The sequence below is a fragment of the Mesocricetus auratus genome, unplaced genomic scaffold, assembly GCF_017639785.1.
Source record: "Mesocricetus auratus isolate SY011 unplaced genomic scaffold, BCM_Maur_2.0 Super-Scaffold_4256, whole genome shotgun sequence".
Classification (NCBI taxonomy): domain Eukaryota; kingdom Metazoa; phylum Chordata; class Mammalia; order Rodentia; family Cricetidae; genus Mesocricetus; species Mesocricetus auratus.
In genome coordinates, this window is record NW_024429182.1 from 45,356,250 (window position 1) to 45,644,607 (window position 288,358).

General features: G+C 39.1%; 1 protein-coding gene across 7 annotated transcripts; it reads left to right on the forward strand.

Annotated features, from left to right (window-relative positions):
* The first annotated feature begins 36,534 nt into the window (after window positions 1-36,534).
* On the forward strand, window positions 36,535-170,167 carry Tle4 (TLE family member 4, transcriptional corepressor). Of its 7 annotated transcripts, none has more exons than XM_013116700.3 (21): window positions 36,535-36,690; window positions 37,200-37,297; window positions 38,368-38,431; window positions 39,596-39,640; window positions 68,728-68,790; window positions 82,401-82,475; window positions 103,807-104,011; window positions 105,874-105,890; window positions 140,498-140,587; window positions 152,367-152,486; window positions 153,337-153,390; window positions 153,797-153,949; window positions 155,091-155,223; window positions 155,553-155,746; window positions 156,231-156,307; window positions 162,950-163,199; window positions 164,918-165,165; window positions 166,182-166,329; window positions 166,514-166,664; window positions 167,013-167,089; window positions 168,466-170,167. In XM_013116700.3, the coding sequence occupies exons 1-21, from the start codon at window positions 36,646-36,648 to the stop codon at window positions 168,571-168,573; spliced, it is 2,415 nt and encodes an 804-aa protein (XP_012972154.1). In that variant the 5' UTR covers window positions 36,535-36,645; the 3' UTR covers window positions 168,574-170,167. The 7 variants fall into 7 exon arrangements, with proteins under 7 accessions (XP_012972154.1, XP_012972167.1, XP_012972159.1 ...); XM_013116713.3 differs by having other exon boundaries at window positions 155,091-155,208; XM_013116705.3 differs by having other exon boundaries at window positions 103,810-104,011.
* The last annotated feature ends 118,191 nt before the right edge of the window (window positions 170,168-288,358 follow it).

The window sequence follows — 288,358 nt, forward strand, 5'->3', positions numbered from 1 at the left end:
AAATCAAACTTACTCTATGAACGGCCTTCAACATGAATGCCATATTAAAAGGACTTGAAAGTCAGCAAGAGCTGATGCAGACACTAGTCTCTCACCCAAGAGTTCTGAGTTTTCTAGCTTCCATGAGCCTGGAAGACTCAGCTAACTCATGAGCTCTTGGGTAAGAGATATCTCCAGTATTCACAGTTCTTGGCATTGACTCGTTCTCCCAAGTCAGAAACAGCAAAGAAGAGAATGAAGGAATCACTGTATTTTGGTCACCTTTTATAAACAGCACAGCAGTAGTTATATTCCACTTTTTAAAAAAACACAATAGGATATTAGAGTAATATGCTTTGGCAGCCAAATAAAGAGGTGAAAAATTAAAGACTATGAATCTCTTAAATGAGATGAACAAAATTGAACACATCCCTCCCCACCTCCAAAATCAAAGGGCACTGCTGTGGTTTGCATAGGTGTTCTTTCCTCAGCAGTTGAAATTTAATCTATCCTCAGTGCAACGATATTAAGATGTGAGAATTTGAAGAGTGACTAAGTCCCGAAGGAGGACTCAGCTCTCATAAACGGGAATGGAGAGTTTAGGATTGAACTGAGGAGGTTTGTTGGGCCCCTTTCCCTTCACCCTTCTTCCAGGTAAAGACACTGCAATAAAGTACAGTCTTAGAAGCAGAAATCCCTTACCAAAATCATACCCAGATGATATGAACACCCTGTTCCACAGAGCCCTCACCAAACACTGCATCTTCAGGTGTTCTGATTTTGAACTTCTCAACTTGTAGGACTTCAAGAAATAAGTTCCCACCTGTGATAATCATCAAGTCCAAGGTGTTAGCAATAATGGACTAAGACAGGCACAAACAATTTATAAAATATTGGTGAAAATGATGTCCCAGGTGCAGATGAATTGTAATACTGTTTCATAATCTCACTCTCCCTCCCTAGAATCAAAATGCAGATTAATGTATTCATGATTCTGAAAAAGCCTGATGTCAACTACTTGCATTATTTCTCCAGCAGTACTTTTTAACTTTTTCAATGTAACCCAACCAACATCCTGTGAAATAAGAACAGAGTGTAACACAAAGGGGGAGTATGCAGGGATGGATGACGTCTGAAATACTTCTATGTTTCAAATGTCCAAAATATGTAAGCAGTGTTAACTTCTTAAACAACTATAGCTATATACAGGTCATCTGGTGATTTAGATAAAATGTACACAGTGCCTAGTATTGTGTATTTGCACCTATATCCCAGGTGATATCAACACCCTGCTCCACAGAACATTCTTTGAGTAGCAAGGGTCTTGATGATATAAGATCTAGGAAAATCATAATTACAGTCTTGGTGATGGTTTAAAATTATTTACTACATTCCTCTGCCTCTGCCTCTGCCTCAAGTTGTAGGTGGGAGCCACCACATGCTTCAAACACACTCTACCAGACAACATGGTGGTATTTTCAGAATTTCTCAATACTTCTTAATAAATTCTGGAGCATTTTAACTTAGTAGAGAACTGCTTAGATTTACTGTAGGATTCTGCAACCCCATGCAATGGACTTCCCCACGAGACGAGGAGCAGGTAAGGTAGTCAATCGAGACACTAATATGAAAGGTTGAGAGATGACTCGGTGATTAAGAGCACTGGCTGCTCTTCCAGAGGTCCTCACAGCCATCTATAGTGGGATCTGATGCCCTCTTCTGATATGCAAAAGTACATGCAGACAAAGCACTCACATGTTGGGTGGTAGCCACTAATGTGAGTGAACTTGTGAACCTGTCCCCATTGAGGGGTTACTTACATAGTTCCACATATGCTCACAGCAAAAAAATGACTAAAAGCTGTTTTCGCCAAAAGAAAAACTTTTCTTTTTCTTTTGTTTTCTCCTAACTTAGATTTGAACTTCCATGGCCCTGGTTGCAAGGATTATCTCTCCTGCTTTGTTCTAATTGTTCTGTGGCAGAATGTTTTCCATGTAATAGAAGGCATACGAGATCATGTAGAAAGGTTACAAGGAGATGAGCTTTCCCAAAGAATAAAAAACTTAATATCAACGAAGTGACTTCCAACAATGAAAATGAAGGGAAGTCTGGCATGTGCTAATTAAGGAGTTTGAGATGTGTGAATTTGTTTCCAATTATGAGATCTGAGTCCAATAATGAATTCTTTGAACCTGTTTCCAGAGTAACATATTTGGTCCCAGAATAAAATTTCATACCAATCCTTAAACAAAAATAATTTGCAACCTTTATAACATATGAGAGGGAAGTGTCAAAGGTACCCTGCATGGTCTTAATGGGGGAAAATAGCACATTTAAACTTATAAACATCAAGGAAAATTCACAATATAGCATGTGAAATAAAAAAGAAAGGAAATGTATCTTTCTCAATTTTAATGTGAGAGTTAGCATGAGGGTCACAAATTCAAGAGTGAATTTCCCCTTCACTCACACTTCTGCTAATATTTTTTCCAGTAGTGGTAGAAATGTATTCAAGTCTAACATCATAGTTCTTGCTAATGTGCCTTCAGAAATACTATTAATTTTGTCAGAGGAACTTGGAACAATGCTGTATTTGTTAGAAGTTTTTCTTGCTTTTTTTGTTTAATATATTAGAATGGAATAAAGGTTGTTTGGTCAGAATTTTGTCATAATGTGTAAGACTAAGCTATACATAGAGAGTAGATAATAAGTACAGTAGAAAACAGATGGCATGCCCAGGGTGAACAATTGAGAGTTTAATAGACTGTACAAAGTGAGCACAGTTTAGAGAAACCAGCAAGGGATAATGCAGTTCCATAAGAGAAGGACTTGGTTGTAGGAAGCTGTTGACATAAAAGTTGTAGAAAGGGAGCATTCAGTGGCACCTGAGTTGGAATGGTTAATGGGAAGAACTACTAAAGGGGTAGGTGTAGCTCATGAATAGTATCTGGACAAGAGAGCCTAAGGAATAGGTGCCCCAACCACAAATCTCTAATAAATTCTAATTATAGATCGCATCCAAAGCCCACAATTAAAGGTCAGCCACCCTACCCAGAGAAGGGCTAGAGAGAGGTGGAATGATCATGTAGAATAAGAGAAGCAGAGCAGGGTGTGCAACAGTGCAGGAAGGTAGCTGTGTCTCTGCACACAGGTTCATACGAGTCTCATGTCAAGGACTTCAGGCTATGGCAAGTGAACAGAAAACTGCTCATTGTACATTTCATTCTCCTTATGTATGGGAGTACCCATGCTGTGTTTGCTTGGCTAAAATAAAATTATCTAAAGCACTCTTCATTCACATCTGCATTCAAATCAAGGGCCAAGGGTCTTAAAAATCGGATTATGGTTTAAAAATCTGTCCCAATCATATTTTCCTATTGCATATGTTATATGTATTATATGTATGATTAGTCAATCATCCTTAGTCTCCATAGTAACTTCCCACACACACATAATTCCCTTTTATGTGCTGATATTAATAATCATAACCACCGAATGTTAAATGTGTACTCTGTGTAGAAGATCCTAAGATGCACCCATTATTATTTTCTCTCTTTTAACACTATATGGACAAAAAACTAAGGCAAAAGTAAGTTCATTGGCTTCTGCAAATTGTATTGCCAAAAATTATTGGTAGTTTGGAGTTAGTCAGTCTACAAAGACCAGAATTTTAAATACTCTATTGCCTTTCTCTCCGGAAATATATTTTATTTTATTATTGAGAAAGACAGCTGATAGCCTTCAAAAATTTTTTGAAAGGTAGTAAATAAAACATAAAACTGTCAATGACAGAAAAACAAAATAAAAGTCACTAAAAACAAGATAAACTGAACAGAGATGGTAGGCAAGGACGGTTCTAGATTGAGTTCAGCACACTTTTAGTTCCTGTCCCTCATGAACTTGCTGTGGGAAATTTGTACACTGTGTGGAAATGTATTGCTATGACTGGCATAATAAAAAGCTAAATGGCCAATAGTTAAGCAGAAGGTATAGGAGGGACTTCCAGGCAGAGAGAGAAGGGAAGAGTAATCTAAGCATTTGAGAGAGATGTGAGGAGACACAGAGGAAGCAAGATGGGTGGTATGTGACAGAATTTAGATGAATAAAAATGGGTTAATTTAAGTTATAAAAGCTAGTAAAAACAACCATAAGCTAAGACCAAGCTTTAATAATTAACAAGTCTCTGTTTTTACTTGGGAACTGGCTGTAGGGACAGAGAAAAACTCAGTACTCTCTGCTCTGTGTCTTTCCATTTGATATTTGAGTTTTTGCCATTCCTTATAATTAGTATTTCTGCAAATACATAAAATACAAGCAATTTGATGTATCTGTGTTAATGCCCCATACTCAAAGATCTAACATAATAGTATTGTCATAGGCCTTACATTCATTCCTTGTCAGCTTGTTCATGAACATGTTAAGAAGCATCATGGAATTGCATAATGTGAATATAGCCATTGCATCATGACTATTAACTCTAGTATGTTAAGGTGGTTTTCATAAAACATGGTGACTCCACCTCAATGGGAGGAGTTCAGTATGGCCTGTTTCCAGTCCATCTTCCGGTGCCCTGATGGAGCATCCTGAAGCCTGGTGACTGCACAACGGTGAACCCATCCCGGCAGACCATTCCATCCAGAGACTGACAGCATCCTAGTTCCGCTTCCACCCACAGGAAGAAGAGAGTCACTGGAGTATTGAACCTGCCTGCACCCACTGGAAGAGAATTTTGGTCCCGTACCCAGCAGGAGAGGGAGAGAACCACCAGTACCCACTGGAAGAAGGGATGGGAACACGACAGTATAAGAACACAGTCAACAGCAGAAAGATCAATATGATGCCACCAGAGTCTAGGGACTCCACACCAGCAAGACCTGAACATCATAACACAGATGAAACAGAAGAGAACAACCCTAAAAACAACCTTAAGAAGATGATAGAGAACCTCAAAGGGTAATGAGAAAAATCCTTTAAAGAAATGGAAGAAAAAAATTTATGAAATGGAGGAAAAGACAAACCAAAAATTGCAAGAAACAATTCAAACAGTTCAAGGATTGAAAACTGAAATGGGGACAATAAAAACACAGACTGAGGAAATGCTGGGAATAGAAAAGCTGGGTAAATGATCAGGAACTACAGATGAAAGCATAACCAACAGAATACAAGAGATGGAAGACGAAAGAATGTCAGGCATTGAAGATACACTAGGAGAAATAGATTCATTGATCAAAGAAAATATTAAATTCAAGAAATCCCTAACACAAAATATCCAGGAAATATGGGACACCATGAAAATACCAAACCTAAGAATAGCAGGTATAGAAGAAGATGAAGAAACCCACCTCAAAGGTGCAGAAAACATATTCAACAAAATCATAGAAGAACACTTTCCCAACCTAAATAAAGACATGCCAATGAAAGTACAAGAAGCTTACAGAACACCAAATAGAGTGGATCATAAAGAAAGGCCCCTCACCAAAAAATAACCAAAACACAAAACATACAGGATAAAGAAAGAATATTAAGAGCATCAAGGAAAAAGGCCAAGTAACATATAAAGGCAAACCTATAAGAATTACACCTGACTTCTCCATGAAAACTCTGAAAGTCAGAAGGTCCTGGATAGATATTTATACCAACACTAAGAGAACACAAATGTCAGCCCAATCACTATAGATGGAGAAAACAAGATATTCTATGACAAAACTAGATTTAAACAATACATATCCACTAATCCAATCCTATAGAAAGTTCTGGAAGGAAGCACCAACCCAAGGAAATTAACTATACTCACAAAAACATAGGAAACAAATAATCCCACTTCACTAGAAGCCAAAAGAAAAAAGGGGTGGAAATCCACACACAATTCCACCACCAAAATCAAATCCAAAACAAACAAGAATGAACAATCAATGGTCATTAATAGTCCTCAATATAAAGGGTCTTAACTCACCCATAAAAAGACACAGGCTAACAGAATGGATACAAAGACAGAATTCATCCTTCTGCTGCATACAAGACCTCAACTTCAAAGACAGATGACAACTCAGAAGTAAGGGTTGGGAAAAGATTTTCCAATAAATGGACCCAGGAAACAAGCAGGTGTAGTAATTCTAATATCCAACAAATTAGACTTTAAACTAAAATCAACCAAGAGATGAAGGAGGTTATTTCATATTCATCACAGAAGAAATCCACCAAGATGAAGTCTCAAATCTGAACATCTATGCCCCAAAGACAAAAGCACCCACATTCATAAAAGAAGCATTACTAAAACTAAAATCACACATAAAACTTCACACACTTATAGTGGGAGATTTCAACACCCCACTCTCATCACTAGACAGGACCACCAGACAGAAACTTAACAAAGAAACAAAAGAACTAAAGAGGTTATGACCCAATTGGGTTTAACAGACATCTATAGAACATTCCATCCAAACACAAAAGAATATACCTTCTTCAAGGCGCCACATGGAACCTTCTCTAAAATCGACCATATACTTGGCAACATTGCAAACCTCAACAGGTACAAAAATTTTGGAATAACCCCCTGTATCTTATCAGACAGCCATGCTTTAAAGTTAGAATTCAACAACAATACAAATTGCAGAAACTCTCCAAACTCATGGAAATTGAACAAGGTGAAATTGCACCATTCTTGGATGAAGGAAGAAAAAAAAAAGAAATTAAAAACTTCCTAGAATTCAATGCGAATAAAGACACAACACACCCAAACTTATGGGACACTTTGAAAGTAGTGCTAAGAGGAAAGTTCATAGCACTAAGTGCCCACATGAAGAAACTGGGGAATAGTCACACTAGAGAATTAACAGCACATCTGAAAGCTCTAGGACAAAAAAAGGTAACTCACTCCTGAGGAGTAGACGCCTGGAAATAATCAATTTGAGGATTGGAATCAATAAAGTAGAAACTAGGAAAACAATACAAAGAATCAATGTAACAAAGAGTTGGTTCTTTGAGAAAATCAACAAGATAAACAAAACTTTATCCAAACTTACCAATCAGAAATGAAAAGGGGGGCATAACAACAGGCACTGAGGAAATTCAGAGAATCATCAGGTCATACTTTGAAAACCTGTACTCCACAAAATTTGAAAATCTAAAGGAAATGGACAATTTTATGGATAGATATCACTTACCAAAATTAAATCAAGAACAAATAAGCAATTACATAGACCTATAACCCCTAATGACATACAAGCAGTCATCAAAAGTCTCCCAGCAAAAAAAGCCCAGAGCCAGATGGTTTCAGTGCAGAATTCTACCAGAAATTCAAAGAAGAGCTAATACCAATTCTCCTCAAAGTATTCCACAGAATAGAAGCAGAAGGGTCATTACCAAACTCTTTTTACAAGGCTTCAATTACCTTGGTACCCAAAGCACACAAAGACACAACTAAGAAAGAGAGCTACAGACCAATATCCCTCATGAACACTTATGCAAAATACTCAATAAAATACTGGCAAACGGAATCCAAGAACACATCAGAAAAATCATCCACCATGATTAAGCAGGCTTCAATCCAGGGATGCAGGGATAGTTCAACATATGAAAATCCATCAATGCAAACTGAAAAAGAAAAATCACAATATCATCTTACTATATGCTGAAAAAGCCTTTGACCAAATCCAACACCCCCTCATGATAAAGGTCTTGGTTAGATCAGGGATAACAGGAAAATACCTAAACATAATAAAATCAATATACAGCAAACCAATAGCCAACATCAAACTAAATGGAGAGAAACTCAATGTGATTCTTCTAAAATCAGGAACAAGACAAGGCTGTCCATTCTCTCCATATCTCTTCAATATTGTATTTGAAGTTCTAGCTAGAACAATAAGACCACAAAAGGATATTAAGGGGATACAAATTAGAAAAAGAAGATATCAAGCTTTCATTATTTGCTGATGATATGGTAGTTTACATAAGCTACCAGAAAAACTCTATCAGAGCACTCCTACAGCAGATAAACACCTTCAGAAAGTGACAGGATACAAGATCAACTCAAGAAAATCAGTGGCCCTACTGTATATAGATGATAAATGGACTGAGAAAGAAATCAGAGAAATATCACCCTATACAATTGCCAAAAACATAAAACAGCGTAGGGTAATACTAACCAAACAAGTGAAAGACTTGTATAACAAGAACTTTGCGTCTTTAAAGAAGGAAATTAAGGAAGATACCAGAAAATGGAAAAATCTCTCGTGCTCTTGGATTGGTAGGATCAGCATAGTAAAAAATGGCAATCTTGTCAAAAGCAATCTACAGATTCAACACAATTCTTATCAAAATCGCAGCACAATTCTTCACAGACCTTGAAAGAACAATCCTTAACTTTATATGGAAAAGCAAAAGATCCCGGGTAGCCAAAACAACCTTGTACAACAAAGGAACTACAGGAAGCATCACCATCCCAGACTTCAAGCTCTGTTATAGAGCTATAGTCTTTTAAACAGCTTGGTATTGGCACAAAAATAGACAGGTAGACCAATGGAATCGAATTGAAAACCCTGATATGGACCCACACACCTATGAACACCTGATTTTTGACAAAGCTAAAATTATACAATGGAAAAAAGAAAGCATCTTCAACAAATAGTGCTGGTATAATTGGATGCTGGCATGCAGAAGAATGCAGATAGATCCATACTTATCACCATGCACAAAACTTAAGTCCAAATGGATCAAAGACCTCAACATAAATCCAAACAACTGAATCTCTTAAAAGAAAAAGTAAGAGGTACCCTCGAAAGAATTGGTACAGGAGACTGCTTCCTGAACATAACACCAGTAGCACAGAACTGAGATTGACAGTTAATATATGGGACCTCCTGAAACTGAGAAGCTTTTGTAAGGCAAAGGACACAGTCAACAAGACAAAGCAGCAGTCTACATAATAGGAAAAGATATTCACCAACCCCACATCTGACAGAAGGCTGATTTCAAAGATAGAAAAAAATCAGGAAAGTAGTCACCAAAACACCAAATAATCCAATTAAATAGTGGGGTACAGATTTAAATAGAGAATTTTCAGTAGAGGAATCGAAAATGGCTGAGAGATACGTAAGAAAGTGTTCAACATCCTTAGCCATCAGGGAGATGCAAATCAAAACAACTCTGAGATACCATCTTACTCCTGTCAGAATGGCTAAAATCAAAACACCAATGACAGTTTATGCTGTATAGGATGTGGAGAAAGCGGAACACCTCTCCACTGCTGGTGGTAGTGCCAACTCACACAGCTACTTTGGAAATCTGTATGGTGGTTCCTCAGAAAAATGGGAATCAGTATACCACAAGACCTAGCAATTCCACTCTTAGGCATATACCCAAAAGATGCTCATTCATACAACAAGGACATGTTCATAGCAGCATTATTTATAATAGCAAGGACCTAGAAGCAACCTAGATGCCACTCAACTGAAGAATGGATAAAAAAAAATGTGATACATTTACACAATGGAGTACTACTCAGTGGAAAAAAAAACAATGGAATCTTAAATTCACAGGCAAATGGATGGAATTGGAAGAAACCATCCTGAGTGAAGTAACCCAGTCACAAAAAGACAGACATGTCATGTACTCACTCATATATGGATTTTAGACATAGAGCAAAGGATTGCCACAGAGAAGCTAGCTTGGTAATCTATGTTGCATCTGGTAGTAGATCAGTATTTATCTCTAGTATAAGAATGGACTTTGGGAGCCTATTCCACATAGAGGGATACTCTCTCAGCCTAGACACATGAGGGAGGTCCTAGGCCCTGATACAAATGATATGACAGACTTTGATGATTTCCCATGGAAGGCCTTACCCTCCATGGGGAGCAAAAAGGGGATGGGATAGCAGGTCAGTGGGGGCAGGGGAGGAGGGGATGGAGAGGGAACTTAAATTGACATGTAAAACATGTAATTTAATTTAAATTAAAAAATAAAACATGGTAACTAAACACAAAGTTTTATTGTATTACTATATGTCAATGCTTAACACAAATATATAAATAATACTTGTCACTTTTCTTTGGAATATCAATCATACCCAAACCAGCCTGCCAAACAGAACAAGATGCTTCTCTTTCTCTGTACTGAGTGGCTTATTTTTTTCCTTATTTGATGATAATTCAAATAATATGTAAAAATAGAGTATATCAGTCAGCTAATGAATGATTCATTAATGCTTGGACAAAAAAGGTTGGTGATGAAATTAAAATACTTACGCAAGTGACAAATTGGGGTTAACAGTTAAGACTTAATGATCTATCATATCCATTGGCATGAAGATGGAGTTTTTACAAACTTCCTAAAACATTGGCTGCTTCATAGTTTAATCATCTAGCAGAAGAGATGAGGAAGAATTTCCTGCCTTATAGTTCAACTGATTTCTCTGTGGCAGTATACCAATCTCCACTGGGGTAGCTATGGGGACTGTAGCCTAATTTTGTTATGGCTCTCATATTTGCTACATGCTAGAAGAGACTTAATTTGTTCCAGATCTGGACTTTTTAAGTAACTCTCTGCAGAGGTCACTGTTGTAGTTGCCTCTCTGGAATATCTTGTGTTTCCCTGTTAGGTTTCAATATTTTCAATGTCCTTTCTGGGTTTCTCGTATCCCAATCTTTGATCATGTTGTTTGAGATGGCTTATGTGGTCTATATGTGTACTACTAAAACACTGAAATTCCTTGGCCATTCAAACTGATCAGAGATCTGTCTGAGCAGTGAGTAGGCATTTGAGCTAGGCAGCTCATCAACAGAATTGCTTATGTTTGTGCTCATTGATTGATCAGGAGGTTGGTATAAATCTAAGCTAATCTAATCACAGGGTTAATTATAAGTTTGGAGTATTGTCAAAACATAAGAATATTTGCTTCTAACACGACTGGTACTAACTATGATATAATAAATCTTTAAACTAAAGGGAACTCACACAGAGTTTAAGAATGAAGTACATGAATATAATGGACATAAATCAGAGAATCTGATTAGAGGCCCTGGTCAAACCTTCCCTGGAGATGTAAGCCAAAAACCTTTTAAGGCATCAGTCATTCTTTTTTCTTCTCTGTGCTTAAAGTAGTTAGAAGTAGTTTTATTTTTTTTTCATTTGCAATAAGAAAGTTCTAGATAATGCATTTCCTAAATCCATCTAGTGTCACTTTCTGGTTCTAGAAAAATCTCTCTATTGATTTCCCTTTTGGTCTAGCACTGGGGAGTTAAAGAAAATTGAACAATAAATCTCTGGTGTTTAGTCTGAAGAGCACAATCTGTTCTCTGTGTTAACTTGGCTGGCTGTGACTTGTGGTGTAGCAGCGTGAAGCCGGTAGAGAGAAAGAGGAGAAAGGAGCTTAAGATGGGAAGTGGTCAAGATGTTGTAGTAGGCTTGGGAAAAAGGCAGACAGATTTGGTGGCTAAGAATAGGATACTGCAAATCATTTCTAAAACCAGAAGTAAAATAAATGGGAAATATTAGAGACACAAAGCAAATATTTTAAGCATCATTCTTGGAAACCACTGCAGCTCAAAGGTGAGTTTCCCTCCATCCTTTGCCTCTTGAACCTGGTGGGTGGTACACAGAGAGCTAGCCATGTGGTTAGGCCACCAGAGCTCATATCTGAGAGAACCAGACTAAACCCTACCTGGTGGGGGAATGTAGGCCACAACCAAACACACTAACCTTGTTGATATTTACTCAAGGAAACAGTCCCGGGTTGATAGCCCACAAGACCTCCATTACTTTCAATTGAAGGAAGCTGAAGTTGGGAAACAAGGTAGCAGCCAGCAGGTGCCACCCACCTTCCAGTCCAAGTTAAGATTGAATGCTTTGGCCTGGAGACCAGCTTAGACCTGGTGTTAAGTTTACTACTAACTATTTGTATGATCAAAGCAAATACTTTGTTCTTTTCATCCATAAACTAGTTCTTTCCATAGAATATAAGTACAAGAATTAACTAACAAATGAACGTCCAGTGCTTGATACAAAAGATACAGTAAATGCTTTTCACCCTAGCCTGCATCACTACACTGGGATCAACTGGATACACCTTTCCTGGATATTCGCAGTGCTTTCAATATCTGTGTGGTCTTTTTTGGTTCCTTTAAATTTCACCACTGAAACGCTACCCAACCATTAACATTTAATTCAGAACTCACTTGTTCGTGATGTCTTACTCCCAGCTTGATGCAATCTTTCCTTTCACTCTGGTTCTTTATATCAGACAAAAACCACATTCAGGGCAGTGCTTCTTAATCCTGGCTGCATATTAGAACCACTTGGAAATCTATTAAAAATATTGATGCCTGGGCCCCAATCCCAGAAATTCAAATTTAATTGGTCTGGGGTGAGGCTTAAGCACCAATATATTTATAAAGTTCCCCAGGTGATTCAACTGTGCAGCCAAGATTTAGATTTACTGATGGGTGAATGAGTACATTCTTAAATAATGTTTATCAGTGAATTCAAGTTAGGATATTAATGGCTTAAAGTTTTAATAGACTAATCTTTAGAATACTTGCATTTTTATTAAAATCAGTGCAATACTATGATCCAAGAACACAAAAGTAAATAAGATTTTTAAAAAATGTCTAGCCTAAAGGAACAAATAACAATTTAACCAGATGGATTCACATAGAATTGTAAACATTGTCTATGACATATGGGTAGTACTCTATAACACATGTCTAAGGTACATTAGAAGTATTAGAGAGGAAAACGATGTGACAGAAAAGACAGGAAAGGGACTTCAAAATGTAGGTGACACTGCATTCAATATTGAAGATATTAAAGTGTTCCAATTCTTATGCCTTCCTAACAAAGTAAATAAAGCACAGTGAAAAGATGCTGAAAATTCAGGGAGCTATTTTCTAAATTTCATCATATATTACACTATTTGGGTTTGGTGGACCAGTTCCTAGCTTGCATTGGAGAAGAAGAAAGTAAGTGTTGCCTTCCAAACCCAATGCATAAGAATAATGGGTGTGAAAAGTTTTTGATCTATTGTAAGAGGAACTGGAATGACCTGAGATTTTATTATCCCATTGTCTAGGTATTCTCCAGGTGTCAATTTCAGTGCCATAGGCTTGCTTTGTCCATGAGGCTATGGCTGATGTCAGTCTCTGGCTTCATGAATTCTCATGCCTCCCATTATCAGAAGCATCTTGGGTGCCCTTCATTAGGCCTTGTCAACTCCTGGGGGTAGGCACTAAGATGAGATATAGGATAAGGCATAAGACAGTTGATTAGCCTAGGTAGGGAGAGGTGCCCATCTCTGGATAATCACTATGGTTGGGGAAATAGTCTACAGGAGCTTTCTGCTTCCATTCTAGTAATATTTGTGGTTAAAATAGGAAGATCTTAGAAAATAGGAGATATGTGCTGCTTATAAAAAAAAAACTAGAGTGTTGAGAAAGTCTGAGTGATAAAGAGATCCTGCCCTCTCTTGGCCACCACCTCTTTAATTCACATAATTTCCCAAGTGATTTTGTCAATTGCAAAATGTTTGTAGTTCTCCATTTTGTCCACTAGCCAGAACATTTACTGTGTGACCTTGTAGGAACTTCCATCAAGAGACGGAGCCTAAGCTGGGCAACCATTACATGTGTCTTTAAAAATCAGCTACTCAGGAAGTCGAGGCAGGAGGATTCTCTAAGCTCAAAGCCAGCATGAGCTAAATATTGAAACACTCATCTCCAAAATATTTAATTGAAAAAAGAAGGTAGATCCTATTTCCTTACATCCTTTGTGACTGCTATGGTCAGCAGAATAGGATACAAAAGAAAAATTGTGTATTAAATCTGTGCTGTGATTTTAAGAGGTCCTACATGCTTTTGCTTCTTTCAAAACCCTGCCACCAACATCAGAACAAGCCCAAGCTGGTCTGTGGGGGAGGAAAGATAATGTAGGCAGAGCCAGATGGTTCTAGATGAGTCTATTCTAGACCAGTCAGTCACCAGTCAAACCACCAGTTGAGTCACAGACCTATGAGTAAGCTCTGCCAAGATCAGCCAAGCCTGGCCAAGACTAGAACTGCCCAAGCAAGCCACAAGCTCAAGAGCTAAAGAAAAAGATTGTTGTTTTAAGCTACTGGATCTTGTGGTTGCATGTTAACAGAATTTTTGTGGAAGCAGATAACCAATATAGCCATGGATTCACAAAACAGAATAATCCCACATTTAACCACAGATATAATCATTGAACCTCAATGCTACCAGTGTAATATCCAGAATCAGAGGGTGGTCTAAGCCCATCTGCAGCATGCACATGAGATTTTTCTGTCACTTAACAGTTAATGGTGGTATAAAATTACTATAATCACAGTCAAAACTTCTCACTTAGAAATGGGGAAAAAAGAAGGACCAACAAGTTACTGATTCTTACTTCCAAGTGCTCCTTTGGGCTTTGGGAGCTCTCTCTCTCTCTCTCTCTCTCTCTCTCTCTCTCTCTCTCTCTCTCTCTCTCTCTCTCTCTCTCTCTCTCTCTCTCTCTCCCTCTCCCTCTCCCTCTCCCTCTCCCTCTCCCTCTCCCTCTCCCTCTCCCTCTCTTGCTCTTCCCTATATCCTTTCCCTGCCCCGTGTGTGTGTGTGTGTGTGTGTGTGTGTGTGTGTGTGTGTGTGTGTGTGTGGCCTTGGCAAGAAGGTAATTCCATTATTCCCATCCACAGAAAAAATACCTAGCTTGATGGGAATAATAAGATAAATGATGGCTTTAGTAGGTGTCATTGGCATCAGTGTGTTGAATCATTTTCCTGGCAATACATTGAGCTCTTTAATTGGCCAATCTGGAAGCTCAGCTTCTGCCAGCTGGGCAGTTTTCCTCCTCCATTTTTTCTTCAGCTGCAACAGGGAGATAGAGGAAACAGACTTGGGGAATTTTCACAGCCCTCTTGCTTACAATTGATTCAAGAAAACTTAGAGGGCTCTGGATTTCCTTGGGGCTTAAACTATTCCTGGCTCCTGAATTCAGGTCTGGGAAATCTCTTGCAGCATCATAACCAACTAGTCATCATTGCCAGGAATGTAGTCCAGCTAAATATCACCCACACTCTTTTGCTCCTAGCCTGTTTCCTTGGATTTTAGTTTGATGAGTTAGATCTTTTCCACTGTTGTGTGGTTGGGAGAGTGGGTAAAGGAAGGAGGCAAAACTAACCTCCCTCCTAACCCTAGGTAAGGACTGTGGGAAGGACCTCTTAATTCTTCAGGGTTTTCACTGGAATTCCATATCACCTTCCACTGAAAAATAGATTTTCAAAATTTGACAGAATACCAGATCTTCAGCAATATAGAACCACTGCTGACAAATGGAAATGGTTCTGTTTGACAATATCTCTTTTTAGATGCTAGTGTTCTTTCCAGATGGGTGAAGTTCACCTCGTATGGTAGTATCATACAGAATGTCCCAAGAGGAAGGCCTCACAAGCCACTACCATGACATTTTCTACCACATCCTTCAGAACTTCAGCCAGATGGATGATAGGTGGTTTGAATTCCAAGGTATCAAAGGCTTTGAGTTTAAGTGAATAGCATCTAATTTGTGGAACCAGGCCAGATCTGAACTATAAGCTTTGAAAGCTGTTTCCAGAAGCCGGGTGCTTTCTAGAACATGCAAATTCTGTGTAAACAAAACAAATTCCTGAGCACAGCTCCATATGGAAGTCTGCTCAAGAACTGCCAGTTGGGCTGATGCAGAGTGGCATTGAGAGAAAGCCCAGGCCATGTCCAGACAGTATGTAAGAGAAACACTTGATTAGTCAGTTCTGTGTGCTCAGGTGAAGGGGTAACAGAATAACATGATATGGGCCATCTTTTGGTACTTTTGTTCTATACAAATTTAACTGAAGACCGGGTCTGTTATGTGACTTTGTCTTTACAGAATGAGGATTTAAAAGATGATAAGCATTTGAAATAAAAGAAAGAGTCTAATGAAAAATAGCCCCCTTAACATCCCAAAAGAATACCTTCACTTCTCAGAAAACGAATTCACTTGTATATAAAAGTCAATCCTGTTCATTTATATTCAAATATGCCATAGCCATTCCCAGCTGAAATTGTCACATAGACACAAATATTTTTCTTTTTAAATAAAAATTCAGATAATAGTCATATTCCATAAAAAAGCAATCTCAATGTTTTGAGGCTCAGGAATACCTACTCTGCCTGAATTTGTTTGATAAAGATCAGATATACTCTGAAACCTTTAAAATCATGATAAAAGTTACCGTTACTGTTTTGCACTTTGAAAACTGTAGCTGTGGATGGGTATGTTCTGTCTACCACTGTGCACTTTTGTAATTTTGGTGACCACCTTCTTTCCAGAGTCCTCTAATCTCCTGTGCCAGTTGTAGTTGTCTTCAGACTGTATTTTAACAAAGAAATGCTTCTAACACTCCATCCATAAAGACGAGAGTTCCTGGTCCCCTCACTCTGACACTGCCAGTATGGACATGTAAGAAGGTCAACAGAATCTAATGTTTGCTTCCAGATGATGGGATCTTGAATAAGGGCAGAAGTTAACTGAGGCCTGAGCCTTAGTAGAGACTATTATGGTGGCAGTGTCCAGTTCATGAGACAAGAAATATAACAGGTGCTCAACAAATAATTGCTGAGAAAACTGACCTTGCTTTCTGTATTTTAATTAGCTACATGCTTATCCCATTGCTCCAGACAATGTGTCTGAGCTCAAGTCAGGAAGTGGGAGGCCAATTAATCCTGTTCTCCTTGATGAAGGAGGTAAAATCTTTCCTGGAAACTTTCATCCAGAAACTACCTATTAATAAAGAGGTAGATGAATGGATATTGCCTAGAAAGCTAGTGATGTCTCCAACTAGGATGAGGAACACCAATGAGCAAGAACTCTGGTCTTCTGGGAGTCTAGACTAAAGACACAGAAACCCTGCATCATAAACATGAACCCTAATCTGGAGGGTCAAGACCCTCAGCTCCAGGTCAAGCAGAGATGTCCCTGCAGAGGATCAACTCTGCTTGAGAATTGGGCTCTATATCCAGACACAAGTGTGTAACCACTGAAGGGAGAAGACATGTTCATTTCAAGAAGCCAGAATGGCTCAGGTCACAAAGACTTTCCCATCTGGGGGACTTCCCTTGAAGCCTAGCTATTCAGGATTAAAGGCTCAAGTTTGTGATGGATTTCCACACATGTTCCCAATGTACAGGATTCTTGCTGAGTCTTTCACTAACTGCCTCCCAAAGGGCTGACCCAGGCTCCAGATCTGACTCCAGCCTGTTCTTTCGGGACAGACTCTCCCATAAGGCCCCACTAACCCAGCAATGACCCTTACCCCTCTAACCTTTTTCTGAGTCCGCATTTTCTGACCACAAGAACTAAACAGTTCCATGCTCTGGCCCACAAAGGCTCCAAACACTGGGCCTGAGGAGTAGCTAATTGGTTTTTTACAAGCCTCAGATAATCCAGACATTTAAATATTGATGTTCACTTCTGGGTAGCTATAAACACAAAAGGAGGAAAGAGCATGTGTAACCACTTCCTCTCATTCATCTCACCATGATAATGGCCTTCAGTCAATAAGCTCAGCTTCATAAATAGGGGAGTCATTCAAATTCAAAGGGAAGATTTGATGTGCTCTGTCATCAGGACACAATGGTTCATCCATTTGGTGTCGCCTGCTCTGCTTACCCAGCATCTACATACCTACACATACACACACACATACACACACACACTCACACAGATGCGGAGGTAAGAAGAGAACTAGAGCAATCCTGATCCTGAATTGAAGAAAGAAACAAGCAGATGATGCTGATCAAGACTGGAAGGCCATGGCATCATCAGCGAGGAAGATACCTATGGACCATTATAATGCCATGGGTATACCACAGTGCTGACATGTCCAAAAGAATCCACAGTTCCATTTCTACTTCCCACAAAGTTTGCTAATCCTCTCCGATCCTTCTCTGCTCACTTGGCATGCTGATCTTAAACACACTTCTCTTTGACATCTGCTTATCTCTTTCTCATTTTATATTATTTCTTGAAAAGGTCCATCAAGAAGCAGACATTAATTTGTTGCAGTGCTGAAACTTCTGTTTGTCACTTATATGTGGCAGTTATGATTAAAGGTTTATAATCCAGTGAAATACCTGCTTGCTTCTAAGCCAGGGTCAAGGAATAGCACAAAGATGTCACACAGCAATCTTAATAATGGCACTATCCTTTGGTTCAATGAAAACATCATTAATATCACAGTGATGCTCACAGAATCACAATTTGTTGACTTATGCATAAATGAAAGTTGATCTGCCTTGCACAGACTTTCATGCTAATGGATACCTTATGTTATATTGATGCGTGCTCTCCCATTATCACTCTTCAGATTCTGTGCTTCTCGAGGGTAGTACCTTCATTACTCTGAGGCCAGGAGTCACATATTCACTTATATTACCAGAAGATACCAATAGAAGCAGTTTCTTCCATTTTTCTATGAACTGATAAATACCTACCCAGGCAACAGGGATAAAAGAGCATCACTGAATTTAACAATCTGGGAGACTTTATCCTCTCTACATTTCCTCTATAGTGACACCCAGCCTGCTTAGGTGAAGTGTTCAGCCTTAGATTTCTGCCTTTGTTGCCAGTTCTTGCTCAACATTGCTTCTGGGTACAGTGGGAAGGGAGGGGCTTATGGAGCTTTGTGGCAACAGTGAAAAACCTTAGAGTAGAGTTTGCTACTGAGGCTTGTGGGGCCTATTGCAGAATATCCCTGGGCTGGGTAACTAATGACCAGAGAAAGAAGCAAAGTGTCTCTCCTTCTAGGAGCGTCTGATGGCAGATTGATCAGAAACCTGGCCAGTGTGCTTCTCTAGTTGGGTCCTTGTTATCTATTCCTCTGATGGTTGAGTTCTTCCTTTGTCCGTGCTTATACTGAGGACTCTAAATGGACCCTTACCTGACAGTTATCAACTGCTGTTCTTATTCAGTGACTTCCTTCTAAGCAACTTTTGGAAGCTCCAGAACTGCTTATACTTTCTGGGTCTTATTAATGCAATAGAGAAATAGACAGCAGTTCAGTAAACATGCCTGCTGCCTCAACACCACTTTGCGTGTGCAAAGTTTATGTTAACAAGGCCATTCCTGGTTGCTTAGACAGCCTACAAGAGCCCTGTGTGGACAGGAGTGTGGAAGTTCACTCTTTATTTTTCTCCTCAACTTAACACATTTCACTGAACTAATGATGGTACTAGTTATACCAGTGTTCTGACACACCCTGATTCATCCTCTTCTGAGACAAATGGGAAAGTATGCAAATATGTACCTATATAGTCAGCAAAGTGACTCATATGCACAAAGGAGCATTGGCACCAAGAGGAAAGATGGTGGCCTGTCTGTAGCTGACTTCCCTCTTCCATGAATCCCTGCATCTGGTGATGAAAGAGGAATAGGCTATGGACTTTTTTGTCTCTTGTAATCCAGACTTCATCAAGTTTCACCATCTAGATTCTCTTTAGTATCTTGTTGACTGCACCTAACTTCCAATGTGCTGGTTTTGGTAAGTGTTTTGCTTTGGAAGCCCAATTTCAAAGAATACCATAACTCATTACACGACAAAATCCTCTTTTGTTCTTGGAATTTGTGTATTAGCTCTTTTAAAAAACTGATTTATAACTATTGTTACAATAATTCTTAATTTCTGAAATATTGGATGACTAACAAAATAAGGAGGAATTCAACTTAAAAAAATATATATATATATATATATATATATATATATATATATATATATACAGTGAGTGGAGAGATGGCCCAGGGAGTGAAGTGCTTGCTTCCCAAGCATAAGAGCACAAATTCAACCTCCAGAATCTACACAAAAAGCTATGCATGGTGATATGTACCTGTCATCCCGGCACAGGGAGGCAGAGACAGGAGGATACCAAGGGCCTCTTGGCCAGCCAGGATACCCAAATCAGTGAGCTTCAGGTTTAATGAGGGACACTCTCTTAAACAACAAGGTAGAGAGTAGTTAGAATAAGATACCTGCTGTTGACACACATATTCAAACACTTGCACACATGTGCATATACCTTCACAACACTCTCAACTCTGTCTCTCTCAAAACACACAATATAACAAAATATCAGAACGTATTAAATTCTACAAAACAAAACAAAAAACCCACAAATATTAAGTAGATTTCTTTAGAAGATTTATTTTTTTATTTTATATGTATAAGTGGTTTGCCTACTTGTATTCTATACCTCATGCCTATCTGGTGCCCATGGAGGTCAGAAGAGAGTGTCAGATCCTCTGGTACTAGGGCTGTAGTTATGAGCAACCATGTAAGAGCTAGGAACTGAACCTAGGCCCTCCATAAGAGCAAAAAGTGCTCATAACTGTGGGGCCATCTCTCCAGCCTAACACAGTAGTTTTTTGTTTGTTTGTTTTGCTTTGCTTTTTTAGTCATACCAGAAGGCCTTTTATGAAGCAATGTGAAGAATGGACAGAATAGCTGAGAAACAAAATATAAATATATCTCTACCTGTGCTCTCATTTTCTTTAGGAAGTTAGAAAGCAGCCTTTGTATCATAGCCTTTCTTGGTAATCTACTACAAAGCTAAGTCAGCTCTTGTTTTCAAGATATTTACCATGGATGGCGTAGTATACCTCTTCACTATATTCAAATTGATAACATCTTTCCCACAAAATGTAATCCTGGAGCCCTATACAGTTTTGTATTCTTTGGGTAGCAATCTTTGACAAGGAATGAACATTTGATTCTGCTTTGCTATTCCAGTATGAATATCTCATAGGCAGAAAAGAAATTACACAAGAAAATTGATGTTATATATCAATATGGCATTCTTAACAGTATTTTGGAGCGGGCCAAAAGAGAAAGCCAAGGGGTAGGTCTTGTAGTGCAGGAGTTCTATTTGTTACTGAAATGGTTCTTTGCTCTTTGTGGTTTTCATTAAGAAGAAACTCTGGGTGTAGAGATGTAGGCCTATGATCCCAGCTACTCTGGAGCAGGAAGCAGGAAGACTTAATCCAAGCTTAAATCTTACCTGGTCTGCAGAGTGAGCTTAAGGCCAATTTGGAAACTTAGTGAGAGCTTGTTCCAGTATAAAAATGTAAAAGCTGGGAAGGTGGTTGATCTAATGATAATTACAAGAATAACCAATTGCTTTCTGATTAGATTTAAGGAACATTGCATAGGAGGAAACTCATGCCTAGTACTATAATATTGGCCAAGAACCCAAGGCTAGGGTAGTCATAAGCCTTTGGGAAGAACCTACTATAATCATTTTGCTAAGTGGGCATAATATCAAACTATGGAGTGGTCTTCTAAATACTTATATCTATCGATTAGTGTAGCACTCAGCTCTCATCCAAGAAGGTTTTTCGTTGTTCAAAGCATGGCAGTTAATATAACTGGTCCAAATGTAAAGAATAAGTGATTGCAGAGAGTTGAGTTCTAAATAGGACATCGGTACCACAATCTATCCCTAAGGCTCAGGGATAAGATTGTAAGAGCCTGAGGTTGGGGAAGACTGCAGTAAAACTCTGTCTTCTGGACATAACCTGGCTGGTCCACTCAGGAATTCACAGCCATTTGTGACTGCCTGCATAAGACCTGTACAAGATTAAGCAGTCAATATTTCAGCATGGATGGGGAACCACATGGCCCCCACATCTACGTGAAGAGCTATTGGCAATAGATGGTTTCTAGTCAGGAAGAGCCACTTTTCTCCAGTAGTGTGGCCCATGTTGTTTGCCCATGGTCTAGTGGGTGTTTCTGCACATGTGCATATGGGCAGTACTTATTGGGAGCTCTTTTTCTAAAATAACCTGAAGACAGAGTTTAAGTCAGTGCTAGACTGCTTCCTGTGTTGTGGAAGGACCAATGCTAAATTTCCCATACCACAGAAGCAGAAAAACAACCAACCAAACAAGCAAGAGAACAAGAAAAATCCCCAAATCTCCTAAGATTCCTGATGCAGTAACTGGCTGGGCTTGCCTTTCCAGGAAGTAGCTGCTTACTGTAGTAAGAATGTCTCATAAGACTCAACTTACACCTACAAGCCTCAGGACACTGACAACAAAATCTAAATATGATTCTTAAATTGGCTACTCAGTCTATGATTGTGGAAGATTTCAGAAGAGAACAGAGTAGGATTGCCTAGATTTGTAAAGTACAAAAGTATTTCAAGATGATACAAGATTTTCCTTCACATTGTGTTTACAAACCTCTCTATTGTATTTTCAGCTGCAAATCCTTAATCATGAAGCTCACATTTAAAACAGAATGTTTAGAACTGTGTATAGTGGAACATGTATGTAGTATCCGCTCTTCGGTGCAATGGTATGTTCAAGGCCAGATTAGGCTACATAACAAAATCTTAAAACAAGAAAAAAGATGCTAGGGAAGGCCAGATATCTTTAATGATTCATTTCGACATGTGTTTATCTGTACCATAATGGTGGCAAATTGTGTGTGTGTGTGTGTGTGTGCGCGCGCACGCACGCGTGTGCGCGAACGCTTGTGTGTCAGGGGTGCTACACTGATTCTCATAAGCCTGACTTCAACATAGAAGTTGTCAAGTGTGGAGAGGAGCAAGCTGCTAAAATTTGCATCACAAACATAATGTTTGGGTATTGGTAGTAAACTAACCCATTGTCAGTTTTGCAAACTGATGGCGAAGATCCTAAAACAAACAAAAATTTTTAGTTAAAGGGTTGTCACATGTGCTAGAAGAGGGTCCTCTCCTGTTTTGGTCCCTCTGAATGGCTTCTTCTGGTTGCAAATGCATGCAGAATTTCCTCAGCCACTTTCCCCTCTGTTCGCAATACTTCCCACATTTCCAACCAGCAGGTTAATAGGATACAGAACACAAAAAGGGCCAGGGAATCTGTTGGTTACAGTCTACTTACTGAGGCTGTGGCTCTGACACTACATGCTGAAGTCAGGGAAAAGTCACCACCCAAACATAATCCAAGGGAAATGCAAGCTGATGTAGCACAAAGATGCTTTGTTTAAGCACGGCAGAAATTTCTAGCAACTATCTGGGGAAAAATATGCAGGATGGGAGGGAATGTAATCAAATAACAAAACAAACCCAAACTAAAAGAGAATCTTTATAAATCATCACAAGGCCACTTTGTTTTTAAGTGCACACAATGAATTTTAAAGATCTTTGTTCAGAAGGAAATAAAGTATTATGAAGGACTGACACATTTGATGGATGGATGGTTTCTAAAAAAACACACACACACATTATCAATTACTTTTTTCTTGTTTGGCTCCAGTCCAGTAATTTTTATTTGAACAAACCACATGCTAGCATGGTTTTGATTGCAGGAAGTGCCTGGCTGATGTTAAAGGGTACTGTTTCACTGATGGGCTTATCGCTGCTGTCCCCCTCCCCTTGCTGATGGGACTCTGATATGTAAGGCACAGCTTCAGTTGTTATAAACAGTCTAGGATTGTTTGCTAGACCCGTTTTGCTTGCAGCCTTCTGTGGTACAATCCAGAGGACGAATTCAGCAGCGCTCCAGAAAACAAACACTTGAATTCAGCTTGTATCTGTTCTTAACTCAGACATGAAATTTCGATCCAGCTCTTGCTTATGTCTCATAAATCTATGTTGGTTGTCAAAAATACTTGCAAATATTATATTATTTAAAAAGTTCTAGATTAGTCTCTCAAGTGAATGTTGCTGAGAAAAAAAGACCAGGGGCGGGGGCGGGGGGGTGCTTAATGGAGCAGTTAACCTAAAATGTCTACCGGTTCTTTTCAAGCAATACAGTGCCTTGTACTAGCTTTTCTTGTATTTTTATCTTATCACAACAAGCATGTCAGAACACTGTTTATTAGTACAATAAAAGAAATATAGCTGATTAAATGATATTTTTACGAACTGAATTTTTTTGCCCCTCTTTGACTAAAGAAAGATTTGAGAATGACCATCAGTGGGCAGGAAGTTGTCCATGAAATAACTGCTTGACACATTCAGGAGTATGTGTGTCAGCATTATTTGATCATAACTTCATGACTACTGTTTGCACATAACCATGCCAGAAATTTATATTATTTCTAAATTTCCAGGGTTATCAGAAAACTCTAAGCTTTCAGCACTTACTTAGGTACGCACCCTAGTTCTTTCTGTATTTTAAACATGAATTTTAGTGATTATTCCTCTGCTGAGAATTAAAACACAAAATGATGATTTAGAGAAGGGACCATTTGATTATTCATCAGTACATGAAAACAATTTGAATGAATTAGAATTTAATCTCCTTCAATCGAAGAAATATAAATTTAGAACCATCTGTTGATTCACTCTTCATATGGCAATTCTAAAAGATCTCACTGCATGAATACCCAAAATGCATCAAACTGGGTGTGGTGATGCATGCCTGGAATCCTAGTATTTGGGAGACTAAGGCCAGAGGTTATTAAATTCAAGGTTTCCCAGACTACCTAGCAATGTTCAGGGCAGCCTAGGATACCTCGTATGACCCTGTCTCCAAAAGCAAAACAAAATATATTATTGATCACAACTTAATCCTTTAAAGCCAAATTATCCAAACAATTTATGCATATGTGTGTATGGTATATGTGTGCTTGTGTGCACATGTATATATATAAGATTTGGGTGCATGAATGCATGCATATATATGTAGATCTGAGGTCAATGTTGAATGTCCCCCTTAGTCACTATCCATCTTTCTTTTTTTTAAATATTTTATTTATTTATTGTATATACATTCTTCTGCCTGCATGCCAGTGGAGGGCACCAGATCTCATTCAAGGTGGTTGTGAGCCACCATGTGGTTGCTGGGAATTGAACTCAGGACCTCTGGAAGAACAGTCAGTGTTCTTAACCACTGAGCCATCTCTCCAGCCCCCATCTTACTTTCTTTGATTGAGTCTTTTGCTAAAGCTGGAGACGGACTTTTTGCTAGATAACTAGCCAATGAACCTTAGGATGCACCTGTCTCCAGCTACCCAGCACTGGCATTATAGACAAGTTTGCCATGCTCAGCTTCTTTATGTGGGGCCTCATGCTGTGTAGCCAGCACTTCAACTCACAAGAGTTTTAAAAATCAAAAAATATGTACAAAAACTGGGCATAGAAGCATATGCCTTCAGTCCTACCACTCTAGAGGCAGAGACGGGTGGATCTCTCTGAGTTCATGGGCAGCCTGGACTGTGCTCTGAGGACCTGTCTCAAAAACAAAAATTATATGCATAAATGTCTTATTCCTTTCTGGTTTGGAAAATAACAAAATAACCTTGCAGAAGATAGTCTTGGATTTGAATCTGACTCTGCAATTTGCTAGTTGGGTCGAGTTGTGCAAGATAGAAAATCTGTCCTAGACCCCATAGATTTACTTGTAAAAGAAAATGACAGGGAAATTAAGGTATTACATTCAATCCTTACTTGTTTATTTGCTTATTTTAGTGCTAGAAATTAAGCCTAAGATCTCATATTCTGTTGGCAAATATTCTGCTGCTAAGCTATATTGTAGTTCTCTTTTGTTGTTGTTGTTTTTGTTTTTAGAGACAAGGTTTCTCTGTGTAACTGTCCTGGCTGCCCTGGAACTTGCTTTGTTGACCAGGATGGCCTCAAACTCATTGAGATTCACCTGCTTCTGCCTCCCAAGTGCCTTGCCTTTAGTTCTCTTTTTAATTTTCTTTCATTTTTAATTTTGAGGTAGGATCTCATCAAGTTGTTCAGGTTGGGTTTCAATTTACTTGTAGCTCAGATAAACCTTGAACTTGCAAGCCCTCCTGTCTCAGCTTCTCAAGCAGGTGAGATTATTGGTTGCCAAATTCTTGACATACTCTCAGAGACTTGTATCTACTAAGACAGTGAGGGAATGAAGAGGAGACAGACATGGCCACACTTGAGGAAAGCTGGGATCTGGTGGACTGTGATTTTTTATGGCGAAATTGCAGGATTTAAAAGCTCAGAGTGCTTATTACAGAGTTAAACAGGGGTGGGGAGAGTGTATGCTATCGAGTACAGCTGCCAAGGAGTCAAGGTTATTACATACAGATAAAGGATGAGGCAAAGTTTATGGTATACAGCTGGATCAAGAGGCCAGGTTTTGCTAATCTAGGCAGGATCAGTCTCTGTTAGGGGAGCAGTCTTCAGACCATAAATGCCTATTTGGGAGAATACTATGGCAGACATTTTCATCACACACTATCAGCATTTACACACAGACCAGAGGAAGGCTTTGCCATTTTCCTCTGAGGCTCGCAGCAGGAGAATGGAGGGGAGGAGGCTTTGCCATTCTGCTGTGGGTCTGAGGTTCTGGGATCCCTGACATGGCCATACCCATAGCAACAGTACACATTCACTCAGGACTTCATTTATTCAAATCTCCCTCCACTCCCTACAATCAGCCTGTACCACAAACGTTCACCACATTCAGTCATTGCCATAGCAGTGCCTTGTAGACTCAATGGATGTTAGGGTTTACCTAGCTAGGGAAAGATACAGGTCCTTTGGCAGAGTGCAGTGAGGCCAAAATTCTAAGAAAGCAGAACTTTTCCAGGTGCTTTGCAGAGTATGGCAGAACACATCAGGCCAAAATCCTAAGACTTCAGAACTGTTCAAAACAAAACCACACATCCATTTTTATTATTCTTTCAATCTCCATTGAATTGACTAGCTAATATTTCATTTGGCAACCATTCTTCCTTAAGTGATGGCTTGAGATGATTTGGTTTTAAAAATTAGTAAAGTTCTAGTTTTGTATGCAGTAGCTTTGCAGATAATAATGCTTTTTAGAGTTACTTGACACAGCATTGATAAATTTTCCTGAACATTGCATAAATAACTAGAAATATGTATGTGACTAACATACATCATGCACCAAAAATCTAGTTTTCTCAAACTTTCAAAACTGGTGTTGAATACAGTTGTTTATATCAAATTATTGTAAACATTTCACCCTCAAATTGATGAGCAGCATAGTTAGCATTCATCTTGTAAGTAGTTAGTGTGTAACTACAGCTTAGCATGGATCTCTGACTGTGACTAGTTTTTACAATCTGATTCACTTATTTAGTGTTTGAGGGAAAATTGTTGTAGAATAGATTGCAATCTAAATGTTACAAACAAAAAGTCTCCAAATTGAACTTGAAGTAAATGTCTGACAATTCTTTTATTATTCTATTGTCTTATTAAAGTATATTTATACATGACAATTGCCATCATAATAATTTTCCAAGTATTAGTTGTCTAGAAAGTTTAAAGAACCCAAGATTCTCCAAGGAGTTAAAAATAAAAGGTTTCCTTTCTAGAAAACATAAGTACCAGTTTTCTTAAGCTTGTAAAGGTAAAATTGTCTGCATAGCACAGTCTACATAGTATTTAGGTCCTTCGTGAACATCATTCTTATAGATTATATGATTATTTTCATCATGCCTTTCCTCTTCAAAGTCTTAATTACCCCTTTAAATTCTCACTGGATAAATTAAAGTAGGTACCTTGCTTTGTGTTTTAAATTGCAACTAGAAAATGGGTGAATTTTCATCATCTCTTTTGGGTAGATGTTGTAAAAAGTCAGATTCAGAAGTCTATCCTAAGCTCTAAAATATTCTGCATGGAAGCAACTGTATCAGGAAAGTATGCCAATCGCACTGTTCTCGGATTTCTTTGGAGGAGAGTGAATGGGAGAGTTGTTCCATTGTATAGTGGCATCTGCCATTGAGCAGGTAGAAAGAGTAGAGATAACAATCATAGGACAGAGGTAGTAAGTATCACATTCTCCCTGCTTGTCTTTTTGACTTGTGACTCCCTCCATCATCTGCATCTCCAGTAGAGAAGGTTCATCATGTACAGCCTTTGTTAGAGTTCATTAGAAGAATGTCCAAAATGGCAGTCTGATGGGAAAATGGAAAGATGAGCTATAAGCACACGATGAAGACCAAACTTTCATCAAAAAGAAGAAATGCCAGTGGGCAATCATTCTAAAGAACAGAAATCTCCAAGGATCCCTGGAGATGCTTAGACGGATATTGGGCTTCTGATCATACATGGATTGATGGCGAGACATTTTGCTTGCAGGTATAAAAGCAAGAAATCCAACAGACTGGAAGAGGAAGACACCCAATTAGCTGGCATTTGAGTTATGAGAATAATGACTTCCCATGTACTTTTAAACGTAAATACCTATGTCATGGAAAGCCTAACTTTTCTTTGTGGCTGTACAGACAATTTAACTTGTGGAGTCTATGTTTTGTTGCTCTGTAGTACTGGAGCTTGAACTCAGGACATCGCATACACCAATCTACCACCCAGACAAATCCCTAGCCCAAATTGTGAGTTCATCTGTCCTTGTTTGTAAACATGCATGTGAACCAAGCTGGCCACTCTCCTCTGAGTTATGGTTTACATTTTGGTAGGACAATCACAATTGCCATTTTCTCCCCTTAACAGTTTTATAAGGAAACACTTCATAGAGCACAAAGCAATAAAATTATTGCACAGCATTAAAGGGCAGCTTTAGTAAACTGGAAAGAAGTAACTTCTAAAAGCTCAATCTTTATTTCCAATTTGTTTGCTTACTACAGTTGCATAAGATTAAAGGGGCTATTGCTTTTACAGAAGCTCATTTTGCTAGGGTGCCCAATGGGTGTCTTAAGACTCATTTATCTCTTGGTGCTTTTGTATACTGATATATAATAAAAGGTGATGGAACTCTGTAAACACTTATGATCTATACAATGGCCATCTCTCTTTAAGACATGTTTAACAGAAACACATAACAGGCACTGAGAAGATGACTTAACTTTTAGGATCACATTGGCTCTTTCAGAGAATACAAGTTCTGTTTCTAGAGAGACTCAACAGCTGCCCACAACTCCAGCTCTAGGATTATCTGACATTTTCCTCTGGCTTATGTAGACCTATGTAGGCACCTGTACACCACACACACACACACACACACACACACACACACAAATAAAAATAAAAATAAATCCTTAAAATCTAGACTAAAATCATTTAAATTTTGTTCTGTGTTACAAGCAGTGAAGGAAGGAGGCAACTCTATGAATGAAAATTTCTTAGAATATCATAGTCTTTCCTCAAAATAGTAGTTCACTGAGATTCAATACACTGTGAATGGTAGCTCATTCATATTTTTTAAACAGAGATTGCTGTTAAAGGAAGTCATGTGATTTATCAGAATTGTCCTATGCAGCATAATATTGAGAACAAGCAGTGAACGGAATGATGGCAATAGGAGCTTGCACACTACAATTACAGACACTTACAGTTTAGATTACTTCGTGAAGCAGTCACTTTTCAACAAGTGTCTGAAGCCGTATCCCTTCAATCTCCATCTCAGCAGTTTACTCCTTGGGCAATTTAAAAAGACAGACAGAAAACATGATCGTTTAGCAAATGATCTTGAATAAAATCCTCTCTGTATTAAGAATCCAACTTCAAGATGATGTTTTCAGAAGTGCCAATGCTTGTATCTAGGTAGGAAAAGGTGCAGAGATCACATATATATCTTTTATGGAAAAACTCCATGCAGATGAGATTAGAAAGGTTTAAAGTTGCGCAGACTGTAGATCAAGGAATGGGCTACAGATAGAGACAACACTGTAGAGGCCTTCCATTAATTACTTTCTTGTATAGGATGATGTGATGCTTAGCTGTTCTTTCCTACACCTACCCTATTCTCAAACTGCCAATTTCAGAAAGTAAATATGCAATTTTTCTCCTGGAAAAATCTGCCCTGCCGGTTGTTGTGATAGTTAGCAAGAGCAGGAGCCCGTGTGAAGACTCCATGATGAGCTGCACAGGTGTGAGTCCTGCTGCTCTCTGGAAGCAGGGTACCGCTTCAGCCCCACTCCTCTCCCCTGTAACTCCTCTCCCCTGCATCTCCCTACTCACGGCTCCAGACGCTCTAAGCAGGGCTGCAGAGAGGCAGGCGGGTGTTTCCTGCCGCTCTGGGAACACTTGTTTTCTGCTTATGCCCAGAGGCAGCAGCAACAGTCCTCGTGGATTCGCCATCCACCCACATTCCAGCAATGCAACATATGTTTGAAAAGGCTCAAACCAGGCAGGTGAGCTGATTCCGGCTATTGCCTACTTGAATTGAATATCCACTTGTGGAATTTGGGTTTAGGCATGGCATGCTATAAGGAGGCAGGGGACAAGAGTTCTGATGTCCAGTGCTCTCAAGTTGTATGACCTTGGGCAAGTACTCGTTTCGGGTCTCAGTTGTTTAACCTTTAAAGTAAAAATAATGATACCCTGTTTGCTAAAAGTCATTGGACAAAACAGAACAACTTCAAGGATCCTTCTATATTCAAGGAAAAAATGATAAGTTTTTCTCCAGGAATAGGTAATTTTGGATGTTGTATTTCTCATACTTGACTTGCTTGATTAGCATAGAGTAAAGTAAGGTTGGTGAAAATTCCAAGGTCCCCTTCAGATTTCAGAACTATTGCTGACTTAAGTAAAGTATGTCTACTGCTGATAGTTTTATCATCTCCACACACTCAGCCATTGAGGTCAAATATCCCATTAATGCTGACTTTTTCTTCAGAATGAGAAAGATATTTATTTCTTGATCTGCATGTGAGCCTTATTCAAAGTAAAAACTAATTGGTCCTTCCTCATCACACAACACAACTTTGTTGGTACCTCTGCCCCTAGCAGGGAAGAGAGCCTTAGTTACTCACAAACTAAGAGTGATCTTAAGAGGTTCAGTGAACACAACATTTTAATGAAGAATGCTCTTTCATCACCAAAGTCTCCTCGGTGCCTATGTAAATTTGTCCATCCCATTTCCAGACCTGCAGAAAGGCAAACAATGTCCGCGTGCCTTTTACCAAGCCAAAGGTAGCCTTGGTCTCCATTACTCCAAACAAGGTCAAAGCCCTAGCTCCCAGAGAATCTACAAGTCTGGCACTCTCTGAGACACTGATGTACTGAGTCATTTCAAATAGTAAGACTACTGTGTTGTTATCTCCATCTTACCATAGATGAAAGGACAGTGACCAAAGGACTGAACAAATCTATTGCTGATCTAGAAATGGTCTCCATTATCCTCCCTTCTTTCACTTGTACATTCAAAGCAGATCTTGCATTTTTGAATTGCGTGCAGCCTCTACTCAAATTAAAATTTGCCTGCCAGTCGTTAGTGGGTGAGACAAAGACGTGTGTGTGTGTGTGTGTGTGTGTGTGTGTGTGTGTGTGTGTGTGTGTGTAGCACATGTCTCCAAAACAACTGTGCACAGATGAAAACAATAGGTTGGTCTTTATTGACTTGGACTCATGAATGCAATTATGACTTAATCGTAAATTACTCCACCTGCCCCATACAAGTCTTGTTTTTTAAATCTCTCACATTTTTAAATCTCCAACATTTTCTGAAATTGAAGCTTTTACATTCATCTAAATTCACTTCATGGTGATTGTAACAGCCAATTTGTTCTTAACATTCAGGTCTCTGCTTAAACATCATTTCTTCCAGGAAGACTTCCATCTGATGTTGTCCCATCACCCCAGGTATTGGGATTCCCTCCTACTTCATCTCTTTTTATAGCCTCCCCCCTCCACATCATGCTCCAAAAGAGAAATGTAAGTTCTCACAGAAAAGAAACATTTATTTTGTTATTGTTGTTGTTTCTTGTCAGCCTGGGTTTAATCAGAAGAGAAATATAAAGTAATTTAAACAAGCAAAATTCAGTAGATTATTACCCACAACAAGGAATGAGAAAAAAAATGATGAGGAAAAGTGACAAGACTCTCTCACCAGTGTGTCTCACACTGTTTCTACCTGCTAATACTTTTTGTTAGAGAAATTCTGGGCAACCTTGGGTCAAAAGGTACATTAAGTAGGCATATATATCAAACATTTACTGATGATAAATCGAAAAGAAATTTATTTTGAAATAACTCATTGATGTATATATAATTTAACTGTTAAAGATGAAAGAACGTTTGCATACTAATGAGATAGAAGTGCTTATTTATTTTTACACAGAGAATTAAATGCCAGCTGAATATCTGATGCAGCTCCAGGACACCTCAACATTTTCAGAGTTGACAGATACTATGAATATAATCATCAATCCAGAGAGCACTACTTTGCATAAACACATAGAATAAAATGGCAGAAGTATGTTTAGGGCCACCTTGGAAATTGTTGGAGATTCTGTCCTAATCTCAAACCAAAATTCATTGAATGATTTTTTTATGAAGCTCAAGTCAGCAATTCAAACAGCAATTTTAAAAATCAAACATTCTAACACAATCCTATCCAAAGACATACTAATTTGATACTTACATGTGGAAGACTAGTAGTAGGAAAATATTAAAAGTCTGTTTTCTATAATTAAATTATTTTTCCATAAGAGCAGAAAACTTTGTATGTACACTAAAAGCACTGAAATTCCTAACTTACAGTAGTCTAGACTGTGAGGCAAGGGGTTGCAGTCATCTTCTAGTGATGCTGCATAGCATGGTGGAATGTGCTTGTGTGTTCAGAACCAAGGCTACAGTCCTGCAATGGAATGCTGGGCCAGAAAAACCTTTGATTCATTATACATTTGGTTTTGAATGAATTTTTGGTTATGTGTTCAGAATATTTTAAACTGTAGCTATTTTATGCCTGGGTGTCTGTGATATAGGACCCTTGATCACACAGAACAGGTTTAAAGAGAAGCAACTGACTTTAGTACTGAGACAGAAAACTCCTTACCTCCGCCTTCACCCTCCCACGCCTGCTGAAAAGGAATTGTTCCTGCAAGACCCTCAAGACTGGAGGACTTAGAACTGGACCTTGCTGGAGAAAACTGTTGTAACTGGCTGAAAAGCAGATGATTCCAGCTGGAAACCTGCTTTCTGTAACGCACCAGAAGTCCACACATCTGCATCTGCTGAAAATGCCCTGTTTTGCAGTGTTAGGAGGAAGGTCTATGCTCAGTCACTTGCTCCAAGGCCATCTGACTGTGGAATGGAGGAAGCTTCTGGCTGCCGGGCCTCCTGCTCCTTGTTCCTTGGGGAGTGACCCTGCACACACACTGGACTAGGAGGCAAGCTTCTTTGTCTTGGAATCTCTTGATGAACCTGTTCTCTTAACTGGAAAATATTTAAAGGGTCCAGATTCAGTTTTACTGAGCAGACAAAGGTAAAAGTTAAAACAAGGGCAATAAATCAGTAATAGTCATGTTTGTAGTTAAGTTCTCTTATTTTGGCATTTACTTTATGCTCAATAGGTATGCTGTGAAATAATAAAAGATTTATAGATTTCAGCCTTAGTAAAAAGTGCGCTTGACCTGGCATGTCACTTTTGAGATTGGACCCTGCTAGACATGGCTTTTATACACCAATGGTGCCACCAAAGCCATCTTGTATGAGATCTCTGGAGCCTCCCACTCTGTGGTGGAACAAAATAGAGCCCCTAAATCATTTCCCAGACTGGCTCAACCGTTTGTGAAGAGACAGAGAAGCACAGGCAGGAGACATGATTAACACGAGCACCACTCACTGTACTGTCCCATTTGGCATCTTGTGTAGATCCAACACAAGGCCAAAATGTAACACACAGACTGCGGTTTAAACGTGTACTTAAAGCACAAGAAACACCCTGTTTTCTCCAGCCACTTTTCCGTTGACATAAAGTGTTGAGAGGCCAAGAGAAAGGTCTCTACTACAAGCTGATATTTCCTATGAACACAGTTTCTTTCCACCCTGACCCTTTCAATAGCCCTTCAGACTCCAGTATTAAACTTCTTGTTTCCTGTCCTGGGAACTGACTGCATGGAATTTCAGTAAGTTGGATCCAAACGATACCGGCGGACAATTCAGGACTTGGATTTGCCGAGGCCATTAACAAGCATTTACTGAGCACCAACTATACCAAGCCAGGCATCATCCAGGGCATTTGAAGCATAGCCCTGACTAACCAACTTCCCGTTCCCATAGAACTTACTACCATTTTGACTGAAATAGAGAAAGAACATGGAACTTCCCACAGAGACACTGTGGTAATACGCCACTAAAAAGTTCTGGGGAAAGCAAATAAGCAACCTTAGAAAGAACAATGGCTGTTCGTGTTCTGAGACTCAGTGTCCTAATGCAGATGTGGTAGCACTCAAGCCTTCTGAGAACGGTTCAGAACACTGCTGTACAATGACGTCTGAACGCCAGAAAATAATTTAGGGCCAGCAAAAAGCTCAACAGGTAAATGCACTTGCCATGTGTGAGCTTTATCCCCAGGGCTTATGAACGTGCTCTCTCTCTCTCTCTCTCTCTCTCTCTCTCTCTCTCTCTCTCTCTCTCTCTCTCTCTCTCTCTCTCTCTCTCTCTCTCTCTCTCTCTCTATCTCTCTCACACTAAATAAATGTGTAAAAATTTTCAAAATTTCTTGGAAGACAGGTTAAAAAGCAGGCAAAATAGAAACACATTTTGCTTAAGTGATATTTAAAAATGTAATCCCAATATGCAACCATTATCGAGATTTTTTGTTTTTTATAACCCTTCATGCCCAAATCCTGTCTTTATATGGATATACAGATCACATCAAAATCCGTCTTTATCTGCATATATAGCTCTTTTATTCTAGTTTGGCCACATTTTAGTAGTTTGGGTATATGACAGAGGCAAGTACTCCATTGTCTTATTTTGGAAGAAAATTATCCGCAGAACGGAAATATTCAAGTATTCTATGAGTTCCAGTTCTGGATTTTTAGTAAGACCATTGCTTTGAGTTGGGCATTATGCTACTTGATTTCCTTTCCCAAGGAAAGTGTTATCATTAGGAAAAACTGTTTCCCCCAACAGCACCGTATTAGCTGGTACCTCGCGTTAGAGTGGGATCCAGAAATAAATGTCCCAAACGCAGCGATCTTGGCTATAATCCCGCTTGACTTTTTCTGAATGATTCTGATTGCCCAAAGGTCAGAGGTTTCTTAGCGCAGTTTGCAAGTTCCCGCACGCCTTCTAAGCCTCAAAACTGCCTCGGGCTGCCCACCCCGGGCCCTGACCCTCCTCCCCAGGCCATCTTGGGGCCTCTATCAACCCGGGGACGAACTTGACTTGTGGCTCCCAAGAAAAAGAACGTTAGAGTCGGCTGGCCGGCCCTGAGGGCCTGGGACCAGCCCAGTGCACGCCTCTCGGCTGTGGCTCTAAACCGGGCCGACCGCGTCCGCGCTCACGCGGAAAATTATGCCGACTCCAGCAGCGCGTAAAATGGATGTGAACCGCACGGAGTGGGATCAGCGCGATCCTCCCTCTCTTGTCTCAACAGGGGTTTCGGCGCGTTGCACAAGGCCGAGCTTGTCTCTTTACTGAGACATCGGTCCCTAATTAGTGCGCACCCCGGCGCGGCCGCCCAGCCCGGGCTCTGAGTCGGGCGGGAGACGAGCCTCGGAGGGCGTCTTCGGACCGGCCTGCAGGCTCACCGCAGCCGCCAACGCCGCCGAAACCTGCTTCTAAAGATGCAGCCAGGGCAGCAGCGACAGCAGCACCGCGGCTCGCCACCCCACGTTACTTTGATTGACAGCTGAACAAATGTTTCCGCGGTTCGAACGCTCGCGCTAGGGAACGGCGGCCAGGGCGAGGCTCCGCCCCGGGCGGGCCGCTGCGCCCCGCCCCCGTCAGCACCAATCCTTTGCACTCATTGGTCGGAACTACTGATCACGCCCTGCCCCCACGTGGGTACAACCTGGCCGTGCCCGCCCTCCTGGCTTGCCATTTGTCAGCAGTGAAATGATGGGCAGTAACACAGAACGGCGATTAATGTTCAGCCATCTCCGATTGGTTGGTGTGGCGCCCTCGCGCCGCGGGAGGGCGGAGCGCCTGGAGAGCGCCGCGGAGCGCGCGCGGGGATGGATGGAGATTGTAGTCAATCTGGCGGCATCCACGGCCACAGTAGCCTCGGCGACGACTACATCTCCCGGGATGCTCCACGGGTCCTCCGCGGATGGTCGTGAATATGTATCAGAATGTTAATGATTAGCTGCTGCTAAATTTGGTCAAAGAAGTCACCTACACAGAGCGCGTTGTTAGAGCCGTTCCGAGCGGGCGTTCGGCTGTTGGCTGCCTTCTTCCCCCTCTTACACACTCGTGTATTATTTTGAGGTGGTGTTCGCAGAGTTTGAAAGAGAATTTTAAAAAGCCGCAAGCGTTTCGCTCTTTTATTTTTATAATCCCCTTCAATTTGGGGCTAAAAAAACAGGAAGGAAGAAAAGGAAATGAAATGTGGTAAAAGAAGCTAAAAGGTGCCTTTTAAAAGATCGTTGCTGTGAAGTGAAAAATCTCCAGCGAACCCCCAAGCGCCGCGAGACCTCTTCCGAACCAAAGGAGTTTGCGCTCGCTCTCAGGGAAGAAGCGACCATTCATTCCGAGGAATAGCAGCCAATTAAAAGACAAATAAAAAAAGTTTGGAGTGGGGCGCGAGCGAGCGGGCGGGCGGCGCTCGGCGGGCGCGGGGCTCGGCGGGCGCAGGACGGACGCTGCCCGCCGCCCTCAGTGACGCCCGCGGGGAATGCGGAGCCGGCCGCCCGCGCCCAGCCGCCGCGCCTGCCTGCCGCCCGCGTCACGCGAGACCCGCAGGCCCGGGACGCCGCCGCGGGGCCCTCGAAGCGGATGAGCCGCGCGCCTCTGCCCGGCGCAGCCAACTAAAGCGGCGTGGATGATTCGCGACCTGAGCAAGATGTACCCGCAGACGCGCCACCCGGTGAGTCGCGCCGCGCCGCGCCCGCCGCCCTGTCCGCGGCCGGCCGCTCCGAGGGTGCGGGAGGCGAGCGACTTGTAGCCATTTTCTTATTGTTGTCTCTGAAGCCCCGGGAAGCCGCGCGCCGCCGCTCTCCGCCCGCGACGCTCTCCCGAGGGGGCGAGCCGGGCGGCGCGAGTCTGTGGGGTGGAGGGCGCGGGCGGCCGGGCGGCCGCAGGCCGGACTCCTCAGCTAGCTGTCGGCGGCCCGACGCCATGGCGCGGCTGCCCCCGACGGGCCACTTTCGATTCCGGGTAGGGAGGGATGGGCGCGCGGGGCCGGGGGTTCGGAGCTTGGGGGGGCCGCGGGGGTGGGGGCAGGCTGAGGGAGGCCGCCGGGAAGCACCCGGACCCCTGCGGGGGAGCGAGAGGCGGGAGCGGCGCGACGACCACCCCCCCCTCCATCACCGCCGCGGGCTGTCCTCCCCCCACCTGCGATGTGGGCTAATTAAATATTTTATTGTTGTTCTTTAGGCACCGCATCAGCCTGCTCAACCCTTCAAATTTACAATTTCCGAATCCTGTGATCGGATTAAGGAAGAGTTTCAGTTTTTACAGGCTCAGTACCACAGGTAACGATATTGACTTTAGCTGATCCTCCTGTTTGCTTAGCTCTTGTCTACCCCCCAACACACAAACACCACCCCCCTCGCCCCCCCCCCCCCAAAGGTATTACCATTTTTTCCTGTGGGCAGAAAAGGCAAGTCAGGGCCTCTTTTCCCTTCAGGCAGGTGTAAAGAAATTAAGCATTTTCATCTCCTGTAAACAGAAAAGGAAGCAGAACAATCGAAACAGAGAAGACTTGGAAAACGCTGAGGCCAAACTTTCGATATTGATTTATTGGGTCAGGAGAATGGAAGGTTGGGAAAAATCTGGGGCCTTTTGACTTCTTGGTTCTTTATTACTCTGTGCTTGATCCTTTCCTTCTGCCTTTCCTTGGCATAGCTTGAGAGCCCAGGGAAGCAAGCAGTGAGCCATTTCATTACTTTTATCAAAACAAACAACAAACAAAAAACCCCAAAATGCTTTCGTCTTCGAGGCTCATAGAGACTTGGAATGTTTTTGGAACATGTTTGTTTCATTGGTTCCTTAATGATGCAGAATTCTTACTGCATATATGCAAGAATCCAAACAAGCTGCTGGTCCAGATCAACACCCCTCACCTGCATGGTATTCAACTTATCTGTATTTTTTTGGAGGGGGAAAAAAGTGCATTATTCATAAGATTCTGATTTTCATTAATCTTGTAGAATAAAGGTAAAACCACTCCTGTGGCATTTTCGTGGACTTAGCTTTGCTTTTATAATTATTATGGATGTTTGTTTTCTTGTTTTAGTAAGTGAATTTAGTGAAGAATGTTCAATTCTGGATGAAGTTGCAGAATTAAACCGGCTAGAGGGTTTATTTGTTTCAAACATAAAGCCCTCTCTTTCCCAACCCCCACAGTTTATCCTTATTGAAAAGGCAAGACCAGGCTGGTTCTTGTCGCTCATTTCTCTCTCTTGCCTTTCGTTAGTAAAGTGCTGTTTCATATTGGTTTGACAATAGGAGGTGATGATTTAGAGGAAGGGATATGGATTTGGAGTTGAAGGATGTAAGTTAAGTTCTGCACTGTACTTAGATGATTTTATGTCTTGAATAGTCTGAAGCTGGAATGTGAGAAACTCGCCAGTGAGAAGACAGAGATGCAACGGCATTATGTCATGGTAAGAAAGCTGTGTCACAGATTCAAAGTGCTCATTAGCCTGGAATACTGAAAGCAAGAATATGTTTTAAATTGCTGGAGGCTGCAGGCAGGCTATATCACAGTGGCCCTGCCAGGGGTGTTGAGGTTGTGGGTATGTGTCCATTACCAACCTGTAATTCTAGGTTGTTATAACTTGGCTTTGACAACCAGCTTTGATTTAAATTTTCAAAAAGTTCAGTTGCATGGGGTATAATTTTCTTTGCTTTGTTTTTAACGGATTGAAAAAATGGGGGAAAACACTCATTTTTTGTTTAGTCACAAGCAAAATGTTTTTGTTAGTGGTTTTCTTTGTTGTTTTATTGCTACTGCTCCAATTGTAACGAGACAGTTTTTCTATATACTCTTAAAAGTAAATGTGTTTTCCTATCCAAGTCATTAATTAAAAGGCATAAAAGACACCAAACCCCTTTTCAGAAATTTTCTCATTCATTATGCTACTCTGTTTATATTTTTGTGTGTATGCTTTCAATTTCAATAGTGTTATTTTGGTTCTTAGGAGTGTTGATTTGAGCTGCCAGATTTTCTGTGCTGTAGTTAAACTCCCATTCAGACAAATCAAATCTATGTTTACAGAAGTATTATGAAGCATTTTTACGATTCAAAAGTATATTTTGTGTTGAAAGAACTTGCAGAGCTAGTCATTAATTAATTTTCTATCAAGTCTTCTGCTTTTCATGTGTGAGTAGCACACTAAAAGTAAATCCTGAACTCTGAGGTTTCAACAGTTCTTTCAAAACATCAGTCAGCATTTGTGTGAGATATTTTTGCTCTGCTTGGGAATTGAGTCATACGAAACCAAGTTTTCATCAGAATTTTCAATTCATTTGCTTATAATATTGGAAAGACAATTGGAAATGTTAAGAATGCTGAGTTTTAACATTAATTTTCTTGGTTTTCTGAGTTTTTCTATTGGGGTGTGTCTTAAGGTGGTTTCTAGTTTTTTTTTTTAAGATAGTTCTTGGGCGTTGTGTTCTTTTATTTATTGACCCAGATATTGTGGATATTTTGGTTAAGGTAAGGCCTTTGTGTTAGTTGCTTTGTTTTTGATGTACTTGGTCATTTTGAACAAACTAAAGAGATTATTTGAAAGGTACAGATTTAATTGCTTTTCCTTCTTTGACAGTATTATGAAATGTCCTATGGGTTGAACATAGAAATGCACAAGCAGGTAAGTTATTTCTTTATAATCATTTTAAGAATCAGTAATACTCATGTACTTTGAAAAGAAAATGATCTACTTTGTGTGTTTTCTGTTTTACAAAATAGACAATTCTATAGATAGAATTCATCATATCTATCTTTATTTTAAAAGACTGGGGATGAATGAAGTCAGTTTTTCGAATGTGATTCCTCATGTTCCATAGTATCCTAACTTTTAATAGTTTAAAATGTTACTCTGATTTAAGAGTACATATTAAACTTTGCTACACTTTCAAAAGTCATAGGCAGAATTAAAAATGTGTATTTTCTTTTTTTAAAGAGTTGCTTTACGTATTTCAGGCATCAAAAATCAGTCTTATGAAAGAACTTTCCTTGGAAAATATTAATAAAATTGTAAATTGTGTGAAGCCTTCATTGGTTCACTATGAAAGAATAGAGAATGAGTGAGCTGGGAGGATCAAAATGAAATCTACAGAGCTATAAAAGAAATTGATGTAAAATCCTTGTACTAGTCCCCAGAGGCTACTTAGTTGGGTCTTACCAGGAACTCTAGCTTCGACTTCCAAAATTTGTACAGAGTAAATGAACCTGATAGGAGGATGTGATTAATGTTTAACCCTGGGTCTTGAAATCTAGTAATTAGTTTGGGGTTGCAGGGGAAGAAAGCACTGATAGGTATATATGATTACTACAGCTACTACAGGCTTTTGTTTTATTGTTACTTTTTAAATTTTTTTTGGTAAGAGACCAAATGAAATGATTTGTGTGTAGCTGTATGTAAAATACTGCTTGGCAATGGTAATTCAGGAAGCATTCTCTGAAGTCAATCTCTTCATGCAGGACTTCAGGACTTGTCAGTCATTTTAGAATAGAGAGATGTATATTTGCCTGCTGAGAAAGAGGTGATAGACAACTTTTTGCTTTTCATGTCTTGCTTACTTGTGGTCAGGGTGTAGTGCGTGTTGTACGTACTTTCTGAGATTAAAAAGAATGAGATGTCCTGTCATCAGCTGTAGGAATTCTTTTTGACAGTTGTTTACCACATAGCCAGAATGTACCTATATTAGTAGTTCCTTAAAAGACAACTCATAGACAGTAAGGGCAATCTGACAGTATATGGAAAAATAAAGTTGCAAAAAATTGCAACATTATTTACATTGAAGACTTTATTTCAAGTTCTGTTTTACCCTATGCTATTTGGTTATGCTAATATTAGCATATTATATGCGCTGTATACTAATATGTATGTGTTGTTGATTGAATGTCACATATTTAAATTTTTATTTTAGGATCTTTACTGTTTCTGTTTAAATTAATAATACAAATACTGCCTGAGCAAAATGTATCCAGTTTATGGGTGGATTCCCTTTAGCTCTACCTCACAGGAATACAATTACCTGCTTACATAGTTTGGGTATTTTGTGATTTTTGTATACTCTCCCCAAATTAGTTTTTCTTTAAAGAATAGACTAGATTAATGCCCCTTTTCTGTACTTTGCCTTACTCTAACCGTTTAGTTTCTGGATATCCGTGTGCTATCTATACCTATGCCATATAACTATGTGTTTCTTATTTTGGTGTTGGTAGTATATGTGAGATCCCTTAATTTTATACATTTTATATGACTATAAATTTTGTCATCTTCCTGTCCAGCTGGCCTCAAATGCCATCCATTTAAAATTGAGAAGAGTACGCTTTGCCTTTTCCCCCTTCTTGCTTTTGAATTCAATCATATCAAGAATCCCCAGGGCAGTTTATCACATTATGAAATACAGACAGCCCTGCAAACCACCTACTTATTATATTTTCTTTCTTTTTCCCCCTTAAGCACAGAGGCATATCTGTCTTTATTTGTTTTCCTAGGCAGACAGCCTTAGTTTCTCTTAGCCTCTCTTCCAGATGTACCCGCTGGATACCCTTGTAATGGAAAGCAGCAATAATGCAAGGAAGTTGCCCTGAGGCATAATTGGTCCTATTTCTCAAGATCGGTTTAGGCTTATTCACTTATTAGATTTGTGTCTCAAGGGTTCAAGAGTAGGAGTCCCAGGAGGCCTCAGAAGTACCCTAGTAATTGGTGGCCCCGATATTTGAAACCTTTGTGAATATTTTTTTTGTTGTTGTTAATATTCCTGTGTTCCTATTCATCTTGGCAACAGCTAGGCGCAGAGAATATTTTTAGGGAAATTTTTCACTGGGACAGAAAATGAAGGTTTTGAAGGAGCACAAATCTGTGACTTACCAAATGATTACAAGGATGCTCGTAGGAAGCAATGGTAAATAGGGAGGGTCCCCATTCTCCCCCTCCTGTTTGGTGATGCTCATCATCAGTTGCCCTGGGTTGATTCTGGTGGAGAACCATAAAATGAAACCTATGGGGAATTTGTCATTCTGAAATGAAAGCTAATGTAATTAGTACCAATTAAAGTACATTTAGTAAATTGGATTTAATCTTAATTAAGCCTGCGTAATGTTGCCAATTTTTAACAATTATGTTTGAGAACATAATTAATTTAAATTTTGGTAACTGAGTAAATAGCATTAGTCTGGTAAAATTAGTGGATTTTTTTTTTAAAGGGGAACTCAGTGACATGACATGGAATTGGAGCATAAAATATGAATGTAATTTTTGGTAATCTTTAGTAGAATTAATACAGCTGAACAGATGAAGCTGGGAAAAACACCCAGAAAAGTTCAAGTGGAGTGTTGTAGGCCACAAGGGGAATTAATACTTTTCCATTGTCTCAGTTTTAGTGTGAAAAATGGGGTTGATAATTAGGACCTGGTTAGAAATGACTTTCATTGTGATTTCTTCAAAATGGAGTTTTTTAAAAATGAAAGAAGGTTGTTTCTTTGAGAATTTGCCTGTCTGCAGGGGTTTGTTTTTTGCTTTAGATAGCATAGTTGGTCCAGGGTTCTTATTGCTTTCTTCTGCTACTTTTTTATATAGTATGGCTTTGGTTGGGGGTCAGAACCTTGGACATATAGGATGGTTTGTGCATTTGATTCCACCATTAGATGCTGCTTGTTTGAATCATTTGCCTGTAATGCTATAACTGAAGAATTCCTTTCTAATGGAATCAGACTCTGTTGCCACTCTGAAATGTGAATATTGGATGTAGATTAGGAGCCATTGATGTTTAAATTCAACCTGTAGAAATGAAATAGGTGAACATGCTGTGTTGTGAAAGGGGGTGGGGGAATAAGAATCACAATTTCCTCAGTGTTTTATAATTTGAAGATCTCCTTTAAAATTTTTTGCTTAGTACTTGAATTTTAAAAATCATCAGAGAACCTTTGGAATCTGACACCTAAAATCTAAGTGTTTGTCATGTGTGCATATTCTTGCGTGTAATTTTTTCCTCCTTAAAGCAACAAAAGTCTTATTTCTTTCCAAGCCATGCAAATTTCATTACAGGACTTGGGCCACAAGCATTTGAGTGCTGCTAAAATATTAATTGAATAGAAATGAAAGGCCTTGCCAACTGATAGGATATCATAATCATAGCCTCTTTGGTCAATGGTAAATGATGATAAATGACATTAGGAACCTTTTAGCAAACTGTAATAACTACAAGGAGGGAAGCAGTATGGATTTGCATTATATCTGATACCCTCTAGTACCAAGTGGATTGCCAATACTGCTTGTTTAGCATTTTCTAAGGGCAATAGGATATTGATTTCTGACTTACAAGGAACAGCTCTATTTTCACCATTGAAAAGTATTGCAGGTTGTTAAGAAGAAATTGACTTGAAGAGGCCGACTGCTGCCCATCATGGAGCAAATAAAGCAAAACTGCCGAAGCATGGTGGAGCAGCGAGACGGGCCCTCAGCAATTTGTTGCTATTAATTTACCATGCTCGACAGCAAATCAATCGGCATCTACTTCATCTGCTGGAGAAAATGCTGTCCAGGGCAGATAAAAGGCTCCGCATGGTACAGAGAATAGACTGGCTTGGCCAAAAGGAGGCTGCAGTTAATGTGTAAATAAGTGAAATCAAGGCCACTGTTGCAGAGGAAGCAGTTGTTAATTAGGTTGGTGCTTTTTAGTGAACTATTTCAGAAAGCAGCCTAAGATTTGGAGAATAAGGAGAGATTTAGTGAAGTTGAAATAATATATGACTGACTTGACATTCCAGCCTTGAGTGCACTTGATTCTAGGATGCAGTCAATTTATTTTGGGACAGTGCTAGCAGTAGAAGTCAGTTTATTTAAAGTTCTGTTCAGAGAAGATTTCTCAAGATAACTTTGTGGGGGTATTACCAACTTCTTATATATCTTCTATATGTTTTGGTTTGAAAGAATGCTTGGAGAAGCAGGTGTCTGAATATGTAGATAAAAGTTAAATTTTTAAATTGTGGCTTTTGTGAATGAGTATGTTAAATTCTTACATATGTGTAAAAGGGAAGCATTATCAAAAGTGAGGTATTTTATTCAAAAATAAATAATAAACCAATGAAAAATTTGCTTACAGAACTTTCTGTTTTACACCCACTACAAAATAATCTAGAATGTCTGAGCAAGGCTTGATATTACTGGGCTGGGAGATTTTAAAGAGGTATGAAAGTTGTGAGTTCGAGGCTGGGCTGGACCGACAGCCTCCAGAACAATACAGAAAAACCCTGTCTCGTAAAAACCAAAAAAAAAAAAAAAAAAAAAAAAAAAGGTATGAAAGTGAAATTTTGATGCTTGTGCATAAACTCCAGGGGAAAGGAAGAGAATAGGAGCTCAAGTTTGTTCTTGTTTTAAGATTACTGATCACTGATAGTGTTTTGTAATAATATTACTGGTCTAGAGGTTTTTGGTTGTGTTTTTTCTTTTAATTACCTTTTTGATTTGGATGTTTTGGGGTAGGGACCAACTTTACTCCTAAATGTATGTAAATTTAAAATTATTTTTTACCCAAATTGCCTGAGGATCTAGCATTGTGGTCATTAATACCAGGTGGCAGCTTCTTAGGCAAGATCCCATAAACTGTTTTTGCTCAGCAAGAGGATCCAGAAGGTGAAATTTAACAACTCACAAGGGTGTGTATATATGTTAAGGGGGCTATTTTCTGAATCTGTGGATTCCTCCTTTTTTTAAAATTTTTTTTATGTTAGATTATTTTGGTTTTGAGGCACCATTAGGAAAATAATCTGTAGTTTGTTTTTTATTGTTCTTTTTTTTTTCTCACCTTAAGTAGTGATTGTGGGGGTGGAATTAAGAGCTTCCTTCCAATGGAAGTGAACATTTATTATATATCTGGCATTGGCTTGCCAAAGATCTGGGCATACTGCCAAAATTCTTTAATTCCTATAAAGATCCTAAGAAAAGGATTATGTCCAATCAAAGGGTGATTAAGCAGGGTCAGATCTGCACATGGTGATATAGTAATAGGTGGTAGGTTGGAATGATTGCCTGGGAGGCTGCCCTTTAGGAAATGAATTGGCCATGAGTTAGGTTCAGGCCCAAGCTCATTGCTGGAATGGAGACTCTCCTGGCTGCTAGAATAGTCTTTGATTTTGTTCTTGAGTCCCTGAACTTTTTATTTCCATTCAGAACCCCTTGAAGAGTCTATGCAGCTGCATGACGGCCAAGGTTGAAACTATTGAGGATGAGGTGCTCTGTCCAGCAGGCTGCCTCAGTTGGTGAGAGGTCCTGGGTAGCCTTCCCCTGGTCTCCCACTTGTCAGCAAGGGGAGCTACTTGCTGTTTCTTGTAAGGAAGTTTTGTCTTCTCTCCAGGCAGCCTGTTTCTTGTTTATTTACGAAGGGTTCTTCTGTTTAATTTATCTTTTCCTGTGGCTTCTTAGACTGTCTGAAGACAAGGGGACTGTTTGTTAATCATCACCTTGGGGTTTTTTAAGGGGGAAACTGGGAGAGGAAAATGTGATGTTTTGTGGCCTCTTTGTTGTTCAGAAAGAGGTTCTTAGATGCAGGAAATCACACACAACTCAAACTTTTAAATGAAGGCAGATGTTTTGCTTTTCCTGTTGAATTTCTTTGTAACATTCAAAGGCATATTTCTTACTGCCCCTCAATCTCTGCTTCCTATTGTTTATTTTACTTATCATTTTGATTGGGAAATTTGCTTGCATTTAGGCAGTGTAGCTCTGAGCTGTGTTGGAATAATGATCTAGAAAAGAATGAACTGCATCTTAGATATTTCTTCAGTCTCAGTGAAGACTCAATGCTACATTTTTCATTTACTTTTCCTAGAAGCTTAACTTTTTTTCTTTGTCCTACAGAACAGCTAAAGGGAATTGGTAATTATACATTAACCATTTGTTCTTTTGTATTTGCTTTTAATGGGAAACTTTTATTGCCTTTCATATATGATAGCCCGGGTTCTGACTTCAGTATAATAATGCTTTTCCTGGCTAGAGAGGGAAAAAGAGGTGTGATTTCCAAAAGGTACTTTCCTTTGTCATTCTTCATAACATCTTTTAAAAAATTCTAGAGGCAGAAGCACACAAATTTTCATCATTTTCAGGTCAGTCTTTTCTACATAGTGAATTTTAGGCCAGACTGGGCTACATAGTGGGGCACTGACTCAAAATAAAAAATAAAATAAAAGTGGGCTAGAGGATGACACAGTGGTTCAGAGAACATACTGTTCTTGCAGAGGACTGGAGTTCTTTGCTCAGCACCCACATCAAGCAGCTCACAACTGCCTGTAACTCCAGCTCCAGGGGATATGACCCCATTTTCTGGCCTTTGGTTATCTGCACTTCTGTTGTCTGTGCACACACATGCACACACATACACAATTGAAATTTTTTTAAAAAATGGGGGAAAAAGAAACTTTACCCCATTCTGGTAATGGAGACCTGCTAATGGCCATATACAGGCTAAGTTTTCATTTCTGTGAACAGGGCTGTTAGAAACAAGCAGGAGACAACACAGTTAGACATGGACACTGATTTACACTGATGACACAGTGTAAGGTTACACAGCTTGTAAGGTTTAGGACTTGTTCAAAGTCTGTACATTGAAGACAGTTTATGAAATTATTAGACTAAGGGGGAAGGCCTTAGAAGTTTCAGCCAAATGAAAGATAGAGCTGTTTTGACTTTGACTTAGAAACAGCTGTCAGTGGGAGTTGCTTTCTGTCTATAAATAGGGATTTAGCTGGTCTTCGTCACCACAAATCTATATACCCCCTCTGTTTTCATTGGAATTGACCCACAGCACTGATGCTAGGCTCTTGCTATTTCTATATCATAGAGCCAATACTTATCTTTAGAGAACTGTAGTGTGTAACCTGTACTTCATCCAGGGGGACAGATGGACACAGTATAGATTTTCTTAGCTGGTTTGTCAAAGAAGCAGAATGGTAAAACTTCAGGACACCCTTTAGGTATTCTGTCCTCTAGGAGATGGGTTATCTTGTCATCTTTAGGGATTATTTTTGCTCATAAATACACAAGTATTTGTGTTCTGTAGGGATCTGCATCTCAGAACAAAGGCATAACTTCTCTCCATCCAGCATTTGTAACGAGTATTTCCCTGTCCTGCCTGCTCCCAAATAATGACATGGAGGCTTTTTATTATTTATGAAAGCTTGGCCTATAGCTAAGGCTTGTTCCTAACTAACTCTTATGACTTAGATTAACCATTTTATATTAATCTACATTCTGCCACATGGCACATGACTGTTACCTTTGCACATCCTGCTTACTGTGCCTCCCTTCTCTCTGCTCTGAAGTTCCACCTATACCTCCTTAGCTATTGGCTGCTCAGTTTTTTATTATACCAATCACAGCGATATTTTTTCACATAGTGTACAACTATCCCACCAGAAGCTTTGACTGGCTGCAAGGCATTCAGAACTCTGCAGGGGAATGATTCTTTGACTCTTCTGCTTGTTTCTTTTCAGACAGGGTCTCTCTCACTGTGTAGCCTAGACCACACTTGAATTCTTAATCCCCTAGGCTCAGGCTTCTGAATGGTGAGGTTATAGGTGTGAACCTTCACACGTTTTATTCTTATTTTTCAACTCCATATTCTGCTTCTGAAGGTCTGTAGGTTCTTTTAGTTGCAGATCTTAGAAGGCCTGGAAAGAATAGTGCTGTTAGAAATTAAAAACACTAGTACTGTGAGGGACCTTTTTTTTCAGAGAGATTAACACATCTTACATGTTCACCTCAGTCTTCCTGATGTTCCCATAAAGCAGGTAGCAAGCTTGGGTCTCTTTATTTAAGTAGCTTCTGTCAGTAATGTGCCCTACAGTTTGCCAAGCAGTGTCATTCCTCTGGCCTCCTTTAACGGATGACACTAAAGCTTAAGGGCTTAAGAGACTAGCCTAGTGTGACAGTCAGGAAGGATCAGCGCATGGGTGGGGATACCAGAGTTCAGAAAGGTCAGTGAATAGGCCTGAGGTCATACAGGAGAGCTGGTGGCTGAAGGGGAAATAGAAACTTTCTGAACTTCCTTTCTAGAGTTCTCATTATTGGCCATACCATTTTCAAATAAGTAATATGCTCATTTCTGTGGTGTTCTTGGCTTTCTGCAACAAGAGAAGTAAGATACTGCAGGTGGCAGCCCGTGAGTCTTACACTGTGGTCTTTAGTGAGAGATCTGATCTGTGTGCTGGTGCCTGAAGTTAACTGTTCCCCCTTCCCTCCACCCTTCAGTGTCAGTGCCCTGCCCAGGAGTCTGGGATCAGCAAATTGAAATCTAAAGCTAAGATCCACTTTTAGCAAAGTGTTTAATCAAACTGGCTGCTCCCTCATCCCTGAGCCATGCCACACAAACAGGCTGTTCTAGGCACACACTTGTTTATTACCTGTTTCCCCTTCCCAGCTACCATGGAAGCTCCGCTTTTAGTATTGCATTCTGTAGCACACCTGATACTGAAGTGTGCTGGTGCTCAGTATGGAATAGTTGGCGAAGGAGAGAACACTTGGATTTGGATAGTAGATAAGTGACTGTGCAATTAGTATTTTTTTCAGGGTATATTTGGGTTGCAGGATAGACAACCAGTGCCGAACTTACTAGTGAAGTTTGTAGGAAAATGATATGTACAAAGAGGAAGTGCAAACAGCTGAACTTGGGGTGCAGGAATAGGAACAGTTGTATTTACAGTAGAATAGGTGTATTTTGGTGTGTTCAGTGTTTTAAAGTTGAAAACAGGAATAATGTCTAACTGAATTTAAAATTTAGTTTGAGCACCATTCTTACTAGTCAGTATATATTTGAAGAGTTCTATTAACAACTCTGTGTACATGTGGCTTGAATGTGTATTGATCTTAAATGTACTGTGGTGTGTATGACTAACTTTCAAGTCTTTTAGTTCTTTTAGAGGACTGGGAGATGACCATAGTTGTAGTGAGATGGTATAGTGTTGTTGAAAGAGTAATAATTTTAATAGTAAGCAAGTTTCCATAATTTATTGTGCAGGTGATCTTTAGTTCTTTTCCTGATAACCTTTTGCAATTATAGCATTAGTATTACTAATTTCAACTTTAGAACATGTGAAAAGTCAGAGATGTATGAAGAGTTTAAGTAACTGAAATAGGATCCACCAGCCATTTTGCTTTGGTTCTGGAGATGTAACTGAGGCTTTGCGTATTGTAGACAAGTACTCTGCAACAGCTACCCTCAGCACAGAAAGTTTCTTATAACATTTTCTGTTAGAGTTTTAAATTCATAGTTGCTTGTTAGTCCAAGAAATGTATGTTTATATAGTACTTCATATTTTTCAAGATGCTTTTTCCATCTCTCCTTTAAGCCTCATTAGTGACAAAACTATCACCATCTTGCCCATGAGTAAACTAAAACACAGATGTTAAGTAACAAAGTTCCACAGTTAGTAAGTAGGTGGTTCATTTTAATTCTCTTAGAATCAGTTTTCAGGCTAAAGTAATGTTCATGTAGACTTAGAGCAGCTATTGTTAAATATGTAGACTAAAATGTACAAGAGCTGATTTAAAGTGACTAGGTTTTGTATTTTTTCTTTGGTGTTACTGTTTTGATTTCAAAATTGTGTGAATTACGATGTGATTTGTAATAATTTCTTCCTAGGATAAATGTGTAAAGGAAACAAAGGAGTTTATTATCAGTTGTATAACTAGCCCTTGCAATTACTTCTGAAGTCAGTGTAGATGTCCCTAGGTGAGGTTTATCTCATGGCACTTGGGGGAGGGTGTAGCTGGCAGTGAGCTGGACCGCTCATATGCTTGGAGATTTTGTGCCTGGTTCCATTAGGAATTTTTACTTAGGAAAGGTTTGGACTATTCAGCTTGGTTAAGAATGAGTTTATCATTTTAAGCGAATTACTTAATGGTGAATAAAATAATAGAGAAACATGTTTAATGTTGGCTTTAGGATTCATGAAGTTAGTAAAATTAACTTCTTTCATCAACATTATAAAGCCTAAAAAAGGAAGAATGTGCTTTATTTATTGCCATGCCCCTGGAATGTTAAAATAACACCTGGAACCCAGCAAAGGAAACAAATGAGTGTATGATGGAATAGCTAAGAGAATGACTTAAATTTTTACTTTTTCCTGTATATTCCACAGCACCCCTCAGAATGAGTATCAGCTACCCATGTTTTCTTTGTTTTGAGCTCTTAGGGAAAATTTAACCTTTACGATAAACAAAAAGGCCTCAGATAGCCAATGAGAGATTAGAGTGTGTTATCCTAGTTTTGTCAGAAGTCTCTGAGCCTGGTGACTGGTAGTTAAAAATGTAGCATTTGCTTACTTAATATGCAAGGCTTGGGATCCAGTTCTTATTACCACAAACAAAGTGAAAGAAAGGGTAGAATTGGTTGATTAAATCTATTATTCATTTTTTCGTTTTAAAATCTATTTTATGTGTGTGTTTTGCCTGCATGTTTGTCTGTGCACCATGTGCATGAAGTACCCACAGAGGTGATGAGGGTGTCATATCCCTTAGAACTGGAGTTCCAGATGGTTTTGAGCTACCACGTGGGTTCTAGGAATTGGATCTGGGTGATGTAGAATGTCCTTCTGTATGTTGTGAATATGTGTTGTTTCATTGGTTGATAAATAAAGCTGATTTGGCCAGTGGCCATGCAGATTATAGCTATGAAGGAAATCCATACAGTTACAGAAAAAAGAAGGCGGGTTGGGGAACCTCATGGTAAAATATACAGTAATGGAAATGGGTTAGTATAATTGTTAGAGCTAGTCAGTAATATGCCTGAGCCACTGGTCAAACAATTACAATTAATATTAAGCCTTAAAATGATTATTTGGGAACTGACAGGTAGGGTGAGAAACCTCCAACTTCATCTGGGTCCTCTAGAAGAGCATCCAGTGCTCTTAATTACTAAGCCACTATGTTATTTTTTAACTCTGTATTGTATGATGCCTTTTCAGAAAGTTAAGGTTTAAGATAATATTAAGTAAGAGGAAATACAATTGTTTTTATTTGCTTGTGCTTTTGTCGGAACAATGTTAGGATATTATATACAGTTCTAATAATTATTTGTTGCCAGTGATTCATGATCTAGAACCATTTACTATGCTATGGACTATTTTGTTTAAACTTTATTGAACAGTTATGGCCACATCATAACAATCCTTTTGCTAAGACAACAGTTCTATATAGAGTGACTACGTTACAGTTAGAGTGATTTTCATTGTGCATCACTGATCGTAAGTCCAGGTTGACTGAATACCTTCATGGGTACTAGGATATAGCAATTTATTCTGATGTCTTAGTTTAGTTCTCCCCTTTTTGAGGAATGGGTCATGTTATTCTCCTTGCACTTGAAACCAAGATAATAAGAGATGTGAAGTTGGTAGGTTGCGGGATTAGTATTTACGTCCTAGAAATCTGACTTCAGTGCTCAACTCTGAATCACCAGCAATACCTGCATCTTCAGTTGAAACCCCCCTTCCCCATCCCCAGCGCTGTACCTGGTAGACTGCTGTTATGTTCATATACAACTAGCTTGAATATTACAAGTGGTAGATAATCTGATGAGGGTCTTTCTTTGTCTACTTTTGCAAGCAAGTGTGCTGAGTTAGTGGGTCTACCTTTTTTTCTTTCCCTCTCTCCCTCTCTCCCTCTCTCCCTCTCTCCCTCCCTCCTCCCTCCCTCCCTCCCTCCCTCCCTCCCTCCCTCCCTCCCTCCCTCCCTCCTTTCTTTCTTTCAAGATTCTGTAGCTGGTTTTTTGATTTCTAACAAAAGAAAGCATAGTGCCAGCAGCATCCTTTTTTTTTGTCCCCCTTTTTCTTTTAAACACATGAGAATGACTAGATGATTGCAGAACTTTTGAGTCTCTATCTGGAGTGAGGATGGGATGGGATTCTTGGCACTTAGATGATAATTTTATGTCCTGACCTCCAAGGGAGTGTTTGCTGATTGGAGAGAAAACTGGGACTCAACAAAAAAATCCAGGAGCTCCAACTCCATAGCAGGAGTTCCAAACCAATGACTTTCTCCAGGAGACATTTGGTGGTACCCGATGCTACTTGAGGTTGCTACAATTTAGTGGTACCACTGACTCCTCATTGGTGGAGACTGGATACTGCTAAGTGTCATGCAGTACATATGACAGTCCCTATGACAAAGAGTATCCACACTAAAATTTCAGTAGTATGAGGGTGAAGAAATAGCTCCAGAGAGTGAAGTATTAGTTCTGGTGCATTTTTATGTTTGGGCATATGATTTCTCTGAGTAAGAGATAGGCCAAGAGTCAGCCTTGACTGATTAGTGAAGAGTTCTTCAAACTCTACTTGTCTTGAGTCTTTTTCTCCTCCCTATCCCATGGTGCTAAACACAGTGGAGTTGATGGGAGTTTTATCAGTTTTGAATGGAGACATTATATTATATGATCTTTTTGTAATCATTGTTTTCCTAAAGAAAGGAAGGTAATAAAATCCTTTCAAGAGTAGAGACCTTTTACACTTCAGCTTCTTGTTGGATTCTTGATTTCTACCCAAAACATCCAGATGATCATTATGTTGCTGTTATGCAAGATGGAATGTTTTTTCATTGATAATACTGGATGGTCGTATTATGTGAGGCCCTTCGAAGGCACTAGAATTATCATTACCTTTTTCTAGGTAAATTTTCAGAAAGATTGATTTTTTTTTCAGTCATCTCAGCAAGTCTCCTGAGATGCCAGCCTGGGTAGTACCAAGATAAATATTGTAAATTGGGTCAGCTGATTAACCAATAGACCCCTTTGCTTGGTTTGCCCTAGGAGAGGGATCAGGACACATCTTGCTGCAAAATAGCTTTTCTGTTTTTTCATGTATGTTCTGCTTAGGGCAAAATACATTGTAGTTGACTTTATCCAGTTCTAATGAAATGAAATGAAATCCTGAGTTTTCTCTATAAATAGTTAAATCTAAAACATGGTGAATGTTTCTTTATTAGTGATTGGTGGAAGAGGTCCAGCCCATTGTGGGTGGTGCCAGCCTTGGGCTGGTGATCTGGGTTCTATAAGGAAGCAGGCTGGACAAGCCATGTTAAACAAGCCAGTAAGTAGCGTCCTTCTGTGGCTTCTGCATCAGCTCCTGTTTCTGCCCTGCTTGCCTTCTTACCCTCCCTGCTCTGATGATAAACTGCTGTGTGGAACTGTGAGTGAAATGAACCCTTTCCTCTCTAAGTTGCCTTTGGTCATGGTGTTTCATCATAGCAATAGTAACTGTAACTAAGACACATAATCAGTGAACTCCTGAGGTGTCGCCCCACCCTCCACAGGGTATCTCTATGTATCCTTAGTTGTCCTGGAACTTCCTCTGTAGACCAGGCTGGCCTCCAACTCAGATATCCATTGTGCTGTGAATTTGGGAGACTTAAATTACACTTGACCTAAAATGGCCAGTAAAAAGTAACCATTTCACAGCTACTCCATTGTTTTTACTTTTTTTTTTTTTTGGTGGAAGTAGGGGTATTGGCTTATTTAGGCTTCTTGATGGAGAAGTTGTGGTCTAAAATTTTCAAAATACCTTAAGTAAAAAGACCTATTCTAGGTTGTATATAGAATGAACACTGAAGTTCTAACAGGAATGGTAAATTTGGATAGAGCTGGGTCAGACATAGCACATTTCTGTATAACACCCTCATTTCCAAATGCTTGATCTAGCTGGTCTGTTAAGGTTCTGCTTTTAACCATCTAGAAATGGAGTGGATAGAATTTTTTATTACTGTAAGAAAGTTTGAAGGATTTTTGTTTGTTTCAGTTGGGGATGTGTACTTTTCAGTCTGCTGCTTTCTTTGGTATATGACATTCCTTACTTTGATTATTTCCTTTTTATTTATTTGAGGTTCACTGCTATTTACATGTGACTGCACATCCTCCTGGATACCTCAAAACTTCTCAATACTTAAAATACATAACACAATGTATTGACTGTATAGATAGTTGCTATATTGTATTGCTTAGGGAATACTCAGGAACTATCTTTATAAATTGACATAGTTAGCTTCTTAAATTCAAGTGTCTAGGATTGAATTTGTAAAAGTTAAGATTGTAACTTACAAGCAGGAAAAAAAAAACTAGCTTTGTAGGATTACATTATTCCTTGGTTAGAAGAGTGGTTTGGTAAGAGATTGTAGTCCTGGGTACATCAAAGATATGATGGCTTTTATATTTTTATTGAACAACAGTTACTTAGCCTCATACTGCCACTTAGATGGTGCTTTGAGAACTGTAGAGTTATAGGAGGCAAGAAGGCTTGCCTCAGAAAATTCTATCTTTTCTCTTAGATCAGTGTAAACAATACAGTGGAGACACTTGTGATAGAAAATGAAAAGGCCATCTTTCTGGTTTTGGGACTATTAGGGTCCTGTTATGGAAGGTGGTAGATGAATTTCAAGGAGCGAAGACCTCATAGGCAGAGAGACCACAATGGGAAAGATTCTAAGTAGGAACCAGAAAATTGGGCATTTCCAATGTAGACAAGAGAGTAGTAGAAGTTGGTTTAGGATGCGTTTATTATTGAAAGCCTCATATGCTATAAAGAGTGCTTGGACTGTTGAAAGAAACAAAGAGACAGTCACATGAAAACCAGGGATCACATCTATTTTGTTGGTATGTTCTTCCTGCACCCAACTTAGGGTTTAAGAGCAAACATCAGTAAATGTTGATTGTAGCTATGTGACTAGAGAGACAACACTGAGGAGGTTGGGTTGTTAGAGGAGCAGTAGTAGGACGAGAAAGGAGGGAACCATGTAGTATAGTAATTTGGTTTTGGTAGTACTTTGCATAAAGACCCAAGACACTGTCCTCTACTAGGTGGGAAAACATGTGACATTAGCAGAGAGATATTGAATGAGGGAAAAACTGGAGTCAGCTGTATTGCAGTATGAGTGCCTAGGAAGGTGTGAAAGGAAGGGGTGGAGAGAAAGGAAGAGTTTTGTGTTTTCATTTCTCCTAGTGCTGAGTCTGCTCTTATCTAGACTTCTAGGATTCTACTGTTAGTGCTTGTATTCTATAACCAGAATCACAAGAGTGTTAGCTAGGCAATCCTTTGTGGACAGTGGTTTGGAAAATATTTCCTTTTAAGGAAAGCATTTGGCTATTGAGTGACTTCACAAGTTTCTGGGAATCATTTTTTTGGTGATTGTTGCCATAATTATATGATAGAATGAATTTTAAGTAATTTCAGTTTTAATTTTTTCCTCTTTAGAGAGATTCTGAACATTAATGTAGGTGTAAAACCCTATAAATTCTTTATCAGTCATTGAAATTTAAATTATTCTTGTATTTCTCATGTTTTTTGTTCTAATTCTTATATCCTTTGACTAACAATCCTGGATAGGTGAGTGATTCCTTTTTGTGCTGTGAAGTTTTTAGTAAATATGAAACTGAGTCTAAATTCACTTGCAGAACTACTGTGTTTCAAAAGAAGTATTATATCTGTTTTTTATTAGTTCCTGATGAGCTAAACACAGAAATTATGAAAAGCACAAATTATTTGTGTCTGTTTAACCTCTCCCCTCAATATGGGGCATGCATTATATTTTAAAGTATTATTGTACACTTTGATAGTTATTAAACTTAAGCTTCTATAGTTGAGTGAGAATAGCAGTAATACTAAGAAAAGTTGAATACACATGAAATTAGGAAATTCATAGAGAATTTTTTGGTAAACCAAAATATTGCTTGGTGGATGAAGCCACAGATCTGTTCAAAGGGGAGTAGGGTGTGGTTTTACTGCTCTTGTCATATAGTCTGTTGTAACTGTCAGAAACGTACGTTGCTTTATGGGGTGTGGATGTCTTCTCCAAATCTGACCACAGCTTTAAATTTCTTTCAACATCACATAGAGCTAGTGTTAATTTTGAGCCAATTGAATGTAATGACATAATCGTCAGCAATGATGGTAGAAATGTTTTCCTGTGTGTGCTCATTATGGGCTCTATCCTTCTGGATGCTTTCTCCAAATACAGTAATGGCTTTGTTCTTTTCAGCCTAAGTTAGATTGAGTTCTTTAAAGATAGGGCTTAGATTCTTTCTTTTCGCTATAGAAAGTAATATTAAAGGAAATTGTATATTAACAGAATTTCAACAAGCTAGTGAAGGTACTGTGGGCCAGGCAAAAGCCCAAGACTGGGACTGTGCAATCTCCCTCTATTCACTGACTGATGAGGTTATGTCTTTTGGTGAATTCACCAGTCAGGTTTCAGACATGAATACCTAAAATAAGTAGTGTGTTTTCATTTCATTTTAAAGTGTCAAGAAGTGTATCATTAGGTAACCTGATAAAATTTTTTTCAAGAAAAGACTTGTCTGTACTGATTATGCAGAGATATCTTTCTTTTCACTGTTCCCTAAAAAATGAAGTATAACTGCTACTCACATAGCACTTACATTGCATTAGATATTCTAAGTAATCTAGACATGAGTTAGAGTTTATAGGAAGATGTGCATAGCTAATATGTAAGTACTAGACCCTTTTATGTAAGGGGCTTGAAACCTGTGATCATTGGTACCCTAGAGGTCCTTGAGGCACATGCCTGTGGATCCTTGCTTTGTATATATATAGCTTGGTGGTCAGAGCCTTGACCTAGTGACTTGCTTACAGAGAAGGTGGTGGTTTCATTTTTAACCCCAATTCTTTGTTTACTAAGACCCTATACTAAACTGTCACTTCCAAACACCCTTTTCATTTTGGTATATTTCTTAGATTGACCTGTAAATTCTTAGAATCATTTTGGGGTAAGTAATAAAAAATAATCATTTTGGAGAATTTATAAATATAAGTTAAAACACACCAATGTAGAAGTATATTTTATTGCAGAAGTTTAAACATACTTATACATTCATGCTAGTTACAGTATCTTCTTATTCTAATCTTAAATTTCATGTTATTTTCAATGTCTCATAGTATTCAGTAAGAAAATACTGTTTATAATTTGTGGTTCAACCACAGCCTAGTGAGCAATGAGATCTAGTAGAAAGACCACCGAATGACTTTACTCAGTTGGTTCTTAAGTAGTGTTCTAGCTGTGGCCATTAACTTCTCTAAGCCAGGAAGGAAGGTAAGAAATGTTCTGTTTCTTAGGCCTGTGTTGGAGAAGTTTGCTGCCGTGAATTACATAGACTGAAATTTAAGGATGAGGAAGTTAGAGTTTGGGACTTAGGACTGTTACGGTGGTGTAGAGTTATTCAGAGCATGTTCCATGGGTTGTAGCAGCTCTGTGAATATTTGATAATGCTATTCAGTGAGATAGGAACTTGTACTGGAATATATGTGAACATGCAGTTTCTTTTGTGCTCAGTGTCTTTATCTTTAAAACAGAAAACAAAAACCCAACCACCTGAACTAAACAGTAACTGATTTACATCCTGGCCCTAAACCTCTTATTGTCCTGCTAATTGGGGGTAATGGGGTGGTGGTGGGGGTAGTGGGGGTTGTGGCGGCGGCAGTGGTGGCTAACTTTTTAGAATCTGTAATCAGTCAAAAGATTCATCAGGGTTATTTATAAGGTGAGCATAGACTGAGATTGAAATTCATAAAATAAAGTGTGATCTTAAATGCAAAGTAAGTTAAAGGTTGATCTAATTCTAGGTGGTATGAACATGCATAGCATGGCCCAGACATTTGCCTGTTATGCTTCTGTGAATATAAAGCTTATTTATAGTATTCTAAGTACTCATAAATTCTTTTTTTCAGGAGTTTCTTCTTCCTTCACTTTTTTTACCCATCTACTCAATGAAAATATTTCTATAACTTTTATTCTGAAGTCTTACCATGTTATCACTATAGAAACTTTAAAATTGTTCCAACTCTTCCTTCTGCACCTGGAAGCTGCTGTTCCTCCTTACTATAGTATGTATACATTTTACTGCACCAAGGGCAGATATCTGTTTACTGAGAAAACAGAAGACAGATCCTTTGTCAGTAACAGAATGTAAATACTAAGAATGTCTTCTCTGGGTCGTAGTGCATCAAAGTGGAGAGACAGCAAATTTTCTGTGACCTCACTTGTCCCTCCTTTGTTTGTTACTGTTGTACCAGTGAGTCTGGATCGTCCGCTGCCTTAGAAGTTTCTTCAGCCTCCTCTTTAGCTCTATAGCCCTTTCCCTGTGTAGTGTAAATTAGTGAGGGATACTTTCTTAATTGGGAATAAAAAGAACCTTGAATTTCAATCAATACCTAACCATACAGCCACTCAATTTATTATACTATCTTAATCTGTTCTGTTCTAAAGCAGCTATTTACCTTAAAGGATTTATTCATACACTAGTCCACATAGGTACTTCTGCCAATCATATCTGGGGCAAATCTTCTCATTTGAAGGTTGTGGAAATGGAGTTTGGAATCACTTGAGAGTTTACTTAGTCATGGCTCAGCTGGATTACTAATTAGAAAAATCACCTGCAGACCTGGGAATTCATAGCTGATGATTTAAATCTGCTGTTTTCAGAACATTATAGTCACTTTAGGCTGAGTTGTTCCCATTCCTTTCCATAATTATTCTCCAAAACAAGCCTTGACACAAGCCTTTGATTTGCCTACCTTGATGTGTAGATGTCTTTACAGTAGCCTTTGCTGTCTCTGTATTTCTGGTCATGTTTAGGAGCAATGAAAACTGCCAGTATTCTCAGTATTCTCCTCTCTGATGCTTTATCTCATTCATTGTTAAGTAGATGAACTTTGCCTTCCTTTTGTTGTCTTTCTCCTTTCAATGTCTCATAGGTACTTAAACCCAACATGTTTCCAAAAGTTACCCTCCCCCAGAAGCCTGCTTGAGGTCCAGTGAGCTTATGTAAAGAAGTCAACTAACCTGTCTACCCAGTTTCTACAGGGAGAAAGTCCTCAGGGGGAGGACAAGATCTCAGCATTTCCTTCTTACTCATTAGCTACACCATGCATCCAGGCCACAGGTTTTCTAGAATCTGCCCCCTGTTATTCCTGCTTAGCATTTCTTTCTCTCTGGCTGTCTTTATGATGATTTCTTTAACATTTTACTGTTCTTAAAATAGGGACAAGAGGCAAACTCTTACGTTGCTCTGAGCATTAAGTGACATCTCCTGCACAAAACTGGCTGTCTTTAATTGTTAGGATGGTTGGGGTGACCTGATGCAGCACTCCTTGCCACCATATTTAGGATCACTCACTGAGTATAGCAATGTCTAAGGGCTCTTACCTGATGGGAACAGTCCTGACCCCTAGGCTGTCTGAACCACTTCTAGCCACAACTGCTGCTGCCGGTTTTCCTCTGTTGTGAGTGTGCTAGGCTGGTGTGGTAGGCTTCGGCCTTTTCTTGCCCTGCCCTCCATCTTCACCTTTCAGGTTCACTTTATCCTGGTTCCGCAGGATAACATTCATGCCTAAATCATTGAGAAATACTATCATCTCATTCACTATATTATGGCCTTTGTAAATCCTATCTGTTCTTCCACTGTTTTAGATGTGACATAGAATCTGAAAGAGCAGTAGAAATTTATTAATGATTTAGAACTTAACTATGTCTCACATAAGGGTATTTCCCCACTATCCTTAACCCTTTCCTCCCAGAGTGTAAGATTGAACCCTGGGTTCTGCCAGTGTTAGGCAAACAGATTACCAGTTAGCTAAATAAACTGTATAACCCAAGCCCTCTTTCTATTTTATATCGTGGAACAGTGTCTCATTACATTGCATAGGCTGGCCTTGAGCTTACTCTGTTGCCTAGACAGGCTTTGAACTTCTGATGTTCCTGCTTCAGCCTCATTAGTACCTGGGATTACAGGCCTGCACCACTAGGCCCTGTTTCTTGTGTTTATTTCTATTTGGTCTTCTTCCTTGCTGGACTGTAAACACCTAATGGGGTTAGAGCCTTCTACATTCACTACACTGTGTGCCACAGCTGCTAGCTCAGAGCAAAAGCCAATATCTGAAATCATATTGTTTCATTTCTTATGTTAGGGGTGCTTTGAGTATTTTGTTATTGCTCTAAAATTATCTTTTAACATCCATGTTTCCTCTTGTAGTACGTTTTATGTTTACTATCTTTTTCCATAGCCATTCAAATGTAATCTGTGGCAAGAAAAGGGCTAGAACCCTAAAGACATTGAGATATCTTAACATGCTTATAATTTGCTACCAATTCCTAGAAATTGTCCTTGGTAGATCCTTGTTACCTACCAAGTTAAATTGTAGCTCTGGAGTATGGCATTGAAGGCCTGCCCATCCAGAGTACAGTAGACAGACTGTTCTGCACCACTTCCCCCTGACTTCTATTACATGTATCTTGTATTCTAGCATAATGGTTTCAGTCCTACCTGTATGTTAGAATTACCCAGGGAATTTTAAAATGGAGCACTGGTTCACAGGTCCTACTCTTGGAGATTTTGAGCTAATATATCTGGGGTGAGGCAACTGTTTCCTGAAAGTATTGTCTGTTAGGAGGGCCTTTAGGGTTCCATAGTCAAGGAAGTTTCACTAATACTGCTTTTTGTGTATTTCATTCCAAAGATATTAAACTAATACTATCACATGAGATGCTTTGAGATGTCTGATAGGGAAGAAAGCTGTTTAATTTTGTTTTGGCAGAGTGAGGCTATATGGTCAGAGAGCACTTTGTAGGTATTTAATAGCTTGTGCAAGATGTGGTATAGAACCTGTTTTGGGAGGTGATATTATCAACCATGTTTCAATTTTGAAATCACTTCCTTTAGTCCTTTCCTGATTATCCTATCCTAACCAGACTCACCCTTATCCTAGGATTTTCTTCTTTATAGATAGATACCTTTCAGTACCTGAAATTATCTTTTGTATGTCTGTGTACTTGTCTTTGTCTCCACCCCTTTGCTTTGAACTTCAGGGCAGCAGGGATTGTCTTGTTCATTTCACTCATGTCTCCACTCAGCACCTAAGAGTTCTGACAATAGTAAGTAGGCAGTTAATAAGTACTTGTTGAATGAATAAAAAGGCAGTAATATATTCGTGGCTTAGGCCTTTACTAAGGTGCATGTGTTTAAATATCATAAATCTCATACATGTTGTAATTTTAAAATAACTTGAAATACAGTCAGCCCTCTATGTGCATGGTTCCATTTATGTGTGTCCCACCAACTGCAGATTCAGTGTATTTGGGAGAAATGTGCCTGTACTAAGCACATGTTTGTCTGTCATTATTTCCTGAACAATGAAGTGCATTAACGCTATTTCTGTTATATCTACATTGTTAGGTGTTATAGCAAGAGGGTAATATGGGTTCTATTCAAATACCTTGCCATTTTATGAATAATAAATATCTTCAGATTGATGTCTGTAGAGGCCCTCATCACAAATCTCTCATGGACAGGGATTACGGTGCATTCTAAAAGTAATTTAGATTACAGAAGCACAAATAGACAATAGTTTTTATCCTTACTTTTCTCAACTTACCTTGTGGAGTATTGAAGAAACACACACACACATATATATATACACACACACACCATAAAAGTATCTAGAAGCCAGACTCCAGGGAACATTTGTGGGTTTTATGATTACCAGGGCAAGGTGCATCTCAATCTGTTGGCTGAGACTTCCTTTTTGCTGCTTAATTTTGGGTCAGTCTGTTCCAGATGGCTTCCCTGAGGGAAAAGGAATTGATTACCCCAGCATGAGCTGTTGAAAGAAGCTTGGATGAGGAGTCAGTGAGTAGTTAGAGTCCCTTTTGGGTGGAATACACTATTCCAACAAAAACAAAACAACAATAAAACCCCAAAATTAGATATTTGTTTTTGTTTTCTGTTGACAGAGAATTTTTCTAAGTTTTAAAACATTGAACAAGAGTGTATCTAGACAGGTTTGTCAAGTATGTTGAGGAGCTTGTTTGGGTACCAGAAAGTAGAATTCTAAGTTAGTTACCTGATTGTTCAAGGCTCATGCAACAAGGAACACTGCAGCAATTCCCAGCCTTACTAAGAGTCACCTATTCTCTGGAGGTATTGTGCTGCAGTTGTGTCCATCTGTTTTGAACAACGTTTTAATAGGTATGAGGTGGATGTGAATATACTGTACCATGTGTAGTTCCTATTACCCACTGCACATTGAATTATTAGTAGCTGTTCTTTTACTTCCTGTGAGCCCTGTGATCCTGTGATGCTGCAGCATGACTAAGGCTTTTCTATGGACTGTTCTAACCAATTTGATTTATTCCAGGTACTGTTCTAAAATTTATTCTGAACTGTGAATACAAAATGCTCTCCTAGTGTATCCTCTAGAAAATGTGCTGAATGCCAAAGGTTCAGATGATCAGTAATCTGCTGCAAGCAATATTAGGAGGCTAAGCTACATCTGCATTCTATTTCTAAATAATCTTTTAAATCACATATCCTGCCAAGAATTCAGAATTGAAACTTTAATCTTGACTCACAATTCAGAAGTTATCCAGAGTGAATTTGTTTTTTTCCTGTCCAGTGAGAATATATGTCTTATTCTTTTTAAATGATATGACTTCCTAAATGTCAGAAAAGATATGTGCCAGAAAGCCAGACAAACCAAATTATAATGTGAGTAGGTCTTACAAATGGATAGTCCTTTATGATTGGTACATTTATGTGTTCTAGCTCTTCCATAACAATTATTGCATGCCTACCTACGTGCTTGGCCTGGATTATACTTCATTTACAAAATGATATATTAGATGTCTTTTGTATTCCAGCCACATGGAATGCCCTTGTTGATCACATGACTGCCTTCATCAAACTCATATGCATTAAAACTTTGCTATTCTGCTTGAGTTCTGCCTGTTCTATAGACTAGCATCATCGTTGAGTTTGTTCAGAGCCTATCTTTTCACGCCCAACTCCATCTGCTTTATACCAAGATTCCCAGGCATTGGTAAACATAAGAATTCCTGTTAATGACAGATGCTGTCAAAACACAAGGCTGGAATGAATCAATGAGTACAATAGGGATTCTTTCTTGAAGTTATTGGAGTAAGAGGGTATTTTATGGATTGAGACTTAACATTATGGTGAGGAATGAGTCCTGGGATGCCTGGTAAAGATGGCTTTAGGTAACAAGGTCAACAAGAACAGATTTAAGAAAGAGTTTCTGCCTCTGTCTTTGAAGCACCTTCCATACAAGCAAACTTGGGCTGTGATTCACCTGCCCAGGCTGTCTAACCTAGCACTATAGCAAGAATGGACGAGAGCCATGTATCTGGGCAAATAGGAACAAATCACAACTTTGATTTCAATCAGACTGGGTACTCATCACTGTGGGAAAACATTCAAAGGATTGAGAGGATGTTTTGGCAGTGATGGCTTCAAATAGTTGAAATTTCAGGTAACAAGAGGGAGCATAAGAACATTATAAAAGACTGTACTAGTGTTGAGAGGAAAAAAATACTCAGGAATATAGCCATAGATGGAGAACCATTGGGAAAAAAAAATGATGATAAGCAAGAAGAATACAGATAGAGAAGGTCTACCCTAACCAGGGTGTTGTTCAACCTTTTGGCACTGGAACATGATTTTATCTGTAAATGCGTTGGGCTTCATTCATATCTGTCTTAGGATATGTATGTGTGGTTTGTAGCCTGTGGCCTCCAGGTTTGACATGCCTGGATGTGATCAGGGAGAAATGGCCAAATCACCTGGCATGGTTTTACTTAAGAGGTGGTTTGTTGCTTTGATGGATATACAGTACAGGCATCCCTCTGAGACCTTGATAAACATCATGAGTTGGTTTTGTTTATTCCTGCATTCAAAATTCTTTACTTTTGGGTATTTTTCTCACATCATTTTGATCATAGTGAGTCCTGTTGGAGAAAATCAAGCTGTGTTATTTCCATTTGTTGTCACAAGGAGTAGTTATCCCTATGCCTAAGTATGAAAATGAGTAATTTTAAATTAGCATTGAAAGGCCCCAGTATACTTATGGAAGGAAAAGGAACAAAGTAGCTGACATTACTTGCTATGGCAGGGGAGTGTTGAGAGCAGAAGCATTTCAAGAGCTTGGTGAGCACAGGTAATCAGGTTCTCAACCAGCTCCACCCTATTCTGAAAACTTAGGTTAAAGTCACTAGAGAAGCTAATTTTCGTTGCCTGCTTCTATTGAACCCCACTTTTCCCTCTCAACCTTCTTTCTGTATTCCCTGCCCTTCCTCTTTAAGGGACTGAGTACAACTCATAACATTACTTACATTGTTTTTTCAAACTTGAGAACTGCAGTGACTTGACCTTGTATGACTTACTGAATGTCAAGCACAAGGATCATTACTCTTTCCCTGAATAATAGCATTCTCTTGATACCTCTTAATGCTGGAACAATATTAAATATAATATCAAAGTTTAGGTAATATGGTAATAGGTAACTATCCTAAGTTTCCTTTAAAGAGATACTTTTAGAAAGCTCAAAGGTAAGAGGGAGGGGCATAATTTAATACTTACTGAGAGTTTTCTTAAGAGTTTTATGGGCTGATTGAAATAGTTTCATGAGATGTAGAGACACTGTTCTCTCTTAAGGACATTGCCCTGCATATTGCTGCACAGGCACCACCAATAGTGCCATGTATCTTGTTAGGACAAATGGGGTACTTGAAAATGTTCAATTAACCAAGTTGTGTGTTGTCACTTGATAGCACACTTCAACATGCAGTAAAGTAGCATACAGATGAGTTCAGAACATGAACCAGGTTAACATTGCTTTAGTGATACCATCAGTAGAGACTTTGATTCAGTGTAAATCCCTGAGAGAAGTGTGGAGAAGTTAAAAAAAAAAGTTGTGTAATTGACACTTTTATATTGTTCAATATAATATGCATTGAATATCCAAACAATTCTCAAGTGGGATGGGCAGCTCTTAAAAACAGTCTTCTTCAGCCTGTTGTATGTACATAATGAATTCTAAGACAGCCATGGCCTATCTCCAAAATCCAAAATAAATAAACATAGATGAAAATTTTTTAAAAGCCTTACTACCTTGCAAAAAAACTTTTTCATGATGTAATAAATTTTTCTACTTGTTTGTGTATAAGAGATGAAATGAGTGACTTGAGATTTCTCCTGTGTTTCCTCCATTGTTATGGCTGGTGACACTTCTTTCCCATTTGTCATCTCTTCGCTAGAGTTAGCATGATGGTACATAGTACCAGGTGTTGAGTGCATAGACAAGGGGTTTTCATAAAATGTCATTTTTGTTGTCACTTTTTTCTAAGGTATTTTGCCAAAACAAAATGTTTTTTATTTGTTGTTGTTTGTTTGTTTGTTTGGTTTGGTTTTTGAGCAGGGATGATAATTTTTACTGATTCTTTTTATTGGAATGTGATATAAAGATAGAAAATAAAAAGAAGTAGTGTTGAATTGGGGGTAAGAAAATGTGTTAACCTTATTTTTTATTAAAACTTTGAAGGAAATTTTATTAGTATGAGCTTGATATACGTATTCATATGCGTGTGCAAGGGCCATTGTGTACAGAAGAGGGTGTCTGATCCTACTGAACTGGAGTTAACAGGCCCTTATCACCTGCCAGATGTGGGTGCTGGGAATGGAACTTTGGTCTTCAGCAAGCGTCTTTAAGGGTCAAGCTATTTCTTCAGCCCCATCAACTGCTTTTCTTAAATGTATATCTTTATGAATAGGGAAGATGTCAAATGTTGTTTAATGTATTTGACAAAGTATGAGGGTCTTTTTGTCATCTTTTAATGTGAACAGTTGTCCTTTTATTAGGACTATTAATGCTGATTTGGAGTATTATGGGTATTAAAGGCAGTAGTTTAGCAGTGCCTGTAAAGCATCAAACAGTATAATAACACCCAGTAATTCTAACAATGAATGGTATTTCAGCCTCTTTGCCTTTTTCAATGGGCTATCTGTGAATGCATTGCTCAGGGATGCGTGACCCACATCACCTATAAATTTGATTGGAAGCCAAAGAACTGGCATAGGCTGATGGATAGCAGATTAGAGTCCTGATTAGCCATGTGATTCAAAGCCTGGAAATATATTGTCTAAGCCAGATTCATCAGATGCAATCAGAATTTCAAGTGGTCAGATGATTTCAAATGTGTATTGTGGCTTTTCCTACTAGGTTGTCTTTTCTCTTTCCCTAAAGCTGAAAAATACTTCTTTGATGAATCTGCTTCTTACCCTAAAGCTGTCTGTCTGTTATTCATCAGAAAGCAGGTCGCAGTTCAGTGAGCAGAAGAAAAGATTTTAATAGAAGCTGTGCCAAGGGCTGTAATGCATCATTTTAGGGCCCTAATTACATTACAATGACAAATATCAATGGTGACAACAGCAATAACCTACATCCTTTAATGGCTGTGCTAGAAAAGGAGTTTGGGCCCCACGCCATTAGATTAGACTCAGTTTCAAAACATAGGCCATTAGAAGTGTGTGTCCACAGTATTACTGGTTGATCGCTGAAGCACAGTGGAAAGGCCTGAAAATAAATGATGCCTCCCCAAAGCTTGGTCTTATGGGACAAAAGAGGTGAAATTAGATGACCATGGAAGCAGCAGTGTTTCCGAGGCAACTTTAGCTTTCAAAGTGAGGAATGGCCTGCTTAATTGTATGAAATCATACAGACATACCCACCCCCTTGCTGCCAATTAGCCTGTCCATGAAAATCTATTAGCATGACAGGGTAAAGAAATTAAGAAGTCTTTTAAACAAAAGGAGACCTTTAAAGAAAATGTTTGAAGATTTTACACTTTTTCTGTTTGTGTGTATGTTAACATACATAATTTTTAGTATTAAGACTTTTGTTCTTTTTGTCTTGGTGGTTTTTTGTTTTTGCTTTAAATGGGTGATTGGACTTAAAATAGCTTATTAAGGTGCCAAATACCTCTTGTTTTTTATTTGACCAGATGAATGAGTTTCCTGAGTAGTTTTTACTGCCTACATTATGTAGGCAAATTAAAGAACTCAGTTTTCCTTTATGCCCACGTACTTTTTTTCAACCTAGCAAGGGACTATTTTATTTATGTAAACAACATAATGAGGAAAATATGCTTGGCAGATGGTTCTAAGCAGAAGAATCATCAGTTTGGTCTGCCCCAAAGTCTCATTATCTTTTATTCCTATCCCCACCTCTCCTTACAAAAAGCCTAGCCACCAAATACCTTTGAGATATGGAACATTCAGCCTTCTTAATACTGTTCTGTTTTCTTAGCTTATACCTTAGAATTTAACTCCATCACCACTGTGGAATGCTCATCCAGGTGGAGAGGAGTTTGGTGGTTCCCATTGAAGCCTTTCATGGTGGTTTAAGCATTCTTAAAGGATGGCTAAATGATCCTTGGGGCCACGGCAGTAAATTAAATAAGGGCAGCAAAGTGGAGTTTTAGTCATTGCTGTTTACTAGTTCTGCGCTTTGTCTTTCTTTTTAAGTTCAGGCTGGAATGGAAAGCCAACATTGGGGACTTCATAGTGAATTTTTGTTTTGGGTTGGCTGATGAAATTTTTAAGGTGCTGGCATTTAAAAAATTGCATAGTTACAAAGTTAAAAGGGTTGTTACAAAAAGAAGAAAGTTGCTGTTCTGTAATTACTTAGCAAGAAAAAGAGCATTTGTGTGCTTTCATAAAATGAACTGGTTCTGGATTTATTTTAAGAATGTCTCAGGAATAGTAATTGCTTTACATTTTCTGTCTTTTAACATTTCTTAACCTTGTCTTTATACCACCCCATCATTAAATATGAGTAATTTTGTATGCACATATGTGCATATATTAAAAACTGTCTGCTTATCATAAAGTGTAGAACATGCCATCTGAAGATGCATATTAAGGTGAAATATCAGTAAAGTTATGGACATGTTTTTTAAGAAAACATGTAACAGCACATTTTTATCTATCTTGTGTTAAAACTCCCAGTTCGAAGTGTACAAGGTATGTACATTTTGCCCCTGTATTTCTGAAAAAATAACGAATAGCTTCTATAGTCTAACTTTGTTACAACTTTTGCAGATCTATAGTAAAATGATAATAAAGGTAGTTTTCAGACTCAGATTGCTCTCTGAAGACCTTAGCATGTTCTAAACTACACTGAAAACCCTGGATGACATATTTGCAAACCTTTACTGTTTGAAAATATCATACTACTCAGCGATTAATAATTATATTAGCTTACTTGATTGATGCTGTCCTCCCTCAGACCCCAGGAGATCGGGAACTAAGTACAAAAATCCCACTGAAGTGTTGACAAGCAAAGGCTGCCAGCAGCAGCAGCAGCAGCACACGCCTAAGTTTCAAGCACTCTGGAGGCTGAGGCACTCAGGTTGTTAAGTTCAAGGTTTGCTTGAACTTAAGAGGGTAGGGAAGAGAGAGAAATATTTGTTCACAATTGTAGAAGTCTAATCATTTGGTTATGGAAACAGTTGGGCTATGTAGAGAAAAAATGTGTGTTATTCAAATTAAATAAAGACTTGGGGTTTTTAAGAAAACCATTAGGTTGGGCAAGGGCCCTTCTGATGAAGGCTTTCAAAAACTGGTTTCTAGTCATGGAGATTAAACTCACTTTTTATTACTCTGGTGCTTGAAGATTAAATTTTAAGATGAATGCTACTTAATAAATTCTGCTGCTAATATGGCTCTGCTGTCACTGCCTCCTTTTAATGGGCTTGCTTGGAAGGTAGTTTTCCTCTTCCTTAGACATTGCCAGCCAGAGTACAGTGTCTTTTAATATAATCTTGTTAATATTTTGGGTATCTATAACCAGCTGACTATTTTTTCTATTGTGTTTCTTTTTTTGCAGGCAGAGATTGTTAAACGGCTAAATGCTATCTGTGCACAGGTCATTCCTTTCTTGTCCCAAGAGGTAAGATAGTTGATCTGATGGCTAAAAGTTGCTCCTGTTTCATTGATTTTGCAGATAAGGGACTGTAGACCTGATTCTGACCATGGCATTTTCTTGATATTCATATTTCACATTACTAATATGCAATATAATATCCAGTGTAGCATAATTTAAATGTATTTATTAATCAGATGTTTCTGTGTTAAGTAAAATTTAATTGTTAAAATATTTTGCTGTCATTATTAAAAGTAGTGCTGCTCAGAATTATGCCTGTTTGCTATAATGCCATCTAATCACATAGATGGTAAAATTGCCAAGAAGACATCCGTACATCTGTCACTGAGCATTGAAACGTAGTAAAAGATTCATCAGATAGAAAAGCTTCACCTAGTGAATAAACTAATGGGACTTTTGGCTGCTGCTTTTAAAATGTTATTTTATATTAATGATTAATTCTTTATGTTGTCTATGTGTTTAGAAAAGACATCCAAGATTAATTTAGTGTACTCATTTCTGTGTCACTTTAAGCTTTGCTGATAGAAACATTTTATGGGCCAGTGCCTGACATGTGGCTTACTAGTTTGGTTTGCTTATTACCAGGGCAAGTGTATAGTGTCAACAATTCATGCTGGTGTGCAAGGAGGGTCTACCTTCCTAGAGCTTGGTGTTTCCTTGTGCTCCCCTCTTCTTTTACTTTGCTTATTGGCTTGCTTTGGGTAGGTAGAAAGTTTAGGTTTTGGTTTTGCTTTTGGATTATTGAATCTCTTATTTGCTCTGCTATGATCAGCTGTAAGAAGGAAGAACTATTTTTAAAGTCTTGGGGCCACAGTACTTGGTACTTTGTTTTTGGGTAGAGTTTGTACTCCCACTCTTTTTATTTAATATGTTCTATAACTGTTGTTCAAAACAGCTGCTTATACTTTCTAACAATGTGTGTGCTGGGGTTAGTCACAAACCAGTATTTGAGTCTGTACATACTTTATGCATATGTGGATTTCTGTCTGACTTGTTTTGTCCAAACCAGGATTATATTGAGTTTAACTGTTATACTGAAGAAGAACACACTCTATTCAAAACCTTACTACATCCTAATTCACATGCTGTCTGCCCCCCTTTAACTGTGACCATTAAACCTCATTATCCACCTATTTTTACTGAGTATTTGCCTGTGACTGGATTAGATGTGTTTTGACTAAGAGTCAAGGAGAATATTTGCATTTCTTTGTTTTTTAGGATCTATTTATTATTGTGTCTATGTGTGTCTCCATGTATGTATGTGTGCTACATATGTGGCCAGTGCCTGAAAAGGCCAGAAGAGGGCAGTAGATCCCTAAAAACAGAGTTACAGATGGCTGTAAGCCAACAAGTTAATGCTGGAAACGGAATCTAGTTCTTCTGCCAGAGAACCAAGTGTTTTTAATATTTAGCCTTCTCTTGAGCCCATATTTTCATTTCTTTGGGAAGTTTGACTGTTCCAGGCCTTACCTAGTGAGTATTTCTTACTTTAAGAAGTTATACTTATGGAAATAGTGAGATGAATATGAGACCCCCCCAAAGCTGTAACCAGGCTGTGATGTGACACCTAAAGGTAGAACAGAAAAGTTAGAATTATTCCTAGGGTAGTGTTAGTCTTTGGGCCTCTACAGGTACAGGCCACTATAGGCAATCAAGAAGGCAGGTTTGTCCACATAGCATTTCTGCTGTCTGTGGATTATGGTCATAAATGAAAGGTGGTCTTGGATGTACCAATTCATTTTCCCACATGAGTTAAGTTGTTTGTATGAGCAGGCCCAGTAGGAACTGAATACGCAATGGTAGCAGGGCTAAGCAAGACTGAAATTAATTCGTTGAGGTTGTTGTACCTCTTAGAGAAAAGCCATGGGGCAAGTATTGGCAACTCTTCTGCTCTCATCTGGAGGATAGACATCATTCTTTCAGCGTTTAACTATTTGTTTTCCTAAGGTTTTGACAGTTGTTGATTTTAGTCCTTAGTACACATAATGACCCCACATCATAATTTCCTAAATTCCTATTCTGTGTATATCTCTTCTTTTACTCTTCTAATTTCCTAAGATGGGAGTATACCCCTTAAAATATAGCCATAAGTGTGTTTATTCTCATTGTTCATGTTCTCACTTGTGTTTGAGGTTGAACACAGTCTACCTTGTATTTTAGGGTATTCTGTAAGCAGATACCTCATTTCTTCCCAGAGGCTAGATGGACCTTAATCTGGAGGGTGGGGAGGAGGCAGGGTATTAGAGAAAGAAGGATTCTATTTCCCGTCTCTTCAGTGGCAGGAAAATCACTCTTGCATGGCTATGGGAATCACTTACTGCCAGGACTGACAGCCTTAATCTGATCTCTTAACACCAGCTCTCAGTGACAGTGTTGCTGCCAGAAAGGCAGCTGTGGCATTTGAATTTATTTTTAAATGTTTTTATTTAAAAATTAAATGATTCTATCTGGGGGGGGGGGAGGAAGGTGTCCCCAGGAGACTCTGCACAAGCTACAAGACAGTAGTCTGAGGTGTTTTGAGCATCTGAAAATTGAGTCTGGAGTTTGACAGAAACAGGAGGTAAATTTATATACATCTAGATTATTTGCCTTTAATTTAACTCTGTGTGTTGATTGGTTTTGATTGTGTATAGTTTTATTTTTTTCCAGACTTACAAAAAATGTAGTAGTTAATTACAACTATTAAATTTGGCTGGTTTTAAATATAAAACTTTTTTCTTTAAAGCCAAGTTTTAGCTCAGATATACTTAAAGTTGATCTATAGTTTTAAAATTACAGAAAAATAGTTTTCTAATATATTTCACTACAACATTAAAAACTAGAGCCAACTACATCATACAGTTACTACTAAAGTCCTAGGCATTAGACAAAGATACTACTGTCTCTTGGTATTAAAAGTGAATAATTATCTAGTACTTTGACTTTAGAATTTCATAGGATCCCTAATACCAGAATTTAGTAACCACAAACCCTCATCTGTCTGTACCTTTTCTTCCCCCCACTTTTGGCAATTAAATAGATCTGTACTCTGCTTTCAGTTTTTTGTCCTCATAAGATACATCTCACAGTAATGCCATTGGTGTTACTGTTTCATGTTATATCTCATTTTCAGGCAACAAATTACAAGTAACTACCACTAAGTTGTCAGTTCTATAAAGAAGAAATGCCAGCTGCTGGCAGTCATATCTTTGTTGAGTCCTGGCATCCCAGCTACAAATTACATGACTTTGCCTAATTCAACCCAAGCTCTGTGACCTTTTGCAAGTACTGTGCCACTCACAGCCTCAGTTTCCTTGTCTGTTGGGTGAGAGCTCCACACCTGAGAAGCATGTGACACATGCACTTTCCTGTGAATACAGCAGCTCTGGCTACAGCAGTGTGAGCAGAGAAAGGCCTGTAAGGTCTGTTTAGGGAAGACCCAGAACTGCTTCTAAATCCTTTTGAATCACTGTGTTTTGCAAGCACGTGAATTGTTTATCTTTCTTTCTGATTCCCTTCCTGAAAGTTAAAACTGAGCCCAAAGAGCCTGTACTAGCTGGACATCTGGTTATTTTTCTTGAACAATTCCAATCTTTCTTGGGTCCTCAGCCACATTGAATGATGCCAGCAAATGCTGTCTTGATGTATGTTGTCCCACACCCCCAAACCCCCTTCCAGCAGCTTGCACTTTTTAAGGCTACTCTCATGTAAATTGGAATCTATGTTTCACTGTTACATCTTGATAATAGGGACAACATTTCTGCTAATGTGGAACCAAATCAAAGCTCTTCTTCATTGATTTGTGTTGAGAGCATTATCTCTGGAAGCCTCTGTGTTCCTATCTAATGAGACTGTGCCTTAAAATGTGTATCATATGTATTGAAATAGCATCGGGTATAGTATGTATCTAGTCCCTCCTCTCCTTCAGGGAATTGGAATCTTTTGGGGTTCTAAGACATTTGGAAAAAAACAGAAAAACTTGAGAAGAGTTCAAAGAAATACTTTAGAAGAGCTGTCAATGTGGTTCTCTAGGCCTTAACCAATGTAGCAGCAAGCAGTCAGTTCTACAATGACTAACTTTTCAGAAGGAAAAGAATACTTATTTATTTTTGCTGTTATCTTGATCTATTAGATTTCAAGTGTTAAATATCAAATTCCTGAATTTTCAGACAATTTGGAGAGCAGTTGTGGTTTTGGTTCAATTTATATTCCTATAAGGATTGTTTTGATTCAAACAGCATATATTTCATGGTTCTAAGTGTCCTAAGATCTTTGAGAACTCCAGACTCCTAGTAGGCTATAGGTCTGTAACATTATAGTTGAAATTTTCTTCTCAGTGAACAGCTCTATTTTGCAGAAACTTGCATTGGTAACAAGGAACAGAGTTCACCACAAGAGATAGATTATGTGAAAGGAATCAGTGTGATAAGAACTTGAGCACAGCCAGACTCTGGACCAAATTTTGGCTCAGCCGCTCTTATATCCTTCATGGTGTTGAGGATACAGTTCCTAGTTTCTGTGATAAGCTCCAGGGCTACCTGCATAATAGGGCTTATTAGTAAGGATTGATGGGACTGGAGAGATGGCCCAGTGGTTAAGAGCGCTGGCTACTCTTCTAAGGGATCCGAGTTCAGTTCCCACTACCTACATGGCAGCTTACTCTTGTCAGTAACTCCAGTTATAGAGCTTTTGACACCCCCATACATGCATCTTCATTTCTTACCCTGTCTACAGAAATGGGAAAAGAGGGGGGGGATTTTTTTCCTTTAAAGGGCAGAATGTGGAAGATACTTTTACTCTCCCCTTTGCAATGTCCCAGACCTAGTTACTTGTCCCCACAAGCTATAAGAAGACTTAGAAGTTTAGTTTTCCACAGCCACCTAAAACTAAATCTGCTAGCTACCTAAAACTAGCAGTCACTTCTAGATGTAGTACTATCCATTTAATAAAAGTAATGGCTATTATTGCTGCTAACCACGGTATGTGTTTACATGACAAATATTCTCTCTAATCATCTACTTAGCACAACCCATCTTAATTGATAACCTAATTTATAAAGTAATGCATACGTCTTGCTATGAAAATCATATACCACTGTAGTTCAAATCTTGCTGAGTAGTTTACACTTGATAAACTCATACAGTATAGAAAGGAATACAGTATATATGAGCAATTATGTGCTGCTTAGTCTATCCAAACAACTTGTAGGGTCTATAGCTACTTATATGTGACTGCTAAAAAAATTGCAGTCCCAGCATTCTCAAATATACTTACTTAAATATACTTACTTTTCAGTTAAAGCCTAGATTATGGCAAATTATATCTGGCCTGCCATATTTTGTAGCAGATTGCTGGGTTGGAATCTTGAGGCAGTGAGATTAAAAAAAAAAAATCCAAGCACCCCCCCCCCCGCCCCAAGTATGAAAGAATTTTACTGTAAGTCATTGTTTTTTATGGAGTTTTAAGATGTCTGTCTCTTTCTCTTTTTTTAAAAATCTTCTTAGGTTTACTTTGTGGAGTTAAGTCGATTTATTTTGATTGCTTGTATTGCAAACCATTTTTAAGTGTTTTAATGCTTAGGGAATTTCCTACAGTACATTTTGGTCATACCCGCCCATTTCATCCCTCTTCTGCCTCCTGGATCCATTCTCATTTCCCTACTCCCCAACTTCATATTCTTTGTTATTTAATACTGGAATCTACTTTGTACTGCCAAATATATTCCTGAGAATAGGACTGTCCTCTGGAGTGTGGTTGGCCTACGAGGGAACAATCCCTTAAAGAAAACTGACCCTCCCTTCCCCGAAGCTGTCATCTGTCCATAGTTCTTCAACGAGAATGCTGGTTCAGCTTTTGTGAGTTCATGAGTCTCATGGTTCTGTCATGTCCAGAAGACACTGTTTAGCTCCAGTTTTTGCTGACCTCTCATGAGCTTTGTGCTCCATCTGTCAGGATAGTCCTGGGCTATGGCTGTGATTAGATGTCCCATTTGTGTCTGAGTATTCACTGACCTATTCTCTGTACTTCTGCAAGCCATTTCTAGACCACAGCCTTAAATAACCCAGGAGAGTGAAGGCAGACTGGTTTTTCTGAGCAGTGGCTGCTGAAGTTGCATTCTCATAAACTCCTTGTTTTAGACCTTGCCATCAATAAACTGAACAGCTTGTTTCTAGTCATTCAGTGCTAAGGAGAATGGACATTTGCTTCCTTTCCTCCTTCTGTAACTCCATAGGTAGATGTTCTATTTGTAAGTTATTTAAAACAAGCAGAGCTGCTTGGGAGCTGGTGGAGGTGTCATGTAGGCTGGCCCTCACAGTGACATGAAAACTTGCTTGAAGTCTGGGCTTACAAAGGAGCAGAGCAGTTTTTCCTGTGCATCTGTTGTTTTGAATAAATGCTGGTTTGATAAATGAAATAATTAGTTTTTTTTACAAGACTTAGCAGAAATATTCTAATCATTAGACTTTTTAAGACCATAAAAGCTAAATAATTAAAATCTTTAGTCCTTTACTTTTCATCTCACATTTACTCAGGGGAACTATAACTTTCACCTTGAATGCTTTCTGGTACAGAGTAATTCCAGCTAAGAGTTCTATTTTCCCCATTTGCTTGTTAGGTTTTCTAAGGACTTATACTATGTATGAATTTTCTTTGTTTCATTGTTTGTTTCCTCAGAATTTTGTAGATATATTTGGACTTTCTATATTGCATTTAATAGACAGTAACACAGTTACGTAATAGGGGTGATATGTATTCAATAGAATTACAATTCCAGATGGTTCATACATTTTTGTCTCAACTGGCTCTACATTTGTTTTTTCTAATGTGATGGGAAAACAATCTTTCTAGGCAAGTGATAGAGATGCCATTTATTTTGGGATGTAGGTATAGACTCTTCTGAATCATATTTTGTATGTATAGAATAATTGTGAAATGGAAGTTGAAAAATGTGATCAGTCACTTTCTTACTTTGCCTTAGGAAGAGAATGAACAAAGATACAGTGATTACATGCACTGGTAGCAGTGTTACCAGTTCATAAGTGTTTCACATTAACTCCTCATATTGCTTGTTAACTTTGTAAAGAGTCAATGGCTTGTGGTAACATGGTTTGATATAGGTGAGTTTGAGTAAAATAACCCAAGAAACTTTAGTAGACAGGCACACAGACAAGTCTAAGACCATCTAAGGAAAACATTTGTGAGTGTCAGCAGCCTATACTACACAAGTCAGTTGGAGTCAATTTGTCAGTTTTGGTATTGTGTTCCAACACATTCTATGCAGAACCCTTACAGCATAGGTGCACTGGTCCTTTTCAGAAAGTTTGATTCAGATTTCTGAATTTTGCACTTAGGCGTATTTTCTTTACCCTCACAACCCTGTGCTATCAGAGAACATAGTTCTTCTCTCCTGTGTGTTTTTGGTTGACTAATATTCTTGCTTTACCAGACCATGTGTTTTAATGGCCATTGAGTGGCCAAATGGTGGGATTATGATCTGTTTGACCTTGGAAATAAAAGATGACTCAGGAGGTAATTTTCTTTTTCTCCTGCAGGCTTAATTAAATGTGGGCTTCCCTTCAAAGGCATCATTGGCAGCCTTGTATTCATGTTTCCAAAGTTAATAATGTATGTTTAAAAAAACCTACTATCATTGAATGAAGATAAACTTCAAAGTACTCTGAGTATAAGCAGAGTTGCATTATCTAATACAGAAGTAGGTATGTCAATTTAAATTATAATTAAAGCTTAAGAAAAATTAAGAACTATTTTCTCAGTTACAGTAGCCACATTTCAAGTACAAAGTAGGATTTCAGTGAGACTTTCAAAACATGGAGTGATAGTTTCCTTTGAACATGATCTACTCAGTTGTACCTGAAGGTTATGTGGACACTGAGTATGACCTGAAGAATGAATGGCCTTAGAGCCATTAAGTGACCTGTTTAAGCTGGAAGAAAGGGAGAAAGAGAGTTGAAAATCTGTTTTACTATTTTCAGATGCCTGAAGCAGAGACAAATTTAGAGACAAAACTGTGGCCAGGGGCAAGTTTTGGAAAAGTAGATTTTAAGTTATCAGTGTTACGGCTCATCTCCTCCACTAAAATAGGTTTATTAATAAATTATCATGACTTTTTCAGAAAATGACTGACAACTGGCTAGAATACTACAGAGGAGAGTCAGCTATTGGATATGCTGATAGTTTTTATTCTGTGGTTGGCACTGCAGTTCCACCATACCAACCAGACAGCATTTGAAAATCAGTGTGCAGAATATTGTTTGATGGTTAACAAAACCTGGTTTTTGGGTCTTGGAATCTTTAAAGGTTTTTCATAACACTGCATCATGGTAAATGAGTGGCATTTTTATTACATGTGACTAATGATTCCTAGTAGGAAGGGCATTTAGTTCAAGTTCTGATCTAAGTATATTTTACTTGGAATATTGCATGGTTTTGTAACTGTTCTTGCTTCAGTCTGGTTCACTCCTTACTACCCGCCGTCAGTAAGATCCATCTTAATAAAATTCAGAACTGAAGTGTTCAGCTGCTTAAAACATTTTAATAATGTCTCACTTTCTCCCAGGATAAAGTGCAGTTGTTTTTCATGTAATGAAAAGCCCTGTACTGTTGGGCATCTTCCTTTTTTTCCAGATTTTATTTCTACCAATAGGTGCTTATATTGAATAATAGAAAATGCCTCTGTCATACATCTGTGTCTCCATGCATTTGCCTTTGTTGTGAATGCTTCTTCCACTTTAAAGGCATTTTGGCTATCCCAAAGGCCATACAAAATCTTACCCTGCCTGTTCTCTCCGCAGGGTTCCTCAGATCGAACTCCTCCAATCACACACAGCTAGCTCACTTTCTTCCTTGAGGGAGACTTCATCCTTATGCCTGGTTTTTGTCTCCTCATTCTTCATCCACAGAAGTCCTTCCAGTCTCAGCTGTCATGTCAGCTTCCTTAGTGACTCTTCCCCTAGTACTTAGATTAGATTAAGATATTTCCTAGATAAATGATTGCATAACATCCTCTAATTTTCTCTCGGAAATTATTCCCCTGTAGTAATTATAGAGCTTTTGAGTATTAATTCCCCATCTTTCTTCATAGAGTTTTTAAAATTTAGATTTATCTGTTTTTCCATCTCATGCGTGCATGCATGCATACATACATACATACATACATACACAAATACATACCATGCATACATTGTTCATGGAGGTCAGAAGAGGGTATTGGATCCCCTGGAACTGAAGTTAAACATGCTTGTGAGCTACCATGTAGGTGCTGGGAATCATCTTCCCAGTTCCTCTGCAAGAAGAAAAGGTGCTCTTTATGTCTAGACTGTCTCTCTCCAGCCCCTTTGCATAGAATTTAAATTGTGAGATCAAGAAATGTGTTCTATCATGTCATAATCCCAACCTCAGTACCTGTAGCTTATTAGGTACTGAATACATTTAAATGAATGAATGGAAAGCTAAGACTTTCCTGATTCCCTGCTACAACCTCTTATATTTTACGCCCTTCATTTCCTTATACTCTGTCTGTGCATTATATATGGAATGGACATGGTAAGTCTTACTTTGTGTCTCTACAGCTGGGGATGTTGATCTTTATAAGAGTCCTGATCATCTTTGCATTTCTGCCAGAAAATTTCCTCTCAATATGTGGAGTAAACTTAAAAAAAAAATTAAGTCTAACAGTTTTTATTTTGACTTTTCTCTTTAGTATCACATCTCTTGTCTGCCTCAAAATATCGCTATAACAGACATTGAAGTTGTTATTCCTTCTGAAAAATATACTTTAAAAACCTACTACATACATACTGGCTCATAAAGGTCTATTCATCAGTAAGCTTTATTGGACGTATATGGGCTTATGCCATTTTTTTCTTAATGGAAGAATAATTCAGTGCTTTTCTTGACCAAATATTAAAATAATTTTACAACAATGAAAATAATAGAAAAGTAATTTATGGTACAGGTTTTTTTGCCCTCCCCCCACAACACCTGTATTCCTTAAATCATAGTATTTTTGTAAAATAATTATATTAAGGCATAATGTCTATGCCATAAATTTATTTTACTTATAATTCAATGATTTTTTAGCAATTCTACAAACATAAAATTATTTCTACAGAATAGTGTATTTTAAAAAATTAAGCAATGAGCCACGTGGTGGTGGCACATGCCTTTAATCCCAGCACCCGGTAGGCAGAGGCAGGAAGATCTTTGTGAGTTCGAGGCTGGCCTGGTCTGCAAAGTGAGTTCCAGGACAGGCTCAAAAGCTACACAGAGAGACCAGTCTTGAAAAGCTGCCCCCTCCCAAAAAAATTAATGTAAGTTTCAACATTTCAAGGAAAAAGTAATTAGATATATTTTGTTTCTTTTAAATTCCTGTCATTCTTTTGGCTTGTTAATATTTCTTTGATGACATTTTGTTTGGTAGTTGTTGAAACATAAGAAGGAACTGTTTCTTTCTACCTGCTGGCTGAGGCTAAGGTGCCTTTTTCACCACTTGAGGTGTGGTATCAGGAAGGACAAGCTGGAAGTGGGACTGGAAAAAACATGAGTGGAGTGAGAGTAAATGACAGATGGGAAGGGGAAGAAAATGAAGAGATGGCAGACATAGTAGAAAAGCCATCAGCATTGTAAGAAAATGTGAAGCACTGAATTTTCGGAGTCTGGGTTTATTTGTTAAAATCTGTAATGAAAAAAAAACGTCATGGGCCGACTCTGGGGAGTAGCGTGGGCTTCTGCCTTAAGAGTTACTTTTTCTCAGTTGTGGTCTTTTCGCCTCCTCTTTCTGTCTGAGTTTTAGTGTTCGCACTACCTGATGGGTGTATTCAGTGTGTGGGGTGATGTGTTTATCATGTTGTGGAGAGAGTAATAGTAGAGTGTTACTTGTGCCTTCAGAGCTCACAGGAGAGGTGGCATTGTTTGCCTTGGGAAGCGTATATTCAGAAGTCCTTAGACAGTGGATGATTCATGGGTGTGAGCAGAAATAGGCAAGTTGAATTCCAAACTGCAGGTAGTCCAGAAACTATTATTAGCCCTTAGCCACTGCTATCAAAGCACCCAAGCTGAGCCATGACTTCCATTTTTATGTTAGATTCCTAACAAGTTACTGTCAGATCTGATGGCAAATCAGTGAATTGAGTTGAATTTTCTTAAAAAAAAAAAACCAACTTGATTTTAATGCTATGGAGCTTTGCTGCCTAAGCCATCTTTGTCTGTCTTAGCAGTTGAGATATAATTTATGAAGCAACAGTTGCATAGTCTTCAACTAAAGAGGCCTTTTGTAGATATGTTTCATATCTTTGTTTCATCTAATTATTTTTTGAATACTTAATACTAAATGTAAAGGAGCTATTTCAGTAGATGGAGACATGGCATGGTAAGAACTTGTATAGTTTATTAAGTGAATGTATACATGAGTAGAGTGAATGCTATGTGTTATGGATGAGTGCATAGCCTATCCTTTGTTTCACTTTCTTGGAAATTTTAAGCATCCATTGTTGAATGTCACAAGTAAAAGATAGAAAGTTTGTAACAATATCTGCACAGAATCATGAGCTGGAAATAAGGCTCAGTAGTTAAAAGTGGTTTCCAGCACTCATGTGGGAAAGCTCATATCTACCTGTAACTCCAGCTGGAGGTGGATCCAATACCTCCAGACTCCTGGTGCAAACACTCAGAGGCAGACACAGAAATATGTACACATATTTTAAAAAGGAATGGAGTATTAAATCTCAGAAGACACTATGCAAGTGTCTGCTTTTTGCTACAAAGAAAGTATCATAAATTTAAAATGAGCTTTGAACTTGGCACATAGTAAGTGCTCAGTAAACATGGCATATGGTCAGACTGATGGCATAAGATCAACTGAAGTAAAGACTCTCACTCTATTCCTTCTAGGTTTTTGTGTCTGCATTCCTTTTTTTGTGTGCACATATATAATGTGCTCATAGAAGCCAGGGATTGAAATATGGTGTGTTCTTCAGTTTCTCTCCACCTTGTATTTTGAGACAGGGTCTCTCACTGAACATGGAATTTGATTAGACTTGCTGGCCAGTAAATTCCAGAAGTCTCTCTGCAACCTCAGTGGTGGAATTAAGTGCATGCTGGCATAGCTGGCCAGCATTTCATGGGGTGGATCCGAATTCAGATACATACCCATGTTTTTATGACAAGCTCCTTACTGGTAGTCTGAGCTATCTCACCATCCCTTCTTTCAAATTTTGTGTAAGAGAAAAATGAATTATTTCATTTTAGTAAATATGAAAAAGTAAGTAGGCAGCTATTTATAGACTGAGCTTGAGACTATGTTTGACACTGAAACTCCTACCTACAGTTAAACAATTCACAAGTATATTGATTAATATTTAGTTTCTAGTGAAAGCTTTAAAGACATTAATCTGTTATTTAACATTATTCTGCTAATAAAAGATGAAAACACCATGTAATATGTAACTAATTTAAGGCAGTTTCCTTTCCCACAAAACTTCTTTTTCATCCCTGTGTTCATGTTAGAGATAAAAGTTAAGTCACAATATCATATATGTTTTGAAATGGAAGCCTGATAATGAGGGAAAATACCATGCTTGATGGCAAGCTCTTTGTGTGTTGTGAGCAACTTTATAGTTGAACTGTGTATTCACTTCAAATTAGTGAAGAACATATGCTAAAGTTTTCACCAGAGGTCAGTTAACACAAACCTCTTCCAACCACACAGAGAAATTCCTTCATTTGCTAAAGCTACTTGAAAGAATTTGAGTCTGTAGATTAGACTCTTTACATGTTACTTAATTGGGGTTATGTTTACATTTTGAGAGTATTATATACAACCACTTGTATTTATCCAGATGTGTGAGTGCTCCCATGTAGACACTTCTGTGTTACTTGTTTTGATTTTTACCAATTTTGTAAAACTTTCTAGTACCAGTTATTGCTCATTCTCTATAAATGAATCAAGGGTGGAGAGATTTTTCCAGTATTAATGATTCTTATTTTTCTAAAGAAAAAGAATTTAAACTTGTAAATTTCTGTTTTTTTTATTGTATTTGAAAGAAGTACATGAAGTACTTCAACTTCATTTGCATATATTTTTGTTTAAGCATGCAACCCTTCATGACAGAAATACAAACGTAGACCCTGTTACACTTCCTGGAGAGATATAACATGGAATTAGAATAACCTTTCACTGTTTATGCTAATAAACACCAGAGAAGAATCTAAACATAAGTACTTGTAGGGAATACTTAAAGAGATTTTTTTTCCCTTTAGGTAGCATAGAGAAACAGATGGGATAAGTTGTGCTTTGTTTTCAGTACTAGCAGAAGATGTTTGGTTAGAGTGCTCTTTTGGCCTGAAAATGAAATATGAGCAGATAGTGCAGATGTAGGGAGCATCCTCCATGAGCACAGAGACGATATGTACAGCTGATGCATGGTTATTCCTTAGCATTGTGGACCCAGAGACCGTGAACATCTCATGTAGTCATCTGCCACCTGGGGATTTTATTTGGAAATCTGGAGACTCCCAAATGCTGTTTTGCATGTAAAGTTAGAGGACGTATTAGGAAAAGCTGTTCTGACTGAGTAGAAAACAAATAATTGTATTCTGTTTCTGATCTTCATTTATAGCACCAGCAACAAGTGGTGCAGGCTGTGGAACGGGCCAAGCAGGTGACCATGGCAGAACTGAACGCCATCATTGGGGTACGTGGCCTTTCCATTTTAGCTCTGATCTTAGTGTTTGTCCTTAGCTTTCTTGTTTTTCTCTTTTAAATTTTGTTCCACCAAAGGGGCAGAAAGTAATAGATTACCATAGTGAATTGAGCCCTGGCCCTTCAGTCTCCTGAGGCATTTATTAGCTATTCAGCTTTCTTTGTACTACAGTTTACTAATTAAGTTGGTTTCTGAAAACTCCCCTGAGGAGACTGGACAGCTCTTTTTCATGTTTCTTTATTGTGCCATCGGTTTCTGTTGCTAAACTAGACAGGAACAAAAAGACATAGATTGCTCTGATGTTAAAATGACCTGATTTATTTTTATCTTTCCACAAATGATTTAGATTGTCTTAATATTACTTTTAGTACAATATGTATTTTGCATATCTGCTCCTACTCTTTTTCCTTTGTTATGAATGATTCTAACAGGATAGTGTCCATTTCTAAGAGAGAGTGGATGAACTAAAGATCAGCAGCCCAGTTAGGCAGTGCTAGCTGGCAGTAGTGACAGTGGTCTTTCCTAGAACCTGCTGGATCTATAGATTTGGGTATTCACTCCTGCTCCAAATGTAACAGCTAATAAAACTTAGAAATAGTAATAAAGGGGAGAACTCTTGGTTGTAAACTGCCCAGAACTGACTTAACAGTTTATGCAGAAGTGTAAGAAACACATTGCCACATTCCAAAGACAACTCCACTTATTTCTGCTCCCTCCCAACTGCTTTCTTTGTGTATAAATTATACACAAAAGTCTTTTCTCTTTTTTTTTTTTTACTCTCCGGGTATCAAACACACTTTGAAATGCTAATTATTCCATTTACTTTCATTAAAATTCAAATTGCTGAGTGAAGATACGAATAAGGGTCGTCTGATAATCAATCTGAAGTGAAGATACTGCTTCATTTATGCCACTGTCTTTTAACAAGGGAATCAGGACTTGGGGATCACTGCACTGGTGTTGGTAGCAGTAGTCAGATTGTAGCTTGTTTTTTAATGGGCTATTTGCAGATCTGTTTTGTGTCTCTCTGACCATCAGGGGGAAAAGGTAGTAATTTAGCAGGCATCATCAGTGGAAAAGAGTAAGAAAAGTGCCCCTTGGAAAGGAGATGCTGAATCAGAAAGACACAGGAGGAACCTTGGTCACATGTTTACTATGCTGGTTTGGGGAGATGGGACCAGTAGAGAGAACACATTTTATGACTAGTTTTTCTTTCTTAATACTCAAGAAAATACCAATACAACACATATATAAACTAAGAGAGCTCAGTTTTAAAAGTTAGTCTATGTGTACTTAGCAGTTCTGCTTGTATGATCATGCCAGGATAGAATCTTTGTGGGGCTTTTTGTTTTGCTTTGTTTTACATTATCTCTCACAGGTCAATCATGACAGAACCTACTACCTATAGTTGTTATTCTATGACGTTTAGTGTTTATAATAGCTTTGTGCAATGTGCTGCCTTATTGGAAAACTTGCAGTGTCATTTCATGCATGGCTAAAAGATAGGTAGCAATTCCCACCTACATCTGATTAACACCTATTTCTATGAAAACAGTGTGTTTTTGTTATTTTTGTTTTTCTAGTTTCTAGTGATCAGCTGAACAGTGGAAAAATTAAGCTAAATCAGATCAGTTTTGGATGTTACTTAAAAATGATGATAGGTAGAAAATTAAATAAGCTTCCCTACTTTTATTACTTCACATGTATTTTAATACTGTTTTACATTATTTTGTTTTTACATACTTTGTGATGAATGGGATAACACATTGCGCTTTGCCAGAGAATCCATTTGTAACTTGTAACTATTACTAATAGGTATATTATTCATATAGATTTAATGATTAAAACAAAGCCAGATTACTTTTGTAATCTAAACGTTTACTTGAAAAAACTAATTCAGTAGAGCTTCATGCTATCAAAGTACTGTGTGTTGATGTTGTTGGATCTTGTGGAGTTTCAAACTATTTTTATTTGGATAGAGAATGGAGTAAAATCAAGTAATCTGACTGTTCTGAAAAACAGATTTTACAGAATAGAAAGGTAAATGATGCCATTTCAGGTAACCACAAACTAGGAAAGACGGAACCTGATTACAAACTCACTTGATGAATTCTGCTGCTGAGGTTCATTTTGGTTTTCTTAAAGCATGATGATAGTCTTATGTCAGTTTTCAGAAAATTTATGTATGATTGCGGGATTTTAAATGCATCCGTTGTTCTCTGTCCTCTTGGACATCATTTCAAGGAGTGGTAGCATAAAATTTTTTAAAAAGGCATGTAATTATTTGTATGTTTGGGGTGGTGGCACATTTGTGCCATGACATGCATTGTGGAGGTTAGAAGACAACCTGTACGAGTCAGTCAGTTCCCACCTACCTTGTGGAACCTTGGGATTGACCTCAATTTGAAACCTTGGTAACAAAATCTTTACCCACTGAGCTGCTTTATCTTTCCAGGAAATGATAGCACTTTGACTTGCTACAAGAATGAAGATTCAGGTTTAGATTTTTCTTACTTAGATTTTAGAATGGAATTAACAGTTATTTTCTGCTCCAAGGGAATGCCAGACAGCATTTTGTCTAGGAGGCACACGACCCATCTACTGCAGATCTTCATTTATTTATCCCTACATATGCATCTATTTTATATGTAGGCACACCATCCATACAAGAGGGAATGTTCCCAGATTTAATGAAATCTGATGAAGTACCTTTTAACTCTGCAATATTATTCTACCTTCATTGGTAAATGAGCCAAACCAGTGATCCATGCAGTTTAAATGCAAAATGCTGAAGTGAGCCTGAAACCTGGAGAGGTGACTGTTCTCCTGACAATAAGCTAGTTGTGTTTAATGGAATGAAACACAGTTATAATGATTTCTTTCACAGGTCATGTTCAGTTTAAAAGTGTTGATGGACTAAAATAAGTTAAATATCATTTTACCTTTTATTTGTAAGAAAGAAAACCAGGAAACTTCCTTCTTTTTTTTTTTTTTTTTACTTTTATTTACAGTTACTGTCTTTTATTTTGATTTCATGTTTCTTTGAAGCTTTCCTTGAGCTATCCCAGATTGGCTAGGGGGAATGTTATGCATATAGTTGATACTGTCATGTGTTTTACTAGCCACTGTGTTTTTAAATTATAATCTCTGTAAGATTGCGCTGTTGGAGCAACACACAAATTGCAGTTTTAAATCAGTAATATGATCTAATTAGAAATGATGTTTTCATTTCCTGTATTATTAAATTGAGTCATCTGACTATCTTAAAATGCTTCTTAAATCCATTACACTATATAATCAGTGCATGCTGTGTGAATGTGGTTATGCTTAATAAAGGAGGCTAACAGACGCATAAGAATTTCAACAAACTACTATTAAGAAAAAGTTTGTTAGGGTGAGCATTGGAAAAAAAGATTCAGCTTATGAAAATGAAAATGTATTTTTTAAGAGGAATCCCTCATCCTCATTTCTGTCCTAACTTTTAAGGGGGAAATGATATAAATGGAAGCATTAAAATACCCCATCCCAATAACCTTTATGAACAGGTATGCCTCAGTGTTGCGGGAAAATGCAGTTTAGCACTAGAAACGCTGAACCTCAATTTTTAGTAGTGACATTTTAATGATAGGAAGTCTGCAAAATTATTTGCCATCAATTGTGAAGGCAATAACAAGCCTTGGTGGTTTTTCACACTTTCTGTGTTAAGTGCTTTCAGAATGACAGCGTAAACTGTGTTAGAGAACTCCAAGGAAGGAAAACTGATTAAAATGTTCATGCTTGAATGGTGCTGATGGAATAGTTCATTTGGACTTTCTCTACCTCCTGCAGTTCAAGCTGAAATATTAAAATTCAGTGGATTTAAATCTCTCTCCTCTCAGCTCAGGAAAAAAACATTACATTTTAATAGGCTTTAAACCCATAATTCATTGGTTTGGAGCAGCACTGTTAAATCTATTTAAATATTACTTGTATTACTAAGGAAGTGATTTAAATGCCTTTGCCTTTTACTATCCTATGTATTTGAATTATTTTTTAAAAGGACAATATTTACTGTTATTTTCTATCTTAACATTTTGTTTTATTGTCCTTATCATTTGATTGACCCTTATTGAGATATAAGTGTGTGTGCTTACTTTTCTACTGACCCTTACAGTCTCTCTCTCTCTCTCTCTCTCTCTCTCTCTCTCTCTCTCTCTCTCTCTCTCTCTCTCTCTCTCTCTCTCTCTCACTCTCTCTCTCTCTCTCTCTCTCTCTCTCTCTCTCTGTGTGTGTGTGTGGGTATGGATATGAATATGCATGTATTTATTCCAGATTGACATTTGACATTCTGGGAGAAGAGTCTTAACATATGACAGATTAGAAAATATGTCCCACTTTTACCATTATAAATTTCAAAACTACCACTTTTGAGTCTCAAATGCATTGGATGAAATATTATGATAATTTTTCATTATTAGTCTTTTAAAATAAATCATTAGACAAAAATCTTAAGAGCATAAATGTGTAGGGTATGTAAAACAAGTATGTGCAACTAAGAGCAGGAACTTTTTTGCCTGGCATGGGGTGGGGGAGGTGTGGGGCGCAGGAGGGGTTGAGTTTGGCTTCTAGCACTACCCACATTGGGCAGCTAACAACTACCTGTTACTACAACTCAGGGTGATCTCATGCCTCTGGCCTTCAAAGGCACCTGTACTCACATGTACCCCTCCACATATACAAATTTAAAAATGAAAATAAATCTTGCAAAAATATGTAATTCTTCCAAAAGAATTGTATAACATATACCCCTGTGACTACATAACCACTGTAAGATAAACCTTGAAATGAAAGGGAAAACAGTTTACCCTTTTAACAAAAGCCAAAACATTTTACATATCCAAGAAAAGTTTTCCATTTCTTTATGTTCAATAACAGGCCATCAAAGCTCTTGTTGATTTGTTCTGCTGTTATCCTGTATTGAACATGACTATTCCACACTATGGAAACTCTTTCATGTGCCCATCTCATTCCATTAACATTTTTCTAGATGTTGCTGCTAAAATGTGTGCCATGATTTGAGGGTGCAAGATTAGGAAGACTTGCTTTTCTCTGGTGCTTTGTAAAAATGTATCCTTCAAGGGGATCCAGCAGGCTAGCATTCAGTTGTCCACCATAACTGTAGAATTAAGAACACCACTCTTTTTTCCATTCCCTTTCCCTACACACCAGTACCTGATTAGAATGGATTAAATGGTCCAGCAGCCATAGCAGTCCTTATTTATTTATTTATTTATTTTTTTGTTTTTTTGGTTTTTTCGAGACAGGGTTTCTCTGTATTGTTTTGGAGGCTGTCCTGGAACTCACTCGGTAGACCAGGCTTGGTCTCGAACTCACAGAGATCCACCTGCCTCTGCCTCCCGAGTGCTGGGATTAAAGGCGTGCGCCACCACCACCGGGCTGTGCTAGCCCTTCTTTTACTAGAGTCTCTATTACCCTCAGGATTTGGCTTCATAGGCATCAGTTTATGAAGGATCTTTATCATGTGGGGAGGTTATTGAGGTTACATGTTATAATTGTGGCTTCTTTCTCAATGTCAAGGCTATGTGTAAACCATCTTTACAAGCTCAGTGTTTACAGCTTGTTACTCTAAAAATCTAAGCAAACCTTATGGCCAGTCATCTTGTTTTCCTCTTAGCCTTTACCATTGTTCCTTTCTTATTGTTTATAATGCTAAATTAACTTTAAAATGAACTATAAAATAGATTTCTGTTTTCTCAGGGGTAACTATTTCAACTTGGTTACTGTTTTCACTGAATAGTATGTCTGGAGCTTAAAGGCTTTGAAAACTAAGAATTCTTGAACCTTTGTATTTGTAACCCCTTTCATCGAAGACATTTCAGTGCAGCTCTGGATACATAGACATATAAAGCATTTGCTGATAATAAATCATAAAGAAATTTATTATAAAATAGTTCTTTGTATATGTATATTATATGTATGTATATATATAGCTTTACCAATTAGTAAGAAGAAAGCAAATTAGCATACTGAGATAAATATGACTATTTTTACATAAGGAATTACTAGCTGAATATTTGATAAAGATGTAGGGCAGATCAGAGTTTTTAGAATTGATTCAGATTCTGATTTTATAGTCCTCAGTGCTCACACAGCCTCACTTCATATAAATACCAGAATAAACTGAGCAGCACATGGGGACTTTTAGAAACTGTTGGGAAGTTTGTCCTGATTCCAAGTTAGAGTTCACTTTGATTATTTGTGAACTCAATTCAGCAATTCTAACTAATTTTAAAATCAAGCATTCTAATATAGTGCAATCCAAAGATATTCTCTATAAAGAATAATAGGAAAATATAGGTGCTTGATGTGTTTAAAACCAAGGCTCACTACAATTCCATGCCATCATATGTGTGAGTACTGCCAGAAGAACCTTGGGTTCATAGTGCATTTTAATTTTTGGTTATTGTATTTAGAAACATTTACTGTTGTCATTTGTTTTCTTGGTCTCCATCCATGGTTTAAGAAGCTTGGATATGAGTTATGCTATGGGAAAGGCCACTGTGCAGCTAACCCTGGGCCTTTTGTACTTATAGGGCCCTGTTTATATGTACTCACAGAGCTGTGATATTTAAAACCAAGCAGTTTTGCATCAAGTCTCTCTTTATGTCAATTCCCTGCTCCCTTTTTCCCTTGGAGAATGGAGCTGCTGTATTGAGTGATGTAGTCATAATTCAATCTTTGTGCTGCAGTTTGCTGGGACTCTTAAGAGGCTGTGATTTCCCTTCTCTCATAACAAAGACTCTCATACATTTAAATAATTTTCAGCTCAATTTTCACTTCAAAGGTCACAAAATTTCTAGATTAGAGGTATGATTTCTGATTTTTTTACTTATGTATATTTAATTAATTTCTATTAGAAAGCTCTTCTGGAAAGAATTTCTAGAAGCTAGCCAATTTGTCTCTCCCAAACTGTTGCTAACCTGAAGTACTTCTTTATTCTTCTATTTAAGTAGGAACTTTCTTCCCCTGCTTGCATCACTAACTACACACAGCTCACTTTTAAGTGAACACAGTGTTAACCAGAGTTGTATGATGTGTCTAGATGGGGTAACTGATGAAACTTAAGGCTGCTTGGAATTCCACTGGGAGAAAGGCTACCAGATTTGCTAAGCTGAGTTTGGCAAGCTGTGGCTGGACTAGGTTCACTATTACACAGAGAAGGGAGGCTTGCTTAAATTGACTTGGAAGTTGGCAGTTCAGATTTTTTACTTCTTTATTATGTGTTTTCTTTTCTTTTTTTTTATACTCCCTTTTCTTTAAAGACTTCTCAGTGGCATTTCTCCATGCAACATCAATAGCTACCATTCAGAGGCCTTATTTCTTGTGGGCTCAGCCTGTTTTTTTATCCCTCAAAAGGTGAGAGGGCAGAACAAACATAGGTTCTAAGGCAGACATACCAACCTGAACAGGCATCTAAAATGCTAATATAATTGTGTATGGCTCTTACGACGTAGGAAAAGTTGTGAGGACTTTTTAATGTGTATACTCAAGTTCCCTTTACCTGAAAGTACAAGTGTGGTCATCAGTGCTGCCTTTGTGAAAAGGGTAGAACTCTTCAGTGAATAGTGAGAATAAGTCAGTTACCACATATTCCTGTTTGTTAATTCAGCAATTGTTCTGGTACCTTCACATCACCTTGTTCAGTATTTTCATTTTCAATATTTTAAAATCTTTCTTGATGTGCTTTGAAGTGAATCTTCATATTATACTTAGTTTTGGTAGTTGTAAGTTTTCTGGTTTTATATTTTACTGCACAACTCTATGTTATCATAGTTTAAAATTTTAAATTTTTAAATTATTTTTAAAGATATTTTTAATTTTAAGGCTTTTAAAACTTTATGTATATGAAGCATTTTGCCTGCTTCTATGTCTGTTGTACCACATCTATGTATGGTGCCCACCAAGGTTAGAAGAGAACATCAGATCCCCTTGGGTTGCAGTTATGAATGATAGTGAGCCATCATACAGATGCTGGGAATTGAACCCGGGTCCTCTGCAAGAGTAACAAGTGCTCTTAACCAGTAACCAGTTCTCCAGCCTCACATATTTTAATTTCAGTAAGAATTGCTTGGTAGACTATTAAAGAAAAATAGAAGACAGAGGGAGACTGTAAACATCAATGAGTATAGATGGAGGTTTCTGTCCTGTAGCCAGTTCAGTCCCAAATACACACACAGAGGCTTATATTAATTATAAATTGTTTGGCCTATTGTTCAGGCATATTACTAACAACCTCTTACAACATAAATTAACCCTTAATTCTTACCTATGTTTAACCACATCGCTTGCTACCTTTTCTCAGGAAGGCATCCTCATCTTGCTTCCTCTATATCTGGCTGGCAACTGCATCTCTGCCTTTCCTCTTCTAAGAATTCCCTTAGTCTGGAATCAGGGTTTTTACTAAACCAATACAATTGACAAATATTTACAGTAAACAAAAGCATTATCCCACATCAAATGAGAATTATGGATACACATGTTCTTTTTATGTTTGTAGATAGTTTTAGATACCTAGAATTAAGAGTTCAGAAATATATGCCTATTACTGATGTTTGATATTAGTCCTATTTAGTGCAAGTATATGAATTTTGTAGAGCTGCTCCCACAGTGAAGGAGAAAGTTCTCCATCCTTTGTTTTTTTTTTTTAAGACAGCTTCTTTCTCTATTACAATGTCCGTCGTCCCTGCCCCCCCCAATAAATTTGTGGGAACAAGTTCTCCTTCCTTTTTTATTTATTTTTTTGGTTTTTACAAGACAAGGTTTCTCTGTATTGTTTTGGAGGCTGTCGGTTCAGCCTGGCCTCGAACTCACAGAGATCTGCCTGCCTCTGCCTCCCGAGTGCTGGGATTAAAGGCGTGCGCCACCACCGGCCAGCCCCTTTTTTATTTTTAAAGACAGATTTTTTTTTCCCTTTATGCAGCCCTCTGGAATAAAGTTATTTTGTCTCAAAGTGAGCTTGATGGAGAATGTACTGTATGTGGAGTTGTTATTTGGCCTTTTGGAAGCCTTTTCCTTAAACATAAGACCTTTGAGACTTGGCCATGTAGTTGCCGTTGTCAGTAGTAGGTCCTGTGTACTGCTAAATGATATTCCATTGTTAGTGTAGGCAATCAGTAAATGCTCATAGTACTGTTGTACACATTTTGAAATATGTCAGAAACTCTTCCAGCATGAGCAAGCCACCAGATGCTGTCTGGCTCTGCTTTTGCGACTCTTAAAGTCTAGAGTCGCTTAGCCAATCTTCCAGCTCGGTGATTCTTCCTTCAGCCCTACCGAGTCTTCTGTTGAAACCTGTTGTTGAATTTGCCAATTCACTTATTGTATTCTTTATTTCTAGTTTTTTTTAAAGATTTTTTTCATTTCACATTTCAATCCCAGCTCCCTCTCCTTCCCCTCCTCCCTTACCCCTCATCAGTTCCCCTCAGTCCCCCAGCTGATCCCCACTCTGTTTCCCAGGGAGGGTAAATCCTCCCTGGGGGAACTCCAGAGTCTGTCATTTCATTCAGGGCAGGGCCTAGGCCCTCCCCCAAGAGTCCAGGATGAGAGAACATCCCTCATTGTGAGATGGGCACCCAAAATCCATTTGTATACCAGGGATAAATACTGATCTACTACCTAAGGCCCCACAGATTGTCTAGGCCTCCTCACTAACATCCACATCTACATTCAGGGGGTCTGGATCAGTCCCATGCTGGCCTCCTAGCCATGAGTCTGGGTTCCAAGAGCTCCCCCTTGTACAAGTCAGCTGTTTCAGCTGTTTAAAACAGCCCAGTCTTGACCCCTTTGCTCATCAGTCCTCCCTCTTTGCCGCTGGGTTCCAGGAGTTCAGTTCAGTGATTAGCTTGGGTGTCTGCCTCTGCTGCCATCAGTCACTGGATGAGGTTCTGTTTCCCAGACTCTCTGACAGTGGGATTGTAGGCTGCTAGCATTCCCCTGATCCATGTCTAAAATCTATATATGAGTGAGTACATGCTCTGTTTGTCTTTTTGTGACTGGGTTACCTTACTCAGGATGGTTTCTTTTAGTGCCATCCATTTGCCTGCAAATTTCAAGATTCCATTGTTTTCTTCCACGGATTAGTACTCCATTGTGTAAATGTACCTTATTTTCTCTATAGTTGAGGGGCATCTAGGCTGTTTCCAGGATCTAGCTATTACAAATAATGCTGCTATGAACATAGTGGAACAGACATCCTTGTTGTATGAATGCACATCTTTTGGGTATATGCCTAAGAGTGGAATTGCTAGGTCTTGTGGTAGACTGATTCCCATTTTCCTGAGGAATCTCCATACTGATTTCCAAAGTGGCTCTATGAGTTGGCACTCCCACCAGCAGTGGAGGAGTGTTCCCCTTTCTCCACATCCTCTCCAGCATAAACTGGCATTGGTATTTTTGATTTTAGCCATTCTGACAGGAGTGTGATGGTATCTCAGAGTTGTTTTGATTTGCATTTCCCTGGTGGCTAGGGATGTGAGGACTTTCTTAAGTGTCTCTCAGCCATTTTAGCCTCCTCTATTGAAAATTCTCTATTTTGTTCTGTACCCCACATTTTGATTGAATCCTTTGGCATTTTGGAGACTTGCTTCTTGAGTTCTTTGTAAATTTTGGAGTTCAGCCCTCTGTCGGATGTGGGGTTAGTGAATATCTTTTCCCATTCTGTGGGCTGCCTTTTTGTCTTGTTGACTGTGTCCTTTGCGTTACAGAAGCTTCTTAGCTTCAGGAGGGCCCATTTATTGTCTATCTCAGTGTCTGTGCTACTGGTTTTATTATGTTCAGGAAGTGTTCTCCTTTCTTCAAACCTTCATTCAGATGGCCTGCCTCAGGAAGGGCCTTCCTGGCTGCCACCAGCACCCCCCTTTATAATGGATGTGTCATCCCCTCTATTCTCTGAGCCATTCACCTCTTTTATTTTCTTCATAGCACTTAGCATTGCTTTGTGTGTCACTTTCTCTTCTTGTTTACTTTCTAGCCAAGGTCCAAAACATTGAGAAGTTCATTATTTAATAAATGTTTGTAAGATAAAGATTAAGCACTATTTTTCAAAAGTATATAAAAGCTCATAATATTGTTTAGTAAATGTATAAACAAGTACTATGTTTTGAACTGTTAGTTTTTTTTTTTCCCCGTGGTAGAGATGAAATGTAGACTAATAGAAAATATGCAAATCCCAGTGTCAGATGACCTTAGTAATGTCATTTAGGCTTTCTTTTCTGAGTTCAAGGCTGGAGTTGATAGCCAATAATTTGTCTAATTGAACTTTATAGTCCTATTTTTATGATTGTGGAATTTTCATTTTAAAATTTAGGGTTCTTTTATGTTGGTAATTTCTCTAGATTCATTATGTTTCTAGGCTTTTATTCTTTACCTCAAAAAACAGTGACTGTAAGAAGACCATATGTTTGCTAGATATTTGTTTTGTTTCAGATACTATATTAAGCATTTATATGTGTTTTGTTTAATTTTTACATCGGCCCTATGTAGAAATAATCTCATTAACTTTACAATAATGGATCACAACTTAGTTGAGAAGTAACATCTGTAAGGAGGAAGTGACTGAGATGAGATCTCTACTTCTGCCTTTGTCAGAATGCTCTCATCATTTATTTGTTCTCTTGACTATTCTCCCTTGTTTTACAATGAGAACATATTATCTTTAGGTTCAAATACAGTATTAGAGTTTGCTCAGGCCTTATTGTTGGGAGGAAAGTTGAATTAGTGCACATGCTTACTGGCTATAGCCTGAATTAACTGATTTGTATCATTTTCATAGATTGGTTGCATTATCATGTTTCATAGCATGCTTCTTCTTATCTGTTGATGTTACTCTTACATATAAGAGTCAAAAGTTGTAATAAATAAGAGAAGATAAGTGTTTCTTGTTTTTAGAAAAAAAGTCTCATAATGCAACAAAAATCAAATATGAAACAGTAAAATATTACCGTGCTTTGGTGTTGTACACCTTTAATCCCAGCTCTCAGGAGGCAGAGGCAGGTGGATCTCTGTGAGTTCGAGGCCAGTCTGGCCCACAGAGCGACTTCTAGGACAGCCTCCAAAACAATACAGAGAAACCCTGTTTCACCCCCCCCAAAATAGTAAAATGTTTTGATATATATGTATACAGAATGTATGTCTCTGGAAGTTCAAGGGGATGTTGCATAATTGTTATTCAAAACTTTCTCATCAGAAGTTTGCAATGAATTTGTTGCTAAATATTCTTTAGGGATTTAAAGCAGAAGAGATTATTAAGTACTGCTGATAGCTAATTGTAGTCAGTTGGCAGTGGCTGAGGGAGGAAGACAAGAGGTCAGTCAGGGAAAGATCGAGTTAGAGTTCACATTTTAATGTCTTTGTGTTTTGAATAGTTCTTCCTTTAAAGTTTTTTCCTTGTTTCATTGTAAACTTATTCTTTTTCTGTGCTCCATTTATATGCCTTATGTCTATATATTGCTTATGAGTAGCAAATATTTTGTGAGATAGAGTAAGACACAAATTTTAAAAATTTGTTGACCTAATAGGAGTTAGACCTATCTGTCCATCCTCTTAAAAATTAAGATGAAGTTTGAGACCAGTGCGGTCTACAAGACCTAGTTCCATGACAGCCTCCAAAGCCATAGAGGAACCCTGTCTCGAAAAACAAACAAACAAAAAAACCAACAACAGCAACAACAAAAAAATTAAAATGAATCATTGTTGAAAACTTTTAAAAGTTTGTTGTGTTTCTTACTTTTTTTTTCTTAGTGGAGTTATAAAACGGGAGAAACTATCTTGGCCCAGATTTGTGTTCTGAACAGCAAGGCAGTGCCACTCAGGTGCCAAAGCAAAGTGGTAGTCGTATCTTCTTTTTTTTTTTTTTTTTAATTTCCCCAGGGTTTTTCTGAGTTTATTCAAAGCAATTTGTAGATACAGCTCTGCACAAATTTCATACCCAGGAGAAGAAACTAGTGAGAGTAAACAGAACAAACACCCTATCAGCTTAAGTTAGTTGTCACTTATATTGTAAACTGGGTAGTTGTTTTGAGGTATCTTAACAGCTTGCTAGAATGATCAAGAGCAAAGATAAATGATGATTCTCCCTTGTAGATGGGTTCCATCTTGTACAATGAAGGCTGACATTTTAGATGCCTTGTCAGTCTTCCTTACAGATAGGTAGGCACATGACTTATCCAAGTTAATGAGGTATAAATAAGTGCATTTTCTTCTTTGAGAAAGATATTCTTTTTCTCTCCAATGAAGAATATGTCTTTCTTCTTCTTATGAGAAATAGTAATAATATTTAGACCTCTTTCATTGTTTATTCTGTAACTTGTATATTTACATTTTAATGTCATGTGACTATATATAAAATAGTGGAAACAGCCTGAACATCTAGTAACTATTGATCACTTAAGAGAACACTACCATATTTAGGTAATGGCAAAGCACCTAGCAATTAACAACTAAGCAGTATCACTCAGAGATATACAATACAATGTTCTTGATATATACTACATAGAAAAAGGACAGCACACTGAACTAAAAGATAGTTGGATGTTTTCATTTAAAAATGCTTTCGTATGTATTGTAAATATCTACCGATACTAGTGTTTTCTTTGGCTAGTAGGATCATTCTTGACTTTTAATTTCTTGCTATTCTCTATCTCTTCATTTCACATGTAACATTTCTAATTGAAAAAAAAAAAGACAAAATTCTATTCCTTTTTTCTTCTGACCTATATATAAATGGTTTGATCTGCCTGGCTATGTGAGACCCAATTTTACAAGGTATCCTGAGTTCCCTTAAGTTATTCTTAAAACCCTTCTCACATAACCATGTCTTTGGAATTGTCTTTTTAAAAGATATCATTTCCTCTTTTTTTTTTTTTTTTTTTTTTGCGCACTGCCACAGCTCTTATCCAAGCTTCACTCTGTTTTGGTTTGAGCTACTGAATTCTTTCTAGCTATTTCCTGCTGCTCATCCTTGTTTTCATTTATTCTCTGCATAGTATTCTGAACTTGAAAAAAATTAAATACTTTTGTATTCTGTGTTAAAATAGGCTTTTAAGGCTATACTTAGGTAAGGTTTATTTTTCAGCCAAAAATCTAGTTGGTTTTTAACTGGTAACAGGACCATGAGCATCTCTTGGTCATGTGTTACAAACTCCTTCCCCCAGATGCTCATGAGGCAGTGAGCCAGGTGGTGATTTGTCACTTGTGCTTTCATTCCTGTGTGCACATGCACATATGTACTTCTTCAAGTATTGACCATCAGAAAAGTGAGGTAGCCATGGTATTTCCCTATTAATACTTATGTATCTTTTGTGGACAAAGGTGTCTTCTGGTGTTGGATCACTGCAATTATGTATCTTTTGTGGACAAAGGTGTCTTCTGGTGTTGGATCACTGCAACTAACATATTCCTTTCTCATTTTCTGGAAGGTGTCATTTAAGGAACAAAATGCTTTTTATTTTGACTGATTAAAAATATTACCACTCCCTTTCTCATACTTTGAGCTTCCTGTGACCCATTTTAAGAAATCTTATATCTTACTTACCATCATATTTGTCCAACTGTCCATGTGTTGTAGAACTTTTGTTAGTACTTTTTTTTGTAGTGTTTCTCTCCAATTCAGGGTTCGTATATAACCACCTTTTCATATGCCTTCATTCTTATTGACTCTGAAATAGTTCCCGTACCACTTTGTTGTATATTTTGTTTACATTTTAAAAATTCTATACTAGCCTTGTGAAAACTTCCATATTCTGGATTTGTTTGATTGTTTCTTTTTTTTCTCTCTCTCTCTCCAAGATTAAAGTCAGGCTAGGTTTTTTGTTTTGAAGTGGGAATACTACAACAGTGATGTTATGTATTTCTAATTATATTTTGGTCAAGCCAAGTAATCTATGGAGTGATTTCTTGACACCAAATGAACTGTTTTCTAACAACTTTGTACCCATAGTTGTATTGTATGCTCTGCATTAATTCAGAATGAAGAAGTAATTTCCTTTTAGATTAATATCCTTTGAAAAAGAGCCTCCCTCCTGTGGTGTCTTGTCATAGTAGTATGAAAGTAACTGATACACTATCTCTTCGTGTGTGTGTGTGTGTGTGTGTGTGTGTGTGTGTGTGTGTGTTTTGAGCAACGGTAGATACCCTTTTCCATTAACAATAGCAGGTGTATTATAATACTCACAACCACTTTGGTAAATGTTATGAATGTCCCCCTGTCACACAAGAAATGGGCTTGGAAACATCAAGCGACTGTTTCTTGTTCATAGATGGTGAGGATTACAACTGACTGGCTCAGGTGACAGTCCATTTTAATGCTTCTTGAATATTGTCCAGGACCTGCATTCTTAAGTTTCACCCAACCCTAAAGATAGGAGATGAGTTAACAGTAATTTCTGCATTAAAACGGTTTTTTCACAAGCCAGATAGTACCTACATTACCTCTGTCCTAAGAGTGCTGCTTCATAGCATGGTGCCTCTTTTGGCCCCTTAAAGTCTACTTTGGCTTGTCTTTCTTTGTATAGTTTCTTCCAGCAGGATTAGAACATGCTCTGTGGCTGACTGGTAGAAGGATGCTTGCTTGTGTGCTTCAGAACCATTCAGCTCTGAGTTTGAGAGGCTGGGAGCCATTCTCTAGTCATTGGCACTAGAATGTCTGCATTTCCACTTGTTTTCTCTGCTTACCAAGGAAGGACTTGTGAGTATTAAACAAAAACAAAAGAACAACAATGTGTTATAATCCTTTATAGCTGTTTCATTGTCCTTCTGATATTATTTGTCTGGATAGATTTCTTTCTAGCAAACTAGCAAAGTCTTTTTTTAAGAACTAAGATAGCAAGGGGTAAAGGTGGGGAAAGCAAAATATGGCCACTAAGTGTGCTTATTGCTTTCAGGATTCTATTGTTTCTAATGAAGATGCATGGCGTTAGAGAGCTTGCTGTTGAGACTTTGGTAGGCATGAAGGGTGGAATCATGAGCAAGAAAGCCTGCCTGGCTAGGTTGGGAATGGGCAGAATTCCATGGCAGCTGTTCTACCCTTGTCAGCTCTGGCTTTGTCTAGTCAGGCCCTGGTGTTCAAGTTTTGGGAACATTTGATTTAAAAATTTTCTCTTTCTTACTAGTACATAGACAACATTTCAAAAGATATTTCCTATAAAGTCGATTTCTACCCTTCTTTCCAAACTTGAGATTATAAAGAAATAATTATTTGTTAAGGAATAACCAGTAAAGTGCAATGAGCAGAATTAAGTTTGTGTCTTCTACCTTGCTTCTAGGTATTTTTAGTCTTAATTACTGGTTGCTTTCAGAATTAAATTATCTGGATGGAGTATTTACTTGCCTGAGTTTAAACTTTGTTTATTCCTTAAAGGGAATGATTCCTGTTAGAAATGAAGCAGAAGTAATTTATTTTTTATTGTTGAGATGATTTACTCTTTTACAGTTTTACCCCCCATCATAGTCTGTTCCATCATCTCCTTTTATCCCCTTCCACCTCCCAATAAATCCCCCCTTTTCATGTCTTTTTTTTTGTTCTTATTATATTTTAGTGAAATAGGGCATATAAACAATACCAAATGCCAAAAATACCAATGAAAAGAATTTTTAAAGATATTTTTGTCTCTTGAGTTTATGGTAGAAAATTGATTTATTGTTAAAATGATCCTACAGTTCATATTCTCTTACCTTTTTATTTTGATTTGGGGGGTTGGGTTAATTCTTCTAAAGGTAACTTAAAAAAAAAACTTGGCAGTTTGTATTGTCCGGGGTGGTAATTTATCTTGATTTATTTTAAAAACAAATCTATGTGAGTATTCTGTATATGCATTTCCTTCCTGTGGTCTTGTAAAATGGGATTTCATCTATTTTATGGGAGGATAAAGTAGGAACCCTTGCAGGAAAATGCTTTGCAGTAAGCACAGAGAGGAGAGGGGCGTGGACTCAGTATATTCAAGGAAGTCATAGGTAATACTCTGGACTCAGGATGGTCAAAGCAGTCATAGGTAATATTCTGCTTTCTGCAGAAACCTTCCTTCTTCCATGGATTCTGCTTTGTTTAGAAGGAGGCATAATACAGATTCTTTTAAAAATTTATTCTAGCTGTCATTTGATATTTAATCCATTAAAATTATTTTTAAACGAAAGTGTTGGAGTTAAGTTTAACTGTTGTTGGCTTAATGGATTTTATTTAAAGAAGATGGTGTCTAATGCTAACTCTAGTTCTAGATAGTTCCTAAGGTAACAACTTAGAAAGAAACAGACAGTGGCTACTAAAGACAAAAGGGAGCCTGTTATATTGCTGTAAACATCAATGGTAAAAATCAACTGGAATATTTCAGTATCTGAAATATTTACATTTTGATGACATGTTGAATAGAATTTTTTTGATACATAGCATTTTATATTTTTAAACCACTTGAAAAATTATTGCATTATGGAGAATACCATGTTTTTTATTGTTTAGACATTTTATAGGAATAAGTGACTTGTGATATGAGTTTATGGCGACCTTTTTCATTTTCTTTTCTCCTTTAATTCTATTCAAAGCATATGCTATTAAACAATAGAATCATAATTCGTTGTTAGCATTCCTGACATCTTTAAAGGCTTTATAAATAAGAAAGACTTAAAACTTCTTTAAATGTGATAGGATAGCATGGTTTCAATTCTGCAACAGAGAGGGTGCATTGGTATATATATGATGTTAATGTTAGTAGAAAATAGGCAAGAGTAGATGGGAATTCCATATGTTCAGTAGTAACAATATAAGCTTTAAACATACAGTTATATGACGTTGGTTTAAGGAAAGTTTGGTGGTAGTTCTGTTTAAAACATTTGAAATTTATACTAAAATTTAAAAGTTCAACAATAAAAAGTAAATGCATAGTTTTCATGTGGAGAGGTACCAAGCTTTTTTGTTTTGTTTTTGTTTTTTGAGACAGGGTTTTCTCTGTAGCTTTGGAGGCTGTCCTTGAACTAGCTCTTGTAGACCAGGCTGGTCTTTAACCCACAGAGATCCACCTGCCTGTCTCCCAAGTGCTGTGTTTAAAGGCATGTGCCACCACTGCCTGGCCAAGCTTTTAAGTTTCATCATTATACTGTGAATCTTGCTCATTTTAGATTGTAGCTATTCTTAGATTGTACCAAATGAAAAATATAGTAGAAACAGCTAACTTTTAAATTTCTTTTGACTGTATTTTATATTTTGAATTTTGGTCATTAGGAGAAAATAAAGTCAATCAATTTGCTATAAGAGGTGCTGACCTTAGTTGATAATCTCTTTGATACATACTAAGAATAAAAAATATCTAGTATTTTGAGATTTTAAAGAAAATAGTACTGTTCATACAAAATAGTTCTGTTCATTAAGTTATTGCAAATGTTAGCATATATAGCTACATTGGCTATCCCTATACAAATCCCTTTCATTTTCTTGGTTTATTGAGTGTTACTTAAATGATTTTTATCTTCAAGTGCCATCAGAATTCAGAGGCAGTGTTATAGTATAGTACTTTGAATCAGATGGATTGAGTGTAATGGGTGAGGTATCCCTTCACAAGGACTTTAGAATAGGATGAGGAGGATTTAAATATACAGAGACAAATTATTGAGTGCACATATGTGTTGATACTAGTAACAATACAGAGGTTTAGCATACTCATTCAATTGATCAAGTTAGTATTTCAGGTAAAGTTTTGTGGATGTTGCAGTATATAATTAAACTGATTTTAGCTTTATGGAAGATCTTCAATTCTAGGAATTTTGAACTGTTTTTATTTGGGGAGGATATTGTTTTCAAAACCAAAGAATAGCTTTCAAAGGGGCATTTTATTAGAGTAGTATCAGACTTTTTTTTCTGTACTGTATTGGGGTGACTCTTCTTCCTTGAAGGTTCACATAAAAGAGCAAGGGGAGATAAGGCCCCTGTTTGAGCTAGTCTGAGGGAGAGTAGACCAAATTTGGGACCCAAGAAGCTTACTCTGGCTCTCATGCATAACAGACAGAGTGGGATATATTTTCTGTCTGGTTCTGGTTGAATGGATAAATAAGTCAGTTAATACCTTTTTTTGGTTTTGTCTTATCTCATCTTTATTATCCTCTGAAAGAAAAGAACAAAACACTGGAATTACCAAAGGTATTCATTTAGATTGAGATTTTCTTTTTATCATATATAATGACATAAATATTATTCATTGTATCAGATAATGCGTGAATGCTTCTGTGTCTAATGGTTTTGTGTCATACAGAGACTGGAACAGTCAAAGAAGTAGTTGCTTGCCAGTTGAGCTCAGAAAGATAAGCAGCCTAAACTCTACATATAAATTATTAGTAGAACTTAGAGGAAAAAGAGAATTGGAACACTTTGTCAGTAAATTGAATTAAATTTTAAAGTAAACAACCTGTATTTACTTAAATTCATCGTGTATATACTTTTCTACATGTTTAGAAAATATATTTTTTTCTTGCATACTTTTGTTCACAACTAAGTAGCAGTATTTATAGAATTGTGAAGATGATTCGAATCAGTCAAATGAGGAACCATATAATTTTTGTATGCGCTTTTAATTGAAATAGAATTATATCATCACTTTCTCCTATCCTTGCAGCCCCTCCCAGCTACCTTCTCTTGACCTCCTCCCATACTCTTCCACTTCCAAAATGATAGCCTCTTATTATTGTTGTTATACCTACATGTATACATATATATGCATACACACAACATACTGAGTTTACTTTTGTTGCTCATGTATATATGCTTCCAAGGCTATCAATTCTGCATTGATCAAACCAATTAGGGGTTGATGCTCCTAGGAAGGAAACATCTGATTTAAAAACTGCAGTTAAGAACAGCCTGTAGATACATGGACTATGAGGTTATATTGATGGAGCATCTGCGTGCTGCTCTCATTTTCCATTTCATGTGTGGATATATTCTCCTTAGTTGTTTCAACTTTTGCTTGCTTTATGTTAAATGTGTAAGCCAGCTGGAGAAAAGAACTGATAGTCTCACACAGGAAGGCACATAGGAGAGGAGGGCAAAGTAATTTAAAGAGAAAAAAAATTCACCTTTTTCTTTGAGATACCTTAAAAAGCCATTTGAAGTTTCTTCTTAAAGAATAATTCTTGAAAATTATTTTGTCAAATCTTGCTAAGAAAGAAAATTATAGGCCTCTTTGGCTATTATAGATTTATCTAAAAATGACTTATTTAAAGCAGTAATAATATTTAGTAACGACATATGTTAGTCTCAGGACTGCCCAGCAATTGTTCTGATAGAATTTTGTTAGCTGGATTTGAGTTGAAGAGTTTCCTATTTCAGGGTATATTTAACTCAACATCCTCTGTTGTTTCCTCCTCCTCTTTCCCATTCAGCAGAGGCAGCAAACCTGTCCACAGTAGCTCCTGTAGGCAGGCTTGATTCAGTCTCTGCTGAGGTCAAGCACTTCCATCCCAACCTCTTAAGGGCTTTCTCTATGTGTTGCCACTGTGCTGGTAAAAATGACTTTAAACTCTTGTCAGCGTAGTTACTGGTGCATGCATCACAGTCCCACTCAAATAAACCTGTCACAACACAAAGTCAGCTGCTAGAGAAGAGTACAAGGGCAGGCCTCTAGCTTTTCATTCGAGCATCGCTAAACGTGCACAGAGTGCCCAATTATTTCAGCATTATTGAGCAAGCCTACAGGAGAACCCAAGCCTTGCTACATTGGATTTTCTTTAGTAATTTGCTCAAGTGCCACTGAGGACACTCAAAGGGCTTAAAAAACTGTGGCTACAACCAGCTTCCTTTTCTGGATTGTTAATTCAGGTTTTCTCTTTCAAATTAACTCTCCCTGCATGCTGTGCAGTGATTCTGGGACAACTGTTTAGCACTCATTTTCTAGATTTTCAGCTTTCTTGTTCAACATGACTGCTTTAACGGTTATTCACATATACATTTTGATTAGAAATACATGATAGCTAGACCTTTGCCTTTTGTTCTAGAACAAAATAATACAGAGATGTTGTTAAAGAACATCTTTTAAAAGTTATTTAACCAGTTTTACAATTTTAAAAACTTAGATTGTTTACCCTACATGTTTATTAAAAATTTTTGGAAATAACACATCAATTAGGTATCTCTTCCTTCCCCTGCCTCTCACCTGATTTTAAAAACAATACATGATGAGGGTTACTCCTTCTTAAGTGCAATATTGTTTTCACAATCTATTTGTACTTCCTGTTTTTCTTGTGGGGTATAAAAGGGGCAAATTCAATATCTGCGTCTGATTTTTCACAGCAGCAACAACTCCAAGCTCAGCATTTATCACATGGACACGGTCTGCCTGTGCCTCTGACACCACACCCTTCAGGGCTTCAGCCCCCAGCCATTCCACCCATTGGTAGCAGTGCAGGACTTCTGGCCCTCTCCAGTGCACTAGGAGGTCAATCTCACCTCCCAATTAAGGATGAGAAAAAGCACCATGATAATGATCACCAAAGAGGTAAGTGATCATTTGGGTATCAGTGTGGCATTATCTAGATTATAGATGACATTATTGATTCTGTCTCTGAATTTTGTTTCTTTTTCTTGTGTCTTAAAAAAAAAAGGATTTCTAACAGAAGGCAGATTAGTCATTAGAAATATCATTCCCTAGTGTTGCCCAGAAGGCAAAGAACTGTTTCCATCCTCCTCCTACCCAAGCTCTTCTAGGGATGGAACCCAGGGACCTTACCTATGCTAGGCTAGGTTCTACCACTGAGCTAAATTTCTAGCTCTCTAGATTGTTACCTTTGCTTCTTTATTTCCTAAGTCTAAATTAGTAGCGAAATCCAGTTTTAATGACATGAGCATTGATAGTCATCTTTGACTAGACTGCTTGGGAGAAACTTAAGTTTTTAAAAGGTTACTTGATATTTGACCAGTTCAATTATCTGTAAATTAGATCAACCTACAAGCATAGTAAGAAAAATTCCAGTTGTCTTATTGAAATGATGCAATTCAAACTGCCAAAATTTGTTGTTTTAAATACCTCTTTTGCTCATTGCTGTTCAAAAGCATGAGATTACTGATTTTTTTTTTCAAATAGTAACTTTCGTAATTTTAAAAAGCAGCTCCAGGGAGAAAGATGCCATGCAGCAGAGCAAGAGGAGGGGACTTTGTTATTAAGGGAAACAAATTGTAAAAAGGGAAAAGGAGAGGGAAGTGTGGTGCAGGCAGAGAGGGAGAGAGATGGGAGTTGGGCAGGGTCTTCTTAAAAGGGAACATACTGAATAGGCAGCAGCTGAGGGCACATCCTGTCAGAACTCCAAAGGCAGGCCGGTAAAATGCCTAAATACTAACAATAACCATTTAGGAGTTCAGTTCTATTTTCTCATGGATGGCCTTCTTTATCCTCTAAGGAAGGTGATGGTACAGAGGCGCTTTAATATTCCTATATGTTTGTTCACTGCTTACTCGTTGCAGAATATCTGTTTTCACTGTGAAGATGTATCTTTGCCAAGGTAACTTCTGATTGGTTTAATGAAGAGCTGAATGGCCAATAGCTAGTCAGGATTTTTCGGGGCAGCAAGGATGTAGGGAAAAAGAAGACAGAGATGTCAGGAAACACAGAGCAAGCAGGATGGGCATTACAGAGATGAGGAAATAAAGTCGTGAGACAGAAAGTAAATTAATAGAAATGGGGGTTCAATTTATGTTATAAGAGCCAATTAGGAACAAGCCTAACCTATCTGTTGAACTTTAATGATTAATAAGTCACCCTGTCATTATTGGGGAGCTGATGGTCCTGGCAAAAAATTCAACTACACTTACTGATAATTTTTAATAGTTAACCACAAAGATGAAAAACATTTCTTCCACCATTCCTTTATGATAATTTATTTAGCACAGGGATGCTTTATTTGTTTGAAAGGGTGTGACTTGTAATAAAAAAAAAGGTTCTATCTACTGCTGTTTCAATGTCATTAACAGAGTTACAATCGGGCAAATTGTCCTTATTACATAAGCACAAATTCCCCTTCTCTGATGCTAGAAATACTGTAATGTTTGTTTTGGAGTTATCTTAATGCCATGATACAGAGTTGACTCATGATTATAAACTCTTTTATAAGTGGAAAAGTCAATAAGGTACATAAATAAGAATGGCTAACTTTGGTTCAGTTGAAATTGTGTCAAAGGTGAACCCGTTATTTGTGAATCTTGTAGAATAGTATTAATAATTAACTTTACAGCAAAGGTGACATCTGTTCAATTTATTATTTAGTAGGGTCAGGATTGATAGCTATGATTTTACGTAAACTAACTAGCACTTTTCTTTTTTCTTGCCGCCCTTGTCTGCTTGTCTTGCTGCTATTCTGTCTACAGACAGAGACTCCATCAAGGTAGGACTCAAAATTCAGATACAAGAATAGTTTAAAGAGATTCTAAGTGATGGGAATATGTCTAATAATGGATCTTTGAGATTTAGAAAGTAATATGGATAGCATTTACCAAATTATGATAATCTTATGTGTGTAGTTATTTTTAACAATGTTATATTTTTCTGAGGATCGGATTTGTAGAACAGGGTTGAGTCACAAACTAGATTACATTGTTTGTATTAATATCTTGCTATGTTAAAAAAGTAATTGCTTTAAGATAATGCAATAAAGTAAACGTATTAATTAATAAGATACATATTTATCTTAGAAAACAATTCTATCTACAAAGTTCTTCATTAAATCATCAGGCATCTGTTTGGGCTGGATGCATACATCAATGGGAGGGCTTGTGCTTGGTGTATGTGAGGCCATAGGTTTATGCTCAACATGAAGGATGAGACAAACTGTCCATAAGAATATTTCTGTTCACCAGAGACATTGCATTTTCTGTTTGTAATACTTAGGTTTTAGTGTGGTGATTTGTTCTCTAAAGATTTTATTCTGTCTTAGCTGCCTTATATTTGTCTTTATATGCAACTTTTAGAAAAGGACAGAAAGTGTTTAGGGCCTCCTTTGTGTATACTTGTCTTATGATGTAATATCAGAATGAAATAGGCTAAGGCCTTTTGAATTTCATAGTATGCAAATAAAACATAAGCTGTCATGTTGGAAATGAATAAACTATGAAAGTGCTTCCATCACCTTTGGGTCAGGCACAGTGGAAATATACCATGTGTATACCCAATTGTGTAGTGCATGTCACTGTATTACTTATCCATTACAGCTAGCTCAGAGTATGGATATTGTCACTTTGTCTTTTTGAGTTTTAAGTAATTAAATGTTGTGAACCCTGGGTTAGTTAGACCCTCTGCAGGTTTTTTTGTTGTTTGGGGTTTTTGTTTGTTTGTTTGTTTTGTGAACTATATCCAAAACTAAAGCCATTCCCAGACACAGTTCCTTGCTTTCACTCTTTTTTTTTTAAATTAAAATTGTTTTCAAGTACTGTAAATTCAGTATTGGGTATATGCATTTTACCCTTCTAGAATCTTTGAATCTGAAAGGGCACCTGCATTCCTAAACAACTGTCAGCTACTAAAAATATACACATCAAATTTTAATTATATATTTGCAGTTGTACAGTTTGTTGTATACTATTCACATCAGTATCAAAATTTAAAAAAAACTTAAGAGTGTAAGTACATGTTCTCCACTTGTATTTTAGAAGTAATAAGTAAATAAGACAGTTAGGATTGGCTGATAGGAGCTCTAAGGAAGCCTGTCTGAGACTATACCATAAACATTCCCTTGCTGTTCATGATGAATACATACTTTCAGACAGGTTGGTGGACAAAACAAAAGACCTCTCTCCAGCCCCACTCAGAAAACATTGTGAAAATGTTTATACACTAGTGTATACTTTATGCCAGTTACATTTTATAGTCCCTTATAACAAAGAGTAGGGTATATTTTTAAACCATCTGTAATCATTCCGAGTGAGCCTGGAAGTGTCAGAATAGCTAGAAGCCAGGGCAAGTACCATGAAAATAAGTTGATGGTTTTGCTCTGATTTATTATGAATGGCAGCTACAATTGCATACCGGAAGTGTGCTGTGTCTGGTCTGGGATTGTCCTGCAGGCTTACAAGGTGAAATAGTTGGCTAATTTTCTTACATGTTTCCTGTGATGCTCAAAGAAGCAGTTGCCTGTTCCATTGCGCATCCTTACCCTCTGGTTAAGAGGGGATTTTTGTGGTTCTTGGCTGGTTATGTGACTAGGGGTGGTTTGTAGCAGCCTGTGATCCCATTGTCTGCTGGTTCCGCTAGTATGAAATAATTCATCCATATACAATAATTCTCCCTAACATTTAACAGGTAATGAATGTGACATAAATTTTCTTCTGGATTTAGAATTTTCCCTTCCCTCTTCTAATGTGCAAACAGGCAGCTCTTGAACTCTAAATAATAAGTGATTTTGGCCATCTGTCAAATGGGAATTTCAATACAAATTTAAATTAATGGTGCCTGAAAATTTTTATAGCTTCTCTAAAAGCCTGTAATGTGCAGAAAAATCAGAATCTGCTGGTAGTAATTAGTGTTGCATGTAATGAAGATGTGGGCAGTATTACACAGCTTCATTGTAACATTTTGATATGGTACCAAAATTTTGATTTATATAAAGTTGTGGATGTGTTTAATTGTGAGAGACTCTTAAAAATGTTTTCTTGATGCTACTGATTATTAAACAGGGCAGATTTCTGAACAGCTTATGAAGCAGATGCTTAGTCTCACTGTAAAGATCCACATAATGTAGGTGCTTGTCCTTGAGAAGCCAAGTAACGCAGAGAAATCACTTACTAAATTTGTTAGGGTTTTCTCTCCTTTTCCTTTCTCCTCTCCAAAGTTCTGTCCCACTAAATCACATGCTGTTGGCTTTATTGATCTAGTTTTCTGTAGCTCCAGTAGCCAAGTTCATTCTTAAGCCCGTTATTTGCAGACTTCCATCTGAAGTTTTTTGACACTGATAGAGAATGTAAATATGGATCTAAAGGAGAAAGCACTGTAGGGAGTCCTAGAATCAATTTACTTGGTGATGAGAAACTAAAACATTGTGTACAGTAGTACTGTTGAAATAAGGGGCCGTAGCACCTGCCACCTTCCTTATTTGTCTTGGCTATCTGCAATAGTAAGCCCCACATGTGAGGTCTGACAATGGTAAGAAATTCACACCATTAATGTACTCTTACCCTTAGTAGTGCAGGCAGTTCCGAAGACCCCCAAACTAAATCCTTATCTCTGATTTCTAAATAGAGTAGTTCATCATCTCCCATTCCATTTCTCCCCATTACCTTCCAATGCCTTACCCACAGGAAAAGAATAAATAAAATAAATAATACCTCCCAGTTCCTGAGGTATCCCAGTTGCTCTAAGCCATTCAGCTCTTTATCACTCCAGTTTTCATCTGACTGAAGTGTGTTTAATAGCTTGGAGCAACAATCACCAAACTCCTAAACTTAGTAGGAACATAAGGCTGAGAAATTCCTCTTCCTACGACCCCCTATACCCAGTGTCTACATGATCCTAATACTCCAGCAAGATAGCAGGCACCAGAGTTAAGGTCAACTGCAACAGATAAACACAGTTACCAAATGTTAATCAGCTCCATGATTTCTTCCATATACTATTATTGAGCAGATTTTCATTAACACCATTTTATTTATGTAAAAAATCCTCTTGTGATTTATCTTGAAGATGGCACTCTTCAGTCAGGATTTGACTTTTTTTGTGTGTTAAATATAGCTGAAGTGCAAACTTTTTTCTAAGTGGTAAAGATTTTGTTTTTGTTATTTTGTCAAAATAATCTTCCACCAAATACTGCATGTCTTCATAGAAAATGACCATTCTCCGTGAGTTTTACATTGTCCTCCGTATGCATTTGAAATGCTGAATGCAGTATTTGACTGTATTCTTACAAAGTAATAAGTACAGATGTTGCACTTAATTTTAAAGATTTGCATATTTTTCACACTAAATAGCACATTGTGTTTTATATCCTATGAGAATTACTTGCTTTTGCTTAAAGGCTTTTATGGTGATCTTCTTTTTGTTGTGTGTAAGGCAATGCCTGTTTATTCTGTTTCATCTGTATGTTAGTGCTTATTCTGCACAGATGACTAAAACATCATATGTTTCTGTTTACTTTCCAGTTAGTCACTGTTGGCAGTTAAGGTTTATCACAGGAAAATTAGAATAAGGTTGTTTTTATTTTCATACTGAAGTGTATGATTCAGACCAGGAGAGCACTGTTGCCTCATTAGCTGGATATTTCAGGTGAGAGTGGGTTTAGAGTAGAGTGATTACTTCTATTTGCCACTGACTTTGCACATTTAGAGTTAATGGCCAAAGTTCTGCTGTAAGATCTGTAGCCAGCATATCCCTACAATGTTTCCCCCGTCCCTTAAGCACACCTATTTTGTCTGTCTCAAAGGACTATCTGTTTAAAAAGGCATGTGTTTTGAACATGTTTAGCTCTTTGAAACATCCCATGTGTGAGAGAAAGCACTAGAGGAAATGGCCTGGAGAGGGTGTAACCATGTGCCTCAGGCAGTTTGTTCTGTATATCACTATAGGGATATTAGACTTTTGTGGAAAGCATGGTAGGGCCATTGCATTATTATAGACTTTAGAAAGATACACTGTTTTTCTTAAAGGCATAAATAAAAAAAATGGAAAGTGAAATTTGAGAGGGAGGGATAGAAAGCACCAATAAAACACACTTTAAAGAGTAGCTAAAAAAAACCAGACAAGTAAAACAGTAGTAAGCTTGTGTTAAGAAAGTTTTCCCTTAGTACTAAGTAGTCAGTAATCTGAGGAAAGCTGTCTGAATAGGAAATGTGATATGGCTGTCTGGTTTGGTCACTCACAAAAGTTGGTTTTCCAAACCTAGAAAAAAAACTTGATGGTGGGATCCCCAGAGTCCCCAGTTAACTTTTTTGATGTCTTTGAAGACACCTCTGTCTTGCACATTTAGGTAGCTTAGGTGTCATTTACAATAGCTGTGCTCATCCTATCGCATACCTGAGGAAAGACTTAGTATGGTGAGTATTTATGATTTATTAAAACTTGCCTGAGGATTCAGAAAGGAAAGTCAGCCACAAACTAAAAAGGTCAGGCAATAGTGATACACACATTTAATCCCAGCAGCCATAGAGCTAGGAGGTGGTGGCACACACCTTTAATCCTGGGACTCAGGATTAAGAGGTAGATGGATCTCCATTAGTTTAAGGCCACACTGAGCACAAGAAATATATCCCGTCCTAAAGAGAAACAGCTCACACAACAATGATCTCAGCACCTGGGACCACATCCCAGGATTCATTAAGAGATATTTAAGACAGGAACAGGGTTTCAGAGCTGGCATTCATTCTCCAGCCACGTTGAATATAGGAAAGCATTCAGTCTCAGGATTCTCTCCAGCCACACTGAGGAGAGGCAGCAGTTTGAGACTTGGTGAAGAGCTAGTGGATCGGCATTTTCAGTCTGAGCTAGAGGTAAGAGATAGTCGCTGGCTGCTTCGCTTTTCTGATCTTCAGCTTGAAGCTTAAACCCCAATAACTGTCTCTGGGTCTTTTATTTGTTGTGTTGTGAAGGTCCTACCCAAGGTCACATTGTCAGTGCCATCCTCAAAGGAAAGCTCTTTAGGTGATTTACTCTTATCCTTTTGTGTTAAAAATTAGAAACATACTGCAAAGTACAAAGAATAACACAAAGAAACCCATCCATGAAACCTGTATGAGGTGTAGCATTTAGCCATGTTTTTATGTAGTTCTTTTCCTTTACTGAAGTATCTTGAAGTAAATTATAGATAACATGCACTTCCTCCTTATCTCATTTGGGAAAAGGTATGCATCATCTAAATAATGATTTTTTTTAAAAAATTGTTTTGTTTTTATGTGTGTTTGTGGGTTGGATATGCACATGACCCCCTGTAGGACAGAAAAGGCATCAGATTCCCTGGAGCTAGAGTATAGATGGCTGTGAACTACCTGATGTGGCTCTGGAATGGAACTCTTGGTCAGTGCTCTTAATTGAGCCATCTCTACTCGATTGAACATAACTAAAAAGCTTTTTGTTCCTTAAAAATAGCTATTTAATATTTTTAATACATAGCTATTCTGTGAGTATTCACAAAACTTATTTTCTTGAAATGTGATCCAAATAGGAGTCATTATTCTTCTTTTGTTGTGGAAACTTTTAGCCCTTTCTTCATCTAAAGGATTTCCCTTTTATGTTTTTTCCTAATGACACTCTATAATTCTTTTCTCTTTTTTTTTAGATTGCTTATTTCACGTGTATGTGTAAGTGACTGAGTTTATGTGTGTGTGCCACATTAATGGCGCCTGGTGCCCACAACAGCCAGAAGAGGCATCAGATCCTCTGGAACTAGATTTACAGGCAGTTGTAAACCACCTATTGTGGGTGCTGGAACCAAACCCAGACCCTCTAAGGATAGTAAGCACTTTTAACTGCTGTGCAGTCTCTTCATGCCCACAGGTTTAGCCCAGGCTGTTCTTGAACTCATGATCCTCCTGTCCCTACTCTTCAATATATCTTATAATTTTTCACCACTACAACTAGCTACATTTGTTTATATAGTGTGTACATGCACATGTGTGTTCCACGATACCAGAGGTTAATTTTTAAGTGTCTGTTTTCACCTATGTGGTTCCCAGGAATTAAACCTAGTGATCATTAGGCTTAGTGACAAGTGCCTTTATGTTCTGATCAATTGGCTTTAATGCCCTTTTCAAACCAAGCTTTGATTTTTTTTCTCTCGTATTTTCTCACAATTTAGATTCTTTTTTCTCAATACTCTAAAAATTTAGTGGAGGGAAAACTTTGTAGTGTTACAAGTGTATATTAAAAATATACTTTAAGAACCTATGTTAACCAATACTTCATTTAGACAACAGATTTACATTTCCAGTACATCATTGTGTATATGTAAAAGACACAAATAGAACTCTATTTATTAATGATTAGTATTGTTTTCCCCCCAATTTTAGTGTATGTGCTGCTCAAGTGAACCCAAACTTAGACTCATTTTGTTTTATGTAAAATTTACTTCTTTGTACATCAATATGTACATGCAAATAATACACATTATTCTTGTGTCCTTCTCTTATCATAAGTTATATTTAAAACCACAAAGAAATACTTGGAAACATCTAAAACGTGAGCTAATTTACAGGAAGCCAAAGCCAGGTTCTTGAATAGAGACACCCTTCTTTAGTGGTAGGTAATCTGTGTGTCAGTCAGTGTACAATCATTTAGCCTCCTGGATCTTGTCTATAACTCTAGGTATCTTAGCCATTTGGAATGTTATTCTTTTGGGGGTTGCTTGGTATATATATATATATGGATGATTTGAAGCAGTGCTTTCTATTTTCCAACATATAATAATAAGTTGAAATATTTTAGCATTGTTGTTGCTTTTTAGCTCTTTTAAAGGCATTTTATCATGTGTTTTATTGTTAACAGTTACCTTATCAAGGAACCATCAGGAACTTTTGTTCTATTGGTTTATGATGCACTAATTTGTGCAGTATTAATTGATCTCTGCCTCCAGGCATGTAAGCTGTGTGAAATGTAACAGGTGCCCTAATTCCAGAAAATGTGTTGTAATTGTTTGTTTGTGGAACAGATGAATGAATGTCTTTAGGGCACAGTTGGTCCTCAGGTGGTGAGCATGAGTGGATTAATGATGTGACGGGGGAGTCACGCTTGTTTTGCTGCACTTGCTTCTACTGGTTGCTGAAGCAGAACAAATATTAATTAACAGGGTAGGCTGACTGTCAGATCTGCCTTCCCTAGCTGATTTTGTAAAGGTGGTTTAAATTCTTTCCCTCTTTAAACCAACTGTTACTAGACATTTTCATCTTGATGCTTATTATCTCTAATTTTCTTAATTAGAATGCATTTCATCTCTTGGAAAAATATTATACAGTAAATTTATATTTAACATTTAAAAATATTTCAGAGGAGCCCAAGATTGAAGTGTTACAGTTGGCACTTGAATTTCAGAAGCATACATAATTTTTCTGTTTCTCAAAGTATACATAATTTTTTCCAAAAAAAATATTCCTAGGGATTGTTCACCACTTTTTTTGTGTGTGTTTTTAAAATACTTATCCATTTTGGGATGGAGGGAACAAAAAAAAATCATGCAGAAGGAAACTTAGTGCTTGCCTCTCTATTGAACTTCTGCAGTATTTACCTCTGCATAATCTTGCATATTTTGGTCTGTGGTGTGGTGTGAAATAATTCAGCTATCTTCTGGCTTAGAGAATTTTCTACATATGGAGCCACCACTAACAAGCATAAGCATTCATAACTTTGAACATGAAGAGTCACTCATAGCTGATGATACTCATGCAATGGCCTGGGATAAAGCAGAAGAGAATTAGTAGCCTCATGAAGAAGTGATCAGAAGATTGTTGAGGGCCAAGTGGTACTTGTCAACAAGTTTTTGGTTCCTTTAAATAAGCTTGCTGTTCATAGAAATCATCTCAGGATTTATATTGCTTAGTCAGATACTGGAAGTCAAACTAAGCTTTACAAGTATTTAATATTCCAAATATTAAAGAGCATCTTCACATTAATTTAAGTTTGTCAGGTGATTCATGAATCAGAATTAACTCATGTGTTTCCTACTTCCGAATTTAATAAGGTAAAGTACCTAAAAATCCACTTAGTCACCAGTGCTTTTGACTTAAGCAATGTTTGTTTGAATGTTAGTTTTCATTAGTGGTCACTATCACTCTGAGGTTGGGGGTGTGCCTAGGTTTATGTTACTAGAGACCAGAGCAACGTTTCCCCCTCCTTTCCTTCCTCACACTGCTTACTATTACACCCCCTGTGCAGCCAATAAATGCTCCTGAAAAACTTACATGCTCCTTACCTCTCTGTTTACTGAACTGCAGGCAGTGAGGTGGACACACTAGAAATTCATAAGTATTCTTGTCAGTGAGACTTTGAGTATGCGGATAGAATTCTTTCACCTGGAAGTAGACTCATTGTATAATTGCATCACTTCCGGGAGAATTCTTGAATTTTCTTCTTTAAATTGGTAGCTTTTTGAGCTTCTGATAGTCCAGACTTGAGGGGAAGAAGAGCTGGTTGGGGGAGGAGTAAACAAGTTAGTGATGTCACCCTTAGAAAAGTACCATTTGCAATTTAATAACACCTCACTTTGTATTTAGTCCTCCTTAGGGTAATTTTAATTATTCTGGAAATTTATGAAAATTCTGTTTAGCTTTAAAAAAAGAAAACTTTTTTCTTGAGTGACATTTGGCCCTTTGAAAACAAAATAAAATTGGAAATGCTAATGTTTTGAGCCAACTAAAGAAGGAAAATAAAAATGTCACCATGGTAACAAAGCTGCTTTCTAGATGGTTTCCTAAGATATGCCTGAACTAGAAGCAGATGTCTGATTTGAGAATCTTGCCTCCTTCAATGTAAACAAATAACTTCTGGGCAGGTGTTGGAAATAATATGGAAATCCTATTAAGGGGCCCTGGGTTCCTGTCAGTCAGGAATCCTGTGCCACAAAAGGGCTGGTTGTCACATAAAGGAGCAGAGTAAATTCTCATTAGGCTTGAGCTTTTCCCAGGAAATGATTGTCTCCTTGTGTTTTTTCTCCTGTGAATCTAAATGTAAGCTGTTGCTTCTATTGATCTATTCACTGGCTTTATTTTTCTCCTCTTCATTACAGATCTTCCCTGGCCCTGCCAGCCCATATTCTCCCCTTCACCTACCACTTCCCTTAAACACTTGATCTGTGTTGCTGCCCTGAGAGTTGTGACATTGTAATTTTAACCTCCTAATCTGGGTGCAAGAGTGGAGACCTTAAGGAAATAGAGCTTGCTCTCTGGGACTGTTTGTAAAAGAAAGAGCCAGGTTAATTGGATGGACTCAGCACTTGGGGTTGTTTAGAACCAGCACTGTGAGCATAAAGAGTGTCTTTATGTGCATATATTTGAAGTTGTATTTTCATAAATTAAGGAGAAATTTTAATTATGAATAGAGAGGTTTTAGTTAAGCCTCTGAAGCTACTTTGCCTAATATTCTAGTCACACAAAGCTTCTTTAACTTAAATAGGTTAAAATGAAATAAAATATATAACCCAGTTTCTTAGTTGCACTAGTCACATCTGAAGTGCCCAGTGGCCATAACAAGGAGACACAGAGTATGAATCATTGCAGGAAGCCCCCTAGATGACAGTGAAGAGCCTACCCTGAGTAGGGTTATTGCTTCTTCTGTTTCATCTGACTGAGGTGGATTGCTGATATTTAAAGGCAAGGTCTCTCTGGATGTGTAGAAAACAAGGGCCATGTTGGGCCTGGTAGTTACTAATACTTCTCTTTACTGAGGAAACTTTGGAGGTTCACCCATTTAAGTGTAACCTGAGTAACTTAGTGAGACTATCTCAAAATAAAGGTAAAAGGAGGGCTAGGCTGAAGCTGGAGCTGGAGCTTAGTGGTGGAGAATACTTGCCTAGTAGGCTTGTGGCCTTAGGGGAAAGGAGAGATGGGGAGGTGGGAAGCCAGGTAGGCAGATAGGTGAAAAGGTAGACCAGAAGAAGATGGGCAAAGGGTATGTCTGTGTTGGCTTTGGTGGTCAGTGTTGGTGTGGTATGCTGCACTAAATATAGTGATCTCCAAATTGGTATAGGACTTTATTCATTTATTTTTTGGTCATGAGATCTGATGACCAGTTTGAAGGGGGTCATCCCAAAATGGATCTGTTGAAGATGCATTTTAATGTTTCTGTGTAAAAAATTTTGGTGGTGGGAGGGCCAGTGTTGGAAGTTGTAGGGAAGGGTATTCTTTGTAATACTTGTAAGGTTAACCATGGATAAACACAAAACAAGGCTTCAGAGAAGCCACACTATTATTATGCAGCATTTCTTGGACTACAGTCCCAGACATGCTCTTCATAAAGCCAATAAAGCTCGCACTGGTGGTCTCTTGTTGCCTTAGCAACGGACCATGGGGCACAGTGTATGTGAAATGCATGAACATCTGTGAATTAATCTTTCTTGGTTTGTTCTTTTCTTGGCACTGATTGGGCCACTTGGGCTTGGGCCTGTGACACTGAGTGTGAAGGGTAATCTGGAGCTGTCCCCAGGGCCTTGCCCTGAGTGGGTGGTGGAATGAAAAGTGAAGGGAGATTTATCCCATTAGTTCATGCAGGAGTAGAGGGACTTAGTCTGACAGCACTCTCAGTAGGATGTTATTAGCTTACTTTCTTGTAGCATGGGGAAATGAATAACTTTTTTCTAGTAATTCTGGACATCATTGAGTTTATTGGGCTGCTCTGAAAAAATAATCTGCAGACAAAATTGAAATAATCACTTGTGTTAGTTACCGTGACTTACAAGTCTGAGGTATGCATGTCCTCTACTTAGCCCTTGCGCCATATTGGACTGATATTGGACTGTCAGTGATCTGAATGAGCCTTCTGAATTGGATGGGTAGGCTCAACTTTGATTTGATAATAAACTTTGGTAGTTACCTAGTATGACCTTATCAAGAATTTCAAAATAGGCTAGTGGCATTTTTGCTCTTGGGTGAGCAAACTATGACTACATATATAAGCAAGAGAAGCAGTGCTTTTGTTTAGATTCTCTATCAACTATCAGTAATGACTTCTTCAATCTCTCTCCTTTACAAACTGCCACCCACCTCGCTGACATTGGCCTAGCCCAGACATTCACTTGTAAATTATTCTTGTCACTGTCAGTCCCTTTCACTCTTCTTTCTTTGCTACCTCTGCCCTTTTTCTTTCTCCCTACAGCCTTCCCTATGGGTGTCTTTCTGGGGAGAAATGACAGAATACTATGGCAGGAAATACTATCATGGTGGAGGTAGTCTTTTTTTTTTTGAAAGTATACCATTTAGTAAATGCATGAAGACAAGAATCTTCACAGTCCATTTGATTTGCTTAGCATTTTATTTTGAAGGGCATTTCAGTAGAGAGAGAATTACTTAATCCTCTCAATTCAAAATTTTCCTTTATAGGTTCTTTATTTTTGGTAGAGAACTGACCAAAAGTTGTTTTACCAATGCCTGACTTTTAAAACCTGTTGCTATTCATAGATAAACTTTAAAATGTGGGCATATAATACTAGTTCCTGATGTTGGGTGAAGTGGGTCTGAAGGCAAGAATCCACTAGCACCATGTGCAAAGGCTGACAGTGAAGCAAATGGCCCTGACTTGATGTGTGCTTTCCATTCAAATTCTGAAAGCTCTTTGTAGAAATTGGCAAAACAAAGGAATATAGAGACTGTTTACCAATATTTGTTCATGCTTACTTTCAGAAGGTGATTTCTCTAATAATTGTAGCTCCTTCTACTTCATCTACCATTCAGATAGCATCTTTTCTTATTCTCTATAGTGAGCAGCTTTAGTTAATAACTTGAAACCAGCCTGAAAAGTGGAAGAGTTACATACAGGAACCATGAGGTACCATTAGAAGGAAGTAGAAATCTCAAATTTTTGGCTTTTGTATCCTGGACTGTTGTTTATGTCAACAACTCTAGATTTGTAGTCCCTTGTGGTAAGTAGTAAATCATACAGTATTTAGTGAACCTGGAGCCTGTCAGTTGTCAACAAGCTATCATATAGTGACAACAGGAAATTAATCTCCACCACTTTCTTCATTTAGTTTTGACAAAGTATCTTAAAGTCTAAAGTGCACTGTAGGTGTAAGGACTGGGAAAAGAATACCGCTGTAGAAGAGAATTGGTTAGCATTCAAACATTCCATTTCTATTGTTTGTCCTAACTCAACAAACAACATTATTTCTTGATCTCTATTTTTAACTGATTGATTGATATTCCAATTCTGGGCATTGAATGCAGGACCATGCATATGTTAGGAAAGTGCTCTATCATTAAGGTATATATAGTATAGCAGTGGGTGCAAAGTTTAGTGTTTTAAGATGGGGCTTCTAATAACTCCCAGTATTAGCATGCTGAGTCTTCTCACTTTTGTGGGTCAGGGTAAAAATCTCAATAGAAATCTAATGTAACATTTCTAATTATTTTAAAATTATATATCTCATTATCAAGGATACTGTTGTAGTGATGTAGATCACAAGATGTTATCAAACCTTTGGAATTGGAACCTGATGGGCTCTCCTGTAGTTTCTTAGAGAAACCTGAGTTCTTCACAGCTTTGTTATACCTTAGATACTGCCTTTAGATCTAGGTGCTCTCAAACCATCTGTTTTGGAGACCTCAAGAAGTGGACTGGGTCAATCCTGAAAATGATACCCAGGTTCATAGTGTACAGGGCATAGTCTTTGTGTACAAAGGTTGGGGCGGCAGGGTGGGGGATATTTTCTTGGTTCTAGCAAATGGTGTTTAGTTGGAAGAGGGCCCTAACTCAAGTCAGAAGCCTCTTTGCCAGGATATTTGGTTTCTGTTATATTTCACAAACCATATCCTTCAGGGGGATAAAAAAGAGGGAGAACTAAGAATTTTCGTTTTAAAATATTGTTTTGCTGAGTAAACAAACTAGTCCAGGGAATTTTAAGATACATTTAGAATCCAGTACTTTTAAATTACATTTATAGCTTATTTACAGAGTAACTATACTTTAAAGCTATTTTCAAACACAATAGAAGACTCAGGCATGAAGCCTAGAGCTTCTTAGAACAGAGATTATCACTCAGAACTGGGGTCATGATTTTTGTTTCACCTGCCTTTCCTTCCTTTGTGCTCTGCTTTGGTTGGCTAGCTAGAAGTGCCACAGGAATATTTGAAGAGTCTTGTCTAGTAGTTTACGTGGGAAGTTGTTGAATTATTCACATAGCAAATGATTAGACAAGCACTTGTCCATCTGACTGAATTATTCTCCATGTTTGCTGAAGCAGCAAAGAAGGTGAACAGCATTTCCTCATCCAGAGGGTATACAGTGGCGGTATTGACCCATCTAGTTATTGGGTTTCAGCCTTTTGTTGACATTGTTGTAAATGAAAGCAGCCCCTGTTGATCTCTGAGCAGCTGGGCTGGATAATTGTGAAGGATTCTTGCTTGTTGCTGTTACCCTAGTGTTTGCAGTGGGTTGTTTGCTTTGACTTTTGTTGAACTGTTGACAAAAGCATTAGATACAAATGGGAACAAATAAAGTGGTGAGATACCAGTTGGGCTTGGCGGGAGCTATGGTTTTCATCCTGACTTAAGTAAGCATGGTAGAGCCTATCTAGAAGGGAAACAGAAGGAAGGTTGTGTGTGTGTGTGTGTGTGTGTGTGTGTGTGTGTGTGTGTGTGTGTGTGTGTGTGTGTGTGTGTGTGAGATCAGCTCTGGATGGTAGAACCTATCTAGAATGGAAACAGACGGAAGGGTGTGTGTGTGTGCATGTGTGCGCATGCCGGCACACACATCAGCTCTTTTTAAAAGGCCAAAGAACCAAAGAGACCAACAGTAATACCATAGCCCTTAAAAAAAAAAGTCACATCGTATTTCACCAGGCCTATCAGGTGTGATGCTGACCAGGAATGAATGATACAGCAAATATCGTTTCTGGACTCCTTGAACAATTAAAAACCTTATTATTATTTTTTTAATAACGAAGGTATTTTTGATTGGATGATGACAGGTATGATATCAAGATGGGTAATTAGGAAGAACCATATATGCTAAAATACTATGGGCAGAAAAAAGGAAGTCATTTTCTGGAACACTTTTAATTTGGTTGAAACAAAATACTCTTTTGTATATTCAAATGTGGAATAGCACAGCTGTTAAAAAGACAGAGAATTAATAGTATTTATAGTGAAATAACAAAAGAATGTCAACAACATAGCTGCAGATGATAATGCTGGCATTTTATTCATGAGGAATTATCAATGTACATTACAGGGTAGCATGTGTAACTGAAAATGATTGAGTGTTGGAGAAGCCACCGTCCTTCTGCTCTATGATTTCATTTTGAATAAATCTTCCCCAACTTCTTTTGAATATGATTTTTCCCTGTCATAAGTCTAAATATAGTTGTTTTGGCTCAGGGAGGTATACACATTTTTCAAAGTGAAGTTCACACCCAGTATTAACTGACAAGCCAATGAGTTTGCTTTCAGGACACAGATGGTCAGTGGAGGTAGGCCATCTTCAGAGAAGGGACCTGCTGACATGTTCCTCTCACAGATTTTGTGAAGGTTGTCTAAAAGCATTAGCCAGCAAAACTTAACCACAGTGCAGTGAATGGAAACTCATAGAGTCTTCTAACCTCAAGCCGGGCGTTGGTGGCGCACGCCTTTACTCCCAGCACTTGGGAGGCAGAGGCAGGTGGATCCTTGGGAGTTTGAGACCAGCCTGGTCTACAAGAGCTAGTTCCAGGACAGCCTCCAAAGCCACAGAGAAACCCTGTCTTGAAAAACCAAAAAAGAAAAAAGAAAAAAAAGAATCTTCTAACCTCACTTGGAATAACTAATGAACTCAAAAGCATGGCAGCTACATTCAGGGAATTAAAATGCCCTTTGGAACAATATATTTCTGTGATATGATGCTTGTCAGATTGAATAAATTACATTTTAATGAAAAAAAAAGGCCATAATTTGTATTTGGTATGTTTTGGGCCAGGATGCTCTAGTCCCATCAGACCATTTGTTGATATTACTTTAGTCAGTTCTAGAGCAGGGCGAAGCCTGGGACCCTATCCTGTTCTGTTTTCCTACATAGGGTATTGGATTCCTAGCCCCCTACCAGCAAAGAGAAATACGGCTTGTTTCCTTTTGTCTTTTGTAATGAGGCTTTGTCTAACCTACTTCATGGGATCAAATCTCCAAAATGTAGCTTCCAGGGTTTTGGGTCTCAACAGATATATCACTTCTTCCAATAATGACACACAAAAGCATCTGCATCTTAAAAGTTCTATACTGAGTAGGAATACTGTCTGTTGAGATCAAGGAGTTGACATTCCTCCCAAAGTTTAGTATTGAAGGAAGGAGGTGGGAAAATTAAGAAAACTTGAAGAAAAAATAGCAAGACAAAACATTTTATCATCCTTAACAAGCTTTTAAAAAAAAAGCCACAGTAGGAGGATATGAAGCATCACATACTTGTCTCAGCTGGACTCCACAATTATGAGAACCTTCAGCAAAAACACAATGAAAGATATATAAGTGAAAGAATGAGTTCAAGAGAAATTTACTTAGGCCAAGACAAATAGATTGGGACAATATGCCCTAAGGCAGTGACCAGGACTGTAAGGATAAGCATATTTTCAGGGACTTTACAGCTTCTGTAGTCTCATTCATTTTCCTCCCATTCTTCCTGATGTTCTCCTCCTCTTTTCATGCTACTTAAGCAAGTTTTCATACTGCTATGCTCTTAAAACTAAGATAACATCCTTGTAAAGGGTGACTCAGGGGTGCCTGTTATTTGAACTTGGTTGGGAAGCTGGCTGACATGTTTCTGTCCACTTCTGTGCTTGTGACATTGTGATCTGTAGCCAGCCTTTGTGAGGAAGGCAATGTAGGGATGTTTGCTTTAATAACCAGGTAGCAAAGTATATGCACTTAGCACATGCTTATTGTTACTTCTTTAAAAAAAACAGTATATTAGATGAATAATTAAAAAAGCAGTTTTCTTAATTCTTTTGAATTATTTAAATTAATTAATATTCCACAGGCAAACTAACAGCAGATAGAAGCAAACTAGAAATGTGCCAGGCTGTGGGGGAAATTACTCTGGAATTAAATTTTTGCTACAACAAATCTATGAAATGGACCTTGTTAGTGCAAATGATATAGAATTAAGTGTATCTATCTGAGTACATATTTAATTCCTAAGGGTATTTTGTATTTTAGGGTCATTCAGCCTCTGGTGAGATCATGATTTTGATGCCTTTTATAGCAAGACCACTTGCCACTCAGAATACATGAAATCAGAGAAAAAACTGGGATAACCTTGTAGCTTCTTGTTACTTTAAATATTTTAAATCTTGGTTTAAAGGGCTTTGCCTTTTGTGCTAGCACTGTGTGCTTCTTTTGCTAGAAGAAACCAGTAGCTGCTTGTTCAAGTGCAGAGTGACTGAGGACTGTGGTTTACCTTGTGTTTTGCAGAGGGCCTCTTATTTTCATGTCAGATTATCTGTAAAATGGACTTGTTGTCCCTGTAGTGCTGTAAAGCTTCCCAGTGCCACCTTCCCTAATTGTGTGGGGAGGAAGCATACCCAGCAGAGCTTGTTGAGAAGAGGAGACTCTTGCCTCTTCTCATTATTTTACTACTCATACACCTAATCCCTGTCAACAAGGTTGGTTGTTAGGGGAAAAATACACATCCCTGCACTATAATAGCAATTGATTTGCAGCTCCTTTTCTTTGGGCTGAGTTAACAGGAAACTCCCAAGGCATGAAAAATCAGCTTTGGTTTTTGCTGCATTTAGAGTGCTGGGGACAGCAGACCTGGGTCCAGTAGGGGAGACTAAAGGCTGTACCCCATCCTTATCTGGATTCTCAATCCTGCCTTCATAGAGTATTATCCCAGGTAACCTCAGTAGCAACTAGCTTCACTTTCTCTATTGCAAATCTGTGAGAAAAAAAGGAGCGTGTGGGTTTGGAGAAGGAGGTTGATGGGTCTGGGAGGGGGGTTTGATATCTTGTTGGTTCATTTTGGCATGTTTTCCTTTTAGTTATTAGTGTTGTGATATATAGCTGTTCACAGCTACAGAATGACGGAGACTTTCTTCTATCATATACAGGATAACCAGAACGTAAATCATACTACTCAGGCCAACAGAGTCTAGCTGACTCCATGTTTCTCAAAGTGCCAAAGGTGCCATAGCTCTTTAAAACAAATGCACGTTGGGTATAGGATGGTGATTGCCTTTGTGGCAGGAGAACTAGGACAGCAGGTGACATAACTGCATTTTCCACTTGGGTCAAGCTCTCAGAGACTTCTGAATTGTGAGGGCTTTAGCTTCCCACATGGACCAGGCAAAAGATCTGTTTTCTAGGGAATTGCCTCTTCCGGAAGCGGGAAACCATTTTCTTAGATGACATGTGTAAGACAGACTCTGGGAATCATCAGATCATATTTGGATTAGCCATTCTTACCAACCACTAGACCCTGTTTTTAGTTAGAAAAGTGAATCCACGAAAGACCCAAAAAAACATCTTTGTGCTTGGTAATTGCTCTGTTCTCTACCTACCTGGCATGCTAGTTTACATGCTTAGCTCAGGTTTGAAATTCTGTTAAGAGGGATTCATGTTTCTACAGTTATCAAAAGTAGGTATCCATTATGTTTCTTTCGTATTTGTTTTATGTAAAAAGATATCTTTGCTAGTTCAGAAAACAGTAAGAGGAAGGATTGGATTAAGTGGAAACCTCATATAACCTTAGAGTTTTAAAAAAGAATCAAAATGCAAAGGAGAGTAGGTATGGTAGAGAAAACATTCCACCCATGGACCCAGTTAAAAAATGCTGGCAGATTGGCTCAGTGGGTTAAGGCATCTGCTACCAAACATGACATCCTGAGTTCAATCCCCAGGACCTACATGATGGAAGTTAAAGAACAGACTCCTGCAGGTTCTCTCAAACCACCACATGCATGCATACCCACAAACAAAATAATGTAATAAAAATACTTTAATATTTCAAAAATGTAATTCCAATCAATTTTGATAGTCTTAGAACATTGCAAGATGTGTGAAAGAATGCTTTAAATGTCAGCAGCCAATGAAAAGGGCACAGCTGATAGAAGACTTGGGCCTTCAAGAACCTGGAGGGTATATTCCTGAAACAGTCAAGATAAATACCAAAGAGAATTGTCTGGTATGTTAATCCCATAACAAATGAAACTTTCAAACAGCTAGTGTTGCTTGGCCTTAAATCTTGATTTTTTTTAATGGTTGTCATGTTTATTTTGGGAAATAAGCAAATAAAATATAACATACTATTGTAACATTCTTTTCTTTTTTGGTTTTTCAAGACAGGGTTTATCTGTATTGCTTTGGAGCCTGTGTTGGCACTCTGTAGACTGGGCTGGCCACGAACTTAGTAATCCACCTGCATCTGCCTCCTCAGTGCTGGGATAAAAGGCATGCACCACCGATGCCTGGCCAAAAATATTCTTATAAGTAATTTCTAGACCTCAACCTCTAGTCCATTTAAAATAAAATATTGAGTACGACTGTACTACATTAGGCAAAGTAGCATGAGTTAATGTTGGAGATTTCCTTTTATGATGCACATATGGCAAATGAGGAGAGTTGAGTACAATGAGTTGAAGTAACTGACTCATCATTGCCAAGGAGGATGTCACTGATTGTTTAACCTAGATATGTCCCATTGCTGCTGCTCAGTTAATCTCGTCTCTGATGAACTTACAGAGCCTAGGTTGAGTGTATGCTAAAGATACTAGGAGGCCCTCTGCTTTTTAGAAAGCTGCTTACTATTAGGTGAGCTGCTTCCATCCCTTGCATGTGAAATCAACAAAGCTCCAAACTAAATGGATGCTGCTTTTTTGTTTGATTGTGCTCTTGTGATGTGTTCCTCCTATGTGACTGATCTGTAAACCTATTCTGTGAGTGTCTCCCAGTTTGAACCTCTCAAACTGATGAACACCATTTTGCCTCATAGCATTTTAGACTGTCATCACACAGCCTTGGGTGTTTTGTGTTATATTTATTTCCAGCAGATGTATCTTCTTGCAACTTGGAATCTGTTATCTGATTAATTAAAATTCATATTGATAAAAAAGCTGACAGCATTTAACTTGTAGCTTTCTCAGTTTGTTGGAGGTTAAAAGCAATGTTTGTATAATAGAATTTCATGATTCTGGTTTTATAGTTTGATATCATTTTTATTTCATGGGCAAGCAAGGATGGCTATTTTGTTTTGTTTTAAGTATAGCCACCAGCTTAATTTAGAAGTGATACTTTATAACCTAAGTGTCTATACTAATTCATAATTTTAAAATCTGTTCATCCTTTTGACTCTTCCTTAACTGGAGCACATACCTATACTTCCAACATTTTGGTTCCCATTTCCTGCTAGCTGACTTACAGAGATTTAGGGCACAGATGAAGTAGCAACGACTTGTGATAAATACTGATGCTAGTTTTCCTTTAGAGCTCTTCCTTTCTGTCCTGCTGCTACCTCCTCCTGTCTCAAAAAAAAAAAAAAAGACATCTTAATACATACATGTATAATAGAGCAGATGGGATAGTTGAGTGGCAGTCACAGAGAAATGCTTGGTCTAGCACTCTACCATTTTTTGGAGGATGCCATGAGGAATTAAGTTAAAGGCTACATGTTCTGGTGAGTTAACACTTTGAAAATACCAAATTGAGACCTGTGACTGAACACAAACATTTTTGGGTAGGTTTCTCCATCCATTCCCAAAGAAGACAGAAATTAAGTCTTATGCCAAGTCCAGGCCTTGTGACACTGGCCTATAATCCTAGCTACTTAAAAGACTAAAGAAAGAGAATTATGAGTTCAAGCTCTACCTGAATTACAGAGTGAATTCAAGAGCACCTGAGCAAGACCTGTCTCAAAAAAAGGAAAAATTGCTGAGGCCACAGCCCAGTAGTAGAATGCCTGCCTATCATGTATGAGTTCCTCATTTATTTTTTATTTAATTAATCAGCTTTATTTCAAACAAAAAAGGACATGAGAACAAGTTTTTAAAGGGCTTTTTTTTTTTGTCTAATTTTACCTTGTATATGGTTATTTTGTCTAGAATCATGTCTAAGTACCACATGCATGCCTGGTACCTTTGGAGGTCAGAGGAGGGCATCACATTTCCTTAACTGAAGTTACAGATGACTATGAGCCACCATGCAAGTCCTGGGAAATGAACTTGGGTCCTTTGGAAGACCCAAGTGTTCTTAACCACTGAGCCATTTCCAACCCCTTTAAAGTTGTTCTTAATAATATATATTTGTGTATGTATGTGTGTATCTACACGTACATGAGAACAAATGACTGTGGAGGCCAGAGACACCAGATCCCTCTACACAGCGTAGAGAGGGATTATACACGGTCATTTATAAACTAGAAGTAGGCACAAAGCAAATTATTAAAAGTCTTCTAATTCTATTATTTAATAGTAATAACAATAGTATGTCTATGTCTTTGGATCATAAAATTGTTAAAATTGAGACAGTGTTTATGTAAACTGCCTTATAGAGTACCAACATCATAGTAATTTCTCAGTAAATATCGTCACATATTCCAATTAGTATTCTGGCTAATTCTGCTGAAGATACAATCCTTAGCATGAACTCAGTTTATGACATCTTCATGACTTTCTATTCTCTTGTGCATGTATCAGTAGTGGAAGAAATATTAATAGTGAGACTGTAAATCCATAGACCTTGTACTTTGTATCTGTTTCATTCTAGGGCCTGTTTTCCTTTGTCTTCAGTTTGGTAATTTTTATATCAATAATTATATAATTATTCCTTCATTAAACTTTTTAGATGACATTTAGTATTTAATATAATCTTTTCTGAAAACGAACTTGATACTATACTGTGTAAAACTATGAAGATGTGACATCCTGACAGTTGATCCTCTTAAAAACTTTGTAGGTTTGCCCATCATTACCTCTATAATAAGTTGTCATCAAACCATGGATGCTGTGCTTTGCTTGTGAATCAAAAGTGATCTGTGTTAGTTTCACAGTCATCCAACTCTTGTACACCTTATCAGGTGCCCTTCTACAATTTTTTTCTCTTTTTCTTTTGAATGTTAGATTGTGTATGGAAATCAGTATCACATAAGCACATGACCATGGGAACAAGCAGTGAATGATGTTATTGATAAGCAAATGCAGGGAACTGTTTATATTGCCTTCATACAGTCTCAGTGTTGCTTATAGAAATTAAGTGTATGAACTGTCATGAAGCAAGGCAGAAAAGATGTGTATAAAGATATGTAAAACCCAAGGGGTACCAAGGTCCACAGATGTTCCTCTTCAAGTTATATGTAAACTATCTCTTTGATTCTTGGTACATTTGTCTCCTTACTCTCACTTTGTGAGGAACCTGGCATATTAGGACCGAAAGTATTGCACAGGCTTCAATGGAAATCCATGAGATGCACCAAATATCTGTGCTTATCAGGAAAATTCCATTGCAGGCATGAATAAGACACAACATTACGTTACCTCTTTCTGCCTATTGGGCCTTGGATAAGACCCTTCTCTCATTTTTATCTAGTATTTAACACCAAAGTAGTAGACCGGGTGTTTTCTAAGCTTGTATATCACAACTAAAGACGAAGATTTAACCTGGAGGGAATTGTATACTGAGGAATTAGAATAATTCCATGTACTTATCCACTGTAGTGAAAGGAAGTCATCATTAGTCAAGTCAGTGAACAATGTACTGTTTTTACAAAGAGCTCTGCACACAACAGCAGAAGCGAAAGACACAGTGCCTTCCACCTAGAGTAATAGCACTCATGTACTGAGATATTTGGAATAAACTAACCTCTTGAAGATGAGAGATCTGATATCCACATTAAAGTGGCTATTGTAAGTGACCGTTAACTTTCAAAGCTATATAGACATAGGTATTCAGTAATTAAAAGAAAAATATCTCGCTTGGTAGCAAATTGAACATGGCCTGAAATAACTTAAAATATTAACTTTCAAATTGACGCTGCTACAGTAAATACATTATACTGGCCCCCTCAAGTACCCCACACACTAATTTTCAAGTGCATCTGACTCTGAAGGCTTTCCTGGTGTGCATTCTAATGTCAGTCTAATGTCAGGATTTGCCCATTTGTTATTTCTCATTCTGCCAATGAAGAGGGAAAGAAACAAAAACCTTGTCCATTTCAGCTTTCCACACCCTGTATTTCCATGACAGTGATCTGCTACAGAGCTTGTTTCATTTTTACTAAATAGGGAGAAGGAGGAAAGTTCAGGCATCTGCTCCAAACCAGTTAGCCAGGAGTTTCCTATCTAGCATCCTCTCTTTAATTTAGCCATGAACAATTGGTTGTCAGATAAATGAGGTTATTGAACAGCAGTTTATGATCTTCCTCTTGCATTTAAATCTTAAAGTATTCATTATGCCAAGGTAGAATTGGGTGACACCATACCAGCCATAGTCATAGTCTAGCCTGTTTAGTATGTACTGAGAATAGTGCTGGGAACTTGATAGTTCAATGGTGATTGACTCCATATTTTTTAAAAATTATAAAAATTGTATGATATTCTCTTTCAGTTGTGTAGACAAGGGGCAAGGAAACAGTGCTCTAGACCAAATCTCTGCTCTTTGTGAGGTCTGTGAAGGAAGAGTGTTACACTCCTAAAGCCATTGTACAAGTACAGGAAAGGAAATGCATCTAACATGATATAGATTACAAAGTCTTAAAATTGACACTGTCAGGCCTTAACAGAAGAAGTGTCAGCTTGTGGTGTAGATCACTGACTTATCTCCACCCATAATCCTATCTTCAAGGTTAATTCTTTCTTTTTGCATGCTTGTTCTCTTTTTTTTTCTTCAAGTCTTCTAACTGGGTTGTCATTATTAGAGGGCCTACTTTTTCCATGAAATGATAACCCTATAATATGGTAACTTTATATAGGATGTTCTCAAAGGGACACTTAAATGAAAATGAGATACAGAATTAATTGAGCATAAACACTGAATTATTTTATTATGAAATATACAGAGAGCTGATGATGGAACTGCCGATGATGTTTGACCTGATGACTTCCAACTGTCATTGTTCTCATACCTCTCCCTCCTGATTTCATTTAAATCACAACATTATACATGTTTTGAATGCCAAGAATTATTTTTAAAATATCAGTCAATTCATTATGCTTTAAAGGAATGGGAATTTTTACAATAGAGATATGTGCCTATATTATATAATTTTGGAACACCAGTATAATTTAAAAATCAGACAAGGAGGTGATTTTTTCTACTTTTGTCAGACATACATACGTACATACATACATACATACATATCTTGTCTTTTAGTCCATGAATAGGATGAAGCTATAGATACCTGTCATGGTACCATATTTTTTGTCCAGGTTTTGGTGAAAATCATTTTTGGGATCCAGAATTAGAAACACCATGTTCTAAAACTCATTTTATTCCTGATTCACTTTTATCATATTAACCAGCCTCTTAATGTCACTAGTTTGTTTTGCTTGCTTAATCACTAAATATTAATGATAATTACATTCAAATAAGTTTTGTACATGTCATGTGTGGTGATAAATGGAGAAAGGACGTAAGCAAAATAGCGGTGAATTTATGATAGTTTTATGTTTTCGTCTGTTTCTAATTTGGATGTTTGAAGAGAATGGGACATACATTCCTATAGTACATGTACATGATTAAATGGACATGCCAGTTTGAATTGCATAATGAATCTTTCTAAAAGTTAGTACTTTAAAAATCTTACCATTCTTTTAGCTGAGAGTATGAATGAGAGATTTTATTCAGGTTAGGCTAAGTTATGTTGGATTTGCTCATATAACTGCAGTCAACTCTGGGTGGTCTAGAATGTCTTCAACTCAAAGATTAGTGTCTCTGAGGTATCATTTGTTACCTTCTCATTGTTAGCAGCCAGCCAGATAAAGCTTATTCTTTTGTGAGTGTTCTGAAAGAGCCTCTGTTGGCCTCAGGTTTGCTATTAGAACATTGGTCAAATCAAGTAGTAAGGCTAAAGCTTGCATCAGTATGGCAAGGCACTACTAGCTATGGACTATTGGGAAATGCCAGAAGTCATGGAACCATGGCAGCCCATGTGCCACAATGGTTTTGTAGGCTGAGAAATATCTGCCTGAGTGGGAACCAGCTTGGAACACAATATGTATGAGTCATGGTAGTCCCATATCTGTGTGAATGCCTAATATTATTGCAGTGCCTGTGTACTCCCTTTTCTCATCCTTATATTGGAACGTTAACAATGTCGCCACCATTTGATTGCTTTACAGAAGTAGCTTGAGCACAAATACACACCTCTTGTGTTTGAGATAGCACAAAGACTATTGTTTCCAAGACAACTTTGATGAAATGTCAGCTTTGTCTAGGTTTTAAACTCATGGGAAGCATTGTTATGCTTGTTCATGCTGAGTAATTTGTATACCAGAGTAGCTTGTTTGGAAACATGCCTGTTGTTCTTTAAAATATGCTTAATGCTAGATTAGAGAACAGGGTTTGTGGGGGGGGGCGGGGTCCCCCTGTTTATACAAGCTCATTTCTAAGGCATTTAAAATAAAGAGCTTGGGCTTGTATGGTATTTAAAAACCCTTCACATGATGTTTTTAAAACAGATCAATTTCAGCATTAAAATGTTAGGAATTCAGCCAAGGAGCATTCAGAATGGATTGTATAGCTGTAATGATAATGTATTATAACTATCTTCTTTGAAGGTGATTGTAGCAGCACAGTTGAACCTGGTGAATTACATAATTTAAGAGTATTTGCCAGAATACTGTTGGAGGGGAATTTTTTAAGCCTTTTCCTGAACCAAAGCAAAATGAAAAATGGATTTTGTTATGCAGTACTTAAATTATAAGAATAGTCATCACAGAATATCTAAAAATAATTCATTTAAATTGAACAGGTCATATGTCTGAATGTCAGTTATCACATTTAACTTCTTGCCAGAATAATGGGGAATGTAAGAGAGCATGTTTTTAGCTACTTTATTTGATTTTAAAATATTTTGTTTGCCTGCTATATAAAAATTCTGTCCAATCAAAGGTAATCTTATAATTGAGACCTTATTGAGCTCAGAAATTCACTGTAATCAAGAATTTAAATATCAGTTATACCATTAAGTATATCATTAATTCAACTTAAACTTTGTTTTTCTTTTAAGAAAATGCTCACATAGGCATGCTTCATCCTCAACCTAATGGCCCGTCTCTCAAGGAACTGTGCCTTTGTTAGGTTGTTTGTTGTTTATTTGTTTAAATTGATGAATTTTGTTGTGGTGGGTTATATCCTGTTGGCTGCTGTCTTTTTCTACCCAAGAATTAGAATATTTTGGATAGTACCACCTATAACTTTGCAATATAAATTTTATTATTTTGAGGAACTAACACATGTTGAATTCTGTCAGTTCTTCCAAATCAGAAAGACATGCAGCAGGATTGCAGAAAGGAAGAGAAGAAAGGACAGGACCTCTACTTAAATCTTGACCTAGCCTCTCCCATAACACTGAAGCTGGTACATGCGTATGTGCATTTGTGTGTGTGTGTGTTGGAAACAGTCTAGAAGGTAGTTGCTGAAACGTGGCATATATCACCCTTATGAGAGGTACATATATAAATGAGGACATTTTTTCCAGTTGTATTGTTGTCAGGAATACATGCTTAATTACCAAAAGCTTTGATCTTATTATGTATACAATGTTGGCTCCTGCTGTGGGTTAAACTGCATTCATCCAAAAGATGGCATCCAATTCTGATCCCTGTTGTCTATGAATGTTACTTTACTTGGACATAGATAGGATCTTGGTGGATGTGATTAAGTTAACATGAAGGTCACACTGGAAGAATGAAGTTTTATCTGTCAGTCTTGTTTTATTAACATAGTAATTGCTATGTGGTGCTAACTTAATGAGAACTTATAGTAATAAATCACAAATTATACACGTTGAAAGCCTTTAATGTTTTGTCACTTAGTGCTGAGCCAGGAGCAAGCCCTGTATTTATCTCGTGTGTGTGTGTGTGTGTGTGTGTGTGTGTGTGTGTGTGTGTGTGTGTGTGTCGTCTATCGGTCTATGTGCACACACATGGTAAAATTAGCCCTCATGCAGCTCACATTTCATGAGAGGTATGACTCATCTAGTGAACAATTTAACATCACTTCAATTTGCTATGTGTAGTGGTGCAGAGCTTTAGTCCCAGCACTGATGGGAGGCAGAGGCAGGTGGATTTACTTGAGTTCAGGGCCAGCCTGGCCCAGAGAGTGAGTTCAGGACAACCAGGGTTACACAAAGAAACTGTGTCTCAGAAAATAAAAACAAAACAAAACAGAAAAAGTTCTTGACTTAAGGTAGTTCTATGAACAAACCTTTGCCCATGCTCCTGCAAATCATAATGGTGAAAGTGATTGGGTCACAAAACAGAACCTGGAAAAGGACATGAATGCTGGGGGCGGGTACAGTGGAAAAGAAAGGGATTAGCAAAAATTGAGACAGAGCAGGGCATAAAGGATGTGTGAATATGATTAATATTCGTGTACACATATGAAAATGTCACAGTAAAACTAAGAAATGTGTAATTAGTATATGCTAATTAAACCATTTATTTTAAAAAATTGGCTTAAATCAGATTTGAATGTAGATCTGTCAGCAAGCTACCTGAGCACACCCCCTTAGAACACATACCCTATCTTATTTTTGTTCTCTTTTCTTGATACCCTTCTGCTAAATACTTGTTGAATTTCTAACATGGAACCAATGTTGTGATTTTTAAAAAAGCCACTTGAGGGGAGTTCAAGCAGAGTGGTTTTTATTATGGAAATGATTGTAAAAAAGGGAAAGGGGACAGGAGCAGCAGGAGAGAAGATAGAGAGGCAGAGAGAGTGGGGGACAGATGGAGGTAGAATAGGAGGTGAACAGGGCCCTGTTAAGAGAGAACATTGTGAATAGGCACAGGTAGTGCTCTTAGTGGCAGCAGCTGAGGGCATATCCTGTCAGAACTCCAAAGGCAGGCCAGTACAAATGCATAAATGCTGAACACACACCCTATCTCATCTCTGTCCTCTTTTCTTGATACCCTGCTGCTAACTAAGTACTTGTTGAATTTCTAACATGGAAGCTAGGTATCTTTTCCTTTGACTTTTATAATGTAACCAAACCCTTAAAATTAAAGAATTGTCTTCTGTTATCAGCCATTTGTGGTCATATATGATTTGCATTATTTCAGGAACTCAGGTTTCCTTCTATCTAAAATGAGGAGGTTCACAAGTGCTTCTCACATTTTCAATTATTATTATTATTATTAATAATAACCAAAACTTTGGTTACAACACAGATGCCAATTTAGTCAGTTTGATAGGAAAAAGCTGAAAGTGAATACCAGCACCACCTCCTCTTCTCCCTCTTCCCTTGCACATGCTAGGCAAGTGCACACCACTGAGCTGCATCTCTCCCTTGGTTTTACTGTGTCTGTGGTGGTGATGGTGTCTCAGTATGTTGCCATGCTGCCCTTAAGCTTGCTGTCTTCCTTATCTTTTCTGCTTCAGCCTCCCAAGTGGCAGAGATATAGGCCTGAGCCATACTCTCTGAGTAATAAGAAACTAGATGGTTTCTTTAGGTCTTCCCAGATAAAGGTGGGACTTAGCCTATCCTATTGAGTGGAGCACATTGGAACTATGAGCTTTATTCCTGTTGAGAAGGCCTATCCTACGCAGTTATCTTTATATTCTTGTATCCCCATCTCTTTACACTCTATATCAAAAGAAAAGTCAAGGACAGTATGAATTTGGAGTTTGAGAAGACCTTGATTGCAGTTCTTGTTTTATAACTTGTCTGATTCCCCACCCTCTTTCTGGTGTTAATCTTTTGTTTTGGGGCTGAACTAAACTCACTACTTGAAGTAACTCATAATTATTTTTTTAAGATTTATTTTTATTTTATGTACATTGGTCACTCCCCTGCCTATATGAGGGTGTCAGATCCCTTGGAACTAGAGTTACAGACTGCCATGTGGGTGTTGGGAATTGAACCTGGATTCTCTAGAAGAGCAGCCAGTGCTCTTACCTGCCAAGCAAACTCTGTATGTAGCCCAGTAATACATATTAGACTCTACCTTCTAGTGCATCCTCCTTGTGGCTGTTTGCCCATAGTAGTGGTTACTTATAGCTGTCCATGTAACTGTAGTGGGATGTCTCAATCCTCTTGCTCATGTGACATTTTGGGCCATTTAATTACAGTACGTTAGATGATGTGCTTTGCTGCAGAATAATTAAACTGCAGTGTGGATAATTTTGGATTATTTTGAAAAATATGCCTATAGTACAGTTTGAGCTTGTAAGCAGAAGTAGTTAGTTCTTCTAAGGTAATGCCTTTTACAGAATTATTTCTTTATTACTGTTTAGTTGCATTGAAGTCAACAGTGAACACCAAGACTTTGATGTTTTATATGATATTCTTCACCACTACACTAATGAAGTTAATTAGTGGGGAAGAATGCCATATAAAACATCAAAGTCTTGATGTTTAATCACAACTTTAAAGTCTTAGACTCTTCAAGTGCCAAACATATTTCAATTGGCTGAAGGAAGGGCGAAGATTCTGTTTCCCTTCTCTGGCCTTCAAAGCTTTCCCAGATTCTTTTCTGGTTGACATTTGGTACTTGAGCCTAAATACTAATCTAGACAAGCTAAAGTGGCATGTGGAGGACAAAAATAAACATCCTACAAACTATAATCTAGTCTCGTTGAGATCTTCAGTTTCAACAAAAGGCAGTCATAAATTCTCCTTTAGAGTATTAATGAGAAATGTAACTGGTTTAATAATGGGTTGTATTACCTTGTTTTCTGTTGTCATAAGGTGTATTTAAAAAGAAAAAGATTTTATTGGCTCACAGTTTTAAGAGACTGAACATCTAATTGGGGTGGGTCCATTTGCTGGCCTCTGGTGTGAGCCTCATTTGACATGATAATGGCATGAATATACATGTGATGCTGTGGGAAACTAGAGGGATTCTGGGCTGCAGGGACTATAATAATCCCTTTTGAAGGTAACTCCCTCTGTGTTCCCTTGTTACCTTGCAATAAGCCTCATCTCTTGATGGTCCCACCACCTTTCAAAGAACAAGGATATACTTAGCTCATCTCTGGGTCACCGTGGGCTTTTGTTCTCCAGAACTCTCCAGTGTGGTCACATTAGAGCCACTTCATTTTTCTGTACTTCAACCTTTCAGCTAAGAAATCCTATGTTTATGTGTACTGATTGTGAGTGAAGGCTCCACAAAATTGTCAGAATTCCTAAATGACTAGTAGGTTATTCCACTCCAGAATATCCTTCCCTCCCTCCCCTCCCTCCCTCCCTCCCTCCCTCCCTCCCTCCCTCCCTCCCTCCCTCCTTTCCTTTTCTTTCATCATGAGGTTTTACAATAGCAATAATGTAATTCAGATAAGCAATTATTGTAATTAACCTTGAAGATAAGTGTCCTTGGCTTTTACCACAGTTTGCTTAAATCCTGAGGATGGCCAATTATCTCGTAATACCCACTTCATTGAGATTTTTAATTATCACATTCAAAATATATCCCTTTGTCAGCATTGTAGAATTACACACAGGAATGTTACATTCAGGCATTCAAAAGTGGGTTAAGAGTGCACTTTATTTCAGGACAGGGTTGCAGTTGAAGTTTTTATTCCTCACAGCTCTGATCTATGATTTTGGAATTTGCGATTTCTTATCTGGTGATCATTATGGAATGATTGGCTGCAGGGTGAGAAAGTCTACAATCTCCTTGAGCTAATTGTGTTCTTGCAGAGGTCCCTAAGGTGAGGTCTGGTGCCAATGGGTATGCAGTTCCAGTTGATTAGTCATTCTAATTGATAGCAATCAGTAGTGGCTTGCCATTAGCTGACTCTGCCTTAGGTCAGAGGTTGTCAATTGTGGAATCACTCAGGAGCTTTATAAATATAATTGCTCTGGGACAGGGACAGGGTGTCCCCTCTCCCTCTCCTCCACTCCTCCTCTTCCTTATATTTTCTCTTTCCTTATGTGCAGCAGTGGTTGAGAGTAGTTGTAAGCCATTTGGCTGGTTTTTGTGTGTGTGTGTGTGTGTGTGTGTGTGTGTGTGTGTGTGTGTGTGTGTGTGTGTGTTTCTTGTACTTCTCTGATAAATACAAGGATGCTGTTTGTCACATGCCTTACATGGTCCTATAAGCCCTGTGAGGTTAGGAGTATTCTCTTGTGGTACCTAAGACTCCTTTCTGAATTAAGAAACTGATTTCAGTTTTATGTACACATGCATACTTCTAAATGGAGCCATTTAACTATGATTCTGACATCCTTCTCTGATTCATCCTTTTCTCATCACAATTGCTCTGTGATGCAGTGCTGGATAACTGACAGTTGTGGATTGGTTCCTGTTTCAAGCCACTAAGATGACCTTATATAATTTCATTCAGAACGTTGCTATTTTAACATGAATTAACATGCATACAAAATTTATATTGTATATTTATAGTTGTTCCTATTTTTAATTGCAAAGGCTGGGTGTAAAAAATTTCTGTTCATGGGGCTTTCAAAATTCTTACTCTAGTTCAGTTGAGAAGGGGGCAGATGGGAATGATTGAGAATTCAGACGATTTCCAAACTCTTGGGCTCATTTTCAAAACTGGAGTACCTTTGCTGCCTACCAGTGGCATGTAGAATAAAATGCTGACCTTACTGTGGCCTGGTGGACCTGCACAGTTTATCACCACCCTACTTTCTATACTGTCCTCTAAGGCATTCCCCACTCTGCCCTCCATGTCTTCAAGTTCTACCCTCTGATTTATCTCTTTTGTAGCAGAATGTTCACACTCATTGTTAATTTATCTTATCGATAACATAGGCTATGTCCCCTATTTAAGGTCCTTTGCCTGTTCTTCCTGTATTCTTAGTGTCTTGGACGTGGCATTGAGCAGGGCTTGGCAGCAACATATAAGCTTTGCAAGGTGGTGCAGCTGCCTGTCCCCTACCATTGTACTTGATTTCTTGTTGGAGTCATTTCTGGACGTGCATGTTTCTGTCACTATGAGTCGGGGTTGTTTTAGAGGCATATTTAACTTAAATTCTACAGATTGGGGAGAAGGCAGAACTCCAAGCACCAAGCTAAGTGTTTAGCTAGAAGCAGAGTTGAGAGCATGCTTCTGCTGTTTACATCTGGAGAACTAAAGAGTTAGCTTTACCTTCTTTCCATACTTCAAAGTAGATCTCTCAGCTTCCAAATGCCCAGAGTGCGTTCTTGGCTAGGGCTTGGCCTGTGCATTTTAGGGCAAGTTCCAGAAGTAAGCAGAGAAGGGGGACAGAATACCTTCCACTTCATGTAGTTATTGCAAGAAATTGTCATTGGCTGCCTTAATTTAGTCCATAAACTGGGTAGTTTAAACAATAGAACTATACCTCTTGAAGTTCAGAAGGCTCAGAAGTCTTGTTCAAGGTACCTCCCATTAAGAGTCTTTACTAATGGCCCATTCTGGAGTCATAAACAGCACCTGACTGTGTCCTTCATATTTATGGGAAGAGCAGATGCTTGCTCTAGCTGTTTTATAAGCTCACTCCTTCAACTCATAATCTAATCCCCTTTCAGAGGCACCAAATACAAACTCATTGGGCTTTAGGTGTCAACTTAGGAGTTATATTTGAACATAAACATTCAGACTGTAGCTGGTAATCATTGTAGGGCATAAACTCTTATCTCTGTTAGGCAGCTTTGAAAGTAGAAGTAACCTAGAAGGGTTGCCTGACACAGAATCACATACTGGTAAATGCTAAACCTAAAACTGAAACCAGAGTTCACATTGCATCATGTACTTCTTCCTAGAGATTCTATGCCATGAAAAGCTGGTGTCTTATTCCCCTTCACTCCCCAAGTATCTAACATGTTGCCAACATTCACCTCAAGGTGTAGCTGGTATCTTAGCACAAGCCTCTTTAATCAGATCCTTTCCATTATTAGCTAGGATTAAAGTTCTACACTGAATCCTTTTGTCCCTATGCTCTAGCAACTAATGTCCTTTCCTTCCCACTGTCTTCCCAGTAGATAGAAGTGTGGTCATCTATTGTTTATGATTTATTAAAGCTTGCCTAAGGATCAAGAAAGCAAAGTCTGTCACAAGCCATAGAAGCCAAGCACATATCTTTACTCCCAGCAGCCAAAAGCTAGGAGATGGTGTTACACACCTTTAACCCTAGGACTCAGGATTTAGAGGTTAATGGATCTATTTGAGTTTACGGCCAGCCAGGGATACATGAGATTGAATCAGTCTAAAAGAGTAACAGATCACATGCCTTTAATCCTAATATTAAGGAAGTATATATGACAGAAGCAAGGTCTCAGTTGAGGCATTCATTGTCCAGCCATGCTGAGGAGAGGCAGCAGTTTGAGACTTAGTAAAGAGCTGGTACATGGATCAGCCCTTTCAGCCTGAGCTAGAGGTGAGAGTCGGTTGCTTTGCTTTTCTGAATCCTCAGTCAAGCATTAATAAATAATATATCACTACATAAAAGGCAGTGAGTATCTGTTTTGGAAAACTTTCATCAGTGGCCCAAATGACTGATGTGTCACTTTTTTTTTAATCCTTTGTCCTTGGAGACATTCTTAAAAGCCCTAGACTGGAATATTCTGAAACAGGTCACTGTTCCTAAGATACTATAAACCGCATGCCAGATCAAAGGCCATTTGTCTTATTAATGGAGAGCTGCCTTATGATGGGATGTTTATACACATATGTGCATATATGAAAAGAGTAGAGCACAGAAGCAATACCTGGGTTGCAAATTACTTATATTCATTCGTTTGCTTAGCAAACACAGTATTGTCCTTGCACTACAAAGTGAAGTCCATTGAACCATTTTAGTTTAATAGCAAAAGTGTACCCCTGTACTAGTGTTCTTTCTTTTTAGTAAAATGGTGATTGATCAAATAATATTCATTTCATGTCTCCATATTACAAAAATATTTTCTTCTAGTCCATTCTCAGCATGTTGCTATTACGGCACCAATTAGCTCAATGCTGAATTGCAGTTAGTTCTATTCAGTTCTGTTTACTGAATAGCACTGTAGTGATTAAATGTCATAGGGTACAGCAAATATACAAAAGTAATTAACCCAGAAAGGACATGTTAGAATAAAGGTCAATAGCCTCTTTAGCCCGTAGTACCAACAGCAAGACTAAGTATTGACAGAGGTGTTGCTGGTAGTTCTGGAGAAAAGGGGTAGGCGTGGGGGTCATATGGGTAGAGGGAGAGTATTCACACTGGTCTTCTATGGTAAGTAGAATAGGATGCTAAGATTTTTCTCATCAGATTGTAACAGCTCTCTACTTATTGTTTGGGAAGAAGGTAAGACAGTAAACTGCAGTTTTTACTTGCCTGTCAACATTTCAGCACTGGTTAGTGCCAAGCTCTGTTTTTGGTTTAACCAGCGTAATCTTTTTAAAAATTAAGATATATAATTACATCACTTTATTTCTTCCCTTTTCTTCCAAGTCCCTCCTACGCTTTCCATGTACCCACACCTCAACCCTTAAATTTATAGCTTCTTTCCTGTTTGTTTTTTGTTATATATATGTACATGTATGTATGTGCTACACAGATAATATAAATACAACCGACTGAGTCTGGTTTTTGTTGTTTGTGGGTATATGGTAACCAGAGTAATCTTGACTCAGCCTTTCTTCCAGAGTTTTATACTCATTGAAACTCTGGATCTGCAAATGTACCTGTCATACAAAGCTATTGCTTAAAGTCTTTTCTCTTTAAACCTTTGCACATATATCTAAGTACTTTCATCCCCCTATATTTGAGTCACCATCAATCACAGTTAATATTAATCCATTGTTTTTTACACACTAAATTTTTGTATAACAGCAGGTAGTCGATAACGTTTAAAAAATCAACCAATAGGAAGCTTTTTCTTATAAGTATTGCATCTTTCTGTCTTACAGTTAGCTTTTTTTTTTGTATGTGATGATTTAACTGCCCAAGGTGGGGGGGTGAGAGAGGATTTTTTTTTTCCTTTTAGGTATAAGCGATAGGAAGAAATTCCTAGGGATTGTTATTTTCTAAATCATCAGAGGAAAGCTACTGGTGTCTGTAATCTTCCTGTGGTGAGTCTCTCAGACATGATTCCTTGAGATCTCACCTTTTCACTAGTCAATTTTCAGTTTATAAAAAAAAGGGGGGGGTGGGACTTCTCCCTGGCCATGGATAGCTACTGACCACATGATGAGCAACAGGGATGAAGCTAACTGAAAATGGCCCCTCTCTTGCCAGAAATGTATCTCTTTTAGAATAATGAAGGAAATTGGTGGCCTTGGTATGTTTCTTCAACAGCATTCACCATATATGCAGTCAGAGGCAAGGCTGGCACAGACCCTGAAGGAAGACCTGCACCCTAGATTGGTGGAGTTGCAACAGAGAAAGGTATCACTTTGGATTCACCTCTACCCAATACCACATACATCTATTTCAGTTTTATGTTTCCTGTTGTTTCCTCTTAACACCTTTTCAGCCTAATCAGAAAATTGTCACTCTCTCACTTTGAAAATCACCACTTTTGAAAGCCTTTCTCCTCTGGTGTACTTACACAAACTCCCACCCACTCTGCTTCACAGACACACAACTTTTGAGACCACAGAAGTGATTATATTGAATGTCAAGAATTCAAAAGACTAGTACCAAACAGTATATGCTTGCTCCATATGTATAATTCCATAATCTAGATAATGAAAATTACACGTGACTGACTGAGAGCGTACTCCGTGCTCCTTTGCTCAACAGCTAGCTGTAATTGAGGCAATGGTGCAGATGCCAGGAGAGGACATGAGGGACTGAGCTCAGACTCACAGGGGGTCCTGGTCTGGCATCATAGGTGGAGAACCTTTCAGAATATGACAATTGGCTGATACAGAAAAACTGAAAAGTACCTAGCCACACAAACCAGAATAGAAAATCCTTGGCAGTACTTACACCAAACTTTGGAGTGAAAAGACTTGAGTGTCTATGAAAGAAACATCCAGATGAAAATGGAGAAAGTAGACAGGGACTATTATACCTGTACTATCATAGTGCTGGGAAGTTACAGTATTAATGGGTGTTTATTTCTCTTGTGGCTTTGAAAACTTGGATTTGTGTTGCCTAATATGGTAGCTACAAGCCACACACATCTTTCAAGCAACAGAACTATAAGTGTAAACTGCAAACCACCCTTTGAAAGTGTAGCACTAATGAAGAGAGATTGTAAACTATCTCAAATGTTCATATTGCTTAGGTATTGATATGGTATTTTTATGTCTGAGTTGTAAATGTAATTAAAATTAATTTTAGGGTTTCTTTTACATTTAATACTGTGGCTACTAGAAAATAAATGCATGTATGACTATATTACATTTATATTGACAATTTTCTATTCTGAGAAACAAGTCACTGTTTGTTGAAAATCTAATCAGCTGTAATCATTGAAAACTAGCCATTCTGTCCCAACATAAAGACCAGAGGTTCAGATTAACAATCTTAAGACTACTAGGCAGTTTATCTTTAAATTTCTTGATTGTTATTCCTTCTCTATTCCTATAGAAATGCTATCAGATATTATGTAGGACATTTGTATGAATAGAATATATGTGAAGTTCTTTGGAGTTAGCACTCAAATAGATTTTAGCCTTCCAAATAGATTAAAATAGTTTACTAGAGAAACATGAAAACACCAAGGTAAGGACCTTAATACATTAAGATATGGTTTGCCTAAGTGCTAAGTCACTACCTTGCTTTAATTCTTTCAAACATCTGTTGGAATTATAGTGATATTTTCACACACACACACACACACACACACACACACACACACACACACACACACACACCAGAACATAGCACAAGCTAGTTCATAAGTAATTCACTATATCAGAAATCTTGCCACTTTGGTTTTTAAAACAGCTAAATTTATATATCCCATTGGGTGAGAGTAAGTACTGTTGATAATATGTCAGTAAGTAAGAGTAGTGTAGGTTATATCTTACATATTTTTATTCTTCCAAAAGAAAATGGCCACTATGTATAACTAATTAGTGCAGAGTTCATATATAAATATTTTAAGTATTTTGTTGATGAGGGCAAGGATTTCTTGGGGAAAACAAAAGCATATGGCTGTATTAAACTTTGCACACCTGAAGACCATTGAATTGAAGGACACAGAATTGACTGGAAGATTAAACATTTATGTGCAGTACAAAGATGTATGTGCTTAGCAAACATTACAGTTTCTGTTAAAATTGTGATAATCAAGATGAACTTGTTCCCACACTCACACACACATGCCCTGCACCAATGCTTTCTTGTGTGGCCCACAACATGGACCACATACAGGGTAACTGACAAGTGAGGAAAGCTTAGTCACCTGTTTAAGAATCAAGCCCATATCTTTGGCATCAAAATGTCATGTTCTTGCCCCTGAACTTGCCAGAAAAAAATAACTGTATTTAATGAAATTTCTGGTACAGAGCCAACAGCTTTATTCCAGGAAGAGGAAATAACAGTCAAGAAACCTCAAGAGAACATTAAGGTGGTGTTCTAATTTAAAATCAATTGTATTGATACCTTATAAATTATTAGGGCATTTTATCCTGACCAAGTAATGCATAATGCCGACCACAAAAACAAAACACAAGTGACTAAGTATCATAGTGCTGTCTTTCTACTTCATAAAGGAAAACAATACATATATGTTTCATATTCTAAATGCTTTGGCTTCTGATGGGAGAGCAAGCTGTAGAATTCGTTTATCTATTTTTTTTTACTTCATATATATTCAGTAAATCCTTGTTTAGTGAGCCCATAAGTGAGTGAAGACTGTACAGTAGTTTCCACCAAAGAGGACTGGCTCTTCATACAGGCTTATTATAATAGATGCTAAGTCCTGTGCTCGCAATGTGAGCTCTTCAGTCCTTTCTGACACATTAATGTCCACACTCACCCCACCTGCTAGGAAATGAAACTTTCAAGAATTTTAGTAAGTTGTCCTAGGTAGTAAAGAAGTGATGCAGGCCAGTCTTGAACCCAGTGCTATCTGACTTTATGTCAACTGGAGTGTGAAAACTGAGGGTGCTTGCTCAGAATCATTTACCAGACTGTTAGTTTCTCTGGTTTGACGTTATTTTGATTATACACAGCAGGTTGTCTTGACCCAGTTTTTTTTACTAGAAGAGAAAAAGAAAACAACAATAACAAAAAAATTTAGGAGTGTGTCCTTCAAGAAATGCTACAAAGATAGACTTCTAGACTTCATTATATGAAGATTGTATTAAATATTTTTTAACAAGGGCAGATCTTCAAAAAGTTCCAGTCATTTTTGAAGGTGAGTTTTGATTTATGTTAATTTGGAAAAGCAAATTCTGTGAGATTGTCTCGAGTATGCATTTTATGACATCCTTAATCAAGCAGGTCATTTAAATAAAAGTCTTGGTGTAATGAGCAGTAAACCAACACCAGTGACTGACTCAGAGCTTTGCCACAGTCAATAGCAGTATGCTCTGAATTTTAGTTTATTTACATAAATCTGCATGTAATATGAATTGCCGTATGAGACTTACGAATTTTGACCAAATGATTTTCATTTTTACGTGTTAAATTTTTCACAACTGAGGTTTATTCATTTGCTCTCTGGGAATATGAATATTTCAGGTTAATATTAGTCAATAGAAATAATCAATCAAATACTACTGGGATACGGTACCATGTTAGTTTGGTGCACGTAAATTTATTGGGCTGTCAACTTTATTTCCAAACCTGGAGTATTCACTTCATTGTTGAGACACAGCAAAACCATGACTTTCTGGGTTCAGGGGCTGGAGGAGATGACTCAGAGGTTGAGAGCACTTACTGCTTTGAAAAGGATCTGATTACAGTTCCCAACACCCAAATGACAGCTTAAAGTCATTCATAATTCCACTTCCAGGGCATTCATGACACCAGGCATGCCCTCAGTGTGCATACAGACCTTCAGGCAAAAGACTAATGCTTGTAAAATAAAAATAAGTCTTTTTAAAGAAAGTAAGTCACTATTGTTTGCTCTTGGTGTAGGATGCATCTTCAGCTTGTCTAAGAGGCTGCAGAGAAAATGTTGATTTGGGTCTTTGGTTTAGCATCAGTAAAGGACCTGTGGGAATCTTGGCCTTCCTGGCTTCTCTGAACTTACCATGACCACCCATCCATACTAAGGGTTGAGAGTTTTGAAACTACATTTCCGTTAGAGTAACAGTGTAATAACCTCATGGTTATTGTTGATAATTAAAGATGCCTAGAAAACAAAGCAAACTTTAATCAGATTTTCATGGTGCCCCTTTTCTCTTCATTACCCCTATTTTCCTGTCTAAAAACTGAGTTACTCTTTAATACCTAGTAGATATGAAGGCAACATCCATGTCCAGTGAGTTTTAGGCATTTTTTTCCAGGTTTGTTTGTTTGGTCAGGGCACACATGTGCCACAAAGTATGCATGGAGGTCAGAGGAGAAGGAGGAGTCCTGTCTCACCTTCCACTCTGGGTTCCAGATAATAAACTCAGGTTGTCAGGTTTAGTGGCAAGTACCTTTACCTGTTGAACAATCTTGCCAACACAAATTTTCAGGGTCCTTTATCTTAGATGTCCATTCAAATATTAGCATATTATTTTTGCTTCTATTCTGTAAGTGGGCAGGGATGTCTAAGCATAGCAATAGAAAGCAGAATTAGTTTGGTGGACATTTGAAATCAAATTAGAAAATCCCATGTGAATATGGTATTTATAGTCTCTTCTCTGTTGTGTAGAATCAGAATTTTTCTATGATTGTTGAAAAGTATGTTTTGGTTAATTGAAACCCTGTAACATGGGCCTTTGGAATATCTATGTTGAGGGGGAAGTACTATAAAATGCCTAGAGTAGTCCCCACATAGACCTCTCTTTCCCAAGAGTGCACAGTATGCAGTGCATTATCAGCATTACTGTCATTGAGAGGCTAGGCTGTGTGTCTAAGACTATTTCCTGAGCTTTATATAATTTGTTTTCGTTCATCCTCAAAGCAGCCTAGAGTGGATGAAGATAGTATCTTGTTATCCCAAACTACAAAGAGAATGAATGAGGCTAAATACCATTCCTGGGGCTACAGAACTGTTAAATAGAAGACTCCATACTGTCTGACTCCAGAGGTGCTCCCTGTTATTAAAATTAGCTAATTATATTAATCCGACTTTCTTTGGAGAATGCTTTATACAACTCTTTCATACATGCTGTCTTCATTCTGTGTGGGCCACCCATTTCAAGTTGATGGAAGTATTAGTTCTACAGCTGATATGGCAACAGCCTCAGTAAAATCTAAGATGAATTTCAAAATGAGATCTAGAAATTTTTCCTTTTTGAAAAAGCCTATCTTATAATACTAGGAGTATCTGTAAAGTACATTTGTGCTGCCAGTATAATTAGGGTTTTCATGGGAAACATAAAATTTTGTATTATTTTTCCCTTGGAGTCTCTTTGTAAACCCCCCCCCTTGTTTTTTACTTTAAACACATCATTTTGTTTCTTTTCTTGGTAAAAATGGATTTTTTAATGCATAACTTTACAAAGCATTAGCATCCAGAGTATTTTTGACTTCTAAATTGATCTGCTTCTATGACTACCCATGTGTAACATATTGCTTATATTATGATAAATTACAATGAAAATACTTTTCTGAATGAGTCTAAATGTTTAGATTTATACAGTGCTATAATGGAGTTCCAGTAACTATCTTAAGTAGTAAGCTAAGGAAAAACCAACCTAACTAAGGTTTTATAATAATCAAAGAGATGGGAAAATAAACTTTTCTAGCAAAGGCATGACTGTCTTTGTTATCATTTAAGTCTCTCCATTCCCACGCTCAGAAAAGACTCAAGTGCCCATCCAATAGCAAAGTGGTAGACTTCTAAACTGTATGGTGAGAACCCATGCCAAGACAGTTTGACTCTAGAGCAGTTATGTTATTAGTGTGTCACTGTTTAGCTTAACATTAATATTAGGGTGTCATTGTTTAGCTTAACCTTTAACTGTCAATTATAATTACTTTATTATTTTACTACCAAAATCAAATATGTAACACTGTTCTATAGTAAAATTATGACAAGGGTCTGAAGAGAGGGTACCCCAGTGGAATTCAAATCCCCAAAACCCACATATAATCATAGTGAGCATGGTGACCCCTCTGTAATCCCAACATTCAAGAGCAAAACACCCTGTTTGTAGAGCTAGTTGCCTAGCAAAAATGGTTGGCTCTGAGTTCAGCAACAAACCCTGCCTAAATAAATGGAAAGGAAGACACCCAGCATCAAACACTGCATGCATGCACACATGTGTGCAAATTTACGTACATATATGGCTCTCTCTCTGTCTCTGTCTCTCTCTGTCTCTGTCTGTCTCTGTCTCTCTCTCTGTCTCTCTCTCTCTCACACACACACACACACACACACACACACACACACTCGAAAGAAAACTGTCCAAATAAGAGATAGCAACCTTAAGAAAAAAAGCTATTTGATTTTATGTGTGAAAATAAATAAGCACTAAGACTAAATAGGTGTGGGGCAGTGTTGGTGAAAGGCCAGTATTGGGGTATGCCTTTCATCCCAGCACTTGGGAGGCAGAGGTAGCCAGGTCTCTATGAGTTTAATGCCAGCCTCATCTACAGAGCTAGTTCCAGGAGAGTCAAGGCTACACAGAGAAACTCTGTCTCACAAATCAAGACAAAAAGAGTAAACAAGCACATGTTTTAGCATGAATTTTTGAGAATACATCCATTATTGTTTACAAATTGTTTTTTTCTTTTGAGTAAAGTTGAAATAACTGAAAGTAGAGAGTTGAGCTCAGATAGCATTAACCACACACACAAATTCTTCTGTAAAATACTGCATTAGTAGGAGAAGGCATCTCATTGGTAAAGGAATAAGATAAAGAAAGGGGGAAACTCCCTTTTACAGTTCCAAGACACCCTAGCACATTTTACTCAAATGATATCCTGTGAATGAAGTTCATTGTATCTAACAAGTTTTTTTAAATAATGTTTTTGTTCTTTGGGAATTTCATATGCTATATTTTCATCATGTTCTGTCCCTACCCCCACTCCTCAGATCCACCTCTACCTCCCCAGTCGCCCACATGCCCTTTTTGTATGCATGCTGTTGTGGTTGCTGTGAATTCCCATGTACATCTTGCCCTGCTATGTCCAAAAAAACAGTTTCCTTTATGTCTATCAGCCTCCCCATCCAATAGATCCCTGAACCTTAAAGGGGTAGGATGTGATACAGATGTTCCATTTAGGTTTGAGCACACCAGAGTCTCGCTGTCTGCATATTAACCAGTTAGTTGTAAGCCTGTTCATTGCCACCTCCTTTGCTGAGAATTGAGAGATTTTGCTGACCTATGAGTATAGCAATAAGGGATTAAGAGTCATCTTAATGCTATGTGCATTTTAGAAGAATATTAATATATTCTTCTGCAGGGCCTATGACCTAGCCACAGGCTCTTAGCCTCATTGGTAGTACCACACTAAGTTCCATCTTACAGAATAGACCCTAAGTGTAATCAGAAAGTGGTTGGTTACTCCCATAACAATCATGCCACTATTGCACCAGTGGCCCTGGCAACACAAGTAATTAATCATTGTAGCTTACAGAGTTTTCAGGTGAGTACAACTGATGATTACATTTCTCCTCCAGTAGTATACATTGTACCCTCCAGCCCTATGAAAGCTAGCCAGTAGAGATGAACTTTCCAATTGAGTATCTGCTTGATTTCATCTTTTTTTTTTTTTTTTTTTTTTTGCTGTTTTAGATTTTAAAAAAGAGTTTATTTTGAAGCCGTATATGAGTGACCAAAGTCTGGGAACATAGATTTAAGTTATCCCCGATCCATGTTCCAAAGTAGAAGCAGTTTCTCATAGCTTTCAAAGTAACATAAGAAAGACAGTCATCAATTGCAGCACATTTAAATACATTGATGGAAACACCAGACAGGCAAGTTAAAGCAAAGTAGGGAGGTCTTTACTATAGGCCTCAGAGGCTATCAGATCACATGTTTAGTTTTTTGGGTGGGGGGTATCCGTACATTCCAAAGGGTTTACTTCATCGTCATAAAGATGTTAGCTCAACACAGAGGAAGGCAATAAATGACTATTAGGAAGGTGCAGATGGCCCAAGATAACTGGCTATGGATGAAAAGTGGTCCAACCCTCCACAGTCACTGAAGTTGCAGTTAGCCGATCTGCCTGAAGAAGGCTCTGGAAGGTGAAGCTTCCTTCAGACAACTTTTGTTTGTATGTCTCATGCATGCCAGACAGATGCTGTGTCACTGAACTTCATCCCTTACCTTTGCTGTTCTATTCTGAGACATTTTAAATGGTAGCTAAACTTGATACGTGAGTGGAGACACTGGAGCTAGCTGGGGTTTGTAGGGCATGACAGTTAAACCATAGCCACCATGTGCCTGTGAGGGAATGGAGGCCACCATTACTGCAACATGCACACAAACTTCAGAGGTATTAAAATTTGAAGAAAGTGTGTGTGAGAATTGCTGGCACGTTCAATATAGCACTATGAGCTCAAGATACATTTTACATCGTGTCCATACCCAAGAAGCTAGTATTTTCCTTAATGCCAGAGGATGATTTACCTACTCCCCATTCAGTAATTCAGTAGCACCAGAATAGGGGACATATTTCTGTTTCCACAGTACATCTTTATCCTTTTTTTTTTTTCAATAAATTTTTTATTTAAATTAGAAACAGGCTTGCTTCACATGTTGATCCCAGCTTTCTCTCCCACCCCTCCTCCCGTGCACCTCTACTAGCCTCCCCAATCTCCCACACCATTCCTCAGGGAGGGTAAGGCCCTCCGTGAGGGATCTCTAAAGTCTGTCACTTCATCCGGGGCAGGGCCTAGGCCCTCCCCCATGTATCCAGGCTGAGAGAGGTTCCCTCCATATGGAATGGGCTCCCAAAGATCATTCGTATGCTATGTTATGGTAAACACTGATCTGCTACCCAATGCCCCAGAGATTGCCGAGTCCTCCTCCACCACTTTCAGGGGGTTCTGGATCAGTCCCATGCTGGCCTTACAGCCATCAGTCTGGGGTCCAAGAGCTCCCCCTTGTCAGGTCTGCTATCTCTGTGGGTTACACCAGCATAGTCTTGACCCCTTGGCTCATCACTCCTTCCTCTCTGTCACTGGGTTCCAGGAGTTGAATTCAGTGTTTAGCTGTGGGTATCTGCCTCTGCTTCCATCAGTTACTGGGTGAAGGTTCTAGAATGACATATAAGGTAGTCGTCAATCTCATTATCAGGGAAGCCCAGTTAAGGTAGCCTCTCCACTATTGCTTAGTTTGCCAGTTGGTGTTGTCATCCTTGTAGATCTCTGGAAATCCCACTAGGGTTAGCTGTCTCCTCAGACCTAACTGGGAGGTTCCCAAGAGAGATATGCAAGATATCCCAGAGAAGGGGAATGAAGCATGATCTATGAGCAGATTGGGAGCATGGGGGAAAGAGAGAGGGAACCGGAAAAAAAAAAAAACATGGGGAGAAGAGGAGAAGAGAGGAGAGGAAGAAATGGGGGAGCAGTAAGGTTGAGTCAGGGGAAGAATGGAGGAGACCAGGATGAGAGATACTATAATAGGGACAGTAATTTCATCATATTCTATGACTCAAGTATGTGGTCTCGTTAGCAATAGGGTGTTACTGTCATTTTCTGGATGGTAACCAAGAGCAGTGGCAATAACTTGTAATGCTTAGTTGTCTATGGGATTCCATTGGCCAACAACTCAAAGAGGCAATTCATTCCTTGTTTTTATTTGGTAGTGGTATCTTGTTGAGGTATTTCCCCCCTGTTTTAATGTACATCTATTTAAGCCCTTTTTTATATGTATATAGTTTAGGAAGCTCCTATGTTATGTCTTTAAAAGACCTTCAGGTATTATCTCTTCCCAGATTTCCTCTTCTACCCTTCCCCTCTACCTCTAGCCAATTTATTTATGTCAGGGGTTTTGAACCAGATTGAAATGCATGTTCAGGGGTCATTTGGAATTTTTTTATGTTTAAAAGCATTCCTGGCCAGTTCTATGCTGCCCACCTCAGAGGGGCCACAGTCTGAAGTAGGAAGTGGTTTTGTAAACAAGGAGTAGTCTACTTAGTCCACATGCTGCATTCAATGAATGAACAGCATATTAAGGGAACACCGGTAAGGGAGTAACTAATTCTGCTTGGAAGCATCTGAGGAAGCTTTGAAAACTCACCTTAAAAGTTGGTTTTTATGCTGGAAAGGGATTTTAAAAAATACGGAGCCAAAGGACACTTCTGTAATCCCATAGTGAAAGGCTACAGATACTGTGAAAATAATTGACTTCTGAGGAACATGCTCAGTGCACTAATGGGGTTCAGGGCAGGGCCAGGACTGTGGATTGGAGCTTGTAGTAGGGGCTTTGGAGCACAGTCAAACTCAAGAGTTCAGATATCTTTCCTAAGGCTGTAGGAAACCAGTTGTCCTTTTCAAAGAAGAATAAGGATAGATGGCTGAATCTATTTTGGGGAAATAGGAAATTCCAGAAGTATGGAGAATGTAATAAGGGTGATAACTAGATAAGAAGTTCTGGTTGGAAACCATTGGTCTTCGTGTGACTTCAGTTGGCTATAAACCATATTAAATTGGGTTTGGTAAGAGTAAGAAACAAAAACATAAAGTTTTATGGCTTAGAAATAAACTGTAACTGTAGATAGACCTAGTCTCCTTTTAACATTTTTTGGGAGCTGGTGATTTAGCTAAATGGTAGAGAGTATTTGCCATGTGGGAGGTCCTGGGTTAGATCCCTATCACCATAATAACAAAAATCAAAAAATGACTTGACTGGTGTGGTTTGTTTTAGTCTTTGTCCTTACTGAATAACGCTGAGAGTTTTTTTCTGTCATTTAGTCCTAAATTAGGGTGGGTTGATGTGAAGTGTATATGTGAAGGTTAGGGAACAACTTAAGGTATTGATCCTTGCCTTTCGCATTTTTGGAAAAAGGTCTTTTCTTGTGTGCTGCTGTGTACAGTGGGCCACTCACTGCCTTCTGACCTGGGATTTTCTTGCCTCTACCTTCCATCTCCCTATAGAAAGGCTGAAGTTACTGGCACATGCTGTTCCGTCCAGATTCACATGGGGTTTTAGAGAGGATCATTGAAGCCACTGAACCATCTCCCTATAGGGCCCATGGCGTTGATAGATTCTTGTGGGCAGTTTTAATTTTCACTTTTCCATTCATAGTTTTAAACTACCATACATATTTTCACTTTTCCATTCATAGTTTTAAACTACCATACATGTGCTCAGTAATCAGCCAACTTTCATAGCAGAGAATTTCTTGGGCTTCAAATCTTGTCACCAATGTAGGGACACCTCAAGTTAAGTGCCTGTTGAACAAAACAGACATGAAGTCTGTGGCCTGAGCCTAAGGCACATAGCCCCTTAGTGTGGTCTCCTGAGGCATGAACCCACTTCCTCTGCTCTGGCCACAGTGAGTTTACAGATTCCGGAAACAAAATGAGTTGGCTTATGAAGAACATGCAGAAATAGAGTTGATGTTTAAAGGGATTTTTTTTCCAGGCTGTACATGTAGGCTGAGCAAAATAACTCTGTGATTATTTATGATCCATATATCACATGACCACCACATTTGGTTGTTCATATCCTTAATAATTATTTTCTCTTTTTAATTTTTTAATCAAAAAAATATCGGTTATCCTTTAAGCTCAACTGTATTCAGTTTATCTGTGGACATTTCGAATACTTTTTGTCAGCCAGTAAATTTTATAAAACAAAACTGGCTTGTTTTTCTCTGGGTACTGTTTCTTGTGTTTCCTCCCTTCCCCAACTCTGTGAAAGTCTTAAGCAGCATGCTTGGCGATGCCTAAGACCAGATCTACTGTTTGGAGTGTGTATTCAACCTGCAGTCCTTTTTATTCTCTCTTATACTCATCTTTCTGCTTTGTCTTTCTTTTTGCTCCATTTCTTTCCCTCTTTACTTCTGTCTTTCTCCTTTCATCTCCTCTTCCGTCTCCTGTCTCCTCCTAACTTCCCAGGCATGTACTACAGAACACACAAGAAAAAAAATTGTTTATTTGCTCTCCTAAGTGAATGACCTTTATCAAACCTGCTTCTATTTCTAATTCCAGAGCTCCTCAGTATCCCCATCAGCCAGTTTCCGGGGTTCTGAGAAACACAGGAACTCTACAGACTATTCATCAGAGAGCAAAAAACAGAAAACAGAAGAAAAGGAAATTGCAGCTCGCTATGTAAGTTCATCCACCTTTGCTTTGAAGAGGCCAGTTTGTCTTGTTCTTTATCACTTGGTAATTTTAACCATTATCTGCCAATTCTAGAACATAGGATAACAATATCCTTTAAGAGATTATTTTATTAGCATGGTATTTATAGGTGTATCGAAAGGTATCTCCATCGAGTGTATGTTTATGTGCACAAACGTGTGTGTGTACTGTGTATGCATTGTATACTTGACCACAGTGCTTTCCTATAATGACTAATCTAGGGTCTGGGTATACTAGATTATTATTTATATCAGGGTAGTTTATTTCTAGAATTTTATTTGCTTAGTCATCCAGAATGTCTTTCATGTGAATTAGAGGTCTTTTTCTTCTAGTGTCTGGACAGGTTCCATATGAGAAGGGAGTGTACTGGGTAGGAACTGTGGAGACAGGTATTGGTTGTTCTGCTTCCCATCAGCTGGTTCCTTGCAGGACTGCAGGCTTCACAAGAAGCTAAAACTTTGGATTTTTACCTCACAGTGTAACCATGCAATTGACTTTCTCAGTTTTTTTAGATGCTGCTAGACCAAACCATGCCCAACCACACTTGTATTCTGTTTAGGTTGGTGTGAAAGTTTGTGTTCTGTGTTTTAGAGTACTAAGCAACTGTTGTACTCCATATTTCAAATGGAATAACTTCCTAGCTCATAACATCAACATGAAGATTAAAGAAGAGTACACTGTAAAATGTTTTAAGTAAGTCTGTTTGGTACAGTTTTCATCATATAAGGAGCTAGTGTGGGCACATACATGTAGCTGAAACTAGTGTTGCTTGATTTTTACTGGGGGGTAAAGATAATGCCTTCTCAATTCTCTGCAGGACAGTGATGGTGAGAAGAGTGATGACAACTTAGTGGTTGATGTGTCCAATGAGGTATGTTTGTGACTTGCTGCACTTCCTGCTGTGCTGCTCTGCAGCTGGAACAAAGGCTAGTGTCTTACTTTTGAGAAACTATTCTGTCTTTATACAATGCTGGGCCCTTTCAGAAGTCCTGCCCCTTCCTTTTCCGCCACAAGAAATTCACAGGTGTCAGTGGTCACCCTACTGATTATATTGATGCTCCTTGCATTAATAGACTTTTTGATTTTTGTTTTTGTTTAGAATCTGGCCTCAGTACCAGGTGTTTGGTTTCCTTTAGCAATTTAAGTTAATTTTGTTATCTTTTTCAAAATATTTTGTACTTTTAAGCAAGCTATTAAGTGCTTTCAGTTAGAAGACTTCCCCAGTCAAGGATCTCAGTGCTGTGAGTCAGTTAAGTCTTAAATTTTTTTCTTTGTAGGACCCATCATCCCCTCGAGGAAGCCCAGCACATTCCCCAAGGGAGAATGGACTGGACAAGACGCGCCTCCTCAAGAAAGACGCCCCCATCAGCCCCGCCTCTGTTGCATCTTCCAGCAGTACTCCTTCCTCCAAATCCAAAGAGCTTAGCCTTGTAAGTTACCCCATCCTTACCAGAATTGCCACTTCCAATGTAGTTGTTGGATTGTAATTTTTCGGTTTTTGTATATTTCATGTTTTTCTGTAGGGCTTGGATTTCCAATTGATATATGTGTGTTTCAGATATAAGTTTAATTAGAAAAGATGTTTTGGAGCAGAAGGGTTTACTAAATAAATTGATGGTATTTACTTCCTGAGTCTTTCTGTAAGTGTAAGAGAGAAACTATGAATGAAAAAAGAGAGAAAAACATCTTAGTAAAGTTGAAAACAACACGTTGGAGTTAGGGAGGTGGTCTTATTACCTGTGGTTTGTGGTGAACTTGGTTTGGGTTTCGCTGTCATTTTGTTACTGGTTGCATTTGAATTGCTAAGCTATACACAGCTACGATAATTTTAGCTTCTGCCTCAGAAGTTTCCTATCACTTTAAAAGTCTGTTTTGACTCAACACAAATGCCAAATTTAACTTCCTACTAGTTAAGACTCTGTCCCTATACCTCTTCGTGTGTCTGTGGAGTTGATTGCATTTGTGGGTAGCAAATCCTTTTTTTTTTAAACCTCATTGCTTATTTTCATTTCTAAAAAGCCTTACATAGTTCAGGGACCTTTTGAATTCACAACTAAAGGGAGATTCTTCAGTTTATGTGCAGATACAGAATATATGTATATGTAAGATGGATAGAAAGCTTGATGAAGGTTTGTGATCAACCCCCCTTGTCTTTTCTTCTGGAACTCTGGTTGTCTCTTCAAGGCCTCTCCTTTCTTCATGGATTCTATGAAGATTCGTGTGTGGGTGTTTTCTGAGAGGATCAATCAGATAGGGAACTTAGGATGTGAACAGTTTGTTGGGAGCCTGACATAACCATGGCCACCAGCATGTGACCCACATTCAAGATGTGTGGTTGGTGAATTTCTTTGGCCTCTGACTGAGATTAGGTTCCTAGAAACAATCTCAGGTCAGCTTCAGTTCATATCTTCCTAAACTCTGCCTCCTTAGTTCTTTGCCAGCTATTTATAATCTATGTAAGATATGAGAAGCTGAAGAAACTATTTAATTTCTTTTTTTGTTTTGTTTTGTGTTCTGTTTTTAACTCTTAAAATTATGTTCTCCTGGCTGATAAACTCCATCTCTTATTAGAATGAAAAATCCACTACTCCCGTTTCAAAGTCCAGCACTCCTACTCCACGAACTGACGCACCTACCCCTGGCAGTAACTCTACTCCCGGATTGAGGCCTGTACCTGGAAAGCCACCAGGTGTGGACCCCTTAGGTTAGTAAGGGGGGAAATGTTGTATATTTATTTATACTTCTGTTTTAAAAAGATTTTAAGTGACTAAAGTAATACAGTCTGTTAAAAGTAGTGATGACCAGCGCTGACTGTTAGACAAGGTAAGTATTCCAAACAAAGCATGTGGCCCCAACCATATCTAGCCCGTGTTAAACTGTTCAGAACAATGGGATGGATTATTGAACCATGCCAAAGGCTTGAATGATTTTGAGAACAGTAAAAGGAGTTCATTTGAGTTATGGGTTGTATTATTAATAATCAAGTGAACAATGTGCTACTATAGTTTTCTGTGTTCTTGATTTTCTCTTTAGCATCCAGCCTGAGAACCCCAATGGCTGTACCTTGTCCATATCCAACCCCCTTTGGGATTGTGCCCCATGCTGGGATGAATGGGGAACTGACCAGCCCTGGAGCTGCTTATGCTGGACTACACAACATCTCCCCCCAGATGAGTGCAGCTGCTGCAGCAGCTGCAGCAGCAGCAGCCTATGGAAGATCACCCGTGGTATGTTTACCTGCTTTTACAGATTAGAGTTTGGGAACACACAGCATTGTCATGGATTCTTTTTAATATAGTTTATATAATACAAGGTATTTATCAAAGAATCTGAGTGTTTCTTTATAAATTAAGATACATGGGTTATATCTTGATTATTTTCTTTGGGAAGATGAGAAAGTTTATGTTAATGATTTCTTAAAATATAGTATTCTTTTTGACGTTTTAAACTACAAAATTGGACCACAATTAGAGTAAATATGGAAAGTTTTCTGTAATAAGCTTCAGTCAACAGTAGTCTAATTTTCTTGCATTCTCCAGTCCTCAATAAACAAACATTAAATCTAAGCATCCTGTTACATTATCAATAAATACTTCTGCAGATATCTCTAAAATCTTAATTTCAAATGACCTATTTTCCAAAGCTTCAGGTGTCATATTGTGCAGGTTATATAGTAAGTGTGAATCTGTTTTGTTTTGCATGCAATTTTAGGTGGGGTTTGATCCACACCATCATATGCGTGTATCAGCAATACCTCCAAACTTGACAGGCATTCCAGGAGGAAAACCGTGAGTACCTTTGTCCCTTTGGATTCATTCTACCAAGCTCTAGTCCTTGCTTGACTTGGAATTTGGGCATTGCTGAATAGTAATAGGGCTTCATAGTATTTTTCATTTTCTCTTAGCAAAAGACAAGGCATAAGGTGGAGTTTGGTGTTTACAGTTTAAAATCAAGCCTTCATATAAAAATTAAGTTGTGAAGGCAGCTCTGGCAGTCAGGGCTTTTCCATGTCTGTTGCAGATTTTAAGGCAGTTGTTCAGAAAGTGTGATGTTTATATGTAAACTTAGATGATTAGAATTTGAACATGTAGAGAACAGACACGATAAGCTTCAAAAAAAAAATCAGGACAGTCTTCTGCTCAGTTCTATTTCCAGAAAAGGTAGTTTGCTCATTTGGCTTCTTTACTGTGAGCTGAGCATTTGGAATGTCTGTTCACACTCCTAGAGTGATAACAGACCAAGTACAACACACCTCTTTTAGCCTCTTTTTCTATATTCAAATATCACCACATCCCATTCCACATTCTTGGTTTCAGTATACTTGCACTCTTTTTTTATTTCTCACTACCTAAACACAGTTCTAATTAGATCAGTCTTCAAAGAAAACTTTTAAGGTAAGTATTTAGCTCCTGAAAGGAAGGAAGGAGCCAACCCTGACTTTTTTTTTCTTCCTTATGAAACACCCTTGCACACACAAACACATGAGTCTTTGACATCTTTTGTGGACCTGTACCTACCATGCATATGCTGCATCCCCAGTCTTTACTATCCAGACTCCCTCTCCCAAAAGCTCTCCTGGCTGCTTGTCTGTCTGGTATTTATTCTCACTGGACTGGTACTTATTCTCATTTGGGCTGGTAGTAGAGAGGGGTACCATCATACCCAGCTTTTGAATGCTTACTGGTAACCATTGTCTTATCTTAAATACAAGTTCTGTAGTAACCATTGTCTTAACTTAAATACAAGTTCTGTAAAAGCAAAACAGGTTTTTTTTAAATTTTGTGTTGTTTTGCTTTTAATATAATGTTCAGAAATGCATTGATTCACAATTGTGGGGTTGAGATGACCCAGTTGGTATCAGTTGACCATATCTGATGCTGTCTTTTTTTTTTATGCCAAGATACTTTGATCATATTCTTGCACCACCCCAATTCCTTCCAGAGCCTCCCTTTTGCTCACCCAACTTAATGTTCTTTCTTTCTCAATCAAGCAAAACAAAATAAGCATATGCACACATAATATGGATTCGATATTATATTGGCCAACTACTCCTGCCTGTATAATATAGAGAGCATGAGACCTGCCCTGTATACTCAGTATCACTCCATTGAAGATTCTCCCTCTCTCAACAGCTATCACTTGTAAATAGCTTCTTGTTTAATTGTGGGACTCTGTGCCCACTTGCCCTTTTCTGTGCTGAATTTTATCTGACTTGAACTTTTGCGGGTCGTGTGCATGTTACATATGTTCATATGTGCATCAGCTCTGTTGTGCCAGATAATACCATTCCCTTGGAATCATCTACTACCTTTAGCTTTTAGAACCTTTCCACCTCCTCTACCACATGGATCCTTGTTCTTTGAGAGGAGGGATGTGATACAGACATCACATTAAGGACTGAGCACTGCAGTCTTTCACTCTGTACATTGTTCAATTATGGGTCTCTGTTAATTACCACCTGCTGCAAGAAGCAGCTTCTCTGATACGGGCTGAGCAGTGCACTGATGAGTATCTATGGGTGTAACAGTGTGTCATTAAGAGTTGTCTTATTGCTAGGTTCATTTAGTAAAATAACTAGTAGGGTTTCCCTTAAGGCCCATGACCTATCTAGTCTAAGGGTCTTGGCCTCGTTAACAGTGTCAGGTATGAGTTCCATCTCATGGAGTGTGAACCTTAACTTTAATAAGAAAATAGTTGTGTCTATTGTATCAGTACATGTATTTTCCAGGCAGGTCACTATTATAACTCAAAGCGTTCATAGATAAATGAGATTGTAGCATGTATAGTGCCTTCCAGCAGTATGAACACTAATCATTAGGGGATGAAGCTTCTAGTTCAGCAACAGCTCAGTTTTTGCATATTCAATGCCAGATTGTGGAGGGTAACTAATAACATTGACAATAACCAGGGGTAAGGTTGGTTATGCAATACCTTTAGTTAAAAAGTTGTAATACATTCCTAGTACTGGATGTTTTGTTTGGTAGCATATGATGTCTAGTTGGAATATTTTCTCTATTATTTTGTGGTTAACTCCATTTAAATTCCTTTTATATATGTATATTTTAGGTCAATTCCACAGTAATAAGTTTCCAAATGGCTTCTAAAAAGGCCTTTAGTGTTGGTTATGCCTCACCATATTCCCTTTTCTACCCTTCCCTCCCATCTAATCCTCCTATTCTGGTTTCTCCATTATCCCTTTATAACACTATATTCTGCTTCCCCTTTGGAAGACTTGTAGTCTCCTATTTGTTACCTAACCTCTCGATATTTTGAATGAAACACAGTCATCTAAAACTTAAAAGCTGTTGTTCACCTATAAGAGAAAGCCTGTAATATTTATCTTTGTGGGTCTGAGTTACCTCACTCAGGATGATTGTTTCTAGTTCCATCCATTTACTTGCAGATTTCATAATTTCATTTTTTTCAATAGCTAAAGAAATATTCTATTGTGTAAATGTATCACATTTTCATTATCCATTCATTCAATGATGGACATCTAGGCTGTTCCACTCTGGCAGTTAATGAATAGAGGAGCCAGGATGAAAATGAATGAGCAAATATTTCTGTAATAAGATATAGGATCAGTTTTTGAGAAACCCCCATACTTATTTTCCATAGTGGTTGAATCAGTTAGCAATCCCACCAATAATGAACACTGAATTAAAGAAGTAACTTCCAAAGCACTGGTGGTAGCACCTGTCATTAATCCTAGTACTCTGGAGGTAGAGGCAGTCATATCTCTTAGTTCAAGGCCAGCCAGGTCGACAGAGAAACACTGTCTCAGAAGGAAAGAAGGGAGGGAGAGAAACTTCCAATGCTTTAAGTAGTGCTTAGTTCACAGTTAATGGTCACAATGTCAGTTTGTTCAAAGAGTAAACAAATGTATCCTGATTTCTTCCTTCTGTAACTTTCCTTTGCTTGTTACTTCAATATTACATAGGTACTTGCTTGTTGCCTTAGTACTAGTCTCTTTGTGTTCTTTTTCTGCCCATTTCACCTGCCCTTCAGTGTTAAGCACACCTTGCTGACCTTGACTTTGTTTTTGTCTTCTATTTACTGAATAAAACTCAAAGTTCTTCCTTTTATAACTAACTTTACTGCAGACTCTAACTCAAATTTCCCAGTTGCATCAAGCAGTGCTGGCTCCATAGCCAAGTTGTTCAGTAAATATTTGGCTGATTAATAAGGGAAACAAGGCAAATTAGACTTTGAGTTCCTTGAGAGTTGAAGACATAAATATCAATTACCATAAAATTCTGTGTACCTGTGTAGGCTTTGCAAATAGTGGTTGACTAACAAGTTTTGTTGACCAAGAACTCTGAAGGTGAAAGATTGGTCTATTTCAAGCAGTGACTAAATAACAAGGTCATGGGATTAATCAAACAATAACTCAGATGCCTCGGAGATCTATTTGAACTGAGATGAGATGGAAGGGCTGGCTCCTTTAGAGGTACAGTCCTTATTTCAGGTGCTGTTACTAACAGTTACCAAGTAGGTAGTAAAATGGGTAAGTTGAGGGTTGTTGCTGCAGGTCAGCCTTGAAGCCACAAGAATTGTGGCTTCAGAATAATTGTGTTTGGAATATTTAAGCAGGCATTTGCCACCTTGGTCCTAAGGGTCATGGCAGTTAGGCAACTATAGAATTACAGCTTTTTTGGCTTACCATGCTTCTGAGCCTTGTGCTTAGTTGTCTTCCATAAGTGTTGACCAGAAGTTTCCACTACCACCCGAGTGGAGAGCTAACATGCTTTCCCCAGAAGCCTGACTCAAACCTAGCTTTCCTAGTAATAAATACACAACAGAGTATTTTTTCCAGTCCTTCATATAATTAGGCTCCAGGTCACATGGTAGCTATTCAGAGTATTGTATTGATGTAAATTCTACCAAAAATTTGAAGGAAAAGTTGTTCTTTTTAACTATTTAAATTCTCAAAGTTCTTTAAAAGCATTTAGTGAAGGGATCATGGGAAGGGTTTTGTTACTATTTTTTTTTAGAGAAATTGTCATTAAGAACAACTGGATGGTGGTAGCTCACACCTTTAATCTCAGCACTCAGGAGACAGAGACAGGCAGATCTCTGACTTCAAGATCATCATGATCTACAGAGTGAGTTCCAGGAAGCCTGTCTCAAAAAATCAACACTACCTGAACATGGAATAATCTTCCCTTTCTTCCTGTAAGATTTACTCTTTGTGACTTCTTAATTGCTGCATCAATTAGCCTTTTCTCAATCATCCTAACTCAGAGAGCCAGCCTTTCTTTATAAGCATAAACTAGAACTGGCCCTCCTGGAGTTTCCCTTTCCTCTGCACTCCTTTAAGAAGGGTCCCTTATATTTTCCTCATAGCCTACAAGCCACCCTTGCAATCGTAGATTTTGACTCTGTTTCTTGAGTACCATCCTTTGCAGTTTCTTGAAGAATTAGACTTCTGTTTAAAGAAGAAGAAAAAAAAAAAAGAAACGCTACGTCTTTCAGGCCTCCACTATTTTGAATCTACCCCTGATGGCTTTGTTTCCAGGATCATATCTATTGAAAATCTGCCTTACTCAGTTTCATCTACCTGTATTAAATTCTCATAATCACCCTAAATGTGACTTCCATAGTCCAAGCATCCTATCCAGTATAGCCTTAATCTGCCTTCCCAAAACAGATCCTATGAATTGCAGCTCCTTCATACAACATTCCCACCATCTATGCACAGTCTTTATAAATTCACTCTTCTGAGGTCACAATTGCTGTAGTTCTAAGTCCTCTTTATTTGACTCAGAAAATACACTCTGTCCATTGACTTCTTAGCTTCCCAACCCTTCACTCAAAACAGTTGTGATGTGCTCTCAATGATGGGCTACTTTTTGTGAACATGACCAGCCTAAACTTTTGCATTAAGGAACCATAAATGATTGATTCTAGTTACTTTTTTTTTGTTGTTGTTGCTGTAATAAAAAATCATGACTAAAAGCAACTTGTGGAAAAAGGTGTTTATTTTGGCTTTTGAGTCCAAAAGACTTAGAGTCCATTATAGCAAGGAAGCAGCAAGAGGCTGGTATGGTGACTGGAGCTGGTAGCTAAGAGCATACACCTTCAAATGCAGGCAGGAAACAGAGAGCTACCTGTAGTGGCAGGAGGCTTTTAATCTCAAAGCCCTCCATACTTCCTCCTGCAAGGGTACATCACCTGAAGCTCCCTAAATAATGCCACTAACTGAGTAATAAGAGTATTCGAATGCCTGAGGACTTGGGGGCATTTCTCGTTCAAACCACAACTATCTTAGCTTTGATTCTTACCCTGCACATGGATTAGTCCAAGCTCCTCTCTTTTTATATACCCACAAATGCCTTTTCTTGGTATGGGGCATATTTCTCAAAAAGGGCTGCGGCTTGTAAGAGCTGTCACAATAGGCTTAACTTCGCACCTGCTATTGGCATCTGCTTCTCCTAAAGTTGACTTTCATCCCAGCATCCTCACTGTTCCCTTGCTAACAGTTGTGTCCTAAAAGTAGAATCTGTTGATGAAGACTCCAGCTCCAAGTTTAAAACCAAATGTTTTCATGCCACAGGGCTTTTAAGGGTGTGAACTGGAAATGAAAGTGCTGTACACAAGTAAGGTGAGCCTTGGGGCTGTCAGGCAGGACACTTTTTCAAGTTCTCATTCCTTTTGGATTTTTTTAGAATTTGTGATTCTTTAATCTGATCAATATGTTAAAACTATTTTTGGCATATCTGTCATCTCAACATTTTCACCTATAGATTTGAACTCTGAAGAGCTTCATAATTTTAGCTTAGTCATCTCCATTAAAAACTGACTTGGTTGTAGTGAATCCATAGTAAAATCTGTTACAGGCCATGAAACCACTAAAAAATACAAAGCAATGAAAAGTTCAGAGTGGAAAAAAAATAGGTACTATGTATATATTTGATGTTAGCTATCCTACTTAGTTCTCTGTAAGCTGTAGACTCATCTTCTGTCCTTTTCAAGTTAGAAATGTATTCAGATAGGCTAGGTAACTACTGATGTCACGCAGAAACTATTAAACAGCCAGTTGGTATTTGGTTATTAATGCTTGTTGTGCTGTACCAGATCTACTTGATTTTTTTTAATGCACATCTTCAAGTAACACTGAAAGGATTTCCTTTCTCTTTTGTTGTATTGAATGGTTTAATAACATTTTCAAGGAATGTAGCTTAGTTGGTAGAACGTGTTTCTAGTATTCATGAAACCTGGGTTTTGATATCTATCACTGCTTAAACCAGACATGTTAGTACATACCTGTAATCATAGCACCTGGGAAGTAGAGACAGGCAGGTCCCCATCCGTTACATACTGAATTTGAGGCCAATTAGGGATATATAAGAGCCTGTCGCAAAAGAAAATAAGCAAAAGCCAATGCTTTCTATAATATCTTCCTGCTGTTTTTTCTTCCTGTGCCCTAGAGCATACTCCTTTCATGTTAGTGCTGATGGCCAGATGCAGCCTGTCCCCTTCCCCCCTGATGCCCTCATTGGACCTGGGATCCCCCGACATGCTCGACAGATCAACACCCTCAACCATGGGGAGGTGGTGTGTGCAGTGACCATCAGCAATCCCACAAGGCACGTGTACACAGGTGGCAAGGGCTGTGTAAAGGTCTGGGACATCAGCCACCCTGGCAACAAGAGCCCCGTCTCTCAACTGGACTGCCTGGTAAGTAAGAAGGGATGGCAAAGAAAGACCCTGATGGTGAAAAAACTATAATAGTCCCAAGAAGATAGGTAGGGGTTTCTCTCAGAATGGTCTAGTTCTTCATGGGTGCTGTGTGCACCTGTACAATCTGCATTCACCCTGTCCCCAGGGTCAAACATAAGTAAGTCACTTGGTTCAAGAATTTTAAGAGTTCATACATTGCTTCTACCCGAACATGCCTGATTCTTCTTCTTCTTCTTCTTCTTCTTCTTCTTCTTCTTCTTCTTCTTCTTCTTCTTCTTCTTCTTCTTCTTCTTCTTCTTCTTCTTCTTCTTCTTCTTCTTCTTCTTCTTCTTCTTCTTCTTCTTCTTCTTCTTCTTCTTCTCCTCCTCCTCCTCCTCCTCCTCCTCCTCCTCCTCCTCCTCCTCCTCCTCCTCCTCCTCCTTCTCCTCCTCCTCCTCCTCCTCCTCCTCCTCCTCCTTCTTGTCCTCCTCCTTCTTCCTCCTCCTCCTTCTCCTATTCCTTCTCCTTCTCCTCCTGCTCCTCTTCTTCTTAAATTTAAGTTAGAAACAAGCTTGTTTTACATGTCAATCCCAGTTCCCTCTCCCTCCCCTCCTCCACTGACCCCCTACTCCATCCCCTTTCTGCTCCCCAGGGTGGGTGAGGCCTTCCAAAGTCTGAGAACTTCTTTTTTTTTTAACTTTTGACATTTTAATTGTATAAACATATTACCTACAACACATAAAATCTGAAAAAGTATAGTCATTAAAAAGAGCAAATCAAACATACATTGGTAGGATTACATAATGGTACTTTCATGTATGTATTAAGGATGGTCAGTAAAGTAAATGCCTTTAAGTTTTATATTTAGTTTTTAGTCATTTCTCTGTTTTTTCTTTACATCTCATTTTAAAACATAAATATCTAGGGAGTTGATTGAACCAGTAAAGCTTAAAAACAAAATACAAATATTTATCCTCAAATTTTCTTTGAAATTCAATGCAATATAGATTAGGTGAGTTCGTTTATGAGGTGCTAAATTACAGACAACCTTGTGTTAAACTCTATGCTGTCTGAGAACTTTAAGTCATGTGGCTTCCAATCTTGTCCTTGTGTTGCACAGGAAATTTCAACTTAGTTTTCTTCCCTTATATCAGAAGAATCCCTTAGTGCATCATTTAATCTAACATAATTAAATGAATATGTAAGATTTCCATAATGAACAGGGAGACATTTTCTTTTCCTGTCATGCCTCCTGTTGATGGCACTTCATTGAACCTACAGTGCCTGTTAATCATACATAGCAAGGCTAGGCCAAAAGTGTCAACTGCCAAGTAACTTTAACTGATGTGGTTTCAATGCCGGGACCCTTTATCCTCACCAAAATATGCCAGGGCTTATGAGCTTGGAGAATTGTAATGATTTGTGTGTAAATCCATTTGATCTGTGTGTACAGATTACATCCATGGTTGCATAACTTGGTGGTGGGAATGGGACTAGATCTTTGCATTTGGGTGCTAATTAAGATTAAATATCTTGGTACTAAATTTTGTAGATCAAGTTTAAGTACTTCCTTAATTTCATGTAATTTTATAGCATCAATCTACTTTATCATTGTCATGAGTATAAATGGCTCATTAAACCAGAAGGGAGCACAATACTTTTATAGATTCTTGCTCTCATGTTAATGCTGTTTTCTTTCTTCATGAGTAATTTTGTGATGGCTTTTGTCTCCATAGAACAGGGATAACTACATCCGTTCCTGCAGATTGCTCCCTGATGGTCGCACCTTAATTGTTGGAGGGGAAGCCAGTACACTGTCTATCTGGGACCTTGCAGCTCCAACCCCACGTATCAAGGCAGAGCTGACGTCTTCAGCCCCTGCCTGCTATGCTCTGGCCATCAGCCCCGACTCCAAGGTCTGCTTCTCATGCTGTAGTGATGGCAACATCGCAGTGTGGGATCTGCACAACCAGACTCTGGTGAGGTAGGTCTGCTGAATCCATTTCTTGGTTGTAAGGGAGAGATAATTTACCACATGGTGCTCTAAGTCTGTCTGTCTGACTGTGTGTATATGTTTGTGTGTTTGTCTTTGTCTGGGTAGAGTACAGCTTTCTTTAAAAAAAAAGTTATGAACCAGATAACATTTAAGAGATAACAAACTTTAAATGAATGTTTCATTTTTACATGTACATACACACAGTATTACTTATTTAGATTTTTAGAAGTGAAGGTCATTTTTATGTATTGAATGTTGTCAGGACATTATGGATTTGTTAGCTGTGCCTGCTGACACCTATCATCACCCCTAGCTCCTTGGTGAGAAACCATAGTATATGGTTCTAGGTTAGGTATTGCATGTGTCACAACTTCACCAGCAGTTGTATGGCTCTTGGCAAGGGCCCAGTGCTCGTGGATTATTGCTTATGTTCACGTGACCTAAATTGTCTGTTCTCATATTTAAGAACAAGTGGATAGTTGGGTTATAGATTGAGACATGAGAATGAGCATTATAATGAGGGAAAGGATATGAGAAGATTGGGAACTTTAGCTATGAGGCAGGGGGCATGTATGGGGAGAAAAGAGCCCTTTGTGATTTATCTTGAAGGGCTGCACACTAATTTCCAAAAATGAAATAATTGTTGTTCTTGTGCCTTTAGGGTAAGGTTCAGATATTGAAGGTCATCCTCAACTATGTGCTGAGGACCCACTTTGAGCTCCTTCTTCCATGCCCCATGTACATTTTACCAGAAGTAATCATGGGCAGTGGAGCACACTGAGTGTACTTGCATTGGGTGTTTCTTGTGAGCATGTCTTTTCCCTCCTGCACAGCTATACATGGATACATGAAATGTTTTGCTATTATTTTGAATAATTAGAAAGCATAAACCAAATGAGATCTGTAGATAATGCCTGCACTGAATTTGATCAGCAGAGAATTCCCAATTAAATTAAAATAAAAACTAACTTTTCAAGGGCTTTCCCTGCATTTCATATTTTCAGGCAATTCCAGGGCCACACAGATGGAGCCAGTTGTATTGACATTTCTAATGATGGCACCAAGCTCTGGACAGGCGGTTTGGACAACACTGTGAGGTCCTGGGACCTACGTGAAGGGCGGCAGCTGCAACAGCATGACTTTACCTCTCAGGTGTGGACTGTGTGTGGGTAATGTCACCTACCGAAAGAAAAAATGTTGTACTTGAACCTGGATCTCTTGGGGATCATCTCTTAGACTTGGTTCTTCCTGTACATTGCAGATTTTGTTTATGTCCTCTAGATTTAAGAGCGTACCTTCTGTCTTCTGCAGCCACCATCGTTTGTTTTAATTACAGATCTTTTCTTTGGGCTATTGCCCAACTGGAGAGTGGCTTGCAGTGGGAATGGAGAATAGCAATGTGGAAGTGTTACATGTCACCAAGCCAGACAAATACCAGTTGCATCTTCATGAGAGCTGTGTGCTGTCACTCAAGTTTGCCCACTGTGGTAAGCAAAGTACCTTTTGTTCAGTTTCTATCAACCAGAATGATTGCTTGGTTCTTCATTTGACTCCTTCCAAGTTGAGCCTTTTATTTTGTTTATGTGTCTCTCCTTACAACTATATAGCTTAGTTAACCATGCATGCTTCCCTAACAAGCTATGTAAACCTAACAAGCTAACCTTAATCCACATATTCCTTATCATTAACAGTCAGTGACTCTTGAAATCCAGAAGGATGGTGAACTTGTCTTTTGACAGGAAAAGACATTCTTATTTGTTATAAATGGAATGTCTCCATTAATTCAGCATTCTGTGAAACAAATGACTAAGTAACACAAAACCCTCTTCCTGTAGGCAAATGGTTTGTAAGCACTGGAAAGGACAACCTTCTGAATGCTTGGAGGACACCTTATGGGGCCAGCATATTCCAGGTAATACCTAGCTTGCTGACTGACTAGGTGTTGTGTACTACCTGTCCTGCTTTAAAGCTTTTCTATCTATCTTCATGCATCCTGTGTGTACCTATTTACATGTCCTGAGATTATATCAGGCACCTGATACCATTACTGTCAGGCAGAGTAAGAACCTGCTAGAAAAGGGATGAGGATTAGTTTGCACAGTATCAGGCACCTGATACCATTACTGTCAGGCAGAGTAAGAACCTGCTGGAAAAGGGATGAGGATTAGTTTGTACAGCCACAAGCTATAGCACTAGGTCTTCTGTTTCGTTTTCTGAGCCTCGTGTCTGAGCAAATCCTGAACTACCCATGACTCAATCCTCCTTTATATTTTCTGTAGGGGTGTTGAGTCTTCTGTGACTTTTTTGTGTTTATGTATACTATACAGTTTTCATTTTAAATATTGAAATATTGAGTATTTTGTTTTTATTGGGTTTTCCCCCCCAGTTGTCACTTTTATTATCAATTATTTTTCCTAAGAATGTTCCAGAAAAGTTCTCTCAAACTGATTAATTTTATAAACTTGTTCTTCTTAGTAGAGAAGTAGATTCTTGTGTAGTTGGGGAATTTATTTGCAAAAACACCAAATTTAAACATGGTACAAACACAGACACAAAAATCTCTCTGTTCCAACTATTGAACTTTTAACATGTTTTTATGTTTTATTATAGTAGTGTTGGTCATTTTTACTGCATCTTCCATTACTTGTTAGGACCTGAGCTGTGCCTACTGCTCTGTGTCACAACCTTGATCCAAGCCACCTGGCAGTGGCAGTTGAGAGTTTCTCATATCTTGAATATTCTACTCTATACTTTCTAGAGAAGAGAGAGCTTTTTTTGATGTTGTTATTTTTGTTTTTTATTTTATGTGTGTTTTATCTGCCTGCGTGTCTGTGTACCATGTTGTAACGTGTCTGGTGCCCATGGAAAGCAGAAGAGAGTGTTGGAACCCCAAGAACTGGAGTTACTGACAATTGTAAACTGCCATGGGAGACTGGGAATTGAATCAGGTCCTCTGGAAGAGCATCCAGTGCTCTTGCCACTGAACTGTCTCTCCAGCTCTTAGTAATAGTCTTTAAAACAGGGCCTTGCTTCTTTGGCAGAGTACTCGGACTGTTGAGTTACCTGTCTCTTTGATGCCTCATGGGCAAGAACCGTTAGACTAAGCTAGGGATGAGCACTCAAGAGGATTGGCTCTAGCACTGCTGTGTTTAGGAAAGTTGGGACTTACCTATACCTGCAGAGCTTCTGGGGGCTCCATGGAGCATGTTGCCTATGCATCTGTTCCATAACCACCAATCCTGCTTCTTAGCACCTGTATGTGACTTTCTTGGTATGTTTCTTCCCTAGTCCAAAGAATCCTCATCGGTGCTTAGCTGTGACATCTCTGTGGATGACAAGTATATTGTCACTGGCTCTGGGGACAAGAAGGCTACGGTTTATGAAGTTATTTATTAAGGACAAATCTTCGTGCAAACTGGACTCCTCCTTGTAGCACTTTGCGCTGTTGTACTTTTTTTTCATATCCTCCACCCCTCACCCCCACCCCACACCCCGCCACCACATCTAAAACCGAGGATTCCCAATACTCATTGAAGTTGTGGAGTTTAATCCCTTTCCATAGCCCCACTTGCTCCTTGCTATTGAATTGTGAATACTCATTTAAGAACCTGTGATACCAAATCTTCAGCTATCGACTTGGAAGAACATGGAATACCTAACAGTGAATGGAATCTTTAATTATGTATTATATCTGTAATATATTTATTTTGTTTAAAGAAGGCTTTCTAACAATGACTGACTAAATAAAGCTGTCCGCTCCTGCATTGATAATGAAGGTGCATTGTATTTGATGCTCCACCCCCCTTGCTTTTGGTAAGGGAGGGGAAAGGAGGGTTTAAAATAACTGATTTAAAATGTCACTAAATGTAGACTATTGACTGTATAGAGACATAAAATGTATTACACATGGAAGCAATATGTTGCTGTGTTGTTATGAGGTTGTTTTGTTTTCTACTTATATTAAAAACATTTGGAAATTTGGCTGAACAAGTAGAATATGATAGGCCAAGTACTATTCCTTTGAGTCTATTTGGGCAACTTTAACCAATATGTCTATAACTTTAGATTATATTAAAAATAATTGGATATTTTTCTTATTTTCACTTGTTGACAAGTATCTTTGTAATATGTTTTTAATTCCCTTTTTATTGTATTATAGGCAGATAAACAAATTAAATTGGGCCTCAAAGAGAGAACTTAATTTCTTCTAAATATTGATGCCAAATTTACTGGCAGAGGGAGCTGTGTGTCTCTGGGCAGTTGTGTTGCTGTGAGACATGGCAGGCTGTTTTGTGGCATGCTCTTTAGGAGCTGCAGGTGCAGGAGTGCTGCCTGCCTACTGCTGTGCAGGGCAAGTCTTTCACAAAAGAGGCCAACAGAGGAGGCTTTACAGAGCCCACCCTCTGAAAGCCACAAAGAAGAGGCTCTCCTGGGATGATGACTTGCTTTCTTTACCTCTGGTTCTTTTCATGTCTTAGTTGGATGTCCCTGAAATGGACACAGGCTGTGCCATTGTGCCAGAAACATTGTGTTATCTTTTATGTTGTTGTTGTTGCTGTTAAACTATAACATGTGACTCTTTTTTTACTATTATTTTTTGTTTGAATGCTTTAAAAAGATCTTTTAAGTCTGTGGATCTGCTGATGTACAGTGCCTTTGCTGCTATGGATCAAAATCAAAAGAACTGTGTAGATAAACTTTATTGTATACGTAGAAAATCACTTAATTTCATACTAGAAATGGATGGATGCTGCAAGTTGAAATGGACTGTCATTGACGTTCTTCGTGTGGTAGCAAAAACAAATGGAGTCTTAAGTGCTTAGTGTTGATGTCATTAACAGTTTCATAAAACTCTACAGTGTAGAAAGATTTTGATACTAAACTGTGCATTGTACATAGTTCTAACGCATTGTATTGGCCACCAGTACTTCTATGATGGTAGATTGTTTGTGCATTCAGACTTTTAAGCATTAAACATAAATAACTTCTAGAATGCTTATTTTTCTAATTTTTTTTTACTAATTTCTTTGTCTTGCCACCCCCTATATTAAAAGTCATTAGTTACATTCAAATCAGATTGTTAAGTAGTATGGGTTTTGAATTGTTACTAATTTATTTTTCCCTTTTCCTTTGAGATAACCCAGAAGACATGAAAGACATATGGAAGGTGGGTGGTTACCAAATAGTTAATGGGCTCCTCCTCATTTGTTGAAATGCTTCATCCAGAAGCTGTCTGTCTTGAGCAGTTTAGAGTTGTACTGCCATTCTAGTATATTAGTTATGTGCAGCTATTTAAACTTAACTCTTAGAACTACTTAATATTACAAGTCTTCATTGCCAGTAACATTAACTACATTTAAGTGCTTAGTAGACCATGGAGGCTAACAACTATTGTACTGGACCTTGCAGATTTTTTGTAGTGTTTCCCACACTGTTATGAATGCTCTGTGAAACTAACACAGCATTCATAATTTGACAGATCAGACCATTGCCAACTGTTGGGGTTTGAGGAATCTCCAAAACACATAAGCTTTTGGAAGCATCTTGGGTTCGATGTTTTTGTAAAGACACTAGTGAGGCAGGACTTTTAAAAGTCCCGGTTTGATTTGGGCACACCCAGGTAGTCTGCAGTGATCAGCCATAGGAAACCCAGCTAGGTACTGAGAGAGTGGATTCCATCCTTGCTCACCCATGTAGACCAAAGCAAAAAGTCCAGTGAGTTACCATGAGCTGGTCGCATCACAAGATGGTATTCAAGTCCATGGAGGCTGCTAAGAAATGACAACCTGGAAAACACCAAATGACCCTATACAGAGAGAATTCTAGGCAGGATGGCACTGCTTTGGTTGGGCATGGAAGGGAGAATGTTGGCCATATGCCAGGCCCTGAGCTGTTCTTCCATTGTGTTAGTTATTTGTCAGTATCATTCCAAGAATGTAGAAGTCGAAAGGGAAAACCAAGTCTGCACATCAGAAAACACAGCTTCTTAAAAAACAAGGTGACAGTAGTGGCACCATTTTGACAGCAGGCACAGGAGGCAGAGACTTATTCACATGATACTGATTGGGAAATAGATCATAGACTGGAACCAGTGACAGTATAACTTCCAAAGACCTTCCTCTAGTGAGTTTGGACTGCTAGGCCTCATTCCTCAATGTTCCACTGCCTCCCCAGATTAATTCTATCAGCTGGAGGAATAAGTTCTTAAAGCAAGAGCCTGTGGCTTACTTCCCAGGTAAAGCCATAAGTTATCTGCTGAGTTGTGTATTGAGGGCAATATCTACATAAATTTAAGCCTGACTTAACGTGCACATAATTTTAGCCATAATTGTCAAACTATAAAGGTGATTTTTAGGGACTGGCAATATGACTGTGGTAGGGCAAGTACTGACCATCGGATCTCTTTCACCAAGAGGTGACCAGTTGTTGATTTTACAATAAAATTGCTCTATGTATGGTTCTCGCAAAGTCTGAAGAATAATAAAGATGCATCCCACAGCAGAGAAAACTTAGTTCTAGTGGGAAATGGAGTAGTGGAGAAGACTGACTAAAGCATAACCATGAAAACTGTAAAAGGAAAGCCAGATCAAAGCAGCCATGACGACCTCCCTAAGATTGGTGAGAGTGACAGACGTCAAGATGTTAAAACCTCACATCTCATTTAGAGTTGATACTTGGCACAGTGGCTTCATGGGATGATATACCTGGAATGTTTTGTTGTACGTGCCTGCAACACTTGACAGTGCTGGAAATTCAACTCTTCAAGTTATATACAATCAAAAAATTCTTGGCACCCAAGAACAATGGAGATTGTTCTTAGTCAGAAGATGGCATTCTGGACAGATGTGATATAAATGCCAACGTGACCATCAGCCAGGATGTTGGCTGCTTTGGGGATGCCTCAGTGTCCTGAAAACTTGGACTTCGCTATTTGGTGCTTGATTTCTAACAGTAGTAAGAAACTTGGTCCCTAGATTCATTGTCCAACATTGAGTAAGCAATTATAAAATTATGAAAGTCAGTCCAAAAAGGTATTAATTATTCAGCTTGATGCTGGTATACTTATCTGAAGCTACTTCATTGCAGAGAAATTTACGAGTTTCAATTTATGACTTGGATCCTGCCACCACTCAGGTTCTTCTGAAAGCATTTGCCATAGAGCAATAGTCAACAGCTGTCTCTGATCTTTTGAGCTAATTGCATTTACTCATTTTGGGGGTTCCAGCTATAAATTTACAATGTGAATGGCTTGCTTTCAATGACTTGAGCACAGCAGAAAGCATTTTATGAGAGCGTTTGAACAAAATGGAACTAAGGGCTGAACTCTTCTTCCTTGCTAAGCTATTCAGTTTGCTTTTAAGTTTTCATTGGCCATTTGACAGTCGCTATAAAGGATGTGATGTACCTCCCAGTTAGTTTGCAAGTCAGCTTGACTTGCCCTTCTAAGGTATAGAATTCTCAGCTGGGACCTGCATATTTTGCATCAAAGAATAATAATTCCCACAGGACTGACCTTAGTCTGTAGAGGACTTATGAGCACGGGGTCCCTATTTAATCTCTCAGCAGGTCCAGAAAGGATGGAGCTGGGGGGGGGAAATACTATAATCCTGTTTACACAGAAGAAAGCCAAGGATCCAAAGGGAGAAGAAATTTACCATAACTCCAATGGGAGTTTGGAGAAAACAACTGACTTGGAACCCTGGTTTCCTGGTTTACAATTCAGTATGGAATCATCCCGTATCATCTCTTGCACAACAGAACTGAGGGAGAAATGGGAAGGAACATTCATGGTGCTTCCTCCTAATTGTACATTGCTCTGTCTTACCCACGTCATGCAACTTGAAAACTTGGATTAACAGCAGTTTGCCTGTGTGATAGGCAACTTTACATAGGTTAAAGTTTCTGCTATCTTCTAGGGAACTCTTGGCCATGAGTTGAGCTAGGATTGTTCATTTTTCCTCCTGGGAGGCGTCAAAATTCTAGGACTGAGTTAGTGGCGGGAATGAGAGAACTGTGATACTTGTGACCTGCCCCATCATGGGATAGTAGAAGTTGGACCGGGAAAGATTTCCTCAGGAAACAAGGAACAGGGAGATGCCAGAACTAGTGTCCTACAAACATAATTGTCCCTTAGGTTAAAACTTCTCATGATCTGAGAACTATAAATACCTCTACCATTGTATACTTTATCTTAATATGGAGAAGCCAGGTACACTTTTGACAAAAGCTCATTCCCTAGAAGCTTGGGTGTCCTTCCCTAGTAAAGCAAAGTTTTGGGCAATTATTCAAGCTTACTGTTAAATATTAATCATGTATTCATAGTTTTTCATACTTCCTCTAAGGAAACAGTCATAGTAATGATTTCCATTTTTATGGCTGAGTCAGGAATTTCCACAGTGATAGTCAATCCCTCTCCTCCATGCCAATTTTGGCACCATAATTTGTATGAACAAGAACATTTCGCTGAGCACAGGAAGGTTGGGATGCTTGCTGGAACAGGGCCTTGGTTCACTGGCTCTATTCTGAGCAATGCTACCCTGTGCGTAGTTAGTGGGAGCTTGGGTGATCAGTAGTGATAGGACTTCGCTACAGCCCCCAATGAGTGGGTTACCATGCTGGGTCATCTTTACCTGCACATGGAGAGCCTCTCTGAGGTGGCCTGAGCTTAGCAGACACTTGATTTATGTACAGTCTCAGCTTAGATCGGCAACTATGAACTCCATTCCACCTAGACATCATTGGACTCCAGGTGCATTTCCACCTAACACTTTTCTGTTCTTGTGTTCATTTAAATGTTATTACCACCACCCACACCCTCACAGTCACCACAGAAGTCTCCAAAACCATAAGGTCCAAAGTGAAAGGAGCAGAGTTGGCACAGATCACAAAAAGACCAAGTTCTCAGCAATAGGGAAATTTATTTATCCCTGAGGGACAAAGGAGAATAGAGAAGGATGCAAGTGAGAAGGGGAAGGGCTATTTGCTTCTGGATAGAGAGGAGACAGACATGGCCCCATAGTCAAATGGCAGTTCATACAGGGAAGGGGAAATACCATGTCAGGATCAGTTGGTAAATTTTGATTGAATGGGTTTGGTCATTACAGCGTTTTTATAGCTGGACCTTGGTCAGCCTTAGGAGGAAGAAGGCACCACATAAGGGAATAGAATTGGTGTCTGGCTTTAGGAACGTAACCTAATACTTTAGCAAGGAAGAGGACCTGCCAGAGTCATGCTCGGGCCTACTAGAACCCTCTATTCCCACATTTTTGTTTTATTATTGAGTCCTTAGGTGTCTGGTACACAGGTGTTGTCTTTCTGGTTCCTTCTTGCTAACACTGGGGCATCATGGATGGGGACCCAACGAAGCTGGGTTGCTGGCCGATGCCAGGAAGAGCAGACTGTTTTCTTACTGATTGTCCAGGCTCTACAGGACCATCTGAGGCTAAGGAAGTGCAGTGTGGAAGGCTGGACTAGGATCTAGATTCCAAGGAAACAGCCAGGGCTGGTGGGTTGCTGCAGCATTCTGCAGCTGATTTGAAATCTGTTGAGACAAATGGAATAGAAACAAAGGTAAAGTTAATGAGTTTCGGGAAATTTTATCTTGGGTGCACATTTAAAACTTTTAGGCCCATGGCCTAGTAGTTGGCGGAGGGGAGTCAAGACCAGGCAAAGAGGAAGAGATTCCACCCTCAGGAAGAGGTGGGATAGACAGGAGGGGAAACAGGAATACTTCTCCAGAATGAATTTGACCTGTGACAGGTATATTCAAGTTGATTTCCTGAGGTTTGTAAAAAAAAATTTTTAAGTTTACAGAAGAAATAAAGTTTTATATATGTTAGCATTACCACTGTTCATAATCTGAAATGAAATTCATATTGTAGAAAGGAAGTAGATTTATGATATTGAATCATACATAATAAGTTTGGGAATCCAAACAATAGAACAGAGAAAGAAATCTGAAATATTTCTCTTTTTTTTTAATGTACCTTAAATAATTTTCTTATATCTTTATAAATTGCATTTATAAAACTTAATTGCCATAGTCAACATATCTGAAAAGTTTAGAGGGTCATTGTCTGTTAAGTATGTCTAAACCAAACAAACTTTGCTTGTTTTTAGCCATTTTAGTCTTAATTTTGAAAACATATACAGGAGGCTAAATAAAGCTTGTAACTGTAGTTAATTACATTAGTACTTAGCACGACGATTTTAGGAGTTCAGTTCAGTGTTTGTCTGTGGGTATCTGCCTCTGCTTTCATCAGTCACTGGATGAAGGTTCTGTTTCCCAGACTCTCTGGCAGTGGGATTGCATGCTGGCACTCCCCTGATTCATGTCTAAAATCCATAAATGAGTAAGTACATACCATGTTTCTCTTTTTTGTGACTGGGTTACCTCACTCAGTATGGTTTCTTCTAGTGCCATCCATTTGCTTGCAAATTTCAAGATTCCATTGGTTTTTTTCTGCTGAATAGTACTCCATTGTGTAAATGTACCACATTTTCTCTATTCACTCTTTAGTTGAGGGGCATCTAGTTTGCTTCCAGGTTCTGGCTATTACAAATAATGCTGCTATGAATGTAATGGAACAGACATCCTTGTTGTATGAGGTATATACTCTTTACTTAGTGGTTGCTTCCATTTTAATGAGATCATCAGATGGAGGGGAGCCACATGATTACTATTTAAACATCTATTGTCTTAAACAAGAGTTGAATCTAAGTAACATATACAGTACATTTTAGACAAGAGTTGAATCACATATATACCCATGTGTAGATTTTAATTATGGGCCTTTAGCAATAAATTTAAAGTCAAATTTTGTTACAGATTTTATAAATATTAAACCTCACACAATGAACTTTACATCTTCAGGCAAAGTATGCACATAATCTTAAGAGAATTTTTTGAAAGCAAAGTGTAGAGAGATCAGTGATAGAAGGTTTTTAAGAGTGGGAAGTAGAACCTTAGAGATGAAATTTTGGAACTATAGAGCAGAGAAAATTTAGATAGGAGATTTGGGGACCATTTGTGCAGTGGCAGAAGTTGCTTTGATTTGTGAGAATTTGGAAATCAATGCATCAACTTTTGGTCATTGATCTGTACTGAGGCCAAACTTTGAGTCTGAAGAGGAGAGAGGGTCAAAAAAAAAAAAAACAAATTCTGCTGGAGGGAATTTCTGTAAGCTCTACAAGGGAGCAAAGTAGCCAGGAGAGTGCAAGGGAAAAGGGAGTTACTAAATATTTTTAGAATACTGGCCACATGGTGGGCACCCCAAGGGTATAGTAGACTCCAGAAGCCAGAGAAACATTTATGGCATAGAAACAAGGGGATGAATGGTTAAGGAACAAGGAATAAGCAGATACTCTACCCCATGGAGGTGTGTAGAAAATCTGCAGGACTTCCAGGTGGGAGCTGGGAGACTGGAGGGACAAGGTCACAGAGGCCAAGAAGAACTTAAGGAAGCTTCAGGACTTAGCAGGCAGCTCCTAGGGAGGAGTATCAAGGAAAGTGTCACATTGGTCCTAACAAAGGGCATAAGGAACTGCGTAGTGGGACCTAGGTAGGACTACAGTTTGTAGGGAGAGGGGAGACTAAGATAGCTGAGAGCGGGGAAAGGGAGATTGAGTGTCCAGGTAGGTGTCTTGGGTTATTAGTTGTTGAGAAGAGAGAAAGGAAACATTTTTTTCCCTTTCCTTGAGCTCTGCCATGCTGGGCCAGACCATGCTAAGTAGGCAGGCTAGGTGTGGATTGGCAGCTGCAGTGGGGAATGACCAGCAGGGTCACAAGCATGGTAGCATGGCATACAGACAGCTGGGTCAAGTGGCCAAGAAAGGTGGGCAGAGAGTGCTAGGCAGTCAGTCAGTGTACCTGCAGCACTCAGAGATTTAAAAGGGCGTGGAACGAAGGAAAGTCTTACAGCAGAGTGTAGAAAAGTTCAGAGAGTGCAAGAGGCACACAGAGGTGTTGGAGCAGAGACATAAGGAGATCTCCCTTTCCGTTGTTCAGGTGTCAGGGCCTCTTGCTAAAAATAACTAGCAATGTTGGCTGTGAATTAACCAGGTGGAGGGAGCAGTGATCCAAGGTCAAGGCACAAGAGTGTTCCCATGAATTTCAAGAGACCAATAAGGAGGTCTCTGAGGTGTGTACGTGCAGGGGGTTGGAGGGACATCACCCAGGCTATCCAAGAGAGGGACATAGTTGTCAGAGGAGAAATCCAGGACCTATCAACAGGATTTTAGGAGTGGGGGGCTCCAGATTCCAGCAGTGCAACCACCAAAAATGAAAGAGGAATATCACAACAAAACCAGACTGAATGGAATGTGTTTATCAGGAATGGGAATATAGAGGGTGTAGGGGAAAACTCATCAATTAGCCACTGTTGGATGAAAAGGGCAGTCACTGGTTGGTTTGGAATGTATCATTACTGGATTGTGTGTGTGTGTGTGTTGGGGGTGGGGGTAGGGAGATGTCCTGTAGACTGATCTGAATCACCACCAGACCAATGAAAAGACCAGACTCAGCACAAGACACACCAAGACCCAAGCTCTCAACACAAAAGAGTTTTGCTCCAGGAGGATAAAGACAGAAGAGGTGACAAGGGAGAGAGGTGTCTTACTTAGAATTTCTATTGCTGTGAAGAGACACTATTACCATGGCAACTCTTATAAAGAAAACATTTAATTGGGGTGGCTTATGTTTTCAGAGGCTCAGTCCATTATCATGGTGGGGAGCATGGCGGCATGCAGGCAGACATGGTGCTGGCTACATCTTGATATGCAGACAACAGGAAGTGGACTCTGGCACTGGGAGTAGTTTGAACATGGAACTGAAAGCACACCTCCGACATGATACACTCCTCCAACAAGGCCACACCACGGGAAGAAAGTGATGGGCACTATTAGGTGAAGATGTGTTGCATTTGTTTATGCTATGGAACATTCATTTAATGATGCAAAGATGTGTTGCATCCTTTTATGCTACATTCATTTAACTTTGTGAAACTGTGATACATTACCTGTTTAAAACATCTGATTGGTCTAATAATTATCTGAATGACCAATAGCCAGTCAGGAGAAAGGATAGGCAGGGCTGGTAAACAGAGAGAATAAACAGGAGAAGAAATCTGGGAAGAGACAATAGAGGATTAATAAAAGGAGGACAGGGGACGGCCACCCAGCTACACAGCAACCCATGGAGTAAGAAGTAAAGATGGGTGTATATATACAGGTAAAAAAACAGAGGGAAAAGATGGATGGAATAATTTAAGAAAAGCTGGCTAGAAATAAGCCAAGCTAAGGCTAGTCATTCATAATAAAAAATAAGACTCCATGTATTTATTTGGGGGCTGGGAGATGGACCTCCAAAGGGTCAAAGAGTAAAAAGAACCGACAATAGGGAAGGGGCAAGAGAGACTGGGGAGAGATGTTCACCCAGGAAGGCAGAGGACTGCCTCTGGATAGAGAGGAAGCAGATGAGGCCCAAAGGCAAATAGAAGTTTATAAAGAGAATATTAACCCAGAAGGGCAAGCGGCATAGGGGGAAGCTACAAACGCAGACATCAAGAAGCAGCAGAGGCAGCAAACAAGCAAGCATTTTTTGCAGGAGTGAGTTTTTAATGGAGAAAAATGGTGATTCTATCTATGCTAGGGTGAGATGGTAAATCCTGATTGGACACATTGCCCATCTAATGAAATTTGATGGCTGGACCTTGGTGTTTAGTCTCAGGAATGAGTCAGTCGCCAAATAAGGGAGTAGACCTTGATGGCTAGCCTTAGGAATGTAATCTAACAGTGTAACAAGAAAGAGGGAGTGCTGGAGAACAAGACCTGCCAAAGCCATGTTTGCCATGCTTGGGCCTTCCAGAACCCTTCACAGAGGATGTTGTTACTGTACCTTATTACATCCTATTAGATGCATAAAATTAATGTAAGCTCATAAACCAATCACAGGCCTGAAGAAGTAAATAAAATAAGGCAAATGTATCGCTTACATTTCTGGAGGTTTCTTTAATTTTTTTAAAGGTCTGTTTTACGAGCGAGTATTTTGTTGTATCTATTATCTCAGGCTTCTAGCCCTTGCTGGAAGTGAAAAGTTCCATGGCATTAAATTTTCCATATAATTGGTATTTACTCCTTGAAGAACCAAATCTTAAACTTTTGCCCCCCCCAAAAAAAGTCCATTTATACTGAACTGAACTGTCTGCTACCTTTAATTCCGTTTAAAAGACCTTAGAAATGCCCCCTTGTCAGAATGCCAAAGTAACAATTACCTGATTTTGGACTATGTTCCTGTGCTGTTATTGCTGTTTCCAGTACTAGTAAGGCGGGCATAGCAAACAAGCAAATAACAAAATTGAGTGAAGTATTTGCAATATATATGATGGAAGATGTTAAAATGTTTTATATGTAAGTAGCTTTTGCAAATCAATTGGAAAATGCTCCAATGGAGAATTGAATAAGCAAAGGGAGGCAAGAGGAGAATTCTTTCAGAATTTGTCACTAAACCCAAATTCAAGAAAGTATTTTTTTTCACATATAAACCAGGAGGGAAATGTTTTACTGTTAAAAAGAATGATTATTAGACATTCCTAAGTACTATGGATGAGAGTTAAAATGGGTAAAACTCTGAAAACTTTCTGGGAGGGCGCTTCTTTTTTTTTAAGTAAGAGGTTTTTTTTTTTATTTAAATTAGAAACAAGCTTGCTTCACAAGTCAATCCCAGCTCCCTCTCCCTCCCCTCCTCTCTGCCCCAGGCCCCTCAGCCCCCCACTCAGTCCCTGCTCCAATCCCCAGAGAGGGCCTCCAGAGTCTGTCATTTCATTCAGGGCAGGACCTAGGCCCTCCCCCAAGAGTCCAGGCTGAGAGAGCATCCGTCTTTGTGGGATGGTTACCCAAAGTCCATTAGTATGCCAGGGATAAATACTGATCTACTACCCAAGGCCCCATAGATTGCCTAGGCCTCCTCGCTGACACCCACATTCAGGGGGTCTGGATCAGTCCCATACTGGCCACTTGGAGGGTGTTTCAGTCCCAAGAATGTACATGAGCTTTGATGCAAGCATGTGGTTTCTCTTTGTCTTGGTGTATTTGAGGGTATAAGCAATCGAAGGTGATTTTTTTGTTTGTTTGTTTGTTTGGTTGGTTTTTCTCTGCTTTTTGAGATCGGTTCTATTTGAGACAGGTTTTTTGTTGTTGTTTTGTTTTTTGTTTGTTTGTTTGGTTGGTTTTGGTTTTGGGGGAGTTTTCAAGACAGGGTTATGTAGTCCTAGCTGGCCTGGAACTCCCTATGTAGATCAGGATGGCCTTGAGCTCACAAAGTTCCTCCTACCTCTTCTTCTAGAATGCTGGAATTAAAGGTTTTTGTAACCACACCCATCAAAGATTTTTAGAAAGAAAAAGATTTTGGTTTAAAAAATTGAGACCTAGTTATATATAATAACAGTTAATGGACTGGCATTATAGGGCTTTGGAGAGCTGAGCTACAAGAGTGCAGGGATGCAAGTTTTGGCTCAGGAACAATTGAAACAGGAGTTTGAATATAACTAACCTTACTTATCCCAGTTTTCTTTCTTTTTTTCTTTTTTGACATGAAAAGTCCATATTTGACTATTATTTCCTTAAGGGACACAGATAGTAGCTACTTTTTACTGCCATCTGTTTTCATCAGGGTACCAAGACCAGTTTTCTGAGTGCTTCTTATGTACATAAAAATAATAATTCTTTTTTAAGCCTCCCTATCATTTATTTTTTTATTTTTTATATTTAAATTTAAATTAGAAACAAGGTTGCTGCACATGTCGATTTTAGGTCCCTCTACCTTTTCCTCCCCTCCTCCAGCGCCCTCCACCAACCCCCCCCCCCCAATATCTCCTCATTTCCCCAGGGAGGGTGACACCCTCCATGGGGGTGTCCATAGTCTGTCATTTCATCCAGGACTAGACCCTCCCCCAAGAGTTCAGGGTGAGAGTGCATCTCTCATTGTTGGATGGGAGCCCAAAGTCCATTTGTATACCTGGGATAAATACTGATCTACTACCCAAGGCTCAATAGATTACCTAGGCCTCCTCACTGACACCCACATTCACGGGGTCTTGATCAGTCCCCATGCTGGATTCCCAGGCATCAGTCTGGTATTCAAGAGCTAACCCTTGTCAGGTCAGCTGTTTCTGGGGGTTAAACCAGCCCAGTCTTACTCCCTTTGGTCATCAGTCCTCCCTCTCTGTTACTGGGTTCCTTGAGTTCAGCTCAGTGCTTAGCCATGGGAGTCTGCCTCTGCTTCCATCAGCCACTGAATGAAGTTTCTGTTTCCCAGACTCTCTGGCCATGGGATTGTAGGCTGGCACTCCCAAGATCTATGTCTAAAATCCATATATGAGAGAGTACATGCCATGTTTCTCTTTTTGTGACTATATCCCAGTTTTCTTATCTACTGCTCTCACAGAATTATTTCATTAAGACAGATTGGCTAATCCTAGTTGTGTGAAGTATTTGTTTAGTGAACAGTATCAGCAAAAATAGAGGCTGACTCACAATTTTCTCAGTTCTATTTCAAAGCAGCTCCATTAACAGATTGAAGGTAGAAGGTTAGATCAGATGGTGATTGTTTAGGTCACCAAACAGTTCTAGGATCAAATACCTAAACCTGGTTATATGTTAATGGTATTTGAAGAACCAACCATCCTACCACAGACCTTAAATCCCAGCTACTCTCAAGAATGGGAGCAGGAAGATCCCGTCATAAGTTCAAGGCCTACCTGGGATAGAGAGTGAGTTCAAGATCATCCTGAACAATTTAGTGAGGGCCTGTCTAAAAATGAAAAGTGAAAAGAAGATGGGACTATACCTCAGTGACAGAACATGTATCTAACATTTGTGGGGCTCAATCCCCAGCACCAATAATAAATAAAGAACATAAAGATCTCTGGAAGTAGGGCCTTAGAAAAATAATTAGGATTAGCTGAAGTCATCTGGGTAAGATCCCTGTAATGGCTTCAGTGGCTTTATAAGAGGAAGGGAGACCCATGTGGTGCCCTCTCCCATGTTATGCTACAGAAGAAGGCCCTCCCAAGTGCCATCCAAATGCCGGCATCATGCCTTCAGATTTCCCAGACCTAGATTCCCAAGACAGGCAAAGCTGGATTCTTTATAAATTGCCTGATCTTTGCTATGGCAAAAGAAAATGAACTAAGGCAGCCACTGACGGACAGTAATCACACTATGGTGGTGATGGTTCAGTCTTGGCTCAGGCGCACAGGCCAAGTGAACTGAGAGTGGCCTGTGTGATGAGGAAAACAGTCATGCAGACAACCAGGAAGAGAGGGTTATAGCAAAACATTTTACCTCCTCCCCCACTACACACACACACACATGATTAGCCAATTGCTAAATGAAGTTTGTCTCTAAAATGTGGAAAAAATAGGTGATAAGAAACAGTAATTTAAAAAAATGGGATGGACAGCAGATATCCATGGGTGACTGGAAGTATTGACATAAGAAAAGGACTTGGTAGGCATGTCCCTGAAGCTACGACAAGGTGCTTTCCTGGGCAGACTTACCTGCAGGAGAATGGAAGGGAGGCACTATTATTTTTCACCTTCCTGCAATATGCCTGAGACTAGGGAATGTGCCTGTTAGTATATGATCACCTAAATAAACGCACATGCTTACTGTTTGCATGTGTGTGTGTGTATATGTGTGTTCTCACTTATTCCTGATTTCAACTCTACAAGATTTAGGAGAAGCCATGTACATATTGGGGAATGAAAAACGAAGTAGAGTTTAATATCTCACAGTCAAGTAGTATACTGAGTAGCAAGCCAGCTGTCAATCCCTTCCTTCAAAATGCTGGTTCCTTTGCATCACTGAACCTTTCTTGAAAGTTTCATTCTAAGACGTATTGAGGGTACAGCCTGTCTGACTTAACCGGCATTTCTTTTTGCATTTATAAAGCTTGAACTTGTGTAGCTTCTTTTGAATCCCACATAAATGGTAACCATTACATTTGCATATGTATGAAACCACTCAAAATAATCTATAACCACTATGTCAGACAGTGTGGAGCCTTTACCTAATACAGTTTCAGCTCCCTGAGGAACTGGCTCTTCATAAAGGAGGGGCAAGTTTTCCCTTTAATGTGGGGTCTTTGCTCAGCCATTCATTATAGAGTTGTGACAATTTTCCCAGCCACTACTGCACTGTGCATTGTTTTACTGAGCATGTAGTATGTTCTAGGACTCTGTTTGATGCCAATAGGTCTCAAAGAGGGCTAAGAAGCCACTCATTCCAATGCCAAGCCTACATGTAGCCCCCTTCCTCCCGCCCCAGGGGCTTCCTGTCAAGTCAACACAGAAACACGAGAGTAGTGCCTTTGTGAAATCTATCTCTGCAGAGTTCATCTGCTCTGAAGTCATCTGCTGATGAGTATAGCATGGAAGAGAGAATCGAGAGCTTTGTAAAATTCAAGCTCTGTTACATCTGCTTCATCCCTCTGATCTACCGGGACTGTCACTCTCTTTTAGAAGGAAATTAGATGTTCTGACAAGATTGTTCTTCACAAAGCAATGTTGATTATTACCTGGTATTCTGTGATCCTATGGGTGTTTGCAAATTGATTTTTTTTATGATTTGTTCTAGTATTTTCCAGGTATGAAAATAGACTGACTGCCCTGTGATTTTCAGGGCAGTCCGTTTCTCAGCTTCAAATATAGATTGCTCTAGTTTTAACCAGTTTTTAGTATATTCACTGTTCCCTGTCCAATCTCTCAAATTGCCTGTGAAAGACATTGTTAGCCTTCCCTTGATTACCTAAGGACAAACACTAGAAGGAAACAATGGCTGAAAATTTGCAGTTCACTTAAGAAAGGAAAACATGATAACAGAAACTGTGATTTATGATGCCTTACCAGCTCACAGAGTCCCGAGAGCGGCAACACAGCCTGTCACTCACAGCTGAAGTGCTGAACTTAAACTGTCCATAATGTACAAGACAGCCTTTCCACACAGCAGAGCTTATGTGCAAAAATAACAAGATATCTAGATGTTTAAGAATCCTATTCAACCATTTCTGACCTTTGGCAAGCTTGCTATGTCTGGTGTCTATTTTCGCAGATTACAGGATAATATACACTCCTGAGATGTAAATTGACACCTCCCGATGAGAATAATTGAAGGCAAGCTTGAACCCATTTCTCCTCCCATTAAGACAAGCACAACACTGAATTAGGGACAAAGTGACATAATTACCATGAAAATGGGGTCAGCAAACAACTTAGACATTCATTTTGTGGAAAATGGAAAGATGGCAAGCCTAGAGGTTGCACAAGGTATACATACTTCGTGAAATCCAGTGGGCAGCTGTAAGTACTTCCCCAGAAGAGTTCCCTATAGAAAGATAATACATTGGGCTTCTTTCTCTAGTTTCTTTCTTGGCACTGTTGTAGGCTCCTTCGTACACTTAGCTTTGGAGTCTAAAAGGAATAGTTCAGTCAAGAGAGCTTTGCAGCTCCCAGGCAGACAGAACCATTTCTGAATTGCAGAAGCACTTAATTCTTTCTCACTTTAGGTGTGAAAGCCACTTGGGTGACAGCCCAGGCAGGGTATTGCAGACTAGGAGTGAAAAAACTCTTGGCCTCTGAAAAGAAACAGTAGGGGGGAAAATATTCAGTTACCATTTACTAAGAGACCAAGAAAAAAAAATACTGCATTTAGAAAAACTTGCTTCTGGCAACCGTGCTTAAGACTCTCAAATTTGGAAGTTAAACATGGGGAAATGTTCTAAACGGATTGCAGCATATTTGTCTATCACTCTCTTTCTGAAGTGGCAATCTGGGTGACTGCAAAGTACGAACACATCTCTATTCTGGTACAGCTTGCAGAGAGCTGCAAGTTACGGAACGGAGTGGGTCTGTTGAGCTGCTGCTTATAAATAGAAGGAAGTTGGTTCATGCCATAGAGGGGGAGCATCTGTTTGATTGTTTTGCATGTGTGTGAGGGCAGCTAGTGTGTATTTGATGGGACAGATTGGCTGCTGTGAGCCAGCAAGCAGTGACAGGAAGAAAGTGCCCAGCGAATAGCCACTCTCTGATGTTCACTGAGGAGGAGTTAGGATGTCCCCAGAGACAGAACTTCTCATGGCTGTCTCACACAAATGTCTCTGGACTCTGTGAGGGAATGGGGGGGGGCTCCATAATGTCACATAGCCCTAGAGCTGCCCATAATTCTCTTGCAGAGGTGGTAGTCATTTTACAATACTACAGGCTGGTAGAAACTTTCAGAGGATTGTATTACAGATATACAGTGTGAGGGAATAATCCTCTTCAGGTAGGAAAATAACTTTAGAGAAGAGGAAATAATATAGTTATTAAGGAAAAAAGTACACAGGTTCTTCCCAATATGAAAAGTACAATGGTCTTATAAGCTGGTCATGCCGCTACTGCATCTATACCCAGATGTCAAAGAAATATTTGTACTAGTCACAAAGGTCAAGACAGGAAATCGACTAAAGTACCCACTGGCAGATTAATGGATAAAGAAAATGCGATACTATGAACAACTGAAAAAAACCAATTAACTCCCTGGGTGGTGGTGGTGCACGCCTTTAATCCCAGCACCTGGGAGGCAGAGGCAGTGGATCTCTGTAGTTCAAACCCAGGACAGCCAAGGCTACACAGAGAAACTCTACCTTGAAAACACATTAAAAAAAGAAAGAATAAAATGAGTAACAGCATTTACTGAGTAGGTCACCGTGTCTATCAAGCTCTCACTGAATCCCTCCAGTGACACAATTACTGCCATACACAATGTGCCACCTTGACTTGTGTAGGTTCACTCTATGATCTTCATTAAGGGGTGCTGTCACCTAACTATAAGGCTGTCAGGACATACTCTTACCATGAAGCCACATTTGACTTTATGTAGTAGGTGTTAGCAGGGAAAAACTAAGGTTTAGGAAAGCAAAGAGATTGGCACAAATCTCTTCACGTTGTATATCTCCCCAACTTTACTGCTCATGGTTAGGGGCTTTACCTTCGCCTCTTTTGAGGACAAGTGCACTTTGAGTGGTACCTTACTGTGAAGAAAGGAAGTTCAACGAGCCTTTGCAGGTGGCTTGGATGCTACTCATAGTAGAGGGAACAGCAGTGGTTGGTCATCTCTGGCAGCTCTCTGGAGGTCATATAAAGTAGCTATGTAACAGGCACCCTTTACAGTGGAATTATTAGGCATTTGTCAGCCTTCTGTGAGCTCTTTAGTATCTAGGAGCAAAACATTCTTCTACATTCCTCCAGTTTGTTGTTGTGTACTTTTGACCTGGACCCTTGGAGGTCAAGAGCATAGAATGTCTTTCCTGCTGTTTCCTTTCCAGTCTCTGGTTCAACGTAGAGGGACATACCAGAGTTTATCTTATGCTTAGTGTCTAAATAAACCCGAACCATCCCAGTGTTCAGTGTTTCGTGGCCATCACTAGAGAAATGTTCTGAAACTGATGAAATCAGAAATAGTCAATGATTTCTAGCTTTCTATTACTTATTGTTTCTTTCTCAAGTGCTTGCCTTTTAGAAAAGTATCCTGCTGTATTATAAGATTGTTTTTCACAGTCTTTCAGGAACTTAGCCCAACTTGGTCAAACACACCCAAACTCTTCATCCTTAAAGTTAGATCAAGGACAGGGTCATGGGACCGAGGAAGCTTTCACCAGGTTGTGGTAGTCAACAAATGAATAAGCAAACGAGTAAAAATGGCAATAAGTTTTGTAAACTAATTAATTCACAGGAGTCTTTTGTCTGGTGATATCTGTATATGTCAGAAATGTCTTTGTTATAGTTGATGGAGACGGAAGATGGTTAATATTTGGTTTTAATGATCTATTTGGCCCTCTCCTGTGCAAATGATCAACTGTAAATGTGATGTTTGCTGTCTAACTATCCTATACATACATAGCCCAACTCATTATTGGAGAGGCTATAGGAATGTAAAAACAGAAGGGCCTAGAAAGAAGAAAACAAGCAGAAGGGAGCCCATGTGTATGTGTGCATGTGCATTTGTGTGTGAATGTGTGTATGTGTTTGTATGTGTGTATGTAACTCTATGTATATATGTATGAGGATGTCTTATATATATTTAATACTGTGGAAATTATTTGTATGTAGGTCAACTATAGTTTTTCATGATGGTCTTAGTGCTTAGAGATCTCGGGACAGATTGTTAATATCAGAAGTTTTAATTTTTTGGCATGTGGAAATAGTTTCAGTTCTTTCTCATCTATTCTTATCCACCCTTCTTTTATTTTCCCTGCTTCCTCTCAGTGTAGGCAAAGACCCAGTGAGGTTGGATTCTCTAACCTCTCTAACCCCAAAGCTTAGGGAGCTCTATTTATCACAGAGACCAAGAAGAACTTACTGAAGAATATGTGGCATCTGTGATTTGAGATGCAGTGTTCAGTCTGGGACAGTAACCCTAAGCCACAAACCCCATAAACTAACACCATGCTGAGTTCTAAGAACTACTGCCTAATCTAACCTTTTACTCAAATATCTTGAAGATTTAGGAACTGCACTTGGACTTATACATCAACCCCCTTGGGAGGTCATGATATTTGAATGGCAGAAGTGCTTAAGTAAGCGAAAACACAGATTTGATTGCAAAATCATTTTTCTCTGATATCATGGATGCAAGAGTCTTGGGAGATCCATGATTCTCAGTTGTGTTAAGCCTCCATATTCTTATTTATGTTTGTGGCTCCATTGATACTTACAAGTCACCTACCATTTGGAACACTACTGCATGGAATCTGAGGAACATTCTCCATTGTTGAATAATCTAAATTCTCCTAAGTCTATGTCTCTAGACCTGATATGAGAAGCTGCAGATTTTGGTACACAGATCTAGTTTTTTTTAATGAAATGGTGAAAGTATCTATTTTGTATTTATATGGAGATGAAAATAATATGTAATTTCATCAGTGGTAAAGTTGTCTAGTATGTGCAATCCCAACACAATGTTTGAACATGGTCTGTAAGAGAATTTTATTGACAGGTCTAGTTGGTATTACATCAGCAGACTAAGTCCCTCTCAAAATAAAAATTAGAAATAAAGACTCCATAACAATGATATTTGAAGAAAAATGCCTATTTTGGCATTGCTATCAACTGAGTATAAAGTATGTGAAAGTGTTGATTGCAACATAATTATTGTTGCTGAAACAAAGGCAAGAAAATTAAATTATCTGGGCTATATTTGTAAATTAATAGGAATTATTTTACAGCTGTCAAGCGTCACTGGGCCATCAAGCAGAGAAGCAGACAAGTACAATATAATTAAACCAAGTCGTTTTGGAGAGGTAGCTGAATATCAGCCATGCAAAACTATAGCATTAGGCATTGCTTTTTATTTTTATCATCCTGAAATTGTATGTTTGTGTAAGAAGGGCATAGAATGTCTGGTACTTATGGCTTCTCAGCTTGTTTTTATTTTGTAACCATTTATATTAACTTGGCCATACATTTTTACTTATCTTTACTTCTCCATGTTTTTGCCTTCGTTCCCCGGTCTCTTCACTTCCTTTCTTTTTCCTATGCTATATGTATTATTTTTCTTATTCTCCCATCTTTCTTCTTTGTCTTTATATCATGTGCCTAAAAGTGTACTCTTTCTTTATTTTTATAAATTAGATCAAATATATCTCTGAGCCTTACTCTCTCTCATAGAACAAGAGATTTCTTTCGTTGTCACTGTGAGAATGGAACCCTCTTCTTTTTCTGGAGCCATGTAAGAATCAGAAAGCTTAAACTGAAATTAGGAACTGACCCTCACACATCAAGGCATCACACTTGAGAGTGGAAATCTATGCTTCAAACTTCCCCGCTAAGTAGTCCTGTTGCTTGTAAGACTGAAGAGTCCCACTTGGTGCTGCTGTTGAGAGCTTGTGATTGGAGTTCAGACTAACCTAGACCTGGCGTTCATATCATCCTGAGGTCCTCCTTCCAAGTGGGAGAGTTCACATGGCTTGGGGCAAGCAGACTACACCCAACCCCTATCCAGACATGGGACAGTTTCTGTTTCTTGGAGTTTTCTGCAATGTCCCCTTCGGGAAATTCCCTCTGGAATGCTATGCGTGTGCAAAAACACATCCCTCAGGCCAATACTGTGAAAGCAACTTCTGCCATTACAAGGTTACGGGTCACATACTTCTCCAGAGCAAGGAACCAAACACAAATACTTGACTAACTGTTGGGAAGAAGGGGAACAAAGAAACAAGAATTAACAAAAAGAGGAACATTATTTGATGCAGTAGAATTTGTATACCCAGAGAAATATCTGCTTAATTCTGGAGATCAAAGCAGATTAGGAGCTAAGAACAAGGATCAGCTAATTCTGAGCAATTTTAAATGTAACAAGAAATTCCAGGTTTGGCTCACTTGACTAGCAGGGAAGGAGTTGGGCATGACAACTCAGGTCTTCACTATTAGACATGACAACTCAGGTCTTCACTATTGGACATGACAACTCAGGTCTTCACTATTGGACATGACAACTCAGGTCTTCACTATTGGACATGACAACTCAGGTCTTCACTATTGGCCAGAAAGGAAGCCATCACATCCAGCTGATGCAGTTCTTGGTGGATCTCAGGAAAATTACATTTGAGCCTAACTCTAGTATCTTTTTTCTTTTTCCAGAAGGAAAGGTGACCTGTGCTCGGTAAGAGGCTGCAAATATCCTGTGTGCAAACTTTTTGTTTTGAGGAAAACATAATTTGGCTTGTATTCTAGAAACTACAACAGAGAAACAAACACAAGCTAGCCCTCAGCAGTTACCTGGTTCTCTTTGGTAGAAAGCCATTCTCTGGCTTCTGTGCCAGAAACCAATACTTTCTCCTCTTACGAGAATGTTTTAAAAGCTGAGGTCAGTACTGACTCTTGCCAGTCAAAATCCACACCTGTTCCAGAAAGCGCTGCCTGCACTGGTCCTAACCTTTAGTATATTCTGCACTGTACACACTGGCAGATCCTTTGGTAACTGGCAACTCTATAAAGCCAGGCTTCATTATTGGGGCAGAAGATGAAAAGGTGGAAAAGCCTGTACAACCAGCACCAAGGATGACAAATGTTACTCTTGAATTCTCCCCAAAGCCAGAGCTGTTAATGACAAATACCTATAGGTGTTAATGTTCTAGGACCACAAAAGGGAAATGCCCAGGTTAGTTAATTATCAATGCCAGATGGTGGGTCTTGGGTTGAGGTTTGCTGCGTATGGACCTGTGCTCCTCACAGTGTGGTTGGGGCCACTACTAGCATCACCCGAATGTTCATTGACAGGCAAATTTCCAACCACTCTCACATCCATTTACAATGGCCAAGCTAGATAACAGCCTGCTGCCCATCAGTGGAAAATTGATAAGGAAAGGAAGCAGCCACAGAGATGAGAACCTTGTGAACTCACATCTTTGTGGAATCTAGACAAGCTGATTAGAAGTAGGAGGGAGTAGGGTTGTGGTCCGCAGTGGAGGTCAGAGAGGCATGAGTGCTGGGGCCGTGCTCTTACACTTCAGGCAGAGCCCTGCTGTCTAGCCCAGCTTCCTGGAGTTCAGAATATTGTGCATATTTCAAAATTGCTAAGATGAGATTTTAAATGTTGTCAACAGCAAATCAATAAGCGAGACTGTTAGTTCCTTTGATCTAATCATTTACAGTACAAACACTGTGCCCCATAAATATGCAGTTTTTTTTGTTTTTGAGTTTTTTTTTTGTCAGTTAAAAGCCAAAATACTTACATTTTAACAAGTCTACTGCTCTCCAGACTATTTGTGGAGACAGAGAACAAGATACCATTTCTTTTTCTTCCTCATCTTTTAAGTTTCCTCTAGTCCATTCTTCTGTGAAGTGATTTGCTTGCTCACTGGCCTGTAGCAGCTAAGTCCAGTCTCTGTAGGCCTCAGTCTGTCTTCTGAACTTGTAACCTTTCTTATCAGAGGCTGACAAGTGTGGGCACCACACCCGGTCCACGGGTCTCCTTTGAGAAGCACTGACCTGAATGATACCTCTCCAGTGCCCTGGACTCGTGACCCACAGAGGCCTTAAGGCTGCCTGGAACTCAGACACCGCCCAGCCCAGCCCTACTGAAGAAAGCATGAGTCAGCCAGAAGCTACCTCTGTCCAAACTGGTCCAAAAGTTACTACACACATGTTCCACTATCCCCTTCAGCTGAACTGGATCAGGCAAAGCTTTAGTCTCTACAGCTTACCTCCCCCGCCTCCCCACCCCCGTTTATTTTTAAATCAAAATGGCAAATTCCAAGGACTTACTTTACCCCTTGTGTATTACTGCATTAGTTCAAGAAACTCACAGTTCCCACTAGCATGTTGATATTATGGAGTTAAAGCAAGTTTGTTTTCACATCTCTCTTCCAAGTTTATAATCTGGGTTTATAATTTTCTGCTAAAAGGCAAGGTTGCCGAATTTGGCTGGTCAGAGCACATTTGGAGTCCATCAAATTTTAATTTATGGATAAACACAAGGAGACTGTCTCTCTCCTGGATGTAAATTGTGGAGTTGTTTTTGTCACAGGAGATTGAGATGTTGTAAAACTTTTGCTTTAATCTCTTCCCCGGCTGGCCATCCTTGTCCCAGAGTCAGGTCTTTTAAAATCTTGTTAAATACATTGCAGCTTATTACACCCTCTGTTTATACGAGGGACTCACTAAGAGGAGGTGTCAATGAGGTAAACATTACATGAAAGTAAGGGCTGTGGAGATGAAAACGGTGCTTAATGGGACAGCTTGGCTAGTGGGAAACAGGCTCTGACACTGACCAGAGCTGGTCCCACAGGGAGTGCCTCCCTTTCCAGAAAAAATGCCACACTGCCTTTTAGCCACCTTTAAAAACTATCTATGTTTGTTTACACAAAAGCGTTTCAAACCCTCTTCTGCTATAAATTGTGTACGGCTCAGCCTGTGCATTAGGACTCATACTAAATGTCTTTATCTGGAAAGATAAAAGAAATATTTACGATTCCTCTGAAATGTATTTGCTTTTCCCATGGCTTTGGCTAATAATTCGATCTCCTAAGAGGAGCCGCTTAAGAACTGCTGTTTATCTTACAGCACAAACAGTAGCCTAAGGCCTCTGATGTTTTCTAACATCTAAAGTCTAATGAATAATTAGGGCTTTCTTACCCCCCACTTTTTTTCTTTTTACTTTTCTCTAAAAAGAGGCCTGTTTATGAAGTTTACCTGGTTCTTAAGGAGAGGCGTGGTGAATTGTTTTGCTTTCCCAGTTTGGTTTCTTGAGTTCATAATATGATTAAAGTATGGCCTAAAGGAAATACAAATTAAAACCACAATGTAATCCTATTATATACCACCAGACTTGAGTGTATAAATCCCAGTAGTGTCATTTGTTGGTGAGGACGTGCTGCAAAGAGAAGCTTCCTATCATCTGGTGGCGATGTGACTTGCTGTGGAAACTTTGTAAAAACAATTTCATCTTATAGTGTGGAACTCATGAATACTATACAACTGGGCATGGCCCCTCTTAGGTATGTAATTGGGGCATTGTTGCATAGGTAGACTAGAATTAATACAGGGATCTTTTTATTAATATGGTTTCTAATAACAAAATGCCAAACAGAAACTCCAAATGACCACCTTGTAATAGAGGAACTAATTAGGTGCTGTTTTATTCATATAACATCATAAACTACTATAGCAAAAATGAATTAAATGCAGCTATACAAATCAGCACACATGACTGAAAAACATCATAGTAGGCTCAATAGAAAGTTTTATGGGGCCACAGAGATGATATACGGATCGAGAGGACTTGTTGCTTTTCTAGAGGATATAAGTTTCGTCCTAGTACCCATGCTTGGCAGTACAGTTGCCTGTAACTCAAGGTCAAGGGAAATCTGGCACCCTTTTCTGGAGTCTATGGACACCCACCGGTGCATTGAGTTCGCTTATGGCACACAGAAATGTGGACACACATACACATAAAGTGTCAAAAAACAACTTCCGGAAAACTATACAAGACATTTTCATTCGAATAATATTAAACAATGTGATAAACTAAGAAGATATGACTATATGATAAAATGTAGGGAATGTGAATGGACTATTATTAATAACTCAAAAGGAGATAGTGGTTATATTTGGGGGAAGAGAGCAGCAAACAGTGATGGAGAGTCACACAGTGTAGTTAAAGGAACTGACCTTGTTCACTTCAAAATGATTTAATTTACTGTTTTTATTGTGATATGTGTGTGTGTGCGCATGTGTGTTTGAGAACCCACAGAGGACAGAGATGTAACTTGTTCTGAGAGTTGAGGTTATAGGTGGCTGTGAGTTGCCCATGGCGGATGCCTGGATCCAAACTCTGGTTCTCTTCCAGAGCAGGATGCATTCTTAAACACGGTGCTACCTAATTTTATGCCAGCTTGACACAGGCTAAAATCAACTGAGGGGAAGGAGCCCCAGTTGAGAAAATACCTTTGTAAGACTGGGCTGTAGGCAAGGCTGTAGAGCATTTTTCTTAGTTAATGATTGGTGGGGGAGGGCCCAGCTCATTGTGAGTCAGGGAGGTGGTCCTGGGATCTATAAGAAAGCAGACCCAGCAAGTCAGTAAGCAGTGCTTCTCCATGGTCTTTGCATAAGCTCCAGCGTCCAGGTTCCTGCCTTTGAGTTCCTGTCCTGGCTTTCTTCAATGATAAACAATGATAGGTAAGCGTAAGCTAAATAAACCCTTTTCTTCCCAAGTTGCTTTGGTCATGGGTGTTCCATCACTGCAATGGTTACCCAAACTATGACAGCCATTGATTCATCCTTCTGTCCCTACCTCTTCCCTTTTTGAGACAGGGTTTCACTCTGTAGCCTTGGTTGACCTGGAACTTATTATGTAGACAGGCTGACCTTGACTCACAAAAGTCTCCTTGTCTCTGTTTCCTGAATGCTGGGGTTAAAGGCATATGTCAGTATATCCAGCTCTGTGCACATTTCTGAAATTGTGTGACTGTATGGGCATAGTTTAAAAATTCCGAAATGTGTTAAATAACATACAAATGTGAAGTTTCTCGTATCAGAATGCCAATACACGGGAAAAACATTGAGAAGCAGTCACATGGAACCATATCTATTTGGTTACAGTAGGCTATTCTCCAAATTCTCAATGGTTTTATGAAGGAAGCAAATTTTATTTTTCTCTCATACTATATGATTTGACTACTGTGGTCACTCCAGGACCTGGGCAAACAGAGCTGCTGGGGAAAAGAGTTGCTATGACTTTTACTGTACCTTTAGGTTATCACAGGGATACATGGAAGTCAGAAAAGCATGAAGACTCAGCCAGGGTGACTTGCATATGAGAAATGTTGAGGTCATTACTGTGTCTTTTTTTCTGACTTCCAGAAGAACACAGTTTAGTGTTTTATTGTCACAGCTGTGATACAGTAACTAAAATAAAATAAAATAAAATGCTGCATTGAAAGGCTTCTTTCGTGGTGGTTTTGGGAAGGAGGAGATAGAATACTTTTATTTCAAAGAAAAGCTAATATACACCAACTAAAACCTTCTAATCAGGGTAAATGTTTTGGTGCTGTCTCTGTTATCTGTGGTGAGGAAAGGCTCACCACTTCCCTTCCCAGAACTGATGAAAGGCCTGTTGCAGTGGTGTAAGGGGCGTGCTGGCAGACACGGCAGCAGTAGTCTGACACAGCAATTAGAGGCTGCAATTGATGGCCATGATTTCCCCATTCCTATATGCCTGTCACATGGTGCAGACTCTACCATCAGTGATACATCTGTGCCCATGGAGTAAAACGGGGTGGGAACGTGCATCAGCATTGTGGCCTGGGATGTGGAATCCAGCTCTTAGGTCTCTGGTCTCATTTCCTTGTTCAGGATACAATGAAGAATCACGTTGTCCATATTCCTCTTCATTCAGGTTAGGGCTGACAATGGAACAGAGTAGACATACTGTGATATCCAAGCTTGACCATGGTGTGACAATGCAGTATTCCATATTTCTAACATCGTTTGACTTTTAGCCAACTGTGCAGCAATTGCCCCGAGGAAACATCAGATGTTAGGAGTCTGGGTATCCAATGAGTTTTTTGAAGGTTGGTCAACGAGATACAGTGAATGATGTAGGCAAGAAGTAAACTTGGATTGTGGAGTTAGTATGATCTAGAAGTTGTTAATTTTATCAAATAGTGTTAGGTAACTATAAATCATGTGAAGAATAATAGCCCTTCAAAGCTTTGGCTGGCAAGGTCCTCTTCTGAGCTGAATTTAGATTGTTCTCTGGGGCAAGTCTTCCTGGTGCATAAGAATGTCTTGTCATCTTTTCTAGAAAGTCTTAAAGTGGGTAGGCAAGCCAGATTTCACCCACATGGTGAGTGATCATCCAGATTTGGTATTATAATTTGAAAACACATACATGCCTCATTGATTTAAAAAATTTCATCTCATGTATGAATTTCTTGGTAGTCTGTAATTTTGAAAATTGGCTTACCTTTGCAAATGATATAATAAGAGCTGAGTATTTTTAGTAAAAAAGTGTGATATGACTTCAGAATTGGTGTACTAATTCTGTAAATGTCTGGCCAGGCTACATTTTTTTGCCTCAGGGTAAATTAGAAATGATAAAATCTTAAGGAGATATGATCCAAATAAAATTTTATGCGGGGAATAGTGGGAGAAGCATGCACAAAGGGAAAAGGACTAGAGTTCCAAGTAGATAGCCAGATAAAATGGCTTCTCATTTTTATATATGCACATCTTACGTTATAGTTGGGGAGTAGAGAGGCCAGGGAACTAGAAGGGGGCCATGAGAGAGGGCAGAAGAGACAGTACAGGCAATGAGGAGGTGGCTGATAGAACACATACGCTATAAAAATACCAGTGTGAGAAAAGGGTGGATGGATTTAGGTGGTGGTGAAGGCTGGGGAATTGAGGCAGAGGAGGAGGGAGTGGAGGATCAACGAATACCAAACATGTATGAAGATAAGGAAATATAGTACTTTGTATGTCAAAATTGTGCAAAAATTGTGGAAAGTTAGAAGTGAGATAGGTCTTTGTGTTAGCGTTTTATGTGACTCCCTAGTCCGATATTAATTAAATATGTGTATGTAAGTATCTATGAGGACATAGCGTGTCCAAGAACTTCTGATCTGAAAAACTGTGAAACTGCCCCATCAAAAGAGTCTGTATTAGTTATTGGGGGCAGGGTCATGGTCCACGATAGTGGAAAGGCAGGGAGTTCACAGAACTATGACAACACCTTTAATGACACCATCAGGAATTATGCAGATCTATTTCTCTCATATACCTTTGGTCAGAAGTTCTCACTGAAACAGAAACTGGAAGTGTAATTTTTAAAACAGTTTAGGTTGCTTACATTAGTTGGGTGAAGAGGAGCAAACATAATAATTTGAAGTCTTCTCCAAATTCATTCTCCTTTAACAATTTAGAAAGGAAAATGGTTGCTGCTACCGGTCTGGGACCCTTTGCGGGAACCATGATATTGATAAGTCCTTCCTAATGATGGAGGAGAGAAAACCTAGAAGTATCTCAAACTCTCTCCCAAACTGGAAACTCTTGACAGTCCTTAACTGCCTGTTTATGTGAGAGGAAGCTCTTCCCCGAGCCTCTGTGATTTTGAACCTTTGTTGTCTACACTGACTTACACTAGAAGTAACGCAGTAGGGGTGATGTGCGTGTGAGTCTGTGTGGATGTATGCGAGCCGGGAATGCTTAACTGTTCTGCCCATGCTCAGTCTCATGCTATTATTCACTGGGGAGCAGCTAGCCTTTCTGTCTACTTACTCAGCAGCTACACAAACTGGCAGGAAACTAGTCTTCACTCCACCCAACTGTGACTTCATTCTATTAGCCTGAAATTTAAATGAGGAGTGAGTTAATACACGGAACTGTACCCCAGTGGCCTCCAATTTGTTCTCTTTTCACTTAGAGGGTCAGGCCCCATATACTTATGTCTCACACTAGCAGTACAAATTGTACAAGACTCTAAAGATATCAAGCCAATCAGAAGTAATAAGACAATAAAGGCCAGCCTTTCTTCATTGTAGGAAACCTTGGTGTGTGAAAATACAGATACATTTAGAATGAGAATGCCTCTATAAAAGTGTGAACCCTTTTCAGAATAATTTACTTTATGCCTAATAATTTGCTGAAACTCGTTTCTTAAATGGCACCATTTCCTTACGCATTTATAGCACTATGTCCAAATTCTTTTTTACTTCAAATTTTCACAAAATCCGTCTGTTACATAAAATGAGATATGTGGGCGCAAGTGCCCATCCTGGGTCCAAATAAAATAGATGGAATTTTACAGTGTAACTGTAATGACATGAATAGTCAGTATGAGGGTTGGGGATATAGCTCGGTGGTAGGGGGTTTGCCTAAAGGCCGAGAAGCCAGACTTCAATTCCAGCAACACAAAAGAAAAAGTGAAACAAAGAAAGAGATGGTCAATATGAATATCCTGAGAAAACAACAGAGAAGTGGTTTCTAAGGAAAAAGGAAAGGAACTGAGGTGGATTTCGAGTCACACAAGGTCACACCATCTGTATTTCTTCCCCATCTCATGTTAACTTAGTTTGCACACATCCTTTCCTCCTACACTCCAGAGTTCATGCCATGTGGACTTCATAGCTTTATGTGTTGTGTATTTTTAATGTCATTTTAAAAAGTCTTAACTCTAGGCATTTTGGCTTCTTACAGCATTGCTCTGACACCACAGAAGGTTGGAACTAAATAATTACAATCCCTTAAGGCAAGACCTCCAGCTTCTGAAGTAGGCCAGACGTCGTGTAAATACCTCTACCTTCTCACGGCGTGGCGGGTAGAAAAAGAGGCTCTACTGGGAGGTCAGGCTTTCATCTGGGCTGTGTTCGCATCCGCGGTCAGGAGGTACACTTTCGGGAGAAGCTGGGACAGCTTCGTGTTGGAAGGCCGTGCCTTTCTTTTGTCATGGATTTACAGAGAAGTCACTTTTACAGTCTGTCTCATGCGCTTGGCAGCTCCATGGCCTCTCGCTGCTTGCTGCAGCTACATGGGCTGGGGCTTGGAAAGGCCTGGTCTACACCAGGTTCAAAAAACAAAGTTGAGGATATGTACTCAGTCCCTCAGTCCCATCTCCAAAGTGTATGTCCTAGTTCAAGCTCTTGGGTTGTCACGTTCCCAGAAGAAAGGGAGATGACAAGTTTCTTTTATTTGCACTCTAAATAGAAAGAAATTCAATTAGGCGAATGACACCCATCAAGGATACAGATGACATGTGTCACTACAAACAACTTCTATACCTGTGGGCTGCAGGTTGCTCCTTCTCATGGCTCCTCACGAATTGGGTCCTAAACTATGTGTTTACTCTGATGCCAGATCAGTGAACTTGGACCTACCCAACGCTCTCTTGGGTCTCTCCAAGTATCCAGTGGAGTGATTGCTTTCGGAATTTGCTTGCTTTTGTTTTGCGGTTCTCAATGTTTATTCAACTTAGGGGGAGGGAAACAACCTTTCTCATTTATTCTTGAAGCTTTGCCTCACTCATTTTCTTCTAGTCACTGTGCTGCGCAAGTCCTTCCCTTCCTCCATTTCCACAAGCATGCATATGTGCAAGCACACACAGACACACACACACAGACACACACACAAACACACACACACACACACAGACACACACACTGAAAACAATTCTAATCTCTACTGCAAAAGTGGCTAGCACAACCCCACCTAAATGTCTGGGTGACAGGGTCCCCCCCCCCCGCCCTGCAAGTGTGTCCTGGTGACCAATTTCTACTCTGCCTTTTGTTTTGTTTCCATTTGACCTCCCCACTTGTGAGTAACAGTGTGACTGCTTCAAGTTTTAACTTCATTGAGACTCAGTTTCTTCATCTATGAAAAGAATAAACAGTCCACCAGCTGAGAAGACAGGAGTCTACAGGAGTCACGAGTCTTCAGACCATATGTGAGAATGGACAAGTGTTCTGTATGCCAGAGTTGCTTGAGAAAGCAGAAAGGGAAACCAGCATAAAAAACTAGACATTTTCTAATTATGTGTTCTTGTGCTTTAGTTAAATACTAGGGAAGCACTAACCGGGATTGATTGATGGTACAGGCCTGGTAAGATTACTCCCTTTTCCTCCTTTTTCCAGCAGTCCTCTTCAGGGTCAGATAGCTGTGTTTTTACCTCTAGATCTGCACAGAAGTTCCTAGGAAGTCGGTGAAGAGGAGACAAAACAGATTGTTTTCAAATTGCAAGACATGGGTATACTTGGGTTTTCCTTCTTGAAGCCCATTCATTAATTTGCTGAATTGCACTCCCTCAAAGCAGAACAGGGTCTTGCCACATTCCACTCTTAGGTGTTCTGCTCCAGGTTGAAGTGACAGACCCAAGCAAGGTTGGGAAGTGGCTAGCGGTGAAGTGTCTAGATTTCCAATGACTGCTAGCTCCCTACTGACTGACTACTGATAGGCAGATGACTGGCCCAGCCAGCCATGGACAGAATTCCTGCTGTGTGTGGTCATTTGAAAAGCCACAAAACTATGCTGTGGTCAAGGCTTCAAGGGTTAGGAGGAGTCGACTTGAGGCTTTTACCAACCAGGGATTCTTTCTTTAGAGCAGTTTCCCAAACAGCATTCTTTGGACTAAGTCCAACCCCCAGGCTGCTGCAAAGAGCAGAGAGATGGATGGCTTCCCTTTCGTACCTCATCCTATGCTGATTGTGTGCTCACTGTGCACCCAGGGGTGCTTTTGAAGCACTCTGAGCTCAATGCCCTCATTTCCCACAGTACCTCTGTAAGGCAGCCGCAATTTTTATCCCCATTACTCAAAGAAAGAAACTGAGGCAGAAGGAGGTAGTTTTCTTTATAACCTTCTGACAGTAGGTGTTGTTTCGTTTTTGCAGTTGCGGACTAGAAAATAGCAATTTCCACAGATCTTTTTGCTAAATGATCTAACTAGAACCAGTTGTTCACTAAGTAATTAGCATGTTTATTCTGAATAATGATGGACAATCCAGCTGGCTGATGAGTGCAACAGGGAGCCTTACTGATATTTGGCCCTTGCACGCTATGCTGCCCATGGCCTGAATGGCACTTACACAGCTCATACTGGGTGGCCAGGTCCTTTTTTTTTATTTTGCAAGAAAATCAACATGCATTCCTCTGAAGAATTTTTAAAGGGGTCCCAGCAGTGTATTCGGTTTGAATATATTTGTGCAACAAGAATATATTTGTGCAACAAATTTTGCATTTTATTTTGTCTGCTGGGATGGTTACCTTAAAATAAATAAAATAAGATTTTAAAATGCAATTAAATGCCCAATTGCTCCATTGGCTATCGTTAATAATTTTTGTAGGATAGGAGCAGCTTTTATGATGCATTTCAGGTCCCTTTGAACCCAGAAGAATCTGCTTCAAATTGAACTGGCAGTATGCAGGGTAAGATGCCTGGAGCTGGAAGCTACTAGAGACATGATGTAATTACAAAAGCATGTCAGAATCTTTATTGTGATGATAAACTAGACTATTGTCAGATGCTGGCAGATAGGCTTAAAAATTGGAGTAAAGGGAGTTGGAAAGGATCTGAGGGAAAGATGAAATTGAGTAAGGCAAGTAGTTCAAAATTCTGTCTGTTAATTCCAACCAATGTCCCCCCAGCTTCTTTTGTTCTGTTTGTTTTAGTAATAAGGGCTACAAGGGAACTACACTGGACCATGCTGCACTCACTCATTTAAGAGCCAAGGAAAAATAGTCATCCATGACAACTGGGAAAAGCAGGTGGGAAATGAACAGGACCTCATTCCCTATCCTGTTTTTAGCCTGTGACTCTGGTGACAATACAGTGTGTTCTTTTGGCCTCTTTGGATCGCTTAGTTTGACTGAGATGAACATGTTAGTGTATCAGTTATTCTTAGGCAGTCTCACCAGGCTTTGTGGTCCTACTCCCCTCTCTCCTCTCTTGAATTCCTTTACACGTCTCAGTGTGCATCTCTGAGGCCAGTGGGTCTACAAGGCTTCCTGGCACCTGGTTTGCTTCCATGTCAGCTACCTTTAATCTTTTTCCTCTTTGTGCTTCCTGTATTAGAGCACACCAAAGTGTCTTGTAGTTACCTTTATTACTTCTGTTCATGTCTTACCTTGGCCAAAAGCTCCCCGAGGGCAGAATCCATGTTTTGTTCATCATTATTGCCTCCATATCACCTGGCACAGTGCCCCGTACAAAGTGGATGCTTAATAACTTCTTGTTGAATTGAAGTAGCTTAAAAATCTCCCATCGTCAGGGCTGAACTGAGAACGTGAAATGTTTTTGCAAGGGTGCAGATCATGTAGTGGATTAAGAGGGCTTTTTGAGGGAGGGTGAGTATGCATCCCAAACCAGTCCACTCCTGCTTCTTCCCAGAGCAATTAATCTTTCTCGTCCCCCTTCCCCCCTTTTACTCTTTCTTGCTTTTCCAAAGTTGAACTGAGTTGCCTAGCTTCACATTCTCTCTGCTTTACATTCAGCATAGCTTGCTTGGTCGGGGACAAGAGCATGTTCCAGGTCCAATGGGGCCTCTCCTGTAGCCTCTCAGCTCTCTGTGAGGCTTTCTCTGGAATGCAGTACTGACCTCTCTCTGCAGGGCAGGATGTCACCTATGTGGTGCCAGGAAAAGATGGGGTAATATAAGCAATGGTAATTCCTTTAATATCTTCAGGTTGGGGCTTAGTCTTACATCCCTAAGGCAAAGCTTGCATTGGCTTTTTTTAAAATAACAATTATGATTTTTGTATGTCTAAGAGCAGAGTCTAATAGAAAAATGAACACAGGGATTCTTCTCTCCTGCTCAGATGTTCTCATTTTAGTTTGGGACATCTGGTTTAGGACCTAGGAATGTCCCACATCTGTAACTTCCACCAGCCAAAGCATTCAGCACCCCCTATCAGGATCGTCATGTTAATTTTCTTCATCTCTACTTTCTTGGATGAGCTTTTTTTTCCCCTCCCACACTGGAATATTCTTGTGGCAAGTCTTAAAATACATAAATGGAGACAAAGTGTGCTGGCCAAAGGAAGGGTTCCCCCTCCATTGCTAGAGACTCAGAGAGGCCATGGGAGGATATGGGACTTTTAGAGGTAGCCAGAGTTACCCAACACTGCTCATACAGGTGGGTGGGGTAAGTAGAGACTAATGTTCTCTAGTTGTACCAGTCCACTTAGATTTCAAGTGTTCTCTAAAACACCTTATTCTAGGGCAGGTTGCCCAACATCTATCCCCTCCCCATTCTGTTGGGATGAAAGGCTAACAGCTAGCAGCTGAGGTTATTAAAAACCAATGTATCTTTGAGAACGGCTAGGTTTCCAACAGATGTTGCTATTGTTTTTCTCATTGTGTAAAACGGTCTGCAGCGGGGGAAAGGAAGTTGGAAGCTGGTCTATGAAAAATTCTTTGCCTGGGAAACTCCAGTATGACCACTTGCTACCCAGTTGGGTTTTGTTTGCTGTGTGTAAGCCCTGGTATTGCAGGACTTTCTTTTGGATCACCAGCTTCCAAGTAATGACACAGAGACCTTTTATTAATTATGAAAGCTCAGCCTTCAGCTTAGGCTTGTCTCACTAGCTCTTATAACTTAAATTAGCCTATTTCTATTAATCTATGTTCGGTCACATGGTTTTTACCTCTCTCCCATTTTCTGCATCTGACTTGCTCTGCGTTTCACTGGCATCTCCAGTGCACCCAGATTCATCCCCCTGAGTTCCTCTCTCTGCCGGAAGTTCCACCTAATCTCCCCTGCCTAGCTACTGGCTGTTTAGCTTTTTATCAAATCAACCACAGCAGTAGATCTTCACAGAGTGTAAACAAATATCCCACAACATCCCAGTTGGATGATGTTACCTTGTTTTGCTCTCTCAGTCAGGCTATCCAGTGGTTTCTGTTGGGTGTTCTGTCATCTGTCTGTGGCTTCTATCTCTGCTACCTACTCTTTATTCCTTTGCTGTTACTTACTTTAAACTTAGTAATTTCACTCATTTGAAACAGAAAGCATGACTGTCACTGATCATTCTTCAGCCTTTATAGAGCAAAGTATTCAGTGCAACGACGTCTCCTTCAAGTGACAACTGACGACCTGCCAATTTGCCCCCATTTTTTTTCTGATCATTCTCATTTGTTGTGTGTCTGAAAGGCTCAAGCTTCCTGGAATCGGGTTTTGGAGCTCTCTCCTCTATGTAGCACACGTGAAGGTAAAGCTCCTCATCTTCATGTGCTGCATCAGTTCTCTGGACCCAGTTGACACTGAGACTGAAGTAATTCACTCCCCGCATGCTGCAGTGGGCAAATCTGATTAGATAGTTATGTACCTTAAATCTGTCCCTTCCCTGGAATATTAAATAAGCTACTGGACCGGCCATCTCCAGAAACCACAAAGAACAAATCCGTCTACATAGTTCTTGGAGGCAATGGTGTGGAGGGCAACATTGTGTTGGAGGGTTTTAATTCCCTGTGTTGACAGAAAAAAAAATATATATATATAACAGACAGAAGCTTTCCCCATTCCTTGTGTTTTTATGTGCAGGATACATAGGGAGAAGCCATTCTCATAGACATTTAGAGACAATCCTGGGACTCTTTCTGTAGTCAGAATGCTTCGGTGTTTGACAATAACTTATTTTCCCTAAAAGGTTGTGCTTGCTACCTTTCAAGATAGCGATGCTTATCACAAGCAGCCACAGATTGAATGGGATATAAGAAATTATATCTGTTGCTCATGCTTCAGGAGTCAATGAGATAGTTCTGTCAATCTGGCTGGCTTCATTCTTGTGAATGAGGGTTGGGTGGATTTGAACTGATACAGATGTATCTAGACTGGCTCTCTGGGAAGTCATGCAAGTTACACAAAAAAGACTTAGGAGCAGAGAGCAATGAGAACAATCTAGCCTATGAACTACTTGGTTAACTTCTATTGTTTTGGCTAAAAATCATCATATCTTCATGTTCTCTGTACTTGTATTACTAACAATGATCAAGGGCTTTATTTTGAAGACCAAAATGTTGTCTTGTTGTCTGTATAAATGCATAATGGAAGAAAGTTAATGGGTACATCCCCCATTAAAGTGACCTGTGTTCTCACAGCAGCCGTATAACACATATGAAGGATCCTACTTTAGTGACATGATAAATCTCTTCATCTTTTAGGCCTTCATGTTTCTGAAGAGTTCAAACTATAATGTTATCCTTAAAACCATCAGGGTATACTTAGAGGAGAAGAGAGGTAAGTGATGCAGTCTGGAAGGGGAGAGCCAAACAGTCACATGGGTAGAGACAACTGGGAAGGAATGATACACGGAACAGCAGGAAGAAGGCAAGCAGGGGTGTTGCTCTGAAGTCATGGTTCAGGTCGGTGTAACCATCTGTGTCAGTGCTGATGCTCTTTGCTCCTTGGCTTGCTGGGAGGATGGGAGAGAGAGACTCCTGATTCACACCAGTTTTAGAGCCAGCAAACCTGTTCTTAGCTGGTTCCCTTGGAAGTCAAGATATATGCCAGTGTGAAGAGTATAGCTTCTTTCATTAAAAAGAAGGGTGGTCAGAAAATCTTATGTCATACTTAGTTGCACATAATTATTAAACCATTTTATCATTTTAATTTTATGATTAAGATGTCTAGTCATTGGAGATAAAGAATGTAAGCAACATATTTGGCTCATATTTTTGAGTTAAACATCTCTCTATTTGAATTCCAGGTATACTTTTGTTAAGTGAAGTAACTCAGTTTTTATGACATGTGAGTGTTTGTTTCAAGGAAATAATGAGATATGAAAGAAGAAAGCAAGCTGTTCTCTTGCCTTGATTTTATTGCTTCTGAAGCAGCAAATATTCCTTGGCTTGAGGGTGAATTGTTAAGTTTCCTTGAAAAACTAGAGGATGTGATAATGGGGCTGATGATGTTTATTTGACAAATGCTTTAAAGACTATCCACATGTAAAGTGCCAAGCAAACTCCCAAGGATATTGTATATTTCTTAAGAGCATAGGGAGCCACTGTGCCCTTCCTGTTTTCTCTGTGCTCCTTGGGAATTTCTTTTTGTTTTTTGTCCTTTTTAAAAATTTCTTTAGGATTTTTTTCTGTTCTGAATTAGAGTTCTGGGTAGAGACACCTGTAAAAGGAGATTTTCCCATCTAGTCTGGGTCACACTGGACCCGTTTTCTTTCCACCCACCAGGTCCCACAGCTGTTTAATGAAATAACTACTTAGAGACTTAGTACTTTAGCCAATGACTTAGGCTTCTTATTGACTAGCTCTTTCTTAATTATTAACCCATAACTACTAATCTGTGTATTTCACATGGCCTTATCTTACCAGAGAATGCCCAGGTGTCCTACCTTCCTGGTAGCTACATGGCATCTGCCTGAATCTACCTATTACCTTTCTCTATCCCTGTTTGTATTTTCTACCTGGTTAAATCCTGCCTACCCATTGGCCAAAATAGCTTTATTCATTAACCGATAAGAGAAACATATATTCACAGCATATAGAAGGAAATCCCCCATCAGAAACAGCTCAAAATATCTGTTTTAAAATCTTACTTGACTCATTAAAATGTGCATTTAATAGTTATATTTTGCACAGCCTAGGTTTACAACCTAAATATTTAAAGGTAGTAGTGTATCAAATCTGATATATTGGTGGAGCAGAGGGAATATTTAATACTAAGTACTAAATTTTTACTAGTTTTGCTAATAAAGGATAATTATCCATGCATTTAGAAACCGATATTTGAAAGCAGTGCCTTTAGTTTTCACAGCTTATAGTCAGAGCTGATTCTTAAAGTACAGCTGTGTGACACAAGCTGACCCATCATGTCCCAGCATTCAGAATAATGACTTAGCCAGTGTCATCCTGTTGGAACTCTTCAGAACTTGAGTAGGAACCCAAGCTTTGTATGTCCAGGCTAGGCCTTCTGTGGTGTAGCATTACGGTTATGCTACCTAGACAGAAGTGACTGGCTAGAACGAGGCTTGGGCTTGCGAGAGCTAATCACAATTTCATTGGGCAGACTGAAAAGGTCTTAAATGTTTACAAGATGGTTTAGTAAGGACAACCGCAAGAGTTACACAATCAGGTACCACCTTAGACTATTTTGTGTCTTTGTAATGTTAGTTTTGGTTTATTTTTCTGGAAGTGCTAGTGCATCCTGTCAATTTAGCTTTTGTTTTAGAGCTGTATGCTGCTTTAACACAGGGCAGAAAATAGAAGGCAAATGAGCACTTGTCAATGAAAAGAAACGGGCCAGGCTCTGACAACTGAGCATTGATCCATGCATGAAGGCAGATCCCCTGTGACATCAAATGCCTCCCGGAGTCTCCATCATCTCTCCACATAGTTTGGCAGCAAAACTCAACATGATGCTTCATGGAGACAAAATGTGTTTAATCATAAGTGGCTCTAAGGGAACAATAGGCTGTTCTGTTAGGAGCAGGAATGGGAGGAGCCAGGCCTTCTCTGTTTAGGAGAAGAATCTTGGGTCCAAGGCAGTATTTTCTTCCAATACCTGTGTATGTGGAAAAGGAAGTTTTCTTTCTGTAGTTGGAAGAGGAATTACACTAAGGTGGATAAAGAAACAAACTAGGTGAACAAGAAACTGTCGTGATTGGAGAATTTAGGGTCATAAAGAAAGGCAGCAAGGGTACAGCCTATAGTAAAGATGACTTGAAACCTTAGACTACACTTGGAGCTTAGAGAGCCCTGTGAGAGAGGCATTGAAAAGATGCAGTGTGATTTGCAAGGAGGCATGTAGGGCAAGGCAACACCTGCCCTGTTACAGGAACACTCTTGCCTTACTTAGGTGCTTTCTGTAGAAAAGACCTTTACACTATCAGGGATGAACCATGCACTTATATGGTTACCCTCCCCCAGTTCTATTTTTTTCTCTTAGGTACATTAAATGAAAAAGGATCAGAATGAAGGCTGAGGTAAAAAACGAACGTATCTGCTCATTAAGAAGGAAGCAGAGGAAGACCAATAGGAAGGGGTAATAGTAGCCCCCGCTCCCAACTTGTCTAATATTTGTAGCTCCAGAGTCTTTTGCTTTTAAGGGCTTTCTGTGTCTCACTAGCTTCTCCTACTTATTCTTATTTGTAACTTTGTTATGTTCTATTCACCCCTTGATTATGGTTTCCGTGGTGACTTCCAAGGCCCTGTTTCTTCCTTCCTTTCCTTTTCCTTCCTGTATATCTTCTACTTCTCTCTCTCCAGATGATCTACTTCTTCCCCTTGGATGAACATGTTTACTATGGATAGTCATTGACTGTAAAAATTCTGACTCCTTTGGAGTGTCATGCACTCTGTAAGAGTTCAAGGTACCTATGCCCCACTTTACAAAGACTTTTGTATCTATCTGTGTGACACCCCATCCACCTTCCTATCATGCAAAATTAATGACTATCCAGAAACTTACATATATAAATCAATACAAATTTCCTTTTGTGGAAACAAAATTTTAAAATAAAGAGCGAGGGATACAGTTACAGTTTATTTCATGGTTTTATGCTTGTGAATTTTATTTCCAATTGAAAGCAAATGCCTTTGGTATTATTTATGTTGGGTGCAGTGTAGATGGAGTTTCTGCCTTTAAGAACATGACATCCCCATTCCTAAGAGGTGGGATGGGTGGTTTTTAGTCACTCATTGGATTATGGATATTTGTTATTGTTTAGGTGGATTGGTTAGAAAATGTTGTTGCTTAAGATCAAGAAGAACGGTGAATACAAGGGATTATATTCAAGGTTTTTGTTTTGAAAAATAATAGGAAACCAGATATGATAGGATAAAAAGGGTAGATTATTGAATCTACTCTGAAAAGAATAAAGGGAGGATGTAGATATGATAAGACGAAAAGGTAGATTATTGAAGCTACTCTTAAAAGGCAACTATTAGTTTTAAATCTTTTACATTGTACTGGACCTCTGTATATTGTATACAAATGTTGTATATTGATACAAATTTGAGATTAATTTTGCTAAAACATACTGTTTCTAGTCCTTGAAAGTTATCATCAACTATATAAGACAAAAGGAAATGTAGTTTAGTAATTAATTTACTGTTATGATAGAACTTGTAGTCACATTACGTATGTTTACAAGGTCAAAGAGATATTTTAGAAAGACAGTTTGTCTTCAGACACTTCAGAGATCTACAGAATATTTCAGGCAGAATAGAACCTCTGTCTCCAAATGGTGCCACTAACGTGAGGCAAGAATTTCCAAATAAAACAGAACTGCACTGGGTTTCCTAGTCTCACGGTCTCATGCAGGCCATGGTGCAGAGATGCTGTGGCAGTCGGGATTGAACACAACATGGCAGATTCCTGCTGGGGTACACAACAGCTGCGTCTCCAAGCTGCACAGCATGATTTATGGAAGATTTAGCTTTTACTCATACAGACAAAAATGTTTTGTGGGCAGCATTCTATAAACTGCTTGATGGTGGCATAGACAAGAGTTGAGGCAGTGAGCACAGCTCCCAGAACTGGCAGTAAATGTACCCCCGCCACGTTGGAAAGCCGGTAGACAAAACCTCTGCTTTAATTTTAGCCATGCTGTTAAGCAGATAAAAGACTCATGGTCAGAAAAAGACAGAAACATACAGTAAAGACAGATTCATGGAAAAAAATAATCAAACCTCTAAATGGTTCCAATGTTTTTAAAAATATACATAGGCTTGGGAGAGAAACAAAAAAAAGATTAAAATCCTAAGAAAATATAAAAAAGAAAAAAAGAAATAGAGTAGCTGGGTGTGGTGGCACATACCATTAATCCCAGTATTCCAGAGGCAGAAGCAGGCAGATCTCTGTAATTTCAAAGCCAGCCTGGTTTACAGAGTTTCAGGACAGACAAAAAATACACAGAGAAATCCTGTCTCAAAACACCAAAAAATAAAAGTAAAAGAAACAGAGAAATAATAATAAAAAAAGCCATGTAAAGATGGAAAATACACAGAGAGTCAGGATACTGAATGTTATTGTGTTGTCTTTGAATTGCTTGATTGCTGAGGAAGGAGAAATAGCCGCTAAAAAACTTTTGATTATAAATGCTGATGGATTAATCTATATATTTTAAAAATTCCTTGACTTCAAAATTTAAGTCTAAAGACATGTTACTTTGGAAAAGAGGTTCTGTTTTTGTTTCCACAGAAGATGAAAAGCTGTGGATTCCTTCTAACATGGTTTGATCAAGCAAGACCCCCTGAAGCAATGGCCCAGGTGATCCAACATCCAAAACAACTGAGACAATGCAACCTCAGAATACTACAACCATGAATTGGACAAGTTTCTGGATTTTCTCAGGATACCCATGAGATTGACAGTGCTCCCAAACAGCAGGAAGCAGTTTGAAGAGAACTATACCCACATTCCCAAATATTGTTTATAAATGTTTATTTCATCTAAACGGGGTTAGTTAGAAAAGGTTAATGATCATAGTCAATTTCTTTCTAAAGAAACAAAGAGAATATGAAATAGAAATATATACTTTACATTGGTATGGATTTTGGTTTATTGATACAAATATAAGGTCAATTTTGTTTTATATATACATATACATATATTGCCTCTCTTGTTTAGATATTGTGTTTATATAGTTCTTTTTAAAATGTAATGTATAATTAAATACAGATTGTAGATAGTCACCTATAATAGTCAAAACTTACAGTTATGTTAGTTTTCTAGATATACAGAGATATATTTGAGATGGACTGATATTCCGCAAACCTTTCAAAGACCTACAGAATGTGGCATTTAAAATTGTTTATTAGGGTTTTTCATGACATTGAGACACAACTGCTCTTGGCAACATTGATTACTTCAAAGAGGAAGATGGGCTTTGAGGAAACTCCTTATGGAGCTTGCCTTCAACATGGCAAGACTAGCCATTTGGGCAAGAAAATATTCTTGCATGGACTGTTTGATTGTATTCTGTATAAACTGGACATGCAGGACCCACAGGAAAGTGACTGCTGAACTTGCCAAAACAAGATGTGATAGCCCTTCAGGTTTCCCGCTTCATGGAAGAGTCTGCCAGACATTCTGCAGGACACAGAGAAAAATGCCAATACAGGTGGGACAGTTTCAAATTTCCTGCTTCACTGAGAAGTCTCCCAGACATTCTAGTCCTATAGGCCTAAGATGGATGCCCTGATGTTACAGAGGAACTTTGGGTGACTGTCCAGTCCACAAGATGTCTCTGTGAATTCTAGAGTTTATATATTATTCTTCTGGGGTCTTTGATGATATTGAAGACAGATAGTTATGGTTTTTCTTAGTTATGATAAAAGATAAGTTATATATAAGACTTTAGACTCACAAAAATAGGATAGATGAATTTTTGCTAAATGTTAATAGACTAAATATTGTTAACTATAGTTCTTACTTGATAACTGTTTTGTTATATATAATTTTAACATGTTAAAGTCAAACCTTTCTTTTTATTTAGACAGAAAAGAGGAGATGATGGGAATTTCCTTCTGTATTTATGCTTCTTTTATTGGTTGATGAATAAAACACTGATTGACCATAGCTAGGCAGGAAGTATAGTCAGGGTTACAAGTCTAGGAGAATTCTGGGAAGAGGAAGGCTGAGAGGAGCTATGAGAGATGCCATGTAGCCACCAAAGGAGCAACATGTTGGTTCAGGCATTCTCTGGTAAGCCAAGACCACATGGAGATACATAGTTTAATATAAATAGGTTAATAATTAAGAGAGAGCTAGCCAATAAGAAGCCTGACCCACTGGCCGAACAGTTTCTAATTAATATAAGCTTCAGTGTGGGACTAAATGACTGCGGGACCTGGCAGAATAGAACCTCCACCTACAATACAGATTATCCTATCTTTAGGTTATACAGAAGGATCTTCATTGTACCTATCAAATTGCATTTGAAATGAAGTTTATAAAATTATTTGATTTGAAAATTAGAAGAAAGCACATTTTAAATTTATAGCTTTTATTTTTAATCCATCAAAGAATTTAAAATTTGATATATAACCCTAACCTACCAGGCTGTCACATGTGTATTCAGACAATATGACCATCTATTAAGAAAAGTCCATGAGGAAGCCAGAGAGATGGCTCAGTGGTTAAGAGGACTGGCTGCTAGTTCAATTCCTAGCACCCATGTGGCAGCTCACAACTGTCTATAACTCTTGTTCTAGGGGCTCTGTTGCCAATGCACATAAAATAAAGTTAAATAAACTTTTAGAAATGGGGACATCTCTTGAACAAAGGACTAAATGGGTGTTTTGTTATCATGTTGTTTGGGATTATTTTTCCTTTTTAATTTAAGACTGTCGGGACTTTTGTTCTGAAATTACCTCTCATGAAAGTAACTGGAGGCTGCTACATAGAAAGACACTGGACTTTGTAAAGCTGAGCATCCCCTTCTTATACCATGTTTATATAGTCATTTATATTCCCACCATATAGTCATTATGTCTCCCCTGAGGTACCTTTTGGTACCTATTTTTTACTAGGACAGTCCTAACTCTGAGTGGGCTTGTTTGCTTGAGGCCCCTTGTTAGCTAGCTTGAGTTCCTTTAGTATTGGTTACATCAAGAAGTTGTCATCTAGTCTGAGCAGGAAAAAAAAAGAGTGGAGTATACTTTTGGTCCATAGCAATATCCAAATTGCTAACCTGCATGTACTGCTGATTATAGCAGAGGGAATAATGGCAAAGACTTATAGAAATGCCTTCTAGTATCTGTGACAGTTCTCACTTAAATCCCAACACAACACAATTCCTAATTCACAGATAAGAAGACTTAAGTTCTAAGCCACTCAGCTAGGCAGAGCCAAGATTTGAACCCTGATTTGTGCTCCAAAACTGGTTTTCTCCCTGTATACCGTGCATATCATACTCTGCACAGTGTCATTGCTTATTTTGTTTAACAATGCCCCGAGAAAGAATTTGCTGAGTTAACTGCATAATCACAACAAGTAGGACTTTCCTAAATAAAAATAACCAGAGGAAATATCATCAAAGAAAATGAGGGGAACACATCAACATTTCCAAGAAACTGGACTCTCAGATTGAACATCCCCATCCACAATGAAAGATAAACCTCAGAACCAGGGCCTCTTATTGAACATCCCCATCCACAACGAAAGAGAGATAAACCTCAGAACCAAGCCCTCTTATTCCTCCCGACATAGTCAAGGGAAAGGAGAAACAGTGTGCTGGCCGATCTGTGCTTTTCCAGGAAGGGCTAACATGAATGATTGCAAGATGCTACCCTTAAGGGTGTCCTCTCTCCTCTGGTAACCCCAACCCCTGAATGCATTCCTCACTGTACTCAGGGGAAAGTGTCTTACTCCACAACTTAGCAATGTGAAGATTTTGCTGTTGTTTTGGGGGGAAGAGAAAGGGGATGGGGAGGGTAAGGAAGGGGAGAAAGAGAGAGGGGGGAAAGGGAGAGAGAGAGAGAGAGAGAGAGAGAGAGAGAGAGAGAGAGAGAGAGACGGAAGGAGGGAGGGAGAGAGAGAGAAAGAAAGAGAGAGAATATTCAAAGCTGAGTTCAATATGGTTGGGTTCTAATCTCACATTTCTTAGCAGAGGCACATTTTTCTTTTGGATCCGAGAGCACTGCTGGCTGCTATCTGCGGTTAAGAAATACCGTCCTGAGGCAGATGCCTATTTCCTCTGCCAGGCTGGTGTGGAAGCCGACCCTGTTTCCTCTTCCATCTGGATGCTGGGGAAGCAGCAAGGAGGTGTCAAGCATTCTGCCCCAAACATTCTTTCTCACCCTAGTACTCTCCTCCTATATAACATTTTTAAAATAGCACCAAACGCTTCTGAAAGAGATAACTTAAGCCTGTGAAGTCAGTGGAGGGAGGCGGTGTCTCTGAACTTGTGAGTCATGCTCATTCTGATATCTAGGCAAGCTTTGAACTCTCAGTGCGTAAGCATCTGTGCTGTGGACTGTGATGGAGAGTGTAATCCTGGAGTTTCATTGAAGATTCATTAATATGCACGTTAAACACCCACAGTCTGAAGGGGAGGGATAAATGCTTCTTCATGGCTTCCATCCGGAAATGGTCACTTAGTTTTGGCTGTGCATGCATTGCCCAGAAATAGAGCAGAGGGAGGGGTCTGGGAAGGGGGTGAGAAGGAGGTTTCATCCACGCTCCTTCTTACCCTCGACTCCAGGAAGACTGTGGTGAGAGAAGGGAAGGAACATTGCCATCCCACACTGCTACAGCTGCTTCATGACCAAAGCAGAGATCAAAGATGTTTTCCATACAGAGCCCAATAGTAAATACTTCAGATACTGTGAGCCATGGGTCTCTGTTACAACCTCTGAGCTCTCTCCTGTTGCTGAGTGTAAGTAGTTGCAGATTTAACTGCATTAATATTAAATTTTATATTAAAAAATCACACGAGTAAGATTTGGCACAAGGGTCACACTTTTCTGGTCCTCAATCAACAGATTTACCTTTTATTTTTTTATGCTATATTACAAAAGAATTCCTAAATGATTGATGACCATTTGAGAAAATAAAGACTAGAATGTTTCAGGATAGCCTTGTTAAGAAAATGTGAGAAACTTTAGAAGCAGGAAGGAAGAGTAGATATTTTGTTGGTGGTAGTGACCTTATAAGACAGGGTCTTTTTTATCACTCAGCCTACCTCAGATTATGATTCTACTGCCTCAGCATTCTGAGTGCTGGGATTACAAGTGTGTGCTACTACACCCAGCCGTTGGTCTTTTTTTTTAATGGAAAAACCAAACACTAGTCTAGATGACTATGTAGGTATTATAATTCTCTGTGATTTGCAGCTTTTATTTTCAACAAATTATGACTTTTATGTTGTAAAGTATAGAAAAACTGATAGTCATGCAATTATTCCTGTCCACAGAGATACGAGCAACCATTCTTTATTGGAGAGGTAATTGGTTCTGCCTTGTCCTCCACTTTTGTGTCTAGTAAGCCATTCCTTTTCATCCTGCCCTTGTGAGGGTCATGTATGTGTATCTGCACTTTGGATTTCACCTTTGAAATTTTCTTTGTGTGTATGGTGTGTTTGTATGGTGTGTGTGTGTGTGTGTGTGTGTGTGTGTGTGTGTGTGCATGAGCGCATGGGCTACTGGTTCCTGTGGCTGTCAGAGGTTTAGAAGGTTGTTATCTCCTTCAGCCTTGATGCAGGTTGAGGACTGAATTCAAGTTGTCAGACTTGCTCTGCAGTGCTTTCACTCACTGAGCCATCTTGCCAGCCGCCTACACTAGGGATTCTCAGTTGTGTTTGCTTTAGCATTGTATTTGTTCGAGAGTTAACGATAATCTGGATGCTTGATTTTATATCTTCATGAGAATTATGATTTTATACTTTAAAAATCAATTATGTTAGAGCAACCAGGAAAGGACAGAGGCCATGGGGGACAACGTGCTTCACACTTCTTAAGTACCTATCTGCCACTCCAGTTGGTACCAGTTATTTCCTTCTAGTACATCAAGAGGACAGTGGCCTTACCTAGACCTATATTGCAAAACTCTCACTTCCTGGCTACAGTTTCTTGACAGTGACCATGGGATCTTTCCTACTAAGTCTGAAATGATAAGGACTTTGGATCAGGCACAGGGCTAACTAGAGATGAAAGATGGGGGTGAAGAGGGGGCCTTCTGCTTTCTTTATCTCTTCCCTCTACTCCATCTACTGCAGTTCAGATTTGTATTCATAAGGGCCTGTAATACATCATGAGGTGCTTCCTTTTCTGGCCTCCATGGGAGCCCACATCCTACAGCTTTCTGTTTTGACTTAACCTGCTGTTTCCCCTCCCTTGCCATCTCTCAGTTCTTGGGATCATGTCTTTAAGCTGAGGCCAGTAAGCCTCTGACCCGCTTCCTAAGTAGAGAACACAAGCTACACCAGGAGAAACCTGAATTTTAATTATTTGCCTGGACAGGTTGTCACAGTGTTTGCTGGAGGCAACATTCAATGGGAGGAGGGCACCCAGGACTGATCTCTGTTGGGACAGCTTAGTGCCAAAGGAACATCTTCTGGGTGATACGTCCCTGAGGAAAAGGTGATTCTATTGGGCATACGAAGGTCAATAACTGAGGGAGAATTGAACTGGGAAGTCACTGAAGATGTGCCGGAAAAACATAGTGTGAGAACAACAGACATCAGGATTTGAGTGGCTGGTGTGCAAGATCCATTTGGCATAGGGGTAGACTAGTAGATTCACAAGATCCACTCAGCATAGGGGGTAGACTAGTAGATTCACAAGATCCACTCAGCATAGGGGGTAGACTAGTAGATTCACAAGATCCACTCAGCATAGGGGGTAGACTAGTAGATTCTCAAGATCCACTCAGCATAGGGGTAGACTAGCAGATTCTCAAGATCCACTCAGCATAGGGAGTAGACTAGTAGATTCACAAGATCCACTCAGCATAGGGGTAGACTAGTAGATTCACAAGATCCACTCAGCATAGGGGGTAGACTAGTAGATTCTCAAGATCCACTCAGCATAGGGGGTAGACTAGTAGATTCACAAGATCCACTCAGCATAGGGGGTAGACTAGTAGATTCACAAGATCCACTCAGCATAGGGGGTAGACTAGCAGATTCTCAAGATCCACTCAGCATAGGGAGTAGACTAGTAGATTCACAAGATCCACTCAGCATAGGGAGTAGACTAGTAGATTCACAAGATCCACTCAGCATAGGGAGTAGACAAGTAGATTCACAAGATCCACTCAGCATAGGGAGTAGACTAGTAGATTCACAAGATCCACTCAGCATAGGGGGTAGACTAGTAGATTCACAAGATCCACTCAGCATAGGGGGTAGACTAGCAGATTCTCAAGATCCACTCAGCATAGGGAGTAGACTAGTAGATTCACAAGATCCACTCAGCATAGGGAGTAGACTAGTAGATTCACAAGATCCACTCAGCATAGGGGGTAGACTAGTAGATTCACAAGATCCACTCAGCATAGGGGGTAGACTAGTAGATTCTCAAGATCCACTCAGCATAGGGGTAGACTAGCAGATTCTCAAGATCCACTCAGCATAGGGAGTAGACTAGTAGATTCACAAGATCCACTCAGCATAGGGGTAGACTAGTAGATTCACAAGATCCACTCAGCATAGGGGGTAGACTAGTAGATTCTCAAGATCCACTCAGCATAGGGGGTAGACTAGTAGATTCACAAGATCCACTCAGCATAGGGGTAGACTAGTAGATTCACAAGATCCACTCAGCATAGGGGGTAGACTAGCAGATTCTCAAGATCCACTCAGCATAGGGAGTAGACTAGTAGATTCACAAGATCCACTCAGCATAGGGAGTAGACTAGTAGATTCACAAGATCCACTCAGCATAGGGAGTAGACAAGTAGATTCACAAGATCCACTCAGCATAGGGAGTAGACTAGTAGATTCACAAGATCCACTCAGCATAGGGAGTAGACCAGTAGATTCACAAGATCCACTCAGCATAGGGGGTAGACCAGTAGATTCACAAGATCCACTCAGCATAGGGAGTAGACTAGTAGATTCACAAGAAGAAGCTCGACTCTTTAAAGAATTCTAAGAGCTGTTTCCTTTTACCAACAATCTACCTGCCATTCTTGATAGCATGGAGGTTTAAGCAGAGCAAAGGAAGACACAACATCCCTGTCCCTCCCAACAGTAACATGCTCCTTCCCTCCTCATGGCTCTAAGCCTGCTCCCTTTCCCATGACTGTACCCCCGAGTTTGTCAAAGAAACAGAAGGGAGTTCTGCATTGGTTGAGAGATTGAAGGTTTGACTTGGCCCAGATTGGACCCAACATCTGAAAAGGAGACTCTTCTAATGTCTAAAAGTGACTGGGAAACTATTGAATCTGCCTCAGGTATTGTCAAGAGTCAGGGAAGGGAAACCTGTCTATACTTAAGGAGTTTTCCCCATGTTTATCCCATTTAAATAACTAGGTACAGTTCTTTAACTTCTCCAGGTTTTTTGTATTTCTCTTTAAAATTAACACATGGATCTGTCTGACAGGTTTATGTATAAGGATCAAATGAAATGCCCATAGATGTATTGACTTACTGAAAAAGAGAACAAAGGCATGGGCCCAGCCTGCTGCGGCTGCTTGTAACATGGAACAGACATTTTCACTCCTCAAGAGGCTCTCAACCATGAGATAACTGGCAAGTGTCACATGTGCCTAGTGCTTTCAGTCACTCATTTTAAATACTGACCCAATTGTGGCTTTTCTTTAGGCAACTCAGTTGGGTAGGTACCTTCTTTACTTTTTTATAAATCAGTCTCATTTCTAGTTTGTATCTATCAGAACAGCTAAACACTTATCCATCATTTTCTTGATGACTCCTCTGTGTGATTTTCCCTTTGTTACCTAAGAATATGAAGGCACATTCCACCAAGCTTAGAACACTATTAGGTGCATGAAATTGAGGCTGAGATACACATTGTCTTTTCCCTTCTCCAATGTTTTACTTTTAGCAATTTAATTCTGGAAGCATGTACATAAATTCTGCTTTAATTCATAAACTGTTATTTGTCACTCAATCAAAATGAAGATGTCATGTTAAAGATGGATTCACAGAATTACCAGAACCCCAATTTTTTGACAGAACACATGCCTCCCTCTCTCACTGCAGCACTTTTGACTTAAGCTCTGTTTGTTTCATTTTAACTCAAAAAATATGTGCAACAAAGCGTTTGGTCTGGAGACTATGCCCAAATACGACAAGATGGTTTCCTAAAAAAACTGTTACTAATAGGAGAGTGTTCCTTTGCTTCTCACCAGTGTCTCCTTAACTTAGATTTACTTCTTAAAAAGCTCTCGGAAAAGATCTGGACATGCTGGTACATGCCTAATAGGAACAGAGAGAGAGGCTGAGGCAGAGTAAACTCCAGTTTAAGGTCAGTCTCAACTACATGGTGAAAATTGGGGAAAGGAAGAATAAAATTTCTTCTGAGGTATGGGTTAATTATATAAATTATGTACAAAACTTCTCTCTTTGATTCCACAATGCACAGGTGTTCTGAATACTAGCAGTAGCCATCCTTTCCAGGCATGCTCCAAACACATGTGTTTCCTTTGGGAAATGGCAGAAGTACTAGCAATGACCCTTGTCTCTGGGTGACTATGTGAAGAATTTTCAGTGGTGACTCTCAAACAGGCCTGACCTATAGTAAATGCCAAAAGCACAAAATTTTGTTTCAGCAAATTTTGCCTATTTTGTTTTCTATCTCCAGGTGTACCTCCACTGCCCTCTGCCCAATCGTTTATGGTGACTTGCTGACCTGTGTGCCCCACACTCTTGATAGTCACTGCTAAGAGGAAGCAGTCTGATTTATATTGAAATTGCTAATGATTTTCATATTGTTTAATGTCATTGGTTATATAAGTAATTAAACACGTTATTATTTTAAGATATCTTCTACCCTTTTTGTATTATTATAACTATATACTTTTTCTCAAAGTAGTCATTGATACAGAATGGAACTCCAAAACTTTACTTTGTCGCTCACTGGTTAGCCCCCCCCCACACACACACCTTTTCCTGGAAGAAACCCCCTTACAATCAGAGATTGGTGGTCCCTTCTCAGTCTTTGGACATTAGTCTGACTTTTTCTTTACAGTTGGCACAATGTTTATTAGTATGCCTACCAGAAAACAGAAAATGCCTACCAGATGAACAAGTTGAGAATGGCACCACTTGGTTACAAATATTTCTAAGCATATTAAAAACAGATTTTTTTGTGTGGAGGGTAAAGATCCATGCCCTACTTGAATTCTGGCTCCTTTTGAGAGTGTTCAGTTCATTATAACAGGCCAATAGTTCCCCAGTTACCATGGCTAACATAAAGCTGACTGCCATACAAATTGGCTTCCTAGATCGTAACACTGGATATCAGAGACTTTCAGAAAGATTGTTTTAAAGACTTTCTCATGTGCTAGGAGAAAGAACTGATTGGAAGAATAAAGATGAGGTGAAGAATCTGAAGTGACAATTGAAAGCCTGTGCGCTGCAAGAAGCATTCAAATAATTTTTTAATGAACTAGTTTCTCTGACTTATTTTAAAACCTGTATGTAGGGGGAAATAAAAGCATGACAGGAATATAATAGATAGGAAAAAATTAAACAGGATTCTGTGCCATTAGTTATGACTGACAAGGAAGAGATAATAGCCAAAAAGCAAATGGACTTTGTTAGCAGAGGGAGATAATGATGATGGAACTGTTAGAAATACATCAGGGAAGAAGTAGATGACAGGGTTTTTATTTTTTTCCAAGTTCAGTGATCTCCAAAGATGGACATCAACACAATTGTTTTTAAAATGGCTGTGATGTTGATGCTTAATTCTGTATTTACCTGAGAAATGGTGAAGGGACTTTTAGGTCACCAATGAATAATGAAGAAATTTGCAAACATGGCTGTTAAAAACATGCAGTAAGTGGCAGTCAGTACTTGAGAAATCTGAACTTAGATAAATTAGCCAATCTGGCTGACATGTCTCCTCTTGGGTGACATGAGCAAAAGATAGTGTGGGTTTTGTTTGTTTGTTTTCCAAACCTAATTTTTATAGAATAATTGTGTTGATTTAGCATGAAGCAAATATCTAAATGTATTGAGCTCTCTGCAACTTCCAACTTTCAAAGACCAAAAGCAGGGAGGGTTGGAAAACAAATATTTGAATATATGTTCTGTGCCTTGATTTGCTCTTCATGATCACTTCTCTCTTAAATCAGAAGGTCAAGAATCAGGAAAGATTTGACACTTTGACACAATGTGAGGCCTTTGTTTGTTTTCTTTTTGTTTCTCAAGACAGGCTTTCTTTGTGTAACAATCCTGGCTGTCCTGGAACTTGCTTTGTAGACCAGGCTGGCCTCGAACTCACTGAGATCCACCTGCCTCTGCCTCCCAAGTGGTGGCATTAAAGGTGTGTGCCACCACTGCCTGACTCTTAGTGTAAGTTTTAAATGAAGATATAGAAATAAATAGACATGTTTTTCATGTCTATTTATGACATGACAACATTTTACCAAATAAGATGGTGATAGAAGATTGTCCATTTGTTTGCATTCAATGTTCTACTTTTCACATCTGGCATTTCAGGAAGTTTTCCAGATAGCTTTAACTTGTTTGCATCTGCACTTAGTAACAAATGGACTAAGATGACAAAAGCTGACAATTTATCTGTCCCAAAAATGAGTTCATGTTTAGTCACTTCAGAGGCAAAAAATCAAGAGAGTCGTTGAACTTTGGGGCAGAAAGCTTAGGAATAATCAAGAAGCCTTTTGACACACAAACTCTCACTCATAGTAAGGGACTAACTCTGGCAGGACAGACTTACCACGGTTTATGGAATGTTTGCAAGTTTATCTCACTTTATCTTAGACTTCAAAGTTTTAAAATTCCACAATGTGCAAAATGTACAAGTATTTATACAATAGAAATGCTTGCTAAAATGTATTAAATATAGAACAAAAATTGGAGATATTTGTAGGAGAATAGATACTTAAAAACAATTTGGGGATACAGCTCAACAGTATAGCACTAGTCTATCTGTCTTAGGCTCTAGGTTCAAGCCTAGTATTAACAACAACAAAAGAGCTGCAATGATAATTTTCCAAGGAGGCTTTCCTCATGCTTAGGGAGTTTCTTACCCTGTAGTCTGTATTTAGGTAAACATCTCATATGTCTTTCTAATTTCAAATTACTTTGTCTTTTATGAATTCTTCTACAATTTGATCATAGGATCTTCTGTGGCATGGAGATAAACAAAAGCTAACCAGAGCACAGCACTACAGAGCTTGCTGTGCCAAAGAGAAACAGCCAATGTTACTTGGTATGGTAGAGATGCACAGGCTGGTGAAAGAGTGGGAAGCTGCTACAGTGGAAAGTGGTGAAAACTCTGTTCATGGCCTAATGAGAAACTGGTAAAAATTAGAGTGTTTGTGTGGCTAGGGTATTGTTGTGAAATATGAGCTGAAAATGTGTTACATTTCTTTATGCCCTGGAACATTGTCTTAACGATGCCAAGATGTGTTGCATTCTTCTACATTGCATTAGTTTAACTCTGTGAAGCTGTGTTACTTTGTTTGTCTAAAACACCTGATTGATCTAATAAAGAGCTGAACTGTCAATAGCTAGACAGGAAAGGGATAGGCAGGGCTGTCAGGCAGAGAGAATAAATAGTAGGAGAAAAAGAGAAGAGGGAGGAGCAAGCAAGAGGAGGAGGAGGAGAGGAGGACTCCAAGGACCAGCCACCCAACTACACAGCAATTCATGGAGTAAGAAGTAAAGAAAAGTGTATAGAAAGATAAAGGCCCAGAAGCAAAAGATAGACGGGATAATTTAAGTTAAGAAAAGCTGGCTAGAAACAAGTCAAGCTAAGGCTGATCATTCATAAGAAAGAATAATTCTCCATGTGATTATTAGGGAGCTGGTTGGTGGCTCCCCAAAGGGTACAGAGTAAAAATCAGCAAACTATAGGGTACATGCTTGGTTTCTCTGCTTAGGTTCTAAGTTACAAATATGAGACCAACAACTACATTGTCGACATGTTCAGATATTTTCAAACCATCATTTGTGAAACAATACAGCACGATAACTACTTACATGACATTCACATTGTATCAGGTATTATAAGAAACTTAAATGATTTACAAACATTATCACAATTGATGTAAAGGATTTGAGCATCCCCACATTTTGGTATCTATGTGGGGTTCTGGAACCCTCTCCCACGGATAATACAAGATTATTGTACTTAGTCTCAGTGTCTACTTACCTTAATGATGATTCCATGATTCTACTTGAAAATCACTAAAACTTTGTTTTCACAATTTGCGAAAAGTTAAAGAAAGTGACTTAAAATGATTTGAAAAAAAACCCTCTCTCCAAAGTGAAGAAATGTGCATAGTGCACTCTGCTGTGTCTGAGTTAATTCTGCTTTTCTGCTTGGCATTTGGGAAAAGAACTAGAACATTTCAAAAGGGAGGCACTGCACTACAGTGGGCCCCAGGCTCTTTTTTGTTTGTTTGTTTGTTTGTTTTTCAAGACAAGGTTTCTCTGTATTGTTTTGGAGGTTGTCCTGGAACTCGCTCTGTAGACCAGGCTGGCCTTGAATTCACAGAGATCCACCTGCCTCTGCTTCCCGAGTGCTGAGATTAAAGGCGTGTGCCACCAATGCCTGGCCCCAGGCTCTTTCTAAGGTTGGGCTTTTGTAGAATACGTGAGCTAAACACAAACAATAATAAAAAGTTCATAAAGCAAAATCGAAAAAGACAGACAACAACAAACAAGCCACAAGCCTCAGTGTACTCCACCCTGGGTGGAGAATACAGGAAGGAAGTTCATTCTAAGAGGAAAAATCTTTCCCATTTTCTTGGAAACAACTTAGGAAATTGAAGTACAAATTATATTCCTTATTAAGAAAGGAAAACATGTTTGAAAGGCCAAATTTAGTGCTTATTGAAATCATTGTACAAGGTAGTTCTCAAGTATTTGTTAAAATTTGAAAGCATATTAAGAGTTTTTAACAATACTTGATCATGTTAAGGGAATTAGGAATAATTCGAATAGTGAAAATAAGATGAAAGGATCAACTAGAGTCCTAAAACCCAAAGAAATAGAATGTTTTTTCTCTGCCCCCCAAGAAAGGATTTTTAAATTAAGATGCAAATAAACAGAACTGTACCCCCACCCCAATTTTGTTCTTTTTGCTTACACTGTCATGTAGAGCATTCTTTTGAAAGAGAAATTAAAGGTCTCTAAGTCCCCCCACAGTTATACGCCATTTGTTTTATGTGTATTTCTCTCAAGTGTGAGGAGGAGGGGGAGAGGCAGGAGTTCATCTTCCAGGAAGCCTTTCTGAATTCTGCTACTGTACATCCAAACTCCAGATTGTGCTTCGTTCAGAATTAAGGGGAAATGGCCTGATTAATCCTTTGGTTACATAAGCCAATAAAGATAAACAGCTGTCCCTTGGTGCCTCAGACTGCTTGGTTCCAGGGCACACACACTTCCCAGATACTGAAATGACTTGCTTGTGACTGACACCCAGCCCTCCAGCCGTTACATCATCTTTATATTGCTCACAGTGCCTGCCATGATGTTTTTGCAATGTAAATGATTGTTAGACTGTATTTATTGCTTAGGAATCATTACAAAGAAAACCATCTGTACATGTCCAGTGGACATAATTATTTTCCTCAATATTTTCAGATGGAATTTGATTGGATCCTTGCATGTGGAATTCAAGGATACAATGTGTTGGCTGCATACACATTTCCAAGGGTCATTGACCATGAAGTTCAGTCGTTAATATCACACAAAAGAAAAAAAAGGTGTGTATTTATTGAGGAAGCTCATGTGCAGAAATACTTCTATTATATAGGAAAACATAGCAAATTTTTGAGTAAACATGCTTGTTGTTTAATTTCAACATGAAGTCATTGAATACAATATGAATCTTGCATTTGTTGGTACATTTCATTTGTATACTCTTCTGACCCCTTTGTTCTTCAGCACTACTTCTAGCTCCTTTGGAATGTAGAGGGGTAATAACATTGTGAGTTTGCTAAGCAACCACTGTTAGATACTTCTTAACACACAGCTACCCATAACTTTTCATAAATGGACATCTTTTTCATCTGTAAGGGTGTGGCCAAATATCTGTCAGTTGCCATGGAAACAAAGCCTTCTCTATGGGCTAGAGAGTGCAGTTCCTTTAAAGAGTGGTCATTTGCAGAATGAAGGCTGCCTGATATGTCAATTACTTTGAACATTACAAGAAACTTCACTACCATAGTATGAGATGGAAGGGAGATACACACACACACACACACACACACATACACACACACACACGTTATTCCACATTTTGATCTGTATGTAGTTATAGATTCCACCATAATTTGAGTTTTCCTCAAGAGTCAATAAACATTTGGTCTCTACTCAGTTTTGTCAGTCTTAAAACCAAAGACAAATGTCAACAAACCAACAATTTGAGTATCCATTAATTAACATTGCCCTTTCTCTTCTTCCCTTTCCACAAGTCAGTGCTGATTTCCTTATGACTCCTGCTGCACTCAAGATTCTCCCACCCCACCTCTGTGTTTTGAAAAACAGGCTACTTTTCAGTTAAAATGAAGACATCAGAGAACTCATACTTGGTCAATTTGACAGTCTTTCTCTGCTCCTTGGATGTCTAAGATCCACACCTCTGGTGATTTCTTTGGGCTCTGGAGTACAGTTTGAGTATATTTAAATTCTGAAACTTCTCTTATGGTCTTGAAAAGTTTTCCTTTCCTACTCAATATTTTTATTTTAACTAATGCAAAACCATAAACTTTACTTTGGTCCTATGGCAAGGACACACCCAGGAAGATATTGGAGTGAAGCTCCCTTACAGTGACAGACCGTTAAAGGGTGTCTTTCCTAAGTCTCTTCATATTTTACTTAGTCAGGAGGAATTCTAGAATTCAGCCTAACCTGGAAATTTTGAAAAGAGAATCCATGAATATTCAAAAGATTAATGATAAGTGTTTTATATGTTATAATATTAGTGTCTTCACTCTATACCGCATCTCATCCCACCACTGTTAAATAACTTACTAAACACTGCATTCATAGCTAATATTTAGATTGAACTTAACTAAAATACTATAAATAAGACTGGTTAGAATGTCTTGATACATAGTTTCCTGAACTGAAGATTATCAAAAGAGACTTCTATGTAGTTCCTTTATCTTTTTTAATTTTGATTAAATTTTGAAAATATACATAATGTCATTTTGGGTGGTGTTCTGTTTTTAAAAATCCAACAAACATTTGTTTCATTGTAATACCAAAGGCTAATAAACACTCTGTTCCCTACACCTTCTTATTTTTGTATTTCATTTCCCTGTATTTGAGCATGCTGATGAGACTTAAGTTCTTCTTTATTCAATTAAAAGTTCATTCTTTCAATTGAAAATTAGTCAGTTAACTAATATAGAAGTTTAATATTGAAATGATTTAACAAGAATAAATCTAATTAAGTGATTACTTTATTGTGTATAGTTTCTGAATTGCATGTAAACTAATAGATATTACATTCCCCCCAATGGATAACACTTATGGATAGCATGAAAATATAAATCAATCTATATAAAAGTGAATTTAAATTACACTTTGAATAATCTATAAAATAAAAAGAATCATTTCAGATTTGCTTTTATCTTTGAGCATATCTAATAAAAATAGTTAATTCTCATGCATTTCTTTTTAAAATGGCTTAAATTTAGAGACATCAAGTGGGAAAATGAATAATTATTAGGCTTCTCACTATTATTACCAACTAATTAATTATTATTATTATTTAATTTGTTTTTTGAAACAGGGTCTCACTATGTAGCTATGGCTATCCTGGAACTCTTGCTATGTAGATCAGGATGGCTGCCAACTCAGAGATCTGCCTGACTCTTCCCAAGTACTGGGTGTGTATCACTACTTCTCATCATATACTTCATGATTGCCAGTATTGTGACAATGAAATAAAGGTGTATCCACTGTATCCAAAGAGAAATGTGGATGGAGACAAAGGTAACAATTAAATGTATCCAGTCCTCAGCATAATGGAGACATGGGTCATGTAATTTATAAGTAATACTTTACAATCACAAAAACATTTAAAAATTTACCCAGAGATATACCTTGATAATTTCTGGAAAGAATCATCCCAATGACTGTATTTGAGGAAATGTATTGTTTTCGTTGTGGTTTTAGGAGTGCTAGGATCCCTGAAAGGAAAGCATGATGTTCTCTCCCAGCTTCCCTTGGTAGTAAGTGTGGAGAACTCAGGAAGGAACACTCAGCTCAAAGCTTTCTTCCATGGAAAAGCTACTTGCCATGCACTTCTCACATACCCAACCTCAGGGGCTTCCAGAAGGCTTCTCTAATTTGGTAATTCTCCAAGGAGTTTCTATACATTCAGGAATCACATGTATTTCATAATCTGTAAATTCTTTATATCAAAGAGTGTATAATTCCTGGTGAATGGATAGTAACATCTTCTGGGAAACACAAAATCTGAGAGTAGTTACTGTAATTTAAGCAGAGGTGCCATGCCATGTGTGAAACAAACACATACCTATAACAGGCAAATGCTATGTCTCTTGAGTAGAGATGTAGACTTAGCCATACCAGAGAATACTCTGAGGAACCATCCATGAACGATAAACAGGATAGAGAAGATATTTGATACAAAGCCAGTTCATGCTGAGGCCTGCTGCATACAAAGGAAGACAGAGAGGAAAGAAGTCCAGATGTTGCACAGCTGCACATGGAGAAAACATGAGTTACTGGACCACTGCAACCCCCCAAAAGATGGGCATTTCTGCCAAGAGTGAAAGTAAACTACACGGGACAGTACTTAAGTTTGCAATTGCAAAAAATGTATGAGACTAAGGTTTGTCTCAGAGCTAACCCCACAACCCCTTTTTATGGGAATGTCCCTAAGAAAATTGCCCAACCCTGTCCCAGGGACCTGAGGTCAAGAAGCCCCAGCTAACTGCCATGCTTTGCTTCTGTTAAACTTCTTGCTTGCTCTACTTCCCTGACAACTGCCAACCAGGATATGGTTTTTTGCCTTTAAAAGAGCCCTGCAGAAGGAACTATTTCTGTACAGGCAGTTTCTGGCTGGCTTAATAAAGACTCTCAACTTCAGTGGTCCTTGGGATCTTGGCCCCATGATAGCTTGGGGGCTATAAAGTAGCAGAACATTTTAATAAACGTATTTGTAAGTGAAGTTGTGACCATTCAAGAAAAAGAAACACGGGGGAACAGATGAGGAGATCACTGAGAATGGTGGGGAAAGAGTCTTCTCTACTTGGCCTAAAGGTTGGGTATTGGTTCTCAAAGTTGTTGGACCTACATTTTAATGTCAAAAGCTGAATGTCAGCCATGTATGGAGATGATGTGAAAGATCAACTGAGCATCTATCGCCACATGTACGCACCTGATAGGAATGGCCCAAATAAAAACAGTACTGGGCAAAGAAAACAACCATTAGGAAATGCAAACCAAGCCACCTGCCAGCTTAGAAAGGCTTGATAAAAAGACTGTATCTGTGATTTTGACTTGAATTCCAAATGTAAGAAACAAAACCTTGTGGTTATAAGTGCCCTCAAATGGGCTTATTATAATCCTTGTATAATTTTATAATCTGTGAACCAAGAATTTATAAAATTGATTAGTGCCTGCCAATATCTCTTGGTGGCCAAAAACCAGTAAACAGGAAATTACTTTATTTTTCAGTGTTTAGCTGTGGGAGTCTGCCTCTGCTTCCATCAGTCATTTTTCAGATTTATTTCTTCTATTTTTATGCATATGAATATTTTGTCTGCACATATGTATGTACACCGCATGACTATCTGGTGCCCATGGAGATCAGAAGAGGGCACTGGCTTCCCTGTGGCTGAAACTACAGATGGTTAGTGCCATAATGTAGGTGCTGAGTCTGCGTCTTCTGCAAGAGCAGTTAGTGCTCTTAAACACTGAGCCACCTCTCCTCATACATGAAATTCTTACAGTGGAACACAGTATCAACCATCTCTTCAGTAATCTCAATGTGTTAGTCAGGGTCATCTAAAGGAACATGACTGATAGAATGAATACACACACTCACACACACAGAGACACAGACAGACACACACACACACACACACACAAACACACACATACACACATACAATGCATGTCTCAGCAGTTCCAATCTGGTGCTAAAGTCTGGAGAAATCCTAGAGAACTGCCAATCTCACTTTTCTCAAAGAAGTAGGGTTGAATACCAGTGAACAGGGTAGGCAAATTTGCTGGCAAAAGTGAGGGCAAGCAAATGAAACCAAAAGACTTCTTCTGTCTTCCATGTCCTTTTATGTAGGCCAACACCAGAAGGTATGGCCAAGATTTAGGATAGGTCTTCCTACCTTAAAGGATCCATTCAAGAAATTTCATCACACAACTTCTCGAGCAGCTGCTTGGGTTTTAGTTTACTCTAGGTGTAGTCAACTTGACAACCAAGATTAGCCATCACACTTACTATAAAGTACAAGGGAATGCAGGTTCATTGTCTACAATTATAAATCATACTAGGATAAAAACCCAAATAATTAGTAGGTTCAAAAATCAATTGGATTTAAAAAGCCTCAAGAACTTGAGGAAATAATGTCAACTTTAAATAACTTTAAGATGACTAAAATATAATCCATGTTATTACACTTCAGGAGACAGGAAAAGAACTCCAAAGGAACCAGAAAGCAAAGATTCAGTTTCTAAGAGGGAAGGATGCTTAGGCTGCAAGCTTCCTGTGTACACCAGTAAAAGACATAAAGATGTTACAAATAGCAAGGATGAAATAAGAAATAACACAACAAATATAGGTATGTCTCCTAAATTTGGTAGTTAGAAGTTGATGACTTAGCTGAGCTGTGGCTGCATATGCCTTAAATCCCAGTACTCAGGAGGCAGAAGCAAGCAGATTTTCAAGTTTGAGACCAGCCTAGTCTATAGAGTGAGTTCCAGGACAGCCCGGGCTACACAGACAAACCCTGTTTCAAAAAATAACCTAGAAAAATTAATTACAAAAGTAGGTATATGGTTCTTGCATATGACATTTGTAACATGAAAGTTTGGAAAGTTGAATGGAAAAAGTACTAATTCAAAATAGGCCAGGATAGCTTAGATAAAATAAATACACAGACTAGGCATCTTGAGGGGTAGCTGGACCACTCCATCAAGATTGGCATCTTAATATCTGATATTAAATTTTATATAGCCACTTTCAGAAATTATGGCCAACTGATTTTATGTTTTCTAAATTTATTTATGGATTGATGATTTGTAATTGTGTATATTTTTGGGTACAAAGTGATGGTATGATTTTTAATACTGAATGAAATGATTAAATAAAGCTAATTTGCATCTCAGTCCCCTTATTATTAAACATTTTTGTAATAACAACATTGGGATTTATTCTCAACAATTTTGAAATGTAAAGTACTCAATTATTTTCTTTGTCTGGCATTATTGATTTTTTATACAAAAATCAAATTTATTCTTCCTATCTAACTAAAACGTAATATTCTTTGATCATAGCCTCCATCCCTAAGTCTCTGACCATCACTATTCTCTATGCTTTTTCAGCTTCAGTTATTGTAGAGTCCCTACATGAGTGAGATTATAGAGCATTTGTGTTTGACTGATTTTTCACTTCCTGTCTTCCCTGGCTCCGTCGACACTCTTACAGATAATCAAGCCTTTGTGCCCCCCAAAGCTAAGCATTCTTCTTTTGTCAACTGTATTAACTGTTTTCCTGTGGCTGAGACAAAATACCTCATCTAAGTAACTGAAAGAAATAAGGTTCATTTTGGCTTCCAGTTCAAGAAGTCTAACATGGTGAGGACGGCATGGTAGCAACAACATGGTGGCAAGTGCTTGGGCCAAGAAGCAGGCAGAGGAAGACTTTGATGGGATACCTTCTTTTTTTTTTTATGAAGGCCAGAACTCCAGCCACACTTAGTGTTAGTCTTCCCTGTCTCAAGTAACCTAATCTAGATAATCCCACAAAGGCATGCCCAGAGGGTTGACTTCAAGGTTATCCCAGATCCTGTCACTTGCCAATCAATGCAAATCATCACATTGCTATAGTGTTGTTGTTGTTTTTTAATCAATTCATCCCTTAGAGTGTATAGGTTGATTCCATGATGTGGCTCTTGGATTAGCACTGCTGTGAAGACAGGGGGGTGGTGGGGGAGTGGGGGCCAGGGGGTGGGGGTGTGGGGGGGTGCAGATGCCTGTCTCCTTAGCAGTCTTAAAAAAATTAAAACTTTATTGTAAAGAACTTACAAATAAAAGTCACATGGTAAAATTAACCTGAACTCAAATCTAAACATTTGATGAACTTCAGTACAGTTAGAATATCCATTCTGAAGTTGTGGAGCTAAAATTTGGATTTTATATTTTCACTCTCAAACACATTGTAATGCACTTATCTACCACCCAAATCTGAAAGTTCCATGACAGAGAACTAGAAAAAGCATTTGCTTTATATTGTCTTTTACAACTTATGTCTGTTCCTGCATTCAATCCTTCCCCATCCCCTAATAGGTTCCCTTTCTCATTCTCCTTTCTTTACACTGTACTACACCCACATTTACATTTTAAAATAACAGATATAAAAGTACATGATATGCACATGAGGGAGAATTACAGTTTCTTTTCCTTTCTGAGGTTGTGTGGCCTCACATTCTAAGTCCCTCCATTTTCCTGAAAATTTTGTGGTTTTATTTTTCCTTGGAGCCTGATAGTATTCCATTTTCCACATGGACCAGATTTTCATTATCCATTTGTCTGTTGGTGGAAAGCTAGGTTGGTTCTATTGTTCATTGCTGTTTTATTCACTATGGGGAGGATATGTTTGTTTCTGCTTCATCCTTAGCACTCTTATTATAAGGCTTTCTGGCAAGAACCTAGCAACAAGATTGCTGTATCATACTACTTCTATTTTTTAACGCTCTTCCTTATACTTTTCTGCAAAGATGACACTGATTTACATCCTCACCAACAGTGTACAAAGGTTGTTTTCTTCTTCATATCCACACTAGTGATTCCTGCTTTGTGTCTTCTTGACAATATCCATTCTACCAAGCATGGAAGGATGGCATCCCACTGTGGTTCTGATCTATATCTCTATAATCAGTGACACTGAGTGTTTGTACATACATTTGTGCATATATTTTAAATGTGTTTGTTAACTATTTGTGTATCTTCTCAGAAATTTTTATTCATGTCTTCTTTCCATGTCTTTTTTTTCAACACAGTGTTTTTATTGATTCTTTAGGAATTTTCTATCATGCACCCCAACCCCTCTCAATTCCTAGTCCTTCTGTATCAGGCCCCCACACTTGTGACCTCTCCCCAAAAAAGTAAACATAAAAATAACAATTAAAAATAAGAACAGGGGACAAAGTTCAATTTGTGTTGTCTATGTACTCACTGGAGCTTGGTCAAACTCTCAGTGACCTGGCTTGTAGATAGAAATGCGTTCTTCTCCTCCTGTACCATCACCAGAAGCCAAGACTTGGGGAGAGCTACACTTCAGCATCCACATCACACTTTTTAAAGAGTTATATTGTGTGGCTTTCTGTCTAGGCTCTTACTTTTGGGGGATTAGTGTAGGAATAGGGGTTGTTACAGAAGCCTGTAGTGCTCCTGCCTCTCTACTGCATCTGCAATCATTGATATCACAACAAAAGTAGCCTTCTTGCTCTTCATGGTTAGTGTGAGCATGGGTCACAGGCTTTCAGATGATTTCTAAGGAAATCACAGACCAAACATGGTCTCCAACTGCAGTAGAATCTTAAGCCCATATATGGCCCCCAGAAACAGTGAGGACTCAGACATCATCATGGTCTCAGGTATCAACACAGGCCACTCAGGTCAGTATGGCCCCCAGCAGCAGTACGGCCCACAGGAATCAGCATGGCTTCAGATGGCAGCATAGATCATGGATATCCACATGCCTTTTGGTTGCAACACAGGCCAAGGTCATCAACACAGACACAGACTGCACTAGGACCAGGGATTCAGACTTGGCCTCAGTGGCAGTATGGACCATAGGTCTCAATATGGCCTCTTGTGGCTACAAAGCCCACTCACATCAACATGGCCCTCGAGGCAGCAAAGCCAAAGGATGTCACCAAGGCTTCAGTCAGCTGCACAGACTGAATATGCCCACATGGATATTGAGCTTCAGCATGACCTGGGGTAGCATCATGGACCACATACTCCAACATGGCCTTTGACATCATCATGGACCATGGCAGTCCTTTGAGGAGGTCTGATCCAGAAAGTGAACCGTTACTTATCTTGGACCTCCATTGTTACCCAGAGTCAGGGTGATACTGCAGCTGGGTAGAGTGTTTGGGGGCTGAGTCTGAAATTACTCTGTAGTCCAGGCAGGCCTTAAACTTATAATCCTCCTGCCTCGGTCTCCAGATAGCTGGAATGATTGATAGACCTGCATCATCAGGCATTTTAGCTTTCTGACAGTAACTATGCTAATTAAACACTTCAGACTTGTTCTGGCTGGGTGCTTAGGCCCATATGGTGCTTGGAATGTTAGAGGGGTCATGATTTTATTGATACAATAAGAAATAGGTAGTTTCTCAGGATATCTTACCCTAGCTGTCAAGAACTAACATTTCCCTGCTATGTAACTGATTTGCGTTGTTATACTAGGAATCCAAAAATGATCAGGCACAGTCTTACATGCCTACCTTAAGCTATTGTGACTATCCTGTGCACATGCCATAGTAATTCCCAGGATGTGAAGTCCTTTCTGAATTTACACTGCCCCAGCTCTTCTTTTTATGCTCTTCTAGATTAGAGACCCTGTTTCATGCACCCCACAAATCCCAGGGTAGATTCTATATCATGCTCCCACATATGACCATGATGTATTTAGTACTGATTTCCTTCGGTTTCCTGGCTTTTTGGGAAATGTTTTTTCTAACAGCCTTCAGGGTGGGTTCATTTCACTTGAGGAACCTAGCTCTAGGAATGTAGGGTACTGGCTACAAAAGCATTGTCTTCATTAATATACAGCCTCAGATGGGCGCATGTGCAGAACGGGGCTGTTAAAGTTTTCATTATAGTATGAAAGTAATACATAGAAAAAATTTAAAGGGTAAAAAATAAAGAAAATTAACACTAATTGTAATGCTGTTATGAACACACTATGCTACAAACATAGTCAAATACATTTGTGTCTTTCTACAATGTATAATTTATTGAATAGCAATATATCCACAAGGTTTACAGTTTTGGTGACAGGAACTGTTAGCCTGGCTGAGGCAAATTCAAATTCTTTACTCCAATCTTAATTGCTAATATTATCTTCCATATCACATATCACACAGCACACAGTGAATATGTCTATATACATAGATACAGATTCCAGAATTAATGTAAGTTAAACAGCTGTAGCAGAGTTAAAGAGGTTTTAGATACGGCCAGAGAAAGACGCTGTATCAATAAGACAGTGAATTAGACCAGTGCCAGGAGAGGGCTGCTGGTGGAGCTGCTGGTGTCAGATGCCAGAGGCCAGCTGCAGAGTTCAGCTGTAAAGTATAAGGTCAAAGGAGATCTGGAGCAGAAAATGGTCCAGTGTCAGAAAATGGTGGGTCAGATCCATATGTGTAAACAGGGGGGAATGGCCATCAATATCAGACCAGCAGGGGAGTCCTTGAGCCTTGATACACACACCAGATATCAGATGATAGGTTGTTCTGGGGCCATGCTATTGCAGTGTCTATCATTTTGTGTGGCCCGGGTGAGGTCGTGACAGCTGTGATGGTTTGAATTAAAATGATCTTTATGCTGGACATGTTTGCAGTGCCTTTAATCCCAGCACTAGGCAGGCAGAGGCAGGTGGATCTCTGTGAGTTTGAGGCCAACCTGGTCTATAGAGTGACATCCAGGACATCTAGGGTTACACAATGAAACACTGCCTTTTGAAAAACAAAAAACAAAAAACAAAAAAAAAGAAAAAGAATGAAAATGGCCCCCATAGACTCACAGGGAGTGGCCTTTATGGAGGTGTTGCCTTGTTGGAGTAGGTGTGGCCGTGTTGGAGGAAGTATGTTTCAGAGGGTGGGCTTTGAGGTTCTAGAAGCTCAAGCCAGGCCCAGTGTCACTCTCTCTTCCTGCTGCCTGTGGCTCCAGATGTAGATCTCTCAGTTCCTCTCTAGCACCATGTCTGCCTGTGTGCTACCAAGTTTCTCACCACTCTGATAATAGACTATAAGCCAGACCTACTTAATGCTTTCCTTTAGAAGAGTTGTGTGGTTACGGTGTCTATTCACAAGCAATAAAATTCTAACTAAGACAACACATTTGTTTTGGTCAGGTAGGCACAGTAAGTTCTTGGGCCCGGTTTCCTTAATTTGATTTGATATGTCCACGTGGCCCCATTGCATTAATTCTCCCAATTCACTTATAGGATGTCTCTTAAGGGATAAGACACTTAACAGAAAATTCTGGATGGATGTTTCTTGGCAGATGGTACAGTTTCTGGGTTTACTCTGACCCTGCAATCATCCTTCATCCTCAAAATGGAATCAAAAGCTACTTGTAAAATGGAGACACTCGTGGCAAAGCACAGCTTGAAAAACTATAGTTTTATATACTATTGAGTAGAGAAGAGGCTGTTTTTAACATTAACCTTCAAAAATATACTTTAATTCATTTTACACTTGAAATTTCCATGAATCGTAATTACAAAACAAATAGTTATTAGAAGGAATATACTCAATATGTAGACTATTGTACTTTTCTGTAATATAAATTATTATTATCCCCAGTCATAAAGATTCTTAAACACAATTTTAAAAGCTCGTGCATACATGCTAGTGTTTGTGTGTATGCAGGGAATGTGTAGGTGTACATTCCTCTGGAATGTCATTTACCTCCTTTGAGACCGAGTCTTCCATTGGCTTGGTGCATACCAATTAGGTCAGACTGAGACCCAGAAATCCTTCTATTTATGTCTCCCCAGCATTGAGATTACAAGTGTATGCCACCTCATCTGACATTTCTACATGTGTTCTGGGGATGAAACTTGGATTTTTATGCTTGTTAAACAAGCTCTTTAATGATGGAGCTATCTCCTCAGCTTTAGAAATTTAGTATTTTTAATGTCATTATTTTATTTGTGTTTCTTTGTTCCTGTAAATTTTACATTCTTCTTGTTTAAATGTGACACTTGTTAGCATGAGGTATTATTATTATTATGTATCTGATATGTGACTTTTCCTGGGACTACACAAGCAAATATCTATTCACCCTACATAGAGTACCAAGGGCAGAGCAAAGAAATAGCTTTACTCAAGTCTAGCTTAATGAATCATTGAGTTCATTAGGGTTGTTTATGGCACTATAGGTGAGGAGTTACTTACAAGAACACAGATCATAAATGTAGCTACACCATGGAAAAGTCCACATAAACATGGTGGACAACCCCTGAAAGCTGTATTCCTGGAGCTCCTTGAAGGCAACTGGGTAGATCAGAGTCTATTTTTCTCAGGAAACTGTTACTTCTTATGCAGCATTGGGGGAGATCTATGAGTCTTCTAAGTTTCAGGAACTTCCTGAGATTTACGAGGTTTATTTGCTTTCTGAGTCTTATGAGCCTCTCTCTCCCTCCAGTAAGGAATATTTCAATTTTGCGGAAATAGCTACATAGTAGCACACTTTCTGAACTCAATATCTTACATTTCAAATTATTTTTATAATAATTATAAACATTGGAATTCTTAAATGCAATTTAATTTACCTTTGTATAAAGATTCACCTTTTAAGTTCTCTAACATAAGCAAATTTGCTCTGAAGAGTTTTAAATATTCAGGATCTTATCTATTTAGTGAAGTCAATCTCCCAGTTTTTAGATCACATTTTTCACATGTATAAAAGATATCATGGTAGCATCTGGTTCATTTCTGAGGATTAATATCTTTTTTTCTCTTCCTTTTTAAAATTTAAGTTAGAAACAAGTTTGTTTCACATGTCAATCCAGCTCCCTCTCCCTCCCTTCTCCCCATCACTCCCCATCAGGATCCCCAGACTCCACCCAATCTCCACTCTGAGCCCCAGGGAGGGTGAGGCCCTTCATGGTGGATCTGCAGAGTCTGTCATGTCATCCAGGGTAGGGTCTAGGCCCTCCTTCAAGAGTCCAGGCTGAGAGCGCATCCCATATTGAAAGTTGGGCACACAAAGTCTGTTTGTAAGCCAGGGATAAATACTACCCAAGGCCCCATAGGTTACCTAGGCATCCTCACTGACACCCACATTCAGGGGGTCTGGATCAGCCATCACTCTGGGGTCGAAGAGCTCCCCTTGTTCAGGTCAACTGTTTCTGTGGGTTAAACCAGCCCAGTCTTAACTCATTTTGCACATCAGTTCTCCCTTTCTGACACTGGGTTCCATTTCAGTTCAGTGTTTATCTGTGGGTATCTGCCTCTGCTTTCATCAGTCACTGGATGAAGGTTCTGTTTCCCAGACTCTCTGGCAATGGGATTGTATGCTGGCATTCCCCTGATTCATGTCTAAAATCCATATATGAGTGAGTACATACCATGTTTCTCTTTTTGTGACTGGGTTACCTCACTCAGTATGGTTTCTTCTACTGTCATCCATTTACCTGCAAATTTCAAGATTCCATTGTTTTTTCCACTGAATTGTGTAAATGTACCACATTTTGTCTATGCACTCTTCAGTTGAGGGGCATTTAGGTTGCTTCCAGGTTCTGGCTATTACAAATAATGCTGCTATGAACATAGTGGAACAGACACCCTTGTTATATGAATGTGCTTCTTTTGGGTATATGCCTAAGAGTGGAATTGCTGGGTCTTGTGGTAGACTGATTCCCATTTTCCTGAGGAATCACCATACTGTGGCTGTACGAGTCGAACTCCCACCAGCAGTGCATGAGTGTTCCCCTTTCTCCACATCCTCTCCAGCATAAACTGTCATTGGTGTTTTTGATTTTAGCCATTCTGACAGGAGTAAGATGGTATTTTAGAGATGTTTTGATTTGCATTTTCTGGAGGGCTAGGGATGTTGAGCACTTTCTTAAGTGTCTCTCAGCCATTTTAGACTCCTCTCCTGAAAATTCTCTATTTAGTTCTGTACCCCAGTTTTTGATTGGATCCTTTGGTGTTTTGGAGATTTGCTTCTTGAGTTTGACCTCTTCTTTTCCAATTTGTATCCCTTGATCTCTTTTTGTTGTTGTATTGCTCTCTAGCTAGAATTTCAAGTACAGTATTGAAGAGGTATGGAGAGAGTGGACAGCCTTGTCTTGTTCCTGATTTTGGAGGAATAGCGTTGAGTTTCTGTCCTTTAGTTTGATGTTGTCTGTTGGTTTGCTGTATATAGTTTTATTATGTTAAGGTAAGTCCTGTTATTCCAGATCTCTCCAAGACCTTTATCATGAAAGGGTGTTGGATTTTGTCAAAGGTTTTTTTCAGCATCTAGTGAGATGATCATGTGATTTTTCTTTCTAAACTTGCTTATATGGTGGATTACATTGATGGATTTTCATATGTTGAACCATCCCTGCATCCCTGGGATGAAGCCTACTTGGTTATGGTGGATGAGTTTTCTGTTGTGTTCTTGGATTTGATTTGCCAGTATTTTATTGAGTATTTTTGCATCAGTGTCCATGAGGGATATTGTTCTGAAGTTCTCTTTCTTAGTTGTTTCTTTGTGTGGCTTGGATATCAAGGTTATTGAAACCTCGTAGAAAGAGTTTGGCAAAGACCCTTCTGATTCTATTGCATGGAATACTTTGAGAAGAAGTGGTATAAGTTGTTCTTTGAATTTCTGGTAGAATTCTGCACTGAGGCTATCTGGCCCTGGGCTTTTTTGGTTGGGAGACTTTTGATGAATTCTTCTATTTCCTTAGGGGTTATAGGTCTATTTAAATAGCTTATATGTTACTTTTGGCAAGTGATGCCTATTCAGAAAATTGTTCATTTCTTTTAGATTTTCAAAGTTTGTGGAGTACAGGTTTTCAAAGTATGACCTGATGGTTATCTGGATTTCCTCAGTGTCTGTTGTTATGTCCCCCTTTTCATTTCTGATTTTGGTAATTTGCATGTTCACACCCTGTGGTTTGGTAAGTTTGGATAAAGGTTTGTCTATCTTGTTGATTTTCTCAAAGAACCAAGTCTTCATTACATTGATTTTTTTTGTATTGTTTTCCTAGTTTCTACTTCATTGATTTCAGTCCTCAATTTGATTATTTCCTGGCTTCTACTCCTCCTGGGTGAGTTTGATTCTTTGTGTTCTATAACTTTCAGTTGTGCTGTTACTTCTCTAGTGCTACTATTCTCCAGTCTCTTCATGTGGGCACTTATTGCTGTGAACTTCCCTCATAGCACTCCTCTCAAAGCGTCCCATAAGTTTGTGTATGTTGTTTCTTCATTCTCACTGAATTCTAGGAAGTCTTTAATTTCTTTTTTTATTTCTTCTTTGACCCACGAATGGTGCAATTGTACATTATTCAATTTCCATGGGGTTGTAGGATATCTGCAATTTGTGTTGTTGTTGAATTCTAATTTTGACGCATGGTGGTTTGATAAGGTACATGGATTTATTCCAATTTTTTGTACCTGTTGAGATTTGATATGTCGCCAAGTATGTGGTCAATTTTTGAGAAGGTTCCATGTGGCGCTGAGAATAAACTATATTATTTTTATATGGATGGAATGTTCTATAGATGTCTGTTAATCCCAATTGGGTCATAGCTTCTATTAATTCCTTTGCTTCTTTGTTAAGTTCCTGTCTGGTAGTCCTGTCTAGTGGTGAGAGTGGGGTGTTCAAGTCTCCCACTATAAATGTGTGGGGCTTTATATGTGGTTTGAGTTTTAGTAATGTTTCCTTTATGAATGTGGATGCCTTTGTGTTTGAGGCATAGAATGTTCTGAATTGAAACTTTACCTTGGTGTATTTCTCCTGTGATGAGTAAGAAATGCCCTCATTAATCTCTTTTGATTGATTTTATTTTAAAATCTAATTTGTTAGGTATTGGGATTGCTACCCCAGCTTGTTTCTTGGTCCATTTGACTGGAAAAATCTTTTCCCAACTCTTCACTCTGATGTAATATCTGTCTTTGAGGGTGAGGTGTATTTCTTGTATGCAGCAGAAGGATGTGTTCTGTCTTCAAATCCATTCTGTTAGCCTGTTTCTTTTTATGGTTCTTTTCTTGTTTGTTTTGGAATGTTTGATTGTGGTGGAATTATATGTGGATTTCCACCTCTTTTTTCTTTTGGCTGTTGGTAAGATTATCTATTGGTCGTGTTTTTCTGGTTGTAGTTAACTCCCTTGGGTTGGAGTTTTCTTTCCAGAACTTTCTGTATAGCTGTGTTAGTGGATACGTATTGCTTAAATCTGGTTTTGTCATGGAATATCTTGTTTTATCCATCTGTAGTCATTGAAAGTTTTGCTGGGGATTAATATCTTAATACAAAGCAGGGAATTGGTGGCATATGCCTTTAATCCAGCACTCTGGAGGCAGAGGCAGGAGGACCTCTGTTAGTTCAAGACCAGCCTGGTCTACATGAGCTAGTTTCCGGACAGCCTGCAAGGCCACAGAGAAACCCTGCCTCGAAAAACCCAAATAAATAAATAAAATTAAATAAATAATAAAATATCTTAAGAAATATGGAAAATACTAAGGATAGTGTCTTGAATGTGTGAATTAACATTATTATATAAATAATTCTTTTAAATTTTATTTTTTTATATGTGTACATGCACATGCATGCACTGCATTTGTGTGGAAGTCAGATGGCAACTTCATGAAATTTGTTTTCTTCTTCAATCTTTTTATTAAAACATTTATTTTTAATTTGCTTGGAGGTGTTCTGCGTGATTGTATGTCTGTGAAGCACATATATGCCCGGTACCCTTGGGCAGCAAGAATGTTTACTCGCTGAGCCATCTTGATAGCTCAGTGATTCTTTAAACGAAATAAAGTGATTAGTACTGTTTTAAGCAGAATATGAAGGGAGCAGTTATAGAAGAAGACAGTCACATCAACTTTGTTTCCTTACCTGTGTCAATATATCCTTTTCTCTGAAGTGCTCAATAACCAGAGGACTGTGTGATTGAAGGTTGCTGATCTGAAGGGTCCTCAGCTTGACCATTGCCCACAGTGGTACTTGTAGAATTGCAAGGTGAAAGCTCAACATTTGCTTCAGAACCATTCTCAGAGAGCTGAGTACATTGGTGCTTCTAAGATTATTCTGTGCCGTTCAGATCAGGATTGAAATACTGTAGAGAGGAGTCCTCTTTCAATGTTGAGGTTGCATCCCCAAGGGCAGAAAATAAGTTGTGCACTATAGACGTGAATTAGATATCTTAGCCTCTACCTAGGAAAGAAGAATTCACAAAGAAGTGAACACACCAACAGCACTGTTGTGTTCCCCCTACACCAAGATTCTTTATATAAAGAGTCAGCCGATAGGCTAGAAGGATTCTAAGGAAACCAAAGGGATTTTTTTACATGGCAAATGGGTGTTTTAATTGCTTTCTATAATTTAGAAGTATTAAGAGATCTTTAAATGAAGTCCAAAGTATAGCAAAACATAATCCTTCTGTTTGGAAAGCAGCCACACAATGAGATGTGTGAGTAAACATTACCACCCAGCACTGTGGATCCCAGACTTTGGCGAATGTGATAAAGACTCAGGAAGGATGTGTTGGCAGCATCTAAAGTTAAACCCAGCAAGAAGTCATCACCTTCCAGGTGTTAGTCTCCCTATTGTGAGCCCTGACAATACTCAAATTTTGCTAATAATTTTTTTAAGAATTATGTTTTGAATGTGCTTAAGCAGAGCCAGTTTGAACTTGCATGATTCAAAAGTCATCAAAGAGTCAGTGTATGTAGATACAAACACAATTTTGTGTTGGCCTTTTCTTCAGAACGTTTTTCTGCTGACAAATTATGAACACTGAAAATTCCCTAACCGTAGACATACTTGATTGTGGAAAGTAAGATCGTGGTTACCTCCATCAGCATTTGACAAAGGACATGAACCATAATTTGGAACCTGAAATGTAAACCTTGAAAGAACTGAGCAACTTAACAGACCCGAATCAATTGTAAACAATGGAGTGGTATGAATGAGTTAAGTCTCCCCAAAATGTCAGGTTCCATGGAAGAGTGCTTTCTCTATTTGATCTGTCACTGGAGCTCTCAAAACTGACACTCTTTGAGCATAATATACTTTGATGATAAACTAGATTAACTTTCCCAGTACAACTGAAAGGCCACCTGTTGCCAGAATGGCCCCATTCCTCGTTGGCTGTCTTGTAGCTGTCATCGCTTCAATACAATCTGCAGCCGACATGCTGGAATATAATGAATATGTCAGAAGTTGGAGGTCAGCCATCCAAGTACATGAAAACTTGGCTCGCCTACAGTGTCAGTGTGGAGGCCTCCCCCATGCTCCAGTGCAGAGGATTTCTGCATCACTTGATTTGTTTGCACAGGGTTTGTTGCTGTTGGATGGGTGCTCTTCTGAGAGGCTGTCAAACAGCCCATTCAAATATTTTCAGTGTGGAAAAACAGGGCTTCCGGTTTCAAGCTCTTCAAATAATAGGGATTGAGAAATTTATGGTAGTTAGTGGTGTGTGTGTGTGGTGGGGGAGGAGTTGTGCTGTGGCTGTTACTAGAGAAATATCCAAAGAAACAGTTTCTAGTATTTTGACTGGCATGGAGGTAGGACTTGTTGGAATTGCAGAGCTAGCTACTGAAAGTATTTCAACTGTCTCACTCTGGTACTCTCCCACTCACTCTGGACATCCATTGTGGTTGGGTCCAGTGGGCACAGATGAACTAGCTCTAGGCATGGGGGAGTTATGAACTGTAGCACCTGTGTCTTAAGAGGTTTCACGTTTATGAAGCAAAGAACATTGCCCGGCATAGTATAAAGGAACTGCGTGATGGTCTCTTTACTCACTGCACACTGGTTCTTCCCTCTTCTCCTTAAAGTCTTCTAGTGACAGGGGCCTGGAGAAGTCCTCTGAGGTTTTCCTTATTTTGATTAAGAAATCTTTAGTTCCATGAAGAAAGTTTGAGAGTAGACTTGGTTTTTGGTAGATAGATGCTTGCCCCAAATTGATACAGGACAACTAAAGGAAGAATTCTTTTCTTGCCTGTCACTAGGACAGTTTCTTAGTTTTGGCAATTTTGAATCTCCTACTGGATAATTCTTTGTTGCCAGGCAGATCCTGTGCATTGTAGGGTTTTTATCAGCCTCTCTGATATCTACCCATTAGATATGAATAACACCTCCTCAGTTATGATAATCAAGATATTTTTCTGATGCCAATCATTTCATCAGGACCATTGTTCTCAGTTAAGAAACTAAAGGGACATTGAGATCTTAAAGAGGCCAATCATATGCTTATGTACATCTTCCTGGTTTTAGTTCTTGGTTTTAACATCAAATATCAACTGGAAAAGAGTGGGAGGTTTATCTCATATGCTCTAATTTAAATTCATGTGCCTGAAGAGAATTGGTTCAGGTGATTTGGTAATCAGAACAGTGACAGGCAGAGAGGGGTCACTCTTACTTGCTGAGGGCCATTGTTCCCTGTTAAGCCACTTATATATAGTATTCCTTTTGTCCTTAACAAAAGGAGTAGTTAACTACATTACCATCCTACTTTCTTGTAGGTGAACACAGTACAGCTGGGGGCATAGAAGAGTTTGTGCCTTGTTTAGTGACAGAGCTCGAATTTACACTCAGGTAACCCCACCTGGAGCCTGTGTGCTGAATTACTTACACAAAGTAGGCTGGACCACAACAGAAAAAAGGGATGAACGGTTGTTTGTCCCCAACAGCTGACATTCAACATCGCTCATTATAGCATTTCTACATAACTTATGTCCCTGTGAGTCACATATTATAATCATTTTTTATGAGAACAAAGTGGCAAATTGCTAATTTAAAATCATTCCTGTCAAAAGAAGATAAGAAAATTACATGTGGGTTTGATTAAAAAAACATTTTATAGCTCTTCTAAAATACTTGTTAAGTTTTATTGAGCTGTGACCTTATAAACTTGGACCTCTGATGCATGGGTGAGCGTCATGCTCAGTAGCAATGCAAAGTTCTACTCATTCTCACTCTGTGTTCCCATAGTGGTTACATTCTGCTATTTGCATCCATGATCTCTCTCTAACATGTTCTACATGTGTTGACAGGGAGGAACAGCTGACTTCTGTGTTATAGCTTTCCTATTTCTCCCCCAGGAAATGTTTTAACAAATAGCAAAATGGCCAATAGTAAATAAGATTGGACAAAACAGAAAGAAAACAGACTCTTCAATGAATCTACAGTTTGGAAAACGACTGAACAAATCCCAGCCTGTCTGTATTTTCTTAGTGCAAGTCCAGAGCATCTTTGCCTCCTTCCTTTCTTGTACACCCTCTCTATTCTGGCTCTTGTTACTACATCCGTCCCACTGCCATTCCCCAAAACAATAAAAGTAATATGTGAGGACATTTTCTCAGTGTTGCATGCTGAAGTCTGTGCATTGGGCCATTCCCCATTTATCCTGGGTCCATACTCCGCAAATGCTGCAGTTTTCAGAGCAGCATTAGGAATGCTGAGTGGGAAATATGGGAAGAAACTCTATCCATCAGGAACTGGCAAAGCTTTCATTAAAGGAAGGGGGACAGGGAAATCTGGGGATTGTTATTGGCAGATTTCACTGGTTCCTTGTAAAGACATCTTTATCATGGAGGAATTACAAACATATCCACAAGTAATAGTAAATGAACTGCTGTGTATTTGGCATCCAGTCCCAAGAATCAGGAAACCATGGCCAATCTTGTTCTACACAATATTTGTCATTTGTGGGAGTAAAATTAACTGTTACATTTAGCAGCTCTCAAACACATGCACTGGGCTTCTTAAGATTCTGTGGCACTGATCTCTCCCAAGGCCACACTCATCTCAAGGCTCTGTGAATTGCTGGTTTGCAGGCTGATCCAGTAGATCTGTATAGCTCTCAGTTTCTTGTGAGGAATTAGCTCAGACTGTCTTCTGATTTCTTTCAAAGGGGCAGCTCTGTGCAGCATCTCTCTTCAGAGCAGTTTGCTTCTTCAAAGTGTCCCAAGAAAGGGGACAAAAGAGGATGTTATGGTGTGGACAAGGTGACATCCCATATTCTTGTTATATTTTAATCCCCAGGAAAAAAACACCTCTCATTCTTGCCCATACCATAGGGGAAGTGACAGCAAACCAACCAGGAGACAGTCATCTGGGGCCTTTCTAGAAGCCAAATTTGGTAACCACCCTCTATTCACCTCTTCTTTCCAACAGTCTTTTAAAGCAAACCGCACGTTTCACACCATGATTTCTGTTAAATGCTGTAACATGCCTCCCTGAAAGGCAACCATACTTCAGCAGGATCAGCCCCAGAGTGCCATTAGCACACCTGAAATGTCAGAGTCCAAATATGTTTAAATTTTTAATCAGTATCCAAATTTTCAGTTGCCTCATGGATATCTCAATGCATTAAGATTGACACATTTCAAAAATGTCTTTGAAGTCACTTTTAATCAACGGTTTCTCTCTTCTCCTTTATAATTCATTTGAAGTGAAGAAACAGGTTTGTTTGACCCAGTTTCCTGCAGTCTGGAGTTCACTGATTGGATCCTTTGGTAATAATTTACCACAGCCTCTATATTTTTCATAGGTTGACTTTATGTGTATGTGTGTAGGCCATAAGATGACTTTGGATGTCTTCCTCTTTTGTTGTTAAATATGTGTTATTATTATTAATTAGCATATATGCATTTCTGTGTGAATATGTGCACCTGAGTGCAAATGGCCATGGAGTCCTGAAGAAGGGGCTAGATAACCTGTAACTGGAGTTATATGTGGTTTCGAGCCACCTGACATGGTCCTGGCAACAAAATCAGGTCCTCTGAAAAAGCAGTATATATTCTAACTGTTGAGCCATCTCTCCAGACCCTCTTCTTTTATTTTTTTATTTTATTTTTTAAATAAGACCTGCCACTCAATCTAGAGTTCATCAAGTTGTCCATGCTGGTTGACCAATAAGCTTCAGGGATCTATCATCCTCCATGACCCGTGACCCAAGGCTGGGATTATAGTTGTTTGCAGCTGTGCCTGGCGTTTTCATGGGTGTTGGGGATAAAAACTCAGCCTCTCCTGCTTGAGTGCAGTCAGCACTTCAGCAACTGAATCATATTCTTAGCCCAACTCCCCTGTCTTTTTTTCCTTTACCTTTTTAGGCAGGGTCTCGCGCTGTAGGTTGGGCAGATTCTAAATCCTCTCACTCTTCCTGTCCTGGCCTCCTAAGTATTGGATTATGTGAATGTGATAGCTTTTTTAGGCTGACAATCACAGATTTTTAAAATAGTATTGTATTTTGCAAATTGAAATAATGGTATCTCCTATCATCAAAGGCATTAAGGAAGTTCTCATGGGGGAAGCTGTGACACTGCTGTCCTTGCTCAGCATGTGCCTGCTAGTCTTGGATATTTATGTTGTCACTTCATTGAGTTATTGCCTTGCTGCTATTTTGCATGCATTCAGTTTGTCATTTTGCTTTTCCCAAATGCTTCTGTGTTCTGTACCAAAAGAAGTAATTGTCTGGTGATATTGTCAGTCCTTGTAAGAGAAATTTCTTTCCTTCCTTCCTTCCTTCATTTCTTTTTTCTTTGTTTGTTTTTCAAGACAGGGTTTCTCTGCGGCTTTGGAAGTTTGCTTAGAGAAGTTTCTTTTTGCAGTGAACAATGATTAACATAAAAACTCCTAAATGGTACAAGTGCTGAGGATAAGTGACTGTCGAGTGCTCAGTCTAAACCGTGGACATATATGCTTTTCCCCTCAAGGCCAAAGGAATATTTTAGAAAAAGGGATGTATTCTAGATTCCTTTCTGTTGCTGTGATAAAGCACTGACCAGTAGCAACTTAGTGGAGAGAATTTATTTGGCTTATACTTCCAGGTCACAGTCCATCATTGAGAGATGTCAGGGCAGAAACTCAACCATGAACTTGAAGTCAGCCCTGCTTGCTGTTCCATAACTCACTCACAGCCAAGGAAGTACAGTAGGAACCATGAGGGATGATGCTTCCTGGCTGGCTACTAGGATGAGATAGAAAGAATATAATAGTCAAAGAATGGGGAGAAGTGCCATGAAATACTGTCATTCATATATGATATGATGATTGTAATCACAGACTATAGTTACCAGCACAGGACTTGCACAAACAAAAAAATACATAAAAGTAGGGTAGGGGCTAGCTGGGAAGAAGAAGGGAGTCATCAGGAGTGGGATGGGGGGGAGGGGGTAATAGAGGACTGGATGGGATTACAATGTAAAAGATTATAAAATATTTTAAAAATCAATTCACGTTGAAAAAGAAAAAGTAAGTGCTTGTGCAGAAAGACATAGAAACAGAACGAGGCAGAATGTGATTCATTTATAACTGAACCACAACCCATAGCTAGTCTCTCAATATTACGCTAACCATAGCTAGCCCCTCAGTATTCAAGACAGTAAACCAAAAATGTTAGAAGAACTATGTTTTCTGGAAAGATCAAAGGAGTATTGCTGTCAACTCTGGCCAATTGGCAATCTTGGAAGAAACCTTCACACTTAAAACTGGCATTCTCTCTCTCTCTCTCTCTCTCTCTCTCTCTGTGTATAAAAATAAGTTACAATAAGTAATTTCAGTGAGTTCAGTGAGTACAAAATGAAAAACATTTTCTTGGTGACAGTTGAAGTAATCACACTCTTTACAACTAAGCTATCAAAAATTTTGACAACAGTAAACAACTAAAATTGTGGGGGACATAAAGAAATTCAGTCTTACTGCATTGAGTTAAGAGAATGGAGGACCCATCTTTCTTCTCCTATATACATCCTTTCTTGTTGACAGTTCTACATTTCCTGTATTAGGCCCATACATTTGAACCAACCATAACCTTAGTAATAACTTTGCTGAAAAGTGAAACAACTATACACTTACTATTTTCCCTGATAGTTACATATCCTTCATTTAACAGTTTGACTAAACACAAGCTCTTATGCAACTAAAATCCAGATGTTGTCTTGGGTCTACTTGGACACCTCTGTAGCATCATGGAGCATTTAACTGCAAACCTGGCTCCTCTTCATTACAAAAGAAGTAGAAGAACAACTAATACAAAGCATATCCAATATTCCAGCCTTTGAATCAGTTGCTGTAGTTTTAAAAGCTTCACTACACTTTTCCCTTTCTTAATTGAATTGCCTACTGAATGACATTGAACAGTTTTTAAGAGTCAGCTGGGAAAACAACATCTACATATCGCATTGAACACAGAGAAGTCACTGTGGCGACTAACAAGAGCCTTCATGTGCTCACAGTACAGGAAGATACTCTGCAGGCTATTAGAGGAGAAAGGTAGATACCAATCTATCTACAAATGCTTCAATCTACAGTGGTGACTTGCCTACAAGATACAATGATGTAATAGTAGGACAAAAGTTGTGGAAGTAACTAGTATCTGATTGGATTTAAGGCCTATTCCATGAGATGGAATCCATGCCTGACACTGCTCATGTCACCAAAATCAAATACTATTGTTCTGTCAAAGGAATATAGCAATGAAATGACCCCTAACAACATTTACTGTATCCATACATCAGTGTCTCACTAATCCATTATCAGAGAAGTTTCCTACTACAGCACATAGGAACTAATGACTCAGAATTGCACTATGTGCTAAGAGTGGGGGCCTTGGAACACTCAGTCCTAAGTGGGATGTATTCATCAGACCCCTCCCCTCAGCACTCAGGACCTCTGCAGAAGAGACAGAAACACTGTGAGAGGCAGTGGGGATGGAAGACAATGGAACAGTCAGAGGACTGATGCACATACGTACTCACAGTGACGATGGCATTACACATGGGGTCTACACGAGTCCAAGCCAGATAGGGTCCCAGCACTGACAAGGGAAGTGGACATTAGCCTCCATTCCTAGCCCAGAGGTTATTACCAAGTGTCAAACATTCAAAAAGAAAAAAATTAGTTTTCTTTAATAGAGTCTCACTGGATATACAAACCTCACTTAAGGGTAGGCCCCATACCCCACAGTTGTTAACACAAAATGAAATGACTTATTTTTGTTTGTTTGGGCATATTCTTACCTTATTGGTTTTTGCTTATATGTTATTATTTCTGATTTTGTGTTTATATGGCTGTATGTGTCAGCATGTGTATGGTTTTCTTATGCTTTCTCTCTTTTTTCTGTTCTTTTTAAATTCTCTTTCTTTCTTTCTTCTTTTTCTTCTTCTTCATTATTATTATTATTATTATTATTATCATCATTATTATTATTATGCCTTTTTTTCCTAAAGAGAGACAGAATATGGTGAAACTTGACACATTGACACAAGCTAGAGTTGTCAGAGACGAAGGAGCCAGTTGAGGAAATGCTTTCCTAAGGTTTAATGGTAGGGAATTTTCTCAATTAGCGATGAGTGGAGAAGAACCCAGTGCATTGTAGGTGATGCCATCCCTGAGCTGGTGGTCCTGGATTCTATAAGAAAGCAGACTGGACAAGCCATGGGAAGCAAGCCAATAAGCAGCACATCTCCATGGCCTCTGCATCAGCTTCTGCCTCCAGGTTCCTACTCTGTTTGAGCTCCTATCCTGATTTTCTTTGGTAAGTGTAAGCTGAATAAACTTTTTGCTCCACAACTTGATTTTCAGTCATGGTGCTTTATTCCAGCAATAGAAACCCTAACTAAACATGAGGTGTGGAGTTGGATGGGTAGGGATGATCTAGGAGGAGATGATGGAGGGGAAACAATGCTCAGAACATATTGTATGAAAAAAGTATTTCAATAAAAAGGAGTTAGCTGGGGTTTTCTAACTGCTTGATGATGATAGTGCAATGATTCAAGAACAGACAGACATGCAGGAAAAACTCAAGGTCTTAAGACACAGTAAGGTGACTATACTGGCTACTTCATACTGTAAATGAGCAATTGGAGGAGATTGTGAATGCTCCCCGGGCAAAGAAATGGTAAAGATTTCATGTGATGTTTGTCAGTTACCTGAGTTGATCATTACACATTGTTTACATGTATTGATATGTATTTCTCATCACTATAAATATGTACAATTACTGTGTCAATTAACCATTAAAAAGAGAAAAATAATACATACCATCAAATCTTCTCAATTTTGAGAGGCACACGATCATTCTAAGAGGTTCACCCATTTCTGCTACTTTTATCCATGCTATGTAGAGCGTGACAATATTCTACAAAGACAATGATCATTTGTTTTCCAGTTCATTTGAATATATCCTTCTCAAAATTAGTTCAAATGATCACCATTTAAAATGAGATTCAAGTCATGCCTGGTTGGCAAGGTGGGCGACTCTGCTTAGGTGAGACTCACACGGTTCTCTAACCTTCTACACACAGCCTGAATGGCACACGTGCCATGTGCCAGCACTGACTTCCCTGTCACAACTTCCTCCACTGCCAAGCTTCTCCTGGCACCGGTTAGAAATTACATACAAACCTGAGATATGTTAAAATGTGAAAAGTTCTCATCTTAGAGGATGAAATAGAGTAATAACATTCTCTGGGTAATTAGAGTGCTCTGTGCTTCCTTTTCTCATCTATCTTGGTCTTTGTAATTAGCACATCCTTACTTACTAATGAAGAAACAGGATCTTAGGAAATTTAAGTCAATCTTGAATTTGAAAGTACATGTTCTCTTCACTCCCATACTTCTAGTCCCATCAAGTTTTACTGTGTTTTTTGTTTAGTAAAACCATCTGAATGGGAACACTGTCTGTCTGTGATGTCTACCTGGTGGTCACTAGTCACTTGAGTCTGTTACATACTTCAAATGTGGTTAGTGTAATGAAATAAGTTTTTTTATTTTATTTCATCTTAATCGATTTACTATTAATTAGGCATGTGTGGTAGTGGCTCCCACAATAGTCAGTAGACAGAGGTGGGTACCTCCTCAGGAAAATTTGCAGTCTAAGCAGTTAAGGAACATAGTTCACCATTTTTTTCTGACAAAACCTCTCTACAGAGAGAACCTACTCTGAGTTCATGGCCTCTCTGACATAACAGGGTCATTTCCATGACCTTCTGGAAGCTGTAGAGTGAAGCTTTCCTGCCAGCCTGGTTCCAGAGCCGCATCAGTCCCAAAGGAACATACAGGGGGCTATATTAATTATGAAGCTGTTGGCCGTTTGCTTGGTTTCTTACTGGTTATCTCTGAATTAAGTATTTACCCCATAATTGTTAATCTAAGTATTTCTCTTACCGGAGAAAGGGTCCGGACAATTTTACTCCTCTGGAGGCTACATCGTGACTCCCTGTGTTTCTCTTTCTCAGAATCCTCCTCGACTCCTAGTCCCACCTATCTTGCTTCCCTATTGGCCAACAGTGCTTTATTCAACAACCAATAAGAGACAGATTTCAGAATGACATCTTCCATCAGGAAGCAAAGCACTCTTCTGCTTTAACAAAAAGTGCCAAGTAGAACAATTATTACCAGGCATGTTTTACTCATGCCATAGATGTGTCCTAGAAGGTCTTTGGAGACCTTATTTTGTTGGTGAACTTATTCATTCTCTATATTTGAAAAACACTATACTTTTTACTATCAATTTTGTAAGTTTTATCTCCTGAAACCTTCCCAGTCAATCTGCATGGAAAGGAGAATTGCTATAACTCTCCCTATTTACAGAGGGAAAGACTGGGACCCAGAGAGCTTGTATGAGCTTGGGCCCTATACTTCACCTGTGAAGACTTACCTGGGATTTGTATCTAATCTTCTAGCTTCTGGGTTTTGTGCTTTCTTTTTCATGTCAAGGAACCATATCTCCAGGCTTGGATTCAAGTGTGTCTAATTTTAAAAATAACCCAAATTCTGCTGCTGGGAACTCTGAGCTGAGTGGAGGTGGTTTCATGAGAGAGGTGTTAGCATTTGAGTAATTGCCCCTTTCAGGGATGAGGTGCTAAGACAGAGGTTTTCAACCTTCCTAATGCTGAGATCTTTAATACAGTTCCTCATGTTGTGGTGACCCCCAACCACAAAATTATTTTCATTGCACCTTCATAACTGTAATTTTGCTGCTGTTATGAATTGTAATGTAAAAATCTGACAGCAGGGTATCTTTTACACAACCCATATGAAAAGCTCATTCAATCCCCAAAGGGATTGTGACCACAGGTTGAGAAGCACTGTGCTAAGCGAAGGTTGGGGATCCCATTCTTGAGTTCTCACCGTGTAATGGAGAACTGTTTGTCCTAAAGCAGAGCAAACTGACTTTCAGGACTGGTGCTATTTAAGACTTTAGTTGGAAATATAGTATTACTTTTTAAATGTAGATAATTTTTCTTGGATTTCTGAAGTCTTTCACTGTGTGTTGGCTTGAGAGAAATTTCTTCTGTTCTCTTTATTTTTTCCTTTGTTTATTTCATGTAGCCAGAAATAAGGGAGACAATGCAAGACTAGTATTTTTATGATGCCTCTTTTAAAATATTTTGATATTATGGTTTATGGTCTGACTAATTTTCTTTTAAATATATACAGTTTGGGGACTCAACTAATACTGTATATATGCCTTCAAAATTTACTGACACAAAGCATGAGGATATGTGTAGTTTGAATAAAATTCTTTCCAACTAGAGTGTTACCTAGCACCCCCAACTCCCATGCTGAAATTTTGGCTAACAGAGGGGACAACAAAAAAATATGTACATGCCGTGTGTGTGTGTGTGTGTGTGTGTGTGTGTGTGTGTGTGTGTGTGTGTTTACGTGCTGGAATCCATGCAGGCCTAAACTTCTTTAGAAAAAGAAACAACCTTGAATTTAACATTGCTCAGCTGAATATTAGCTCAGAAATCAAGATCTAGTTGCTGATTTCTAGATGTTTAATTGAGTTTATTATTAGTGAATTAATTGGCCAAATTTTTTTTTGAGAAATGGGAGTGAGGAGACACAGCCAGAATAAATGGCTTTCTCTGGGATCTGGATTTCCTCTGTGGTCCTTAAGGAAGGGCCTCTCTGCATTATTCAATGTTTTTGGCTTATTTATAATTCTCAGAGGAAATGCTGTGCAAAGTCACAGATATTTCAAATGTCACTGTTATCATTGAATTACTCCTTCAGACTGCAAATGAAACCCGGAATGTTTTTGCCATTTAAAACTTTCAGTAGAAGAGTGAACAAAACACCACATCTTCAAGGTTAAGCAGATGTGGAAATCATATATCCACTCAGCTTCGTTTGCTAATGAAAAAGAAATCTTAATAAACACAACACATTACTTTTTTTTCATTCTCTTTTAATGAATGCTTAGTTGGTTGTCAAGTCTAGGAGCAGAATTATAGGAGCATACTCACTTTTAAGATCTGTTTATGGATGTTTAACTGAATTTATTATTAAGAATTAACTGGCCAAAAAAGTCTGAGGAATATGAAGGAGGAGACACAGCCAGAATAAATGGCTTTCCCTGGGATCTGGATTTCCTCTGCGGTCCTTAAGGAAGGTCCTCTCTGCATTATTCAATGTTTTTGGCTATTCTTAATTGGCTAGAATGTGTCTTCTAGGTTTTAATGAATGCATTGGTCTATATAATATTGGACGTTAGAAACTATGTCTTATTGTGAATCACTTTTAATAGTTTTAAGCTGTGTATTAATCTAGGATGACTTTGTAACTTCAGCTTTGCAGGAGCTCACCTTGTTCAAATCCCTCAGACCTGGTTTCTAGGACTTAGGTTTCTTTAAGGCAGTGCTTCATAATATATGGGTCACAATCCCATGGGGGAATCACCTAAGCTCATTGGAAAATACAGATGTTCACATTACAATTTGTTACAGTAACAAAATTGCAGTTATGTAGTAGCAACAACAATAATTTTATGGTTAGGGTCCCCACAACACAAGGTTGAAGCATTAAAAAGATTGAGAACCACTACTTTCAGGGAACCTTTTCCACTTTGGACTATGTATTCCACCTTTAAGTTATAAAATTGTTTTTTTCTTTGCTTGCCTCCCAGATTCCTATCCCCAATCTTGGACCAGGAATTTGAGCACAGGGCCAGGAATGCTACCCCTACACTCTTCAGTTTTCTTTCTTTCTCTGTAGGTGCATATGGAAGGATTGGGAATGGTCACAGGAATTCATTTCTTTCCCTTTGCATTTTGAAGAGAAGAAAATATCAAGTATAATTTAAGGTCCTAGATTACGAATGTGGTAATTTTTATGGCAGTAATATTAATATATGATATTTACCTGAGGAGATGCTATTCTGATTTTTTTGTTTGATTGTTTGTTTGAAACTGGCTCTCATCATTTAGCTCTGACTGCCTTGAAACTCACTATGTAGACTGGACTCCAATTCACAGAGATCTGCCTGCCTCTGTCTCCACCCTAAAGGTGCTGGGATTAAAGGCATGTGTGACCACATCTGGCTTATTCTAAGTTTTATGATGCCATTGAATTTGAGTTCAGTTAGAAGTACGCAGATACTCTGGGTGATGGGTCATAGTTGCACCTCATTTGTGACCATCAATAAGCATCTATCTTTCTCTCTTTATCGTTGAAGAAATTCATCATGCAGGAACCATTTGCCTTCTCTTCTCTGCCACAAGCACACATTAATTAATTATTGAATGATTGATATGCACCTGACAGACAAAATGTGCCAGGACCTCCTCAGAGAGGTTACAAATGGAAAATCATCATTTATACTGCTGAGGAAAATGATTATGGAAATTTCTGGAAGGTCTCTATACTCCCTATTTGAATCAAAAGGATAATATCATCAATCCAAGAAAGAAAACCAGCTTTAATTTTTGCATTATTATTAGAAGTATAATCTAGCAAGAAGAGAAACTTTCTAATTAATAAATTAGAAAAATATCACAGCTCTCCAAGGTTCTGAGAATTGTATCTTCAAAGAACCTTGCTACATTGGGTGGAAAAGTAGAATTGGCATTGTACCTGCCACATGGTAACTGCTTGATAAGTACTAAAATTTAAAAATTCGCTAACTCCTAAAGCCAGGGAAGGATTTTCTAGTGTTTCCTTTGCTTTTTCTATTATTTTCACTAGGAAAAGTCTAGATACAAATTTAATTGTAGTGCAGAGTACAAGGGAAATCTGGAGGGAAAGAGAAAGGGAAGGGAAGAAAGGGATTGGGGGACACAGAGAGAGAGAGAGAGAGAGAGAGAGAGAGAGAGAGAGAGAGAGAGAGAGAGAGAGAGAGAGAGAGAGAGAGAGAGAGAGAGAGAGAGAGAGAGAGAGAGAGAAAGAGAGAGATGAAGGTGAAGGCAGCCTGCATGGACATTTTGGTTGCTGTCCTGAGATTAGGCCCAACTACACAACCGCCCAGAGACAGCATCATTTAACATTCATCTTGCAACTCACTCTATCTTGTGCCAGCTCATTTGTCTGCAGTTTAAAATGTGTTACAAAGTCAAAACTTAGAACTAAGATTCCTTCACTTCCTGATACTAGAGTGAGCCTAGTGCATCTGCTTGTTTTGGAACATTTCTAAGCATTTCTCAAAGGTTAGTTCCACTTTGCAAGTTTGCGTTTTGAAGCCATCAAAAACTGTTTCTATGAAACTTTACCAGATTACTTATGAGTCCCTTATAAGATCGAGTATCAAATGATATTACCAAACTAAAGGCTTACCTCAGTCACCTGACCATCTTATTTTACTTATAAAATACCCTTTTGAATCTCTCCTTCTAGGCCCTTTCCTTATATGCTGAACCCTTCCCGCCTGGCCTGTTACCAGGTCCCAAGCTCCCTTCTGCTCTCATCTTTCCTAATTCTTTTCTACTTTTTTTTACTCCAGTTACAGGACTGATTTTGAAGAGATCATAAGAAGTGCAGTTTTTCTCTTCCAGAACCTTTGGTGGTTTTATTTCTTATATAACAGTCTTGGACTACCTGGCAAACACTCTTTCATCATGTCCCTCCTCCATCTCTCTTTGGGCATTGGATGTTCATAACAGTGACTCATGTGGATGTACCAAAAGCTTCCACTTTGCTCATGAATGCCCCCAATCCTGAATCCCTTTCCTCTTCTGTCATTGTGGAAAACCTTTTTGAATATCCACTCCCCTGAGGAATCTGGGTGTGCTCTTTCCAGACAAAGGGACTTGCTGTCCAATAACACATGGAGAAAGTCAGTAAAACTTCAGAGATGGAAAGCTCTCTTTCACATTCATCTTGTGAGGCAGTTTTTCTTTCAATGAAAGAAACAAATGGGAGTGAAGCAAATAAGTAATTGGAAATTACTGGTTGAGCTGCCTGAATGTAGTGAAAGGCTAAGGCTTTCAGGGATCTGTCTCTCCTAACAGTGTTTCAATCTAAAGTCTCCGTGTTGAGTTCAGTCTTAGAAAACGCTACATTTGAACATGGTAGGCATGTGGTTCTCAGGAGCCCTGGATTGTTCTACTGCCTTTAGTTCCCAATCTTTTCTGTTGTTGTTGCTGCTGTTTTTTTGTTTTGTTTTTCAGGATGGGAACTCTATTTAGCCCTAGCTGTCCTAGAACTTGCTATGATGACCAGACTGGCCTCAGACTCATAAATATCTGCCTGCCTTTGCCTCTGAAGTGCTGGTATTTAAAGTATATGCCAGCACATCCCATCTCTTTAGCTATCAATCCTGAAATGGAATTCTCATTCACAGCAGGCATATCCACCCAGCATAGGACTGGTTATCTGGGTGTGGGGCATGTGTCATGCACACATCTCTTGTTACTTTATCAAAGTTTTGAATTCTCTTGGAGGCCGGTCAAGCCATTCACTTATTTACTTCTGAGGTCAAGGAGGTAGGGCTGTAGCTATATGTGGACAAGAATAGCAGGGTTGATAGAGTAAGAAACAGTCTCTGAGAGGACAGTGACTTCAGTTTATTATATTCTTAAATATACATACATATATATATATATGAGATAAATATTTGCTTTCCTCTTTGAATGTTACCTGTTCATAATTCTAAGCTTCTGGAGGGCAATTTTCTGTTAATAACCAATAGAACTTAAATGAATTCAATAAATACTAGAAGAATGAAGAAACCACCAGGCTTGTGACAAAGTAGAACCCAAGGTCACAATTTTATTTAGTTAATGTTCCTGACCTCATTAATGATTCTTAGTATTTTCTAGTGATTAATGTACATTGGAACTTATAGAATACATTGAACAGACTTTAATGTTTCTGGTATGATCAAGTAATTTAAAAATCAGACCCAAACATTGCAACTATAATTTGCATAGCAGAGATCAATATAAATCGATATTTTTCTGTATAAAATTACTTTTATTAGTAGGAGAAAGCATCAGCATAGTTATTACTATTGCTAAAACAACACTTGAAGTTTCCATTTTGAAATTTATGATAATTTGGCAGTCAAGTTTTGTTTTATAGTCTTAGAAAGCCTGGCTCTTGCCAAGTAGAGTTTTTAAAATTTTCAAAATGGAAAACTGAGTAGTTCCTTCTCTCTCCCCTTTTCTTAGTAACTTCGGAAAATCTATGTAAATAACCCCACTTTGCATCCTTTGCTCGAAATAGTCTACGTCTTTATTTAAAGCAGTTACTACACTGTCAGCATGAGGCACTGGCAGCAGATGACACATGGCTACAACACGGAGGGTACTGTTTTGTGAGCATTTAATCTGTGATGTTTCTTTTAAAAGGGTTTAATAAAGCAGATTCTAAGCTTTTCTCCAATTCTAGAGGCTGTTTAAGGGTTAGCCATTGTGGATTTGCATTTCAGGCTTAAACCTTAAGGAAACCCTTCTCTGCCACTGCTTGGCACTAGGTACATTTGGACAAGTTGCTTAGCACATTGAACCTCACTCTCCTGATCTGCAAAATGGATCTTATAATATCACAGAACTGGAAAGACTAAAGGAGACAATGTGATAACTGGTTAGAGTACATGACACCTATTAAAGCCTCAGCATAAGGCTATGAGAAGTATGACTGCCATTATAAAACCCCTGGTGCCAATCACTTCCCAGAGAAAGCTAAGCAGGACATCAAAGGGATGGCATGAGTTGTTGTATTACACTTAATGTTTGTGTTTAAAATGGAAAATGCTTCTCATGTGGATTGGTATTTAGGAGACAGAACATGCCTTATTGGCCTGGTGGTGAAAACACTTGCTTTCAATAGAAGGACAGATGTTTCCGCTGCTTTATTCCCTTCTCTAAATGTGCCTCTCTAACTGAAACCACTAGTGTTTTATGAGAAAAGATGCTCTCTTGCCTTGGGAATCTCTAGATCTGATCCAGTGTAATGTCTTCCCTCCCGCAAGATACAAATAGCTCACTCCACTGGAGATTAAACGGAATCTCTTTTGGGTATAAACTTGCTGTACCCCAGTTGTAAAGAACTAAGGTGAAGCAGGAAGTAACATGGGAGCTCTTGGTAGACATCTCTGCATGCTAACAAGGTTGCAGATCATGGACTTCACTGCGATCAAAGACACAGAAGTATCACACTAGTGGTAACTTGCTCATCGTCATCATTGCTGGGACCCAGGCTATCATATTGTCTCCCAGAAATCACATCTGTTTAATATATGCATATAGCATGCATTCTTCTCCCCATCAGCGCCCATCCACCGTTCACTTGCCTACCATAATTTTAGAAATGTTTTTGTTCTGAAGTAATTTCAAACTTATGGAAATGTCACAAGGCTGGTTAAGAGAACTACATAGCCTTTCTATTCAGCCCAGTTCGCCAATCTTATTTTGAGTGAATGAGTGTTAACAGATTTTGGCTCATCATTAATGGAGACAGGTGAATGCTGTAACCGGCTCTAAGCTTCACACACAGATAGAAATATTCAGAGCAAATTTGTTTCTACTCAAGTGGGGTGTGGGGATAGCAACTGAACCTGCCTGTAGCGGAATTTATTTGTTGCCTCTGGACAAGAATTATTTTGCGTTGCTTGGCTGGTTCACTGGCTTTTAATGTCTAGCCACATAGCCTTTATCATTTCCCTTTTCTCTAATTAAAATTTTCCAAAGCTTTTGGGAGTAATTGGTATGCACCATGCCCCTATAGTCATTAATACCTTTAATTTGCTGTGAACTGTTTAAGAAAACACATTTTCTTACATAAGTACAGCAAGTTATTAAATTCAAGAAACTTAACATCCACACAAGACTTTTCTCCAACCCTCTAGCTCATGTTGTGTGGGTTATACTGGAGATACGCTGCTTGGCACTTTTCAGCCTCTAGCATTAAATCCAGCCTAGGGTCTCCTATTTCACACAGTTGTCACATCTCCTTAGCTCCCTTTACATTGTTAGAAAATTTTGCAGTTTGTATATGTTGGAAATTTAGAATCAAAGGCTGTCGCATCGCTCCCCCCTCCCCGTGTGTGTGTGTGGCTTTATTTATTATAATTTCTTCAGCTATTACATCAAAAACAAACATTTTAAAGATGCATTTCAACTCCAAAGTAAGACTGGGAGGAGGAATAGCGAGCGTCAATCATTACATCAAAGCAAGTCCCACCATGCCTGCAGTGTACAAATAGCTGCTGATGAGTTTGCCATGCTTACTGAACTGAGTAAGTATAAAAGCTTTTGGTGTGCATTCCTATTTTCAGGCCCAATACAGTGCGTTAACCTCAGAATATCAAATTGAATCAGGGGTTCTGAGAAGAGTCGCCTGCAAAGCAGTTCGGATGACACTCTCCTTTACACTGTCTAGATTCAGATCGCAGACACCGTAACAGGCTTTGCCAACCTGTCACCCAAAGCCACATATGCACAGCCACCCAAATCAGTCACCGCCTTTCCACAAGACCCTGGGCTTTGTAAGCTGTGGAGACCTCGGGGTGGGCAGCCGAGCACAGCTAAAAAGCGCCTTTCTCCGGGAAGGGGCTGGAGTCCCCACCAGGCTGCCAGTCGCACAGTGTGTCAGCAGAGACTGTGCTGGGCATCGCTGCCTACTGTACCAGCTGCACATTAGACCACACTGAAATAGAATTGCTGGGAGCCTGAAGCATGAAGCATGATATTAGATAAAGTGATGAAATTTCACTCGATTAGAGAGCCAGGTCGGGGACAGTAACTGCAGGAAATTCCTTTTTTTCCTCAAATATTCTCACAACTTTGATGAATTTATTGTTTTCTTGCTTATTTTTCATTATCGTCTGGGGCTTTATGAACAATAAAACGTGCCCTCAGCAGGCGCTGACATACTGGAGTTATCAGAATCATAGGTTATGCTGATTCAAAGACGGAAAGAGGCAAAGAAGGCTGAGGCTGGCTGACATTGCTGCAGGTCAAAAGCCCTGGAACCATGAGATTGATTTGTTTAGACAGTTGTTTGATTTCTTTTTCTTTCCCCTTTCTCTAGCTTCCTTTGTGCCCTCCCTACGAAGAAGGGGTAGGGAAAAGAACACAGAAGGGTAATCTTTGTATTTTAGGCCAATTGAAGGACGGGGCTGAGGCATATGGCTTAGCAGAAATTGTTATTTGTTCTTATTTGATTTATAAGGACAGGAGAAAAATGCTCCAGGCAAAGGGCTTCTTTTGTCAGAAGGGCTTGCAGGCTGGGAGCAAATGGCTGCACACCTGTATTCTTTCTAAAACCTAGGCTGGGAAACCCATAAGGAAGCCAGGGGAAAGTGGTGTGGATAGATGCTTCTTAGATTTGGCCAAAAAACTCTGTGTGTGGTGTGTGTGTGTGTGCACGTGTGTAGTCACCTCACTTGCTGAATTTAGCTTATAGTATAATTTGAGATGCAAAAGAAAAGATACACAATGATTCAGATAATGCCTGGTTGACACACAGAGCCTTAGGGCCCATCCTATCGTCTCTCTGTCCCTCTGCAGGTTTTAGGCCAACCAGACACACTCTGGGGCAACCCTGCCACCCAGGATGGCTATTAGGATCAGACCACAGGTTTAATTGGCCTATCATGGGTCAAGAATCTCCATGGTTTTAGTTAGACATGCTGGCCTGGAGGACTAAAAACACTCCAGAGATGTAAGAGTTCCACCTGTGGGTTGTTCATAGGCTCTGGTACTCAGGAAGTAACAGAGATTTGCACTTCTGTTACTTTCTCATGTCAAATTTTACCTCTGGTTCCATTCTATGCATATAGGATACTTGAATTTTTGGACTCCTCTTTCTTTTTTCTTTCTTTCTTTCTTTTGTTCTTTCTTTCTTTCGTTCTTTCTTTCTTCCTTCCTTCCTTTCTTTCTTTTTTTCTTTCTTTCTTTCTTTCTTTCTTTCTTTCTTTCTTTCTTTCTTTCTTTCTTTCTTCATAATACAGGAATACTAACATGTTATGTTTTTTTCTAACTTACCAAACTGTAGTGAAGATGAACTGAGGTTATCTGTTTATAGAAATGTTGAGTTCCCAAAAGGAAATTTGTCATCTAAGTTTTGAATGGTGCCATGATAGCATTCTTATAATCACCTTATAACTTAATAATGGTAGACAAAGACACTGTGTTACCTAACAAGGTTCACTAATGCAGAATAAACCACAGAGGGCCTTGATAGTGAGGCCTTATTTTTCTGAAACTTTTTTAAGGTATTGCATTGATAATTATACAAATGAAATTTCTTATTTGTTTATTTATTAATGTATGCGTTTGAGTATATATTTATGGGTGCATGCAGATGCACACATTCTGTAAGTGGAGGTCAGAGCAACTCTTAGGAGTGAGATTCATACTGGTATCTTGTGTTGAATTTTCTATAATTATAACCTATGTGCTGCCAGCTTTGTTATTGGGTGTAGTGGCTGTGGGAGGCTTTGGACGCTGAGACCAGTATACATTTGTCACTAAAACCAAAGAATGCATCTGTACTTAATAAGGTGGTGGGTGTCTTACTTTTCTATGAACTCACAGATCACCAGAAAAAAAGAGGGTGCCATGAAGTGTGTGCCCCTCCCACAAGCTGGATGATTTGAATTCTCACCTGTTACAGGTTGAACACTTCTGACCTAACTTGTTCTAAGCTCTCAAGACTAAAGTGTGGCTAGTACTCTCTCCTCTGAGTGTAGATTTTACTAGCCACTTGCTTTTGTTTCTTGGTTCTTTGTTTATATCAATTAATTCTGGCCTAGTGCAAACCTTCACTAAGTTACAAAATGATTTACAAAATGATGAAAGCCCATATTGAGTGTTGGCTGCAAAGACCAGAAGGCAGTATGGGTTTTTATTTTGGAGTATGCTGGAGGAGACATTTAGTTCATTTTCCTTCTCTCTACCAGAGAAATGGACACAGCCATGGAAAAACTGTGTTCTGTTTGTGCTCATTTGCTTATGATGAAAAGTATGTTTCATCTTGAGCAAAAGATCACATGAAGACCGAGATACTCATCCAAATGTGTTGAGACTTTCTCTAGTGGTATAGCCACTGGTAAGGTAGTCATGCTGCTGTAAATATCCCCTCACGTATACTTCTGTAAGTGACTGTGGTAGGAGTTTTCTGTCTAGATCACTGACTAGCTCTGTCCCATCAGGTGCTTCCCAAAGAACCACACGGAGACTTATTATTAATTATAAATGCTCAGCCAATAACTTAGGCTTGTTTTTTAGTGAGCTCTTATAAATTAAATTAACTCATTTCTATTAATCTATGTGCTGCTCCAAGGCTCATTTACTTCATTTATATACTTCCCGTGTTGCTTCTTCCATATCTGGCTTGAGATTCCTCTGACTCCACCCTCCTTCTTCCCAGAATTCTCTCTGCTTCCAAAATCCTGCTTCGCTCTTGGCTAATCAGCTTTTATTAACAACTAGAGCAACATCTCTTCATGGTGTACAGAGGATTATTTCATAGAAAGTGACCTTAATGAAACTCATTGTGTAAAAAGAAAAAGACAAAAAAAATTGGAAAGGAGTCTAGTTAGCAAGAGGAAGGGGACTACTGGGAGAGTGACTGAGAGGTAATAGAAGTGAATATGATCAAAATGCATTATACACATGCATGAAAATGTCATAATTGTCCTAATGAAACCCATTATATATAATTAATACATGCTAATAAAACATTTGAAAAGAAATAACTTTATCTTATGACAAATCCCAATAAATATTCTATTAGAAAAAGCTTTGGTTTCCCCTATAGATTATGAGGCCCCAAGGGTTACACTAAGGCTGTTCTTCAGTTTGCAGCAAGTCAGAGACTTTCTCTAAGGAGTAGGTGTTTTCTATTTTCCAGCCTTTCCCACAAGGCTCTGATTAACCCAAAGATCATTTTGGTGCAATAATGGAAGAGAAATTTTCCTACAAGCAACAACCACAGAGCTTCAGTTGAGAATATACCTTAGCGGGGGGTAGGGGTAGGGATGGCGGGAGGGATATGGTGGTCCCATCTGCGAGGAAACAGTGTTCCCTGAGAGAGAAGCAATGATCCTCTGAGGTTGGACCACCACTGTACTTTATTGTCCGATGCAATGGATGGGGAGGTAGCTTTATATTTGCATTTGCTCCCCTCTTCCTTTAATTATTTTGCTTTTATTTCACATTAACTTAAGAAGCTGAAAGGATAAAATGAGGGGTTTATTGCTTCGGTCCTGAACACTGATATCTGTCACCTCAGCCAGCATGAAGGAAAAGATACAATTTCTCTCCCCAACACTTTTAGTGACATGACATATCGATGATGGACTATGTGATGACAGCTTAGCCAGGCCTCATTTTCTTCCTTTTTTTTTCTGGGGCAATCACAAGCACTTAAGGCTTCAGTGAGTACTTATTATTATTACTTTTTAAATCACTATGAAAGTGAAGCTAGGATGCTTAATGTTTTTACATTTCATGTGTGTGCATTTGTGTATGTATATGCGTGCGTACATGCATGTGCATGTGCGTGTGTGTGTATGTATGTATGTGTGAGTGTGGTGTCTATGCACGTGTGTATGTGTGTGTGTGTGTGTGTGTGTGTTTGTGTGTGTGGTGTAGATCAGAGGGCAACTTGTGGTGGGAGTCAGCTCTCTTCTTCTACCCTGTGGTTCCAGAGCTGGATGTCACTTGGCCAGGGTTGATGGCAGATAGGTGCTTTTGCCTCCTGAACATCTTACAGACCTAAGAGAAATCAGGGTATTCTAAATCTACTTTTAAAAATGGATACATTTTCTGTATTACTGAGCCACCCCAATCCTGTAATCCCAAATGATGGTGCTCCAATAACAAAAAAAATCTGTAAGTATTTTAATTGTTATATTTCACTGTCTAATTATCGTAGTTTTTATATGACCTCTCTTATCTGGACACTGCAGAGGAGAAATTCCATGTCCTTCAGCTTTAAGGTTGATCTATCAGTCTTGTCACTTTGACTGATTATTTTCTTTCCAGGACCCTACACGACTTACGTTTTCTGCTGGAGTCAGCTGAATTCATTCCCTCTTGGTTCTTCATACTGCAGGTGGTGTGCTATAGCAGAGCTTGCTCGCAGTTAGAGCTGGGGTTCACAGAAGCATCTGGAAACACCCTGCATGTTCAGGAATTCCTCTGAGGCAGGGTTCTTTCAGGACAGGGATGGGCCATAGTCTGTTGTTCCCTCTTCTCACCCAGCTTTTCCAGGCATGATTCCAAACAGAGATGGATGAGTGGACAGAAGGGGAGACGAGGAAAGTCTCATGGAGCTTGATTTTTAAATCACCCACGGCCATGTGAAATGTTAAGAACTGAGTTTCTGAGTTGAGCATGTATATAGCTCAATAGTAGAGCATTGGGTTAGCATATAGCATGTATAAGGCTGGGTTACAACTTCAGCACTGAGAAACCTCTCTCTCTCTCTCTCTCTCTCTCTCTCTCTGTCTCTAACACACACACACACACACACACACACCAAAGACACATTTGAATTGGCCTTGGGGGAAATGTGCTAAACTCGAGATCAATCAGGAGTATATATTTTTAGGAAATCTTTAAACACACTTGATGTGGTCAATGATTTCTCAGTGTCCCTGGCTAAAGAGATTAGTTTTGCTCACTGTCAGTTGTTATCTGAATCTAACTGAGATTGAATTCCAGATCATATGTAATAAGGAAGAGAAGAAACAGCTTGTCGTCAGTGGGAATAAGGAGACAGCAGTCAGTGGGAATGAGGAGACAGTTGTCATTAGGGATGAGGGACAGGGATCCTGGTCAGTGGGTATGAGGAGAGAGTGGTCATTGGGGATGAGTGGGCAAGGCTCCTAGTCAGTGTGAATTAAAGGACAGGGATTCTGGTCAGGGGAAACAAATGTTGCATTTTAAAAATGGAATTGGCCTGAGAAATTATCATTGAGAAAATGACATTAAGGTATGAAGTGAGAATACCAAGTTCACTTTACAGAATATACAGGTTGAATATCAAGACAAAGATTATATCAGAGGAGTCAAGGAGAGTGAGAAGAAATGTGTGGTGCAAGGGTTGTCTTCAAGATGCTTGATGATTCAGAGAAAGAGGGTTCTTAATTCAGAGATTAGAGAGGGTTTAGTGGGGTTGTGGTTTCTAAGACATTCAAGGAGAGCTGGCTTTAGAGAATAGTCTGGGCCATTTTCAAGAAAAGATGGATGGAAGAGCTCATGGATGGCTCTGCTCCCAGGGAGAAGGGAAGTTCAGTGACTACAATTTTCGAGCTCTCTTCTGTGTGCATCTGTGTACACATGTAAGCAATTAGCTGGGAGCATGGAGGACAGTGTATGTTGGAGACCCAAGAAGAACAAAACTCATGAGACAATTCTGTAATGTTGAGGGTTCTCAGAGTGTGGTCTAAACCAGAGGCATTCACATTACACGTGACTGCATCCCTCTACCAGACCCAGACTTGAATGATCAAGAGACTTTGGGAGTTAGTGTACAGTGATCTGAGTTTTCCCAAGTTCTTGGGTGATTCTGGGGTAGTTACAAGTAAGGCTGAGTTTCTGCATGGGATAAAGGGAGAGTGACTGAAGGGAAAAACTAAGGATAGTCCTAATGTGTACTGGTTATGAACGTAAAATGAGACCAGTCAATAGATTGGTGTGTCATTCTCCAACAGTGATTGCCATGGTGCACTGACTCACCATTAATGGACATGGCCTGGGTATCTCTAAAGTGAAAACAATGAAGCCAGATTGTCAGGAATGTATATGAGGGTGTAATATGATGAACTGTCTAAGTACAGAAGAAACTAAGAAACTCCCAATACATGACACAATGAGTGGCTAAAAGCTCTGAGTGGGGCTAATGCTTCTTGGAGATAAGGCATTAGGGTGAGCTAGAAAGACAGGTCTATTGTAACAGTAATTATAAAAAGCTCATATTTTCTGGTAATGATCAATGCAGAACGTGAGGCTTGGAGTGAGGAAATGAGGCAGAGTGGAGGCATCAGAACACAGGCTGGGCATAGTAGCCCATACCTCTAACCCTAGTTGCTCAGGAGGCTGAGGCAGGAGGATAAATTTAATGCTGGCCTGGCCTCAAATATTGGGAAGATGGTATATAGAACAGTGAAGTCACAAAATATATTGGAGAAGTAGCCATAAGTCAGGAGACAAAATCTTCGGGGGACTGGGACAGGGGATCAGTGACTGGCAAAGGAAAAGAATAGGCTACTCAAAGAGGAGGACTTTTATGGGGATTGGAAGGGCAGGCAAGAGGTAGTTTTATGAAATAAGGACACTGCCCCTTCCTGCAGGCCTGGCATTGGCAGAATCTTGCAAACTACCATCGCCACTACTCTAGGCTTCTGTAAGTGGTTCCATGACAATAGTCTGTCTATGTAGAGCGAGGACCAAAGAGGAAGCTTTGAGGGAGTGCATATGATTGAGCACAAATTCCTCAAGGCCATGTGGGAGAACCACCACCTTGGCTGCATGGTACATGAAAGAGAAGTAGAGAATACAGACTGCTGGGAACAAGAGTACAGAAGGATGAGAGTTGATCAGCACTCTGGGATTTTCATGGAGACTGACACTCATCAGAGAATGGTGCAAAAGGAGGTGTACCTGGATGTTCTCAAGGAAGACAGAGAGCTTCTAGGAGGCTGAGAGTGCTGAAGGGCAATGAGCACACAGCTGCCCAGCAGAGTACCATGCTCTGCCTTACGCTTGATCACAGTGAAGGAAACTAAGGTCAGAAAACTTGCCCTGGTTGCCTGGAAATGTGAGTACAGTGTTTGGACAAGGAAATGTTAAGCCCTCCCGTTGGACTTGTGCATGGCTCTCCAGAGTGCATCAGGAAGTATCAATGGGCAAGTGGTATCAATGAGCAAACAGTACTGGGAGAGCCTATGGGTCAAGGCTACTCTGATTTTGAGGTCTGTAGTTGGAGCATTTCAAAAGTTAACAAGTGGTAATTAAATTTCACCATTGCATTGGCGCGTGTGTGTGCACGCGTGCGTGTGTGTGTGTGTGTGTGTGTGTGTGTGTGTGTGTGCATATATATGCTGGAACACAAACATACAGAGGCAAGAGGTCCATGTTGGGTGTCTTCTTCAACCAGTTCTCACCTTACTGTTTTTCTTCTCTTTCCATGTATGCGTATGTGTAATGTTCATGTGTATTTGTTGGCATGTTCACGTTTCTTACCTTATTTTCTACTTTATTCACCGGGGAAGGGCCTTTCAATCAAACCTGGGGCTTTCTGATGTGGCTAGTGTTACTAGCTTGGTTACTGTCTCTACTTCTTAAGGTGGAATTACAAGTTTGCTGCTCACTCTGTTGGCATTTAAATAGTTCCTGGGGATCCAGACTTCAGTTCTCTTGCTTGTGTGGCAAGTACTTTAAACATCTTGCTAAGTACTCCTTAGCATCTCCTTAGTCCTACCTTATTTTTTTTGAGACAGTTCTATCATTCATTCATTGGCTAGACTGGCTTGTCTGTGAGCCCCAGGAATCCTCCCATCTTCAATTCCCCAAGACTAGGCTCATCAACACCCAGCATGGATGCAGGGAGGTATCTCATGAGCTCTTTAGAGCTAATGGCTTCTAGAAGAGAAAGGGTTCTTTGAGGGTATGGCCCCTTGCGAGTTAACAATGCTACAGTGTATGACTCCAAGCCTATGACTACACAGGCAGCACACATCAGATGTGGGGAGTTATAAAAAAATGAAACATCATGAAATTCAGAGATGGGGAAATGGAGGAAGGAGTGAATTTAGGAGGAATCAGTATACGCAGGAAATGACTATGATCAAAACACATGGTGCCCATATAGGAAGTTAACAGAGAATTAGCAAAAATACTATGTGAAAAAAAGAAACAAAGCAAGAGAAATGAAGTCTTCCCTTCACATATGAAAGCAGCTGGATTTGAGAGCATTTTCCTGTTGGTTCAGGGTTTCACCTCAAGTGCATTTACTGCAGTTGTGTATCACAGGGGAAGCCACTTCTTTCCATGTTGGCACCCTTTTTACCCTCCCAACATGCTCCATTGGAGGAATCACTGGCTTGCAGAGATGCTCTCTCTGTGAAACCAGCATGGTTAGTGACTTGAGCACAGGTCCTGGATGCAACTACTGTGCCCAGGGTGCAGTAATGCTTACTTCTCTGAGACTGAAGTCCTTGCATGCCGAGATAGGGCTGTCCAGGAAGCAGTCGTCTCCAATGCCAAATGTGTTCACAGTAGCTCACTCCAGTGCACACCTCTTCAGCTCTGGCAAGAATTCTAAGGACAGCAGGCTGTATACTTCGATTCACACTGTGAGCCATTGCAGTATGTGGGAATGCTTGAATGCAGGTGCGATTCTTATAATGTGTCTTTAGTGGCATAACTCCATACACAGAGTGACAAGCTTTAATGCGGCATGTCCCTCATAGCTAGGCTTAATGTGTTACAAAGAAGGGAATTAATACAAACCCAAATGAGTCCAGTTCAATTCAATAAAAATTTAAAGATTAGTTAGTTATTTTGAAGGAAATGGGTAAGGCAGGCAAGTAGGCAGCTGCAGACATCTTTGAGTATCTGTAGAGAGATGGGGGGACAAGAGACAGTGATTTGCTTCTTTAAATCCTGTGGTAAGATTCCATACACAGAAAATGTAGGAAAAGATGTACTGGTAGAGGCTGTAACAAGATCATTGCTTTCTAAAGAGGCTTGAGGAAATGGAGAGATGACCAGGCCGTGAAAAGAGAATTTCAGGGCAATGCAAATCTTCTAGAAAACCACACTGCTGGCCATGCACATTGCACATGCATCCACAGTGACAGAAGTCTGGGGACCACAATGACTCACAGCATGATCTATAGGCTTTGAGTGACTTTGGTAGCTCCTCGGTCATCACAAATGCATGTTTCTGTGAGGCATGTTGATAATGGAGGAAGCTGTGTGTGTGTGTGTGTGTGTGTGTGTGTGTGTGTGTGTGTGTGTGTGTGTGAAGGAAGGCACATGGGAAATCTCTGTGTCTTCCTCTCAATTTTTCCATGAGTCTTAAATTCCTCTTAAAAGAAAATCAGTAAGACTGAGCACACTACAACTGAGAAAGAAGTCTTTGAGCCTTTTCAGAGACAAACCATCCCAGTGAAATATGAAAACCTCTTTCTTATCCATTTCCAGCTCTGTTTTTAATAGTTTCATTTCTAGACAGTTTCTGTGTTTAGAAGATACCCTCGAAAAAGCCAGAGTTAAACTATAGATAGTATTCTATGAATTAAGCCTTGATTTTTTTATACAGAAGACACGAAGATTTATTACCACTCAGACCTGGGGCTGTGCCTGAGGGAGAGGAAGCTCAACTTGGCAAACTCATTACCAACAGCTTGATCCCTGGCTATCATCTCAAGAGTTAGAGGGAAAGAACCAGAAGGTTCCTTTCATTCTTTCTCCTCAGCTGTCTCATGTTATCTGTGTATATTAGCATCATTAACATAAAGCATCCCCAGTAACTAACTTTTAGATGGATCTCATTTTTGGGTCGTTACAGCCAAGCTGGTGATTATCTCCATGCAGGTGCATTTTTTTTAATTCAATGAGACAAGTCTATGAACTAACTTCTTCTTTAGATCAATGAAAATGTCATGGTGAATCTCACTGTTAGGTAAAATTAATATGCATTAAATAGTTATAATTTTAAAAAGAAAGATGGAGAGACACTAAGGGTGTGTGCACAGATAGATGATGCAAAGATACAGTGGGGAGGCAGTCGTCTTCAAGCTGAAGAGAGGGAGGTAGTGATGAGTTCTGAGAAAACCAGCCAAGGGCCTGCTTTCCCTTGGATTGACAGCTTCTACAACTGTAAGCATGTATGTTTCTAGTTCTTCTACTATGAAACCTTCAATGTTTTCCTTTGGAATCTTGAGCTGACTAAGGCAACCTGTGGCTGACGTCCATTGAGGAAGACAGTGAATAGGATGTCAGGCAGGGCCAGAATGACCAGCGTTTGAGAACTCGAGTCAAGAAGCTGGATTTGGCATTAAGTGTGATGGAAGGGAAAGGCTGGGTGCGTTTAAAATTTCATTCCATTTCATTTTCTATAAGAAAAAAACCGACAGGAACCAGGGAGAAATGAAGGACACAGCCAGTGATACAGTGTGGAAACAGCTGGAGACAGCTGGATGGGGTAGGGTATGATTTGGCATGAGAGGAGTCTTGGATATCTTTTCAGTGTTGGGCCCAGTTGGGAGTAGTTATAGAAGCTTGTCCTGGTCCAGAGGAGAGTTTAAAGACACTTGGAGTAGACACCCAAAGTCTACTACTTTAGTTGGCATCACGGGAGTGTGAACAAAAGGTGCAGTGACCAGGAGCCCCTCTGGCTGTGTTTTGACACTGGTGAGATAGCTATAGGCACAGAGGTGACTAGAGTACTTGTATTCTCTTTAGCTTTCTATTCTCACTCATGAGCTTGGGCTGCTGATGGCCAAGCTTGTGGCCAGTTAAGGACAAGGTGTCCCAGGAGAAGAGAGGCCAGTGACATACCAGGGAATTTGATTCTTCTGGCCCACAGCCCAGGCACCTACCCTGATTCTGAGGATCTGATCTTTCTCTGGCACTAGCGAGCTGTGTGGTTCATCTTTTACTCAATCAGGGCATAGAGGAATCATACAAGGACATTAAGTTATTTCCAAGGCCAAGTTGAATTTTCGGTTAAATTCATATTCAAAATACATGCAAGAACCCTACCCAGGATGGTGGAGAAGACTTAAATAATGCACCACTGCCTCCTCAAATGCAAAGTCCACTCTTATCTTACGAAGAACTTACAGATTAAAATGAAATCAAAAGGAAGTTTTGTTTTCTTTGTAAGAGAAACTTAATTCTAAAACACCTTCCCCTGCTGTTCCTCACTCTGTTCACAGACTCGGGAGCCCCCAGCTCCTTCATCTTGTTAGGAGATGACCAACTGTTACCTCTGCGTAGGGTTGAATGTATTACATCCCAGAGTTCTAATATTTCCAGGTTCCTAAGGAATTAAAAAGTCACCTTGCCTTAAAAGATCACAGAATCAGGTCCATATGAACATTTATATGTGATCTCTATAGCAAAGGAATATCAGAGATAGAAGCAATAGCCCCCTGTGAGCCAGCAATAGATCAAAGCAGAGAGCTGGTGTTACATGGAGGAAGCAACAGAGAAAAAGTATGAAGGCAAAAAATCATCATGTCTGTGGATTTGCCTATGTGCCAGGCACTCTCTGCCAGCTTTCTCAAGTATACAGCATGTTCACTTCAACTCTATTGGAGAAAGTTTCCATCCTGAAGCTCGACATACAGCCATATGTTTCTTCTAGGGCCTTGCGCAGGCTAGAGATTCCTCCTCTGAGCTGTTGTTAAAATCTCTGCTTTGAAACTCCAAAGAGAAATGTATACATTTCCCCAACATTGTCCAAAATCCTTCCCAGTGGAAAAGCCTATGGATCACAGTAATGACCAGCTTCAAGATAACCCCAATATATATCTTGGGGTAACCAACAGCAATCTAATTGGACTTAAGATTCTTTCCACAGAAGGGAATTCATGCCTATTATGATAACCTAGTCAACTACTAATTCCATACTACCATTAATTACTTAATGCATTCTTAATGCTTATCCTTATAAGCACAGAGAAGTGTATCTCTCTCTCCTAATCAAAGAGGCTTCTTTTGCAGCAAAGACTATTACAGAATACCACAATTGGTCAAAATGCAGAGAAGAACTAATCATGGGGTACCAGGCCCCAGAAGATGCATCTATAATGCAGCCCGTATACTAAGGCTCAGGGAAACATTGAGGAAAAGGAAGCAGAAAGACTGTAAGGATCTGAGTAGCAGGATATCTGGAAGATTATGTCCTCTATATATGAAAAAGAAGCTGAATGTGCGAAATCTCAGCAATATGGCAGCCTAAACAAACCTTAGCAATGACAATACCAACTGATAGGCCAATGTGAATGGGGGAAATATCACAAGACACCCACCTCAAGATGAGGAGCTTTTAATGGCTGTTTAGAGAGGGAGATTCAGTCTTCTCTAAGGACAAGAAGCCCTGATAGATTATCCAACCTCAAGAGGTCATCCCTAAATACATGTGCATATAAATGACACTAAATGGACTCAGAAAATAGTATTTATGGGTATTTGTGCTACATATATATGTAACAAAAATTAAAGAGGAAAGCATGAATCTGAGAGGGAATGAAGGACTCAGGAGAGTGTGGAGGAGGGAAAAGAAGGGATGGAAATCATGTATGAAATTCTAAAAGTTAAAAATTAAAAAATTTTAAAGTTAAAAACAAAAACAGAAAAGCAAAAGCATATGGCATGTTAGGCATAGACAAAATCCTAAATTCCCATGCATTTTAAAGATAAGAAGTCTAGGTTTTATAAAATAGATGTCTTGGGATTTTACATCAGAGAGTTCTATGACAGGACATAACTTGTGGAAAGGTCAAACTGGTCATGATACCACACAAGAGTGGAAGGCACAGCAGTGGAGACAGGAAGGCTGGCTGAGAGGCTGAAAGAATCCAGGGAACAAATGTCTTCTCAGGCAAAGTTGGAGAATAGATAGGGTCAGCATCTATGTAGAAGGTTTCAGAGGGAGGAGTGTGGGACCCATGGTAGGGAGTGACAGTACAGGCATCTTCGTTGGTGACTGACCTGTGATGATCATGTGAAGTGTGTGCTATGGAGTCTTGTGGGAAGTGAACTGTGTATTGGTCAGGATTCTCTAGAGTCATAGAGCTTATAAAATGAATCTTTCTATATATATGCATATATGTATGTGTATATACACATGTATGTATGTATGTAGGTATGTGAATTTATTGGAATGGCTTACAGGCTGCAATTCAACAATGGCTAGCTGTGGCTAAAATGTCCAAGAATCATTGCTCAGTCCCACGAAGTTTAGTGTCTCAGCTGGTCTTCTGTATATGCTGGAGTCCTGAAGAAGCAGGCTGTAATGCCAGTGAAGGAACGGATGTGCTGCCAAGGTGAGGGCAAGCAGGCAGCTAACGAACACACCTACTTCCTCCTTCCATTTTCTGTCTAACAGAACATGTGGCCCAGATTAAAGGTGTGCCTTCTAGCCTCAAGATCTGGACCAAAGGCATGTTGTCTTCTTGACTCAAGATTTGGATCACAAGTGTGCCCTCAATTTCTGGATTATACTTCATTCCAGATATAGTCAAGTTGACAAGCAAGAATAGCCATCCCAGATTGTAACAGCCACACACAGAGAGAAAGTCCTGGAAAGAAACCTGAGCTGAAAACACACGTTTAGACTCTCTAAATGCACATCTAGTGGTGAATTAGACAACTGAAAGAAATTATTTAGGAAGAGTGCAAGCTTGGGTGCACAAATAGTCTAGTAGAAAAAGAGGACAAGCACTGTGGGGACAATCCCCAGCCCCTAACATTTGGAGGATCAATCAGGGTAGGAAAAATCCTATGAATGATGCAGTCTGTTGAAATAAAGTTCGTGTTCTTTTCAGGAGCTCCTCAGTGGTGATTTCCCAGGAACACTCACTGCTGCTGATGTTTGCCCATTCTATCACAGTGGCTAAACAACACATCCACCTTACCAGTATCTTATTCTGGACACACAATGATGCACAAGGCAAGATTTTGCGCTACAACTACCCAGAGCAGGTTTCTTATTCTCAGCACTATTGACTCTTTGAGTTATCCCACCCTTTACCTGGTAGGATGTCTAGCTGTACCCCTGACCTATCTATTGGCTGTAAGTAGCTCCCTCCATTCTAATAGTAACGACTTCCAACATCTGGAGGAATAACACATAACCAAGAATCACTTTTCTCACTTCTTGTTGAAGAAATAGATGGGTAAGCAGATTATTACATCATGATTCATATGGGTCAAGGTACTTAGCTGAAAATGAGAGAACCCTTTCTTAGTGTGAAGCCAGAAAGTATTGATACATGATTCCAGAATGCATAGTACGTAGCTTCAGAACTCTGGCAGGTTAATGGTCAGAAACACACCCAAACAATCCTCAAATGCCGGAGCATCAGAGTCCCTACTTCTACCACCACTCAACATGGAATGCATTCAAGCCTAGATGTCAGAAACAACCCAATATAATTTGCCATGCACCTGCACCTACAGGTACCACACGACCTTCACGGTTGCCTACACAGTTTCAAAATTTCCATGGTTGTATCTAGTGTGTAGACCTGAGGTTTTACAGTTGGTTTTGATTTTAGTGTATTAGGGGGCATCAATGGCTTTGAAGGTGGAATGATTCAATTTCTCAGGCTTTAGAAATACCTCATCATTGTCCAATTTATAATCTTTGGAATTAACTTTCAATTTCAAACTCATAAATTTCCTTCATGCTAGCCAACTGCTATTGCTGGCTTTTACATATCTTCACCCAAATATTCCCAGCCTTCCTACAAATTGACTTTTCCTGTCCAACTCCTTTCTGCTGGGTGTTTGATTAGCTCACATTCACACTACCCTACGCCCCATCCCTTTTTCCTCACTTGTGTTAGCTTTTGGGTTTTCTCTGAATATGCGGAGTCCAGACATTTGTCTCATCCAAACTCCTTCTCTTTCTGGCTTCCTGAGTATAAGAAAGAAGGAACTGAAATATATTAAAATCCTATGCTGTGTCAGATACAGTGGCAAAGGCTTTGCATATCTAATCTTGTTCTTAAGCACTGGGTACTGTGAGGAGAACTAAAAAATCAGAAGACTCAAAATGTAAAAGAAACCAGAGAAAAAGAGATTGAATGGCAAATGACAAAATGAAAGCCTTTGAGCATCAAATGACACTATCACAAAGATGAGAAAGAATCCAGAGATAGGGAGAAAACACCTATAAACCATAAATCTAATGGGCGCTAATAAGACAGTTATGAGACTTTAAATACAAAGTGCAAAGGCAAAACTCAGTTGTAAAACACTGAAGTATGTAGATTCATGCTTCTTCAAAGCTGTACAAATGAGCTAATGAAAGATTCTGATCGCCATTGGTCCTGATCAAAGCCACAGTGAGGTAGCATTTCACACTCACTAGGATTTCCTGTGATAGGAGCTGAAAAGTAAACAGGAAACTGTTAGGGGTGGTGAGATTTAGAGCAACTGGTGCTCTCCCACACTGTGCCTACAGATGTGAAATTACTGTGGTCATTGTGGAAAGCAGTTTTGAGAAATGATATTCCTCATAAACATTAATGGGATTGTTGCGATGTATTAATTAGGTTTTAATGTCTGAATAAAGTTTCTATGACAACTCAAAAAGATTGCTTCAGCTCACAGCTTTGGAGGTTTTGACCCAGGTTTGACTTGACCCATTGCTTTGCAGCCTGGGGCAAGACAACAAGAGGGAGAAAGGAGAAGGAAAGAGACTGGGTCTCTCCGCCCTACTTGAGGACATGTCCCTAAGGATTCAAGGCCTCTCCCAAGGTCCTGCTCTTGAACACCCCACAGTTTCTCCTATAGCATCATGGGTTAGGCCTCAAATTTATAATGCTGGGTCACTGAGGGGCCATTCAGATCCAAAATACAGCACTATATAACCCCAAAATGTCACTCTAGACTATATGCTTAAGAAATATAAAAATGTCAGTCTATTTAAAACTTGAACATGCAAATTCATCACTTTGGTTATAATCACCAAATGATTAAACTAATTCAGGTGTCTATCAACAGATGATTATATAACTAAGATGTGGGATAACTATACAATGGAATATTAAGTTAGCCACTTAAAGGGGTGAGGTACAGGAACAGCTACAACAAGGATAAGTGATATATTGAATGTAAGGAACCAAACAAAAAGGTCACAAAATGGTAGGATTTATCATAGACATGTTCCACTTGAAGAAATTCACAGAAATAGATATTAGACTGGGTATAGTTTTGGAGGGATGTAAATGTTTGAAATCAGGTAACAGTAAGGATTGCATAGTCTTTGGAAGGTATAGGGAAGAGCTGAGCTGTGTGTTTAAAGCAATTAATGAATTAAATCTCACTTTCTTTCTTAATCTTTAGTGAGAATGTAAAATGCTCAGCCACTAGACCACCAGAATCAGTTCTTAGCTAGAAACCAGGAACTATATTTCTAACCCCAGAACATCTCTTACTAGATGTGTGACCATGAACAAGGTATTGGACCTCTTTGAGCCTGTTTAAACCCTCTGTGGGATAATAGATTTGTCTTGAAAATTAAGCTAAAGACATGCCAAGGGCACCTATGAATGTCCTGTCCTACAGGCATTTAATTCATTGCAGTTACTAGATTTCTTAGCAACAACACAGGGGTTATGTGTATTCTTGCTCTATGGATGAAGAAACTGAGCATGAATTTATATAAAGGCCTGTGATTCACACCACAGCAGTATGAACCCACATCTACACTGCTCAGCCCACGCTATTCTCTTATGTACCTTCTGAGTACCCTGCTTGTTTCCCTAACAACCTATCTACTGAGCCCTTCAACCACCTAAGAGTATAAAGGATGTCTTCAGATGTATACAACTCCTCAGTGTCGCCTTGGAATCCTCCTGTTGCTACCTCCAATCCTGGATTTTGGTGGGTACATATACAAGATTTTCTTCTTAATGCAAATATCAAAACTGTTTCTATTTTGGTCAGACTGAGCTTCATTTGTTTATTTTGTTTTTATTTGGATTTTATGCCTTTAGGCTACACATATTCTTCCTATTTTGGTTTATAAGCTACTTATACACAAATGCATCTTTAATCTGTCATGTGGCTCACATAATCCAAAAAATGGGGACTGATTAAAAAATACCTTATGCCCCATTTACACAAAGGAATATTGTGTATCTGGAAGAGAGGTAAGGCAAATCTGTGTGTCTAATCTATAGTGACAAGTTAATAATACGCATGTTGTGGTCTATTCACACTAAGTGTATTATTCATGCATAGGAGCTATTGAAAGAGCCTTGAGGATGTTACATTTTGGCTCAGTACACAACAAATGGGGTTCAGGAGGCATTAGGTGGGGGGCAGAATTTTAATTTTCATTTAACATTTTTTCTGTTTTATAAAAAAGAGAAATAAACATAATGTGGCTGAATGGAAAGGTTTTTTCACACACAAGGTATTGCTCATGGGGATGATAGCTGTGACCAATAGGTTTTAAGTATTTTAAGTGCCTTGGTGAGGATGTTATTTCATTTCAAACACCTGCTTTTCATGATTTCTAAAGATGTATCGAAAAGTCACTTCGTAGCAGGCAATGTGGTAAGCACATAAACGAATGTTCTATTCTAGTTGTTAATGACCTTATACAGTCAGTTCAGTTCTTCTTTCCCCAATGGGGAGTTCTCCAAGACTTTTAAGATGTATTGGGATTAAAGTGAAACAAAACCCAGAAACACTGTACTTCTGAAGCTCTTCAGCAGGACCACACAGTACATGCTAGCTGATCAACCACCCAGAAAAGGTTGCAATGGAAAATGAGCTGTATTGCTAATGCAATAGTTTTCAAATGAGTTGAGTACTTTGGAATAGCAATTTCCTGGAAGCTACTTAGGGAAACATTGGCCTGGTGTTATGGGCTATCCCACTGTCAGAGTTTCTGTACAGAACAAGGAATAATGTTGCCTTTGGGATTGCTTGCTTGCTTGTATAATTGGTGTCTATACTTGAGAGCATTAAATTTTAGGAAAGGTGATTAAATAATTCATTGTTTGATGATATGGAAGATGCTAACTTGGGAGTACATTTGCATGGGCAAATGCATTCCCCATAGGAAGAAGGGGAATTTTAGTTTCTTCTGTGTCTGGAACAACTGTTGATTATTTCCTTCAAAACTCAGTTTCCAAGTTTTTTTCAGAGAGGTCCTTAGGTTTTTGCAAAGGTCAAGCTCTCCATGGATACAGCAGGAGTGTTCATTTGGAAACATGGATGAGGATGACAAGAAACTTTAAAGGGCCCTGATGTGAAAGGCCATCCGATCCGCAGTTCTGCGACAGAGAATGTGGTCTATCAGAGAATAATTTTGTCTGGTGCATTTGTTTATGTAAAAGACCTCACAAAGACACAAAATTTTAATTCATTTTATTTTCATATTTTGAATTTTTGCCAGTATTTGCAATAGGAATCTTAGCCATTATGCAGCTGGCATTGTTTGCAGAAGCCATGTAGCAATTGCAGGCATCCAGGATTCTTCCAAAGGCTGGGCTTATAGTTGTCCTATTCTGTACCTACCTACTGATTGGTTAGGAAAACTAGGGCATTAAAGAAATCATATTACAATTTTAACTGCTTAGTGTGCAAAGAACAAGAGAATACAGAAAACATTCAAGAAAGCTGTTTTTAAGTTAATTTAACTTTTAGGCCAACATTTTATAGTACATTTTAATGGAATTTGGACTACTTTCTCCTTTATGTGTTTGCCCTTTATAAAAATACATCATATCAACTGATCAACTGTTAGTGTGATTTCAAGGGTTAATTGTTCTTCTTGGAAAACTAATCCACAGAACATTTCTGAGTTGAGGTATTTCTTTATTAATATAATTCCTAGTTTACTAGAACAGCTAAAACTGTGTTAACAGGGCAAATCAATATGTTACATGAGAATTAATTTACACCTGTACCATCTCATTAGTGCACTTATGTTGCTACACCCCTCATTAATCAATCAGGCATGAAAATACTCAAATAATACAGTCTGTGTTGCTCAGTCTCAGGGCTGCTCTCTGGAGTAAAAGCATTGGAAATGAACATGCAGCCACCCATCCTTGGAAATGCCCTCACCCTCAGATGCTCTGTAGGATCAGACACAGGGTACCATTAGTCAGCTTAAAAATTGATCAGTTGATTTCTCAAGCCATCCTATGAGATAATGGGTTTCATTATGACACTTTAGTGAATATACACCATGTATCTTGCTCACATTTTCTTCCAACATTTCCTGTCCACTAAAAGGCCACCCTCACTGACTTTTTCCTCAGCAATCAGGACCCTCAAAGAAAAGAGTGTGGACACGAAGACAAGATTTAGACAAAGGAGATGACTGGAGAAGTCATTGTGGAGTCGGATCCCCGAGTGCAGAGTCAGCAGGCCTGGGGAGGGTCTGGAGGAGCCGGGGCCCATGAGGGCTGGCTCAGCATCAAAGCCCCTTTCAGAACAATGGCAGGGGAGAGTTAGGCTGTGACTTATTACACTGGGCATTATTTCCTGCCAGGTTGCCTAAATACTGATAAAAAGACAGCTTTGTGAGCAGAAATTAAAAGAGTTGTGACTGTGGAGGCCTAAGCCATTCGGTCAGGAATCTATTTCTTTTTGGTGGTTCTGATTGGAGAAGATCAGACTCTTTTAGTATCTGCTCTGAGACTAGAAATTGAGAGAGAAGTAAAGAGATCATGCGGGCTTTAGGGTGTCAGGATGCCGAAATGAGATGCTCCAAGAGTTTGGAGTCAGAACCTTGCCTGATGCACAAAGGGGTGAGTTAATGATGAGACTTAGAGGCAGAAGCGGTAGGTTGCCGGCTTCAGCTTCAGGCAGAGTGAAGCAAGTACGCTCCAGGGCTTTTCATCTGGAAGTCAGCTGGATTTTGCATTAAATATACTTTGGGATTCACTGCTGGGCTTCCAGGAAATCATAGAAATCTCTAAGCACCTATAAATAAACCAAAGCCAAACTCGGTGCTGAGACCAGAGCAGTGAAGGACATTCAAATAGAAGGTGAATTTGTAAAAAGAAAGTGCTAGTACCAGCGATGAGGTGCATTAAGCCTCCTGTTAATGGAGGAGACCCAAATCTCACCTGTAGTTGCCTTGATAAAACCAACAACGCTGAAAAGAGCAACCAGTCCAAGATGGAGGTCCCCCAGCAGAAACAAAGACAAAGTCACAGATCTATGTTAAACATACACGGGGAACTTGTAACCAAAATATCCCAAAATAAGCTTCCAAGATGAGAATTAAAAACAAACAAACAAACAAAACCTTCAAATACACTTGAAGTTAAATATTTCAACTTAGAATATTATAATATCTCTTAAGAAGTACATAAATTTTTAAAATAAAAATTTTAAATAAGCATTAACAGACAAAACCAACAGCCAACATCAAACTAAATGGACAGAAACTCAATGCAATTCCTCTAAGATCAGGAATAAGGCAAGCCTGTCCACTCTCTCCATACTTCTTCAATATTGTACGTTTAGCTTTAGCAAGAGATCAAGGGGATACAAATTGGAAAGGAAGAGGTCAAACTTTCACTATTTGCAGATGATATGATAGTTTAAATAAGTGACCCAAAAAACTCTACCAGGGAAATCCTGCAATTGATAAATACTTTCAGCAAAGTGGCAGGATATAAGATCAACTCAAGAAAATCAATAGCCCTACTATATACAGATGATAAAAGGGCTGAGAAAGAAATCAGAGAAACACACCCTTTACGATTGCCACAAACAACATAAAATACCTTGGTATGATGCTAACCAAACAAGTGAAAGACCTGTATAGCAAAACCTTTGAGTCATTAAAGAAAGAAATTAAAGAAGATACCAGAAGGTGGAAAGATCTCCTATGCTCTTGGATGGGTAGGATCAACATAATAAAAATGGCAGTCTTACCGAAAGCAATATACAGATTTAACGCAATCCCCACTAAAATCCCAGCACAATTCTTCACAGACCTTGAAAGAACAATAATCAACTTTGTATGGAAAAACAAAAGGCCCAGGATAGGCAAAACAACCTCATTCAACAAAGCAACATCTGGAGGCATCGTCATCCCTGACTTCAAGCTCTATTATACAGCTGTAGTCCTGAAAACAGTTTGATATTGGCACAAAAATAGACAGGTAGACCAATAGAATCGAACTGAACACCGTGATATTAACCCATACATGTATGAACATCTGATTTTCGACAAAGAAGCTAAAAATATATAATGGAAAAAAGAAAGCATCTTCAACAAATGGTGTTGGCATAACTGGATATTTGCATGTAGAAGAATGCGGATCGATCCATGTCTATCACCATGCACAAAACTTAAGTCCAAATGGATCAAAGGCCTCAACATTAATCCAGCCACACTGAACCTAGAAGATAAAGTGGAAGGCACCCTTGAACGAATTGGTACAGGGGACAGCTTCCTGAACATAACTCCAGTAGTACAGACACTGAGATCAACAATTAATAAATGGGACCTCCTGAAACTGAGAAGCTTCTGTAAGGCAAAGGACACAGTCAGCAAGACAAAAAGGCAGCCCACATATTGGGAAAAGATATTCACTAACCCCACATCTGACAGAGGGCTGATCTCCAAAATTTACAAAGAACTCAAGAAGCAAGTCTCCAAAACACCAAAGGATCCAATAAAAAAAATGGGGTACAGAACTAAATAGAGAATTCTCAATAGAAGAGACTAAAATGGCTGAGAGACACTTGAGAGAGTGTTCAACATCCCTAGCCACCTGGGAAATGCAAATCAAAACAACTCTGAGATACCATCTCACTCCTGTCAGAATGGCTAAAATCAAAAACACCAATGACAGTTTGTGCTGGAGAGGATGTGGGGAGAGGGGAACATGCCTACATGCTCATGGGAGTGCCAATTTGTACAGCCACTTTGGAAATCAGTATGGAAATTCCTCAGGAAAATGGGAATCAGTCTACCACAAGACCCAGCAATTCCACTCTTAGGCATATACCCAAAAGATGCACATTCATTCAACAAGGATGTCAGTTCCACTACGTTCATAGTAGCATTATAATAGCCAGAATCTGGAAGCAACCTAGATGCCCCTCAACTGAAGAGTGGATAGAGAAAATGTGGTACATTTGCACCATTCAGCGGAAAAAAAAATCAATGGAATCTTGAAATTAGCGGACAAATGGATGGCACTAGAAGAAACCATACTGAGTGAGGTAACCCAGCCACAAAAAGAGAAACATGGTATGTACTCACTTATTTATGGATTTTAGACATGAATCAGGGGAGTGCCAGCATACAATCCTGCTGCCAGGGAGTCTAGGAAACAGAACCTTTGTCCAGTGACTGATGAAAGCAGAGGCAGATGTCCCGCGCTACCGTCTCGCCAGCAAGAACGACGCAGGACACTCGGATCCTTCTGCAGTAAAGCTTTAATACATCTTGAGAGATAGATGATCAGCTTCTGAGAGGGAGACCCCAAGCTAAGAAACCCAGCCCCTTATATAAGCCTAGGAGCTCCGAGTGAGATGTGTAGAGCCGGGATTGGTGGTTTGCTCATCACCCCAGATGACGGGTGAGGCACAGCTTAAACGGTAAACTCCAACTGACAGCAGATGTCAGCGCCATCTTCTAATGGCGATAGCGATAATGAGGGCGGCTCCTCACATCTCCCCCTATTCATTTATTTTTGAAGCCATAGGACACCCACAACTTTGGAGTGGAGATAGAGGTCAAATCCCCATGTGCAAATTTGGAACATGTACAAAGCTCCTCTCCAGGGTCTTATCCCCAGAGGGAGCCCTGACCAGTCCCGATGTCGTTTTTCTGGGGGAAGGAGATCATGACATAGAACCTTCATGCAAGATGACTTATCTCCCAGGAGAAAGTCGTTATACCGCAGACCTCTCCTGTGCAGTGCTTAGCCTTGCAACTCCTTGGGCTGCTGAAGCCTACCCACTCTATCCCGTGCAATGAGACTAGCCTCGTGGGGTGCAAGAGCCGGGAGGCCAGCGACCTATTGCTTTAACATGGTTAACCAAATGTCAGGGGAGGCTCCGTGTTCTAAGGCAGCAAGTGCTTGTGCCACCATCACTTTGTCTCTTTTGTTTGGGCTCTGAGCTTACACACCATCCAAAGCATCAACACTATTCCACAGCAGAGAACTAGGCTAAATGATCCCACCCCCACCCATTCCTTAAAATAAGAAAATGCAGATGAAATCCAGGAGGAGAGGCCTTCCATCAGAGAAAGATCCAGACGCGTGGAATTCACTTGCAGGATCGCCACTCTCAACTCACGGAGTGTCTGCTCAAACTCAAAAGTCCAATTCTGTAATAAATGTTGAGACAGAGCTTTTGACAGGTTAGCTGCTCTTGTAAAATTCTCATATTGTACTGAAGTGACACAAAGGCCAGGCAACTTTTGTTCACATCCCAATTGGGCCATCTGCCACAATATATCCAATTGTTCCTGAACCAAATTAATCTGTTGGTTTACCAACATCAGGCCTCCTTGTATCTGAGAATTGGCAGTGGCCTGTTTATCTAGGGCCATGGTCACAGTGGCTGATAGTTCATTAATGGTTTGAGTTGTCTGCACAGTGGCGGAAAGTGCAAGGGCCGAGGCGGTAACCGAAGCAGTAACCGCGGCGGCAGCTATCAGGCCCACAATAATAGCAGAGATCCCAAAAATCTCGCTTTTCCCTAAACAAACTCAAACTACTTGGCACCTCAACAGGAACTGGAACAAATCGAGGCATGCGCATTACCAAAGCAAAAGGGTGCTTAATAGCATCCCAGCATAATGCATAAAAACAATTCTAAGCAGAGCAATTTATTTCTTTCTGATTCTTACCTAAGGTATCATTACTCACAACCCAAATAAAGGGCAGCCAAACACAAATTGGAGCAGCTGAATAATTAGTTCTCTTAAAAGGGGTATACTTAACATTGGAGGAGGACCAATCAGATGATCCAGAGCTCTGTCCCTCACTCAGACTGTTGCCTAATGCCCCTTTCCAATCAAAAGTAATCTGTCCCTTCTCACTATATCCTCCAGCAATCATTGCCATAGGAGAAAGATCAGTACAGCTTCCATTAATTCAAAAGGATTAGCATTAGATCTTTCTGGATCCATATGAATAAAATTATCCTTTAATGAAGAAATCACAGTAAAGCACAAGCTTCCTACCAATGACAAGGTTCTCTCATCCTGAAAACTCTGTATCTGAGGATCTAAAGGCAAAAAGGCAAGCCCCAACTCTCTATTAGTTGTGAAAAATCTAGGGAACTCCTGGGCATTATGCATCACTGGCATCGGTAGGGGGAAGGTAGACATGATGGCCCACCGTAACTCTCCCATCATACTAGGAACCATCATCCCGAGTAGGAGAGTCTTCATCACCCACTTGGCCTCCATCCTTCTTATTCTGGAGTTGTGAAGGAGCTCTTCGAGTGAGTCTTTCAGGGATCCACAGGGGGTTTTCTTCCTCCTGTGGAAAAACACACACAGCTCCCCTGGATCTTATTAGAATAGGATCCGGGCCTTTCCATTCATTAGTTAGCACATCTTTCCATTTTACAAATTCTTTTGGCCTATCAGGCTCTAAACTGTGGCGATCGGCCGCAGTGTGGCCTTGGGCATCAGAGTTCAAGAAATTAAGGGTAAAAAGTGCCATGGACACAGCAACTCTTGGTACCGAGGGTAGAACATCCTCAATACTCCCCTTTTGTTTAATCAGATATGATTTGAGTGTACGATGGGCACGTTCCACAATGCCCTGTCCTTGAGGGTTATAAGGTAGGCCAGTTAGATGGGTAACATCCATTTGCCGACAAAACTGTCGGAATTTTTGAGAGGTATATGCTGGTCCATTGTCTGTTTTTAAAATTCTGGGTTTTCCCCAAGCACTCCAGGCCTCAAGGCAATGTTGAATCACATATGAGGCCTTTTCCCCTGTTAGGGGTGTGGCAAACATTACGCCAGAACAGGTGTCAACAGAAACATGAACATATTGAAGCCTTCCAAAAGAGGGAATATGAGTAACATCCATCTGCCACATCTGCAATGAGTCTAATGCCACGTGGGTTTATTCCCACGTGGGGAGCAGGTAAGAATTCGCAGCAATTCTGGCATTGAGTAACAATTTCCCTAGCCTCTTTCCTGGATAGAGCAAAACGACGGCGCAAGGTCTCAGCCGTCACATGAAAGCGCTGATGGAATTCTTTTGCTGCTTGTGTGTGGGTAGACAAGGCAGCGGCCACCAGCTTTGTAGCCTTGTCCGCTAAGTCATTCCCTAAGGACATGGGACCTGGGAGTCCAGAATGTGCTCGGACATGGGTAATGAAAACAGGAAATCTCCTATTTAACAAGGCAGCTTGTATCTTCTGAAAGATGTTAGCAACTCTGCTGGAGGATCTTATTATTCCAGCTATCTCAAGGAGATTAACTGCATTAACCACATAAGAGGAATCTGATACAATATTGAGGGGTCCTGGAAAAGCCTCAAGAACCTCCAGTACTATCAGACATTCTACAACTTGAGGTGAAGTTTCATTATATTGTTTAGATATAACCCTATCCTTGACCACATAAGCTCCCATACCAGTTTTCGATCCATCAGTGTACACCACAGTCCCATCTGGGAGTGGGTCTTTAGCTGTCACTTGTGGAAACACTATAGCCTGGTTTAGGGCAAACTGTAAAATTGGATGCTTTGGAAAATGATTATCAATTTGTCCTGAAAAGGAAGTAACTAAAACTGCCCAATCACTAGATGTGGCTGCCAAGGTCTGAACTTGTGCAGCAGTATAAGGCACAATCAAGGAATCAGGATCCCTGCCAAAATGCGTAACAGCTGCTTTTATTCCGCGAAGCGCGAGCTGTGCAACAGCATCAGGGTACCAGTCAATAATCTTAGCAGGGGAAGCATTTGGATGAATCCAAAGTAATGGTCCATGTTGCCACAGGACTGCAGTTGGCAATTGAGCTGTCTTAAAAACACACAGATTAAAAGGTAGTGACTCCTCAATACGTTGTAATTGTGCTTCCTGTAAGGCCTCTTCCACCATCTGTAAGGCTCGGTGGGCAGCAGGGGTAAATTTTCTGGGTGAGGAGATATGAGGCTCACCCTCCAGGAGATCGAAGAGGGGTTTTAGATCAGCAGATGGAATTTTTAAAAAGGGCCTCAACCAATTTATATCTCCCAGAAGTTTCTGAAAATCATTTAATGTTTGTAAGTGGTCTTTGCGAATTTCTATTTTCTGAGGAACTATATTTTTGGGAGTAATCATTGAGCCCAAAAAGAGCCCTGTATCTGCAATTTGAACCTTTTCTGAGGCAATCTCTAATCCCCACTGTTTTAATTCAGCCACCAGCATGGGAAAAGCCTTTTGTAAAACATCTAACTCTTTGTGACAAATAAGAATATCGTCCATATAATGGATCATGATTAAAGATGTAAATTGCTTCCTAATTGGCTCCAAAGCCTCCTGCACATACAGCTGACATATTGTTGGGCTATTGGCCATGCCTTGCGGCAGTACCTTCCACTGAAATCTCTTGTCTGGTCCCATATGATTAAGAGAAGGGATAGTGAAGGCAAACCTTGGTCTATCCCGTGGGTAAAGTGGAATAGAGAAGAAACAATCCTTAATATCTATAATAATAAGCTTCCAATCTTGAGGGAGTGCAGAAAGCAAAGGAAGTCCTCTTTGAACAGGGCCAAAAAGATGCATCTGATTGTTAATGGCCCGCAGGTCATGGAGTAATCTCCACTTCCCAGATTTCTTCTTAATAACAAAAATTGGTGTATTCCATGGGGAGGTAGAAGGCTCTAGATGCCCCAGCCGTTCCTGTTCTTGCACTAATCTTGTGACAGCCTCTAATTTTTCAGAGGATAGAGGCCATTGAGAGACCCATAACGGCTCCTCTGTTTTCCACGGTATGGGTCGTGAAGCCTCAACGGCCCCTAAATAAAACCCAGTCCTTTTCTACCCCGATTTCCATGTTGTGTAATGGGTTTTATTCTGCCTTGTTCTTGCCTACCCAAGCCTCTACCCTTTGTATACCCCATCTTTGCCATAATGGCTGATGCCTGGGGGGAGTATTCATTAGTTAGGGTCATGCCCATGGCTTGTAACACATCCCGTCCCCATAAATTTACAGGGAGTGGCAACACATAGGGGGTAAAACATCCCTGTTTGCCCTCAGCGTTCCGCCAGGTTAAGGCTGAGGCACTGATGGCAGGAGAGGACTGGTATCCAAGACCTTGTAGAGAATGAGATGAAACAACAGTGGGCCAAGACTTCGGCCACCAATGGAGTGAAATAATGCTTTTGTCTGCTCCCGTATCCATTATCCCTTCAAATTCTTTTCCATTAATTAACAATTTTATTGTAGGTCTCTCATTTAGGGGTATAGCCAGATAGGCTGAATCACTTCCAGAAGATCCCATAGCCCTTTTTTGTAAAGTGTAGGTTTCTCCATCCCCGAGGGAGGGCAGCAACACCAGTTGTGCAATTCTATCTCCCTGCTTTATAGAAAATACACCCCGAGGGCTAGAACAGAGAACTTGAATCTCCTCTTTATGATACGGGTCAACAATCCCAGGATATATAATGAGTCCCTGTAAAGTTAAGGAGCCACGGCCCAGAATAAGCCCAATGGTGGCAGGGGGCAAAGGTCCAGGGGAATGGACTGGGACCGGTTGAACATTCATTTGGGGCATGAGTAAGAAGTCGGAAGCGGCACGCAAGTCCATTCCGGGGGTTCCTCGGAAGCCTCTACTTCCTCTTGATTGCTTTTCTGAAATCGGTTCCCATATTTCTGAGGGCCCTGGGACCATGGGCCCCGTGACCCGTTTTTTGATTGGGGTACCTTGGGTTCTTCAATAGGGGGCAGAAGCCTCCCTTTCATATCCCGGACTGACCTGCACTCACTAGCCCTATGATAACCTTTACCACAACGATGGCAAAGCTTCAGTTCTCTTGTTCTTTCAGGGGATTGACAATCTTTCTTAAGGTGCCCCATTTTCCCACAATTAAAACAAGCTTTTCGACTAGATAAATCTCTACGCCTGTGCGTTTGTAAAATGGCGGCAGCTAGTCCTGCATTGGTTAGGGGTCCCCCCAGCTCCCTGCACACTCTGAGCCAATCTTGTAAACCTTTGCTTTTGCGAGGGGCGATAGCCGCTCGACATTCCTGGGTTGCTTGTTCATAGACAAGTTGCTCAATCAGGGGCATAGCTTGTTCTGAATCACCAAAGATGCGACCGGCGGCCTCGGTCATTCTGGCCACAAAGTCTGAAAATGGCTCTTGGGGTCCTTGGACAATCTTTGTAAGGTGTCCACTGGATTCTCCCCTTTTTGTGAGGGCCTTCCATGCTTTAATAGCGGCGGCCGACACCTGACCATAGACGCCCCAGATGTAGTTGGTTTGATTAAGGGCATGTTGACCCTGACCTGTCAGCATTTCAAATGTCCACTGCCTCTGATTCTCATCTTCAGCTGTGGCATTAACTCTAGCTTGCGCCTGGGCTGCATCATACCAGAGAGCCTTCCATTCCATGTATTGTCCCATGTTGGGAAGCACTGCTTTCACTGTCGTCTGCCAGTCAGTGGGAGTCATGGCAAAATTAGCAAGCCTTTCTACCTGTATTGTGGTAAAGTTAGCATTGACCCCATAATTACGAACGGATTCGGCCAATTCTTTGATTTGATTGTAATCTACGGGAGTATGTACTCTTCTGCCTTCCACATTCTCGAATACTGGAAAAGCCATTTGTATTTTTCTCCGTTCCTCTAAAGGTAAAAAGGAGTCAGTACCAGTATTCAGCCGAAGCTCATACTGCGGAGGCGCCGAGGGGCGTGAGCCCGCCGGATTTATAGGTGGTGGCCTCACATTCATTTTTGTTTTCAGCGGCCGGTGTCTATCAGGGTGATATCTTTCTTCCTCATACCGTGCCACCTCCTCCTCTAGACCACCTTCTTCGCTAGAATCCAGAGTGTCAGAATCGGAATTATCTAGCTCCAAGGCTTCTAGCTCTACCGTAGGGTATAGCCTAGATTCTGGCTTTTTCTTTTTCTTAGATTTGTTAGGGGGTGAATGATCACTCCCTTCTTTCTCTCCCCCTTTCTTAACTTCTTGGGGAGGGCCTTTTTTCTTAGACATGTCTTTCCTTTTGCGAGCTCCCATTCTCTCACTCCGTTCAGTTTCTGACATGCTATCCTGAACTTCCTCTAAGGTTCCCTGACTTTCTACTATAGCAGGGTGACAGGCCTCATCCTCCAAGCAGTTTTTAACTAGCTTCCAAATGGCTTTGGTACCTAAGTGGAGATCTCCTTCTGCATGCTTCCTGTCTAGTTCTTTACCTAGCTTGTTCCATGAGGCCACAGTGAGGGACCCGGAACAAGCATACCATGGTGCCACTCTATCTACCTCCTTCACAAAATTTTGAAGTGTTCGTGGTGCAATTTTGAGATCTCTTTGTTTTAGCACAGTCT

Excerpts from the sequence above, each read along its gene's own strand:
- Tle4 (XM_013116700.3), top strand. The coding sequence starts at position 36,646 with ATGATTCGCGACCTGAGCAAGATGTACCCGCAGACGCGCCACCCG. Across the intron at positions 38,432-39,595 it reads TGCAACGGCATTATGTCATG|TATTATGAAATGTCCTATGG; the intron begins GTAAGAAAGCTG and ends CTTCTTTGACAG. Across the intron at positions 155,747-156,230 it reads CCTATGGAAGATCACCCGTG|GTGGGGTTTGATCCACACCA; the intron begins GTATGTTTACCT and ends ATGCAATTTTAG.